The 288,358-nt window shown below is 49.9% G+C and overlaps 1 protein-coding gene and 1 non-coding gene across 3 annotated transcripts; one reads left to right on the top strand and one right to left on the bottom strand.

Annotated features, from left to right (window-relative positions):
• Positions 1–84,411: 84,411 nt before the first annotated feature.
• ESRRB (estrogen related receptor beta) lies at positions 84,412–261,033 on the bottom strand. 2 transcript variants are annotated; one of them, XM_070250225.1, is made up of 7 exons: positions 260,526–261,033; positions 146,503–146,912; positions 128,748–128,864; positions 102,979–103,089; positions 102,292–102,453; positions 94,068–94,337; positions 84,412–88,182 (listed from the first exon to the last, which is right to left on the bottom strand). In XM_070250225.1, coding segments are annotated over exons 1-7 (1,317 nt in total). In that variant the 5' UTR covers positions 260,528–261,033; the 3' UTR covers positions 84,412–87,937. The 2 variants fall into 2 exon arrangements, with proteins under 2 accessions (XP_070106326.1, XP_023483918.1); XM_023628150.2 differs by lacking the exon at positions 260,526–261,033 and adding an exon at positions 198,140–198,477.
• Positions 120,515–120,621, top strand: LOC111770489 (U6 spliceosomal RNA). Its single transcript, XR_002803765.1, has one exon. It is a non-coding gene; the product is annotated as a U6 spliceosomal RNA (small nuclear RNA).
• Positions 261,034–288,358: the final 27,325 nt, after the last annotated feature.

Here is a 288,358-nt window from a genome sequence, read left to right as displayed (position 1 = left end):
CTGTGGGAAGAGACCCTCCCAGGAACAGGCGCCGGGGACCCTACCTTCTTCCAGAACCTTCTGTGACTGCCTGCCTGGCTGAGCTCTCCTTCTTCCCAGGGTCCTCAGTGGAATTGCCAGTTGAAATACAGAACATCCAGTTATATTTGAATTTCACGTAAACAACGAATAGTTTTTTTCATATGAGTATATCCCAAATATCTTGTGGAACATACTTACACGATGTTTATCTGAAATTCAGATTTAACTGGTGTCCTGTATTTTCGTTTGCTAAGTTTGGCAACCCTCTCAGGGAGAGAATCCCCACCCAGTGGAGCTGTTACGATCCCAGATTCTGGCACAGCATCGCCTACATTCAGAATTGAATTGCCAGCTATTTTCCCTCTCTGACCTCAGTTTTTTCATCTATTAAATGGAGACGGCAACATCACCTATTTCTAAGAATATGATGTGGATTAAATTAAATTAAATGAAGTGCACCAAATGTTTAGAACAGGGGTTGGCAACTTTTTATGTGAAGGGCTGGATCGTAAATATTTTAGGCTTTGCAGCCCCAGCCATCTCTATTGTAGCTACTCAGCTCTGCCAGTGGAGTGGGAAAGCAGCCACAGACGATACGTCAACAAATGACAGTGGCAGTGTTCCAATAAAGCTGGAGTTACAAAAGGAGGCGGTGGGCCCCACTGGCCCAGGGGCTGAAGTTGGCTGAGGCATATAGGAAATGTCTTGGCATATAGGAAATGCTTCTGAAGTGCTAACCATTGTTATTATGCATAGTTCTGAGTTTCCTGGCCGGGGTTGCTAAGTAGCATGAAGCCAGTGTCCCCAAAAATCTCTCCTTGCCTCTTACTTGCCTGCTTACTGATGCCTGAAATTCCACAGTTAGAGATTCAGTTTTTCGGTCAAATAGCTCTGGAAGAAGTCACTCCTTAGGCCTCGCTCCTTAGTGTGAGGGCTCTTACCAGCACTGATCTGCGTTTAGAGAGCACTTAGACTCTGCCAGCCCTGGGCAAGCAGGTGACGTTCTGTGTCACTTATCCTCACACTCACTTACGGAGGAAAGCGCTGGTATTATCCACATCGTATACCTAGCGAGCGGAAAATTGAGAGTGTGAGCAATTTGTCCTGCGCCACACAGCCAGCCAGGGCCAAAGCGGGACTCTGGCTCCTGCCTACAGGTCCTGGGCTGCAGCACAGCATGTCAGAGCCCGGCAGGGCCGGAACTGCCTCAGTTTACCAATCTGGACACGAACACTCATCATTTCCCAGGTCTGGGCTGAGATGGCTCGAGGGGGACAAACCTGAGGTTGGCAGGAAGGGATGAGAAAGATGAGGCCGGAGGAAGAAAATGGGCCTACAAATGGGGATAGAAAAATTGGAGGAAAATATTCAGAGAAGTCAGTTTTGCCCAGAACTGTGCCACCTCCCAGCCTCTGTCCTTGAGGTGAACGGCACCCACAGCGATGCTCTCATCCCTTCCCTTCCAGCCTCTAGGCACTGTCTGGAGGGCCTGGGCCCAGCAGACGGGCCACTGCCAGGTGTTTCTCAAGTCTACACCACTGGACTGGAGCACACGTATCCAGGTGTTATGCTTTCTCCTGCTCAGCCCTCCCCAAAGCACACGTGTCTAAAATTAAATGCACATGTGAGACAGGGAAAATAAACTGATGGTGCAGGTGTGTAAAAGACAGCTACGAGCTGACCACTCCCCCAGCCCCGCCTCCCACGCCAGGTCTGACTCTGCCCAAGAAGAAGCCCTGGTGTCACGGAGGACGCGGGCTCCAAAGTCAGACCCGCTGCAGTGCCCAAATGGGCTCTCTCTGCCTCGGGTTCTTCCTTTGTAAACAGAGGTGCGAATAGATAATTCTGGAACTATCGGACGTTTTAGATGAGAGATGTGCAGCCCAACTCTACCGCGGAGCACAGAGCCGGGGCTTTGGGGCTGAATCCTTGCCCTTCCCTCTCTTGCTATAGATGCTGGCAGGGCAATGAGTTTGCACGAGGCATCTCCAAGCTTGCCTGCCAGATGCCCGAGTGCACCCCCACCCAGCAACCCAGTAGAACAGGGAAAGAGGAGTCGAAAATCTCCTGGGTGGTTCTCCCCTTTATGACTAACTGGCTGTGTGGGCATAAGCCAGTCACTGAGCTCGTGTCACAGCCTTTTCATCTATCAAATGGTTAACTGGAATATGTTCTCGTCTTACAAGGACCCTCTAGAGTGGTTATGGAGATTCCAACAAGAACAGAGCAGGGTGAGAGAGCAGGTTCTGGAGTCAGACCACGAGGTCACGGGCAGCTCCCCCGCCACCCACACTGTGTGCCTCAACAGCCTCCTCTGTGAAGTGTGAACTCTCAGACCGTGGTGAGGGTGATGCGTGCAAAGGGCTGAGCCCGGTGTCTAAGAGTAAACGCTCACTGTACGTTAGCCATCATCATCGTTCCACTCATTCAGTAACTGCGTGTTCAGCACTGACCACATGCCAGGCGTCGGGCTGTGTCTATGGTTGTGAACAAAGCCGAGTTTGTATCCTGGAGAGGTCCCCTGTGTGGTGGCTCTCAGCTCTGCCACCTTCTCTCCATCCCAGCCACACCAGCTGCCCCTGCCGGCCCTGGTTGCAGTTTCTGTGCCTCCATCCTTCCCTACTCAGCTCCACCCTGTATTCGATGGCAAGGATTACCTTCCTCAAGACCCAGCCCCCTCTCTCGATATACTGCTTAGCAGACCGGAACCCTTGGAATCAAACTCCTGCTCAGGAGTGAGGGGCCCTCAGTCAGGGAGGTTCCTATTTTCTGAACACGGCACCGCTCCCATGATGGCAAACCTTCTTCATACGCTAATGTCAACAAGGAGACCCACATCCTGCTTTTCCTACAGGCTGCCTGCGTCCGCGGCGCTTCACAGACCTCTCTTGATAACCATCCCTCCACGTCCCCTCAAACCCTGCCGCCTCCAACAGGCTCTTCTCTGCCCAGTTGCTGATGTCAAGGCCAGAGTTCTGGTTTTGGCCAACATCCATCTCAGATGAGAACAGATGGGGGCATGCTGACCTCTCCTTACATTTCTGTACATTCAAAGTCATGCAAACAGGCATGCAGTTAGGTTGAGAATCAAACTATCAGCCTAGGTGTAAACAAAGAATTTGCTAAATATGTGTGTGGAGCATTTAGCCCTAATATATGTAGGATCGAAAAGTCTAGAGCTACAAGGGACATTAAGGGTAGCCTTTGTCCATTCGGTTCACTTGACAAATGAGGGAATTGGGGCCCAGGGAAATAAGAATACTGTCTATAGTGCCCATAGTCATGAGCCCAGGACTTCTTCCAACTTCCCGACCTGCAGTCCCTGTACACAGCTCCACTCCCCGTCCCCACCCTACTCCTACATACAAGCAGAGCACAATATGTTTGTCACTCGTTGGTGTTTTGACTGGTCACTTGTCCTGCCTCGTCAGTAGATGGTAACATGAGCTGGAGCAGGGCTGGACTGTCCCCAGGCACCTGGCTCAGGGATTTCCAGAGGGCAGGTGGTTACTGGTCCTCTGACTGACGTATAGACGGGCTGGAGGGCCTGTAGGATGAGGGTCATTTCCAAACCCCAGAGCCCTGCCTCTCAGCTGGAAATGAACCACAGTGTCCACTCGGTGTTTGATGTGGGTCCATTAAACTATTTCAATAAGCTAAGGAAGGGTGGATGTTTCCTAGGAAAGCAAAATAGGTCAAACTGGGCCACTTTCTTCGACAAACTTTGGGATAAGGAATAACATTTATAATGCGAGCTTTTGTGTGTAATGTTCCCTTCGTTTTCATTAGAAATTTTTTTCTTATGAAATATTTCATACCTATAAAAGTGTTTGAAGAAGAATAAAATGAACACCTATGTACCCATCTTAGGAAACAGAATCACTGTTATCTTTGAAACTCCCACTGTGTGTGAAATTCCCCATGCCATCTGAGCCCCCACTCTTAGTCCGTTCAGGCTAAACAAAATACCATAGGCTGGGTGGCTTATAAGCAATAGAAATTTATTTCTCACAGTTCTGGAGGCTGGAAGTCCAAGATCAAGGTGTCGGCAGATTCCATGTCTGGCGACAGCCTGTTTCCTGGCTCTCTGTGTCCTCACATAGCGGAAGGGGTGAGGGGTCACTCTGGGGTCCCTTTTATAAGGACACTAATCCCATTCAGGAGAGCCCTGTCCTCGTGACCTAATCACCTCCCAAAGGCCTCACCTCCTAATACCGTCACCATGGGGGTTAGGATTTTCGGGGGATGCAGACATTCAGTCCACAGCACCCACCTTGTGGAAGCTTGTTAATCATTCTTTGCCTTTATTTTCAGTTTTACCCACATAAAATGGGTCTGCATCCCAGAGCAATTTATCATTTAGTTGTGCACGTTTTTGAACTTTATATAAATAGAATTATATTCAATGTATTCTTCCCCAATTTGCTGTTTTCGCTCGACATTAGGCTTTTGAGTTTTATCCATGTCAATGTGTGTGGCTACTGTTCACCCGGTTTTCCATTGTGTGATTATCCCAACAGTATTTATCCATGTTGCGATAGGTGGACATTTGCATTGTTTCCCATGTTTGCTGTTCTGGTCCATGTCGCCATGAAGGTTCTTATACCCGCATCTCTGGGCCCATGTGCAATTTTCTTTCCAGTGGTACCAAGAGCAGAATGCGGGGTGGCAGAGTGTGCGTGTGGTCAGCCTCGTAGTTATCTCTGAATGGCTTCTCCAGAGTGGTTGTACCAATCACACACCCACGAGCATCAGCGTCCTCAGAAGACTCGATGTTGTCAGACTTAAGTTTTTGCCAATTTAGTGAATGTGAAATAGTATCTCCTTATGGTTATAATTTGCATTTTGCTGATTACAAATGATTTAAGTTTTTTTTCTCTTATGCTTGGGGACTGTTGTTTCTTTCCTTTAGTGTGTGCCTGCGTTTTACATCCTTTGCCCAATTGTTTATTGGGTTGGTTGTCTTTGTTTTCTCCTGTCGATTCATATGGCTTCTTTATGTATTCTGGATATGAATTCTCTATTCGTTACTTGTGCCACAAGTATCTTCTAGTTTGTGGCTTATCTTTTCTTTCTCACTCTGGTATTTTTTTGCTGAACAAAAGACCTTGATTTTCATTGTAGGCAAATATAACCAACACTTCCTATATGGTTTTCTCTCCTGTGTCTTCAGAAATCATTCCCTACATTGGGGGCATGCAGATATTCTCTCACTTCCTCTACTTTCTTCACTCGGGATGCCATCTTCTTATAGAAAGACGAGGCCCCAACCAGTGGGTCCTCTCCCACCTCACGCTGACCGTACCTCCTCACAGCTCTTTCTGTCCTCCATCGTAGCCATTAGTTCCTTGCATTCACCCCACTGGGCCATAAGCTGGGACCTTCTGTCATGAGTTCCAACTTTGCAACTCTTGCAATGCCTGGCACACAGTAGTCTCTCTTCCCTGTGACTTCTTCATTTCTTTCCTTCTTACAACCTCTTTTTTTTTTTTTTTTTTTGACTCTGCAGCAATGGGTTCTCAGCCATACCTGCACACCTTGCCAGGCCCCTCCCCCAGGCTTTCTGAGTTAATCATTCTGGGAGGAGCCCTGGCAATAACGTGTTTTGAAAAGCTCTTCAGGAGATCTCGCGTGCTGTCAGGGCTGGGAACCACTGCTTCATAGTTTTGTGAAGAAGGCAGGCTCTAGGAGCATCTGCCCTCTGTGAAACAGACCCACTTCCCACTCTCATCTGGCCTCTTCCTCAGCCCCAGTTCCAAGCCAGGAATGAATGCTGGAACACTGAACCGCAGGCCTGAAAGTCCTAATAAGGTGGCCTGCCCAGAGCTCACCCAGTTGCCACCCATCAAGGCCGCCATATTGGTGGTATCAGTTGCCACTCATGGGAAATGGACGAATGGGAGGGTAGAAGGAGTCTTGGAAGGGGCGAGAGGATATACGCACCATCTGCGAGAAAGGCAGAGGAATAGACGGAGGAGAAAAGAAGCACATTTTGGAAAGCGCCGACGTTTTGACAGGAATCTGCCTCCTTCTGCCCTCCCTTTCCCATCTGTTTTGGAGAAATGTAAATGCGCCCGTGTTCCCAGGTGACTGGCCGGCGGGTAGCCTCTTTGGAATTCTGCGAACTGGCCATCTGTCGTCCTGTAATAAATGATAGCTATAAAAGAAAGTGATTATGGCGCCGATAGGGGGAGAGGCATTTGTTTATATTCTTATAATATGTATCAGATTGAATAGAAATTATCACTTAAAATTGACAAATGGAGAGCAGGGTTCCTTGAAGAGGGAGTCAGGGACACAGCAGCAGTGATGGGACCATAGGCAAACTTTATTTGGCCATGTGTCAGGGACCAGCTCAGCCCCAGGGGCTCCCCGAATTTACGAGGCCCCCCCCGAGGGTGGGGACCCAGCTTCCAACCTTGTCTGGAGGTCTTGGGTGTGCATTTGGTGAATGTGACTTGGCTGGCGCATAGGAGGGTCACTCGTCCCCTCCTGCTATGGAAGGAGCAGTGGTGTCTCTTTGAGATCAGCACAGAGCTAGGTCTGGCTCCTCTGTCCCTGTGGGGCTCCTTGACCTTGTGACTCCTATGTGTGCCTCCCAACAGATGACCACCTCCCTATTTGCTTTTTCCTCTTCCAGCCACGCTTTTCCAGCCTCTGGCGGGAAGCCTGCCAGCTGGGTCTCCAACTTTGCAACTTTGCCTTTCTCTTCTCGCCTCCTTGGCCCTCAGCTCGCCTTGTTTCCTTGGAGGTTCCTGGGGGCTCCCTTCCCTAACGTGTGACCTCACAATTCTGGGGCAGCTGGTTGTCTCCTGCTTCCCAGCCCAGCCTAAGGAGTGGCCAGAGAGAAGCAAAAGGCTTGCGTGGCTCGGCTGTGTCCCCATCTCCTCCCACTCACATACCCGGGCTAAAACTTCTAGTCTCTTCAGTTCTAAAATGGGGTATTTTTCCAGGTTCTGGAATAATACAATCTGATGCTTAAAGAGTGCCAACCACTTTTTCATACCCTATAGGATATAGTCAAGGAAGGTTTTATTCCGCCCATCTTCCCGCTGGGATAATCGAGCATCAGAGAGGAAGTTACATGGCCAAGGTCACATGTTACGTAGTTCAGAGGGACCCACTATTCATTCCTTGCAATAGCCTTTTGCTCCCGATTAATGCCTATAAGGCAATCGGAAAGCTTATTTTAGTTTTCAAATGCTCTTCACATTCTCCCCTCTTTTTTGATAATTTGACTGATTTGTACATATTTACATAAACATAAAAATATATTTATATATTAAGCATATGTTTATATATTAAATATATTTACATATATAATACTCATCTCCAGTCTTGGTTAATGTCACTCCAATCACTTTGGTCGTCTCAGTTCAGTTTTAGCAGAGTCAGTAGGAGGGGCTCATGGGGACAGTTTCTCTGCAGCCTTTATACCTGACCATCAGTTTGTACGGCAGTAACATCCTTCACTCACTTTTACTTTCCTGGAACAGCTTCAATTTGTTATCTATTTAAAAAAATTGAGGGGGCACAAAACATTGCTGTTGGAAAGTCTGATGACAGTTTGGTTTTCTTTCCCTTATAAGTGACTTGGCCTTTCGAGGGCATTGACGGCAACCCTTTGTCCTCACTCTGGTTTAAGGGAAATGTGTGTTCCTGGGCTGTTAGGAAGGGGGCACAGGCAGGTCAGCCTAGCTTTCTGCTCAAAACCTCGCTCGTTGTTTTGTTGAAGTGATCAAAAACAAGACCCCTTCTTTCTGAGACCTCTGCTTCCCTCCTCCGCGTTCACCTCCAGCGCAGTCCAACAGAACTCTCTACGAGGATGGAAATGGTCTGTCTGCACTGTCCAATACCGTAGCTGTACAATGGAAGCCACTAGCCACGTGTGGCTATAAGAATTTGGAATGTGACGAATGCAATGCAAGAATTAAATATTAAAATTTAATTTTAATTAGCTTAAATGTCAAAAGCCATATGTGGTAGTGGCCTCCACATTGGACAGTGCAGAATTGTCGATCTTCTCTCTCCTTTGCCCCTGCTGTCCCGGTCCTCCTCAGTTCGAAGTCCAACCAGTAGTCCTTCCCTTGAGGGGGCTTCTGTCCTCAAAGGGAGCCCTTGTTTGTTAGTTTCAACGGTGTCAGGTCTGGAGTGCTCCAGGTGCCCTCCCCTGGGAGTCGGGGCCAGCCGCCATCACTCCCAGCTTCATTGCCCTTTCCCCTTGGCCTGTCACGCCTTCCAGGCAGCACCTGCAGTGCTTTGGAAAGCCTCTAGTTCTCACGGCCATCAGAGAGGGTCGGCCTAGTCTCTGGCACAGTTGCTGAAACCACGCAGGCCTCATTGTTACTGGGGGGCTTGTCCCCCCCCATTCACATTTTGGGGCTCGTGGGATTTCTCCTAAGTGATTTGCTGTAGATGTTGCCTATGGATTTTTTGTTTTTCTATTTTGTTCCTCCATTATTTCCCTGGGAGGGTTCAGGGAGATTCCAACCCATGCTGACAGCAGTGCCATCATTCCGTTTTTATTTTGAAGACCTTGCCATGCGTGTATCTCAGAAGTACAGCCATTCTTGTGGATTTTCTGGTGCCTAAGTCCCAGCAAGAAAAGCTACATGCAGGGAAGTGCTTGGTACGTGGGAAGCAGTTAAAAAATACGTGCTTAAATGAACAAACGCTCTTAATAACATTGGGTCAACTTTAGACACTTGAGTAGATCCTAATAATATAGCACAAATTCTGGGACTCTGAGCAAAATCGGCAGAAATGGACCCTTTGTGCAGTGATAATTTAGTGGTCAGGACTGGGTGGCCTTGGTGACTTGGAAGCAAGGCAAGGGGGCTGACTCTGGCTAGCTCTGTGCTGCCCTTGGGCCTCCTGCTTGCAGGCCAACAAGCAGAAGAGCATTGATCCCCAGCAAGCTGAATAAGGGACCTGCAGCAATAGGAGAGAGGAGGGAATTTAGCATTGAGTACTGGAGGAAAGTGGAAGATATGATTTAGAGTGAATTATTCTGTGCATGACACAGCAAAGGTATTGTGGGCTGAATAAAGGAAGGACTAAATGAGTGAATGGAAGACTTGGGTAGCATCTCTTCGCAAGGAGGCCAACCTTGAATGTGCTGGACGTGGCTCTGGCCACCCGGGCTGCCTTTCTCAGGTTGCTCTCCTGTGTAGAAACGGCCTCACTCACGGGGCTCTTCTGGGTGTGGACATCCCCCCTCCTGCCCAATCCTATACATCTGAAGAAGTTTGGTCTACAGCTTCATCCTGAGCCTACTTGGGTTTGATCTCTCCTTGGCGCTCTCTGCAGAGATGATACCATCTTTGTTTTGCTTCCACCTGAGAAGCTCTTTATACCAAAGGCCCCAGGTTCCGTGAGGGTGGGGTTCCTCCTCTTCCCTTAGCTCCACCCAGCTCCTGAGTGAAGGTTCCCACTAGAGCATCAGATACTTGTTCTGCATTTGCAAACACCTCGACTCATTGTCCACTAAGAAATGCACTTACGAGGAAGTGTGCTCAAGTACCGCAGGTCCGCAGACCGCATGTGGGAGCGGGAGCCCCACAGTCTCCACGCACACTCACAGGAGCCCCGAACCTCCTGACCTGACCTCTGGAGGCCTTCCTGCTGCCCTCCACCTCCAGGATTGCCTCTCCTTGCCCCTCGGCCACAGGCCCCGGCTCGTCACTAGGAAACCTCGGTGCTCCGTTCTTTCTAGCCTGGTGTCCTTCAAACACGCCAACACATGCAGCTACTCCTCAGCACGCCCTTGCAGGAGTCTTAGCAGAGGAAACCCTCTTGGTGCCTCTCCTGGCCCCCTGCCTTTTCCTCTCCTCCATTTCCAAGAGCTGGGATTGGGGAAGCCGTGTGGGAAGCAGCCCACCTCTGTTCCCCTGAAAAGAAAATAGCCCTTCCTCATTTCCTGCAAGAGGGGCCACTATCCAACACAAGGACCAGAACAGGTGGAGCCAAGAGCGCTTGACCTCGCTCCGGGCTACGCTGGCAAGGCAGCACATATGGCATCGCGATTGTGAGATGTCCCAGACATGGAGCTCCTGCTGGGCATGGACTCAAAGGAGAACTGTAGAGATCTAGAGATGAGAGTCCTCCCAGGGCCCTCCTTCAGCCCCATTGCAACCCGACGGTGGCCATGTGAGGCTTCCTGAAGGGTTACTGTGTGGGCCAGGAACTCTTGTAATAACCTCAGGAGCAGGAATCGAGCCACGCAGATGGGTGACGTCAACATCTGCCCGTGTCACCTCATGCTGATAAACTGTCCTGTTTCTGGTGTCTTGTGGGGGCTTCCCTCCCTTCCTGACAACAGGGTTTTGATGTCCAGGAGCTTGCATCCTGCACTGGCTTCTAGAAGGCTTGGTTCTCATTGCTTTGTTGAGGACAACAATAAGACAACCAACCCCAACTTGGACTCACAGACAATGTAGTCCAGAGGACATGTTGGGGCACCTCTGAGGTTTCTTGGTGTCTCTCAAACATGCCCCCAATGCACCCCACCTTCCACGCGTCACCCATTTTGGATGTAGCACGTATAAATTTCTCTCATTCTGTGCCAGCTAGGATTAGTTTGGCAGCAATTAACAAAAAGTTGAAGCTACAGTAGTTTAAACAAGTTAAGGGTTCATTTTTCTCTGAGGTAAAGGGCTCACAGAGATAGGGGGTCCTGGGCTGGTTTGGCAGCCCCACGACGTGGTCAGTGTCCCTCATTCCTTTACCTTTCTGCTCCACCACCCTTACTGTGCGGCTGCCATCCTTAAGGGGACCTATGGGTGCAAAATGGCTGCTGCAGCTCAGGCCCTCATCCTCACCTTTCTGGCATGAAAAAGGGGAAAGAAGATGAGCTTGCCAGAAGAGAAAGTCCCTTTTAAAGAGATTTCCTGGAAGTCCCACACAATGACTTCCTCTGACTTCTCATGGGCTGCCTCAACTTCAAGGGAGGCTGGGAAATGCCGTGTTTCAGCTGGGCACCCTGCCATCCTCAACAATATAGGGGTTTTGTTAGTAAAGAGTTATCTAAGGACATCTCCCCCTTATTGAGCATGTATTTGATGCTGGTTCTAAGTGCTTTACATGCATGGCCTCATTGAACCCTCACAACAACTCCATAAGGTGGAAACTATCATTACCCTTATTTTCCACAAGAGGAAACTGAGGCATGAGGATTTAAGTAATTTTCTCAAATGGCAGAGCCAGGATTTGGGCCCAGGTAGTCTGGCTCTGGAGCCAGAGCCCTTAACCTCTAGGCAAGGCCCCACCTCAAGGAGGCAGGGGAGGCGGCCCCGTTCTGCAGGGACGGCTGTTGCCACCATAAGGTCAGAGAGAGCCCACTGCGGGTGTCTGATCATGGGGCATCCCCAGTGCTGCCAGCACCAACTTTGTCTAGACTCAGGCTGTTCCCCACTTGGGCCCCTCGGCCCCAGCCGGTCAGTCTGACCCTGCTTCATTGGAGGTGCCCAGGACCCCGCTCTCCGACCCCCATCTCCCCGGTCTCAATCTGCGAGTCACGGCCTGCGGCTGTGGCAGAAGAGCTTGGCCTTTGGGGTCAGAGGCCGAGTTCAGAGCTGACCTTTGAGACCCGGGCTAGTTGCCCCACCTCTCAGCCTCGCTGGCCTCCTTCTCCCGTGCCCAGTCTTGTTGATGATTCCTGCGGCCCTACCCTGTCCCCTCCTGTCCTTCCTGTCCGTCTTCCTATTGTTCTGTTTTCCCCCTTTTCCATTCTTCCTCTCTATTTTTCTCAAACAGCATCCCTTAATCCTTTCTTTAAAATCAAAGAAACACGACTTTTCAGCCAGGGCTGTTTTATACACTCTCACTGTCCTGTTCCTTCCTTCCCCACCTGTCTCCTCCCTCTCTCTGCCCCCATTACCCTCAGGGATGCTGCCTCCCGCCCCGCCTGGCACACAGCCACCCCCTGAGCTCACGGAGGCCAAGCCAGGACCATAGACATAATGGAGCTGGCACGGCCCCCTCCCCAGGGCTCACCTGCATGGCAGTCACTCACCCGGCAGCCACGCACTGTGGCTAACAGGCCGTGTCCCCGGCTCCCTTCACGGTGCTTGGGGGCACAGCCCAGAGAGAAGGGGGCTCTGGCTTTCCTTGGAGGGAGCTGTGCCTTCCACGCTCCCTCCGCAGCTCCTCCTGCCCGCTCCAGGCTCGCTGCAGCTTGAAAGAGTTTTGGACCCAAAAGGGTCTCTCTCCTTCACTCAGCAAACACTAGTTAATTAACAAGAATAATCAATAGTACCAAATAAAGAGCTCGCGAGGCTGGCTTGCGGGGTGGAGACGGCATTTGGGGAGTGGAGGGCTGCGCTTCTGTGATGGGGGTGCTGGAGGCCCCGTGCTGGGTCTGCTGTCCTCCCCCTGCACCTCCCCCGCCCCAGGCTGTGATTGCTGTGTAAATGTGAGTCGCTCTGCTACTAAACAAACTTACAGCGTTTATCTCATTCATCATCAGAGCAACCGCTTCGCTGATGAGGCAGGGTCCACAGCAGTGAGCCGCGCTCCCGCCACGAGGCTGCCCTGATTTGTGAAGATGATCTGATTGTCCCCGCAGGACCAGGGAAGAGAGAAGTGGCCGCCAGCCACGCGCAGGACGGTGCCCGGCTCCAGCTCTGCTATGTGAAGCTGTGTGCCCTTGTGTGGCGGACATTACAGCCTGGGTGCCCAAAGTCCCCTCTGTCTTGCCTGCCTCCCTCTACACAGGCTGGAAAGCCACCGACCCACTTTCCCAGTGTCTTTTGCAGCTAGAGATGGCCCTGTAACTCAGGTGCCACCAGTACATGCAGAGAGAAGTTTGTAGAAAGCTCCAAGGAAGGATTAAAAGGATTAAAGGGGAGAGTTTTTCTGCCTATCCTCTTACTTCCTGTTTGACGTGGTAGTATGAGGATATAATGTTGGGACCTGTGGCAGCCATCTTGTGAGCATGAGGTGGCAAGCTTAAGGACCAACACCAACATATCAGAGGACATCAGGAGTCTGAGTCATAGAGCTCTGCCCCCAACCCCAACTCCCACCTACAGACATCTTATTATGGGAGGAAAACAAACCTCTATTTGTTTAAGTTGTCATGAGCAGAATACTGCCTCCCCACCCCAAAGATGTTCATGTCTCATTCCCCAGAACCTGTGAATATGTTAGGTTATATGGCAATGGGGAATAAAGGTAGCAGATGCAATTAAGCTTGCTAATCAGCTGACTTTAAAAAAGGGAGATTATTGGGACTGGCCCCGTGGCATAGTGGTTAAGTTCGCATGCTCCACTTCGGCAGCCCAGGATTTGCAGGTCTGGATCCTGAGCACAGACCTAGCACTGCTCATAAAACCACACTGTGGCAGCATCCAACATAAAATGGAGGAAGATTGGCACAGATGTTAGCTCAGCAATAATCTTCCTCAAGAAAAAACAAGAAGATTGGCAACAGATATAGCTCATGGCCAATCTTCCTCACACGCACAAAAAGGAGGGAGATTATCTTGAATTATCTGGGTAGCCCCAATGTAATAGTATTAGTCAGGATTCCTCAGAGAATCAGAACCATATAGGATATTTATAAGGATGAATTGGCTTACAGGATTGTGGGGGCTGGCAAGTCTGAAATGTATAGAGTAGGCAAGCAGGCTGGAAATTCAGGGAAGAAGAGACGTTGCAGTCTGGACTCTGGAATCTGCAGGCTGGAAATTCAGGCAGGTCCCATGTCACAGTCTGGAGGCAGAACTGCTGCTTCTTTGGGAAATCCCACATCTTTGCTCTTAAGGCCTTCAACTGATTGGACGAGGCCCACCCACATTATGGAGGGTAATCTGCTTTACTCAAAGGCTACTGAGTCAAATGTTAATCACATCTAAAAAACACCTTCACAGCAACATTTAGACTGGTGTTTCACCAAAGAACTGGACGTATTCGCCTCGCCAAGCTGACGCGTAAAATGAACCATCACAGTAATCACGAGGTTCCTCAAACTGTGAAGAGGGAGGCAGAAGAAGGCATGACACAGTGACTCCGTGTGATAAAGCCTGGCCTGGCCATTGCTGGCTTTGAGGATGGAAGGGGCCACCAGCCTTCGTGAGGAACGTGCCAAGGACGTGGCAGCCTCTGGAAGCTGAAAAAGGCACGGAAATGGGTTTTCCTCTAGAGAGCAATGTGGCCTGGCTGACACCTTCATTTTAGCCTCCTAAGACCCACTTGGGGCCTCTGACCTCTGGCGCTGTAAGAGGATGCATATGTGCTGTTTCGAGCCACTAAGCTTTTGCTGGTTTGTCAAGCAGCAGTGGGCTGGTTCAGCCACTGGTGGGTCAGGTTCTTTGAGATACTTGCAGCCAAAGGCATATCTGACACTCACGTGGGAAGTCACTTCACCCGCTGGCCGTCCGGCTCACCTCGTGGTGGTGGGCAGGGAGGCCAGTGGCAGATGGCCGCACTGTGGGCGTGGTCCAGTCCTGCCCGTCTTGGGTTCTACCCCACTCCGGGGAGGGCTCTCACTCCATTGCCAAGTTCCTCCTCTGAGGCCCGTACAGCTGGCACTCCAGGACGCTGGCCCTCTCTGCTGGCTGCTGCCTTTGGGCCTCCCCAGCCACATGCTAAGCTCTTCAAGGAAAAGGGCCATGTCTTCCCTTTTCCTTGTATCTTCCCACAGCACCCACTCATGAATCAGCTTTTCCAGCCTTCTCCTAGTACCAGCTGCATGGCCTCGGACAAGTTACTTAACCTCTCTGAGCCTTGGGCTATTTGTCTATAAAAAGCAGATAATAAAAGTACCTACTTCATAGGCTTATTCCAAGGCACAAATGAGATAGTGAGCATCGAGTGTTTAGCACCGTATCCGACATACAGCACATGCCCAGTAAATGCCAGCTACTGTGGGTGGCGGTATTATTATTCACCACAGTAAACATATTGAATAGGTGTTACTCTCACCATTTTGCTGTTGAGAAAACAGATGCTCGAAGAGGTCAGTGAACTTGTCTGAGATTACGGAGCTTGGGGGGCATGGTTAGACTGGGAACCCAAATCTGTCTGGTTAAATCAAAGGAAATAACACACGTAAAGTGCCGAGAACAGTGCCTGGCACAGAACAGGCTCTCAGGAAATGGGAATTGTCATTGTTGTTATTTCTACTACACTGATGTGCGTCTGTTTATTCCATCGACATTTATTGAGTGCCAGCGCCATATGTGTCAGCTCCTGGACCAAGCAAGAAGCACACAGTTCATCTGTCGCCCTGTGCTCAAATCCCCCTCCAGCCACCTGATGCTCAATTAATTGCAACAGTGCAGCCTATCCACAGAGGTAGGAATGGGGTGCAGAGCGCAGGGCTTCCCGCTCTCTTCCTCCATTGTAACTTATCCGGGCCCCTTTTCATCCCTGGCAAGGGCCTTTCCGTTTCCCACCTCCCGGCCTTGCTCGCCACATCCCCACCCCCCTCGGCCCCCACTCCCACTTCTCCCTTCGGAGATCCCATCCACCCTTCAAAACCCAAGTCAGCTCCACCGCTGAGCACAAGGGCTTCCTGGACAGCCCTACTGATCTTCCCTTGACCAGCCCAGGCTGCCGGACCCGGGCTGATGAGCTACATATTTGACACCCAGCGTGCCATGGGCACTGGTGGGTCAGGAGGCACCCCAGGTATAAGCAACCATAAGGCTCCCAGGGGCTCCTGAAGAGCAACCCTTGGAGGCCACTCAAATGGCACTTGCGTTGGCTTGTTGTCCTTGCTGCCCTTTCTCTGAGACTAAATCGTGGGCTTGTTTGAATTTCTCACAGCACCTGGCCTAGTGCCTTTACCACGTGTATCTATTAGGAACACTTTTTGATGCAAATAACAAAAAAACAACTATCAGTGTTTTAGACAAATAGAGGATTCTTTTCCCCCAAAACAAGGAGTCTGGGAGTAGAGGACTCTAGGGGTGGTTTGGTGACTCAGCAGCATCAGGACCAGCATCTCTGCACATCTCTTGGCTTTTCCCTCATGTTCAAAAAACAGCTGCCACGGCTCCAGACAGAAGGAAAGGACGAGTGTTCCCGGCAGCACCTGTTCCTTCCATCTGGCTCGTTCCTTAAATCTTATTGGCCACCGTGGTGTCACATGACCATCCTTAGCTGCAGAATTGGTTAGGTATCTAAGCATTGCCTCTTTCAGCCTCTGAGGTGGAGGCAGGCTGGGCGTGGAGGGGTGGGGATGGGCATGGTATTAGATAGTCAGCCAGCAGCATCCGGTACACCATACCAGAGTGAACGAACCAATGAATGAATCCAAGAGAGGGCTCCCGCCTCCACGAGTCTGGGGTAGAAAGGAAGCCAGGCATCTGGTTTTCAGAGCCCTGTGTGGTCACGGTCCTTTCTGATGAGTTTGCTCCCACCCTTCCCTCGGGCCCTCTTCCCTCCTGCCTCCACCTGGGCCCCTTGCGGGCTCCCGTCGATTGTGGACCCCAGTACAGCTCTCCATGGCCGGAAGACACGGGCAGGGGGGTCTGTCCCTCCTGCCGGCCCCTGCCCCCATCCTGTCCATACAAGATTGATAATGAAACCAATACCTTTCACCAGCGTAATTTTCATATTTAATGAGCGTGACTCAAAAACTATTACATTAATTAGTCAAATCCCACAAACCGTTAATGGTGCACGCGGTAATTAATATCGTATTCAATTTAAAAATGACCTGTTTCGGGGGCCTCTCCCAGGTTAGGGGTGTGGGGGGCTGGGGGTGTTTGCAGACTTGCTGGCAGAAAGCCCTGTGGTCGCGGCTGCTCCTTCTTTTCCTTTTTCTTTTCCCAGCGCTTTGTGGAGGCTCAGGGAGGAGGTGCTGAGAACGCGGTGCTCCTCGGGGTCCTCCCCCGCGGCCGCCTGCCGGCTCCTTCCCCGGGCTTCGCTGCTCTCCCCGGCGGCCCCTCCGCCTCCGCCAAGCCGACAGCCTCCTTGCTATGATTTATGGGAGGGCCTGGCACAGGGCTCACAGACTGGAAAATTTCCAGTTTACACAAGAATTCCCTGAAAAATGAGCTTGGTTAATTTATTTCTTTCATTAACGAGTTCGAACTGTGAGATAATCTTTCTGAGCGTCCCCGTGCCCACCCTGCACCGTTCACCCCTCCTGACACGCAGCGCCCTCCCTCCGCTCCGGCCCACGCAGGGCCCCAGAAGGGCCGAGTGTCTGGGGGGGATCTTCGCCCATTGGCCCATCCTCTGGGACCCGGGACCTGTGGCCAATCAGGGCTCCCCTTGCCTCCCACCTTGTCCGTGACCAGGATTGATGCTGGGGCTGAATCAAGGCGTCCCCTTGGCTTCCTGCTGGCTCAATGGCCTACAGAGGGCACAGCGCCCGAGGCCCTAGGCGCCAGCGGCCAAGGGTTTAAGTCAAAGTTGTCCTGGACCAGGAATTTAAGAGCAAAGTGTGGGGAGAGGACCGGCGTGCAGGACACAACTGGAGGGTGAGGCCTAAGACCAGGCCCACCCTCACCTTGTGGGCTCCGACAAGAGGGTATGGGGGGCCCCCAACTATGGCTCTCCCACTTCTCTCCCCACTGGCACTCCAGCCGCCATCCCAAGCTTTGACCCCCTGTGCCACACAGCTGCCTCCTGACCATCCATCGGGCTTGGGTGAGCATGTTGGTGGTTCAAGCCCGCTCCCAAGGGTGGACCTGGCAGGAGGTCTGCATGGACCCCGGAAACCACTCCTGCCAAGTGGACGGGGAATTCAGAGGATGCAGAATATGGTCTACCAGGGGCACAGCCTTGGCTCCAGGACTCCTTGTCCCATGAGGAGGAGCACAGCTAGAGAAGAGTGACAGTGGGGAGGCAGAGACCCCGTCCCCTGGGTGTAAGAGCAGATCTCATGAGATTATGGGGGAAACATAATTTGAAATCAGAGGGACTGGGTGAAGCCGAGGAGGCAGCACAGTATGTGGGTAGAGTATCTGGGCTTTGAAGCAGGACCACCTGCTTGGAATCCCGACACTGCCACTTTCCGGCTGTGCAACTGTGGGCAAGTTACTAAACCTCTCTGGTCTCCATGTCTTGGTTTTAGGATGAGGATATATACCATTTCTTCATAGGACTGTTGAGAGTTAGATAACCCATGTAATGCACAGAGCCTGCTCTCTGACACCTACTAGGGATTCAGTGAGTAGAAGTGATTCTTATTGTATTAAAGGCAGCATTATCAGGAGACCTAGTGACAGTGCTTTGGGAACATCCAGCCTTGTGGTTGATATTGCAGACTCGGGAGGCACCTGCCTCTACCCCTTCCTTGCTGTGGGATTGCAGGCAAACCACCCACGCTTCCTGTGCCTTGGTTTCCTCATTTGCAAAATAGAGATGACAAGAAGCACCTCATAGGGCGTTAGGCAAATTGAGCAGAGTAATGCCTGTTGAGGGTTTAGCACACGGCGAGCACTCAGACAGAGTCAGTGATTATATCATCTGCGAGGCTTCTATTACCCATCTCAATAGTTGGGACTCATCGTTATCATCGTCCTCCTAACACCGCTCCCTATGGGGTGGGTGTGTCGTGTACACCAATCCCCAGGGATCTTTCTCAAGTGAGTTTCTGACTCAGCAGCTCTGAGGAGGGGTCTGAGCTTCTTCGTCTCCATCCAGCTCCCAGGGGATGCTGATGCTGCTGGGCCACGGACCACACTTTGAGTAGCAGGGCATCATTCGACCTACATAACTGATGTGGAAATGGAATTTCCCCGGCTGACTGAGACTAAATGACAGGATTAGGATTCGAACGAGGGCATGTTGGCTCCAGGGGACCCTGAGGAAACCTGTTATTATTTGTCAATAAATAAAAACTTGACGGCGCTCCAGGTCACTCCCGAGGGCCTAGCCGTGCTTGCCCTTGTTTCAGCTGTTGGTGACACAGTGGAGGCCCCAGGCCTCGGACAGAGCCCCAATCCAGCCCCGCGGATGCAGCTGAGTCCTGGGAACCGTGAGCTAACAGGCATTAGTGCTCCCCACTTTATGTGCATGATCTCATGGATCCTATTTGCCTCTTCTCTCTTTGCCTCGGTTGCCCCTCTGTAAAATGGGTATGATGACAGTGCTTCTGTCTTAGGATCGTGTGAGGATGAATTGAGCACTTTCAAGCAAAGCACTTAGAACAGGGCTCCCTGCGAGGGACAACGTGGCACAGAGATTGGGCACATGTCCTCTGGAACGAGAGGGCCTGGGTTCAAATGCCGGGTATGCCATTTATTCGCTGTGTGACCTCTGACAATTCAAGTTAGTTCCTGTGTGCCTCGGTCTCCCATCTGTAAAAAGGCAATGATAACAGTTGTGAGGATTAAATCTCGTAGAATAGATCTTATTCAAATGAAATGCTATTTAAGTCGTATAATTATCATTCACCTTCATAAGAAACCTCCGAAATAGTTACTGCTGTCTCACCTGAGTTAGTGAAGTAGAAACTGAGGCTCAGAAATTGAAGTTTCTCGAAAGCCCAGGGTCACGGCATGAATGCAGATCTGGGATGTGAAAGCAGGCCTTCTGACTTTAAGCCACTCCTGCCGGCAAAGCTGTTTTTACTCCGAAGCTCCTTGAGTATTTGGGAGCACAGCTTGCATATTTTGGGAGGAAAGGGTCCGAGAGGAATTCTTCCTTCTTCTCCGTGCAGCAGAGGTGGCTCCAGCACGCGGGTGTCCAGGGCAGACTGTGTCAGCAGTGCCCACAGCAGGAGGGGGCCTCTGGTGTAGGATGTGTTGGCAATAGCAGTGATGGAAGCTCCTGGGGCAGGAAGGGTGCGGGGTGCTCTGGGAGGCCTGAGTGGTGCCCGCACCCAAGCCAGCCTCTGTAAAGGTGGGATCTGGCAAAGGCAGAACGTTGGTGGCTGTCCCCATGTAGCATCCTCCCAGCAGCCACGGGGCAATGGTGCTAAGGGTGAGTGCTCCCAGAGGTACCTGGGCTGACCCCAGCCGAGGAGGCAGAAAGGGGTTGCCACCTGCTGGCTTCAGGGTTTGTTAATGGACCACAGGACACATGGGTTGGGAACTCCCAGAAACCACCAGGATGGACTTTGGCCAATAATTGGTGGAGAAGAGAGCCAGAGAAGGACTGTTCCTTGCTGTTTATGCTACTGTATTTTCATCTCCAGATCCTGGGGATGGGAGGGAGAGGGTCTCTGAACACCCCAGCTGGCTGTGACTTCCTGGAGGACAGGAGTCATGCTTAATCATTTCTGTGCTCCCCCCAGGAAGGACCACACTGTCTTACAGTTTATGTGGCTTCTCTTTTTGTTGAATAAATTAATCTAAACCAGTGTACGTAAGTGCTATGGACTGAATGTCTGTGTCCCCTCCAAATTTACAGTATTAGGAGGCGGGGCCTTTGGGAGGTAATTCGGTTTAGATGAGGTCATGAGCGTGGAGTCCCCGTGGCTGGATTACGACCCTTGTAAGAAGAGGAGGAGACCAGAGCTGTCTCTCTCTGCCGTGTGAGGATACAGCAAGAAGGCAGCTGTGTACAAGCCAGGAAGAGGGCCCTCATCAGAACCCAGACTAGCACTCTGACCTTGGACTTCCAGCCTCCAGAACCGTGAGAAATAAACATCTGACACTTAGGCTCCCAGTCTCTGGTATTTGTTCTCGCCGCCTGAGCAGACTAAGACAGAAAGGGAGAGGCAAAGGCTGAAATGCTCCTGTGCAAAGATGGCTAACGCCCAGGCAGGGACCTCAACAGGGCACCCAGCAGAGGAAGCGAGAGGACAGGGGTGGTTAGGGGGCTGTGGTTGGCATTAACCCTCTCAGTCCTGCAACCCCACGCCTCTCCTCTACCAAATATTTTCCTGCTTCCTTTACCACTCTAAAATGAAATCCACAAATCGTATAACCTACCCAAGTGCCTAATTTAAAAATAATAAGTTATTATAAGGAAGAAATCAAATAAAAGTAATTTCTTTAAAAAACAATGTGACTTTTGGACCGGCCTGGTGGTGCATCGGTTAAGTTCTCACATTCTGCTTCAGTCACCAGAGGTTCACCTGTTCAGATCCCAGGTGTGGACATGGCACCGCTCATCAAGCCCTGCTGTGGCAGGCGTCCCACATAGGAAGTAGAGGAAGATGGGCACAGATGTTGGCTCAGGGCCAGTCTTCCTCAGCAAAAAAAGAGGAGAATTGGCAGCAGATGTTAGCTCAGGGCTAATATTCCTCAAAAAAAAAAAAAAGCGACTTCAAGTGCAATACATACAAAAAGTAAAATACAAGTTATGTCTAACAAAACCATTTGTATTTAATCTATTAAGGTGCAACGACACCAGATGACGTAAAGGAAGAGAGAGTTGGTGAAATCGGAGTAAGGTCTGCAGTCTACGTAATTGTATTGTGCCCATTGATTTTCTGATTTTGATAATGAACCACAGTTAGGTAAGATGTCTGCAATGGGGGCAGCTGGGTGAGGGTGCATGGCACCTCTCTGTACCTTGTACCTCTGTGGCTTCTTGTGAGTCTGTAATTGTTTCAAAACAGGAGTTAAAAGTTTTAAAAGGGAGCTGGAAGCTTGCACCTATTTGTAGATTCACTGTGAATTCAACAGCTACAAACACAGACGGACACATGCCGCCAGATGAGCCAAAGACTATGTGGTGTCCCCGTTTAGAGATTCCATTTTCTGAGGCCGTGAACAATTCTTGGCAAGGTCCTGAACCTGAGACAGTCCAGTTTCGCCTTGATTTACGAGACTTGAATTGCTGGAAAATGTGGCGATATTAAAACTTTGCAGAAAGTTGCTTTGTGTCCATATGTAAAAAAGCGTTAGGTGCAGACTCAGATCACGCAAATCGGGTTTCGCACGGCCGTGAATGTCCAGTGGACTGTCCGAAATTCATGCGGGACAGGATACGATCTTTGTTGTGCAGGATTATCCTGTGTGCTTTTGGAAGCCTGTCTTCCCGACGTGCCCACTAACTGCCAAAGGGGAAACCCAGTCGTTGGTGTAGGCAGCCCCGCCCCCTCACACACTATGAGCCATTATCATGAGCTGGGCTCCTAACCCTGGGGGGAGGGGCGATTCATTTAATACTGATTGTCTTGAATTTGGACCTATAAGGCCAGGCTCCCCTTGTCCCTACCACTCCAGGAAATGGCTTGCATCCCCTCTCCCAGCATGTCCTTCCTCAGCTCTGTATTCCTTTAGCCTGGTCCATGTCAGCATCATCCTTGTGAACGAGCCTTCTGAAGCCAGAAGCCGGAGCTGAATTCCTGGATACAGCTGCACTCCTGAGGGAGGACCCATCCTCTTAGATGAGAGAGAGAGATGAGGCCTGTCCACAATCCCAAAGACCGTCCCCACCATGCAGCCTAGTCCCTGCCTGAGCCCAGGTCCTGCCCACATTGCTGCTCTCCAGTCAGCTCTCTGGAAGTTGGAACCTGGGTAGGCGCTCGTGCCATCCTACCCCTCACGTGCTAATACATCCTCAGAGAATGAACTGCCCACTCAGCCTTCACATTTTCTTGCCAATAACGGGAAAGCATGGAGCTGAGGAAGGAAGGAGACCTTTGGCAAAACTGGTCTCAAACAGAACCAAAAATGCTTATTAGCTGTGCAACTCTGAGCAAGTCACTTAACCTCTCTGAATCTTTATGTATTCAAATTATGTAAGGATCATACGAACGAGCTGTGTAAACTATAAAAAGTTATACTAATATGATAAATTGCTATCATGTTTATTGGTATTTGAGTCAGTCCCATGATCCACTTAAATATGCCAATGAATAAAAGAGCAGTGATGGGAGCACAGAACACACTCCTCGTCAAATCCATCATCTAGCCCAGGGGCTGACAAACTACGGGCTGTGGGAAAACCTGGCCCACAGCCTGCTCTTGTAAATAAAGTTTTATCGAAACAGCCACGCTTGTTCAGTGACACACCGTCTCGGGCTATTTTTGTGCTACAATGGTAGAGTTGAGCTGTTGGGACAGAGAGCGGATGGCCTGCAAAGCCCAAAATATTTTTTATCTGATCCTTTACAGAAAAAGCTTGCCAACCACTGGCCTATACAGTCAACAGAAAGATCTGTCTAAAGGGCACAACCATGTCCCTACCCACCCCTTCAATGGTTCCCGTTGGGGACAGAGTAAAATCTTTCACTTGGAAGGCAGGGCCCCTGCGGCCAGGCTTCGGCGCACCCAGCCGGCCCCACCCTTCTTCTCCAAACCTCACACGGTAGGAAACCAAGCTTCTCTCTTGCAGTTCCCTTGTTTAATGCTGTGTCTCACCCCACGTCCTTGGCAAGGACACGAGGCTGGCTTGGGATGGTTCTGGCACGTTGAGGCCCGAATGCTGTTCCCAGCTCACACTGGGATCTCTTAGTCCTATCTCTGGAGGCCTCAGCCCGTCTGTCCTTGACACAGGGATTTGGCACGCTCCCCTCTGCCTGGGAAGGCCCTGAAGGAGTGAGCATCACTCAGGAACCTGGCTCCGCCTGTCACCCAGGAAGTAGCAATGAGTAGCCACTATTATTATTTATCACCACCTGTGGGTCGTGCCAAGGCCCAGAACCTCTGACTTTCATGAGGCCCTGAGGGTTCAAGGGGAGGAGACTTCCCTCCCCCTCCCATCCACCGGCTGCTCCATCCTTCCTCTCCACTCTGGGAGATGGCAGGGATTTTCCAAGGCAGGTAACACTGTCATTTCAAGTGCTCTGGAATCACTTCTTAGGTACACAGACACTTAATAGAATTTTCTGAGAAAGAGGTTGAGTCCACAGTCACTCTACCTCCTGCTGGCTTGAGCGTAATTGCTGCTAATAGAGGTAATTACTGTGTGACCTGCGTTCTGGTTTCAGAGCAAACAGTCACACGTGCTGTGTGCTCTTGGGGGGATGTGAAGAGTGTCACTGTTGCGCCCAATTGTGCCCGCGTCTGCGCTGCTCGAGAAGACCTAACGAGCCAACCAACTGCAGGGCCACTGAATCTCTGACTGGGGAGGGACGTCGGGGTCCGTGGTAAGCAGACAACGGCCCCCAAAGATGTTCCTAATCTGCTGACCTGGGAGTATGTCACATTACACGGCAAAGGAATTAAAGTTGCAGGTGGAAATGCAAGTTGCTGATCAGCTGACCTTAATATAGGAAGATTCTCCTAGATTATCTGGATGGGCCCCATATAATCACAAGCGTCCTTAACGGTGGAAGAGGGTGGCAGATGAGGAGGTAGGACCGATGTGATGGGAGAAGGACTCAACCCACTAGTGCTGGCTTTGAAGACGGAGGAGGGAGACCACGTGCCAAGGAAAGGGGCGGCCTCTAGAAGCGGAAAAGGCAGAGGAACTGTTTCTTCCCTGAGCCTCCAGAAGGAACCCAGCCCTGCTGACACCTGGATTTTAGTCCAGTGAGATTCCTGTAGGATTTCTAACCTCCAGAACTGTCAAATCATGCATGTGTGTTGTTTTAAGCCACTAAATGTGTAGTAGTTTTTTTCAGCCGCCATAGAGAACGAATGCAGGTCCCTCATCTGTTCCAGCTTCTTATCTGCCACACAAGCCTATCTGCAGCGAACTTCATCTCCGGTCATCCAGCCTCTGCTCTAGAGTTTCTGGTCACCAGGAGCTCCCTCCCGAGGATGTAGCCTGTCAGATACTGGTCAGCTATCATCGTTGGAAAAGGTTTCCTCTGGGGGCTCAAAAATCTGTCTCCCATGACTCTCAGCTTCTCCTTGGGAAATACCCTCCCTAGCTCTCCAATCCTCTAGGCTGACAAAGCGTTCCATCCCTGTCCACACCTCTGGCCACAGCGATGGTTCAGGATGGCACATGACTCAAGCCAGGAAAACGGGAACCAATGAGACCCCATTCTTGGATTTTGGTGGTGGACGACCACTGAGAAGGAGGCACTCTTCTCATGGGAGACCCAGGAATCTGAATTTTGAACAAGTGCCCCAGCTTACTGCATTGCATGTGCCACTGGTCGCACTTCGAGAAACTCTGTGTGGGTGTTGTTTATCTGGAATCTCAATCCGAACCCCTAACGTGGACTCAAAACCAGTCCTGAAGGTGGCTTTTAAGTCAAGATCTTATGATTATTTGAAAAGATCTGAAGCTACCTCAGAATAAACAGTGGGTAGTTTTGTTAAATATAAAAATATATAGTTAAATTAAAAATAATATGGAGTCACCCCAAGTTTTTCCAGTTTATTCTCTCACTTGAGGTCTTGTCAACTTGCTAGTCAGGCTCTCTCTCTCCGTCTCTGTCTCTCTCCATACCTTTCTCTTCGCTTCTCATGCAGACACCCCAGTTACGGAGAACAAAGTGGGGCACAGTCCAAAGAGCCCTCTCTTGCTCCCCCCGGCCCCCAGCCTCAGAACTACTGACGGTCTCATTGTTCCCATGGATGATCAGGGCCAAGCTGCTCTTGGCAGCCCCTCCAGGGGACAGGCACCTTGTCGTCACTGGGAAGCAATTAGGCCTTTGGACGTTCCCCAGGGTTCCATGCCTTTTGAAGTGGGCCCTCTCTGCCCTTTGGATGGAGGCCCAGTCCAGGTGTCAGCCATTCTCTCTCCTGCTCTGAAGGGCAAATAGGAAGTTGCCGCCAGAGGCTCGAGCAGTGTCTGTGGTTTGGGGCCCCCCTGTGATCTCCTGGGACCCCTAGCTGGGAGTTAGCAGGCCTGCCCAGGGCCCACACAGTTGGTCCTCAGAAATAGTTGTTGAATAAATGAACGGACGAGAACACAGAGAGAGGGAGGAAAAGGAGAAGAGGAGATGGAAAAGGGGTAAAGATCGAGAGAGAGACAGGTCTCTTTCTCATCGTTTCCCTTCCTACCTTTGGGAGAGAGGGAGTAAGATTTGGGGAAGTCTTTTATTCCATGTAATTTATTCCACACAATAACCACTGTAAATGTCCACTTGGAATACAAGCACAGTAACCACAGTAACTGTCCTTTCAACTTCCACTTGGCTAGAATAAACAGCTACTTTAACAAACTTCCTATCAAAACTACATTGCACGCACAATAACTAAAAGGTAGAAACAACTCAAATGTCCATCAATGAATGATGGATAAACAAAACATGGTACATCCACACGATGGAATATTATTTAGCCCTAAAAAGGAGTGAAGTGCTGATATATGTTACAACGTGGATGAACCACAAAATACTAAGTGAAAGAAGCCAGACACAAAAGGTCACCTACTGTGTGAAACACCCAGAATAGGCAAATCCATAGAGACAGAAAGCAGATTAGTGGCAGGCAGGGGAGTGGGGGTGGGGAGCAATGACAAGTGACTTCTTAATGGTATGGGGTCTCCTTTGGGAGTGATGAATATATTTGGAACTAGATAGATGGGATGGCTGCACAACATTGTGAATGTACTAAATGCCACCGAATTGTATACTTTCAATAGTTTTATGTTATGTGAATTTCACCTGAATTTTGTAAAAAAATTACATTGCATGATACACTAATCTCATCACAGTGCCATTTGGCAGGCTCTCTGCACCCATCCTTCATCGGTGAGGACTTTTACAGTCTCGAGGGCTGGCTTTGCAATTTGGGGTTATCCCCATCCGCACCGCACTTGACTTGCCCTCTGCTTCTCACCTGGCCTTAAGGTATTGCTGGAATTCTGCTTCCTGGGTTTTCCCTCATTAGGGCTTTCTCCTCCAGGTTCTCTCTAGTTCCTTCAGCGGCCGTCTCCTTCTCCTTGAGCTGGTCCCCATCCAGCACAGTTGCATATGAAGCCAAGGGGTTCAGGGGTTAGTCACCAATTCTGCGCATCTGGGGTTTTGGTGACATCCGCAGCTAGGAATGGCTGGCATTGTATTTGTTCTTGATTTCCCTGTCTGGCTCTCTATCATCGAATTCTACTTCAAGTGTGGGCCGTGGACGCTGCATCACTGGGTTCTCGTACCGTGGCTCATTTCCCACTCTAAGTACTCGGAACTCTCCTAAAAGAGCCCACCGCCCTGCCTCCGCGGCTCCCAGCCCCGGGTCTCTCAGACACAGCCTCCGCCTTTGTCTCGACTCTGTGAACTCCTTTTCCTGCACTCCGGCCCCTCCTCCTGCCTTCCGACAGGGCAGATGTGTGCTGCGCAAGTGTGCCTAGATGGGCAGGCGGGTGGGGGCTCCTGAGCATGCGCACGAGCTCCTCTGCAAGCCTTCGCGCGCAGCTGTGTGGGAGGGTTTGGTGACCTTGCTGCCTGGGGCAGGAGAGTGTGGTGTGGTCTGGAGGACTCTCCTCTCCTGACTCCAGAGATGCGGCGTCTGTCCCTAGGGCTGATGTGAAATACAAGCTTGTCTGATTTCAAAACACATGCTTTTCCATCACTGTACCTCTCTGTGGTAAGTTGAATCGTGTCCCCTAAAAAGATACATTGAAGTCCTAACCCCTGAACCTGAAAATGTGACTTTTTTTTTTTTACAGAGGTAAACAAGTTAAGATGAGGTCATTAGGGTGGGACCTAAGTCCAATATGACTGATGTCCTTATAGAAGAGGGAAATGTGGACACAGACGCAGAGAGACGGCCATGAGAAGAGGGAGGCAGAGATTGGAGTTAGACCACGGCCAGCCAAGGACCGCCTGGGGCTCCTGGAAGCTGGGAGAGGCCGGAAGGACCCTCCCCCTGGGCCTCGGAAGCCCGGGGACGCTAATACCCTCCTCCACAATACACTTCCGCAAAGAGAGGTAATAGACATATTTTGAAACGGAAAAGCTCTCCACACACGTGAGAATGTGTTTTTAATTGCTTCACAGAGTTGTTGAGGATCAGGAAGTTTCCCTGTGAAAAAAAGTCGTTTGTTAAGTGTTAAGCACCCATCACATATATTATTATGAAACAATCATTCCAATTCTGATCACCTTGCCTCTCTTTTTCCTTGCACTCACATCTGATAATTTCTTAACTATTTACATTGCTCTTTCTGTCAGTTCCGGGCTCCTTTCTTCCCCTTTGTACCTCGCAAACACGCAGAAGCAGTGGTCCCTGACAGCCCAGTTAGGGACCCGGGATGGGTTAACCCACCTCCGAGGCGTGCCGCGCACAGTTAACTTTCCCGCGGGCGGCTGGGAACCCCTGTCTCCCCCCGGGGTGTGCGTGTGCACTCACGCGAGCCCCCGAAGCATAGGGAGAGAATCCAGTGATATTTCACACAAATGAGAAATGTTATTCTGCAGATTAAAGCCTCGCCGAGCCTGGTTTTGTCTTTATTTATGCTTTTCCATTTCCCTCCGCGCTGACATGGGTGCCCACGCCAGGGAGCACCGAAGGACGTAATTGGCGCAGTGAAGGATTGTTGAGCGGCCCGGACGCTCCCTCGCAGGGCTACCCCCGCCTCTCCCCCATCTGTCACCATCTAATGTGACAAAGTTTTTATCGGGCGTTGAGGCACAGGAGATTAAAAGTAAATACTGCAATCAGGAGGCAGCTGGGGAGAAAATGCAACGCATTTCACAGTAAGCTGCACAGCTCATCAGGGTAGCCTTGTGGCTCCATGAGGCCAGAGTGTGGGGGATGGAGAACTCCAGGTGGGGGTGGCGGGCGAGGCAAGCTGGGGGGAACCCAGGCCCAGGCAGCTGCACTTTCACACTTTGGTCAGTAATAATAAAATAATAGCAGCCGCCATATATCAAATGCCTACGATGTGCCAGGCATTTAGACCAGGTAGGTGGTTTGGTCCTTTTCCAACGTAATCCTCAGGATGATCATGTAACGTTGGAGTAAGTCCTCCCTGAAAAGAACCCGAAGGCCGGAGAGGTTAAGGAACATGCTCAAGGTCACGCTGCTGCTCCCATCCCTTCCTGCCCCCTTCTTCAGTGAGCAAGTATTGGAGTTGGGGTTTGCAAGATAAGGAGAAATTTGGTTTTGTTGCATCTTTGTTACGATGTTGCACTAAACCACAAGCTTCCACCCCTAATTAGTTAATTCAATCATATATTTTTTCGTTTAGAATGTAAAGCTCTATGTTCTGTTTTTTCCCATTCGGTATCTTACCATTTAGAACATTGTCTGGCACATAGTAGGTGCTCCGTAGATATTTGTGGAATAACAATGAATGAACTTTATCAGGTACTATAAATTTAAATATGTTTTTCTGACTTTACTATTTCCAAAATCAAAGTACAACTTACAATAGATAAATACATTTCATAGATTGCTTTATTAAAAAAAACTTTTATTGAATTGATGATGTGTGTTACAATTGATGGCATCTTAGAATTGAGGGAATATGGTATTAAGCCTCTAATAGAATGGGATACAGCACAGGTACATATTGATAAATGATAAGGAGCTTAGGAAATGTGGAAATGAGGATAAATTAATAATCACTGAATAGTCATAACTAATACTACTTATTGAGTGCTTATTTTACACCAGTTATACATTTTCTCTAATTCTCAAATAATCCCACAGGAAGATAATGGGACTTTTTAAGTCATTTTAAACATACATATATTATGATCTCCATCCTGTGGTCTTTATCTTTAGTAACAGTTTTATTGCCATATAATTCACATGCCATAAAATTCACCCTTTTAAAGAGTACAGTTCAGTAGATTTTAGTATATTCACAGAGTTGTGCCTATAATCTTTTTATCTGAATTTCTTAGGATCTGACCTTATTGTCTCTTATTTGTCCAGCTTTCGCTCATGGTGGATTATTTCCTCATGCATTTTGTAATTTTGGATTGTGAGCTCATCTTCAGTGAGGCTTTATGTGTGGAAATCCTGTATCAATTGGATGGAAGATGTGTCCTTCCAGAGGGGGATCTGACCCATGGGGTCCAGTGAGGGCATTGGTAGCCCCTCTGCCTGGGCCTCAGTGTCCTCCCCATGGAGTAGAGCAGCCTGCTATCTGGTTATTGAAGGTGTCCCAAAGACCATAAGGCCCTGTGCAGACGTACATATGTTTGCATTGTTGTTGGCAGGACCAACAGCACCCACACACTGGGGCACAAGCTCCCGGAGGGCGTGAGTTTATCCTCCTTTGCTCACTGCTGCTCCTCCTGATCCAGATCAGTGCCAGCCGTGGAGGGTGCTCAATGACTAGCTGTCCGAGGATTTCGGCATCTCCTGGGGATTAGGACATGAACGTCTTTGGAGTGCCATTATTCAGCCACAGGAGGGATCTTATAAATAATCTTTTCTAGATTTGTAAGATTATAGAAAAAGAAACAGAGGGCCAAAGAGGTCTCCTGCATACAGCCTCATGCCCTTTCTATCCTACTTACCACCCCCAATTGCTTAAGTGCTCAAGGTAGACTAGCAGATGAGTAACTGGAGTTCACCTGAGGCACCATCTTGAAAGAGGTGAGAGGTGTGTGGAGCCTGAAGGAGAGGGAGGGCAAGGCTTGGTGGGGGCGGAGCTCTAGCAAGAGGAGCAGTCGGCAGATGTCCATTCGCTCAGGAGTTCCTAATAGTCCTAGAGCCAGATACCTAAGCCAAGGATGGAAGCAGTGACAGTTCTCTTCAATTTGCAAGCATTTATTGAGTGCCTATGGTGTACCACGTGTTGTGCTGAGCTCAGCACCAAGAGGAGTAAGATTCACCACTCACCTAGAGGAGAGACTCACAGAAGGGGTATATTATACGATGGAAAAGAGGCACAAGCTTTGGCCTGAAGTTGAATCCAGTTCTTCTACTTACTAGCTATATGACTCTGGGAAAATGAATCTCTAGGACAATTTCTTCATTCATGAAATACTAATTGCCATTATTTCCCTACATTACATAATGAGCATCAAAAAATCTGCTTTAAATTTTCCCTACTCCTGGAACGAGCACCTAATTGTGTGACTTTGAAACGGACAGGCTTCCTGAATCTCAGTTGACTTACATTCGTAATGGGGGTAACAGTGCCCATTTGGGAGTCTAAAGGAATGCATGCTCGGTGCTTTTATGCTCAGCTCTGGACACTTTTGCAAGAGCCCAGGAGGAGACTGTAGGCCCCAGAGGCAAGTGGGCCCCGGGGCGCTCCCAGGCCCTGCCCGGCTGCCTCAAGGGTGAAGAGGAGCATCCATTGTGTGAACCCATTCGTGCCCCTGGCACCCGCGTTGGAGAGTTCTGCCTTGGAAGGTTGTCGGGAGGACTGAATGACATGATCTGGGCGGTGTTTCTCAACCGCCACACTGCTGACGTTTTAGGCTGGAGGATTCTTTCTTGTGTGTATTGTTCTGTCCTTTGTAGAATGTTAGCAGCCTCTCTGGCCTCTACCCACTAGAGACCAGTAGCAACTCCCACCTGTGACCACTAAAAATGTTTTTGGACATTGCCAAATGTCCTCTGGGGGACAAAGTCATCCCTGTGGTTATTGAAGGGGCTCCAAAGACCATAAGGCCCTGTGCAGACGTACATGCGTACGGGATAGCACATATGTACTTATGTACTGGGAAAGCACTCTGCAAGCCTAAATGTGTAAGATCCCATTCTTGTAGAGCATTATTATTATTATATCGCCAAATGCTGACAATACGCTACCTTTGAGGCAGTGTATGTCCGTTTTAACCAGAGCCCTGTGGAGACGATCTGAGATCCAGGTTAAAGGGGAATTTTGAGAAAGCCTAGCAAACGGGCGAGGAAGGGGCTTTGAACAGGAGGAAGGGGCTTTGAACAGCGGGGCGGCGCTTCGTACGCTGTCCGCACAGCCTGCCTCGCCTGCTCCTGAGTCTCACCCCTGCAGGCTGGGCTGGAAGAGGCAAGAGAGCCCGTTCCAGTCTCAGCTGCCTCTCCACCTGCTGGGTGACCCCAGGCAGGCCACTCTCCTCTCTGGACCTCTGTTTCCTCACTAGACGGAATCGGAGGTCCTTCAATATGTCCGTCAGCTCTGACCATCAAAATGGCCATGGGTGGGGGCGCGAGAGCCTCCAGCAGGGGCCGGGAAGATGGCCTACCTCTCTGGGGCAGCCACAACCAGGTGGGATTTTGAGCCAAGGCGGTGGGTCCACCTGGATAAAGAGTTACCAAATTAAAGGTCAATGGTGGCCCATACACCAGGGGCAGAAAACATGGCCTTTCCAGACTTGGTGATAAAAAATGGCTGCTTAAAACCAAAAGAGACCATGCCTACTTCTACTCCCTAAGGAGGAAATAATAATTCAAACCTTTCTTTCTCTAGCTAAGACCTGACAGAGAGGGAGAGAGAAAGACAGAGAGGTCCAAACACCTGCTGTGTTTTCTGTTGCTGAAGGACGAATCCTCTGGCGATGGTCTCTGCAGAGCGGGGCAGGGCGCTTTCGAGGGGCAGGGGAGCCCAGAGCAGAGGGCAATGCAGGGCCTGGATTGTTCTACACTATAAAGCGAGGAAGCAGAGTTTCTGGGAGAATGCAGAGGAAAGACAGACCGGAGAAGAAGGCTTCAGAGTGTCTCAAGGCTGCGAGTTGCTGCTGTGACCAATACAGTTCCTCCAAACTTTCAACAATGTTTGCTACACACACCAATGCCTGTGTCCCTGATGGTTGTTGGCTGTTTCGTGCCAGGGCGGATGGTAACCAGATGGAGTCATCTGGAACAAGGTCAGCCCGCATATCAGGTTCTTAGGGCTGCCGTAACAAAATGCCACAAGCTGGTGGCTTAAACCACAGAAATGTATTCTCTCACAGTTCTGGAGGCTGGAGGTCCAAGATCAAGGTGTCAGCGGGGCCATGCTCTTTCTGCAGGCTCCAGGGAAAAGCCTTTCCTTGCCTCTTCCCAGCTTCTGGTGACTGCCGGCAGCCCTTGGCTAGTAGATGCATCACTCCAGCCTCTGCTTCCGTTCTTGTAGGGCCCTCTTCCCTGTGTGTCTGTCTCTGTGTGTCCTCTCCTCTCCTTATGAGGACAACAGCGATATTGGATACCCCCTAATCCAGTATGACCTCGTCTTAACTAATTACATCCGGAAAGACCCTATTTCCAAATGAAGTCACATTCTGAGGTGCCAGGTGGACGTGCATTTTTGGGAGACACTATTTGATCCAGTACACCAAGTGAGAGGCACTAGGATCCATAAACAGAATCCTGGGGAGCGGAAGGACCCGGTGCTCTCCCTCCCCCAGCCCCCACCCCTACATCCCACACATGCAGGATGTGGCTTTGCATCTGTGCAGTGGGCGCTGGAGCAAGCGAGGCAGACCCAGCGCTCTGTTCAAATGGCTGCTGTAACTAAGTTCCATGGCCTTCCCTCCAAGGGTCCTGCTGGTCCCAGGCAAAGCATCTGCTTGTCCTGGGTGTGTATTAATAGTGGGGATTTGCTGTCTGTGGCCTCAGCCCTTGGCTTCCATTCCCCTTCTTTGAGTAAATGGCACTCAGGTTCCCTTTTGGGGACCCATCTCCCATACTCTTAGGCTATGTAGGGCCCCATCCAAGACTTCAGAGCCTGGTCAATCAGCATTCAATGTCCCTGGGTCCAAAAGGTTGGTTCAGAATGGCCATGTGTTCCAAATTAATGCAATCAGAGTGATTCACAGAAGTGGTAGAGGAAGGGAGAATTCTTTCTACTGGTTTTGAACCTGCAAAGCTATGGACTGGACCTCTGCCACCAATTCTGCCATTGTGAGGTCAGAACTTCTTCAAGAATGGAACTACTATAGAAAAAGTGGAATCAAGAGATGAACAGAGAGAAATTGGGTTCTGATGGTATCAATAGCTCCTAGATCAAACTGTGCCTGAAGCTCTACTACTGGCCTTTTTAGTTACCTGAGCCATTAAATCCACCACCACTCCTCCCCTTACTTTGCTTGAGCCAGTTTGAGTCGCATTTTCTATCACTAGTATGAAAAAGAAAAAGGATATTAATCACAATTCACTTAGAATGGATCCACCAGACTCATCATCTGGATCTTATAATTTATCTAGTAGGAATATGTTTCTTTCCATTTATCTTTGCTACAGTCCTGATTAAGAGGTGGATGGCATGCCCCTGGCAGCCCCACTGCAGCACCCCGGCAGAGTAGACAGTCCCACATGCCTTAGAAGTGCAGCCCAGCTGCATCCTGCCTTCGTCGGCAGGTGTCTGTTGAGTGCCTCTCCGGGTGCTTAGATTAGGGGGTGGCAGTGGAGGTAGAACAGACAGCAATGGGGGGTGAATATCTGGGAGATTCAAAAGCCAATGGAACTTGGTGTTGACTGGCCGTCAATGATGTGAGAAAGGAGATGTCAGGCCAAATCCTAGGCTTCGAGCTTGAGAAATGGAATGGCTGCCATGGCCCGGGAAGGGAAGCATTGAAGATGACCAGGTTTGTGGGGAGGAGGGGAGATGGTGAGTTTGGTTTTAACCGTGTGTAGAGTCTTGTGCCTTCACAATGTCCAAGTGGGCATTCCGGGTAGGGAGCTGGACCCACAACACTGGGGCTTTGCAGGAGAGGCTGGGCTAGAGTTATCTGAGTGGAGGCCACTTGCCTGCAGTGGCGGCTGAGGCTGTGGGTGCAGGCGAGTGGCTGAAGGAGATGGTACAGAGTGAGAAATAGAAGGCCCTGGATGGAGGCATGAGGAGCATCAGTGGTCTGGGAGCACAGCAGGAGGAGGAGCTCTCAGCAGAGCCGTCCCCTACCCTGCTCCACCGGATGCCAGAGCCTGGCCCTGAGCCACCGCTGCCCTGACTTGTGAACTTGGCTCTCTGGTCTTGTTCATCTGAAACAAGCTTCTTGCAGAAGGGGACTGGGTGTGTCTGTGCACCACTGAGGAAAAGGCTGCTGGTGCGGCACACTCCCTCTGTACTCACCTCCCCTCTGCACTCGCACGCTCTCTGCCCTCACTCCTCCCCTCTGCACCCCCTCCGCACTCACCCTGCAGGTCCCCACTGCAGCACCCGTGACTCTGAGGACTTGATGGTCTGGGGAAGCACGCTCGGCCTGCACAAGGATTAGGCCACAAGTACCAGGGAGCTCAGGCCCCTGCAAGCAGCCCTCAACCCTCACTGATGATCGCTGGGCGCTGAGGGTGAATACCCCGGCTCCTCTGCCTCCAGTCGGGGCAGGACAGCTCTGAGACCGGGTGTCCACACTCTCTCCGAGTCCCAGCATGACGGAGGCCTGGGCCCCTGTGGTGGTGACTTGCTCCTCGCCCTCCTGCATTGCCCACCTTCCCTTCCCAGCTTGACTCCAGCACTCTGCTGCTGGGGCTTCCTGGCCTCCTGCCCCTCCAAACCGCCTCACTCACATTCCATCTCAGGCTCTGCTTGTGGGGGCAGGGGGTGGGAGTCCAGCCTGAGGGCCCAGAATGGTGCCTGGCTCATAGCCAGATACGGACTGTTTGAAAGAGTTAGTGACTTCAGGCATCGGCGCTCTCTGCTCAAAGAGGCAGCCGGGTGGTGAACTTCGGTCGGAATGAGAACCCTTGATCCTGTCACTTATCCACCCAACCTGTGGACGCACACTCAGAGACTCTGCCGTGGTCACCACCCCGTCCCTCCCCTGGTCGAGGAAGTCAACTGAGGAATCCAGGTCCCCACAGCCCAGTGGAACGCCTGGGCACCAGGCAAGTAGCACGGGGTGGGGCCGGAGGAGCAGGGCTCTCGTGTTCTTGCCAGTGGCCTGCGGGCCCCTCCCCAGGGACCCACGTCCACAGGGGCCTCATCCTCTTCCAGGGCCTCCCAGGATCTGAGCAGCCCTGGCAGCATGATCTTCCAGTTGTTTCTGTGCTAACCAACCGGAGCTAATCAGCCGAGAGTGTGTGTGATTGTGCGCCTGAGGCTGGCGTGCAGGTGTGTGCGTGTTTAGATTCTGTGTGCGTGTGTGTGTGTATGTGTGTTCCTGTACTCACGCGTTTTTGCTTCTGTGTGTATTTGTGTGTGTGTGCTGGCTGCTGTCATTATGCAGCTAATGGAAATACTGCCACGGATCGCAACTCTCAATTAGCTCCCGGGGCGATCGCTGTGACAGCCAGTTACCGAATAGCGAGGCCTAAAGGAATGAATTAATTTGTAGTACACGGCAGTTAGAGTCACCGGGTTAGCAAGGGACTCGACAGCTGGAGGCCCTGATTAGAGGAGCTGGGACCATTGGGCACCAGCAGGGACCTGCCTCCCCTGTGGGCCTGACCTGGGAGGGGATCAGAGGAACATCGGGGACCTTCGCTAAGCTCAGGACGTGCAGCCCATCAACCACTCTCTAGGGCTGCACACCCGCCCCCGGGGAGGAGGGCCCTGGGGGGCACACAGCCAGACCGGAGGCCCAGGGTGCCAGGAGCTGGGGGAGGCTGCTGAGTCCTGGTTCTCTCTCCCTGCAAACAGGACCTCCTGTTGGCTCGTTTTAGCTCGAGTGGGTCCAGCTCTCTTCCACAGGTGGTCCTTCCCCGTCAGCTAGGTGAAGCCCTCCAGCACCAGGGAAGGACAGAGCCCCTAAACTCCCTACATGCGTTCGCTAAGATTCTTTCTCTATTTTTAATTGAGGTGAAATTCACATAACGTACAATTGACCATTTTAAGGTATACAATCTAGTGGCACTTAGTGCATTCGCGATGTTGTGCAACCCCCGTCTCTCTCCAGTTTCAAACCTTTTTCATCAGCCCAGAACACCTCGTACCCTTTAAGTAGTCTTTCCTCAGCCTCCCCTTCCTCCAGCCCCTGGCAACCGCTAATCTACTTTCCGATTCTATGGATTTGCCTCTTCTGGATATTTCATGTAAATGGAATCATACAATATGTGACCTTTGATGTCTGGCTTCTTTGCCTTAGCATAATGTTTTCAAGGCTTATCCAAGCAGTCTCACAGAGGGAGTGATCCAGAAACCAAGAGTACAAGAGACAAGATGAGAGTCCAGCAGACGCTACGCCCCCTCCAGTCCTCTGTGCCCTTTCCCTGTTCAACGCTGTCCCCTCGACTCTCCTTCTCCATTGTACTTCCCCAACCCTCTATCTTCCCAAACTTTCACCTCCCTCCCCCCAACTCCTTCCAACCCTCCACCATCCCTACTGTCCCCTACTTTTTGACCAAGGATGTTCACACCTCCAGAGCTAAAGAAAATCTGCAGAGGGCTGTGGGAAGTGCCACACACACACGACCCCCTGAGACACTTGTCTTTACTTGCGATGCACTCTGCCATTTTCCATTCTATTCCCTTTCATTAAAAAAGGTGTGGATCAACCACCCTCAATTGATTTCATGGTCCACATGGGGGTTGTGATCCACAGTTTGGAAAACACCGGTAATCCAAAGCAGAGCCCACCCTCAGAGACCCCAAGGGCTTGGCTCAGCAGAGCAGGACGTACGCCCTCTGCAAGGCCCTGATGGCCTCCAAGGCTTCTTTAATGCCGACTCACCATGCATTTGTCCATGAGCTAAGTTGTCTGTCCAGCCTGTCCGAGCGGCAGGTACCAAGTGCAGGATGACCCTCCCTGCTGTGTGCACAGGCTCCCGTGGCCGTGCAGTCGGAAGTAAATGACTTCAGGCTCCATGGGAAGCCCGGGGTTTGGTATTTGTGATGGGTTTTGATGTGTCAGCTTGGCCAGGCTGTAGTCCCCAGTTACTCAATCACACACTAACCTGGGTGTTTCTGTGAAGATATTCTGTAGGCGTGATTAAAGGCCATCAGTTGACTTTGAGGAAGATTAGCCTGAAGATCCAGGTGAGCCGATTCCATCAGTCAAAAGGTCGCAAAAGGAGAGCTGAGGGTCCTGTAAGGAGGAGGAAATTCTGCCTGCGGACGGGAGCTCTAGCCCACGCCCAGGAGTCCCCGCTGGCCCTTCCTGCTGGCCTCTCCCTGTGCCTCTTTCTCTCCCTCTCCCCTCCCCTCCTCTCTCTTTCTGCCTCTCTAGTTGAATGCTGGCTGATACAGCATCACAGCCAGAAGCCATGATCTATGACAAGGGAGACCTCTCCACGTCTGAGCTGGGAAATTAAAAGACCTGGGTGATGTTGGTAAAAGACTCTCAGAAATGTTGGGTTCAAGTATTCAAGTAGGGGCTGTGGTTGCTGGGGGCCCCAAGTCAGGGAGAGCTAGGAGAGAGGTTGGGTCCAGTCCTAGAACACCGTTCTGCGCTCTGACCACCCAGTGCACCCATCTCTGCAGCGGAGGCTTCATGGAAGGGCTGGGGACCAGGCTGGCCAGGCAGGAAAGAAAGATGCCGGGAGTTTCTGTTTCCTCTGTCTACACCTTCTGGCTTTGAAAGGAAGACAAAGTCCAGTGCCTTATATTCAAGAATCTTCCTTGAATCTTCCCCCCGCCCCCCCCCCCCCCACTATTGGGCCTTGGGAACAATTATAATCTCTCATTATGTAAAATAATTGCTAACAACCAAAAAACATTCGCAGTGGGCTGGGCACATCGCTAATATTTTTTTGGCACATTATCTCATCTTCAACAAGCCTGTAAAGTAGGTTCTGTTGTTATCATTCCCATTTCACAGATGGAGAAGCCGAGGCTTATAGACATTACGCATGCATGGAGCCCGCAGTCACATGACTAATAAGTAGGAAAACTTGAACCCAGGTTTGTGAGACTCCAGAACCTATGTTCTCCACCTCTACAGTGTGCTCCTTCGCACATTACAGAAGTCTTTTATGTCCACCTCGGTAGATCCAGGGACCTGCAGACAGAGCCAGGCTGGCCTTGTCGTATACTACCCAGGCACACAGCCCCGGCAAATATTTAGCTATCACTGTTATCGTTATTATCACAATTATGGAGTGAAATTTTTAAAGGAACATAGAATTCTAGACCAAGGAAAAGACATCCTTCACCAACAGAGTCCTGGGTGAGAAGATGGGAAAACTGAATTTGTTTCTTGTCACCACCTATGTATGATATGAGTTTGTCACTGTTTTTCTGCTTTCAGAGGACATGCCTGTGGCTTTCTTCTCTCATCTATGTCTTCGTGGAGAAGCATCATCTCTGTGCAGAATCCAGAGCTCTGGCAGTTTAAAGTGTCCCATATTGGTAACAAAATACAAGGAGGCATTGGCCATGCCATCAACACTGCTCCCTCATTCCCTCGGGAAGATGGAAACTGCTGTAGAGGCCAGACAGCAGGCTGGCTGTGCCGCCCAGGAGGCACCACTGACCCGGAGGAGGTATGGCTGTCCTCTGAGCATCTCGCAGAGCAGAAGGAAGGGGTCTGTTCCAGCCCCCAAAGAGAATGAAAACATCCCTCACCCCCATCGTCTTCAGGTTTTACTTTCTCCTCTCCCTCTTTCGTTACACCAGTTAACTTCTTTAAGGAGCAGGTTTCACCTGATACCTCCATTCCCTGCTTCTGGTCTGGCTTCCTCTCTCCTGCTCTGTTGAACCAGATTCTAAGGCATCAGAGAGAACACAGTCACCATATCCAAAAGCTGTACCCAGTTTCTCAGCAGCGCTCACGCCTGTTGGCCACCCCCTGCCCATTCTTTGCAACACTTGTCCCCGTAGGTCTCCACGACGTTGCCCCTCCTGGCTCGCCTCCTCCTTTCCTAATCACTCAGGTCTCCTCCCTGGGCTCCTCTCTCTCCTCCTGCCCCCTGGATGAACAGAGGCTGAGAACCCAGACCAATAAGAAGAGCTAATCAGGGGCCGCCCCATGGCCAAGTAGTTAAGTTCGCGCGCTCCGCTTCAGCAACCCAGGGTTTCTCCGGTTCGGATCCTGGGCACGGACATGGCACCGCTCATCAGGCCATGTTGAGGCGGTGTCCCACATGCCACAACTAGAAGGACCTACAACTAAAATATACAACTATGCGCTTGGGGGGTTTGGGGAGTAAAAGCGAAAAAAAAAAAAGAAAGAAACTCAGTGCCTATCAATTCTGGTTCCCACATGCAACTATCTGGAAAGGCCTTCCTTCTCACATGGGGGATAGCCTGTGAAGTCAACATGTAAAGCAAAAGTCACACACAGTCAGACTTACCCTGGAAAGTCTCTTGAAAGTTGCCGTGTTGGAGACTGATATGCAATTTCTCGCTAAGTCCAGCACAGCCAGTTTTACCAGCCTCTATAAATTCGTGCTGAGCATTTCGACAACGTATCCGTGCAAGGTGCACGCAGCTACTGTAGGCAGTACCAGCCCCGAGACCAGTAGGCTCAAATCAGCAGTGTAACCAACTCCAATTCTGAAACCAAATCACATATGGGCTGGCAGTGTTTACAGGGAATAAATGATTAAAAACCCTAGAATAGCATTCCCCAGAAGCTCTCTCATTTGGAAAATTGCAAAAGGAAATTGAAGAGAAGTGGGAAATATTTTGCCAACATGAAAGCTAGGAAAAAACCTCTTAAACATATGTTGAAAGAGATTTATGTTTTATTTCTATATCCTTGTAAATTATCTCAAATATTAGTGAGTGTAATAAACACCATCTAACTATGAGTGATTAAAATACCGATTTGAAGGACCGTTCCAAATATGTCTGAAATGCTATGCTGTGATTAACACAGCAATGCGACACTATTTCATACCCATTGGATTGCCAAAATATAAGTTGGATTACACCAAGCGATGACCAGGATATGGGGAGCTGAGGATGCGTAAATATTGCTGGTGGGAGTAAAGTTGATAAACCCACTTTGAAGAGCGATTTGGCAGTGACTAGCAAAGGGGAGATGTGCTCACTCAACCACACGGCAATGCTGCTTTTGCTTAGATACTGTAGAGCAGGGATTCTCAAAGTGGGATCCCAGACCCCTAGGGATTTTTGAGGCACTTCCAGGGGTCCTACAAGGTCAAAACTGTTTTCAGAATGATACTAAGATGTTATTTGCCTTTTCCACTATGTTGACATTTGCAGTGATGGTGTAAAAGCAATGGCGGATGGGACTGCTGGTACCTTGGCACAAATCAAGGTGGTGGCCCCAAATGGTACCAGTCGTCATTTTATTCTGCCCTGCCATGCACTTTGTAGGGAGAAAAACAGTTTTACTGAAGAATATTGTTGAGGGAGCAGTAAAATTTTTAATTTTTAAAAATCTTGACCCCCAGAGTCCCTGTCTTTTTACTGTTCTGTGTAACGAAATAGGAATTGCACATAAACTCATTCTGCTGAATACCCTGTGCAATTATCTCCAGAGAAAGCACATATGAGACTTACTTGAAAGATGAACCAGCCAGTTTTTTCATGAAACGTTGTTTTCCTTGAGAGAACAACAGGCAGACTATGGTTATTTGGGTTTGGATATTTGGCAGATATTTTCTCAAAAATGAAGTACGCCTGTCCCATCAAGGAAAAAAACTGATAATATTTGGTGCCAATGATAAAATCTGAACTTTCAAATTTTAGGAAACATATCTGCCTCCGTGAATGTGACAGCTTCCTAATACCTAAGGACTTTTCTGATAAAAATCAGAGGTGATATTAACGCATGCAAATTTTTGTTATTGTATCATGAAGTGTGCTAACATCTGGAAGATCTAAAGGAGTTAGTGAACCAGTATTTCCCAAGTGATCAATGTGTGATGTTACAAAAGTCCTGAGTAGAAGATCCCTTCAAAGTACAAGCTAGACCAATGCATTTTAATGTAAGAATACAAAATGTTCACTGATATGGTTTCAGATTTCATATTGCAACTGATCTTTGAGAAGCTACCACCTGTTGAGTTTTGATGTATTACCAAACAATATCCACAATTATCTGAAAATTATTCCCCCCTTTTCCAACTGTGTATCTCTTAAGGCCAAGTTTTCTTCATAGACTTCAACCAAAACAATATAGCATAAAAGACACTAAAGAAGTTTGTAAAACTGAAAAAGAAAGTTACTTGACTTACTATATTTATTTTGGAAAACAGTTCTTTTCCATAGAAATATGTTATTTGTAGTAACGTATGGATATGTTAGTTTTTAATTAATTAATAAATAATTGTTTAAAAAATTCTAGGTTTTGATTTCTAAACTCATAACTATGATACCCATTGATAGATACAACCCCATAAACAAAAGTCCTTTGGGGTCCTCATAATTATTAAGAATGCAAAGGAGTCCTGAGACCAAAAAGTTGGAGAAGTGCTGCCCTAGAAGGCAAACCCTCCCACAAATGCATAAGGAAATCTGTATAAGAAAGTTCGTGCAGTGTTGTTTGAAGTAGTGGAAAAATTGGAAAGAAGCCAACTATCTTTTAGTGGGAGAATGGATTAAAAAAACTGTAGTTCAGTGATATAATGTCATATTAATAGCAGTTGAAATGAGTGAATTAAATCCGTATATATAAACACGGACAAGTTAAAAAAAACCTCAAGGTTTGAGTCAGCCCTGATGTCTAGTTAAGTTTGGCGTGTTCTGCTGCAGTGGCTGGGGTTCGATTCCCAGGTGCGGAACCACACCACTCGTCTGTCAGTAGCCATGCCGTGGTGGCTGCTCACATAGAAGAACCAGAAGGACTTACACCCAGAATAAAGAACTATGTACTGGGGCTTTGGGGAGGAAAAAAGAGAGAGAGAGAGAGGAAGATTGACAATAGATGTTAGCTCAGGGCAAACCTTTCTGAGCAAAAAAAAAAAAAAAAAAAAATTCACAAGGTTTAAGAAGCAAGTTGCAAAACACTCTCTAGCAAAGCAATTTGATACTATTTACATAATTTTTAGTTACAAGGCAAAATTATTTAGGGAGACATATATGTAGTAAATGTATTAAAAACACGCATGGGGGGCCAGCTGTTGGTATAGTGGTGAAGTTTGTGCCACTTGGGCAGCCTGGGGTTTGCCAGTTCGGATCCTGGGCACAGACCTAGCTCTGCTTGCCAGGCCGTGCTGAGGCAGCGTCCCACTTATAAAGAAAAAGGTAGAGGAAGATATGCACGGATATTAGCTCAGGGCTAATCTTCCTCAAAAAGAAAAACATGCATGGGGATGGTTTACATTACCTTCAAGATAGAGACTTCTTTGAGTAAAAGTAAGAGAGAAAAAGAAAAAAGAGCAAGTCTTATTCTATATCTGTAACATTACAGCATTTCTTAAAAACCGAAAGTTCTAAAGTAAGTAAGTTAACATAAGGTATATAGGAATTTGTTTGTATTGTTTTCTATAATTTTCTTATGTTTCCAATATTTTGTAAGTGAAAACAAAAATTCTTTCTTCATTTCAAGAAATGATTTATTTTGAAATAGAGGCATATGGTTATTTTGTTCAATGAGGATCAGTTGTTCCCCTCTCCGACTAAATCAATGTTGAATGTGTACTGAAGAATATCACCGTAGCCTGTGTTAATTCTTACTCTGCCTGGGGAGCCTTTACGCCTTTGTCTAGCCTAGTGATTGGGAAGTAGAATGTCTAGGGAGAGATTTCACTTTCTCTGTATTGTTTTAATTTATTACGACAATAATGCTTTGTCAGGAAAAAAATTAAATACATTTCCATTGTGAAATAGCACAAAAAGTTATGTCCTTTTGTTTTCACTTTTCCTTTTTTGTGTGTGTGTGAGGAAGATTGGCCCTGAGCTAACATCTGTTGCCAATCTTCCTCTTTGTGCTTGAGGAAGATTGTCGCTGAGGTAACATCTGTACCAGTCTTCCTCTATTTTCTGTGGGATGCTGCCATAGCATGGCTTGATGAGCCGTGTGTATGTCTGCGCCTGGGATCGGAACCTGTGAACCCCAGGCTGTAGAAGTGGAGCACATGAACTTAACCACTGTGCCACTGGGCCAGCCCTGTTTTCACTTTTAAAAATAATGTTGAGACCGTGCTCTTTATCCCACTGTATAAACTCATTTTTCTCATTTAACCTTTAATCATTTTTCTATGTCATTAGTTAATCCACAATATTGCTGTTTTCATGGCTGCCTAATATTCCACCTTACAAAGTGCCATAAGTTTTGAAAAATCATTCTCATATTTTTAAACATGTTGGCTGCTTCCAGTTTTTTGCCATTGTAAACAATATTGTGATGAATCCCTTTGTATATAATCTTCATCTTGATTTTTGATTATGAAGCAGTTCAGAACATACCACTCCAAAATATGTCACTCTGACATATTGACTATTTTGAGTTAAAGACACTTGAAAAATAGCCAGTACAAGAAAAACACTCCGGGCTTCCTTCTTTTTCTTTAAAGCTGGAGATGAAATCCCCATGTGAAAGATGTCTTCCCTATGCCAAAAGGAAAGTGTCTTCTTATCAAGGACAAAAAGTTGAAACCAAGAGAATTCTATACACACAGACCTTGTTAAAATAATTCTCATCTTCCTTTAGCCTCCCCACACAGCTGAGTCACTTTTCCACAAACGCCTCTTTGTTCAAACTAATATAAAAGCAAGTAGGTTTTGCCATTTCTTTGGGTCCTCATTTCTTATGAAGTCTCCCATGTCACATAAAACATGTATTAAAAAAATGTGTATGCTTTTCTCCTGTTGAACTGTCTTATGTCAATTTAATTCTCAGGCCCAGCCAAAAGAACCCTAGAGGGTAGAGGCAAAGTTTGCCTCCCCTGCAATGATTTCCTGAAACCCTAGCTGTGCTGCTTCCCTTGGGCAAATTAGCCTTTCTGAGCCCCAGGCAGGATTGGAATGGTTCCTAAGCAAGGGTGTTTTTGTCCCCCTGTGGACATTTGGCAATGTCTGGAGACATTTCGAGTTGTCACAAGTGGAGGAGGCAGAGATTGCTGCAGGCATCTGGCGGGTAGAGACCAAGGATGCTGCTGAGCATCCTACATCCACAGGACAGCCCCACGACAGAGAAACCCTGGAACAGAATGATCGCTAATGTCCCTCCCCGTCCTAAAATTATTGGGGACTTCTGGACTCATTGTCTGGATAGGGCTGGAGGAGGGGTCCCCACCCCACACTGGGAGCCCTTGAGGAGGACAGCCAGAGCACAGGGGGTGTTTCCAAACTGCTCTGACGTCGCCAGTCACTGGGCGCTTGTTAAACCTCACTCTCCCTGGAGAGCCGGCTCTGTAGGTTCAGGGCGGGGCCCAGGAGTCTGCGCCTTTAACAAGTGCCCCAGGTGAGTCTAATGAAACCCGGCTTAGAGCAGCGCCTGCCCCCCCATGCCTGACCATCAGAATCCCCCGGGGGGCTTTCTAAGCAGGGTTTGGGGTGGGGTCCAGGAATCTGGGTGGTTTTGTTGTTTGTTTTAAGCTCCAAACGTGTTTCTGGTGAAACCAGCTTACAAGTTCACATAAGCTTTGGGGGATATCTGCGGGAGTTACCTGGGCACTCATTCATTCATTCCTTCATTCATTAGTATCCATGGTGCCAGAAGGAAAGAGATGCTCAGACACAGGGTCTGCCTTCAAGGACTTAAAATCTAATAAGGAAGCCAGATTCATTAGCAACTCAACAATTCAGCCGCCTGTGACAAAGGCAGGAACAAAATTCTTTGAGAGTACAGGGGAAGGAGGGACCTGCTGTGCCTGAGGGCTTCATGGAGGAGGCTGACTTTTGAAGTGGGTCTTAAAGGAGGAGAAGGGAACTGGAGGGAGGAAACCCTGCGTTCCTGACTGCAGAAAAGGTAGAAGGAGGTGCCTCGGCAGAGAGAAGAAGAGGAGGCAGGACCAAAAAGGAAGCGAGGGAACTTGACCCCTCTTGAGTCCGCGTTCGACGCAGCTGTGTTTTCAAGCAAATCTGAAACCGGGCAACACAAACGAGAAGAAGGAAGTCTCGCCTGTCCAAAATTTGAAATAATGCAGATCCTGCTTTACGTCTATTCCTGTGGGAAAACTAGTCTTGGATTTTGTTAGTCTCAAATTAGCAGAGGTTTTTGGGAATGCGTTCCTCACCTAAAAACTGGCCTGCCCGGAATTGAGCACCTGCTGCATGCACCTACCCGTGCCCTGGGTTCCAGAGACACAGAAGGCCCAGCCCCACCCTGGAGGAGCTCAGAGCCAGGTGCATCTCCCCTGTCCCCCTCCCCACTCTGTGCAACCTTTGATCTGAGTCCGGCCCCTGCAAGGGAAGCTGCGAGGAGACTAGAGACAGAGGCGGGCTGGGGCCAGGTGGGGAGAGCGGTGGATTGCCCAGGGAACTACATTGGCGTTTTTGAGAGGCCCCCAGGTCAGAGAACACACCGGGGCCAGGGATGGGAGTGGCCTGCCGCTGGAAACCACAGAGGTTCCTCCCCTCCCTACCCCTGTTCTTGTCCTTTGAGCACAACTCTTGGTTGCCTAACTCAGTCAATCAATATTTGTCGAGCATCTACTATGGGTTGAGCACTGTCCTATGCACAGGGCCATATCAGTAACAAAATAGACCAAGATTTTGCCCCGTGGAGCTCCCATTCTTGTAGGAGGAGACAGATCATAAGAAAAATCCACAGGCAATTTACACAAGGTAGCAGGAGGTGATTAGCACACTGGGGGACAATATAGCATAGAAGGAGACAGTGCAGGCCGGATAGGTGTGTGTATATCTGCCTGCTCAAGTGCAGAAATTTTAAAAGGTTGGCCTCACTGAGAATATGGCATTTGAGAGTGTCTTCGAAATCTCATGTAACTGTCTCAGGTCACGTTTACACGTGGGGGTTGGCATGAGTGAGGATTTTGCCAGCAAGATTATAAACTCCTCTAGGGGCTAAAACTATCTTGCTTGTCTCTAACATTGCCCCAGCACAGAGTCGGGCCCCTCATGGGTGTTCAAAACTACTTTCTGGATGAATGAATGAGAAAGAAATGAATAAATAAACAAAAGTGGAATGAATGAATGAAAAGGAAAGAGTCCTGCCATCCTGCAGTCTTGAGATCCGCCGTCTAGTCCAGATGTTGTAGAATCTTTGCTGCCCTGGCCGGCCAGCCAGAGACGCTCCCTCTTCTGGAGGGAAGAAAGGAAGGATGTGTTTTGGGAAGGGGAAAGCCCACGGCGGGTGGGGAAGGGTGGGGCTGGGCAGGGAGGGGGGCTCGGATGGGGTGGAGTGAGGTGGAGGGGGTTGGAGAGGAGACAGAAGAGCAAGAAGAACAGGAGGGGAGAAAACAAAAGATCAATAAGAACAGGGGGGAGGTGACAGCAGCCAGCCCGGGAGCGCTCCTCCCCTGATTAGAATTCATGAACTCCCCTCTTCCATTAAGTCTTTATATGACACCTGGCCTTTAATGCAAAGCTGGCTGCGAACATTAAAAATTAAAAGCTGAAGGTAGGCTGCATCCATCTCTGATCGCGCGGCTCCCCTCCTATCTGAGGTCTGCACAGAGCTATTACACATTGATAAATTATTTGGGGTAATAGCCGAGATATTACATTGTTTCTGAGTGAAGGTAAAATCTCTCCCTGACACGGGCATTTATCAGGAGTGCCTTTCATCCTATTTATTATGGCCAGGTGAGCACAGGGCTGTGCCCGGCCGGCCAGCTTGGGTCTTGGGCTCGGCTCCCGTCCCCTCCCCCACCTCCCCTCTCTCTCCTTCTGTCATTCCCTTTTGATGGGTTTGTGACAAGTTAATTATTAAATAAAGGTTGCAATTCACCTTAAAGAGGGCAGGGGATCCTGGGGAAGAGGGAAATTTGGTTATTGAACAATCACAGCCTGGGTTCCTGACCTCACCTTGGTCCCGCCTGGTAAACCTGAACTGACTCTGCCATCCCCATCCCCATCCTGCCCATGGTCACACGGGAGGAAATGCTATAGCTAGTGCCCCAGCTCCAACTTGCCACAGCCCCATGCCCTCGCCACCCATTCCGCAATCAGAGGTGCTGAATGTTTGTTCTGCAAAGGGACGGAGGGCTTGAGGTCTTTACCATGTAGCCCCCTCTCAACAACACACACTCGGGAGGTGCAACTTGAGTCTGCTCTGGAAGCCACTGTGTCCTGCTGCCGAGGTCCCAAACTGGTAATACTGTCTCCTCCTGCCCTTTCTTCTCCTTTTCCAGCCTCCACGCCCTCACCCCAAACTCCTTGATAGTGTCCTCTGTGCTGACAGTTCAGGGAAAAGACAGCCTGGAATTTGGACTTGATTGTAGGCAAGTCATTGAAACTTTCTGAGTCTCGATTTCCTCAACTGTAATAATAATAATGCCAACCTCTTGGGGTCGCTGTTATAAAGGGTCACATCGGGGCTGGCTGGGCATCAGTGCAGCGCCTCGTGGTGGCGTGTGTGAGGGTGTGGACTGACACGCGTGCATGGATGCGATGCCGTGGAGAATAACAGCCCAGTATCGGCTGTTTGGTTTGGGGTACTCCAGGGTCGTCTACCTACAACTCCTTTTGGAAGAAGCATTTCCTTCCAGAAATGTTCACCCAGTACCTTCTGTTTTCCAGGCTAAGTGCTGACTAGACGATAATGAACATAACAGCCCTGTTTCTGCTGTCCAGCTGCTCACATCTAGAGGAATTGGCTGCCTGTCCCCAGAGGGGAGAAGCAAGTGCTCTGGATGGTTTTTGTCCCCAAGGGTAGGTCAGCCCACTGGCCTTCCAGCCCTGGGCCTGAGTCAGCTCCAACTCCCATCAAGGGCTTGGCACATGATCAGTGCTCAATAACGATCTTTGTCATGAGCAAATGGATGACTGAAGTGGCGAACGTTGAGTTGCAGGTGGACAGGTGTAAGCTTGCTGAGTCCCACTGGGCTTTGCTTTCTAGGAAACAAAGGCTGCCAGCTCAGCCCCGGGGGACTGCTCATCTCCAAGCCCCAGGCGGGTAAGATGACCTCCAGCAAAAAGGAAATTGTCCATTGTCACTGGATGTAAGCTGGGCACTGAAGTCCCCACTATTGCGGACAGAGCCAGAGTGACCGTCCTTTTTCCGGAATTTCTGCCTAATGACCAGCCGTCCGTGGAACCCCACAACCAGCAGGAGGAGGAGGGGAGGGTCACCCCAGGGCAAACACTCCCTCTGGGCCCAGCTTCCCACTCAGCATGCAGGGCAGGTGGGTGCTGGTGGAGGCCCAGGTTGGGGTGTATGGCTGCCATCATGCTCCACAAGCCTGGCCACCACATCTCTAGTCTCCACCTCTCTAGCCAGCCCTCTTGAACTTTGGGGGGACCATCGGACTGCCCCTCAGTTTTGGCTTCAGCCCTGCGTGCTTCTTTCCAGTCTTCCGATTCCATTCTCTGCCAAACAGGACCAGCCCAACCCCGCCCTGCGCCCAACCGTGCTTCTCAGAGCCCAGGAAGGACACTGGGACCTTGACGATGGATGAACGTGGGCATCTCCCAGAGGGCTGCACCTGATTGGCTATGCTGATGATTCAGTTGTCGGGCTGAACCAGCGCCTTCTTGATGGGCGTTTTCCTATTAGGAGAAGCACGAATCTAAAATGGTGATTCTCAGCCACTGCTGTGCTGTTCTCTCTTCTTCCCTGTGCAATTCTGACCCGCCCTGCTGGCTGGACTGAGAGTCACCGCTGTTTACTGCTGGGAGGGGGTCTCATTCGACAAGTGTGATGAGGCAGAACAAAGGCTGAGATGCTGCTCCAAAAAGTTGACTGTGTAAGCCCAAATGAAAGGGAAAGCCTTCTGAGATTAGCTCAATGATGGAGTGACGATAAATAACAATAATAATAACGTTAATAGCTAGCATGGAGAATTCGCGCTGTGCCAGGCACTGTGATAAGCATTTAGTCTCCAGTCTCTGATTTCATCCTCATAAAAACCCAGGAAGTTGCTTTTCCAGAGGCTCAGAGAGGTCAGCAGTGAAGGGCGGAAATGGGATTTGACCCTGAGCCTGACTGGAGACGCGAGTTCTTCACCCTACACGGGGAAGGATCCTCATGACTAGCCACTCCGTCTCTGTTTCTACAAGAGGAAACTTTCTTTCTTTGTTCCCCAGGGAGGAAAACCCATTGCCTGGAATCAGTGGCAGAGCCGGGACTGGATTCTAAGTGTCCCGATTCTAAATCCAAAGCTTTTCCTTCCTGCACCACGCTGTTCCCTAGGAACACTCCTTCCTGCTCCGCGTGCCTCCAAGGCCGAGGAAGGCCACAAAGGCAGAGAGGGAACCCAGAGCCAGGAGAGCTGGGGTCTGGATTTGAAACAGAAGTGGGCAGAACCAGGGGTCTACTGAGGCAGGAAAGATCCCAAGAGGCCTGAGATGGAACCACCAAAGGAATACAAGAAAGGTGCCAGCAACAGCACAGGCAAAGATGCAAGGAGTGGCAAGGCCCAGGGGTGAGAAGGAGGTGAGTGACCTGATTACTAACAGGAGGAAAAATAGAACCAGCAAATTGGAGGGATGGGTGGCAATGACAAGAAGTGAGGAGCTGGGGCCTCTGCGTTGCGCGACCTGCTTGGGCGTACGCGGCACTGACCGAGAGTCACCGGGGTACGCTTGGCTGGCTTCTTGGTTTGGAGTTTATAGTCGGGGAAAAAAAAAGATGCCAAGAGCATCTTAGAAGTTTTTTTGGAGCATGAGGTAAATATTTTCCCTTTGTTATTTTCACAAGTAGCTATTATAAATATTTAAAATATTTAACTTGTTTTAATCACGTTTCTTGTCAGAGTTGTTTTTTTTAATGGAAATTTGTGTTGAGACTGGAGCACCCGGGAGCTTGAACTTTGGAGGGTTGTATTTTTAATCAAGAAAAAGAAAAATTAAATAATAAAAGAACACGATATGGATGCACCTACGTTTGTGCCTAGAACTGCTCCCTTTCTATACAAGATCAATTTAAAGCTGATATTTCAAAATGTTGGTAAGGAGGGGTGCACGGGATAGAACTTGGTTTATCTTGAATTTACCTCTCATTAGGGCTTGCCAGCATCCTCGGAGCTTTTCCATCTCCATGAGGGTGCTACACCCGCATAGGGAAGTGAATTCTCTACTTCACACCTTTAGGGATGGGTAGACAGGCCTGGAGAGTGACTTCCCACCTCAGCTCAGCAAAGGCATTGCAATCATTCAGGATGCACCAGCAGGCCAGTCTTGCCGCTAAAGTCTTGGCTGATCTTTGCCATATTTCAAGCGGCTGCCTTTGAGACTTGGCTATTTAATGTTGCTGTGAGGGTTGGGGTGGGGGGCGGTGAGGAGGAGGGGTGACGAGTTTCTACAAACCCAGTGCCTCTGCACCCAGAACCTGGTAAGGGGGCAGTGGTCAGAAGGAAACAGAGGGAGAGAAAGATATCAAGTGTAGTAATCAGAATGAAAAATGGAGCCGCGGTTACTTTAAACAAGAGCTAATTCATCACCAGAGCGAGTGGATAAGTAGCTGAGTTTCAGGCGTTCAGTAAGTTCCCCGTTCTGCTCCAAAAATTATTCCACCCCTGTCTGCATGCTCCCATAAATCATCCCTTCTTCACATCAGCTCCGATTACCAATTACTCCTGCCTGGAGCATGCTTTCCCTGCCCAACACCAGCTGATGGGGCCTTGCCTTTTAATTTTACAAACGCCTCTTTTCCCACTTTTCTTTCTTCCCTATCCTCCAGTCTCTAGCCTCCCCCAGCCTTCCAGTTGCTGGCACTGTCCTGTCTCTCTCCATGTCATCTCTTACTTGCACAAAACCCCTCCCCCTCCCCAGGCCCGGGCCAGCCTGGCCATCTGCAGGGGTCCCTCGGGAAGCAGAAGGAAAAGCCGCCTTCAGCGGTAGTGGCCCCAGAAGGCCTGGGGAAGGTGTGAGAAGGTGTATGTCTGATCCCTGAGGAACCTGTCCCCACAGGCCTCCAGCCCAGCTGCTTCGTGGTCTGCAGACCTGGGTGGTGTTTGGGTCGAGGGTTCTGACAATCTGTTGGAAAGGGCTATGGATTGTCCCTAAGAGGAGAGCTTCACATCCCCCTGGCACCTGGCTGGATGACAATGGTCACTGTCAATATTTACCACGATATTTATTGGCTGCTGGCAGCATTTGATGCACGGAGGGAGGGAGTCTCTACCAGGCTCGAAGAAGCCCTGCCTGCCGGGCCAGCTTCTGCTCCTGACACGGAATCGTCAAAGCTGTGCGTCCCGAACGTTTAGTTAGACTCTGCCACTTTCACCATTTTAGCCACATTTCACTACCACAGGTCCCATATTTTCTTTAAGTCAACTTTAAATTCGTTTACCTTTCGAAACTTAACTTTGTCCTAAGCAAAAATTCATCAACTCACATCTTTGAAGTGATGGTTATATTTTTGCCAATACCTAGAAAAGTAAATGCTTAGCTCCTACACCAGTGAACTCAGCTTTATGCCAGGCAGGACCGGTCGTGTGCGTTCCACACTTCGGTTAAAGCGTCTCCCTCTCCTGGAGGCTCAGAGACGTGATGCGACCGCTGACCTGGGACCAAGACACGGAAGTCAGAGAAGTCTGGACCTCCGTGAACTTCGCTGCCCGTTCCAGCCCTGTCTCTGGAGACTGGATCAGGAGGTGTGGAGTACAGCCCAGGCCCAGAAGTCTGGAGCTAGACAAGTACCCCTTGGGGTCTCTGACCCTACAATAGAAATGCTGGTCTAGGCTGTACGTCAAACCTCATTTGCTTTGTGCCCTTGGGAAAATCGCTTATGTCTCCATCTCCTACTGGCTTAAACTGGGACAACGCTAGCTGCCCTTCTCACCTCATGGAGGTCAGAGAAGGTGCAATTTTGACAAGCTAAGTACAGAGATGCATTTTGAAAGGTGCTCCGCTCTGTCCAGGTGGGACAAGGAGGCGTGGTTTGCCTCCTTCAGCAACTGCACGGGGACAAGGATCTAGTCCCGCCCGCTCGTGGGCTTTTGCATGCTGGCCTTGCATCACCACTGGTCATCTGTTTTGACTCGATTTGAAAACTACAGATTGCTGTAGGTTTGAGAACCCCAGAAGTGGATTCCAAGCCAGTTTCATGATGGTCATTTAAATACAATTGTGCGTGGGGTCTGGAGATATAAAAAGTCACCCAGAAGCCCAGGCTGGGGATTAGGGTGCTGCAAGCAAAGTATGGAGGGAGCAACATTTAAGGAAGCACTTACTCTCAGGGGCAGACCCTGCTCTTGCATAATCCTGCGGATGAGGGCCTCCTTAAATGCTGGCCCTGGCTGGCCTGCATGCCTCCCCAGGCCTGACTCTGCAGAAGCCTCAGCGTGGCTGGATCTAAATGCTTGTGAGGCAGGTGAAGTCGAGAGAAAGAACCAAGAGTTAGCTGCACACCCAAAGGGAAGGGCACTATGCCAGGAGTATCCACATGTCACTTCCTCTAGTCTCACAGGACCGCAGTGGAGCCACCGTTAATGTCATTTTACACCTGAGGACGTCAAGGCTTAGCGAGTTAAGGAAACTGCCCATAAGAGGAAAGAAAGCAAGGGCCAGCTCTGGTGCCCTAGTGGTTAAGTTTGGCACGCTCTGCTTCAGCAGCCCGGGTTCAGTTCTTGGGTGCAGACCTACACAGCTTTGTTAGCAGCCATGCTGTGTGGCAGCCCACATAGTAAAAAATAGAGGAAGATTGGCACAGATGTTAGCTCAGGGCAAATCTTCTTCAGGGGAAAAAAAAAGAAACAAAGGAACTGGTAGATCTGGAATTTGAACTCAGGACTACCAATGTTCTTTTGGCTTCAATATTGACTTTTCTTTTTCTTGCTGAGTTTAGTTAAAATAGAATTGATTCCACCTCACCAATGAAGCCAATGAGACCCAGAGTTGTCATGTTTTCTTTTTTTTTTTTTTCCTGAGGAAGACTGGCCCTGAGCTAACATCTGTGCCAATCTTCCTCCACTTTATATGTGGGTCACTGCCACAGTGTGGCTGACGAGTGGTGTGGGTCCACGCCCGAGATCTGAATCTACACATCTGGGCTGCCGAAGCAGAGCATGCCGATCTAAACCACTACATCATGTTTTCTATGCATCTAATAATTTATCCTTTGAAAATCACTCATGGCCAAAAAGGATCTTAGATGACTCACGTTCATTTAGAGCTCTCACCCACACATCAAACATGACGGAGTAGGTATAGAGTCAGACGCAGCAGAGAATCGCAAAGCTTGTTTTTGGGGATCTTAGAAACCAGTGGAGAGACAAAATTAGCTAGTGGTAAGAAATGAGAGTGAGGTAAGTAAAGAAAGGAGTGTCTCATATATAATCAAGGGGAGAGAGACTTATACCAGGAAACTTAAGCAAAAGATGGTTGTCAAAACCTCACAGAATTTAGCCCTGAGCTTCCCTGGTAGATATATTAGCTGCTATTAACCAATAAAAAGCAGCCCTGCTAATCAGATGAGAGAAGCTTTCTCTACACTAAACTGTAAGTATAATTCACTGCTGAGCATCTTTACACAGGGGCACTGACAGCAGCAGAGCCAAGAATAATAATATAGAAGTAATAATAACAATAATGGCTACCATTTATTGAGCAGGCACTTTCAAACGTTACTTGATCTAATCCTTACAGCTCTTCCACGATGCAAGGATTATTATGACCCTCCCTTTTCAGAGTGAGAAACTGAGACATCAAGTAACGTGACCACCATCCTACAGTCAGAAGTGGCAGATCTGGGGCCAGCCCAGTGGCGCAGCGGTTAAGTGCACACGTTCCGCTTCGGCGGCCCGGGGTTCGCCAGTTCGGATCCTGGGTGTGGACATGGCACTGCTTGGTGCGCCATGCTGTGGTAGGCGTCCCACGTATAAAGTAGAGGAAGATGGGCACGGATGTTAGCTCAGGGCCAGTCTTCCTCAGCAAAAAGAGGAGGATTGGCAGCAGATGTTAGCTCAAGGCTAATCTTCCTCAAGAAAAAAAAAAAGGAAGAAGTGGCAGATCTGATTGAGAGCAGGTTTTTCCAAAGTAGCCTGTATCCCTCGGTGGCTCCATCTTTAAGACCAAAGCTGCCGGCCACAGGATGACAATCACCTCTTACTGCTGAAGGGATATTTTAAATAAGTGACACAGACATTCAGGTTAATTGACTATTTTGCCCCCTGCCCTTTCACTCCATCATCAACCTGGTTGATCCCAGGCTGAATTTCCTAATGCCTCCTCTTTGATTAAAGTCCTCTCTTGCCACATGTATGGGATCTGTACAGAGCTCCAGCAAGGGAGGAGGGACTCAGCAGGCAGAGACACCGAGTCTGCGGGTGCCAAGGAGCGTCGGCATGGCTGGGTGAGACTTGAGTGAGGCTGTCTTGAGTGGCGGTTCTCAAAGTGTGGTCCAGCAGCCACACCTGGAAACTTATTATCTACTAAGTAATGATCTAATAATTACCAAATAAGGTAATTCTCCATCTCAGACCTACTGAATTAGAAACCCAAAATGAGCCCAGCAATTTGAGGTTTAACCAACCCCGCAGGTGATTCTCATGTAGGCCGAAGCTGGAGAACGACTGGTTTAAGTCTGTAGCTCTCATCTGTGGCCGCACACTGACATCACCTGGGAAGCTTCGCGACCCTCCCTCTGCGCCGTCCCCCATGCCTGGGTCTCCCGCAGAGATTCTGCGTGAATGGCCCTGGGACATGGCCTTGGCATCACGATTTTGTTCAGGTCCCCAGAAGATTCCAGAGTGCGGCCAAGGTTGAGAAGCCCTGGCTTAGAGTGAGAGGACTCTAGACTTCACTCTGGCTCGGTGCCCCTGAATGACGGGGTGTGTGGGCTCCCATGGGCTCGAGAGCTCAAAATTGTCACTTTGCCCTGGAATTCTTCTCAGTTTGAAGTCTGAGAATTAAGGCACCGGGAGCTGGAGATAGTGTGCTATCAGGAAAAGAAACCGGACTTGGAAAGTCATGGAGCCTCATTCAAACCCTACATCCGCCGCTGATGAGCTGTGCAGCCTCTCCCAGCCTCAGTTTCTGACCTGTAAAATGGGACTGAACACCCGCTTCTACTGCTGCTGCTGAAGCACCAAGGACAGTGACTGGTGGTGGGCAATAACTTAGACTGAAGACATAGTTTTTAAAAAATGGAAAATGGGGGCCAGCCTGGTGGCACAGCAGTTAAGTTTACATGTTCTGCTTCCACAGCCCGGGGTTCTCTGGTTCGGATCCTGGATGTGCACCTACGTACCACTTGTCAAGCCATGCTGTGTTAGGCGTCCTGCATATAAAGTAGAGGAAGATGGGCATGGATGTTAGCTCAGGGCCAGTCTTCCTCAGCAAAAAAAAAAAAAAAAAAGGAAGCTGGGCAGCAGATTTTAGCTCAGAGCTAATACTCCTTAGAAAAAAAGAAAACTTGCCAAAGGGAATCATGAATTTAGGGGGTTCCACTCTGACCCACAAAGTCAGGGAAATGGAGAAAACTAATCGAATGGTAATGAAGGCAGCCTTGCTCCTGTCCTGTGGTGGTAGAAGAGTTTAGATGAGAAGGGGTCCCCTGGAAGCTAAACTCACTCACTGGTGTGGTCCGGGATTAGGACAAAGCCAAGAAACAAGCAGTGTATAAAAGTGTACGCCTCGCAGAAAGAGGAGGATCCAGCAAAGAGGGACCACTGGGATGTCCCCGCTGGGGACGGGGATCCCAGGGGAAGGGAGCCCGGGTCTGTCTGCATCCTGAGACTCAGGAAGAGGGTGGTCAGCACCAGGAAGACATGATGACCGGGAAGGGGACCCCATAACTACCAAACTAGGGTTCTCCACCAGGCTACAGCCTGGCGGTGGGGATGAGACAAGACCTTAGTCCAGTGGAGTGGGGAGGCGGGCCGAGGCCCTGTGCCCTTGTGAGCACTCACAGTACAGGAATGCAATGTGTAAGCTCCGTTCAGTTTGCCGACCACTCTCATTAGGTTAGTTCTGGGTGAAGAGACACTTTCTTCACAGGCTGACCTTGAGCCTGGCTCAGCCCTGCTCTTACCTGCCCCCTCTCTCCTTTCCCTGGGAGTCCGGGGCTTCACCTCCCAGCTGGTGTTAGACTGAGGATCCAACTTTTCCCTCTTCTCTTTTTTTTTCTTTGAGGAAGATTAGTCCTGAGCTAACTGCTGCCAATCCTCCCCCTTTTTTTTTGCTGAGGAAGACTGGCCCTGAGCTAACATCCATGCCCATCTTTCTCTACTTTATACGTGGGACGCCTGCCACAGCATGGCTTGCCAAGCAGTGCCATGTCCGCACCCGGGATCCAAACCAGCGAACTCCGGGCTGCCAAAGCAGAACGTGAGCACTTAACCGCTGTGCCACAGGGCCGGCCCTCTTTTCCTCTTCTTTAACACAACTGCTGCCTCTGTGAAGGGGTTCAGCCTCTCACGCCATGTGTTCCATATCCAACAGCATCCTCAGCTTCCCCATCAGGGCTGGGGCCACTTAGCTGTGCCTTGGGCTCTGGGACCAAGATTGTCCTTGGGCAGGGCCAAGGTCAGGAGCCCACAGCTCAGATGGTGGGCTGCCACACAACAGACCATCCTGCTGCCCGCTGGCCCTCACCTGGGCTTCTGGCTCCGGGCGCCCCCTCCCCTCATCAGCCTTGGAAGTCACGCTCCAGCCCCCAAACTTCTCAGCCCCCGCCATGCTCTTTCCTGTCTATGGCTTTGTTCAGAGGTCACACCCAGATGCCACGCCTCCCCTCCTTGTTCGCTACTTCCTTCCCCTTCTTCCAGTCTATTCCCGCCCATTTTAAAGAGTCTGCTCAAACTTCACCTCCACCAGGAAGTTTTCCTGACTCCTCCACATTGGGCTAGGTCCTTGGTGTTTCCCAAAATTCCTTGCAAAACTTATCATAGTGTGTGGATCCTAATTGCCAAGTGAGTCATTACGCTTCATCGGAGTTGGTGAAAATTATTCCGAAACTGGCAGGTGTCAGCGCTGGCTGGGCAAGGAGGGAGGTGCCGGGTCTTGGGTGATCTGGGGGAGAGTTGTTCTCCCTCAGAGATGGGAGACCAAACAAAAACGGGGCAGGAAAGCCACAGAGGTCCCGTTGGCTCAGGGCGTGCCACAGCCACGGGGATTCAGGAGGCTGAGCCCTTCACACGGTGCCGCTCACACTCAGGGCAGTGGGACCTGGGGGCAGAAACAGGCCACTGACGGTTTCCAAGGGCTTGGAAGTGGGAGGGAACTATTCAGTGACCCTTGCTCACACACCCTCTTGCCCTCTTCCTTCCATTCCCATTTCCGACATCCAAATCCAGGCTCTCAGGTTTTCTTGAATGGTTTGTTCGATAGCTTCCACGAGTTCACTCCCTGTTAGATCTTTATGAGTTCACCACAGCCTGGTTCTGTTTTATTAGCTTTACACATACTGACTCACTTAATCCTTAGAAAACCCTTATGAGGGAGGTACTGTTGTTGCGTCCATTTCATAAATGAGGAAACTGAGGCAAAGAGAGATGGCGTGACCTCCCCAGGATTTCAAAGCTGGGTATAGCAGAGATTCAAGTTCAGACTGTCTGGCTTTGGAGCTTAATTTTTACCCACTCTACTAAAACTCCTTCGACCAGCCTTTCATTTCACCCAGAGGCGCCTCCCGCAGCGTGCTTGGAATAGGGTGTGGTGGACACTAACCATTGTCCACCTGGTATCTAGTCTCCATTTCTTCCCGCCTAATAGAACCCTGATTTCATTTAGGACTGCGACTTGTCTCATTAAAATACTCATTTCCCCAGACTCCTTTGCAGCTACAGTGGTCATGTGACCTGGTTCTGAGAAATAAACTACAGGATAGGGCTTCCAGGGAGACTATGTCTACCCAGGAAGATGTCCAGCAAAACTAAAGGGCAGGAGTCACCTGCCACAAGCCTTTCTCCCTTGCTCTTCCTTCATTCTTTCTGCCTGAACCATGGTAGAGACATCTGGAGGCACAGCAGCCATCTTGTAACCATGAGGACGAAAGTCACATGCTCAGGGAGTGAGAAAGAGCCTGGGTTTATGACTTCCTTGAGTTGCTGCAGTAGCTCTGGACTACCCACCTCTGGATCTCTTGTTCCAAGAGGAAAATAAGCCCTAATTGGTTAAGCAACTGCATTTGGGCCTCTGTTACATGTAGCCAAATGTCATACCTAATAAAAAAAAGGGGATCCTGCATCCTTAAAGGCTTGCCTTTAGGTCAGTCCTAATGGTTCACCATCACTACCAGCAGTGTCCTCAAACTTGAGCGTGCATCAGAATCACCTGGAGGGCTTATAAAAACACGATTTCTGGATCCACCCCCAGAGCTTCCGACTCAGTAAGACTGGCGTGGGGCCTGAGAAACTGCATTTACAGTCTAACAAGCTCCTAGGCGATGCTGATGCTGCTTGTGCAGGGACCACACTTTGAGAAACACTGCCCAGAGCGTGCGGCGCAAACTACCACTTCAGGGCCAGTGGCACGGCGACCCCAATAGCTGTTCCAGCCCTGCCCCTGACTCCCCACCTCCCTGTCCCCCAGCACCCTATTCTCCAGCCACGCCAGGCTGGAGAATTCCCCGGATACTACACACACGCGCCCGCCTCTGAGCCTTTGCCCAGGCCGGTCCCGCCTCTCGCACTGCCCTTTCTTCCAGTTCTCCTGCAACCCAAACCCCACGTGCCCTTTACAGCTCAGCCATCTTCTCCACAACACGTTCTCCAACTCATCCCAAGAATGGAATGTTCTTTCCACTGAGTCCCGCAGCTCTCTGCTTCCATCTGTTCTAGCATTTCCTTCATCCTGCCTGGAATTATAGGCGGTTGTTGGCTTGGCTGTCCCCTACCAGGGCAAGAGTTCCATGGCGGTGGGTGGGAGAGACCAAGCAATAGTGTTCAACACTGTAACCATCCCCTCTTCAACCTGCTCAATGCTGCAAACATTGAAGCTGCTCAGAAAATGATGACTCATCTGAGAACATTTAGATGGAAAAAAAAGTCTCTCTCAAAAAGCATAGTTAGTGTTTACTAGGCATAGTTAATGTTTTCTAAGTGCTTGCTATGCGCCAGGACCTGGTCTGTTTACCGGGTCTCACTGAGCCCCACCATGAGGTTCCACTGTCCTCCTTCTGCAGACGAGGAAACTACGACACAGGGCGTTGCAGTAGCATCGTGCAACTAAGAAGTGGCAGAGGCAGGATTTGAACCTGAGCCCGTGCATTCACCCAGGCATTTACCTGCCTCTCCAGGGCAGACTCCAGGCCTGTCAGGGCAGGGACAAAGAAATATGAGCGAGAAAGGCGATCCATTCCCAAATGACTAGGAGGTGAGGGAAATTAATCAGGGTCCCTAAGTGGCCGAGAAATGAACAACCTATTAAAACCTGTCTTTAATAAGAAAAATAAAGTTAGGAAATGGGTGCAATTAGTAAGTCATAATAAAGAACAGGTAAAGGGTCACTTAGAAAAATTAAACGCAGGGGAGCTTCATAAATCAGGGGGTCCTGTGGCACGCAAACGGAAAGGTCTGGCCAGAATTAGCTAATGAACTTAAGGAAGTCTTGACATCTACTTTCAAAAAGTGAGGGTGAACCACAGGAGACGGCGGAGAGAGGAAAACGTGCGCCCGGACTTGAAAAACAGGAAGAAAACCGATTCCAGCAATTTCCCCCCAGGGAAGCCATAAGTTCCGTTTGTAGGCAAGCCATAGAACAAATTTTATGATTAAAAATTTACGATAAATTTTATGGGTAGAAAATCCAGTAAGCAGCTGGAGGGCAACAGAGGCCTGAGCCATAAACTGAGCTGGCAGGTTTACTCAGAAGTCATGCCGGGAAACCATAACGCTTTTTAATTCTAACTAATTTGTGATATTAGTGGGAAGAGGGTCCCCTGAAGATTTAGGGCTTTTTGATTCTTAGAAAAAGCCTTGGACTCAGTGTCTCATGAAATCTGACTGGAGAATTAATTTAAATTGGCAAGGACAGGGACTGTCTCAGGGAAGGGGCTTGGCTGAGAGGCCATAAACAAAGGTGTGATGGATGGGAGTCACAAACTGGAGGGGCGACGGGGCGGCCCCGGCCACGGCAGGCAGAGGTGACTCGAGCAGGAGCCGGTGCCCGATCACGCTGACAGCGTCTGTGAAGGTGAGGTTAATGGCTGATCAATTAAATCTGCGTGTACCATTTAGCCAGGGTGATATAAACAGGGGAGGGTAGGAAACCCGAGAGACGTAAAAAGGACAGAATTCTCTCCAGGAAACTGTGTGTGCTGTGCAGCAGACGCTGAGACCTGAAGAATCAAGGTCCACCTGGTGGGAGAAACCTGAGTCCAGGTGAGTGTCTAGCAAGATATCCAAGGGATGGGGACACACACACAGGTGGTCAAAGCTGGAAAAGGGCGCAAGTAACCAAAAACTGGCCTTGAACAACAAAGAAACTTATCTTACGTGTAGGCATTACAGAAGTAGGGTTAGCTTCAGGCTCAGATTGATCAGGGCTCTGGCTTAGTTTCTTTGGCACTTGTTGGCTCTGCCCTCTCCCACATGTTACTGTTGGCCTCGGGCTGGCTTTCCTCAACATTGCAAATGGTTCTAGTCGGGTGAAGGATGGCTCCCAAAAAGATATGTCCATGCTCCGGAAACTGTGAATATGACTTTATTTGGAAAAAGGGTCTTTTCAGACGTAATCAAGTTAAGGGTCTCAAGATGAGATCCTCCTGGGTTGGCCGAGTGGGCCCTAAATCCAATGACGTGTCCTTAGACAGAAGCAGAGGAGACGCGGGCGCAGAGAAGAAGGCCCTGTGAGGGCAGAGACTGGAGTGACACGGTGCAAACCGAGGAATGCCTGGAGCCGCCGGGAGCCGGGAGAGGCAGGAAAGATTCTCGCCACAAACCTTTGGAGGGAGCACAACCCTGCCAACGCCTGGATTTTGGACTTCTGGCCTCCGAACTGTCAGAGAACAAGTTTCTGTTCCTTGAAGGCAGCGAGTTTGTGGTATTTGTTCCAGAAGTCTCAGGAAATGCAGACGATGCTGGGGAGCCGTGTGCCTCCTTGCTCCTGGCAGACTGGCTCTGTGTCGCTCTTGCTGAGGGGGAAGGAGTGACGTTCCCATAAGCCCCTCACGAGCCCCTCTCCCCACCACACCGGCTGACGTCAGCCCACCCTCCTGTCCCCAAGCCTGCCAGGGGCAAGGGGGCTGAAAGCGTCTCCATGCCTCCACTTGTCACCTGGTGGCACCCGCAGACCACCCCTGCCGCCCCTCTAGACGGCGGAGCCTCACGACCTGTGTCCCCTGAGGGGCAGGGGCAGAGACCCCCAGCCTCCCTGATGAGGCCGCAGGGTGAGGGAGAGAGAGCCGTCTCCTGAGTGCCACTGAGAGCTGCGGGCTGCTGATCATGGACCTGCCTGCCTGAGACGGAGCGGAAGGTCCCCGGAGTCACCGGGAAGGATGGGCGGAACTTTGACAGGACGACACGCGAGAGAGTCCCGGCGGGCAGGGCTGCAGAGCGGGGGACACGGGGGCTGCGAACGAGGACACGAGTGCCAGGAAGGAAGGAGAGAGGGCCTGGCTGGGGAGGGGCAGCGGCTCCCCAGGACGGACTTCGGATGTGGGGAAGGGAATGCCGGTGACAAGGAAAGTTTAGGAAGCTGTCGCCAAAATCCAAGTCAGAGTGACGAGGACCTGACCCAAAGAGGGGCAGCGAAAAGAAGGGTGGTCGTAGCAGGAGCAGCAGTGATAATAGTAATAGTAATGGCAGTAGCAGTAGTAATAGTAATAGCTGTGGCAGTCGCAATACAATAGTAGTAGTAGTAGTAATAATGGTAGTAGTAGTAATAGCAATACTGATAGTAGCAGTAATAGTAGTACTAGCAATAGCAGTAATAGCAGTACCAGCAGCAATAGGAATAGTAGTAATAGCAATGGTAGTAGCAGTAGCAGTAATAGTAGTAAGAGCAGCAGCAGCAGTAGTAATAATGGTAGTAGTAGCAGTGGTAGTAACAGTAGTAATAACAGCAATGATAGTAGTAATAGCTACCATTTATTGCAGCCTCGTCCTGGGCTGGGGACTGTGCGGGGTGCCCTAGCTTCATATCCTAGAGGAGCGGAGGGTAGGGCTAAGGTGGAGGCGGCCAATGCGGTCACATGGCTGAGCACCGAACAAGGCAGGCCCGGGGCCCTGGTCCAGAGTGCCTCCACGTCACCTCACTGCCTCAGAGGAGAGGTGCCCTGAGTGCTGGTGAGCATGTTCCCCAGGCTGGTGACCCACAGGGAGGAGGCGCGCCTGCGGAGGCAGCCAGCCCGGGGCCGCAGGCTCACAGCGCAGGCAGGTCCGCCTTCCTTAGTTCTGCTTGGAGATGGTCCGCCCAGAAGTGACGAGGAAGAGTGGGCTGCTCCCTCAGGGGCCTGGTGGGCCCATCACAGATTTTGTGCACTGGGCCTCCTTGGAAGAAGGAAACCTGGGGAGACGGCACAAAAACCTCTTGGGCATCCTTCAAAGAGCGTCGCTTCCCCGGGTGGGAACGTAGCTCCAGTGAGGCACGAAGTCGTAAGCAACCAGGGGCTTTACTGGCTCCCGTCCTTGAAAGGCCCATGAGTAAGCGTGGCTGCAGGCTGGCCCGGGACCTGGATGCTTTCGGGATGTCAGCATCCCTTCCTCCCACCCTCTCTCAGCCTTCCTGGCTTAGGCTTTCTCCACGTGGTGGCGAGGCTGACCCAGTAGCTCCAGGCCTTTATGGTCTTGGCAGCCCAGTGGTTTCGGCCAAAGTCCCCGGGATGAGCCTCATGGGCACAGCTTGGGTCAGGCGCCCACCTCAGGGCCTGGGGGTGGGGTCAGCTCCACCTAAGGTGCACTAACTAAGAGTGGCGCCGAGGTGGTCTCTCGGTGGGGTTCCCCTAAAGACAGACCCTGAGACAAGCGTTTGAGTGAAGGAATTTATTTGGTCCCAGAAAGCATCATGGGGGACATGGGGAAGTGAGACAGGGAAGGGAAGAATAGAGGGCGCATTAACGAGCAGGTTACATTGTGAGCAACCGAGGCTCCAGTCCACCGGGACTGAACAGAGATTGCAGAGAAGAGAGACTGGGAGACCGTGCAGGAGCAGCCTTGCACTGGTTCCACCCGAGGCTGCGGAACTGGGGCCTTTATGCACCAATGCACAGCTTATCTCTGGCTGAGGACTGCTCCTGGGGACATGAACTCCCCGGCATGTCTCACGTCCTCCGTGCGCGTGGGCTGAGCATGCTGCTGTGTCCAGAGAGAGCCCTCCGGCAGGGCTCACAGTCAGACGTCACCAGTGCGACTGCGAGTGCTGAGGGGCGGTGGGCAGGCCACTGACACCCTCTGCTGTAGATGGTCCCCAAGGCAAAATAAGAGGCTATTACCAAAAGCAGGGGACAGGAACGCAGGGCTGGCTTAGAGTCCTGCTGTGCCGTGAGTCCTGTCCCCAGCTCAGGGCAGCTTCCTCTCAACAGGCTCTTGGAGGTGGGGGAGCAGCCGGCCGTCGTCTTCTGTCTGATGACCTCCGCCGAACTAAAGGGGTCTCACGACTCAGGTCAGCTATTGGGTCAGGCGTGTTTTGAGGTCTCCTCCCCTGAGAAGGGGAGCACGGAGGCAGCCTGTTTGCACTGGGGACTGCCAGTTTTATTGCTGGGATCACCCTGCCTAACTCTACTCACCCTCCTGAATCTTGCTTGGCCAATTTTCTTTCAGGGCAGAAGAATCTCACTATTTTATTGGATCGTCACAATAACCTGCATGAGGTAGGTACTATTTTATCTCTGTCCTAGAGTTAAAGATATAGAAGCACAGAGAGGTTAATTAACTTCCCCAAGGTCACACAGCTATTAAATAGAAAAGTCAGGTTTCAAACCCACATCTGTGAATCTGATTCCAGAAGCCATGCTCCGAACTACTGCTAACCAGTAGTAGCAAAGAGAAGAGTGTCTGTAATTCCCTTGGTGGCCTTCAGTGATCTGCTGATGAGCAATCAGGACATGAGCTGCCTCACTTAGACCCCTAACTATTGGCTGCTCTGATCCTGCCCTTCTGCGGATTGCTACAAGGCCCCCAGGAGAGTAGGAGCTCCAAGGTTCCTGAGTTTTGTTAGTGGGAGAAGAGATGGAAGAGTTTCCCAAAACGCTCCAAGTTGGATGACCCAGAGATAGTGGTGATGCCATGTGGGGAGAGGCAAATGCAGAAAGGGGAAGCCAGTGGCGAGGAAAGCAAATTTCCCTCAAATTCTCAGTTTGCCCGAGGCTGGCTGTGCCTGGCACCTCCCTTCCTGGGCACCCTCCCCAGCCCCCCAGCCCCCCATCAGGATGCAGCATCACGATGGGCTGTTTTTAATCCTTGCGAGATCTCTTTTATTTTTTTCCCCCTTTGCTGGGCTTCCTGGGCTGTAATTTTTCCCTCTGTGTCATCCATCACAGACACAACGTCGCTTGTGCAAATTAAAATGCACCTCAGAATAATAAAAAAGGGGCCTTCTTTCCCCCCCCCTCCTTTTCCTTCCCAGCAGCAACTCCTCAGCACAAAACATTTGTCTCTGGGCAAGAGCAGGAGCATTAACCGTGTGTGTGCCATCGCCAGGCCCAGACAGTCCCTGCAGCCACGTGCAGCCAGTGATCGGGACCAGGGGCAGCTGGAGAAGGGCAGAGAAATGAGCCCGGTTCCCTCAGCTTCACTGTGCGCCCATCATGTGCCAGGTGCTGTTCATACATTGCCTCTTTAGTCCTCACTATAACCCAATAGGGTGAGAACTATTAGTGTCTTCATTTTACAAATGCAGAAACCAAGGAAGGTGAAGTGACTTGCCCACTTAGTTGGTGCCAGAGCGGGTATTTGAACATTGTCTGACTCCAAAGTCCGTACTCTATTCTTGCTACTCAAAGTATGGTCCACGGACTAGTAGCATCATGGGTATCACTTGGGAGCTTGTTAGAAACACAGAATCTAAGGTCCTATCCCAAACCTACCAAGTCAGCATCTTCATTTCAACAAGACACCAGGTGATTGACATGCATAGTCCCACAACTCTGATGTCCCTGCCCTGACCTGCCGAGAAAGAGCTCTTTCTGGGATGGCTCAGGAGCTCCAGTGGACTCAGCTCAAGCCTCTCCTCGTCCATGAAGCTGCCGCAGATGGATCTGACCAGATCTCTGTGCCTGGGCCTGTTTCCATCCCAGCAAGGGTAACAGGTACTGCGCTTATTTACCACGTGCCTGCTCCACCTCTCAGGGTTGGCTCCTTGAGACTGGACTTGTGCCTTGTTTTGTTTTGTTTTGTCCCTATGGTGCCAGTTCATATCCGGCACCTAACCAGAAGGCTAACAGTGAGCCTTGCTGGGCCTGTATGTTAGTGCTCCCAAAAACACACACACAACCACACTCAATTTTTACCAATTATAAAAGTTATACAGTAAGACTTCTGCTTCTGGGAAGATGGAATAAACATACTTTCCCCTATTACTTCTACTAACTGTAACTAGAAACCCAGGCTATTACATACAAAACAATCATAAAAAGACTCTGAAAGGTGGAGAGAAGAAAGGAAGACCAGTTAGGGATGTTGAGACCCAAATGATGACATGGTGGTGAGTTCTCCGTGTTTTCTTTTTGCCTCGTATACCCCAGACTTGAAGCTGAAGAAGCTGACAACCTGGAAACATCAATAGGCAGAGGTTTTTAAAAGCCTAAATAAAGCCTACTCTCTCCAGCCAAAGGATCAGGAAAGGCAAGCCTAGCAGAGCAGAGAGCTTTTATGTTATCACTGCTCAACTCCTGCCGAATGCCATAGAAAACACTGAGGCCACACCCCCTCCCCCAGCAGCAAAGACCAAGGTGGGGGTGGGGGGGGGCCTCGACTTCCACCCTTGCCAGGTTGTATGAGGCCCCTTAACTCCTCCACCACTCTGTGGTGTCAGTGGAGGCCACACAAAGAGCAGAAATGAGGCCCTTCCACCCCTCCCAGCAAGGGAGGTGTCTGTGGACACCTAATGGGGAGTCAGGGCTCCTACTCCCACCCCAGAGTGACAAGAAGCACTGTCTTCTATGTCCTCTGGCAGCGCAAGGCTGCACCCCCTCACCACCACCAGAGTAGTGTCAGAAAAAAGTAGCTAAAAGAGGAGGCTTGAATAAGATCCAGAGTTTCATAATATAACATCCACAATGTCCAGATTTCAATAACAAGTTATCAGACCAAGATCCAGGAAGATCTCAAACTAAATAGAAAAAAACAGCCAATAGATGCCAACACCAAGATGAGAGAAATGTGAGAATTAGCTGACAAAGATTTTAAGGCAGCTATCGTAAAAATGCTGCAACAAGCGACAAGCATGCTTGGAACAAATGAAAAAAAGAAAGTCTCAGAAAAGTAATAGAAGACATAAAGAAAAACAAAATGGAATTTTTAGAAATGAAAAGACAATAACTGAAATTTTTTTAAAAATTCAACAGATGAGCTCAGTAGCTGAATGGAGAGGACAGAAGAATCAGTAAACTTGAAAATGGAACAACGATAGACTTTAGAAAAGAACAGAGTCTCAAGGATCTTTGAACTATAACAAAAGAGCTAACCTTTGATTGATCAGAGTTCTAGAAGGAGAGAAGAAGGAGGGTGGGGCTGAGAAAGTACACAAAGAAATAATGCCAAAAACTCCACAAATTTGGCTAAAGACAAAAACTTGCGGATTCAAAAGTTGAGTAAGCCACACATGCGATAAATCTAAAGAAATTCGCTTCAGCACACAACATAGTCAAACTTTAGAAAACTAAAGACAAAGAAAAAACCTTGAAAGAAACAATAGAGAAATGACACCTTACTTGTAGGAGAAAAACTATTTAAATGACAGCAATTTTCTAATCAGAAACCGTGGGGCCGAAAGGAGCTGTCACAACAGTTTTCAAGTGCTCAAAGAAAAGAGCCATCAACCAAGAATCCTATATCCAGCAAAAAATATCCTTCAGGAATAAAGGGGGAAATCAAGACATTCTAAGATGAATGAAAATTGAGATAACTTGTTGCCATTAAACCTAAACTAAGGGAAGTTGTCTAAACAGAAAGAATAAAAGAAGGAACTTTGAGCACTAGGAAGAAAGAAGGAATACAGTAAGCAAAAATTTTGGAAAATACAATAGACTTTCCTTTTCCTCTTGGGTTTTCTAAATTATGTTTGATAGTTAATTATAACACTATCTGATGTGGCTCTAAATGTGTGTGGAAGAAATACTTAGGACAATTATATAACAAACAGAGGAGGGTAAAGGAATATAAAGGCAGGTGAAGTTTCTGTGCTTCACTTGAACTGATAAAGTGATGACACCTGCAGACTGTAATAAGTTGTGTACATGTAACATAATACCGAGGGCAACCACTAGCAAAGCTATACAGAGAAATGCACTCAAAAAAACCATCGACGAATAAAAAGGAAATTCTAAAAAATGTTCAAGTAACCCAGAGGGAGTTGGGAAAGAGAAAATAGATCACACAGAAAACAAAGCCATAATATATCAATACGAACATTAAATGCAAATGGCCTAAAGACACTACGTGAAAGAGAGTGGATGAAAGAACACGACCCGACTGTCTTAGTCAGCTCAGGCTCCTACAACAAAACACTGTAAATTGAGTGGCTTGAGTAAGCGAAGTTTATTTCTCACAGTCCTAGAAGCTGGAAGGCTGAGATCAGGGTGCCAGCATGGTTGAATTTTAATGGAAACCCTCTTCTGGGTTGCAGACATTATCCTCTCATAGTGGAAAGAGAACTAGCCAGCTCTCTGGCTGCTTCTTATAAGGGCCCTAATCCCATTCATAAGGGCTCCATCCTCTGACCTAATTACCGCCCACATGCCCCCCCTCCAAATACCCTCACACTGAGGTTAGCGTTTTGGCATATGAATTTGGTGGCAGAGATACAAACATTAAGTCCCCGACACGAGCTATATGCTATCTACAAGACATTCAGTTTATATATAACAATATAGGTAATTTGAAAATAAAAGGATGGAAAAGACGTGCCTTGCAAATACTAATTTGGAGAAAAAAGAAGTGTCTATATTGATATCAGAGAAAGTAAATTTCAGAGCAAATAAAATTACCTGAGACAAAGAGATGCATTACATAACGATAAAAGGGTCACTCGACCAAGAAGACATAGCAATCCTAAATATGTATGCAACAAACAACAGAGCAGGAAAATATATAAAGCAAAAGCTGATAAAACTGAAAGGAGTAATAGGGAAATCCATAATTATGGTTAGAGACTTTAATACCCTTCCCTTAACAATTGATAGAACTAAACAGAAAACCAGTGAGGGTACAAAAGAATTCAACAACACCATAAACCAAACAAATCTAATCAAAATTTATAGAATATTCCACTCCAGAAAGCAGAATACACATTCTTTTCAAGGGCACGTGGAATATATACAAGACAGATTATGTCCTGAGCCATAAAAAAATCTCAACAAATTGAAAAGAGTTGGAATCATTCAGAGTATGTAATCTGACCAAAATGGAATCAAACTAGAAATCAATAACAGAAATATAACAGGAAAATCTCCAACTATTTGGAAACTAAACAATACATTTCTACATAATCCATAGGTCAAAGAGGAAAGTCTCAAGGGAAATAAAATAAATCAAGCTGAATGAAAATGAAAGTACAGCATACTAAAATTCGTGGTTTTGTAGCTAAAGCCATCCTAAGAGAGACATTTACAGCATTAATTTTTATATCAGCAAAGAGGGAAAGTCCTAAATCAATAATCTAAGCTCCCACCTCAAGATCTTAGAAAACTAAGATAAAAATAAATGCAAAGCAAGCAGAAGGAAGGAAATAAGAAAGATAAGAACAGAAATCAGTGAAATTAGAAACAGAAAAAAAATTAAATGGGAAAAAAGCTAGTTCTTTGAAAATATTGATAAAATTGACAAACCTCTAGCAGGACTGACAAAGAAAAAAGAGAAAATGTGAATTATCAATATCAGAAATGAAACAAGATGAAATGAATGCAGTCTTCAAAAAACACCAACTACTAAAACTCCCCCAATATTAAATAGGTAATTTGAATAGTCCTACCACTTTTGAGGAAATTCCATTTGTAATTTAAAACTTTGAAAATAGAACTCTCCTGGCCCAGGTAATTTCACTGGAGAATTCTACCAAATGTCTAGAAAAGAATTAGCACCAATTCTACAGTAATCAAAACTGTGTGGAACTGGCAGACAGATAGACACATAGATCAATAGAACAGAATTTTAAAAACCCAGAAATAGAGCTCCCACAAACAAGTCCAACCTTAATTCCCCTTTCTTATGTAACCTAATATGTTCCAGGCTCCAGGAGTTAGGACCTGGACATCTTTGGGAGGCCGTTATTCTGTCTACCACAAATACATCTAAAGAAAAAAAGTTTAAAAATAAGAACAAAGAATGTAAGAGTGTAGAGAACAACTTAAGTAGATGGAAATAAAACAAATGGAACTTGTGGAAATGGGAAACATGATAATTAAACTTAAAGTCTCAGTGGAAGGATTAAACAGAAGATTAGACACAACTAAAGAGAAAAATACCAATAATGTGAAAGAAAGATTCAAACATTTTCCAGAGTTTTAGTTCAAAGAGATAAAGACATGGAAAATATGAAAGCCATGTTAAAGAGGCTTTCATAAAGGGTAGGTTAGAGTAAGAAGGTCAAAGATAGGCCTTACTGCCAATAAATACATGAAAACATGTTCAACATCACTAGTCATGAGGGAAATGCAAATCAAAACCACACTAAGATACCACCTTATGCCTGTTAAAATGGCTATAATCACTAAGTCTAAAAATAACAAATGTTGGAGAGGTTGTGGAGAAAAAGGAACCCTCATACACTGCTGGTGGGAATGCACACTGGTGCAGCCACTGTGGAAAACAGTATGGAGATTCCTCAAAAAGCTAAAAATAGAAATACCATACGACCCAGCTATCCCACTACTGGGTATCTACCCAAAAAACTTGAAATCAACAATCCAAAGTAACATTGCACCCCTATGTTCACTGAAGCACTATTCACAATAGTCAAGACATGGAAGCAACCCAAGTGCCCATCGACTGATGACTGGGTGAAGAAGATGTGGTATATATATATACAATGGAATACTACTCTGCCATAAAAAAGACAAATTCATCCCATTTGCAACAACATGGATGGACCTAGAGGGAATTATTCTAAGTGAAATAAGCCAGACTGAGAAAGAAAAACACCTGTGATTTCACTCATATGTGGAATATGAACAAACACATGGACACAGAAAACAACTCAGTGGTTACCAGGGGAAGCGGGGTCAGGGGGTGGGCACAGGGGTGAAGGGGAGCACTTATGTGGTGACAGACAAGAAATAACGTACAACTGAAATTTCACAATGATGCAAACTATTATGAACTCAAATTGAAAAAAAAAAGATAGGCCTAACTGGAGTCCCAAAAGAAGAGAAGGAGAATGGAGGAGAGCCAACGTTTGAAGAGATAGTGCCTGAGGGTTTCCCAGAGTTGTTGAAAGACATCCGGGACGTCTGACAAACTCTAAGCATGAAAAATTAAAAGAAATTCATTCCAAATACTTCACAGTAAAATTGCAAAACATCAAAGAAAAAGAGATTTTTTTTAAACAGCCAGAGAGAAAAGACGGATCACTTACAAAAGAACGGCAATTGGATAATGGCTCATTATCAGCAGCAGTGACGGGAACTGGAAGCTAGTCATGATGTTACCTTCGACGTGCAAGCTAAAATCTATGCTCAGTGAAACTGTTCTTTAATATCTAAAGTTAAGTTCTACATTTTCACATGAATAAAGACTGAGTTTACCTCTAATTAATATTTTATGAAGCGCCTACTGTGTGCTAGGCATTCTATAGGAACTGTCAGTCTGGTGAGGTAAGCATGATTCTCATTTTGTATATGGGAAAACTCAGGCTCAACAAGGCTAAGAGACTTGCCCAGATCCTTCTGATTCAACGAGACGCATCTTTGGTTGACAGTGGCTCTTCCAGAATCCTTCTAATTCAGGGCTGGATTCAGGATGGGCATTTTGAAGACAGGAAGCTACTGTTTGGGGACAGAGAGCTTCAACCCCCCAGATCTCAAGAGTTTACCACTTACGCCCAGCAAATCTGGGCGAGTCTGTATACACAAGTGGTCAGGGCTTGGGAGGAAGAGCTTTCTACGCCTGGTGATGTCCTGTGTGATGCCGTAAAGGAAGGGTTCTGGGAAAAGCAGTCCAGTTCCATCCTCCTTCTCTCTTTTCTCTCCTCTGCTTTGCCCTCTCATACCCACCTTGCAGATCCAATGTTCTCCAGCTTGGACGGTCCTTCCATGACAGTCATAATATCGTTTACCCTGTACAGTTGCCATGAAAACTAAGTGAGCGAATGTCCAGGAGAGCACAGCCAGTGTGTACACCCCGTCAGGGTCCCTCTCCTCCTCTCTGTCCCGCCCCATTTCCATCAGCAACATCTGATGCCATGCTCTGGAACTGGCACTGAGAACTCAGCGACAAAATTGCCAGAACGGGATGACCATCATGGTCATTACCCAGCCAACATCCTTGATCCCCAGTGGAAGGAATGAAGTCAAGCAAAAGATCACAAGAAGCTTTTCTTCAGGAGAAGCCGAAAAAGGAGGTGGGAGGGCGGAGGGGAAGAGAAGTGGAAATCACCATTATTCTTAATCATTACATGGCGTATTAGAATAATATGATTATTCAGTGGTATTCTAATTAGGCTTAATGAAGAGTAATGGGTGTGAGAGAAGGCCTGGGACGTATACAGCTTTATGTGGTGTATGTACCCCCAGGCAGGGAAGCACCAGGACCCCACATCAGGACCCCAGGGCTCAGAGGCTAGAACGAGATGTTACCTGGGCCAGCTGTTGTCCACCCGTAACTCCTGACCCATGTGGCTGGTAGGACTGGTATCTGGGAACCATGTTTACTCAGGGTGAAGAACAGTCTTTAGCAGGGAACGGGTGGGGACTGGCAGAGGGACATTCTGTAAGCTGTGGGTGGTATGGACTCTCACTGTGGAAGGCAAGCTGGTAGGTGGCACAGATGTGATACTGTGTGAGGTGTGACCCCCCCCTCCCCCTGTGGGGTGTGTATTCCTACTCATATAGGATGTCAACTCACAGGATGAAGTCAACAGTCTACACAGTGGCAGACAAGGCCTTTTATGACCTGGCCTCTGCCTACCTCACCACCATCATCTTTTACCAGTTGCACTCCATACTCTACATGCCAGCCATATTTTATTCTTCCCTGAAAGCATCTTGGCTCTGGGCCTTTGCACATACCATTCCCTCTGCTTGAAATGCCCTTCCCTTTCTTCTTCTGTCTCACTCCTCAGTCCTCAGAATCCACTCAAGCCATCATCAGCTTAAGAAGCCAGCCCAGGCTTCTCCGTCTGGGTCTTACATTCCCATAGTGCCTGCAATGATTTATCACAGCACTTACAATGATGGGTCCCCATTGTTTGCTTATTTGTCCACCTGCCACATAAGTCCTTAAGGTCTTTGAAGGCAGGGGCCTCTTCCTAAGCAAAATATCTGTAGATCATATAATTGGATATGTTAGTGATATTTTCTCGACCACACATCAAAATAAAACAAAACAAAATTTAAAAAATGTTCAAGTGCCACCAGAAAAAATCTTTACAACTTCACCTTGAGAAACACTGTCCTATAAAGAGGAGACTAGACAAGCCCAAAATTGTGTGCTTTTCAGGTCTGCTCCCTAGATGGCCAGATGGTCTCCTTCACCATTTTTATACTCAAACCCTTTTAGCAAAGATGAAGCCCCTGACCTCAGGTCTTGCTCAAGTTCTTTTCTTTCCAGCTCCCCAAAGTTGCAGACACCCAACAGTACACTTGTTCAGGGCTTCTTGTGGGCAAGGCCCCCTCTATAAGGCCATGGAGGGCACCAGGGGTCTGCTTCCTTGCTGACCTGTTAATGCCATGGGACAGTGTTGTGTCAAGGGCAGTTGCTAAGGTTGTGTGAAAGGCTGACTTACCTGGCCCTGCCTGCTGGGTTGGGGGGGCATCCTTCAGCTCACAGGTGTACCCGTGTCTGGGCACGGGCATGGAGGAATTCACTTGGTGTGAAATGCTAAGAATCATTGACATATATGCCATGCTTTCAGGGGGCCTCGGAGTTTTCTCGAAATTCTCCAAGGGATCCCTGACTGCTGGACACATGCCTTTTTCTCTCAGGAAGCAGGCAGCAAAGCTCAGCAAGGCCACCCCCTGTTTCTCTATTCAAAGTCTCCCCAGCAGGGAGGCAGCTGCATTGACAAGCCGACCCTTGTCATCTACACTCGCTTTCTTATACTGGATCCAGGATTCTAACAAAATATCATCAGTCATTGATTGCAAGCATCAGACATTGACCCTGGAGAAAACAGGAATCTATGAGAGCAACCCTGGAGAGTTTGCAGAACTAAGAAGGAGATGAACAATCTGAACTCAGGAAGGACAGGAAGCCAGCAGCTGGGTAGCTGGAGCCACAGCAGGTCCCTCAGGGGGCTGCCATCCTGTGGCCCCGTCCCAGAGTCTGATTGGCCAAGCTCAGCTCCTGGCCCTTGTTGGGGAGGCAGTATGATTGACGGCCCCACCAGGACCATGTGGAAAGGGAGCGGAGAAGTGGGTGCTATTGTCATAAAGACAGAAAAGGGATGCTGCGCTTGAGAGAAACCACAGATGTCCACTGCTGAGTGGCACAACGAATAGCAGAATGAGAAAATCGGAAGGCAACTTAGAGTTCATCTACTCAACCCAGCAAGTTAGGGATTAGGAAATCAAGACCCAGAGAGGTTAAGTAATTTGTTTAGGGTCCCTGGCTCTTCTTGGCAAAACTGAGCCCCAACTCCAGGCCAGTTCCCAGACTCTCAGGGCAGGGCTTCCTCCAGTTCACATTCCATCTGTGGACAAAGGGAAAAATCCGCTACAGCTAAGTCTCTGGGATCTTCTCACCCCTCCCAGCTGCACTTCAGTTTGCCTGTTCTTAGAGCATCTTTACTTTGGTATTTCAGGGCTCCGCGAAAGAGTCTGGGACAAAAACTCTGCCACGTAAATGGAAGCCAACACCATCTGGTTGACCCCAGGCATGGAAGGGACCAGTAGGGTCCCATGAGACCACGACTGCCCCAGGAAGGGGACAACGAGGAGGACAGCTGGCTCGGTTGACCTCCCTCCCTCTCCCCAACCCCAGGATACCCATCTCCCCCCGGTTTCAGAAGACGTCACCCCAAGGAAGATGAATTGGGCTGTTGATTCCGAGCAGAAGGGGACTGAGAGTCGATGCCTCTTCTGAAAGCAAGGCACTGCCTGGTGCCCACGTCTTGGAACGTGCTGGCTTCATCGCTCTGACAGCATGAAAGATGTTTGGTTTTGTTCCCAGCGCTGTTATCATTTATCATCCTCTTGTAAAAGCTGGCACCCTCCGCCTGTTCCCCCTTCCTTCTCGCCCTCTCCCACCCCCACCTCCAGTCCCACCACCCCATTCCACTGCTCCTCCTGCCACTGAGGGCAGTCCTCTCGTACTTACCCTGGAGGAAACTTTCCAGCATTGGTCCTCAGAAGCTCGAGAGATACCCCAACTGGATTCAACTCCTAAACATTTGCTGAGCAATTCCTCTGGGGGAAGCAATGTGCTTGGGGCTCTGGCTGGTTAAATGTAAGTAAGACAAGTCCCTGACTTCAAACACCTTGTGTTCCAGCAAGAAAATAACTGTGAAGTCCCGGGTAGCAAAACACACGCATGTGCAGAGTGAGCGAGAAGAAGCACACGTTTAGAAAGTCTGGGAAAGGCAACACTGACGGCCTTTCAAAGAGCAGAGGCAGCTGGATGGAGAACGGTGGAGGACAGCAGGCATGGATAAAGAGTGTGGGGAAGGAGACAGGAGAACGCCAAATATCTTCAGAAAAAAAGTGGCTGAGAACGCAAAGAAAGAAGTGAAGTGATAGCTGGAAGAGGAGTGATCGTATCGGAGCTGGTTTGAAGATGGAGGAGGAGGAGCCAGTGGAATGGGCAAGGTTGAAGGTACAAGGGAGAGGAAACAATTGATGTAGCAAAGGCCCAAAAGGGGCTGTTGAGGCAAGGTAAGACAGGGGGAAGGACCGGCTGTGGAGGGAAGTCAGGACACATCCTGTTTCAAGAACAAAGAACAGGAAGAAATTGGTGTGTGACCATGGGGAAACTTGGTGATACAAGGAAGCTGTGTTCACTCCATCTTCTTAGTGTATCAAGAGATGAGATCAGCTGCTAAAGGATGGGATTAGTATGAGACCTTACGAATACTGGAAGTTGGAATCTCCACTGAGGATAAAATAAAAATGTAAATTAAAATATAAAATAAAAATTCCGAGAAATAAAAGAGCTGTCTAACATTAAGACCCTGCTGAGATTCAATCTCACCCCAGGGCCTTTGCATATACTGTTTCTTCTTTTTAGAACATACTGCCACCCACTCTTTGCATAATTAGCATTTTCTCATCTCTCAGATCTTGGCTTAAATGTCATCTCTTCAAGAGTGGCCCTCACCAGTACTCCCATCTAAAGGAGGTTCCCTTCCCATGCCATGCTTCTCCATCTCAGCTCCTTGCTTCCTTTCTAGCACTCACACTTGTAATGACTTTATTAGAAGCTACTGCTGCTTTTTTAAAAAATCTGCCTAACTCAACTAGAGGGTAAGCCTCAGGGGAGCAGAGACAATACCCATCTTGCTTTCTACTGTATCCTCAGTGTCTAACCATGTGTCAGACACATAGCAGGAGCTCAAGAAATACTTGATGAGTACAGGTATGAACACTGAAGAACGTGTGTTTGCAGTGGAGCTAAGAGCCAGGCTGAGCAGTTTTCCCCTGGGTCGAGGACTGCAGACAGAGGCTAAGATGCACTTGGGTGTGCAAGAAGTTTATTGGCGGTGGGCGGTAGGAGGTAACCTGTGAAACATAAAGTGGAGGAAGCAAAATTGTTGCATGTGGTCCAGAAGGGAGGAGCAGGATGGGGGCAGAAATGAAAGGAAGGCAGAGGTGGGCCCAATGTATGACCTCGTGTGCAAAGAGTGGGATGGATTGTCCAGGGTGTACGGTTGCCAGATTTAGCAAATAAAAATACAGCACACCAGTTAAATTTGAATTTCAGATAAACGACAAATACTCCCATGCAATATCTGGGACATGCTTATACTAAAAAATTATCCCTTGTTTATCTGAGATTCAAATTTAACTGGGCATCTTGGATTTTATCTGGAAATCCTACCGGGATGATCCATTTTTGTCCCTGAAGGTGTACCACACCAGGCAGAAGGCTAAGGTAGGTGACTGAGTGAGATGTCACACGGCAGGCTTGGCTTTAAGAGCCCCACCCACCCCCAACCAGGCATTCCATTTCCCCAGTTTCTCCGGGGCAGAGGGTTAGGCAAAGGCATCCTCCCCGCTTCCCTGAAAGGGTCTAATTCACTGTCCCTGAGCCAGGCAGCTCCTGTTTAGAGCTCCCTCCTTCCATCAGCTGAAGCAGCATCCTGCATCCCACATCCCGCATCCCACAGCAGCCACCCTGGGGCTGGGGTGCAGGTGGCCGAGCTCGCCCCTACCGCTGGGCTCAGATGTGGACCCACCGACCTAGCCCCTGCTCCGGGCTGAGCTCCCTCCCCTACAGCCCTGTGCAAGCCCCTCTCCCGGGTGGCGAGTGTCACCTGCCCCTGCGCTGCTCCCTTGGCCTGCCATCGCCACACGCCCTCGGCTAGGGGATCTGAGTGACTTACAGGGGCTCCTCATCCCCAGGGTCGGCATTTGCATAGGGTGATGGATGCTGGGATGTCATCTAAACACATCTGCACTTTGCATTTTAAACAAAGCAATTTCCAGAAGAAGCTGGGGAAGCTTTGTCTCCTTCCAGGAACATTTCCTCGGAGTCAAATTCTCTTTCCTTTTGGCCAGCACTTTCCATGTCTGTCCCAAAACCCTCTCCTCTACAGGCCTCTTGCTAACCCCACCCCCATGGTACTGACCCCAGTGTGGAACAGGGGGTTGCACGCACCATAAGATGAAGAAGATGTGGGTCCCTGCCCAGGACCAGGCAGGGATCACCCAGCCCCCTCCTCTGCGCCTGACACTGGTCCCTCCTCCCCATGCCCACCCGCAGGACCTGTGACTTGGAGAGTGGCCTTAGCCAGAGCCAGCCACCTGTGAGACATGGTTTGAGGGACACGCATACCTACCCAGACTCCCTGTCCACCTCCATCTCCCACAGTGCAGGCCAAGGGCTGTCCCCTAAGGTCCCCCGTGTTTTGTCTGGGGACATAGGATTCCTTCTGTCTAAGCTCTGACCTCTGATGGCATACAGCCGAGAGTCTTTCGCTTAATCAGTCTAAGCATCTTCCCCCAGGGACCTTCAGGATGATGACAGAAATGTCACCATATTACTGGCACATAAGGTTAGGCTGAATTTCTTTTTCTCCAAAGACAAGCCGGAACGAATAAGGTATGAAGTCCCTGGAATTCTCCCCCCAGTAATGTGGTCTGAAGGCCAGCAGCTTGGTCACCCCAGCTCAGTTGCTTATAAGGAACATGACTTTGGGTAAAGCCACTTAACCCCCAACCTGGCAGAGCACCCCCCTCCAGAGGCCCCATCGCCACAGCGGACATCAGTGGCACGGCACGTAGGAAGGCTCCGACAACGCTTGTCGTGTCCCCTCCCTCCCTTCCTTCCTGTCCAGCTGGAAATAAGAGTGAGCTGACCTGGATGGGCTGCAAGCCGTCCCTGGCAGGGGACATTTGCAGCTCAGGGTGGCTCCTGTGAGACCACGTGGTTCCTTGTGGTGGGAGGAGGTGGGGAGGGGAGGGGACACTTGAGTGACTACGATGCACCCGGCCCTTAAGTGACTCGTCTGAAATACAGCAAGGCGGTTACGAGAAGAGACTGTAATTGAACTCGTACAGATCTGGATTCAGATCTGGGCTCTGTGAACTTAAGTAAGTTGGTTAACCTTTCTGAGCTTTAGTCTCCCCTAGAATGAAGGCAGCAGCATTTACGTCAAACACTCATTGTGGAGAATGAATGGGATAATATGTGTAAAGTGTCTGGGATACCGTAGTCCCCCCTTATCTGTGGTTTCACTGTCTGCGATTTCAGTTACCTGGGGTCAGCTGTGGTCTGAAAATATTAAACGGAAAATTCCAGAAATAAACAGTTCATAAGTTTTAAATTTTGTGCCGTTCTGAGTAGCGTGATGAAATCTTGCACCGTCCTGCTCCATCCCGCCCAGGACGCGAGTCATCCCTTTGTCCAGCTCCAGGCTGGACACACTACCTGCCCATCAGTCACTTAGTAGCCGGTTATCAGATCGGCTGTTGTGGTATCACAGTGCTTGTGTCCAAGTCACCCTTATTTTACTCAATAATGACCCCAAAGCACCAGAGTGGTGATGCTGGCCATTTGCATATGCCCAAGAGAAGCCATAAAGTGCTTCTTTTAAGTGCAAAGGTGAAAGTTCTCGACTGAATAAGAAAAGAAATCATATGCTGAGGTTGTCAAGATCTATGGTAACTTTTAGTACAGTGTACAATTGTTCTATTTTATTAGTAGTTATTGTTTTAGTCTCTTACTGTGCCTAATTCACAAATTAAACTTTATCATAGGTGTGTAGATATAGGAAAAAACACAGTACATATAGGGTTGGTATTATCCATGGCCTCAGGCATCCACTGGGGGTCTTGGAACATATCCTCCGCGGATATGGGGGGACTCCTGTAGAGCTGGCATCCCACTAATGTAACCTGATAGCATCACAGCATTCATAGCCTCATTCATAGCATCCTTACAGGGTGGATCAGCTCCATTGTGCAGATGGAAAGGGAGGGGCCTGGCTGTGGCCACACTGCCAGTAATGGCAGAGCAGGGACTTTGGAGCCTAGGTCATTCTGAATCCAAAGCTCGTGCTTCACCCCAGGAGCCAGTCCATGGAAGGCAGAAAGCTTGACCCACTGTCTCCAGGCGGGAGAGAGAGAGCTGACCATGTCCCTCCCCTGCTTAAAATCCCACCAGGGTTTCCTCTCTGTCCTGGGATAGAGAGCAATGTCCTCAACATGGCTGACCAAGCCCTGTGCCATCTGCCCCTGGTTTCCAGCCCCCTCTTCTCTTCCTTCCCTCTGCCACCAACCAGCCCATCAGATGGTCTTCTTCTAGTTTCTTGCAAAGCCTGGAGCACATCAGCCTCTCTCTCTCTCTGTCTCTCCTCTCTCTCCTTCAACAGCTCTCTCTCCTCCCGAAACGCTCTCCCCCAGCCTCACCTGGTGACCTCCACCCCTCCAGGTCTCAGCCTCCCCTTGCTCCCCAACGATGGTTTCCTCGGACAACCCTGCCCCGTCTAAAGGCCAGGTTCGTGTCCCTATGACACAGGTTGCTAAAGTCTCCCGTATAAGATGCCCTCATAAGCTGCTAGCTCCAGGTCTCTCTCCTCTGCTGATTCAGGAGCCCCCACCGCATCCCCAAATCTAGCCCCGGGCCAGGCGATGAATGAATGAGTCCAAAGCTGGGCAAAGTGACACAGTCAGTCAGGAAAAAGAAGGGCTAACTGAGGAAAAGGGAGCACACCCTGGATCAGAAAAGACCTGCCTTTCGGGGTGTTTGCTGAAATAAGACTGAAAATGACTGCCCGCCTTTGAGCCTGAAGCTGGGTCCCCAGAAGGGCACGTCCTGGTCCTGGGGCGCTAGAGCGCATGCGTCAAAGCCTCGGAGCAGGTAAGGGTGGCGTTCTGGGGTTCCAGGGGGTGTCTGTTCTCTGGGGGCGAAGGGAATTTGCAAGGGAGGAAAATGAACTGTGTGAGGTGGTGAGGTTTCCAGCCTTCTGCCTCTGCCTCCACCCCTCGTAAGAAGAGATGTCACCTACTGAATCAGCTTCTAGCTCTTTTTAGCTTGTGCAGAAAAGTGGTGAGAAGCTCGAGGCTGAGCTGCTCTGGATGGCAGAGAGCTGGCATCTAGTGGGTGGCAGAGGAGGGAATGTTACTGGACTGTTGTTTGGAAGTGACTGGCTGGCCATTGAACATGGCACTGAGGTTTTATTTGGGACACGTATTTAATGAGGGGCCTTGAAAACGGGCCCAGGGTGGAAGTGCGGTCCCTGTGGCTGGTGGGTCATTCTCGAGTCCTCCTGGGCCAGCTGAGGAGTCTGGCTGGCACCCCTCATTCATGGCAGCCCTGTCTTAGCCTTGCTCCTAGCTTGATCGTGGGGCCTTGTCATGTCAGTCTGGGGGGAGGAGGCTCTGCCTGTCCGTATTCTCCCCTGGGGTGGTGGCGAGAGACTCCAGTACACAGGCGAGGGCCCCAGAGCCTTGGCTTCGCCTTGTAACAGCTATGATCCAGAGGGATCTTCGCACAGATGGGCTGGGCTTTTCAGCTGACAGTGGAGGGATGTCTGCAGAAGTGAGACCAATTTCCCGGAAAAAAAAAAAAAGTAGTAAAAAGAGTCTCTAAAGACTCCTGTGCAGGAGAAGGCTGGCTTCTGACCATCAGCCACTGGAGTTTGAAGGGCTAAGCCGTCCCAGGCTAGGGAAGGAAGGAATAAGAGGAAACCCCCAGATGGAGCAGAAAGGTGGGGACAATCATGGGCGAGGGCCACTTGGGGCAAGGGAGGAGGAGGAGGAGTCACCTTCGTTCTCAGCACCCTTACACGGGGAGCCCAGAGGGGTCCCCACTTCCTGCAGACATGAAGCCACAGGAGCTGCCTTGCTTCCCCAAACCGAAAGTTTACATATGAAAGGAAACTGGGTCCTGCCCTGATGGCCCCATGGCAGGGAGGCTGGGGGCGGAGCACTCTCCCCTGGCTAGGGGGTCTGCACAGGAACTGTTCATGGAGAGCATGGAATGCTGGCCCCAGACAGATGGGTCGGGGACAGAGCGAGACCAGGCAAGGCGGGGGTGGCATCAAGGAGTGGGAAGAGCTTGGTAATATGAGTTGACACCCCCGAATTCTGTTCCCTGGAATCCTGGGTGTTTTTTCCTTGATAATGCCCGGAACATGTGTAAATCAGGATTTCTCAGCCTCAGGACTGCTGACATTTTGGGTCAAATAGTCGCTTGTTGTGCGGACTGTCCTGTGCACTGCTGGACGTTTAGCAGCCTCCCTGGCCTCCACCCACTAGATGCCAGTAGCATCCCCCAGTGTGACAACAAAAGATGTCTCCAGACATGGCCAGGTGTACCCTTGGGGGCAAAGTCACCCCCCTGAGAGAACTGTTAGTCCAAATCAAGTCAAGAAGTTGTGCACATCCCGGCCCAGCACACGCTCCAGCACCCCACGTTTTTCGAGAGTCAAGGGTGAGGTTATAGTTTACGCTCATTTCTCTCAGCTGTCCACTAATGATATCAAAGGTGATCTCTAAGCCCTTTCTGCTCCCCAAATCTGTGTTTCTAAGATGAATTTTACTTTACTGCCTTTGAGGCTAGGGAGAGGGCACTGGAGGGGGGTGGCTGGGTGGGAGGAGGAATTCGCAGCTGGTAAAGATGGTCAGTGCTGACACCTGTTGTGGAGGGTCGCTCATTCCGTTCCCCAGCCAGCTGACCCTGTGGCCTGCTGTCTTCTCGGCGGCTCCCCCTGGACGTTCAACGGCATCTCGAACTTGCCGTGGGTGGTTCTCCCACCTGGCCCCCAGACTTGCCTTCTCTGAGTCTTTCCACTTCAGTGATGACAGCTCTGCTCTTCTTTTGCTGGGGCCAAAATCTTCGAAATCATGCGTCTCCTCTCTTTCTCTCACATTCCACATCAGCAAACCCTGGCGGCTCGAAACTAGACCCAGGACCCAAGTGCTCCTTAACACCTGCTCTCCTTCGACTCTGGTCCAAGCCACGATCACCTCACCTGCGGTCTCCTAGCTGGTCTTCCTGCTTCCACCCTCGACCTCCTACAGCCTGTTATCAACACAGCAGCCAAAGGCTCCTGTTGAAACATATGATCATGTCACTCCTTTACTCAAAATCTCCCACTTAGAGTGAAAGTCATACTTAGTATGGCCACGTGTCCCCTACATGATGTGCCCCACTCCCCCTTGTCTCACCCATTCCACTTCAGCCACACTTGCCTGCTTAATGTTCTCTGAACATACTAGCCGTTCTCCTACCTCAGGGCCTTTGCATAGGTTGGTCCCTCTGGAGAGCTTTTCCACCAGACGCCCCACGTGACCTTCACTTTCTTTGGCTTACTGTTCAATGTAACATTCCCATTGAAGCTGCTCTGATGGCTCCTTTTAAGATTATATCCCACCCCACATTTCTGATCCCCCATACCTTGCTTTTCTTCCCCTCACAGAATTTATCATATTCTAACAAACTATATAACTTGGTTTTGATTGTGCTTATTGTCTCTCTTCCTCCCACCAGACTGTGTGCTCCACAGAGATGGAGACTGTGCTAGTTCTGTTTGCTGATCTAGTCGCCGTGCCCAAAGCAGTGCTGGCACAGGGCAGACCCTCAATAAATATTTGTTGAATGAATGAATGACCCTTAGTTGTATTTTCCCCTTTCTTTGCAGCTTCAGTTCTCTTGCTAACACAAAGGGGAGAATATTTAGAGAACAATTAAAGTGAGACGGACATATAGATGAAGGTTAAGCCTCTGAATAAATGAGCTATTAGCTTGTCTGATCATAATTATCTATACCAAAGGAAGAAGTATTACAAAAAATCCTAAAATACAGATAGTCCAATAAATATTTCTATTTTGATTGTGTCCTATCATGTTATGGTGGACTCTTTCCTAATTTTTTTCTTAAGGTAGCAGCATGAATACCAGCTGTGTGTGGGTGTGGGCGTGAGTGCGTGGGTGTGAGTGTGTGGGTGTGTCAGTGTGAGTGTGTGGGTGTGTCAGTGTGAGTGTGTGGGTGTGTGTGTGGGTACACACAGGAACACACGAACCAGATGCAGTGAAGGGAACTGGAAAATTACCTAAAAATAATCCACAAACAGTACTTTCACTCCCTCAAATACTTAATACATTCCACGCAGGAGACTTGCTAGGTACTGAGTTCAAAACTGCCATGCAGATCCTATCATCCAAGAGTCCAGGAAACTTACAAACAGCTCACTGAAAGTTGACCAGACCCTGAGCTGTCCCAACATGTGGGTCCCATGGGCATCGTGGTTGGCTGGTTGTCGCCTAGACTTCCAACTCCACCTTTCTTGTGTAGCAACCAGGCTGTTGAGTGAGACTGGTCCCACCCCAAGCTGGTCAGTGTTTCACTTAGAAAAGCCACTGGGGTTCAGAATGAAGCTCAGACATTTTCCGTGGTTGTAGGAAGAGATTTTCTCTCCCCCCTCATGATGTGAAATAAAAAAGTAGCAGTCTTCTTGCTACCAAGAAAGAGGCTGGTTCGAGGACAAAGCAAACAGACAGAAGAGAGCACAACTGAGAGAATCAGAGAAGCAGAGCCATAGCCTTACTGACTTTGTGAACCTCTGGATCAGACCCCACCTGATGCCTGCCCCGCCTCTGGACTTCACATATATCCAAGGCAATAAATCCAGCAAGTCAATATAAGCTGGGATTCTTTTACTTGCAACAAAAGGCATCCTGATACAGTGCCCTTTGATTTCTTTCCGGGCCTCCCCTCTGCTTCTCACTGTTCCTGAGTGTGTCCTGGTACATGTGAGGTCTCTCTGCTGTCAGTGTTGCATGCACGCGTACACAGATACATTTCAAAATCCTAAGGCAACGAATTGGTTTTGGTTCACATACATCTGATGTTCCATTTCTCTGACATTAGAGTACCTCGCCCTTAATTTTAAAAGTATAAAAAGCAGTAGAGGGGCTTCTCGGACCTGTACCCTACTGCTCAAGGTTTATTCCTGAGTTCTGCTACTGAACCCACTTTTTAATGCCCACTTGAATCCCCTGAGAGCTCTGAGGCTGAGCCAGGTCTCCCGACGGCCTCTCCTAGCATCAGCCTGAGACCGGAGGGCAGGGCCGTCCAGGGGCCAGCCAGCCGGAAAGATAACGTGTGAAGAGACTCTCCAGGACGCTGTTCCTTATTTATTAGATTCCAGATTCACGGGACCAGGACGGAAGAATCCTAGGGTGATTTACACCGAGGTATTTGGGGGAACACATACAGAGGCAGAAATACGTACAGGTGGATGAGGCAATGAGGGCCTGCCGCTTTAAAAAATATATACATCTTAAGAAGCCATTCCAGCCATATTATCATTATTAGAAAATAAAACAATCTTTCCACACAGTGCTTTTCTTTGGTGCTGTTCCGTGGGCATGGGCCCGTCTTCCTGTCACAAGTTTGTCACCTCTTCCCCATCACCTCCCCGCCATCTTCTCCATCTGCTCAGGGGGAGGGGAGAGTCTGGAGGAAGGGACCCAGGCCAGGCTGCGGATTCTGCCTCCTCTAAGGCCCTGCCATGGCCTCCCAGCCAACACCCTGATCTGCTCTTGGGAGCTTCCTGCTTGGTTCTTAAATTTGTGACCTCAGAAACGAAGTCTCCTGTGTGCAAAGACTAGGAGCCACTGTTCAGGTTCACGTGCGACAGAACCACTCCATAAGCTTTGGAAAGAGTGGGGACACAGGGACCAGACAAAACCCAGCCAATACCACCTTCTCCGTGGTTGGATTTGTACATTTTATTTCTTGGTTCATTTCAATGACCTGTATCATGAGAGTACAAGCAAGAAGGGCTATTTCCTCTTTACAGATTTTCCGGGAACAGCAGACTTGGGGTAAACGTGAGTTCCGCTCTGTTGGGGGGCAGGGTGCCCTAAACTCTCCTCACTCCACCAGCCCACCTAAGTCAGGGCCGTCCTCTTCCCAGGGAGTCCTGAGCTGGCTAGGCCCCCAACTAAGAAGCAGGAACTGAGAAGGTCAACTCTTTCTCTGAACGTTGACGGACCCATCAAGTACAAACCGGGGCCTGGCCTTTCCATCGCACGGACCTCCCCTTGTCCCTGGGACATTTCCTGGTGCCACTGGAACTGTTTAAGCATAAAAGCAGCCCCAGCGTCCACCTCACTGGCACCCAGCCATCACGACCACCGCCCCTTCTCCTGCTCGAAACAGGCTCTGACGCCAGGACGGCAGCAGAAGCCCTGGATCCGGCGAGGGAAAGCTACCCTGTGTGCAGAACAACACCCGCCCAACCTAGGCGCACAGCTGGCCGGAGATGCTCCTCCCAGAGAAGACGGACTGCACATGCAGGTGCACACAGGCCCTGCCCTGGCTGGCGGCTCGGGCCCTCCTGCCTGAGCAGGAAGTGACGCTGCAGAGAATGGGGTGCGGGGGCGATGCGATGCCGCCCTCTGCCCCACCCCCTCAAGCACAGGGCACAGCGAGACTCTTGGGGACGTTCGCAGCGCAGACCCCACGTTCTCTCCCAGGGAAGTCTCTCCAACTCAGACCTTGGGGCACAGGCCCTAATGTTAGGTTAGGTTAGACTTGGGTTTTGGCCTCAGTGCCTGATGCTGAGGAGGTGCTTGTGCCTGCGCCCAGATCCTGCAAGGGGAGCTGGGGAGGAAGCATCCCGGATAAGGTCGTAATTCCAATGCTGACATCAAGCGTCAAGTGACTGTGGCCTCCGATCTCCCACAGGCAAAAGGGAGGGGAGAGGAGCACCCCCCCACTCGTCTTGAGGGCCCTGGGAACCCTGGACATCTTCTGTGTGAGGACATCGGAAAACCCCTACAGAGCTGCTGGGTTGTGGCCAACCCTCCTGCCTGGGGGACCTCGCCTGTCCTGGAAGGGAAGTTCAGGAGGAGTGGTGGGGGGAGGGGGGGAGGCGGAGAGGCAGCGAGGCAGCACCAGCAGCAACTGCTTCCCTCGGAAAAGCCTCGAGCCTGTGGAACAGGGCACCCGGCCTCCTGGTGCGCTGGTCCAGGCCACGGGAGGCTGGGTTAGAATGGGTGTGGATTCCCCAGAAAAGTGTCCCAGGTGGGGTTGCCCTGATCCCTGCTTTAGAAGGTAGCTGCTGGGGGGGGGGGGGGCACTTTCCATCACATTTGATGCCCCTTCACTCTCGAGATCCCTAAGCAGCCCTCAGCCAACCTGTGTGCACCATTGGGGGTATTGAGGGCTGCCCGCCGAGTGGGTTATCATGGACTTCGTGGCCACTCACACAAGTCAGGTGGCCAACTGTCCCTATTTGCCTGGGACAGAGGGGTTTTCTGGGACACGGGACTTTCAGCACTAAAACCAGGAAAGTCCTGGGCAAACCAGGGTGGTTGGTCATCCTACAGAGCAGCCAGGAGGCCTGAGGGGGTCCAGTCAGAGCTGGGCGCTCGCAGTGTGCCTCCACACTCCTTAGTCCAAGGGTGGCGGGAACAACCCCTCCTGTGGCCCCCATTCGCCCAGCCCTTGGGAAGGCAGGGGCGAGGCTGTCTTGCTGTCCACTGCGCCTGGAGGCCACCCAGGATCAGGCAGGCTGGCGACCTCCACTGAGCTCCCTATCCTCAGGGTACCCCTGCCTGCTGACCTCTGCTTCTGGGTCTTTCTCTGCTCAGCAAAGGTTGGTGTGGGCCTCTCCCCATCCTGCCCCGACCCCCCGGGGGACTGTCAGTGGAGAATCAGAGCGCCCAGGGGCCCTCGGATGGGGCCGGCCCCCCCCCCCCACCTCCCGCACATCCACCACTTCCCACAGGCCCATGAGCTCTGGACTTGCCCTGAAGGGTGACGGGGAGGGAGACGCGAGCAGAAGGAGGAGCTCCGGGGAGTGTTGTCAGGACCCTGCTCTTCTCCGAGCCAGCCCTGAAGTCATCTTGGCTGGCTGAACCCACTGTCTGAGTGAGCTCTGAGGTAGGGGCAGGAAGTAGCACAGGGGACTCCTGGGGGACTCGGCAGGCACTGTGCAGTGGTGATGAACAGGTGGAGGTGCGCTGAGGGGTGGGGCGCCCAGGAAAACGTGTGAGTGCTGGCGGCTACTCTTCTGATGGTGAGTCCTGGCTGGGAGCTGAGTGTGTGCAGAGCTGAGCGGAAAGATGGAGGAAGGGAGCCCGTCTGGACTGTGGAACATGTAGGGCCTCTTGAGGGGCCCCAAAGAACCTCAGAGGAGGTAGGGAAGAAAGCGCCTGCCCCCTGGGACAGGAAAACCTCCAGGTGGCACCCAACGTGAGTGTGCCAGAATCCTGGGCACTGAGCACTGCCCACCCAGGCCCTCGGTGGGGGAGGGCAGGGTGGGGTGGGGTCAGGAAACGGACACGCTGCCTGTTGGTGGTTTGGTGGGAAAGGGGCACTTCCTCAGTGGTCTCCCGTCTCGGGGAGTCAGCCCTAGCCGGGCTTCCGCACTGCCCATGAGAAGGAAAAACATACCAAAGAAAAAGCCAGTTACAGGTGAGCCCACGCCCTGCCCTCCCCTCCCGGTACCCGCCCCATGGCACCCAGGACTCCGCACACAGCTGGGGGGCGAGAAACCCCTTCCTCTGGGACCGCTCGTGGCCATGATACAGGGCTTGAAGGTCGAGGCTGGTGGCTGTGGAGGTCTCTGCGTCAGTCCGTCCGTTTGTGTGTCCGTCCGCGGGCAGGAGCCGGTACGCGTGCCGGGCCATCAGACCTTGGCCTCCAGCATCTCCAGGAAGAGTTTGTGCATGGGCACCTTGCCCTGCAGTTTGACGCTGTAGAAGTGCTGCACGGCCTTGGCGGCCGTCTGCCGCAGCAGGGGCAGCGTCAGCAGCAGCTTGCCCGTCCTCCGCGGCTCCTCGTGGCGCTGGCTCAGCTCGTAGTCCTGCAGCGCCTCGTGCAGCAGGTCCTGCAGCTTCTGGACTGCCTCCAGATCCTCGATGTACATGGAATCTGTGGGCACAGGGTGAGCATCAGCGCACGTGGCTGGAGAGCGCTGCCCTGGGGCGTGGGGGCCACCCCTGGCCCTTGGGTCTCTGCTTTGGAGCCTTGCAAATCTTTACTTTACAAAAAGGGAAACCGAGGCTCAGAGAGGTTAAGCTGCCAGTCTGAGGTCACAGAGGCCAATGACAGAGCTGGGGCTCTGACCCAGGGAGAAAGCTGTATCTCTGGAGGACACTTTTGAGAAACCCCAAGAGGTGGCAGCGGAGACCTGAAGGGCTTGAACATGAGCAGACCTGTCATTGTCCTGAAGGTGCCCGGTGGACTCGAGCCAGACAGGTGGAGTTGGAATCCTGCATCCCTCACTTGCTAGCTGTGTGACTTTAGGCAAGTTATCTAACTTCTCTGTGCTTCATTTTCCTCACTTGTGAAATGAGATAATAGCCATACTTTACCTCTGCACATCCCCTGCTTCCTACAGGCCCACAAGCTCTGGACCTGCCCTGAAGGGTGTGAAGGGGAGGGAGAAGCAAGCAGAAGGAGGGGATCTGGGGAGTGTTGTCCGGTAAAGGGCTTAATACAAGTAAAGGGCTTAAAACCGTCCTTGTCTCAAAGTGCCCAGCTAGTGGTATCATCACCACCACCACCATCATCATCACCATCATCATCACCCCCACCACCACCATCATCACAATCATCACCACCTTCATCACCATCATCTTCACCATCATCATCACCATCATCACCATCACCATCAACATCATCATGATCATCATCACCGTCGTCATCACCATCATAATCATCATCAGCACCATCACCACTACTACCATTGCTGCTGCTACTGCCAGGCACCAGCTCAAGTCTTCAGCACCATCTCTAACCTTACAAAGTGCTGGTTCCAGAACAGAGACACAGGCAAAGGGGCTGAGCTCTGTGTCTGGGTGCCCTGTGGTGGAAGGCGTAGGAGGGACTGAAAGCACGTGGCTGGAGGCATGGGGTACAGGGATGGAAGATGCCGTTGGGAGTTCTCTAACATCCTGGGGAGGGCTTTGGACTCGGGCCCGGAATGGGGGATTCAAACAAAATTTATCTAAGTCCCAGCAGGGCAGGGAGGCACCCGCCGACAGCTGGGTGATAGTTGAGTCTGAGCCTAAGCAAAGGGAATCTTCTGAAACCTACTTCCTGGCTTCGGGGTAAATAACCAGGCTTCTTCCGATGATCCTCAAAGACCCTTGCCACCGTCCTGAAGTGCGGCGCCCCATGCCCGCGAACACGGGTGGGTAAGGGTGTGTGTGAGCAAGTGCGCCGATGCTCTGGGTGGGTTGCCAAGGAAGGCTGGGCGGGCTTCCTGAATTCCTCCAATGAGCAGGGCAGTTCCTTAGCATGCTGGGCTGGTTTAGATGCCGGACTGCAAGGGTAGCTGCACCCGCTGGCTGACCCCAGTGCCTCCCTCGGACCCCCTGGACCCACACTCAGCCCATGCCTCCACGGGTCCTGCCTCTTTCTCACGGGAGGACAGCAGTAGAATGAGGTAGATAAGCGTCTGGAGACTTAAATGCTATGTGACTTTGGCCAAGTGACTTAGGTTCTCTGAGATTTCCTCGTCAGTAAAATGGAGCAAATAAGAGCGCATACCTCCCAGAGGGGTGGTGGGAGTTAAATGAAATAGCACATTACCAGGCACTTTGTAAGCATCTAATAAATGTTCCTATTATCATTATTGTGAGGACTCAGACTGCGGGCAAGCGTCCTTGCAGGGCTGGGCTGTTACTGGCCCCATACTCAAGACCCTTCCACATTTTTCTCTTCCTCGTTTCCAAGGCAGTGAGGACTCCCTCTTTGCCAGTTAGAGAGGAAGGATGGCTCCTTTCCTAGCCCCTCTGCTGTTTACAGAGTATGCACCCAAGATGCACTGGTGCCTGTAAGGCTGGGACCCGGCCATCCGGACTCCCTGCCTCCTGCCGGCTTCCTCTCCCCATCCCCCCACCCTCCCCAAGGAGGCCAAAATTGGCAGCTGCCTTCGACCAAAAATGAAATAAAATAACATTGCAAGATTAATTTCTTTGCAATCCATCAGTGAGTCTGTATCGATGGCATTGATAAACTGTTAATTACAAAATCAATGGCTATAAATTTTCTCTGCTGTCAGCGAGCCCTGGAGATGGCGGGACTCAGGGTGAAAGGCAGCCCGCAGGCTCCCGCGGGGCCGTGGTCTGGGGCCACAGCCTGTCCCTGATGGACTTCACTCTTCTGCCCAAAGTCAGTCCCCTGAGCCATGGCTGACGGGTCTTGTCTTGTGCACTCAACCTCAGCAGGAGCACCCACAGTGGAACCTTGGGGCTGCCACCAGGACCGCTCCATGATCTCCTGGCCCCTGTCTCCTCCAGCCAACTGTCTGTCTGGGTGACTTTCCCACCTTGCTGTGAGGGACAAGTCACTCTCTTACAACCTTCATGGTTCCCTACACTGACCTTATTACAACCCAATCTCTTCATAGCCCTGGAACCTCTGGTCTGACCCTAACCTGCTTTTCTACCCTAATCCCTGAACAGCCCTGTTCTTTCCCCACGTCCTGCCTGAAGCTACTTGTCCACTATGCAGCCAGGACCTTGAGCGTCACACATTCATCCTTCTCCACCTCAAGCTTCCTGTGCCTGCACATAAGCTGCAGGATGGCCTGGTAGATGCCACCCGAGCAAAAAGTCTGGGTTCCTAAAACTTCATCTCACATGACAAAGTGTCTCCTCAGGCAAAGCTTGATGCCAGCTGCGGCTCCCGAGGGGCTCATGTTATGATATGTCGATCCTCAGGTGGTGCGTGTGTGCGTGCATATGTGTGTGAGCATGCATTTGTGTACGTGTCTGTATGTATGCATGCGCCTGTGTACACGTGTCTGTGCATGCACGTGTCTGTGCATGTCTGTGTGCAGGTCTGTATGTGTTGAGAGCAAGGTGTGAGATGCCAGCCGAGCTAAACAGCCATCTGAAAGCCCTTGCAGCTTGGTGTGGAGGGGTGGGGTGGAGGCGACAGTTGAGTGGCCTCCCCTCTCTTCACTCTCCTCCCCAGCATGGGCCAGCTTGATCTCTAGGTTTGGTCTGAAGTGGTCGAGAGAGTCCACAATGGAGGACATGCCCTCCACCACCTTGCTGGGTCTCGCTGTGCTCACCTGTCTGCTGTCCCCATGTTCCCCCTCCTCGTCTGCCCACCCAAGCTCCCAGCCCCTCTGCAGTGGCTGGCAAAGATGCTGCCCTCTGAACAGGTGGGCACAGGGGACTCTCAGGGTGGGGAAAGCAGTCTGCGTGACATGCAATGATGGAGACCTGTCATTACGCATTTGTCAAAACCTATAGAACCGTACAACACACAGAGTAAACCCTGATGGAAACTATGGACTTTTGTTAATAATAATGTATCAATATTGGCTCATTCGCTGTAACAAATTACCACACTAATGCAAGATGTTAATAACAGGGAAAACTGTATGCGGGGGTGGGGGCGGGGGTGGGACAGTATATGGAACTTGGACTATCTGCTCAATTATTCTGTCAATCTAAATTGTGCTTTTAAAAAGCCAACAGCGCCAGCATTCTCCAACAAAGAATACATTACACTTTTGGAATCTTCAGCTGTAAATGGTCTCTATAGAAGCACGTAAAATTTTAATTATTGTTTTGCATCAGTTTATTAATAAAAAGGATCTGAACTAAAAAAAAGTGCTTCTTTCTCTGTACAGATCTTCCTCGACTTATGATGGGGTTGTGTCCCTTAAACCCATTGTCAGTTGAAAATATTGTAAGTCGAAAATGCATTTAATACACCTAACCTACCGAACATCAACTTAGCCGAGCCTACCTTAAATGTGCTCAGGACACCTACGTTAGCCGAAATTGGGCAAAATTATCTAACACAGAGCCTATCGGTTGTTCACCCTTGTGATCACGTGGCTGATGGGGAGCTGCGGCTCGCCGCCACTGCCCAGCATCATCAGAGAGTATCGTACAGCCTATCGCTAGCCCAGGAAAAGACCAGAATTCAAAGGATGGTTTCTACTGAATGCATATCACTTTCACACCATTGTAAAGCCAAAAAACCGTAAGTTGAACCATGGTAAGTCGGGGACTGCCTGTATTACGTTAGGTTCCCCAGGAGCAGAGCCTGAGGCAAGGGTTTGGGTGGATTTATAGAGGGTGTGCTTTCAGGAGAAAGGGAGAGAGACGCAGGATAGAGCGACGGTGGGAACAAGCAAGGCAAGGATGCAGCCTTGGCGCAGAGCTCTGATCCCACCTTGCCAGGAGTCCAGCCTTGTGTTCCTCTGTGTGGATCCACCACTGGCTGAAGGTGCCAAGGTACATACCCCTCTGGGCAAGGCAGGTGAGGGTAGGTCTCTGGTGGAGAGGGCAGCTGTGAGCTGTTAGCTGCAAAGCTCAGCAGCTGGAGTATGGGTGCACTAACCCAGTAAAGGGGGTCTGAGTGGGGCATGAACAGCATCCCTTGCATTCTCTGTGAAGCCATTTGTTAGGGGGACCTACTGTCCTGGTTTGCCAGGGACTGAGGTTTCCAGGGACACAGGACTTTCAGTCAAAGCGTGACAGTATCAAGCAAACTGGCTGGTTACCCTGTTTGTGCCGTCTCCATCCGGTAACCAGCTCTTCCCTTCCATTTGCTGATAACACTTTGTTTCCTCTAATAATAATGCTAATAGTTGATATTTATGGAACATTTCCTCTAGGCCAGGCACTGGGCTAAGTCCTTTATCTTCATTCAATCATTTAATACAAAAGCATCTGGAGGAGGTACTCAGATATCCCCACTTTACGCACAAAGACAGAGCGAAGGAAGGTGGCCAACCTGCCCAGGGTCAGAGCTGAAATTTGCACGTGGGTCCATCTGACCCAGACTTGCGCAGTGAGCCCTACCACAGGCCGTCCCATGGCAGAATTATGTGTGTGTGTGCTGACACTCTCTTTAGGACAGGGATCCTGCCCCTCTCCTTCTGCGTTCCCACCCCTCACCCCGGCACCCAGCACGGCACCCTGCACAGGGTGGACGCCCTCTAAGCGTGGACACAGTTTACATTCAAGCTCCCTCATTCGTATCACCAGGGCCAGCCCCTCTCCCCAGACAATCCGGCCAGAAGTTGGTGGGACTAAAGAAATGGAGCGAGGCCTCCTTTTCAATGTCAGACTCAGCCACTCAGTTGGGAAGGTTTTCTCTCTTGTGCCTGAGCAATTTGATTGAGAGATTCAAGGAGTGGGCATAAGCTTGGGTCAATTCTGGAATCAGAGGATGTTGGTTTGAGTCCTAGTCTGTGTGACCCTGAGCAATTTGCTTCACCTTTCCAAGCCTCAGTTTCCACATCTGTAAAATGGGGTTAAAATAATAAGAACTTTGCTCGTAGGGTTGTTTGTAAGGATTCCATAAGTTCATAGCTAATTTATTTAACAAGATGAGCAATTAATATGTGCCACGCATGTTGTAAGCATAAGATAATTAGATATAAACACATCCCTTCCATAGTCTTGTGGGGTAGAGACTGTGCATTGTTCCCATTTTGCTGACGGAGAACTGAGGCCCAGATGAAGCAATTCACCCAAGTGGCAGAAGCAGGATTTGACTCAGCCCCTGGCTCTAGAATCTGTGTCCTTAGCCAGTGTGCTGGTCTAGATATCGGGGCTCAGCACAGCCCCCTACAAATCAAGGGTTAGGGAATACTTGACCACTGCTGGCCAACACCACCATCTTTTTAACTCCAGGCCGCTCCTTATACAACCTTGGTGACAACAAGCTCCATCACGTTCATACCATCCCTGCCCCTTGCAGTGGCCCCGCTCTCAGGCCCCAGAGCTGTGCCCCCCGACCTGCCAAGAGCTCTCGAAGCTCCGCACACCTGCCCTCACCTGAGTTGGCCAGGGCCAGTGCCTTGAGCGTCACAAACTCCTCCTTCTCCACCTTGAGCTTCTTGTACCTGCGTACCAGCTGCAGGATGGCCCGGTAGAGCTCCAGCAGGCCGGCCAGGCGGGAGTGCTCCTCGTCCATGATGTAGTCCTCAGCATACACCAGCTTGTCGTCATAGGGCAGCGAACGGTACACGATGCCCAGGATGAGGATCTCCATCCAGGCACTCTGCAGCAGGCTCATCTGGTCCCCCAGGGAGAGGTTCGAGAAGCCTGCGGGCAAGAGGGGGCAGGAGGGCAGCGAGGGTCAGGGGGCTAGGCCAGGAGCCTCCCTGGGTCTGGCTGGAGGGCGGTGGGGGGGTTCCCAGGCATCTCCAGATCCTGCCCCTCCCTCCGTACCCGCCGGACTCATTGTCCCTCCGTTGGTGGAAGAGGCAGACATGGAATTCACAAGAGCTCAGTCAGTGTTGACAGCCGTTGTTGTTATTGTTGTTAGTTCTACAGTATTTTTCAAATGTCTGGAGAGGCTTTTTGATTAATTAAATGCATTTGTAATTCAAGGAGTTATTGAGCTCCTCGTAGAATCAGGAGGTGGCGGTACAGGGTCCCCTCCAACCTGGGTCCCCTGCATCCAGGCACCCCTCCTCTGCTCAAAGCAGGGGAGGTTTCGTGGTTTTAAAGTGACTCCTGAACCAGAGTCTCAGCTGCAGCCCAGAGACCCAGGGGCCCGACCAGGAACAAGGACTCAGCTGTTCCCGGCCTCAGAAGGCCCCAGTGAGTGCAGCCTGGGGCTGCTGAGAGCTCAAGAGCCCCCCAGGTCAGGGGAGCAGCCTGTCCTCCCAGGGGTCAGACCCCTGCTTCTGGCCTCCACTCTACCTAACGATGACCCAGCTGTCCTATATCCTGTGAGCTTGGAATCATGGGAGTCTCCCCTCCCTGCTAGCAAGGAAGCTGACTCCAGAGTGGAAGACGGCTGGGGGTGGGGACAGCTCCAGAACTGTGACACTGTCATGTCCAGTGTGCTCTGGAGATTGCCTGCTCTTGAATCCTGACTCCCACTTACTAGCCGTAGGCTGACCTTGTGAAAACTGTGCAGCTTCACCAAACCTCAGCTTCCTCATCTATGAAATGGGTACATTAGTCATGCCTGCCTCAGAGAGTCGCCCTGAGGTCTAAACGAGACAATGATTATACAACATACAACGCATCTGTGGAGCTCTTACCATTATTATTAACAATGAGATGAAAGTCTTCGTCTGCAAAATGAGAATAATATACTGGAATTGCATTATATATGCACTTAATTTAGGCAAAGTCAATTACTATCTTGATTTGAGAAAGAAGGAAAAAAAGAAGGAATGAAGGTAAAAAGAAAGGGAGGGAGGAAGACAGCTGATTTTCAAATGTCTTGGTCACTAAACACAAGGCGGTAACTTCAAGGAGAAACTCAGTGATGGGTTCCAACACTGACCGCACCAGATTTACTAAAGGGAGGAAAAGTACCCACAAAGCGATTTGCACCACATGTCATGGGCAACTGAAATTAAGGGGTCTCCGGAGGTAATTTTGCTTATGTGGGACCCTTTACTTCATTAGCTGACCTAGAACCTAATCGTGCGGGATGCAGCAACCTGATGTGGGTGCTGGGAAGGTGAAGAGATGCGCGTGCAAAGTACTTAGGACTACTCCTCAAACACAGTCGGTGCTCAGCAAACCTGAGCTGGGGGTGGTGACAGTTGTAGCTGCTGTTACTATTATGGTTGTTGTTAGTGGCACGTTACTGGCATGATTCTTCCTATGCTACTGGGCTGGAAGCCTGGGGTGGGCCCGAGCTTCTGGACTGGCCCATCGCTCCATATTTCCATAGAGTCTATCTCACCCTCATTCGCTGTCCTGTCTCTAAAGTCCCCTGTCCCTCACTGTTTTCCAACCAGAGCATGAATGTTCAACATAGGGGGCACTGCTGGGACTGAAGCCCCCTTCACTCGGCAGGCCACGCTTTCCCCGTGAGTACCCACTCAGCCTGATCATCATGGTTCCCAGGCCCCATCTGTACAACCCAGACCTTGGACCACCACCTGGCTGCTGGCCTCCATGGGTGACTGACAGAAGAGCTGGAGTGATTACACCGACTGACCCGGGGCAAGCCCGGATGGACATGCCTTCTCAGGGGAGAGGCTGTGGCACAGAGGGGTCAGGTGCACGTGGGTTGTTACCCGGACCCAGTGTGGGAGAGGGTGTGTGGCTGCCTGTGGTGGCGAGGAGAGCCAGGAGGTAATAAAAGATAGATAGAAATGGACATCCAATTTCCCTTATCGGGCCTCTGAGCAGGAGAGGCCTTGGGCGACATTAATTAACAGATACCAATCAGCCAGCACATGAGGGTGTGTATGTCGGAAGGTGGGGGACTGCATGGGGGCGTCTGAAAGCAGACAGACTGGTAGGGAAGATGCAGGAGGTGGATGGGGCAAAATTAATAGACAATGGAATTTGAAGGTGGCAGAGAGGGCAAGGTAAGAGCTAGGCTTCGGGGAATGAAGGAGAGAAGACCTGTGTGAGGCTAATCATGCAGGGATGGCCACTAGAAGGAGAGAAGCTGCTTCTGCCCCTTCATTCATTCCACAGATATTTACTGAGCACCAATAAGTGCCAGGCCCTGTGCTAGGCACTGGGGACAGAATGGCGAGCTCAAATCAGAACTGGTTCCTGCCTTCAGGAGCTCACGGTCAAGAGGGAAAGATGCACCCCAAGTACCACTTGTCACCATGACATCACGGCAGGAGACAAGGATACAGTGACTTAAAGAGAGCTTTGTGCCACCATCAGAGGATGCACCTGTGAGGCCTGTGTCCACACCTCTCTGCCAGGCTGATCTGAGTAGTGGACTCAGCCTGACTAATCTCTTCCTCTTCGAGCATCTTCAAAAGGAGGTGGAAAGAGCTTTGAAAACCCAGACGTACACCCAGAGCGCTGGATGGCGTATGTAGGCGGCTTCGTTTTGCACAAGGAAGGGGGGAAATATTTGATATTTTCTAATACTTGAAAAAAGTGCAACTATTTTCTAATATTTGAAAATAGAAACCCTAGAAGGAAAAATGAGAAATAAAAACTGCTACCTCTAGGAGGACGGTGTGGGGAGGGGATAAGGAGGTGAGATATCTGTGTAAGCATTTGTGTCTCGTTTTGGCTTTTGAATCTGTCCATGTGTAAGGTGTCCAAAAATAAAGTCAAATCAAGCACAAAACAAAAGGCATGCTCCCTTCAACCTAGCGATGCCACCACCAGGAATTTCTCCTAGAAAGAAAAGTATGCATAAATACACAAAGATAAATGTGAAAAGAGCGTTTGTTAGATCTGTTTGTAATGACCCAAAGCAGGAAACAGCCTAAATGTAACTAATCTAGTACACGTCCTTATTATATAAATGTAATAAATGTAATTATTGGTTAAATGAATGGCACATTAGAAGCCAAAGAAAGAAAGAGGTAGAATTGTTTGTGTGGATGTAGAAAGACACCAAGAGCGTAAGCAGGGAAGGAACCATTAAGAACACAGACACCAGAGCCAGACTGTTGGAATCCTAGCTCTACTGACCACTGGCTGTGTGTGACCCCGGGCAAGTCCAGTCTCTGTGCCTCAGCTTCCTCATCTGTGAAATGGGAATAATAATATTACATCCCTCTTGGAGTTTGTTTGGATTAAATGAGGTAAGGTGTGGAGCACCCAGAACACTGCTGAGCACATGGTAAGTGCCACTATTTTATACAATCAAATGAAATAAGCAGAGCATCCAGCAGGGTTGCAGTATGATCCCACGGCAGGAGGGGAGAAGCATGCGCACACGCACACACGCAGGCGCAGTGGCTGTAAAAGCACAGGAAATTCCCAGAAGGGTGCGTAAGAAAGGGATTTGGAACTCATCATTTCCATGCCTCTGTTACATCAATGCCTTTACCAGAAGCACACATTTGCTTTTATTTCAACCCAAACGGGCTGAAGTACTCTTCCCCGCCCTGCAGCTCGGTCTCCCTCATGAGGTAATCGGTGATTCTGCGACAGAGGGGGCTGCGGGGAGAGGCTGGGGGTGGCCCGTGCCCCTGGAGTTCGGCCCCTCTCTCCCCAGGTCTCCCACCTCGACCTCCGCTGCCCTGGAAAGTTGCTTTATCTGCACTGAGTGATCTAATAACACTCAGGCTCTTCCCAAGCCCCCATCCCCCAGTGATTTGACAGCACAAGCTCCTGGAATTTAAAAAAAAAAAAAAAAAAAAAGTGCACATAATTTGTGGCAAGTGGAGTTCATAATCTGTTAATTTATTATCGTTTCTGTCGACCTGGAGGGCCATTAGCAGAGGTAATAAAGGGAGATGTAATTATAGGATCTGAGGCCACTCCAGACACAGCTGCTGTCACTCGGCAGCCCATATTTCATCGGCCGCTGGCGTTCTTCTCTCCCCAGCGTGAGGCAGACGGTGGCTACCTGGGAGCAGGGCTGCTGAGGGACCGTGCGTGAAGAGGCCTCTGAGGGGGGCCCCTGCAGAAGCCAAGCACATGTCAGCCTGGGCTGGGCAGGGCCAGCAGTGACTCACATGGGGTGGCCGGAGAAGGCTCTCTTGGCCAGGGCAGCCTGGAGTGGAAGGACAACGGGCTAATAACACCTGGAGGCTGCAGCTCGTCAAGTGGTACCCACTGCCTGGGAAAGCCTGCTGCCTCTTGTTCTAGTCTCTCGCTCATGGGAAACAAGAGGTGGCCACTCCAAAGACGTGGGCTTGTCCTGTGGGCCGCCCAATCCTTGGAAAATCAGCTCAAGGTAAAAACCTGCATTTGGGGAAGGGCAACTTCAGATGACTCAAACCAAAGAGTGGCTGCTATTCTGAGCAAACCACAGTCAGCCCCAAGGTCCCCATGGAACTCACCCTGTGAAAGCGTGTGTTCAAAAATGCAAGCAAAAGGGAGGCGGGTGCTGGGAATGACTTTGTGCTCAAATGACCCTTCCTTCTGGCTAAGCTGGTCGCTCACTGCCCACAGGAATGCGTCAGGTTCTGTGTGACAGCATGCGACTTGTGTTCACAGCATCTCACGCCCTTCTGGACTCTTCCTCCATGGCCACTGCTCATCAATCCTGAAGGCCTAACTCAGGTTCTGCTCTCTCCCCTGGCAGCCGTGGCATCCTTCCTGCTTCTGAACTCCGTCCTGTGGTTCTTCTCACTGCATTCTAAGTATGCGCCTCATCGCATATGAAAAACAGGAGGTGGGAAATGGGTGGGCAGAGATGAAACAAGACTGGCCGTGGGTGTAGCTGTTGAAGCAGGGTAATGGCTACATAGGGGTTCAAGATACTATTTGGTCTACCTTTGTTTGAAAAATTCTATGATGGGGCCGGCCCCGTGGCCAAGTGGGTTAAGTTCGCGTGCTCCACTTCGGCAGCCCAGGGTTTCGCCGGTTCGGATCCTGGGCGTGGACATCCCACATGCCACAACTAGAAGGACCCACAACTAAAATATACACAACTATGTACCGGGGGCGCTTTGGGAAGAAAAAGGAAAAATTAAATCTTTAAAAAAATTCCAAGAAAAAGTTTTGTTTTTTTAATCATCCACCTTATTCCCAACAGGGATCCTTGGGGCAGAAATTAATCTAATTCTTTCTATCATCCACAACTCATAGGAAGACAGCTTACACACAATGAATGCTCAATAAATGCACGCAAAGGCAAGTATGAAGTGCTGTCTGTGTGCCAGGCTCTGGATCAGAGGCTAGAGGATGCTAAGGCATGCGGTGTGGTTTCCTATGGTTAAGGGCAGCAGCTCGGGCTCCTCCTCAGAGCTCTAACTTGAGCTGTGTTGAGGAGTCAGTCCTTCTGCCTGTCCAGGAACCAGGGTGGACAGGAGCTGACACAAGTCCCAGGGTCGGGCCCTGGCTGGCATCCCTCTACTCAACCTGCTCTCTCCCGAAGGGCTGGTGAGCAGGTCTTCAGACGAGTTTTCCATCTAATCTGAGATGGGATTGACTTGATTAGTTTAAATATATCAGACACTTGATGTGTCATCGCCCTTAACATGCAGTGGCAGGAGACTTTATTAATTAATTTTACCTTAAACACTAGAAGGTCAGGCCCAAATAATTCAGCATGCAGATTTATGCAAAATAGGCAAATTAGCATTTGAGACAGACAAATGAGCCCCTATGTTTATTTTATTTTTTAATCAAAAAGAATTCAGCTTTGGACAAGGAAAAATGATGATGTGAAAGGAGGTTTTTACTACTATTAGCAACAATGACAACCATGGTCACAGCCATCCACCATTTATCAAATACCTACTTTGTGTCACGGCTAGGTTAAGTGTGTTGTACCTCCTAGCATCGCAGTGAGGGGGGGGTCTATTATGATTCCCATTTCACAGGCGAGGACACTGAAGCTCAGAAAAATGAAATGTCTTGAACAAGGCCAGTAAGGACAGAGCCGGGACCAGAGCGCAGGTGTGCCTGAACCCAAATGTGCCCTTAACAGCCATCCACTCTTCCCACTGCCCTTTTGGTTGGGCACAGATGAGAGAGGGAGCGGGGAGGTGGGAACACATGGAGAAAAATGGGTGCAGGGGAGACAGTGCCCCCTGGTTCTACACCCGCTCAAAGGTATCAAGGGGATGGGGTGGTAGGAGAAGGAAGCAGTGACCCAGGGGACCGCCAGGAGCCACTCCTGAGCCACTGCGGGGATGCAGTCGATCCTCCGGGATGAGGAGCGTGTGATGGGAGTGGGGGCAGAGTGTGAGGGGCAGGACGAGCTGTACCCGATTTGGCCCTGGGTTACTGGAGCAATCCAGGCTGAGGTGTCTTAAGCAGTGGCCTGACCCCACATCTGTGCTGAACCAGCACCGGGCAGATTCAAAAACTACTGAGTGTGTAATCCTGAGAGGCTGAGCTCCTTAGGAAGGGCGCTCTGCCAGATCCCCAGGGAGCCCATCCCTGAGCAAAATGCCGGGGCCACCGGAGTCCCGGCAGAAGGCATTCCAGGCTTCCTGCCAGCTGAGTGACACCAGCACCACCTCCAAGCCCTTGTCCTGGGAAGGTTCCTTCTGCAGTTGTGCACACAATGTCTTATATAAGCACTTTCTGACTCATCCCAATCAACTGGGGGCCTCGGCATCTAAAGTCCAGGACATCTTTTGCCATACAACCACGCATGCTGTATTTATCTCTCAGAGCTGGTGAGAAACACAAAAGGATCTGCAGACGGGAAGATAAACTGCCCCAGGTCACGGAGCCAGTAAGAATCTGAGTCCATGGCGGATCACTGGCAGAGGAGAGCAGGATGTCTCTACCACACTATGAGCCAAGCTGTCAGCCTGGAAGGAATAAACTGCACAGGCTTTAGAAAGCTCCCAACATGTGTGTAATGCAGAACATGTGGGTATCGGTGTCTACAAAAATAAAACTAAAAATCAGCTCCCACCGTTTATCCAGAACAAGAGAAGCTGAAAGAGGGGCTGGGGGCCCCATGCAAGGAAGAGAAGTCCATATGGCCAGCAACCCGTTGATTACACATACTCTCCACGCTGGAAATGATCTTCAAGTCACACGATGCAGATGAAGAGCCAGGCCTGCCTTAAGATCAGGCAAGTGGCAACAGTGAGCACGCAACTGATGGTAGCACATGCCAAAAGCTGCACACGCATGCTCACATTTCATCCTCACGTCAAAGCCCACGAAGGAGTCACTGCTGTGACTCCCTGTTTGCAGAGAGGCCAGGTGACCTGCCCAGGGTTACACAGCTAGTAAACTGCAGACCCAGAGCTTGAATCCCAACCTGCTTCCGAGCCCATGCTCTTAACCGCTCCACTCCCCCTGCCTCTAATAGGAAGCAAGAGAGCCTGTCCCTCTTCTGCATCATTTCCCAGCATATTTCCAATAAGGTCTACAAGAAAACCCTACTCTTTGGCCTTTAAGAGTTCAAAGAACTTGCTCTTGGAATACGACCTGTTGTAGATGCAATCACAGCCCTGCAGAATGAGAACCGGTTCTGAAGAGCCCCCAGCAGTTCAGGAACATTACAGGACCTTCCAAACACCTGCTCTCCTCCAATCCCACAAGGAGAGAAAAGGAGCCCAGAGAAAAACAGGCTTGCCAAGATTCCACAGGGTTCCTGGGTCCCACAGCATCGGAAGCCGGCCGCGGGAAGAGTGGCTGAGAGGCCCTGGCTGCACCCTCCCCCTAGTCCCACGTGACTCACCTGGGATGTGCTTGGCCCAGCCAATGATGACCACGAGCTCCCTGTCTGCCAGGTCACACAGAGTGGTCAGGGCCTTGATGTCCCCCTCGGGCATGCCAGGGGGAGGCATAGCGTAGAGCTTGTCTGGCTCAGCCACCAGCAGGTACGACACGATCTTGGTCACTGCAAAGACCAAAGGGGGAATGTAAATGCCTGGGAACAGAGGAAAGGGGCCAGGATGGAGCCTGGGAGGGCTCAGGATGAAAAGTCAGGTTCTGAGGAGCCCCAGGAAGGTCAAACATGGCTGTCATCATCTCCCCACCCTTTCTGACTCCACAAAGTTGCTGGCCGTAGTGATTTGGGCTGTTGAGAAACATCCCTCTAAGGGAAGTTGCCTGGTGAATTCTCCCCAGAGGAACCTGCTTCGGGTGGGAGGTGAGGGGGGGGTGTGTTCTGGATGCTGGAGCCCATGCCTTCCTAGGCCCATGCTTCATTTGATCCACATTCTGCGACATCTCATACAGAAAGGCCTTCTGAATGAAGTATCATTCTGCAGTATCTGACACCAATGCCAGGCACTGAAGTCACCTCCCCAAATCCACACTGTCCCCATAACCCAGTGGTGGGAAGATGGCATTTCCCCCAAAGGACGCCAGATGTCCTGGGTACAAATGCTGGCAAAAGGGCACAGACCGCCCTGGCACTCACATGGCTTTTTAGCAGGTGGGGAAATCTGCAAGCTCAGGTAGGGGCTGCTCTCCGAGTCCAGCCGTCGCTTGTATTTCTGGCGGCCTCCACGCACTCTGTCGAGACGCACTCCTGTTGGAGGGGAAAGAGAGACATCACCAGGGTGGCAGCACTGACTTTGGAATTTAAACACTGGCTAAGACCTTCAGGGCCACGCCCAGGTGGCCTTTGACAGCTGCCTCATTACCAGCCTCAGGCCAAGTGGTTGGACAATCCTAAAACGATTGTCTAACAGCAATGGCCTATCCCAGCTGCCCCAGGCCTGGTCTGGCCTCTAATGATTCAGCATCCTCCTGATTCAGCCTCCTCCTGAAATCCATCCCAAGCAACCTTTAGCCTCTAAGTCTTTCTGTCTCCAAAAAGGAAAGCACAACCAAAGTACTCCAAGTGTTTGGGAAAGAAGACCCATTATTTTAGATCTGCTATGAAACCAGCGAGGTGAGTTAGTTCACCCAAGAGAAGACAGGAATCTGCCATTAGCAGGCACCAAAGAAGAGCTAAAACAAGGATTTTTAGGCTTTTCACATAAGCGTGGCGGATGGTGCTTGTTACAAATGTCAATTTCTGGATCCCGCCTTCAGAGATTCCAGGATGGAATTCTGGAGTACATCTTCCACACAAAGTCCCCGAGGGATGGGGATGCAGGTGGTCGAGCCACACCTACATCAATGCCTAGAAGTATTTTTTTTTTTTTGAGGAAGATTAGCCCTGAGCTAACTGCCGCGAATCCTCCTCTTTTTACTGAGTAAGACTGGCCCTGAGCTAACATCCATGCCCATCTTCCTCTACTTTATATGTGGGACGCCTGCCACAGCATGGCTTTTGCCAAGTGGTGCCATGTCTGCGCCCGGGATCTGAACCAGCGAATCCTGGGCCACCGAAGCAGAACGTGTGAATTTAACCGCTGCACCACCAGGCCAGCCCCTAGAAGTATCTTGATAGCAGGTGCAAAAGCAGTGGTGGCCACTCCACACTGACATCCATTTCCAGGAGTGAGACCCTATCCTGGAGAGATCCATTATTGTCTCTGGGTCCATACTGCCTTTAAGAAACGGCCCCCCTACACCCTGTTCCTGCTGTCTAGACAGACACGTGGATACCATTTGACACCCCCACCAGCTGGCAGGGTGGGCAGGACCTCAAACAGGCTCTCATCCAAAGGCATGCAAGCTCAGACAGACCACCGACATGTACAGTCTGAGCTGAAGAGATGGAGGGGACCCATCCAGTGAGCTCCAAAGTATGAACTGCACAGAGAGCAGAGCGGCTCTCCTTTCCTTACCATGAAATGGGCCTCGACTAAAACAGTGAAAAAGTCAGAGACAGAGCCAGTCCTGAGAGGAGGAAAGCTCACGGTGACAGCCTCCGCCTCTGAGGCGATGGGCCATGCTCAGCTTCCTGTTCCTCTCCCCAAAGGTCCACAGTGTCACCCTCACCCACAGCCCCAGTCAGCGATCTTCAGGGCCCTGCGGGGCACTTTTCCTCTGGCTCTTCTTCCTGCCCATCCTGTGCTTCTTCCATCCTCCCAGGAGGAGATGGTGACAAGCCAGTCCTATCAGTCCAGCCCTTTCTTGGAGAGAGGCAAGAGGAACACAGGAATACAGTCCTGCATCGCTTAACGATGGGGCAACGTTCTGAGAAATGCGATTTCGCCCTTGTGCGAACACTGTAGAGTGTACTTACACAAACCTAGATGGTAAAGCCTACTACACGCCTAGGCTGTATGGTACTAATCTTATAGGACCACGATCGTCTATGTGGTCCTTGTCTATGAAGGTCTTTGTTGACCAAAAGGTTGAAAAGTCCAGTCATCAGGGGAGTGGCTATAATTGTAACTTACAGGAAAGAGGATGGATTTAGACTCCATTCATGCAGGTGATTTTCTGGCTGTTTCTTAGTTAGGATGTACAGCTACTAACTTTAAGTCTGGGACAAGAAAGGAAGTTTCCTAAGGCAATGAGAGTAATTGAAAGTAAAATGACTTTGTTTACTGAATGGGCAAGGAACGTCCCTTTAAATGCTAATTGCCCTCGGGACTGAGGAATCTGGGATGACGCCATCCCCACGTGCTTCCAGTTAAGGGCTCAAACCACATCCTCCTCCCGGAGGGCAAGGAGGATGCTGTGAGCATACCAAACACAGCAGACTGCCCGGGGGGGACTGTCTCTTTGGGGCCAGTCATGGCTCAGCACTTTCATCAGCAGTGTCCTTTTTACCCACAACTTGGCGCTTTTGTACTTGACACTGAACATGGCTGTAATGGACTTTTTTTTCAAGGAGCGGGTCCACCCAGCATCCTACCCCTGCTTCCTATCTAAAGGCAATTCTCCTATTGTGGGTCATCTTGTTGGGGGCCTGTGTCCACCCCCTACTATGGATATCCAAGTGGTCCAGTTCCTCCTCCTCTCCAGCCTTTGGAGGTCAAAGTATGGACTGGTGACACAGGCACAGCCAATTGGAGGCTGTGATCAAATGGCACAAAGACAGAGAGAGGGTGAGGACTGGTCAGGGCAGCAGCAATGCCCTGAGCAGCACGGGCGTGGGCAGCCCTGGGCCAGACTCTCCTGGTTACTGCATCTCCTGTGCCCGGGCTCTCAGCACTTCCCCTCGTCCTTGTCTGGCTTCTAAGTGTGGTCCTTGAGCCTCCTGATAGGCTTGTAATAAACTCCCCTTCTGCCTCGAGGGTTGGGATGGCTTGCAGCTGGCCACATCTGTAGTTGGGTTCTCCGAGAGCAGACCCGAGACAAGCACGTGTGTGCAGGCAGTTTATTGGGGAGGTGATCTCAGGAAGAAAGCCAACAACGAGTGTATTCCTGAGTGGGTTACTCCTGTGGGCAACCGAGCTCCAACATCACTGAGGACCCTGGGGCACAGTGCAGAACACAGCTCAGCTCCCCCTGCTGTGGAAGAGGGCCTTGGGGCATTGACCACCTCTCCTAGCAGTCACTGGCATCTCAGAGGTCCGGGCTGAGCAGACTCTGGTGGCCAGAGAAAGCCCTGGGCAGGGTTGCAGTCACAAGATGGCAGGTCAGCACCCACGTGATAGAGTGCTGAGTAAACATAGGTGGGGCACCAACAGCTGCCTTCCTTCTCAAGGGGTGGTCCACGGGCAGCAGCATCAGCATCATCTGGGAGCTTGTTAAGCATGCAAGAATCCCAGGTCTGCTCCCCCCGACTCCCTTCTCTCCTCCATCAGAGTCAGCATTTTAACAAGGCGATTGATGTGCACAGGAGTTTGAGAAGAGCTGCACTACAGCATCGCAGCAGAAGGAGCTGTCCAGTCGCCTTCCACCAGAACCCTGGACCTTGAAGGGGACAGCCGAATCCCGTCCAACACAAGACCTACATGTGCTGGTAGGACTTCAGCTCACATTTACCCCCTCACTCCTCCCACCCCTCATGCTTCCTCCCCTGAAGGTTTTTGGGAAAAGCTCCCTGTTTAGAAGAGTTTTGCTGACCCCATCCAGTGACACAGCCACAAAGCAGCTCACCCCTGCCTACTGCACCCGGGCTCAGCCAAGCTCCTCCAAGCTCTGCCTCCCCTTGGAAAGCTGGCAAGACCATGAGTGAAAACACCAAGCTTCATTCCTCAAGGACGGGAGGGCCCCCCATTTCCTGAACACCTACTATGTGCCAGGGTCTGACGTGGAGTCCGGGATCAGCCCATTCCCCACTCCATTGACTTTCTCTCCTCTAGTCTCATGAGCTCTCCCCTCCCACCCAGCCTGCCTGACCCCAGACAGCAGTCAACAGTGGTGGGAACTATTCCACCAAAAGTTTAAAAAGGCGCCCATCCCTTAGCAAGGTAAGGAAGCAGGCAGTTGTCACCTCTGTTGCTGCCTCCATATGGAATGTTCTCAGTCCTAATACAGGGCCTGGCCCTTAGTGGGTGTTCAAGAAAGTCTTGACGCGTACCGGAAGGGATGTGCCTCCTCCCGCCTCCCATCCAGGCCGGGGGGCTTCTTCCAGGGCTCCAGCACACGGGGCTTCCCCTACCGACCCGGCGCCCCTCCGGCCAGGGGCTGCTCACGGTCGTCCTCCAGGGTCTGTCATGGCACCCAAGGCACAGTGGGTGCTTAGAAAATGGGAGCCATCACTGTCTGCATCATCAACATCATCTTTCTCACGCTTCCCCAGCTCTGTGCACAACTCTCTGGTAAATCACGCTAATAATGATAATGACAGCCTCCTTTATGGGGGACTTCCTGCACATGTTGTTCCGCTTAATCCACAGCATATAAGGCAAGTGCTCTTATCCCCATTTTACAAACAAGAAAATCTGAGACTTGGAGGTTTGGTAATTTGTCCAGTAAAAGAGCCAGTATCCGAGCTCTTTGCCATTTCAGAGTATGGCCTCCAAGACACAGCAGGACACATTCTCCTCTAAATTTTCTCCTCCAGATCCTTACAGCAGAATGGTCAATGGCACCAATCAATAAGTGTGTCAATTATCAGGTTGTAAAAAAAAAAAAACTAGCCTGTTGGGTTTGATTATGCACAAATGGACACCTGGTGTGAGGTGTGTCTGCTCTCCTTGCTTCGCGTCTGTTTTTCCAAGTCCCACGCCAGGCACTGGCTCAAACCACTCCAGCCCAGAGACCCGGTGAGCAAGGTCCCAGGCCTGTCTGCCCCTCGTGGGCCATGCAGTCTTGGCCAAGTTGGCTCTCATGGCCTTGGTTTCATCTTCAGATACAGGGAAGGAGGCAATGGGGACACCAACTCTGCTCACCACATATGGCTTTTGTGACAAGCAAATGACATAACAGTGAGAAAATGCTCGGTAAGTTGGAAAGTGGTTCCAGCTGGCCGGGCGAGGCTGTCACTCCGGCCGCTCCGTGGCTGGTCCAAGCCTGCTCCATGCGTCAGCATTCCCCCAGCACCTCACACACCACCTCATCTTGACTGCCTTTCTTCCCATAAGTTCATCAGCTCAGTGGGCCCAAGTCGGCTCCATTTCCTGAGCTCTCCTTCCCCCAACAATGTCCCACGGTCTGGCTTCGCTAATGAGCATTTAGGGTAGAGGGGGCCTGTGGCACAGACCTGTGCTTCCCAACCCAGGGACCCCCTTCTCCTCGGCTGGGGTTGTGGCAGATGGGCCATCACCTAAGCGAACTGACCTTATCCCTCATGCTCACACTATCCCCAGAGGCACTTCACGTCCTGGATGCTCCCTTGAAGGCCCAGCTCAGTATTACCTCTGCAGAGAAGTCCTTCCAGACTCCCCCTGGCCATGCCTTCCTGGGCTTCCTTTGCTCATCTCTATTACAGCAACCACGGTCCAAACAACTCCTCACAAGACATCGCACGCCCATCTCCCTGGGGGACTAGGGGCACCTCCCAGGCAAGGGCTTTCATTCATCTTTGCAGCCCCTGCCCAGCACCCTGCCCATGGTAGGCAGACAAGTTTTTGAGTAAAATGATGTGCCCAGTTCAAATGAAGCAGGAAACGAAAGAATCTCAGGGTCTGGTTCCCAGCTTCCATTTGTCCCTCCAGCCTCTAGAAATTCACCCCCTCTAAGCCATCCATTCCTCATGAAAGTTTCCCCTTGTATTGAGCTAAATTCTGTCTCCTACCCTCCTACCCTAGGATCACTTCCTACCCTCCAGCCCATCCAGCAAGACTACCCCCACCCCTCCCACCGCAAGACAGCACTTCATGAACTTGAACATCCTTGGGCACCTTCCTTCCATGGCCAGGCACCCGTTATTTTCTATATTTATACAGTGTTTCCAAGCCAGTCACCTCCCTGCCTTCTAGGCATTTGTCTTTATTAATGTGATCTACTCTGAACTGGGAAGGGCCAGCTCCTCAAGGGCAGAGACAGTGGACAGAGTTCTAAATTCCTCTGCACTCTTCCTAAACAGATTTTGGTTAAATATGTTTATACTTATTATCTGCCAATGTGTTTTTATATTTTCTTGAGTACACTGCTCACAATTTTAGTCAACAAGAAGAAGCCCCTCCCCAAGAGATAAGGGTATGCACTGGCTTCTCTCCTCAGCCTTCTGGCAAGATGCTGTATCAGGAACCCTTTAGAAGTGGATCACCCAGTTCTACGGGTTGGGTCTGGCAGACATTATTGGTGGTCTACCCAATCTTCATTCCATTCTTTCTCTTCTATGCTAAGAGAACCCAGATTTTGTTCATGGAGACAATGTGCCCTAGCCAGCCCCAGAGATCCTGTCCCCACTGTCACCGTTCCCCTGGTAGTTAGGGCTGGTCATGTGACCTGATTCTGGCCAGTGGGATGTAAGGGGAAGTCCAGGGTGGGGGCTTCTGGGAATGGTTTTGCTTTTTTGATAAAAGGGACAGATATTTTTGGTGCAGCTCTTTTTGTCTTTCTCCTGCCCTGACCTGGAAGGTGAAGCCTGGAGCTGTGGCAACCACCTTGCAAACATGAGGCAGCCATGTGAGGACACCAAAGAACGTGAGGGAAGGAAGACAGAAAGCGCCTGAGCCCTGGACGCCGCGGCTAAGAAGCCCAGCAACGGCCCATCTCCAGCCTTCTCGGGAGGCGGCAATCAAGCTCCTTGATCCATGCCGAAGCCACTAGCAGGGAAGTGCTCTGTCACTTGCCACAGAAAGCCATTTTCACTGATACAATGGGCAATGGTTTTTTAAATTAGGATGCTTAAGTCTTACAAACACCAAATGGGAAAAAAAAAAGGAGACGAAGTGGAAATGAGAGTTGCATTATGATGTTCTCATACTAACAGAATATTTAAAAAGCAGACTCAGGAAGCACATTAAAATACTAATCAATTTACAATTACTATCTGGGATTATTAGATTTTATCACCTTATTGATACTTTCTGAATTTAAAAAAGCATTAATAATTCTCGTTTGTAAAATGTTTTGTTGTTAGTGCCGTCAAGTTGATCCCGTGTACAGCAGAGTGGAACCCTGCCCAGGCTTTTTGCACCATCCTCTCACTTTCCAGGCACTGTACAGACAGTGTTCTGCTGCTATTCATAGGGTTTTCAGGGCCGAGTTTTCGGGAAGTGGGCAGCCAAGTTCTTCTTCCCAGTCTGTCCTAGTCTGGAAGCTCCGCCGAGACCTGTCCCCCATGGGTGACCCTGCTGGTATTTGAAATATTGGTGGCATAGCTTTCAGCATCACAGCAACATGCAGCCACCACAGTATGACAACCGACACACAGGGGTGTGGTTCCCTGATGGGGAAACGAACCCAGGCCGTGGCAGTGAGAGCAACGAATCTTAACCATTAGACCACAAATGTAAATGGTATCAGATCTTCAAACACTGTAATAAATACATATCCTTTTTTTTTGGTCATTCTTTTATTTTTAAAATTGTTTTTAAAGTCTTTATTTATTTTCCTTTTTTATTTTTTTTTTGAGGAAGATTAGCCCTAAGCTAACATCTGCTGCCAATCCTCCTCTTTTTGCTGAGGAAGCCTGGCCCTGAGCTAACATCCGTGCCCATCTTCCTCTACTTTATATGTGGGACACCTACCACAGCAAGGCTTGACAAGCGGTGCCATGTCTGCACCCAGGATCCGAACCAGCAAACCCCGGGCCACCGAATCGGGACGTGTGAACTTAACTGCTGCACCACTGGGATGGCCCCCTACATCCTTTGTTTTAACCACTGTTTAATCCCTTAACATGTGCGGGCCAAAGTGCAGGTATTCATAAGAGTGCCATGAACACAAAAAGATTGATAATCACTGGAATCCATGTACCTATGCAGACTGAGCCCTTTCGTTGAGCCCAGAGCCAGATAAGGAGCTGTCCCTGTTCTTGGCCAACATGATAATCCCCCTAAACCTTGTAGACACAAGTATAAGCAGAAGTGCATGTCTCCTGACCAGCAGCGGTGGTGGGCTGAGCCCTGCTCTAAGCATTGTATGGGTATTATTTCACCTTATAGGATTCCAACAACCCTACAAGGGAGCTTGTGTTGTTCCCCCATCTGACAGATGGGGAGAGTGAGGCTGGGAGAAGTTAAGTCACTCGCCAAGGCCACACAGGGAGGAGTGCGCTCTGACTCCAGAGCCCAGCTCCCCACCATTGTGGATCCTGTATCTCTCAAAGGGCCAAGAGTCTGCCTGGTAGAAAGAAAGCAGAGATAAGGGCCAGGGCCATGCCGCACACTTCTGGGTGCACCACTCACTAGAATTCCGTCTGAATGGTGCCCCAGGAGTTGTGCCTCACAGCGCATCCTGTGTGGCCTTAGCTGAGAAAAGCCTCTCTCACCACTGGTGGGAGCACCTGCCCAGGTGCCGGTTGAGAACCACACGTGTGTGACCTGCCGAAGGCCTCTGTGTTGTCAGAGCCAGCTACACCTCCATGTAAGCAGCTTCTGTGCTGGTGGGTGGGCTGGCTGGCCCTAGCTGGCTCCTCCAGTTCCATACTCTACTCTGTTATTTTTTTTTAATTGAGGTCATATTGGCTTATAACACTGTGTAAATTTCAGATGCACATTATTATATTTCAGCTTCTGTATAGGCTGCATCATGCTCACCACCAATAGTGTAGTTTTGCCCCATCCCATACATACGTGCCCCTTTATCCCTTTTGCCCTCTCCCTCTCTCTTCCCCTCCAGTAACCACCAATCTGTTCTCCTTATCTACGTGCGTGTTTATCTTCCACATATGAGTGAATTCATATGGTATTTGTCTTTCTCTGACTTATTCCGCTTAGCATAATACCCTCGAGGTCCATTCATGTTGTCACAAATGGCACCATTTCGTCTTTTTTATGGCTGAGTAGTATTCCATTGTATGTATATATACCACATCTTCTTTATCCATTCATCCACTGAGGAGCACTTGGGTTGCTTACACCACTGTGAGAAAATCTTTGCAAAACATACATCTGAGAAGAGGTTAATTTACAAAATATATAAATAATTCATACAACTCAACAACAAAAAAGTGAACAACCCGATCAAAAAATGGGCAGAGGATATGAACAGACATTTTTCCAAAGAAGATATACAGATGGCCAACAGGCACATGAGAACATGTTCAACCTCACTAATTATTAGGGAAATGCAAATCCAAACCACAATGAGATATCACCTCACACCTGTCAGAATGGCTATAATTAACAAGACAAGAAAGGACAAGTGTTGGAGAGGATGTGGGCAAAAGGGAACCCTCATACACTGCTGGCGGGAATGCAAACTGGTGCAGCCACTATAGAAAAGAGTATGGAGATGTCTCAAAAAATTAAAAATAGGAATACCATATGATCTAGCTATTCCACTGCTGTGTATTTATCCAAAGAACTTGAAATCAACAATTCAAAGAGACCCATGCACCCCTATGTTCATTGTAGCATTATTTACAATAGCCAAGATGTGGAAGAAACCCACACTCTACTCTATTTTTTTTTTTTTGAGGAAGATTAGCCCTGAGCTAACTACTGCCAATCCTCCTCTTTTTGCTGAGGAAGACTGGCCCTGAGCTAACATCCGTGCCCATCTTCCTCTCCTTTATACGTGGGACGCCTACCACAGCACGGCTTTTGCCAAGTGGTGCCAGGTCCACACCCAGGATCTGAACCGGCAAACCCCAGGCTGCCGAGAACCCACACTCTACTCTTACCTGCCCTGCTGCAGCACCCGGAATCTCTTGTCTTCCGGCTTCCAGCTAGGTCTGCTGCCCGGAGGCACTGCAGAAGTCCAGAGAGCAGGGCAGCTGGGATATATATTCCTGAGTCACTTCCCTCCCTTCCTGCTGGGCCACAGTGTGGCTGAGACTTTGACCTCTGAGTACAGCCACGGTTCTCATTGGCTTCCTGGAGCAATTCACACCGGTGTCTTCAGGTTGGGGTTGTTAAAGGTTCCCCACTGTTGCTAGTCCCAGGGCTGCGTCACCACCTCTGGCGGGTTCGCTGGACCCCACCCACCCCTCTGTAAATATACTTCCTTCATGAAATCCTCTTTGGTGACCCTGTGAGGGGACATTTGTTTTGCCCAGCCCTGACCAAGAAGGCAGGAGGATGAGAACCCTCGAAAGGAACAGGGGGAGAGGCAATGTGAACAGAGGGAGGGACCGGGTCTCTGCTGAGATGCTCCCTCACAATGTCGGGATGCGAACGCCCGGGGGCCTCCCTGGCTGTGCCTTGCTACCTCGCCTGGAGACTATGTGAGTTCTGAGGGGCAGCAGCGCCAGGCCCATAGAGGTCTGTGCCTCTAAAGCAGAAGAAAGAAGCATTAGCCTCAGGGTCAGACCCGACTCTACCCCTGACTACCTTGACCTTGACCTCTGTGTGCCTCTGTAAAATGGGGACAATAATAGTGGGGACCTCAGAGGACTGTGGTGAGGGTTAGACAAGTTAATGCATGCAAACCACGTCAAATGCCGTGGACGGTACACAGTAAGCGCTCAGTAAACGTTAGCTAATATTACTGTTACTAAAGATACTTCGCCCTTGAAACTCTTCTGTGTCTTGACTGCATCACAGTAAATATGCCGGCTGTGATACTGTACGGTAGTTTCACAGGATGTTACCATTGGGAGAAACTGGGTAAAGGGCCCATGGCATCACTGTGTATTATTTCTTACAACTACATGTGAATCTACAATTATCTCAAAATAAAAACGATAATTTTAAACAAATTTGAACTACTTGTGGGAATGTAAAATGGTGCAGCCATTGTGGGAAAACGGCTTGGTGGTTCCTCAAAAAGCGAAACAGAATTATCATGAGAGCCAGCAATTCCACTCCTAGGTATCACTCAAAACAACGGAAATCAGGAACCCAAACAGATCCTTGTTCACCAATGTTCACGGCAGCACTATTCACAACAGCCAGCAGGTGGAAGGAACCCAAGTGCCCATCGACAGATGAATGGATAAACAAAACGCAGTCTTACACATACAATGGAATACTATTCAGTCATAAAAAAACTGAATGAAGTTCTGATGCTATGACATCAGAAAACTTTATGCTAAGCAAAATAAGCCTGACACAAAAGGAGAGATGTTGTATGATTTCACTTAGAAGAGATATCTATAACAGAGAGAAAGCAGAGTGGAAGTTACCAGAGGCTGGCGGGAGGGAGAATGGGGGTTATTGTTTAGTGAGTACAGGCTTCTATTTGGGATGATAAAAAGTTTTGGAAATAGATAGTAGTGATAATTGCAAAACATTGTGACTGTGCTTAATGCTACTAAATTGGACACTTAAAAATGGTTTTAAAATGGCAAATTGTGTTATATATATTTTGCCACAAATAAAAAAAATTAATAAGGTAATATGCCTAAAACCATTGAATTGTATATTTTAAATGGGTGAATTTTCTCTCAATAAAGCTGTTAAAGATTTTTTTAAAATACTTCACCTTTTTCAGGTTAGTGGAATTAAATAATATAAAATGTGTGAAACATAGCCAAGTGCTTAGTCCACAGCAGGCACTCAACAGTAATTGCTTTCCTTTTTTCTGCCTACTGATGGTAGCAGGGTCTGCCCTGAACTGCCAGTTTTCTCCATGGGAAGAAAGAAAAACACATCATTTTACTTATAACTAACATGGCTCAAATGCATTAAACAAGAACTCTCAAGAAACTATGGTTCAGAGAGGCTAAATATGCGCCTGGGGCCACACAGCTCCAACACAGGCACTCTCTTGAATATGCCCACAGGGTGGAGCGGCTGCCTCAGTCTAACCCAGGGACACAGGTGCTGCCCTCGGCTGCAGCTGTACCGCCCCCAACCCCCGCCACACTCATCACTGGGCAGCTGTTCCTGTATCTGTGTGTCTAACCCCATTTCCCAGCTCAGGGCACAGGAAATAGCAAAGAAACTGCAGATGCCACTCGGGCAGAAACTCCTTGGGAGGAGGGGAGCGGGGCTCCCCAGACCTCTGGAGCCCATGCCCCATCCGCTGACCTCTCCAACCCACTGCAGGCACGGCCGAGCATCCAGAGCCGGCGGCTGCCACCGCCTGGATCAGATGTCCGCTTGCTGACTTGATAAGATCAGGCTTCTGACTTTTTTCTTAATGGAAGGAAAGTAATTCGTGCTTCCCTCCACCTCCCTCCTTTCTTCTCGTTTTCCCTCCCTCAGCTGGACGAGATCCCAGGCTTTCAGAAGTAAAAATAACCGGGTGAGCCGGGGCGGCAGTGGCAGGGGGCAGCTTAAATTTCTTTCTTTTATACCCAGGCTCTAAAAATAACGGGGTGAAGCTCCGAGAAGCGTGGCCCTGCACCTGGCCCGGAGCCTGTCCCAGGCACTACCCCGTCACGTTTCTCTGCCCAGAGGAGAGGCTCTGACGAGGCCCCTGAGCTGGCGTCCTTCTCCCGCCTCCCCTGCAGAGCAGGTGTCCCCGGCTAAGGGTAGACTCTCTCCGGACACTGCCAAGTTTTCATAGTCAAGACCCTTCTCTTCCTCTTACCCAGAAATCCCACTCGCCTCCCCGCAATTCAACGTCCTTGGTTTATTAATGATGTAAACAGCTTCACGGGCACAATGCTTCCCAGTTTACAAAGCTATTTCTGTATCTCATTTGATCTTCAGAACAATGTTGAGGGAGGGAGAATACAGGATTATTATTTTCCCATGTGAACAGTGAGGCTCAGAAAGGTCAGTTGACTTACTCAGGGTCACACAGCCAGGACATGTCAAAGGGCAGATGTGAACGTTCATCTCCAAGTCCTGTCTCCTTTGCCCTGAACTTGAGAGCCCCGGTCCTGTACGATCAGCAGAACTCCCTGGAAAGCCCTTGAGCTACACAGACCTTGAGGACTTACCCCTAGAGGTTCTGAGTCAGTAGGTCTGGGGTGATGTCTAGGAATGGATGATTTTTCAAAGCTCCTCCAATGACTGATTACCGGGCAGGTGTGGGAGGCACGGCACTAAACCCATTGTATTCACTACTTTGATCTGACCAGCGTTTTTCCTGGGGCCTTGGGGGTTGATCCTCCGCCTTTAAGTTCCTAAACTATAGCTGACTCACCTCCAGAAAGGGGAGAAAACCACCCAAAAGGTAATGTGGGCACCCTGAGCTCCGGAGGGCCCAGAGGCTGTGTGTTGTGGGGCATACCCATGGGTGCCCAGCCCAGCAGAATGCCCTAAGCACTCGTCCACGTCCCCTGCACATGCAGGGTTTCCTTCAGCCACCTGTCCTTGCAGGGGTTTCCAGGTGACAGGTGAGCTCACCTTGCTGCCTCGGCCAGGATGGCCATTAAGGCTGCGTCTGACGCTGGTGCCATATCTTAATGGTGAAGCGGGCCTCACGCCTGACTCACCAAAAGCCGAGAGAGCTGTGTGCTGGATGACCACACCTGCCACCTAATGTTTCTGGGTTTGCGCCCTCTGCTCCAGGGTGGCAAAGTAGCATGGAGGGCCGAGCTCCTGGCCTCTGTCTATTAAAGACGTGTCCAACTCGCGCTGCTCTCTCCTCTCGACCTTCTCACCAGGGCACCACGTCCCAAGGACACTTCCGCAAGCCGGAACCATCCGTGCATTCCCAGCTGCCAAGAAGTCTCTCAAATGGAACACCGACAGGGAAAAGCTACTGTAGCCTGCCCTCCCCTTCCATCCCCTTCCTCTTTTTTCCCCTTTGAGGAAGGACTAAGGCTTTGCTACTAGCCAAGCCATCTCCACTGAGTTGGAATGGGCTTCTGAGAAGGAATTCTTGTACAACCAAGGAGACTAGATTCCACCCAGCTCTATTAGTTACTAGCTGTGTGGCCCTTGGGCAAATCACTTAAAACTCAGTTGCACCAGATCGGGCATGGCAAACAGCTGTCAGCTGTGCCCATGCCTTCCATTTCCTAGTCTGTGGCAGACACTGCTAATCAATCACATCACGCTGCCTACTGATCCCAGGCACTGCATAAGAAGCCCCTCAATCATCCACTCTGGCAGCCACTCGTCACCCTAGAGCTGACAGTCCACCTAAAAGCAATTTGCCTTCCTGGAGCCTGGATGGTTCCTAAGGTCCTTTCTAGCTCTAAAAGAGCGATTCTGCAACGACAGGTCGTAATCTGGCTTCAGGAACCTCTTAAGTGGGCTTCAGGGGTTCTGTGAAGCTCCTAAAACTGTCTGCCAAATTGTATGTGTAGGCACTTATGTATGTTTCATGATGGAGTTTCACTGGATTTCCAAAAGAATTTGTCAGTCCCTAAATCAAGAGCAGCTGTGTTAGAGGCTGTCGGCGTGAACAAGTACACATACAAACAAATGAATATATAAGATCATTTCAGACGGGGAGAAGTTCAAAGAGGAAGTCAACAAGCGGATACGATAGAAAGTAACGAAGTGGGAAGAGACGCCTTTCTGAGATGACATTTAAGTTGAGGCCGGAAGGACGAGGAGCCAGCCAGGGGGAGAGCATTCTAGGAAGAAGGAGCAGCCTGCGGATCCTAAGGTGGGAAGGAGTCTGTCATGCTTGAGGATCAAAAGAAAGCCCGGTGAGGCTGGAGCAGAGTGAGTAGGAGCGAGGGGGCAGGAGAGAAACGAGACGGTCCTGAAGAGGTAGGGCGGGGCTAGATCACGCAGGGTTCTGAAGACCAGAGATAGTGTTTAGATTTTGTTCTAAGTGCAATGGAAAGCCACTAAACAATGTGACACAAAGCCATAGAATCATATTAGTGTTTTTAAAAAATCATTCTGGCTACTATGGGAATTGGATTAAATAGGACCAAGAGTGGAATCACAAGTCCAGTTGGGAAATCGTTGTGATGGTCCAGGAAAAAGTGGGTGCCTCCCTGGACCAAGGTCATGGCCACGGAGATGAAGACAAGTAGGAGGATCTGAAATCCACTTTGCACACGGACTCAGGAAGAGTCCAGGATGACTTCTAGGTTTTGCTTGGGCACCGGGTAAAGAGGGGTGCCATTCCTGAGGGGGGAAAGACTGGGAGTGGTGGAGAGAAGGATGGGACAAACCTAGAGTTCCTTTCTAAACGTGTTGAATCTGTGATGCCTCATAAAGGACCCAAGCGGAGATGCCAGTAGGGCAGCCAGATGTTGGTGTCTAGAATGCAGGGAAGGAGCTGGAAGTGGAAGTCTAAGATTGAGAGTCATCTGGAACTAGGCTGGGATCCAGTGAGATCACCTCCAGGGTGTAGGTGAAGAAGAGGGCCCAGTTCCAAGTCCCAAATGACGCCAAAATGTAAAGACCAGGAAGGGGCGGGGTTTGCAAACTCCGTACTTTCCGTACTAAGTTAGTACTTGCCATACTAAGAGGCACAGTAAGAGAGAGAAGGAGAAAACTAGGCAGACAGGGTGTCAGAGAAGGCGAGAGAAAGGGTTGTACAAGGAGGGTTGGCCAACTGGTCGGAATACTGGAGAAGGACTGAGAAAGCAAAGAGAAAAGTACCATGTTTGGAAACTCAGGGGCTGTGGAAGGCAGGTTCAGGGGTGCGGTCAGGAGAGGGTGGGGTCGGGAGAGGGTGTGGCTGGGAGCGGGTGTGGTCTGGAGGGGGTGTGGTTGGGAATAAGTGTGGTTGGGAATGGGTGTAGTCGGGAGAGGGGGTGGCCGGAGTGGGTGTAGTCAGAAGTCCAGGGAGAGTGGAGCAGACTGAAGGTGATGAGCTCATCATACTCAAAAATCACCTCCAGCGGGATCAAAGAAAGACCTAATGGGTTAGGCAGATCAGGAAAACATCTTTACAAGAGTAGGTTAAGGAAAGATTTTTTTTCTTAATGATATAAAAGTGCAAACCATAAAGGAAAAGATTGCCAAATTCAATTTATTAAAATTACTAATTTCTGATCATCGAAGGACTCCATAAAGAGAAGAAAGTCACAAATGGGGAGATTTTTACAACACCAACAACTGAAAAGTGACAAAATGACCAGAATATATAAAGATTTCAACAACCAATGATAAAAAAATGAAGTAGAAAAACAGGGAAAAGGCTTGGATAAGTGCCTCACAGAAAAGGAATCCCAAGAGGCTAATAAACATATAAGCATGCTTATCTCGTGGAGAACATACATATTAAGCAATAATAAGACACCATTTTACACACACTAGCAAAAGTTTAAAAGTGTTGGTGAGGCTATGGAGCAACCAGAACATCTGAAGGCAAGTGATAAGCCAGTACATCCAAATCAAAAACAGTTTCATATCATCTTATAAAGCTGACGATGCACATACCTGGCACTTCCACTCCCAGGCCTGTAAGTCCTTACACAGGTGCACCAGGAATCTTGTGCACAGCACTATTTTGTAACAGCAAAAACCCAGGAGCCCAAATGTTCATCGGCAGTAGAAAGGATAAATAAACTCTACTAAACTCATGCAATGATACTATACAGCAAGAGTTTGCAATCTCAGGTCTGTGGGCCAAACCCAGCCCTCTGCCTGTTTTATCAGAACACAGCCCTGTACATTCACTCCCATATTGTCTCTAGCATGGCAGAGGGAAGTAGCTGCAACAGAGACCTGATGGCTTGCAAAGCCTAAAATATTTACTATCTGGCTTTCTCCTGCTATAGAGAAATAAAAATTAATGAATTACAGCACCATGCAACAAGTATTCATCTTAGAAATACTGACTAGAATAATCAAGATGCAGAAGAATACGTATGGTACAATCTCATTTAAAACTAAACAATCATCCTATCATTAGAGATACAAACGTGATAAAACTATAAAGAAAGGCAAAGGAAAAATAATGCAAAAGCAGGAAAATGGTTACCTCTGAGGGTAATGAAAATGGAAACCTCAAAAAAAAAAACCAGAGGGAACCTCAAAAGTAAGGATAATCTTCTTTTTCTTACATTGGATGGGAGGTAGCAGTATTCTTCATACTTTCCATACATTTTTCGCAAATAAGAATGCTTGTCCTCTAAAATACATCATTCTGTTCTTACATACCAACAGAGTTTTAGCTGGACACATGGCATCCCAGCTAAAGACTACAGTTTCCAGGGGCTGGCCCCGTGGCCGAGTGGTTAAGTTCGCGCGCTCCGCTGCAGGCGGCCCAGTGTTTCGTTGGTTCGAATCCTGGGTGCGGACATGGCACTGCTCATCAAACCACGCTAAGGCAGCGTCCCATATGCCACAACTAGAAGGACCCACAACGAAGAATATACAACTATGTACTGGGGGGCTTTGGGGAGAAAAAGGAAAAAATAAAATCTTTAAAAAAAAAAAGACTACAGTTTCCAGACTTCCTTGCAGAGAGGTGTGGCCATGTGACTAGGTTCCACCAATGGGCTGTAAGTGGAAGGAACATGTGCCACTTCTGGGTCCTGCCCTTCAAGTGATCTTCTTTCTGGATGTCTTGGAGATGGAGAGGACTGGGTCCACAAATGGAAGCCACTTGCTAGGGATGGCAAAGCTGCCAACCAGTCTTGGATCACCTTTGACCTTTGGACTGTTACATGAGAGACGAGAGAGACAACTAAACTTCTATCTAAGCTTCTGTTTTTTTGTTTTAAGAGGGGAGAAGGGAGTCTTTTTTATAGAAGCTTAGCTTTAGCCTAACTAATATACTGTAAATATTTTTCTGGATCTACTTAATGTTTACTTTTTAAGGAAGTTTTTTTAAAAAGTGGAGGTGGAGTGCTCGCTTCGGCAGCACATATACTAGAATTGGAACGATACAGAGAAGATTAGCATGGCCCCTGCGCAAGGATGCCACGCAAGTTCGTGAAGCGTTCCATATTTCTGCAGTTCACCTAAAGGATCATACATGATGATCAAGCGGGATTCATACCAGGGACACAGGGATGGTGCAACACCCGCAAATCAGTCAACATGATACACCGCATCAACAAACTGAGGAATGCAAACCACATGATCATCTCAATAGATGCAGAGAAAGCATTTGACAAGATCCAACAGCCATTTATGATAAAAACTCTGAACAAAATGGGGATAGAAGGGAACTACCTCAACATAATAAAGGCCATATATGACAAACCCACAGCCAACATCATACTCAATGGGCAAAAACTGAGCACCATCCCCCTGAGAACAGGAACAAGACAAGGATGCCCTCTAGCACCACTCTTATTTAACATAGTACTGGAGGTCCTGGCCAGAGCAACGGGGCAAGAAGAAGGAATAAAAGGAATCCAAATAGGGAGGGAAGAAGTGAAACTCTCACTGTTTGTAGACGACATGATCTTACATATAGAAAACCCCAAAGGATCCATTGGAAAACTTTTAGAAGTAATCAACAACTACAGCAAAGTTGCAGGGTACAAAATCAATTTACATAAATCAGTAGCATTTCTATAATAACGAACTAACAGAAAAAGAACTCAAGAACACAATACCATTCACAATCACAACAAAAAGAATAAAATACCTCGGGGTGAATTTAACTAAGGAAGTGAAAGACCTATACAATGAAAGCTACAAGGCTTTTCTGAAAGAAATGGGTGACGACATAAAGAGATAGAAAGACATTCCATGCACATGGATTGGAAGAATAAACATAGTTAAAATGTCCGTTCTACCTAAAGATCTACAGATTCAATGCCATCCCAATCAGAATCCCAATGACATTCTTTACAGAAATAGAACAAAGAATCCTAAAATTCATATGGGGCAACAAAAGACCCCGAATTGCTAAAGCAATCCTGAGAAAAAAGAACAAAGCTGGAGGCATCACAATCCCTGACTTCAAAACATACTACAAAGCTACAGTAATCAAAACAGCATGGTACTGGTACAAAAACAGGTGCACAGATCAATGGAACAGAATTGAAAGCCCAGAAGTAAAACCACACATCTACGGACAGCTAATCTTCGACAAAGGAGCTGAGGGCATACAATGGAGAAAAGAAAGTCTTTTCAACAAATGGTGCTGGGAAAACTGGACAGCCACGTGCAAAAGATTGAAAATTGACCGTTCTTTTTCACCATTCACCAAAATCAACTCAAAATGGATCAAAGACCTAAAGGTGAGACCTGAAACCATAAGGCTTCTAGAAGAAAAGGTAGGCAGTACACTCTTTGACATCAGTATTAAAAGGATCTTTTCGCACACCATGTCTTCTCAGACAAGGGAAACAATAGAAAGAATAAACAAATGGGACTTCATCAGACTAAAGAGCTTCTTCAAGGCAAAGGAAAACAGGATTGAAACAAAAAGACAACCCACTAACTGGGAAAAAATATTTGTAAGTCATACATCTGACAAAGGCTTAATATCCATAATATATAAAGAACTCAAACAACTCAACAATAAAAAATCAAACAACCTGATCGAAAAATGGGCAGGAGACATGAACAGACATTTCTCCAAAGAAGATATACGGATGGCCAATAGGCACATGAAAACATGTTCATCATCGCTGATCATCAGGGAAATGCAAATCAAAACTACACTAAGATGTCACCTTACACCTGTTAGAATGGCAAAAATAACCAAAACAAATAGTAACAAATGTTGGAGAGGTTGTGGAGAAAAAGGAACCCTCATACACTGCTGGTGGGAATGCAAATTGATGCAGCCACTATGGAAAACAGTATGGAGATTCCTCAAAAAATTAAAAATAGAATTACCATACGATCCAGCTATCCCACTACTGGGTATCTATCCAAAGAACTTGAAGTCAGCAATTCTAAAAGTCCCATGCACCCCAATGTTCATTGTGCATTATTTACAATAGCCAAGATGCGGAAGCAACTTAAGTGCCCATCAACAGATGAATGGATAAAGAAGATGTGGTATATATATACAATGGAATACTACTCACCCATAAAAAAGGACAAAATCATCCCATTTGCAACAACATGGATGGACCTTGGGGGAATTATGTTAAGTGAAATAAGCCAGATAGAGAAGGATAATCTGTGTATGACTCCACTCATATGAGGAATTTAAACATGTGGACAAAGAGAACAGATTAGTGGCTACCAGGAGGAAGCGGGGGGTGGGGGGTGGGCAGAAAGGGTGAAGGGGTGCACCTTCAACACGACTGACAGACAATAATGTACAACTGAAATTTCACAAGATTGTAACCTATCAACGCAATAAAAATTAAATTAAAAAAAAAGTGGAGGTGGATATAGCACGAGGTGTCAACTCTGGGGAGGTTTTGTGAGAAAGGGAGCAGGGTAAGGGAGCAGTGGCTGGATGGAGGTGAAGGATCAAAATACAGCTGTGGCTTTTTCTAACTTAATTTCGTTTTTATAATGGGAGAACAAAAGTATCTGCGCTGATGAAAATGATCCAGCAGTGAGGAGGAGTTTGATGATGCTGGAAGCGGAGAGGATACTACGGGAGTGAAGTCCTGATAAAGAATCGGACAGAGGTTCAGAGCACAAGTGGGCAGACTGGCTCTGGATAGAAGCAGAAATATCTCTAACAGGAGTGAAGGCAGAAAGCAAGCAAAATAGGTTTGTGGATTCAATAGCAGGTGGTAAGAAATTCCTCACTGTTTCTATTTTCTCAAGAAAATGTGAAGCAAGGTCATCAGCCAAGGAGTGGGGAGAGAGGCTATGGGAGGTTCAAAACTGCCTTCTGGACCACAGAAGAAAACCAATTTTATAACACGATGAGTCTATCTCAAATCAATGACCAACGTCCTACTCTGTGGTGCAACCCTAGGGGCTTTTCCTGAAGAGTCGAGAACAAGATGAAAATGGCCACGATTGTTACTTCCATTTTACAGAGGAGGAAAGGGAGGTTTAAAGAGGTTTAATAAATTGCCCAAGGAGCTGATAAATGGGGACACGGGGTCTGTATGACCACTGAACCCGTCATCCAGCGTCTGACACATCAAAAGCCCCGTATGAACAGTAATAAGGACTCAGCACAGACAAGAGCATCTCCTATGACTTCATTCAATCGACACTTCCCCAACCAGAGGTCATCAGGTCATCGTCCCTGAGTGGCCCAGACGCTTCAGACCACATGGGAAGATCTTGTGAGCCATCAGACATGTGTGCATGCGTGCATATAGAATGGAAAGTGCTTCGGGGGGGATACAAACATACATCAGCGCTCTCGGGCTCTAGTTCAAAACTATTCTCTGAAGTGCTGGAGAGTTGGTTAATTTCAGAACACTAATGTATTTTGGAAGAGAAAGAGAATTTTTCAAGGCAAGTCATCTCTCATCCTCTTTTTTTCATTCACAGGGCCAGAAAACTGGTATTTCTGGCATGGGCTATACAGCAGAATACTCTATAAATACAAAGCCATTAAATTCCAGGCAGTGGGAACCTGATCGGGGCCTCCTTTTAATTTCCTGACATGAGCTGGCCACTAACCCAATTACCCAGAATCCCCGGAGGAGCCCTCCGCCTCCCCAACAAGCACAAAGAGAGGGAGAGCATATTGCACGGACGTCAGGCCCGGCTTTCACTGAAATCAAATATCTTTTAGAAAACACTTGGGGAAGACAGGCAGGCAAAGGGCTGAGGGGAGAAGGAAATGGAGTGGGACAGGAGGCTGGTGGCTCGAGGGAGGGGAAGTAAGGTGAGGAGAAGGTGAAGTTTGCAGGGACAAGCTGTCTAAGGAGTTGCTGCAACCCCAGAGCTGTACTAAAGACTTGGGGGGCCCCCGTGAAATGCAGCAAGTGGTTTTCCAGGCTCTGCTGGCTTACAGGCTGTCAAGCCAACCCTAGCCAGGCTGTGAAGCCCGCCTGTGAGGGCAGAGCTTCCCCACTGTCCTCTCATCCTGACTTTAGACCCCAGGCAGGGGCCAGCCCAAGACAGACACCACCTCTAAGATTCCCACCAGCAAGTCCAGGAGGAAAATCAGGGCAGCCGGACACCAGTCTGTCTCCCCTAACACAATGGGCGGGCGGGCTGCTGAAAGTTGAATCCTATAGTATTTTAAGCACACCCAGAAAGCTGACATCTTAAAGCAACCTCACAGTGGATTTCACCAAAGAGCTGTCCCGTCTGGTCCCCAGCTTGACCTGCTGCTGGAGGGCAGGTTTCCAGACCCCTGCTCTACAGATAGAGATGTGGGGACCCAGGAGCGGAAGTGAGAAATGATACACACAGCACTAACACCTCAGAGCCAGGAGGAGGACGCAGGCACCAACTCCTAGCCCAGTGCAGATTTGGTATTCAATTTTTTATAAAGAGAATAATCACTTTTCTCCCCTGAAAATGCAGATTTTCATACACTGGATTTGCTTGAAGTGACACAGACCCTTGGACATCACCCACATTCCACAGTTGATGATTCCAGAGTCAACAGCAGCCTCAAGGCAGGAGCTGAGCCGAAGGACCACACATCTGGCCTTTTCCCCAGCAGCTGCTGGGACCCCCAAATGATGTGGCGGTCTCTCAGGTTATTTTACTTAAGAAAAGAGAAACTGTAAGGGCGTCCAGAGCTGCTGGAGAGAGGAGGGGAAACAGCGTTCAGATGTGTGGGTGAGATGGGAGGAAGGGGGAGCCAGCATGCACATTCTCCTCTGCCCAGCCCCCTGCCCCCTGTAAGACCCAGGACCCAGCCCCTCACTCCCCCAGGCCTGAGGCCCACCCACCGTGGAACCTTAAAGATGGGTTCTTTAAAGATAAGCCCCCAGGAAGGCTGGAGTTTGCCTTTGAGAATTAGAGGTAAGACAAAGGGAGCATGCGCTGGTCCAGGGGGGCCCGGGCTTCTGCATATGTGGGGGAGGACCCCAAACAGCAGGAGTCAGGGGCAGTTGCCAAGAGCCCTGCCTGGCAGGGACCCACACTCCTCCTCAGGGGGCCGCTCCCCGTGGAGCTCAGATCCTAGGATCTTGCCAAGGCTCTGTACTGCGGGGACAGAAATGAAATGGAGGCGCTTGGCTTTGTCCACACTCAGGAGCCTTTGTGTCATCTTTTCCCCTTTGGATTTAGAACTGCCAGCACTGGGGGTGGGGGTGGGGGAGAGTGTTCTGGTGACAGCCCCTTCCTCCTCCAGGCTGGGCCCAGGAAGTTTACACCTCAGCACATCTGCCTGGCTCCTGTGAACAGCCTTGGACACCCCAGCTGCCACCCTAGTTAGGCTACACAGAGGACATCCTGTAGCCTATGTCCCATCCTGCGTCCTGAGCCAACCACAGAGCTATTCACAGCAGGGAGTGGTCAAGGTTGGGGCTCACCCTGCACATCCTCCCCACCTGAGGCAGCGTTTCTCTCAGGCCCGCATCCCCCAGCATCCCCCACCATCATCCTGGGATACAGCATCCATTTCACTTCTCTTAAACGGTTGACTGGGTACCTGAGCTGCTGCTGCCAATTGTGCAATTGGCCACCCACTTCCTTGCCATCAGTGTATCCCCTTCATCATTCCCCCTTTCTGGGGGGCCACTAGGAAGTACCCCCACTCTCTTCCCAACAGTGGGTAGTCCCTAAGGAGACTGTTCAGTGTTGCAAGATAGTCCGGGGTTTCGAGTGGCGGTCCCCACGTTTTCCCCATCTCTCTCTCTCTCTTCCCTGCTCTCTAGCTCACAGTCCTGGGGGGCAGGGGGACAGCCTGGGGTTGGAAGCCTCCCCCATCCCTGACCTATGCCATGGGGGGCAGACACAGCGTGGAGCACAGGGAAGCTCCAGGCTCTGGGCCCAGCTCCCCTCAAACCAGCGTGTGACTGAGGGTGGACAGCCATCTTGCCTAACCCCCGCAGGACTCAATTTTGTCATCCCCAAAATTCAGGAGAATATTGATAACAATCAGCTTCCTTCTGCTCTAAGTTCCTCAGATGCTGTAAAGTAAGAAAAGAGGCCACACGCTCCAACCAGGAAAGCCCGTTGGACAGCTGGCCCCTAGTGTGATGGGGGTCTCCCATCCAGCTTCCCAGAACAACGTGGCAGCCCCCGCCCTCACAGACCAAGAGCAAGGAGTCTCTCCAAGGCTTACACTCCCTCAGGATGGTTCCGCCACGGAGGGGCAGTCAAGAGGCCAGCGCTGAACATGCTTCTGAGGGCCTTCGTTCCTCAGCTTCCTCGCTGGGAACCCCAGGACGCTCGGAAGGAGTGGAAAGAGCCCGGTGTGGGAGTCAGGGGACCCGGTTCAGTTTGGGTCACACCCTACAGAGGTGTAGACCAAAACTGTGAAGACTCAAAAAGACCAACACAGTCTTTCAGCAGGTCCAAGTACAGCCCATTTTTAATCTAGAAAGAGGGCTTTTCTCCTGTTGATCCCCCAGAGAAGCAGCTGGCGTGTGTTTAAGAGCTGAGTGGCCGGGGCTGGCCCCATGGCGGAGTGGTTAAGTTCGTGCGCTCCGCTGCAGCGGCCCAGGGTTTCGCCGGTTCGGATCCTGGGCGCGGACGTGGCACCGCTTGTCAGGCCATGCTGAGGGGGCATCTCACATGCCACAACTGGAGATACCCACAGCTAAAAATATACAACTATGTACCGGGGGGCTTTGGGGAGAAAAAGGAAAAATAAAATCTTTGGAAAAAAAAAAAAAAGAGCTGAGTGGCCTTCTCCATCTCAAAGGGGTGAAATGAAGCAACTAAGGAGAAATGCAGTTTAGAGGCCAACGTGCTGTGTGGACACAGGGGTAGTTGAGGAACCATTTCAACAGCTTCTGTTTCAGAGGAGCAGGCGCCTGGCTGAGGGGAGGTGAAGACGGGGAACCTGGGAGGGACAACGGAGGGAGGGGAGCCACAAAACGCCAACGTCCAAGTCCCAAGTCATCCTACTGACAGAGCATCTTAAATTTGGGCCCCCTTCCCCAGTGTGCGCACAGAGAGGGGGAGGGGCGGAGGGCCTGGGGCTCCTAAAGGCTGGGCTGGGCTTCCAGAAACCCCCTCCCAGCGAGGGACTGCATTCCAGTCCTGCCCCTTCCTGTTCTCTCCCGGGCCCCTCCCCATCATCAGGTGATCCCATCATCAGCACACACCTCTCTTCCTGCCTCCTCCCACTTCTGGAAGGATCCCAGGGCCCAGAATCATAAAAGCTGATCTGTAAGAATTTCCACTGGCTCCCCTTGAAAGCTGGAGAAACACACACACAGACATACACACACACTACCCACATCCCCCAAAATGGTACCCAACGAGGGTCATCAACCTGAGCAGATCAACAGGAAAGGTGACGAAGAGGACATGGAGAGCAGGGCTGCCCTAATGATGAGAACCACATGTCACTTTAAATTTTTTGTAGCCACACCAAAGAAGGTAAAGAGAAGCATATGATATTAATGTCATAGTATGTTTTGTTTAACCCAATGTATCCAGAATATTACCATCTCAACATGCAATCGTTTTTTAAAAATTATTACTACCCTATTTTACACTCCTTTTTATCATCCTAGTAAAGTCTTCAACATCCAGCGTATATTTTACACTCAGAATGCATGGCTTGTGCTGCCGTGTGGGACGGCACAGCTCTGGAGGAGAAAGAGAGACCAAGGCAGAGAAAGGAAAGGGAAGGGAGAGGGCAGGGGGCCGGGGACAGGGGAGGGGAGACATCTGCCAGGTGACAGCCACGTCCTGTCCACCTGCGGAAAGCAGAGGCTGTCCTTCGCAGGTGAGGGGTACATTCCGTGTCTCCCTGGGCCTTGGCGTCTCCGCTCCTTGCACCCCACGCTCCATGGGGCGCTCCATGGGAGGTAATACAGCATGGCACACCGACCCTCCCAGGGTGGAGCAGGAGCTAGGCCCAAAGGAGGACCTTCTCCAGAGTGCCAAGCCAGCTTTCTAGGGCCCAAGCAGACCAGGGTCTTAACCTGGGATGCACGGAGGGACTTACAGGTCTGCGGGCCCTGAGGAACCCTGTGCACGTGCGCCGCCCCAAGGAGAAGGCCCACAGCTGGCAGGTGTTCTCCCAAGGGTCTGACACTCGCAAAGAGAAGAGTCTCACCAGGACCCGGGCCTTGGCTGAGCCTGGGCGCGGGCGTGCGGGACCTCTTACCTTCCTTCAGCATCCCCACTTTGAGGCATTTCATGAAGCGGCAGGCCTGGCAGGACTTGCGCCTCCGTTTCGTGATCTCACACTCGTTGGTGGCCGGGCAGCTGTACTCGATGTTCCCTGTAACCAGACACAGACAGGGTTGCCAGGTGCCATCCAGGGGCCCCCACCCACCGGCCAAAGGCTGGATGGGGATTAACCGGGTAGAGCTACTATTCCCCCCACCCCGAGGCTCCCATCGGCAGTGGGTCTCAAAGGAGGTGTTCCAGGTACTTGTCAAAATGTTCCCAGCTCTCTTAAAAACAGAGATCGCAGTTCCAGAGGTCTGGGTGGGCTAGGCAGCCATGGCTTTGAAACCACCACTGCGCTGGGACATCGGAACTCACTGAGCTGGCATTTTATCCCAGGGGAGAACAGGACCTGTGCTGACCGGAACATCAGGGCAGACCATTGGCCCCTCTGCCCTCCAGCCCGGGGCCCCCAGCTTGATGGAAAACCCTGTTGGAAGCTCTGAGCCCACAAAGACCACAAGACCACAAGGGCCTGGATTCCACATCCCGCTGCAGAGGCCCAGGCCACCCAGCTCGGCTGACTGAGGAAATCCCTTTCCTCTCACTGAGTCTGTTTCCTCATCTGCAAACCAGTGTGATATCTACTAGGTGAGTGAAGGATTAAGCAAAATCGTGTATGTAAAATTGCTTTAAAAACTGTAGAGGGGCTGGCCCCATGGCCAAGTGGTTAAGTTCACGCGCTCCGCTGCAGGGGGCCCAGTGTTTCATTGGTTCGAATCCTGGGCGTAGACATGGCACTGCTCGTCAAACCACGCTGAAGCAGCATCCCTCATGCCACAACTAGAAGGACACACAATGAAGAATATACAACTATGTACCAGGGGGCTTTGGGGAGAAAAAGGAAAAATAAAATACAGGGCTGGCCCCGTGGCCGAGTGGTTAAGTTCGCACGCTCCGCTGCAGGCGGCCCAGTGTTTCGTTGGTTCGAATCCTGGGCGCGGACATGGCACTGCTCATCAAACCATGCTGAGGCGGCGTCCCACATGCCACAACTAGAAGGACCCACAACGAAGAATATACAACTATGTACTGGGGGGCTTTGGGGAGAAAAAGGAAAAAAAAAACAAAACTGTAAAGCGTTGTTCAAACTGAGTGGGTGGTTTTACAGCACAGTTCATTACTGCAGAGGGAACTTGTGATTAATTTTCCATGTCACCCCTTAAATGGGTTGTCATAAGGGCTACTGTGAACCTGACCCCATGCTCCCAGTAGGCTGTGGACCCCATGAAGTCAAGAACATGCGCTGTTCACCACTCCATGAAAGAAACTTGTTGAAAGAACAGTCTGCTGAATCCTCATAGCAACCCCGTGAAGTAGGTGCTGATTCTATCCCCATTTTACAGATGAGAAACCTGAGGTTTACAGAGTGGTTCTGTGCAACGTAACGATATGGGTCTTACTTAGGTAGAACCAACCTTCAAATGCTCTGGGGAGGCCACTCTCCCTTGTAAGTGCCTCCTCCTGGAGGGCTGACAGTGTGGTCAGGAGAGGCTGTGGCTGCCTTCCTAACAGAGGGACATTGCACCTGTCCTGCATGCTCTTACCTGTCTGCACTCATTTCACACAGATGCGCTGTGCACCTGTCACATGAGAAAGAAAAGGCAATCGGAAGGTACAAATGCAAGCCAGCGGACCCCGGTGCTGTCTTGTTATATTGTGTCTCCTGGTCCCCATTCCAAGGTCTGCCCAAGCCTGTGGTTTTCAGAGAACAGACTCTCAGAACTAGTGCAAACCTTGCATCCCCACCCCCAGCCAGACACACCCTTCCTGAGGGAGCAGAGAAGTCATGCTGAGAATGCTGCCTGCCGGGGAACCTGAGGCAGGCGTGCTGTTGGGCCACCTCACCGAGCAAGGATGCTGCCTGGCACAGAGCAGACTCTGAAAAGCTGTCCTCAGCCTGGTACGTCCTCAGCCCGGGGTTTGAAAGGACTGTTCCAGGCCTGCCTGTCTGAACCCTCCACACGTCACTGCATCCACTTCAGCAGCAATAACAGCCACCTTTACTGTGTATCTACCACGTGCACCACCTGCATCAGCTCCCTCGGTCCTCATGACGACCCTCTGAGGAAGGCCCACCAGTGCCCATCGCACAGACCAAGACACTGACACTCGGGAGCCAAAGCGAGCTACCCGGGGCCACCCAGAGCCCTGCACCACCCCTGCCCCCACAAGAAGCCTGGGGAAATCAGACAGGCCCCTGTCGCTGACCCAACAGCTGAGGTGGTCTGGGGGAAGGCGGGGGTGGGGGTGGTGGGGGGGGCTGTCCTCCGGTGTCCTTGTGCCTCAGCCTCCCCAGGTGGCCTATGGAAGCCATTCACTAGAGGATTTTCTGAAGCGTAAACCACATTCCAGCACTGACAAAGTGCTTCGAAGTGACAGAATTATTGAACCCTAATTCCGAGGTGCCTAAGTGTCGTGAACACTCACAGAGCACTCACAAGAGCTCACTGAGTATCCCTCTCCCCATTCTGTACCAGTGAGGAAACTGAGGCTCACAGAAGCCGACTTCCCTGGGGCACTTTAGAGATCTCTCTCTCAAGTCCAGCAGTCCCATTTCCTGCAGGGAGGGGGCTGGAGGTCATCCTCTGTGCCGGAGGATGGGAGAGGACAGGAAGGGAAGGCGTCAAGACTCTCTGTGCCTCCGCCCCTTATCCAACCCTAACCATTTCTCAGGTCACTCTGGCTGCTGTGGCTTCTTGGGAACAATTTCAGTATTCACACAAGCATGGCAAAATTAAAAAGACAGAAAGGAGGAAAACACATACCTAAACGAATTCATACGAGTTTGTCCTGCCTTAGAAGGCTCTGAAGAATCTGGGTCCTGCCCCCACCCCACCCTACCCTTCTCTCTCTAGCCTCAACATCCCCCTGGCTCTCCATAATTATCAGTTCCTGGAACGCCACATCTCCTTGGCTTCTGGGCCTTGGAACAAGCCCACTCGGCTCCCTCCGCCTCCTCGCCTGGCCGTCCTCCACCTCCAGGTCCCACTCAGGCAGGTGCTCCTTCTCCTCCCATGGCCTGTGCTGTGACTGTCTGTCGCCTCCCCCTAGACTGGCTCCGCTCTGCGGTCCCAGTTCCTGGCACAGGAGGTGCTCAGCACACACCAAGAGCTAACACCGAGGAGTGCTTATTAGGAAGCAGCTAGAGTTCTGCTTTTCATATAGTGAACCTTTCATTTTCCCAACAACCCTGGAGGTAAACATCTTTCTCTCCATCTTAGAGATGAGAAAGGTGAGCAGAGTCCAGGATGAGGCAGAGCAAGGACTTGAAATCAGGCGGTCTGGCTGGAGTCTCCGCTCTGACCCACCGTGCCCACTGCAGGCCTGCGTTCACCCGGCATGGTAGCTGGCGCCAGGTGAGTTACCACCACTTGCACGCTGCTAATTCTCCCCGTTCACCGGTGTCAGCTGCACGGCCAGCCTGTCATCCCTTGAAGAAGGATGATCCCAGGCTTTTGCAGGGTTGTTGCTCCAGCAGAAGGGTCAAGACGTGTCTGTTGATTTGGCACTGGTGCTCTCCCAGGACAAGAGGACTGAGCGTTAACAACAAGAACTCAAGCGATGTTCTTGACCTTTGTGTGTGTGTGTGTGTGTGTGTGAGAGAGAGAGAGAGAGATGGAGCAAGAGTTCTAATTTTATTTATTTATTTTTGTTCCTTTCAATTTGTTTTATGGCCCCAGCGGCTAGCTGCCAGCAAAGCCAGGCTGGTGGCCTTGTAATTTCTGTAAGTGCCTCCTCGATAAAGTGATGAGATTAATTCATCAGAATTCCTGTGGTCTCTTGAGGGCAGTCTAGGGGCGCTCAGGAGTAGGGAGGGGCATCTGCAGTATGCACGTACACAGACATACACACACACGCACACACTGCCAGCTGAAGTGTGGCAGGTTCGAGGGGAGCTCTTATAGGACGGGGACATGGCCAACAGCTAGCATAAACTCAGGGTTCTAAGCTGGGAGTGTTCTAACCCGCTCAGTATAGACATATGCAGACTCTACTCAGGCAAGCCACCTATCCCCTCTGGGCTCCAGTTTCCTCATCTGCAAAATGGGCACAGTACGCTCTCATCTCATAAAGTGCAGCTTCCAGGACACAAAGCTCATAAAGGGCTTGGTGAAGTGCATGCACGGGAGAGCAATGGGCAAGGCTGCTATGCTCACCCTTACATCCAGAGAGGGCTGCCAGGGTGATACAGCCAGAGACTCCGAGAGAAGTCTCTTCTAGGTGTCAGACCTGAGGCTAGCCACCCAATCTGACATTTAAGCACATTAACGTCAGCCTCCCCAAGACAGACCTCAGAGCTCACGCTGCATGTGCCTGTGGGAGGAAGGCAAGAATCCCTGAACCTGACCTGGATTCTGTGTGGCCTCCAGATGGAGAGGAAATCCCCACCATCAACTCTCTTTGATCCTGTGCCCCAGGAAAAGGGAACCCCAGGGGCGTCCCCATCAGCTGTCCTTGAGCAGCTGCAGGGAGCGGCAGTCCCCTCTCGGGGCTCAGGGAGGTGCAGAGCTTAGATAAATGGCTCCCGGGAATGCACGGGCGCAGAGGCCGCTGGCTAACATCAGAGCCTGAATGGCCATTTTAAGCCGCTGGTGTGAAAAGGCTAGGCTGGAAGTCACTTGGTTCCACACCCTTATTTCTCCCTCTCCTGGAGGACAGAGCCTACCCCTTTCATCTCTGCGTGGTCCACTGTCCTCAGCCTTCCGCCCGTCCCGCCTCCTTCACCCACTCGCTGGATGATTTCATTCCTGCCACTGGCTTCAGCTAAGGTGTCACTGGCAAGGATGGGCAGCAAGATGCATGGCTTGTGCCTAACACCCTGAGATCCGTCTGCCTGCTGCCTAGTTCCACCTGGCAGTCCCGTGGGTTCCTCACACTGAAGCCATCCCCAGGCAGCCTGCTCCTCGCACTGTGTCCTTGTCTCAGTGAAGGGGCCACTCGCCACCCCGGCGCTGAGGTCAGAAACTGCGGTGGCATCCGGGATTCTTGCCTCTCCTTTACTTTGCAGGTCCTTTCCGTCCTGCAGCCCTGACACGTCCTTGCTCCTTCCCCTCTGCCACAGTGAGTTCCCACACTCACCAGCTCTCGCCTCCCCTCTAATGCGCTCGCCTCTCTCGTCTCCATTTCCCTTTCCGATCAATCGATCCCCCACCGCCCGTGGAAGGACGTTTCCTGTGCAAAATCCCTTGATGGACAGAAGAAGGGAGAAAGTAGAAACCAAAGTAGCCAGAGAGGGGGCTCCGGACGAGAAATAAGCCATTTGTACTGCAGAACCTCAGACAGCCTCAGGCAATGATGACTTGAGATACCACAGAGGATGGAGTGGGGTATGGGCTGCACATGGGGGAATTTGCTGAAAGTCTGCATTTAAGGGGAACTTAGCTGCTGTTCCACCCAACCTGGGCGGCCACCCAGGATCTCCCCACAACCTGCACAAGAGAAGCCATCTTAATCTCTGGAGAATATACTCAAGTGAAGCTCTGGGCTCAGGGACCCCGGCTCAGCTGAGGGCAGACGGGAAGCTGGGGCTGAAAAGCTGACTGAATATTGCATACTGAACAGTGAGACCACCCAGCCCAGCCCCAAGCCCACTCCTAGAATTCCGGCAGCCAGATGCTCACTCCACCCATCTACACCCCCTCAACCTTCACCCCTGGTACCTGAAGATAAGAATTCATAGGATTCCTCTCTGGAAGAACGAACGGCATCAGAGAAAAGACCACAGATAAAGATAAGCCAAGGGAACGCTCCTTTTATGCTTTTTATCCCTGTTTGCACTTAGCACAGCTAAAGATTACCAAGACGTTTATGAAAAGCCTTCAAAATGAAAGTCCAAAATAAATGGGGAAAAAGCGTGTGGGAGGAGACCAGGACAGGGCAGGAAGCAGAAATAAGCCTCCTAGAGCAATAATCTGTGTGCCGTTAAGAAGAAAAAAATACTGCAGTCACGAAACAAGAACAGCATGCAATAAAAAGAACACATAAAATGGAGCACATAGAAGTTACAAATACGAAAGCCACAAAAAAATTCGAAAGAGTCACCTAAGGAGCTACTCTAGAATAGAACAAAAATCAAAGATATGGACAATGGGCTAGAAAAGATGTAAGAATTAGAGGCCTGATCCTGGAATCTCAATATCCAACCAGGAGGAGTTTTCGAAAGAGAATACAATCACTGGAGAGGAAGCTACCACGAAGGGAGGGAGGAGACAAGGGACGAAAATTTCTAAGACCCGAAGCATGTGAGTTTCCAGACCAGAAAGGCCTGCGGAGAGCCCAGAAGAAAGAATGAAGACCTGGACAAGACTACAGAAATGGAGACGAATGAGTGGCGGCCAGGGGTCGGGGAGCGGGGAGAGAGGGAGGCAACGTGGCTACAGAAGGGCCAGGAATCCACGTCACGGGACTGTTGTGTGTCTTGACTGTGGCGGGGTCACAGGACTCTACAGAGGGACAAAACTGCATAGAACTGAACACACACACCACACACAGTGAGCGTGTACAACTGGTGAAATCCAAACAGGGTGGCTGGATCGTATCTACGCCGTTTTCCGGGTGTGATACTGTGCTAAGGTTATACGGGACGTTACCATCGGGGGTAACGGGGTGAAAGGTATATGGGATCTCTCTGCATTATTTCTTACAGCTGCATGGGAATCTACAAGATCTCAAAAATATAAAAATAATAATAAAAGACCTACAACACACAACCAATGTTTATCATAAAATCTCAATCACGGAGGACAAGGAAAAGATCCCAAAAACTTTCACGGAGAGTAAAAAAGTCAAATACAAAGGATCAAGAATAAGTGTGGCCACCACATCTCTAACTACAAGGGAAAAAAAACTCTTAGGTGCGCCCATGTGCGCACACACACACAACTGGGGCACATACTCTCTGCTTTTCTTCTACTTTGCACCCATCATCCGACTTCATTCATTTCTCTTGTCTATCGTCTGCTCTGTCCACTGCTGTTTCCTCAGCACCTAGGACTGTATCTGGAAAAGAGTGAGGCCTCAATACATGTTTTCCAAATAAATCAATAAAACTTGACGGCAGCACTAGAAGCTGGAAGACAAAAGGAGCAATGGGGCCCCAACTTCCAGAGGAGATCGTTTTCAGACAGAATTTTACACCAAGTCAAGGTATGGATCTTAAGTGTGGGCTGAAGGATTGGTAAAGGCATTTCCACACATCCAAGGCATCGACATTTTCCCTCTCCTGTGCTTTCCAGCATGTGCTTCCTCCAAAAAGGGAGGGACCAAAAAGAGGAAGAGGTAGGATGCAGAGAACAGGGGTTCCAGCCCAGAAGAAAAGTCAAGGACACGTCAAGGAGGAACTGGCAGTAAGCAAGTAGATTTAACCAAAAATTGTGATCTAACCATATTTGGACAACGGGAAGACGGGAAATGTATGCGTGTGTGTTGAGATGGGGTGGGCAATTGGAACTAACTCATCTTTCATAACAGGAAGTCCAGAAGTAATGTCAATATTGCTCAGTCAGTAAATATGGCTGTAAAAACCATATTAGTAACTAAGAAGATAAATGCTAGAACAAAGATTTCCTTAAATGGTTAACTCTGGATCACGGAGAGAGGGGAGAGAGTGGGTGGGGCCAGGGATGCTATTTTTCCCTGTAAGATTTACACTTCTACTTTTTAAACTATGTGCACACATTACTTTGATAAAAGTTAAAAATTAACTTAAAATTTAAATTTAAGAAATCACCCAACTGCGCCTGTGAAAAGAATGAAATCTAACCTCCAGAGCAAAGCCTACCAGGCCCTTTATGATCTGGCCACCTCTGACCAGTCCACCCTAATCTCCCCCCACCTTGGCCCCCAGTTTGTAGGCTCCAAGAAACTACATGGTGCCTCCCAGCCCTCTCATACCTTTCTCTGCCTGGAACTCCTCCTGGAAAACTCTCCCACAACCTTGGAGCCTCAGCTCTCAGATGACCTTCTCCGTGACACCCTCTTCCCTTCTGTCCCAAGCAGGCTTACATGCTGCTTTCTGTTTGCCCCCACCACCCATCTCCTGACACTTAACTAGTTTAGCGTTTCATAATCGGGATTTTGCACAGCATCCTCCCTTCTGCACTGTGTGCTTATTGGGAAGAGAGGTTATTAGGTCTTTCGTTTTTGCATCTCAAGTATAGTGCCTGGCCCCTGGAAATATCTGTAATCAAAGCAATGAATCAGAAACAAGAATCCCCACCTAGAGAATCTAGAATTCAACAGTGACCTCGGGTAGTCAAATGCACTGCCTCCAGTGGCTCCTCCCAATCCTGGTCCTTCCTGAAGCAGCAGGCACTGAGCACCACCTCTTGAAACCCACTCCTCTGTTCGATTTCATCTCATCTTCCTTCTCTTTGCAAGAATTCTTCCAATGCCTCTGACCACTTCTGTATTTACTACATTGAATCGAGATTTTCCACAGAATCGTCCCCTCTGCTAACGAGGGAGCTGATGATGCTATGTTTCTTACGAGCATCCACGGTTGTCTCAGGGGGTTCCTTCCAGGCCATTGGCCCCTTTCTGCAAGTTTTAATGTGCACATCAGGGCAGTGACAACCACATACAGCCGTCACCTAGTGGACAGTAACTGCACACAGCCAAATTCAGAGATGTCACACGGGGAAAACGACCAAATCCAGTACTTCTCAGTCTCCTTTCAAGGCTCTTACTTCTCTTCCTTTCACCAAGGTCCCTCCTCCTGACCCCAGCCCTTTCCCCTCGCCTTCTGAACAGCTGTCCAGGAACAAGCTCGCCTGGAGAGCAGGGTAAATCAGACCGCTGGGCCTGGGCCCCCAGAACCTCTTATTCAGCAGGTCTGGGCCAGGGCGGAAACGTGCATTTGTAACAAGCTCCCAGGCGAAGCCTGTTCTGTCTTGTCCGGGGACCACACTTTGAGAACCACGGTCCTAGAAGACCTCCTTAGACCCAAAACCCCACCCAGATTCCACTCTTGGGCTCTAGGCCCCGATTTCCAACTCTCCAGGGTAAATCCTGTGAACTGATGGAACTCAACATGTCCCAAACTTTATCCACTATCCCAACCCATACCTCCCCCAACCCCTTCACACCAGAAAACTCTTCTTTCCAGGTTTCTTTCCCCCAGTGGCCCCATCACCTCCCTAGTAGCCTAAATTAGAAATCTAAGAGTCAAGCTCATAATCCAGTCACTATTCTTTTCATACTGAATCCACTTTCAAGTTTCTCAAGCCAAACCACTCCTTTTAACCCTCTGCCCCGTCCTGCTTTCGACGCCTCTAAATGGACCATTAACTAGATCTCCTACGTGGACCTCCCGCCCCCATCTTCCTTCTCACTGCCAGAATTATCTTGCTAAAAGGAGATCTGATTAATGCCCTACTCAAAAACCTTCAATGGGGGGCTGGCCCCGTGGCCGAGTGGTTAAGTTCGCGTGCTCCGCTGCAGGCGGCCCAGTGTTTCATTGGTTCGAATCCTGGGCGCGGACATGGCGCTGCTCATCAGACCACGCTGAGGCAGCGTCCCACATGCCACAACTAGAAGGACCCACAACGAAGAATACACAACTATGTACCGGGGGGCTTTGGGGAGAAAAAGGAAAAAATAAAATCTTTAAAACAAACAAACAAACAAACAAAAACCTTCAATGGCTTCCTGTTGCCAAGCATAAATAACCAAAACAATGACTATTTCTCTAATGGCTATCCTATGCCAGGCGCCAACGTAAAGACTTCACGTGCATGTGGCATTTAACTTCTGCACTAACATTCTAGGAGCAGGAACTCTTTACTAGTCTCCTTAATCCCATTTTATTGACAAGCCCAGAGAAACTAAGTAACTTGCCCAAGTTGACACAACTAAGAAATTGTAAGGTGGGGATTCTAAGCCCAGTGAAACAGCCCTCAAATCTTAAAATATGACTCTATTTTACTCTCCCTCACACAGCCTAGGAAGCCCTGATGTCCAGCCCCGCTCTGCTTGTCCAGCCCCTCCCCCCTCTGAGCCCCTGCTTCCCTCGGCAGAGCAGTCAGCCCCTCTGGGCCCGCTCCTGCCATTCTTTCTGCCAGCACAGTCACTTGCACCGCTGCTTAAGGCCCCTCTCTGGGAAGTCAGCCCGCCCTGGCTGGGCTCTCAGACTTGCATGTTGGCTGTCTCTCTGAAACGAGGAATTGTGACTTGTGCTTCCTCTCATTCCCAGTTTGAGGGTTTAACTGACTCTTTTTATACAGATGAGGAAACTGAGGCCAGAGGACCAAAGTGCCCCCCCAAGGGCAACTGGCTGGTGAGTGGCAAGGCTGGGTTAGCACCGGGCTCCGATGCCCACTCACTCCTGGCTTTGTCTCTGCACCCTCTTCGTCTTGTGTATCCTGGGATCCCGGGCCTCATTCTCCAGGACAAAAGGCCTGGAGGTGGCCCAAGGCAGGATAACCCATCAAGCATCGCCCTGCCCCTCTCATTGGGGAGCTTCCTTCCAAGCCGGCATCTGGGCCCCAGGTGAACAGAGGAAGCCCTGTGCCAGGGCCTCTTTCTCGTTTCCTCCTCCTCATCTTAAGTCACATACCCAGGAGCTGTCGAGGGGCCTCCCAGGACCTGCCAAGTTGGCCACGTGCCCTGGGAAGGTAGAGAGGGGTCCAGGTAACTTTACCCTGCACACAGCCCCTGATGGCCATGCATCTTGTGTTCGTGTGCTGTCAATGGTTAAGTGTGGCACTCACCACAGCCTTGAACTTCATGAATCTCTCCAGCCCTCACTCACACCAGCCACACTGGCCCTCCCCCTGGTCCTGAAGTACATCTGCTGTTTCCTGGAATACTGGCCCCAGGACCCTTTCACGTGCTTCACCTCACTTCAAAAGTCCTCTTCCTAGCACGGCCATCCCTAATGCTCTGTGTAAATCAGACTCTTCTCTCGATCACCTTGGGTCTCGTCATTGGTTTCTCTCTTTCACAGCACTTGTCTCAGTCTGTCATTATGAGTCCTTATTTGTTACCATATTTACTCTCTGCTTCCCCTCTAGAAGACAGGCCCACCACGGTAGAGGCCATTGCTCCATCCTCAGTTCCCAGCACAAGGGTTGGGACTCAGTAAACATTCACCAAAGAAGTGAACAACTGCTTCCCAAGGTCCAGTGTGAGGCAAGAGTTTTCCCCAAACACTGTCCTTTAGAAAAGAGGGAGTGGCTTAATATCTGAGTGTTTGTGGGGTCTCATATTAGGAGTACTGTGTCAATCACTTTATACTGAACAACTACTACTGGGAAGACCCACTGCTCTGAGAAGACCTCAATCCATGCTAGTCGCCTGACCGAACCGCTAACAAAGAGGGTAAAGAAATTTAACACAAATTTCCTTATTCCTGGGAATGTGACCTCAGCATTACAAATGTTGAGTATCAAAAGGCGTATAGTACCTGCTCCGTTGTGGAAATCATGATTGTAAATGGACTCAAATAAAAAAGAACTGTCCTAATGGTCTAAGAACCATACTTTTGGCTCAAAATAAAAGTTTTAGGGTGAGCTGCACATACATACTCATAAAATCTCAAGGAACTGAGACAGAAGGGAAGACAGTGTGCTCTAAAACACTGTTAAATGACTCATGGGGCCAGCCCGGTGGCACAGCAGTTAAGTTCGCACACTCCACTTCGGCAGCCCCGGGTTCGCCGGTTCAGATCCCGGGTGTGGACATGGCACCGCTTGGCAAAAGCCATGCTGTGGCAGGCGTCCCACATATAAAGTAAAGGAAGATGGGCACGGATGTTAGCTCAGGGCCAGTCTTCCTCAGCAAAAAGAGGAGGATTGGCAGCAGATGTTAGCTCCGGGCTAATCTTCCTCAAAAAAAAAAAAAAGACTCAGAAGGTGGCCTGAGAGCAGGCTGAGACACTTTTATCAAAGATTCAAGTGAAAAATTAGATAAACCTTGCTTCACAAAATGTGACTACAAAAAGTTTTTTTTAAAAAAATACATTGTTTTACACAATGTGACTTAAAATATGCAAGTATAACTAAAATTCACTTCTTGTTATAAGTAGACATTTGACTGTTTTATCTAGATCCCTAAAAGTTTACATATGCAAACTGGCCAAACTTCCTTGGTTTGTCCTCATTAGGAAAATGGGGGACCCCTTTGGGGATCGCCTGCTATTCAGACACATTGAGAACCTCCTACGTGCCGGGTGCTGTGGGAGGATGTGGCATTTGGCAAAAATCAAGATAAATGTGACACTGTTCCTTAGGAGCTTAAAATCATCTCGGGGAACCAGACAAGTAACAGCAAGAACCATACAGTGTGGTAACTGTTGTTGTTGTGCTGGGAGGAGATTCACACGAGCATCCAGGAGGGGCGCTATCTATGTCATGAGAAGAGTAAGTCGGAGAAGGCTTCCTGGAGGAAATGGCAGCTAACTTGAGACCTAATAGATAAAAATAGGGACTGGAGGTTGGGAGGGAGAGCAAAGAGAAGACTAGGTGCAAAGTCTAGATATTGAAAGCAAGCGACAGGGCCTGGGGAGTGGAAAACAGAGCAGTCAGGCTGCCCTGCAGCCTGCAAGGGAGAGTAGCACGAGATGAGGCTGCAAGGTCAAGGTGGGGCCATCCCAGAGGACAGCCTCAGCCACACTCTGGAGCTTTGATTTTACCGACAAGCAAGATAGAAGAGTGACATGTTCTGATGTGTGTTCAGGAAGGTCTCTCTGGCAGCTCTGAAGAAAACAGACTGGGAAGAGGTGAGCCAGCAGCCAAGAGACCAGAGTAAAAGTGACTGTCGTCAGTGGTCAGCAGTGGCCTGGACTTAAGAAGGGGGAATGGAGAAGCCGTTGGGTCAAGAGATATGAATGGGGGAGACGAAGAGGATGTGGCTGCTGGGATGCTGGTTTGGGATGGGGGGCAGGAAGCAGAGCTAAGGATAAGACCCATTTCTGGCTTGAGCACTGGAGGAGTGACGCAGGCACTGACTTGGGAATACAAGGAGAAACATTTGATGGCAGGGACACAGCTCCTGGTTAGGACTTGTTGCATTTGGGGTGCTTCTGGGACATCCAAGTGTAAATATCCATTAGGTGTTACAGGCACTGGAGAGCTCACGGGAGAGGCTGAGGACAAGAGCTATGGAATTGGCTGAATCATCCTGGCTCTGGAGGCAACTGAGCCAAGGGCAGGAGAAGATACTGGGCACATAAGGTGGGTCAAGAACTGAGAAGAGGAAGAGAAAGGGGGACCTGGAAGCTGAAGGTTGAAAGGATATGGGTGGTTTTTTAAAGATTGGAGATACTGCAAGTATTTAAATGCTGATAGAAGGAAGCCAACTGTGGAAAGTGAGGAGATAAAAGAGAGGAGATAACGGGTAGGAGGGTCTTTGGGAGGTGGGGAAGAGATGGAGCCAATGCCTGAGCAGAGCTGAGCCTGGGTAGGGGACATCTCTTCCGGCAGGAGTGGGAAGCAATGAATAACTGCACAGGCCACGAACGAAAAAGACTGCAGACTTGGGGGAGAGTGGGTAGGACTGGCGGCAACAAGTGAGGGAGTTCCCCTCTGACGCTTCTCCATCCTCAATGGAACAGGAGGCGGGGTCACTGCTGAGAATGAAACATGGTCACAGGGTCAAGGTTTAGGGGTACAACTTGGAAAAGTCCCCCAGGTGGCTCCCCCAAAGGCCACCTCTTTCCTGGTACTCATTACAAAGGTTTTCATTACTGTGGGGTCAGTATCACAGTCCACAATCCGGCCCTCAGCCCTACCATCCAGAAGCCTGACTCTGCCAGCCACAGAAAAGGGGTCCATCTCTCAGAGGCAGACTCACATTGCCCAAACTCAGGAACCTGATGTATAAGCCCAAGGATGCCAGCACACTCAAGTACAAGGAGAAACTGATCTGCCTGACCAGTAAGTTCACTCCAAGCAGAAAACCTACAGGGGAACCAGACCAAAAGCAGAAAGACGTTAATCGGATCAATTGAATGTTTCGTCACGTCAGGCTGTGCCCAGGCTGACTCTCCTTTCTTAGGAGTGGTGCCTTTGTGAAGACTGCCTTCTTTTCCTAGGCCTCCAGGGCTGGCCAATCCTCTTCCACGGGCACCTTTTTTCCTTCAGATCTGCCAGTAAATTCAATCAGGGTGGGGGTTATCTCCTTTACCATGGAGCCACTCTGTCCCTTCTGGAAGACGCCTTTTTGTCCATCTCTGAGCCCATCTATTCTGGGTGAGTGTCATAATCCCCAGCTCCAACAACACACTTGCTTTCTTAACATAGACTCGGGCAGGCAAAGTCGTAATAAACACACATGCACTACTGAGGGTTGACTTTAAGCCCGATGAGGGCAGGGGGGTTGCATCTGCCTTGTGCAATACTATCGTGCAGGGAAGTGCCAATTTTTTCTGCAAAGGGCCAGAAAAATGTCAATGTCTTAGGTTTTGTGGCCAGAAGGTCTCTGTCACAACTACTCAACCAAGGCACCAAAGGAGACACAAACAAGAGTAAAGGAACGGGTGGGGCTGAGCTCCAGCACAACCTGATTTACAAAAGCAAGAGGCCGGCCTGCAGGATGTACTTTGCCCGCATCTCCCAGCTCTTCCCTCGTGGCCCTGGCCGTCCTGCAGTGCTAGCCCCAGCACAGCCAAGCACTCAGGGAGCACTCAGGAAGTATCTGTAGAGAAGGGCTGGCCGTCTGAGGGCTTTCTCCCTACGTCAGTCATGACATCTCTGTTTCTGCAAGATGTCTTCCCACATTGGCGGAACCACTGACTTGAGGAGACTGAAGTGACAGGAGGAGGGAGGCGGGTGTGAGCTACAGGATTTTCAGAGCTTTCCAAGCATTTCCGTGGATTTGTGAAGGGAGCCTTCTATGACGAAAGGCTCCCAGTCCAAGTTACTGGACTTTTCAAAAACGGCCTGAATATCCTCATTACTTGGGTGGGTGCTGAGGACACTGTGCCCTGATGGGGAGCCTGGGGCTGCGCCGGCAGACTGTGCTCGAAGCTTCTTGAGGGCGGTTACCGGTCTCCTCTCCTACGTCCCCTGCAATTCCTTCCTCGGAGTGGGGGCTCAGTAAACGCTCACTCACTTCTCAGCCAATCTCTGTGGTTGTCCAGTCATCGTTCGTTCTTTTCCTCTTTATACCTTTCCTATGTTTTCCAAATTTTCTACAACTATTATGTTCAGAAGCAACAAAATCAAAATCTTCGTTAGAACAAAGCCAAAGACTTAATAAAATAACCAAAGCAACCCAATCAGGTTTAGAGTGTACTTTTCCCTCTTCTAGATAGAAACCTCTGATTATAAATGTGAAACACCTCTTGTGAGAAAGAGACCAGAGCAGGTCAGCTCTCATTGCTCTAAGTGCTGCTGTTTTCCTTCGACTTCTAGGGAGAGATCATTATCCCGTCTGTGGGAGCAAATAATAAGACTATTTACAAATCCTTTCAGTGGACCTGATTGCCCAGGCCATTCTCGGCACCCCGGCCTCAGCTGAGGGTGCAGTGGGGTTTCTGAGTCTCTGCTTTCTCAGCCTCTGCTTTCAGAAAATGGGACCCAGAACTCTCCAGCTCACTTAAGAACAATATGGAGAGAAGAAAATGTCATTGTCTCCTAAAAAGCAATTTTTCAAAAACTCATCTCGAAGAGTCTCCAAGAATGGCAACCTCACCAAGACCACTTCCCAATTTGGGAAGAAAAACGCTGCTGTTTCAGTAACTTAAATTGGTTTGAGTATCTCTTGTGTATTTGTCAAATATCCCGTGGTATTGGTTGGATAGAAAACTGGAGTTTTGCAACCCTGGCTGAGTCAGGAGACTCAGAGTCACTAAGCAGTGTTTTTCAAACCGATTCCAGGCCCCAGACTTGGGGGCGTGAAGCCGGCAGGGCCCCGGGTGCATCCATTCCCTGGGCTGGAGGGCAGCACAGCACCTGACGCAAAGGGACTCAATGAACAGTTGCTGAAAGAAGCTGGTATCACGGCCCCTTTGGGGGAAGATACAGGGAACTGGGGTCTGGAGTTTTAGGAAAACTTACTTTTTCCTGTTTTCCTCTTTGCGCTATTTGAGTTTTTACCTTTTTATTTTAAAGGGTTCATTTAGAAAACAAATATTAGTTATAACTAAAATAGCTTAAAATGATTTAAATCCTGTTAAGTCAAAATAATAATTACTCTGTTTTATTCAAGTATAGTTACAAAAGCTTGCTCTGTAAGATAAAGCAAAATGTGTGTCTGCTGTCTCAGTAATACGTCTTAAGTGATACTGCAAAAGTGAAAGGAATAATTGCAAACATTAGTTAGCACTGACTAAGTGCCAGGCAACATGCTAAGTGCTTCATATATGTTAACTCACTTAATCCTCTTTTCACAGCTCTGTGTGCCGTAGGAATGACGTCATCTCACTTTACTGATGAGGAAACCAAAGCACGGAGAGAAACTGAGGCAGTGCGCCCAAGGGCATGCTGCTGTAAGGTTGTGTGTGGAGCCACCTGACCCAGGAGCCGGGTGGTTAGTCTCAACTAACAGACAGAATTGGAAACACAGCCAATCCTAATGCCCTCGATTGGTTTAATAAATAAATTGTCACAAGAAATTTAAACCAATATTTGAATAATATTTGAATGGTTATTCAGTTTTTCAGTTGAATGAATAAACTGAAAATCATCCTAGGGAAGCTCAGCCTGACTCCTCCTAAAAGGAAACGGGGGGCAGGAAGGGAGGACACCCTCGGGACAGCGGGGCAGGGTCCTGGACGAGGGACCCAGGCCAGGGACAGGACAGGGCTCTGGTTTTCTGAATCTGGTTTGCAGTTTCTGTCCCAGTGGGATAGCATCAGCTCATCTCAGTTACCTGCATGAGCAGCGATTTGTGTCTATCTTAGCACCACCACCTGGAACAACGGCTGGTGCTTAGTAGGTACTCAACAGATACCTGGCTCAATGAACGAAGCGAGTGCTCTACCCCCGTCTGTTGTTCTGTGTGCAGAGCCGTTCCTCCTGTGCCATGAACTTGACAACAAGCCTTTGAGGGTGGACCCATCCTGATCCCCATTTTCCCTGGAGTGACTTTACAGAGGGCACCCCTCAGGGCTCTTGAGCACCTTCGTCAGAATCATTCACTCCAGCACCCATTGAAAGAAACAGCCACCCCCATGGCCAGGGGGACATGACTCAGCTGATATGCAGATGCACTGAAAAAGCCCCAGAAGACAGGCCACAGAGGGATCAGACAGGGTGGGTGGTCAGGGGGATCTTTCCCTTGCTCTGTCTGCCGACTCTTGCAATGAAGAAAAGATGCATGTTTCACTCGTGCAATTAAAAAAGATCAAAACCAAGTGAGGGACCCTTTATATTGCAAGAGGTCTGGAATTGCAAGGCAAACTAATGCTATTTTTTTTCCCCCAAAAGATCAGCTTTTTAGGGCCACACAATTGAGACTGTTCCCCAGACCAGTGAGAGGCACGGTGTGGTGAGGTATTGCTGTGAGTTTCCCGGGGCCCCGTAGAGGAGCGCATGCCACCCCAACAACAGTGCTGGACGAAATCCTTATTCAGAATCCCAGAAAGAGAAACCCTGAGAGACAGAAAAGGGAGCCGATGGAACCTCTGCTCAGCGGCGCCCAGACCCGGCCTAGTAGCTGGCAGGAATCACCCAGTTCCTGCTGGACCCGCGGGCCAGGCGCCCCCCACCCACACCCCAGCCTGGCCCGGCCTTGTGGCCACGCACCTTGGATGGTCCTCTTAAAGAAGGCCTTGCAGGCCTCGCAGGAGGCCACACCGTAGTGGTAGCCAGAGGCAATGTCCCCACACACGAGGCACAGGCGCTTGGGGATGGCGTTAAGCATGTACTCGCACTTGATGGCCGAGTCCTCCATGATGCCGCTGGCACAGTCCTCGTAGCTCTTGCGGCACGGGGTGCCTCCCAGCCCAGCGCCTGCAAACATGGGCGGCGAGTCCAGACCGTTGGCGTGGGCACCCAGGGCCAGGCCGAAGCCACCGCTGGCGTCGGATGAGCCACTGGGGCTGTGGTGGCTGAGGGCGTCGATGCCCGAGGACGGGCTGGACGGCTCCGTCTTGATGAAGGACCCGCAGCTGGAGCTCAGGTGCCGGTCGTCTGCAGACATTCTGTTCAGCAGCCTGTGGACACAGAGCGCGGGAAGTCAGCTCCGAGGAGGGCGCGGTGGGTGTGACACTGTCCCAGGAATTAGCTTTGGGCTCCAGGGCACCCAATGGGTGGGGCAGCTGGGGAGGGGTTTAGCTCAGGCTAAGGCGTTGATGAGATAAAATGCTGGCTGAGAATGTCAATTGGTCAAGAACCGGCTCAGCCCAGAGCAAATTTCTGGCATCACCCCCCAGAACTTTCTGAGTTCTCAAAGAAGGAGCTATGTGTGCTCAATAAACTTCAGATTAGGCTCCCCAGCGCTCTGCAAATTGCTGGCTTGAGGGTGACAAAAAGTGCTAACAAATCAGCCAAAATATTGGGCCAATCTTCCCGCACAACAGTGAGACATGCTGCCTAAAAGTGAAAGTCCGGGTATGTCAGACCCTGGACCAGACACCCTCAGTACAATGACCTGATAACCCACTTCACCTGGCCTGACTGGGCCATCAGGTAAGTCCAAGCTTGACATTTCCCCTGAGCACCGTCATCATTGAGATTGAGAACAGAGATGCCAAGGCAACCAGTCAGGGCAAGAGGCAGGGCTTGTGGCAAAGGCCCCAGCCAAACTGGCTGCCCTCTGGGTTTTGCCTCTGGCCCAGCGCACGTGTAGCGGGTGGCTCCAGGCCCCCTCTCTCATTTCCCTTCCTAGCCCCTGAGCAGGTGGCTTGTGCCCAGCCCTTCCCCTTTAAGAGGCTGTGCCTCCATCAGGCAGCATGGGGGAGCTCTCCAACCCCGACTCTGTGCATCTTCCAGCTGCTTCTTGACCTTAAGTTTCAACCTTTAAGTCTCCCTGCCTCACCCCCAAGTCGAGGGAGCATTACCGACATGGCAGGATCACTACGAAAAGTCACAAAATGTTTCCCGGAATGAAAGCCCCTCCTCCCAGAAGCATGCTGGGTGGGTGAGAAGACAGGCAAGATGTGAGCCTCTCACAGCCCAGCCCCCAGGATGGAGGGGCCGCTCTCCGCATGGGCAAGAGCTCACATGAGACAAAAGTGTGGTTCTGTGAAGCCCAGCTGCAGCCCACACTCAAGACCTCTGGAGCCAGCCAGGACCTGAGCCACGAGGGTGGGTCGGGGTCCTTCTGTTCCTGGCCTGGCCTGGCCATGTGGAGGTAAAGAGGAGGCCAAGGCTTCTGCAGGAGGAGCAGGGGAAAGGAAAGGGAAAGGTCCTGGAGAATGCAAAGAGCTGGAGAGGCTGGCAGCACAGCCCCATTGGTGGAAAGATGGCTCCGCCCTGGGAGGGAGGGCCTCAGTGCTGGAGGGCCCATGGGGGGCAGGGGGGGAGCGGCCACAGTCCCACCTCCAACGACCCCCAGAGGTAGCTCCTGTTTTGTGAGCAGCCCACTGAGGAAAGGACTGGTCACCACCTGGGGAAAGGACCACCTTATCACACCCACAAAGCCCACCCTGACGCTACCACCTTGGCACCACCAGCACCCCGGAATACTGAATGCAATCGTATGACGGGGAGGGGCGTCCACGGCCCCTGGCCCCAGTAATGATCTTCTAGTTAGTACACCTCCCAAGGGGCTGGCCCATCCATCTACATGAACGCGACCAGACACAGGGAAATCATCGCCCCACAGACAGGTCTAATCAGAAGCTGAGAGCTGCTTCCGATAAAAAGATAAAAGATACATACAAGGCTCCTACTCTCAAGAAGTTTATCATCCACTGGAATGGAGCATTTGAAGATAGAGGCTCCTGGTCTCCGGTTCCAATCTGAATGTTCCCGAGTCCTCTGAGACGCATCTCCTACGTGCCCCAAGTTTCCCTTATGTCGGCAGAGGGCACTCCAGTTGAGGGGCTCTTCTGGGCCCGTTTATATCTCTGGCAGGTGCCCCATCAGCTCCCTGGGCTCTGCATGGCCACCTGCCTCCCTCCATCCACCAGCGGGTCCCTGGTGTGTCCTCAGGAAATGACATCAGCCTAGCAGGTCATATTCCAGACGGAGAATCTGCCTGAGCAGGCACAACGGGCCTTTGGGTTACCTCCCAGGACGCCCTGCACAGCAGGCGGGAGCTGCCCAGGTGCTCTTTCAGTTGTCAGCCTCTCCTGCTCACTGCTCAGGCTCTGCAGTTCACAGGGACATCCCCAGGCCCCCTGTGACAAACCCTGCTGGGACAGACAGCCCCCAGACCTCAGTCCTCCAACTCCACCCCTCCCCCAAGCTCATGAGAGCTGGAGATTTCAAGAGATACGCTTGATGTAAACAGCAATTATAGCAACTCCCATTTCGTGAGTATGTCTTATACGCCACCCGCTTCAGATTGGTCCCTTGGACGGACAAGAACCACGTGCCCCGAGGGAAGGAGACAGGGAGCCCGCAGCCCCTCCCGGGGGGCAGTAGGCCACAATTTTCCCTCGGCCTCATGGCTCAGCCAACCCTGAAGGACAGCCAGGGCGGGCCACGGTTTCGTCCCCTAAGCTGTGGTTTCCCCTCCTGCCCTCCCCTCCATTCAGAAGAGCACAAAGTATCCTACCATGGGCTCTGCAGCCCACACGCACCCTGTCCAGATCCCGCCTCCAGGCCCCGGTGGGTCCGAGACTCCAGGGCTGAGAAGGAAGAAAACCGGATGCTGACCCCAGTCAGAATGTGCACACACAGCCGGCCACTCGTTCAGTGCCTGAGGCCCACTGGGGAAGTCCAGCGACTTCATTCCAGCAGCCTTCTCCTATCTGTGACCATTATTTTGACCCCACTAGAATGTCTTTTCCAGGGAGAGCCAACATGTATTTCAGGCACCTACTATGTGTCAAGTGCTGGCCAGATAACGGGACGTGACCAGCACAGCCCCGGATCTCAGGAAGCTCAGCCTCTCACGGAAAGGACAGACACTTAACAAACACAGGTGTGCAGAGCACCAGAAAAGCCAGGGGGCCCGTGAGCTGAGGGGGGCTCCCTGCCGAGCCTGCTGGTCTTGCCTCATTCGTCCATCACTCGCTCATCCATATTTACAGACTGAGTGAAGAACCCCGGGGCCCAGCTTCTTTTCTGTGTTCAAAATCCCTTCCAGACTCTTCTGCCTGGTTTTTCCGCTCTCCAGGGCTGCCTGGCTGCCCCTCTGCTTCAGAGGCTGAACCAGACTAGTGGTCATTCACCAGCCCAGCACGTCGGACACTTTCTTTTGTACCATCATATTTAACCCTCACAACCTGTCTGCCAGACACTGCTATACCCACTTTCCAGAAGAGAGGAGCCAGAGCTCAGAGCTTCTCCCAGGTCACCTGAGTGCCAGGAGAAGCTGGGGTCCTGACCCGTACTGTCTGGCTGCCCAGGGCCAAGTCCTGTGCTCCAGAGGACTCTGCCTCCCCGATACCAGGCCTCAAAAAGAGCTGCCCCGGGCAGGGGCCCCAGGTTCACAGCCCTTAAAAAACGCAGAGCAGAGCTCCTAAGCCCTGGACCCTCCTGGCTGTCATATCTTGACCTGTAGTGTGAGAGTCGAGAACTCTCTGGGGGCACAGAACAGGGCAGGGGAAAGAAAGTTGCTAGAGAGACAGGACCCTCCAAGAAAGCTGCCTCCCCTCTGTCCGTCTGTCCTTGACCTCCAGCTCATTCTTCATTCATCCAAAAGCAAAATTTATAGGAAAGACAGATGGACAGAAGTCCAGGAAGAGGACAGAGAAGAATTGGCCAGAAGAGTTGGAAGAGAATAAAAAGAGAGCCTGTTGTGGAAATGCAATGAGGAGGTGGTGGGAGCAGGTCACACACGCCTACAAGGTCCGAGGAAGTCCGAAGGGCCACTGACCACTGCAGAGAGCGGTCAGGAGGGGGCTGGGGACTTCAAGGCATGGTGGGGACGGAAGCCACGCTGTGATGGCTGGAGGAAGTAGCAAACGCAGATAATTCTTTCAAGAAGTTTGGCTGCAAAGGGCAGAGGAAGGGGTGAGGGTGGGGGCCTCCTGAACACCTTCAGGCAGCGCCATCCACTTGAACTTGGGGGGGCTGGGGGTGGAGAAGGAACATTTTGTTGTTATTGTCAGTGATTCTCGGTTTCTTTGATGAGGAGGCAGGGTGTGAAGAATGGAAGGAATTTAAGGTATTTAAAAATTATGGAATCCATACCATTTCCAGTTTGCCCTGGGCAAACCTGATCCCATCTACTGACCCAGGACAATTACTCATCCCCGTCTCTCCCCGAGTAGACAGTGAATGAAACGCTCATGGTGAAGGGTAAGTCCAGACAGAGTGAATGAAGATACAGAAGGGAAATGTCAGCTTTTCTCGAATTCCAGGTCGGCCTCATCAGTCAGCTGAGGTGCTTATTGAACAGCTAACCAACCTCCTGGACCTGACCCCACCCCAGTCCTAATCTGACCACGCACCTCTGCATGTGGGGCCAAGAAATCTGCATTTTTGGTCTGCCTGGCTTGTTTTTGGCACCCCAGTTGTGATTCCTAGGGGCACCACGTTGGAGTCCCACTGGAATAACTGCTGCCTCAGGGGACCTGGGAGGCGTGTGACAGGAATCTGGAATGTGGGAAGAGACATTAGCTGAAGCAGCCAGCAGGAGGCAGAGAGAAGGCTGCCGTGGAGAGGGGAAGTTGGAGGTGGCAGAGCGGGGAGTTGAGAGGTCTCCCACCCCCTCACCCCCATCCAGCCTCTACTCACTCCATGAGGTGGGAGGCGCAGGGGTGAAGGCTGACGGTGGGAGGTCTAGGAAAAGGAAGAAAGTTTGCAATGGCAACTGCAGAGGAGGAAAGAGAAATCAGGGGCCAAAGGTTGACCAGGCCCCTTAACTCAGTCTGCAGGAGCACCAAGGCAGGGGGAGCCCAGCCCCCTGAAGCAGCCCCCTTACATCTGGGTGTCCCAAGCTGGTCACTACTGCTATTTGGGGCAGGTAACTCTTCATTGTGGGGCTGTGCTGTGCATTGCAGGATGTTCTGGAGCATCCCTGGCCTCTACCCACTAGATACCAACAGCATCCTTCCTCCAAGACAAAAACCTTCTCCAGACATTGCCAAATGTTCTCCAGGGGGGCAAAATCGCCCCCCATTGAGAACCAGACTTAGATGTACAAGGGAAGAGGGTGGGCCAGGGGCACAGAAGCTGAGGGTTGGACAAAGGAAAAGTGTAGTTTTGGGATAGAGGGGAGTGATGTCAGAAAGGGCGGAACTGGGAGAAAAGGGCGTGTCCAAGAGTGTGGTAGTTTCCAGGGAGTGGAGGCTGCAGGACAGGAGATTGGTCAGGGAAGATTTCAGAGGTGGAGCCAAGGCCCAGGAGGATGCGGCCACGGGATGGGTGGCCAAGACCATGTGCAGGAGGAGCGCAGCCTCGGGAGGAAGGGAGAGGTGGCTGACACTTGTGCTCTGGGGAGGAGGGAGTCCTGTCGAGTCCATCATCTGTGGTTGGCTGGGACTCAGTTCCCAAGTGGGTCGATGACTATTGACTTTATGGGGAGGGGACAGATGCCCCATCTAAGCAGCCTTTGAAAGAGCAGTAGTCAGTGGTCGAAGCCCCTTGAGGCATCATTTTCCCTTTGATCCATCTCACAACAGGAACACAGCCAGAGCTGCCCTGGCCTCAATTTCACCGCCATCTGATTAGACAGGGCCTTCCTCCCGCCCCCACCCGGCCCTGGCCCTGGCTCTTGTAGCATCCAGTGGGGGGCCCTGTACCCCAGAGTGGCCTGACCTCCAGGGATGCCTGAGCTTACTGGGGGGGCGGTCTCTGCCTCTGCTGGACATCGCCCTGCTGGACAACGAAGTGGGTTGAAGATATTCCTAATTCAGAGACCAACAGAATCTTGGAAGTTCTGAATGAAACCCAAACTATTGAGCGATTTTGCCCCAAAACCCAAAAGAAATTCCAGGATATCAGCAAGAGCCATCATAAATTTTTAAGCTAGGGCTCCACGAATCTGTCCCCCTCAAGGTGGCCCGCTGGCGGGCAGGCAGCAGGGGAGAAGCTTCTGGAGAAACAGAAGCTCCTGGAGAAACAGAAGCTCCTGGAGGGAAGCGGGTGGACTGGCCTGATTAGCCCAGGGTCCGGCTTGCTTTCTTCTACTGGGTAGAGTCCACCCCACCACACCAAGAACCTGGGTCACATGCCGGGGCCACCCCTGGAAGAGCAGAAACAAGCAGCTGAGTCACTTGACCTTATGAGCCTGACTCTGGTGTCACACAAGTCAGTTCTACCACACCCGTAGCTGTTGACTCTGAGTAAACAGGTCACCCTCTTTGGGCCTCAGGGTCCTCATCTGTACAATGGGCGCAATCACCACACCTCTCTCATAGGGCTGTTCTGGCGAGCATGAGCCGGCGCAGGCAAAACCTTCAGAACGTGCCAGCGCCCAGCACACACTCGTCGGACACTGGCTGCTGTTGCAATTCTCCAGGAAACCCTTCCAGAAAATTCAGCAGCTGGCAGCCTGTGGTTAAACCCAGCTAAGCTCCTCCCTCAACCAAGTCCCCAGATCTAGAATTGAGGATAATTCCACAAGAAACTTGGCATTACCAGGAGGGAGAGTGGTTGGTTAGGCAAATTAAGAGGATAAATAAGGCTGAGACGAGAATCCACTCTACAGAAGAAAAATGGTTTCTGAACACCTGAGAGATTGTCACGTACATTTCTGTAATTAATCTGCTAACCAGGCGCCAGCGGAGCTGTTCATTAGAGCAGACCCACAGACCCGCCAGCAAGGCTTTATTTGTTACTACAGCCCCTCAGGTACCTGAAAGAAACACAGCTAAAGTCCCTTTAAAAATACTGTTAAAGGATGCAGAAGGAGCCTTTAATAGGGAGGCAGGATGAGGAAGACCAGGCAACTGGATGTGAATGACTGTCAAGGTCTCAGTGATCCTGCTGTGACATGGAGTCATGGGCACTTATCACATGGGAGGGAGGGAGAAAGGAAGAAAAGAAGGGAGGGAGGGAGGAAAAAAAGGTAGAGAGGGAGGGAGGGAAGACCAGTGATGAGAAGTGTTATGAACCAAAGATGATGATTAATCCAATTCTGTGCATCTCAGTTCCATTAATTATATTTTTTTCCTTAAACTCAGATATTTCATTAATTCAGATTGACCTTCCCCCTGAGTAGTCTGAATCGTCTATTTTAATAAATGGTGTTTTACTATTCCTGTGTGATTGAAATCTTGCATATGTGCATTTTCCAACAGTAGATCCACTTCTCTGGACAGACACCCCAGCACAGCTGGAGCCAGTGCATCATAAGTCCCCAGAGATCTCCTGCCTCCCCTGTGACTTTCAGAGGAGAAGTGAAGCCCCGAGGAGCTGCGACTCGCTCACAGTTACCAACGAGAGAGCCTGGCTGACTGGGGGTTTAGAGACACAGAGAGCTGGTGACCTGCCCAAGAGAGTGAGCTGACTCGGGCAGCAGCCCACCCACCACCCTCCATGGCCACGTTGTTACCCCAGCTCCATTCTTGTGGTGGGTCAATTTTATCTGGTCTGTTCGGAACATTTTCCTAACATTCTCTCTCTTCCTCCCCTTGGAGGCCCCTCTGGGACCCAGGACTTCCAAATGACCAGGTAGCAAACCGGCTTCAGAGAGCGCCTGCCTTCCCCTGTGCGCGGAAGCTCAGGTAAAAATCTGTAATTAAGCATCTTGTCCTTCAAAAGATTAGTCAAAACCAGGCTGATCCCGGACAACTGATCGAAATCTCGTTCCACACAAATTACGGCATGGAAAATAATGATGAGTAATTAGTGCCTTTCAATCGGGGCTTTTTATCCATGATTTTCCAGGCTGCATCCATCATAATGAGAAGAGAGAGGCTCTGTCAAAGCAGGAGGAGACAACTGGATGTGGCGTGGCTGCCCTGGGACAGTTGGGAGGGGCCGGTCCAGGGGCAAAGCCTGGGGACCCGGCCCACAGGGGACGGCCGCTGCTGGCTCACACTGTGGCTTTGTGCAAATTAGAAAAAGGGGCCCCTCTGGGGAGACCAATTTGAAACTTCAGCCCTCAGCTCCGTCCTCAGTCCAGTGCCCTCATGTAGGACCCAAAGGTACCCAGCAGCTCTGACATTAGCCCTGGGCTCTGACCACTCCAAAGGGGTGTGTTGGGAGGAAGGACAGCATCACAAATTCAGAATATGCCCCAAATACACCTCTAGCGTTCTTTCTTTCAACAGCTATTGGAGATCTGACATCTGTGAATTTATCTTAACTCTTCTTGAATCTGTTATTTTCACCCTGTATGAAGCATGATCCGGCACAAACATCCCACCAACTGTCACTGAACAGATTCAGCAGTTTCTAGACGGCATTCAATCCCCACAGTGGCCGTGGGGCTGGGCCACAGAACTTAGTGGCTGGAGCTGGACTGCCTGAGTTTGAATCCCAGTTCTGTCCTTTACAGGGTAATTAACCTTTCTGTGCCTCAGTTTCCTCATCTGTAAAGTGAGGATGACAATCATAGTATTTGTCTCATAGGGCGGTCTTGAGGATTAGCGAGTTAATACAGAAAAGAGCTTAGAACAGTGCCTGGCCTACACTAAGTCCCCGATAAATAAATCTTAGCACTTGCTACTAGCACCACTTCTTGGTAATAAGGAGAGGGCTTCATTTACAGTCTCTAAAAAGTTAAATCTCACAGCAAGTGAGATGCCTTACTCCCTCTCTCCTCCCATCATTCACCCATCCACGCATCTGCCGGTCCACACATTATGATCATCATGCATTTGCGTGCCCGCGCTGTGTGCTGGAACTTGCACCGAGAAAGTCCCTTTTCAGGCAAAGGGCCTCCTTATTCAGGCATGACTAGAACCAACCATTAGAACTACCGAGGCTCTCTCCTGGGAGCTGACACCGACTCCAGCATTCTCTCTCTCTTACTCGTGTGCACACATGGAGCTCCCACAGGAACTGCCACGTTCTTACAGACCTCCCACCCCCTGGCCCAGCGGACCGAGCCAGGGGTGTGCACCTGACCCGGGCTGGGCCAATGAGTCTCTCCCGTGAGATCTGTGGCGTCAGGGCTGCCTCTCCAGGGACAGAAGCAGGAAGATGGACAGCTCAGGCATGAGCAAGGTCATACTTGGCACCAACGTGCAGCGAGGGAGAAGAATATCGAAGCTGGCAGCAGAGAAGGGTGCCGGCCAGGGGCAGAGTCCTGGGAGCCTGAGTCGCTGTCAGCAGCTGCTTGTGAGCCGGGTAGCACCTCTGCTCAAGCAGACGAGCAGGGCCTGATTCCCTGACACCATAGCTCACACAAGGTGGGGGGTGTCTGACGTTTAACCAAAAGAGCAATTCACACGCCATCTCATTCCTTTATCCACCCCTCATTCATCCCATTACTATTCCTTGAATATTTACTGTGTGCCAGACACTATTCTAGCACTGGGAGGGACTGGGGCACAAGGTGGACAGGTTCCTGCCCTCAAGGAGGGAAAATACCATATTTCATCGACTCTAAGTTACACCATTTTTTCACATTTCATCATCTCGGCAATCAGAATGCATCTCGAATTCATAGCATGTCATAGTTTAATTTAATTAGCGGTTCTAAAAATAATGGTGTCTTTAACAACAGATGATGTCATAGGTGCAATGCAATCTGATAAATAAGTATAGCTGAGACAGCTATGAGTTCACCAAAAGCAATTTCATTTTATTCCTAGACACGAGGAAAATGACATTTCCCAGTCTCCCTTGTGGTTAGCGGTGACCATGGGATGGGGTCCTGGCCAATGGAACTTGGGCAAAGGGATATAAGCCACTCCCCTATCTGGCTCATAAAAATCTCCCACGGCGCTCCCCCCCGCCCCCCGTCCCACCCTCTCTCTGTCTTCCCCCAACTGCAGGCTGCATGGATCCAGGCGGAGGCTCCAGAGGACCCAGGAAGGGGCCCCAGGGAGGAACCACAAATTAGAAGGAGCTGGGACCCTGAATACCCTCATGAAAGGCTGCCTGCCGAACACGCCAGCAAGATGTCCTGTGGGCGAGATATAAACCTGCGTTGTGTTAAGCCGCTGAAGCCCTGGGGTTGTATGTCACAACAGCTAGCGTTACCCACCCTCACTAATGCAATCAGTAAACAACCAAATAGTATAAATGCAGTGAGTGAGGAGTGCTGCGAAGAAAGAGCAGGGGAAAGGGACAGACGGCAGGCTGGGGCCGGGCTGCAGAGGGTGGCCAGAGGAGCCTTCTCTAGGAGCTGGTATTTCCGCAGAGGCCTGAAGAAAGAGAGGGAGGCTGGCACGCAGGGGAAGCGCCGTGCTTGAGGAAGAGCAGGGAACCCCCTCCCAGCCTGGGGTGCTCAGGCCAGGGCAGGACCTGGAAGGCCTCTGGTCCGTCCCTGGCTGCCTGCAGGGACCCCAGTGACAGCACATCACCAGTACAGGAGCGGGGTGCTTCCATCTCTAGACCACTCAGCTTGTTTAAAAATAAAGTTCTTTGTCAAGAGCCAAAATATTTCTTCTCTCTGGAGTTCCCAGTTATGGTTACACAGCTCTGTCCCTCAGGAGCTGCAGAACAAGTCTACCCGCCTCCATAGGCCAGCCATCGAGATCGCTGAAGGCAGCTTCCTGCTCCCTGCTGAGCCCTCCCCTGGCCAGGAGCAGCATCCTCTGGACCTAGAGTGGCTCCTCCTCACACTCTGCCCTCCTCCAAAAATAATCTATGTGCTCTGTCTGCTCCTTGTAAAGGGGAGCATCCGAACTGAGCACAGCCCTCCAGGCTGAGTTCTCACTAGAGCAGAGCAGAGCAGTACTGACACCTCCATCATCCTACACACTATACTTCTCTTGATGCAACCCAAAGTGGAATCAGTGTTTAAGGCGCTTGGCTCACACTGCTGCCTTCCACTCTGCTCCTCTGTGGTCACACATCCGAGTCTCTTTTGCGTGTGCTGTGCTGGGCCTCACTGCCACTTCGCCGAGTGTGTTCGTGCAGGACAGTGTGCAGACCCAGTGAGGGGGATGCTTCCTTCCACTGCCTGGTCATGGCACTGGCCCTTTCTATGTGGCCTTATGCACGGCAGGGATGACACAGGAAGCTTGAGGCTCCCAGCATCCATTTCTCTTCTTGACTCAATTTTTCAGTCTTTGTGCTAAGGGGCAGCCTGGGCAGATGACAAAGAGACATCTTAACTCAGGTGGACAGATGGGGACCTGGTACCGCAACTAACTGAGGACGCGCTTCTGACGTCTGTAATGATGATGACAGTGCTCACGTACCAAGGGCTTGCTCTATGCTGGGCACGAGACTATACGCATTACATCATTGATTCCTTGCAACAACCCTTTAAATGTAGGTGCGATCATGTTCCCCATTTTGCAGATAAGGAAGGTGAGGCCCAGAGGGGTTAAGTATCTTGGCAGGAGTCACACAGCCAGAAAGTGCTGGAATGAGTTATAAAGCAAAGGAACTTAAGTCGCAGCACCACTCTGCTCAGAGCAGCCAGGGGCTTCGGCAGCACTCCCAGTAAAGCAGGACTCCTTACTGCAGCTCAGACGGCCCCTGGGACCTGGCCCTGCCACCTCTGTCGTGCTGTCCCCTGCCCACTCTCCCCGGGGTCACTCCGTGCCAGCCACACTGGTCTCCTGACTGTTTCTGAGTGACACCATCGTGCTCCCACCCCGGGGCCTCTGTAGGTGAGGGCGGGGCCGTGCCTGCTTTCTTTCCTGCTGTTCTGCAGTGCAGAGGACACTTCCAGGACACAGCAAGTGCTCAGGAAATACCGGCTGAGGGAACAAACAAAGGGGGGAGGTCTGAGAGTTGGGTGGGATGTGAGTCCCCAAGGCCTGCGCCCTCTTAGGATGTGACAGTCGCAGGCCTGAGCCACAGGACAGGACCAGAGTCAGAGCAGGGGACCCAGCCAGCGCCGTGGGAGCAGAGCCCAGAGACCCGAGTCCCACAGGCCCCACTGTAGGGACCCGAGGACCCTCGCCACCAGTTTCCATCGAATTCTGCTAATCCTGGTCTAAAGACTTTACGAAAGATGTATGGATTTTTCTCACTTTCCGTGTTGTTTGGTTTTTTTTAAAGCACCCAAAACCACAAAATGTGTTTGGAAGCAACTGAGAGAGGCTAGAATCTGAGACCACTTTTTAGGAAATCTGGTTTCGAAATGTTAAGAAAGATAGTTTAACACAAAAATCAATGTACTTGCTGAAAACCTGTGGGAAGCGAGTTTGGAAAAAGCTTGCCTTGATTTCAGAGCCAGAACCCTGACGCTGCAGCTGTGTCAGTGCACACGGTCCACCGCTACTCCCGCCCTCGAGGGAGGGAACAGAACAGAGCCCAGATCGCCTGGTGTGAATCCTGGCTTTGTCACCTCCTCTGAAAAGCCCATGCCATAGTATTGGCTTCTAGGTGTACTGGGTAGCAGGCCCTGGCTCAGTAACACTCTCCACGACTCGGTTTCCTCATCTGTGAAATGGGTAATATAAAGACAACAAACCATATAGGATTTTTCTGAAGAGTTAATGACACAACAAATGTGAAGCATGTTCCTCAGCGCCTGCACATGGTAAGTGCTCAATAAATGGGAGCTGTTACTATGATTCCTCAGCCGTCCTGGGTGCAGGTCATTCCAGCCACAGCAAGGAGGGTCTGACAGTTTGGGTCTCAATTGTCTCCTCTATAAACTGGATATGGAAGAAAATGAGGAAAGGAGTGTACACTTTGGAAAGAGGAATCATAGGTGGGGGCTTGCTCCCAGGCCCCTGGGCCCTCCCCTAACCTGGGCTGCGGGACGGGGGGCGGCGAGGCTGGACTGGCCAGGCCTGCCCTTGGAAATGCTGTCATTCTCAGGCTGACTTCTCCAGATGGGGCATTTTGACTATTGATCTGATAAATAAACAGCCTGCTGGCTCGATCAAAATGTTATTTTGCATTTCAATTACTGCTCACTAAGGCAACCTTCATCCCGCCAAGATGCTGCTGGCAATGACAGCAGCCCTGCCACCGGCTCCCAAGGTGGAGCCACCCTCTGCCAGCACCAAACAGGATCACTGCCTCCCTCCTTGGGAAGTCAGAGCAGGGCTAGGGAAGACAGCTGCTCCTGTGGAGGGGCCGGAGGAGGACAAGGAGAGGAAACATCCTTCCTGGTGGAGAAGCAACTGCCGTCAGGTTGCAGTCGTGCCAGGTGGCTGCAGGTGTGCCAGACTGGGGCACACCCAACCTAGCCAGTGGCCCCCTGGGATGTCAGGGTCAGCCCTCAGCATCCCGGCGGCTTTGTTGGGTGGCCTCGGGCACATGGCTATACTTCCCTGCATCTCAGCTGCTGCATCGGTAAACTGCATCCAAGAAAAACTACCCTACTTGGCTGGGTTGTTGTAAGGACACTAAGAGAAAACAGATGCAGAAGCCCCTTGGAGCAAACAAAGACATTAATGCTGCTGGATTATTTAATGGCATAATAACAACAAATTTCCTTCCTTGTTAAGCACTTACCATGTGCAAAGTGCTTGACGCATATAAGTGGGCTTATATAAACTCTGGGGTTTTAGTCCCGTTTTACAGATGGGAAACCCATCAAGGTGCACAGAGGAGCCGCAGGGGCCACACAGCTTCCATGGTGTGTTGAAGGATAAAGTCTTGAACTCTAACCCATCCCGACACCCACGTCTGGGGATTCAGCCACTCTGGGGTTCCTCCCCACGAAGATCAAGGACTGTCTCTGGAAAAGTGTAGTGGCTCCAAATGGTTACTTCTGCCCCCTCCTGGCCAGACTGGCCTTTAAAGGCGGCAGAACAGAACCGGCCTCTGTCCTCCTCGTGGTGGCTCCAGACTGGGAGGAGGGGCAGAGGTCGCTGACAGTCAGAGGAGGATGGCAGGTACCAAAGACCAAATGCGTCTGCCTCCCCACAATTCCTGTGTTGAAACCCAACCCTGAATGTGGTGGTATTAGGAGGTGGGGCCTTTCCGAGGCGACGAGGCCATGAGGGTAGGGCCCTCAGGACTGGGATTAGTGTCCTTATAAAATAGATCCAGAGTTCCCTCGCCCCTTCTGCCCCGTGAGGACACAGTGAGAAGATGCCATCTATGAGCGAGGAAATGGGCCCTCACCGGACACCACATCTGCCAGCACCTTGATCTTAGACTTCCAGCCTTCAGCACCGGGAGAAACAAATTTCTGTTGTTATGATTTCCCAGTCTACGGTTTTTGTTATGGCAGCCCGAATGGACTAAAGACAGTGGGCCTGAAGAAACTCTTCTCTGGATCACCCAAGTACGGGGACCCGTGTCCCAAGGCCAGTCACCAGGACCAAAGGACGAGGGGCTGGTGACTACTGAGCTGCTCAGTGAGACACCAGGCTGTTCAGAGACCTGACAACCTGGGCATGCCTCGGTGACGGGGACATGCAGAAGACATGTCACTTAGATTCCGAAGAACTGCCAGGGCCACATCGTCCATGTGCAGAGCAATGCAGAGGCGGGGGAGGCTTGACTGTAAGAGTTCAAAGTGGATGGAAAGGGAACCCCCAACGTCAAGGGAACAGCAGCCACAGGCCCCAGGGGCCTCTTCTTAGAAAGGGATGTCCCCTCCTCCAGCCTCTGTGCGCCTAAATTCTGGCCTTTTGGCCTAAGTGCCAAAATTGCTTTGTCCTTTGTCCTCAAAGTGCATGCACACACACACACACACACACACACACACCCTCCCAGCTCCCCTGTCGAGGATGGAACTGCAATTCTGTAGTTTACATTTCAGGTTTTTAAAAAGAGAAGAAACAGTACAACTATTTCTGAGTTCTTAAGCCTGGTAGAAAGAGCCCAGTGACTAACTGATTTGGCTTCTGACCCAGCCCCCAGGCTGTGTGCCCTTGAGACAGTCACTTGCCCTGTCTGGTCTCAGTCATTCTACTTCCCTCTCTAGAAAATGGAGACAGCCCTCAACCGCTGGAGAGGCCTGCAGACCCATGAAACAGGAGGTGACACCGGGGGGCCCTCTGGAAGGAAGCTGGATCACTGGCCCTGAGACTCACCTGGGAAGCCGGATGCCAGTCACGAGCTTTTTGCTCATGCTAGTTTCACAGGTAACTCAAGGGTTAAAAATGAAATCATCTACAGAGGGTAAAATCCACATTACAAAATGAAACGCTCCCTGTAACACAATGGCCCGAGATCAATATGACGTGTAAAGACGGGATCCATAACTCTCCAGGCTCCCGCCCTGACGTGCTGGCCTAGCTAAGCACCAGTCCTCCTGTCCCACACGATAGACCCTCTCCAGCCCAGGATCGGGGGGGCAGGGCTGCTCCCATCCACCCCAGAGCTGCCTGCCCCCTCCACCGGCCGGCTCAGGCCAGGCCCACTGGGTGGAGCACCAAACCCAGGCTCTGCCAGTCCAGGTTCAAGTGTCGGCTCCACGCCTCCCCTCCTCCAGGACCTTGAGCAGGTTCCCGACCTTCTCTGAGCTGTCTCTGCATCGATAAACCAGGGATAACCCATCTTACCCCCTCAAAGAGCCACCATGAGGATCAAATTAGGATACTATTTTAAAAGCTTTGCAAAGTGTCACCTTCATGCAACGCTGTCACACCCTCCCCAGCATCCTCACCGGCTTTTCACAATCCTGGCTCCAGGAGAAGAAGCGAACGAGGTCTTCGGGTGGTCAGTCCCACCAGGCGCCCACCCACAAACGAAGCCTGAATTGACGGGCACTGACACGTCCATCCCAGTCAACCCTCACCAGGCCCCCGGCAGACGTGGTCTCCTCCACTGCAACGGTGGAGAACCTAAGGATGGAAGGTTTCCCTGTTCAACGTCACTTCGTGGGCCGGAGGCAGAGCCAGGATTGGAACCCAGGCCCCTCGGACTCCTGAGTTCCAAGCTTGACCTGAACATTTCACAGCCTCTCAATATCTCGATTCCAAACAGAAATAGGAAGTTTAAAAATGCAAAAGCAAAATACCTGGCTGGCATGCCTCAAAACTGTCAGGGTCACAAAAACTCAAGGAAGCCTGAGGAACTGTCACAGGCCCGAGGAGAGCGAGGGGAGAGGACAACTAAATGCAGCGTGGGAGTGTGGACCAGATCCTGGGAGACAGAAAGGACGTCAGGGGAAAACGGACGAGACCTGAATGCAGCCCGGGTTCACTAACAGTAAAGGACCCACGTCGGCTTCTTCACTGTGACACACGCACCGCGGTCGTGGAAGAAGTGAGCCAGAGGGAGAACCGGACAGGCGCACTCTGCACTGCTCTGCAATTCTTCCGGAAAGGCAAAACTACGCTACTAAAAATCTTTTTACAAACTGGAAAAAAACACACAAGCTCCAACTTTGCCTCTCGAGGAGCAAGCGAGGAGCCACACGTCCTTAGGAGGCGTCTCCATCCCACCACCGGCATCTCCTCCATCACAGCCAGAGGCCTCCCGACGAGCCTGGCCCTTGGTCAGGTCCGCTGCTTTGCACACACAGGTCCGCTCCTGGAGTGCCTTCTCCCCTCCCCACCAGAAATCACATCGCGGCCTCACTGGTCCAGAGCCACCCAGAGGATCCAACACTCCTGTCGACTGAGCCTGAGACCATTCATCAGGAGCAAAAAGCCCCACGCTTGAAATGTGACCTGTAGCATTCACTTCAAACACACACATGTGCATACACACGCAAACACCGCTGAAACAACCTCCATGTTGGTAAGTGATGCCACATCCACTGGGTTGAACTGTGGACTTTTGAAACAATGAGACTTGGAAGACAACGGAGAAATGTTTTGGAAATAAAATCCAGTACCTACCATGGTCTGAAAACCCTCCGTGGCCAGCCCTGACTACCTTTCCAACTTCACTTCCACCCCTCTCCCCATGTTCCAGCTACTGCCGGCCTCCCTGCTTTTCCTCAAATATGCCAAGGACGTTACCGCCTCAGGGCCTTTGCACTGGCTACAAAGATACACAATAAAAAAAGGGTATGTATGAGAAATAATGTGCAAAAATAAAAAGAGAAGTGATATCTGGGGAAATTAGCTGAACTTTCTTTTTTACCTTTTTCATATTATTTAATACTGTAACACGGTCTGAAACTGTATAAAGAGGACACACTTTGATATTGTTCGGACCTCATTTCAACATCTACCTCTCTTCCTCACTTGCTGTATGACTTTAGGCAAGCCACTTAGCCTCTCTGAGCTTCAGGTATTCCATTTGTAAAACTGCTATCGCATTTCCTTATTCAGAGGATTGCCATGAGGATTCAAGAGAAAGCGCTTAGTACAGGGCTTGGCACGTGGGGGGCCTCCATCAAGGTCACCCCTCTCCCTCACAGTCTATGGTTTTGTTTTTTGTTGTTTGTTTTCGTTCTGGACTGAACCAAAACGTCACCTCCCCACAACTTTCCAGAGTTAGGGACTCCCTCTGAAACCCTGCTCAACTTAGAACACACATAAGTCAGAGATGCTGGGCTTGCTGCCTGTCAGCCCCCTGCCCCCGCCACTACTCCCACAAGGCAGGGTGCTTGCCCTGCTCACATCTGGACCCCACCACACCCAGCTGAGTGCTGGGCACAGAGCAGGCTCTCGGGGCTGCTGAAGGAATGAACGGTTCGCAGGCCAAGGCTGGGGGTGGGGGCGCTGGGACGCAGAGTTTTAGGGTGAAAAGAGATCAAAAGGTCCACCTGAGTTCCACCTCCTTTTTCCAGAGGAAGAACCTCAGGTTCAGAGAGGGTAAGGAACTCACGCCAGGTCACTCAGCCAGTCCAGGCCAGGTGCCTGGCTCCCAGCCCATCAGGCCAGCCACTGCACCTCTGGGGCCGGAGCCCAGGGGAGGGCTGAGCCCTGGAGCCCGGCAGTCAGCCCCGGGCCTCACTGGGGGAAGGCACGGTGTGGGGGAGGAGAGGGTTACAGAGTACCTCCTTCCAACCGGTGATTGTGCTAATCAATCAACTCAATTAAATCCAGAATGCTTAAAAGAAGGAATAAACAAAAACAGCAGCAGAAAGTAATGACTAATAATCAAGCAAAATTGGATTATTTCTGTGCTGACTGGTTGGGGCGTGTGGGAAGTGGGAAAGTTCACTCGAGTGAGGGCAGAGAGAGAAACAGCAAGCTCAGCGACCTGGGGACGCTGGGGGCCGGGGGACGACCCACAGGGGCAGAACCCCAGGGCCCCTGGTCATAAAATCCCCCAGCAAGCGCAGAACGATGTCCAGGCAGCGTTTTAAGCACGGCACACGCATTAACTCACTTCGTCCTCACAGCAACCCTGAGAGGTCAGAATTGTTACGATCCCATTTCACAGATGGGGAAACTGAGGGGCAGAATAATTTGGGCAACCGCCAAGGTAAATCCAAGATTTATTCGGACTCCTGTGGTCTAACACCAGAGTTTTGCCTTTAAGGATGTGCTTCCTGGGGGCTGAGGGGCTCTAGGAGATAAAGCACATTTACCTCCTACAAAAGGCAGTTACTACTCGTTTATTGATTCAATTTCATTTACCACACATTTACTGAGTCAAACGTCACAGGGACCTTGCTCTAAGCTCAGCAGCTCATGGCAGATACAGGCAAGTGAGCAATGACGTTAAGTGTCCAAACGTGTTATGATGGACTCATACCAGCATGTTCACGGGACCCCTGAAGCAGAGAGAAGGGGTGTTTAACCCTACTTAGGGCAAAGAGGTCAGGGAAGGCTTCCTGGAGGAGTCGCCGTCTTAGGTTCTCTTAAAGGACAAGTAAGGTGTCAGCCAGGCCAATAAGGGGAGCGGGTGCGGAATGGCCTTCTAGGCAGCAGGACCAGCAGAGGTGGGAGGCACACTACACATCTGGGGAAGTGGAGGTACCTTGGGATGTCGGGGACAGGGGTGTGTGGCAGGGGGCGGGCCCAGGAAGATGGCAGGTGAGGGCACAGCAGGAGATCCGGATGGAGAGGTTGGGAGAGGTGGGCAGCAGCCAGTCCCGGAAAATCCCTGGGTGCTAAATTAAGGGGTTTGGACACTGGAACCTCTGCCGGGCTGGCTGCGTCGCACCCCACCCCATGCAGTGCGCGTCTGCCCACGGCCGCTCGAAGGCCCTGCGGTCGAGCTGCGCCTTAGATCTGCAGGGCAGCGGTCACACACCGCGGGGGTTGGGGTCGCCCCCCCCACCCCCCGCCCCGGACCTATAACGTCGCGGCTGGGCAGCGCCCAGCTTCTCACTCTCATCGACAAGGAAACTGAGGCTCCGAGAGGTAAAATGACACTTAGAACTCGGGCCTTCTGCTTCACGCCCTGTCCCCTTTTTTCTCCCATCACCCTTTCTCTGCAGTACAAATGCCTTAGCAAAGCCAGCTATTTAAAGGAACCCCGCAGCTAATCCTTGTATAAACGGAAAATCTTTAAGCAAAGCTAATAATCGCCTTGTAATCTAGCAGTTACATAATTCTGGATTTTACAGTACAGCATCGCTCAAGGCTGAGGGATTCTGGTCCCTACAAAACCTCCCTAGTGGGGAGAGGATGGGGTGGATAGAGAGCCGGTGACAAGGTGGAGCATGTAGGGGAAGGGGTGGGCAGTGGCCAGGAGCACGTGGAAGTCATGGGTAGGAGGCAAACGGGGGAAGGAGGTTTGGGGTCCGCAGCCCATGGGTTCCTGCAGCCCCGCGCAGGAGCCAGAGCCTGGGGGCTTCCAGCAGAGGTCGCGGGTGGGGGTGGGGTACTTGGGGATGGGGAGAGGCAGTGGGAAAAAGAAAAAGGCTGGGCCTTCTGGCCTCCACAAGACTGCAGCCACATCAGCCAGGTTGTTCCACGTCTTCCAAATGCCAAGGGACAAGAGAGGGAGGGAGCTCCAGTCCTCAGATGGGAAGCTGAGGTCCTGGAGAGCATGACGTCAGGAAGTCCATCCCTCACCCACTGGCACCCCCCAGTCCCTGCAAACAGCCCGGACTGCAATTGGTTCCCCTGTTCTCCCCTATGTGACTATTACCCTTTGAGGCCTGGGTCCATGGCCTGTATTATTTTGTGCCCCTAGCACACAGCAGAGTGCCAAGTAAACAGCAGGTGCTGAATAAATGTGTTGAGTGGGAATTAAAATCGGTTCGCTTTACAGAAATTAAATTCAGAACGCAGATAAAAAAGAACAAGACCTTGATTGAAAACTGGTAAAGGGAAGGGAACAAAAACGGGAAATCACATTTATTGGGCGTCTCGTATGCCTGGCATCACACCATTTCTAGCTAAAACAATTTTATTATGTAAATAGAATTCTTTTAAATAATATTAGATATTAAATAATAGTATGATAATATAAGAACAATACTATTCTTAGATTCTGGTTGATATTAACTAGCAGCGTGGATGAGTAATGTATTAAAGTTTATGTAGCTACTAATTCTAATAATTGCTAATATTTACAGAGCTTGCCATGTGCCAGGTGCCATGCCATCATATCATTCAGACCCCCCGAGAACTTTATGAGGTCGGTACTGTTATTATCTGTGATGGAGCTGGGCACCGACCCTAGGTTCTGACACCACACTTACTTCGCAGCATGTACCGCCACTCGCTCCCCCCCACTCCCCCCAGCCCCCGTCCCCTGCACACAAGTGCCCGATATAGAATTGGGCAGAACGAGGCCGCCCACAAGATCCCAATAACGCAGACAAGGGCTGAGTCAACCCACTCCCATGAAGAGCTGTTGAACTGAAGGAGGCTCTCACAAAGATGCACTTGGAAGTTTCCAGCCCGTTTGGAGGATGCTTGGGTATAAGTGGACAAAATGATGGCACAGGAGGGGACCCAAGAAAAAAAGAGTAGGAGAAGTAAAAGTCCAAGGGCCTCGCATTTAGCTTTGAGCCACCCCTTCTCTTTTCAGGAAGAGCACATGATTCCATGGAAAGACCCCAGGATTTAAAGGCAGACCCTTGACAGTTTCAATCTGGCCCTGCCACCCGCCAACTGGCACTTCACCCAGCTCAGCATCAATTTCTCCATCTGGAAAATGGGACACCCAGGCTTCCCTTGCAGGTTTCTTGGCGGGATTAAGAAAGCTGTGCAGGTGCATTGAAAATTGATGAAAAGATACGAGATTCACAGAAAACTTGGTACAGGGGTTACTTTGGGGAGGCTGTCCAGGGGACCACGGATCAGAGGAGAAAGAATAACATACCAGTCATTGCCTCTACTCTCGTACTGGTTTGACTTTTTTACTATACATGTGAATATTATTTTTTAAAAGACAAAAATGAAAAAAGTACACAGAGAGGGCTGGTTTGCTTCCTTCTCCTGGACTGGGTAAAACCATCCAAAATGCACATCCTTGGAAACCTCTGGTACAGCCGACACCCAGGACCTGCGCAGAAGCATCTCCTCCTTCCTTTCCTCAGCCTTCCCACGGGCTCCCTGACCCATCCCCCCAAAACCTTCTCCCCAAAGGAGCCCCCTCAGCTTGTTTGGCTAATGTATTCGCAAACCAAATTAGGGGCCCTGGCTCCCAGGGAGGTCCCCAAGCCACTTGCTGGATGCAGGGAATTAGATATCATCTAATGCTCAAATCCGATTAGGTCCCACCCCCACCCACCACCCCCATGCAAAAGCCCACTTTCTAATCAGTTTTACAGAGGGCCCTCCGCAGATCTACACTAATGGTATTGAGCTGAGATCTTTAGAGCAAGTCTGCAGAGATAAAATGTACATACTGTACGAAGGAGGAAGGCTGTCGCCAGGGTGTCCTTCCCGTCACAGAGAGAGGACTAGGGGCTCAGGGGGGTGTCCACTGCAGACAGATGCCAGCCCTACTCCAGGAACACCAGCCTCACCTTCTCCTCCTTCCAAACTAAACCGCATCCCAACTCCTTCCTCTTAAGCTTCCTTGTCCTTTAACCTTTCCCCACTAGAGGCCCAGTAAGTGATCCAGTGCCTGGTCCCTGATCCCTTCTCCCCTAATTCTTGGTCCCCTTGACAGCCTCCCCAGAGTAGCCACTATTGCCAAGTTTTCTGTGAATCCTGTCATCTTTTCACAGGTTTCCCAAGTGCATTCATGCACAGCTTTCTGAATCCCTCCAAGAAACCTGCATGGGAAGCCTGGGTGTCCCATTTTCCAGATGGAGCAATTGAGGCCGAGATGGGTGAAGTGCCACTCGGTGAGTGGTTTAACACCTGGCTCTGCCACTTCCTGCCTGCACGGCCTGGAGCCCTGAGTTGGCGTCCCTGGGCCTCAGGCTATGCAACTGTAAAATGGGAGTGATAGCAATAGGAGCCCTCTCAAAGGGTTGAAGAGATGATGTCTGGAGCAGGCTTAGAACTTAGCCTGATTAGAGCTGGGTGCTCCATAAAACTTAGTTCTTCCTTCTCTTCTCTGCACTGCCACTCACACCAAATTTCTCGTCACTCCCAAATATTTTCTGACTTTCACATCGTTTACTCGGAAGGCCATTCGATCTTCCTTCATGAAGAAGCCTTCCCTGGGGAGTTTCTCCCTTTCCTCCTTGCTCCCCGCACCTGCTCATTGCACAGAGATGTACTGAGTGCACACTATGGGCCAGCACTGTGCATCCAGGGGGGCTCGTTGCACTCTAAAGTCCCTGTGCTTTGGAGCATCATTTATCAGTTAAGTTCCTTGAGGACCGGGGCCGTCTTATTCATCTTTGTGTCCTCACAGAAGGTGCCTAATAAATGCTGGTGGAATGAACAAAAGAACGAATCAGTGAATAGGGCCAGATGACCCGAGGCAACTGTGAGCCTGGTTTTTTGCATTCTTTTTAGGCCAAGTCCTAATGGCCCCTCAAACCTGCCTCGTGACTCAGGGGTCCCGAGTCTGCTCTGCAGATGTGAGTGAGTGCAGCCTGAGCCCGTCTCACAGATTGCTGGTGCATATGTGACCGGCATGCCGTGTGCTGCTTGGTGTCTGTCAGAGGGCTGGGCAGCCAGGACCTGCAGTCCAGGGTCAACAGTCACCCACCCAGGGGCTGCAATAAGGAATGCACAGGCCACCCGGCATGAGCAGATGAGGCTGGGAGGATCCGTCCTGCTGTGGGGAAGCAGCGAACAGGCCGCCTCCATCCATACTGGGCTCGCTGGCTTCTGGCTGCTCAGCCTCCAGTGCCAGCACCTCTGTGCCCCGTTCCAAGGTCAGCAGGCAGTCATGTGGTGGCCCTGCTCTCCTGGAAGCACCCAGACCCACTCCTGCAAGATGGCACAGCCCGTATCAATGCTCAGCCACAAAGGCTGCAGGCTGAGTGTGAACCGGGCCGTGTAGCCGGCTGGCCCTGCAGGATGGACGTGTGCACTGAGCAGCCTGTGTGACCGGCAGCTCCCAAATCCTCTGATGTAAAAAAAAGAAATAGGAACACTAGACTCCAGTGCCAAAGGCTGCCCAAACCAGAGTCAAGGTGGCAGCTCTGCCCGATGCAGTCTCTTGGGCCCTCAAGCACAGACAAGGCAGCCCCTGATCCCCATCCCTCCACCAGCTTCGGAACCATGGGCTCCAGGGTCACACCGCATTCCAGCCTGAGACAGCCCACAGGCTCTAGGTTCCCATCTTGATCTGCAAAATGGAGCGAAAGTTACAACTGGTTCTCCATGAGGGCTTCTCCCAGGGTGTGTGGTACCAGCAGCATCAGTATCACCCACAGGGTTTGTTAAACTCAGATGCCTAGGTTCTGCCCCAGACCCAGAATCTCTGCCCCAGAATCAGAATCTCTGGCTTCAACCTGCACTTTAACATGCTCTCCAGGTGACTCTCGCCAAGACAGGAGTTTGAGCACTGCTGTTCTGTGAGCCACGTAGTGAACACCTGAGACCCTGTTGCAAACAGAAAATGTCTTCTGAGCCCTGTGGCCACGGGCACATGAGTTTATAATTTGAAGAGTGCATCCCTTCTCACCTGATTCTTCCAACAGCCACTGGAGGCAGGCAGGGCAAAGATTCATTCATTTGCTTATTGATGGAGCCAACAGTTATTTACTGTGTGTCGTCACTAGATGCCAGACACTGTTCCAGGTGCTGGAGACGCTGCCGGGGACAGAACACAATCCTGCCCTCAGCAAAAGCATCCAGACAGACCACATGCAAGTAAGCAAACTATGACCTGCCCGAGGACACTCCCTACTCCCTTGTCATCTTTTATTGTCTTCATAGCATCAGTGGCTTCTTAACACCATGTCATATGTTAGAGAGGGATGTGGCGCCATTTTCACTAAGATGACATTTGAGTAGATTGACAGGGAGGAAGCTAACCTGGTATACGGAGAGATAGAGGAGAGGCAGCCAGGCAACAGGAACAAGGTTCAAAAGCCCTTTTACAGATTAAGTTAACTAAACTTCAGAGAAGAATCCAGAAGCCAGCCCCGACTCCCAGCCCCAGCCCTGCCCCCCGACATCAGAGACTGCTGCTTCTCCACCCTGTAACTCCCCAGGGCTGGAACTGGGTTGTTTTGTCCACTCCGCTCTATATACACAGAGCCTCTCGCCTGTGAATTTTTCAAAGACCTTTACATGTTTGAAATATGAAAAAATTATTAATCCCCAAATATGAAAAGGAAGAAATGCAAAATCAAAAAAAAAGTAATGCTTCATTAAATGTCCACAAAGCATAACATGTCAACTTGCTTTGTTAACAGTGTATTCATAACATTTCATCACATCTGAAAGTAACTGGTGGTTAGATTTTCTTAGGAAGAATTTCTGAGTTGGAATGATGATTTCCAAGAAATCAGAGCCTATTTTAAATTCAATGAGTTATTTGCATCCAAAAATTTCCACATAATTTTTAATCCTTCCAAATAATTTTTACAATAAAAATTATATTAGTGAGGCATTTAATATGTATGCCATGATATGGATTTGTGAAGATCTTAACATGGCCTTGGCTGGGAGAGTGCATGGCTCTGTGCTAAGACATGACAGCAGCACCACGGGCAACGGCTCCACACCAGGCGTAGCGCCCAGTGCCCCAGGACCAGGGCTCCTGCAGCTTGGGCACAGCCACTGCTGTGGACAGAGTGAGGGGCTGCTGAGCAAGGGGTCGTCTGTAAGGCAGGGCACAGTCATTCTGTCCCACGCCACCTGCACGCCCAGAAGGGAGGGCCAGCCCCTGCAGAGGCCAATCTGTCCATCACAGGGGAAGGGCCATGCCTCCTGGGTCACTGCTCTCCTAGGCAGGTGATAAGCACAGGGTGGAATACGATGCCCACCAAAGGGCGTGGCTGCGCTTGAGCACAGGAGAGAGGAAATCAGCGAGGGGTCCCTGCCGACTGAGGGAGGCTGGGACAGGTAACTGCAGCTTCATGAGGGGCTCTACTGAAGGGGTGCAGTTCATATGAAGGGATAAATTTCAGGGCGTTTACTCAAAGATCATACCAGTAGTCAGTCCATTCATTCATTTATTCATTCACAATATTTACTGGGTCCTTCAATGTTCTGGACACTTCTGGCAGTGAAAATAAGGTCCTTGATCTCAGGCAGCTTTTATTGCAGTGGGAGAGACGGATGATTAACAAGGACATAATATAATGTAACGTCACACAACATAACAATATGTAAGTATAATGTAACGTAGGTAGTTTATAAGCACTGTGCGGGGCAGGAATACATTTACATGTGGTATGCATGGACACACACATGCAGACACAACGCTCGCAGGCACCTCTGTGGCACAGTTAAGGCCCAAGGGGAGCACTGGCTGAAGACACACAGTCGCACGCATGTGCACACACACACTACTCTTCCTGTATGGAACACCCTCATGCGAAATAGGCTGCAGCAACCTTGCTCACTTAGCAGACAGGAAAACAGCACGCCAGATATTTGAGAGCACGCAGACTTGTCCAAATCACGGCAATTAGTGGACCAGAAGTCCTGCTCTCGACTGGCAGGGTCTTGCTGCCTGTTACCCCCTCCGCCCGGCTGGCGCTCTCAGGGATCACCTCCGGGGACAGCGGGCCGTTCGTGCACCAATGAAACATGCCTGAGTAGAGTCTGTCTGTCACCAGCGAGGGGGACGATGGCCCAGGACTTTCAGAGCTGATGTTCTGCCTTCCCCTCTGGAACGTGAGCACATTTTATAAACACACAGTCTCTTCCCAGCTGGCATTATGCTTCCTCCCATTCCCTCATCTCTCTGATTTTCCCTTCTGCCATCCAAAGGCATCTTGTCAGCTAAGGGCTTTCAGAGAAACTGTTTTATTTTAAACTGCATGCCTGGTGAGGCCTCTGCTTCCTTTGCTCCTAAAGGTTTCCCAGTCACACAGCGGGAATCCGGTGGTTTCGTGGTCAAGGGCATGGTTCTGGAGCACACAGGCCTGGGTTCAAATCCTGCTTCCCACTTGCTAGAAAGTCACGGAAACTCTGTGCCTATATCTTTACCTGTCAACTGAGATACCAGCCAGCCCTGGTGGTCTAGTGGTTAAGATCTGGTTCTCTCACCACCACGGCTCGTGTTTGTTTCCTGATTGGGGAACCACACCGCCTGTCTGTCTGCTGTCACACTGTGGTGGCTGCGAGTCGCTGTGATGCTGAAAGCTCTGCCACCGGTATTTTGAATATCAGCAGGGCCACCCATGGTGGACAGTTTTCAGCGGAGCTTCCAGACTAAGATAGGCTAGGAAGAAGGACCTGGCCACCCACTTCCGAAAAAATTGGCCCTGAAAACCCTATGAACAGCAGCGGAGCGTTGTCTGATAGAGTGTCAGAAGGTGAGAGGATGGTGCAAAAAGACCAGACAGGGTTCTGCTCTGCTGTCCACAGGGTCACTAGGAGTCAGAATCCACTCGACACCACTAACAAAACAACAAAAAATGAGACACCAGTCCCTAACTCCAAGGGTGATTGGAAAGATCACATGCGATCATGCATATAAAGCCCTTAGCACTGAGCAAGCACCCAGTAAATGCCCCTAATTAAGAACTTTCAGAGTTCTCTCGCGCGTGCCTCTACTTTTGGGTGCAGTCTGAGCAGGACAGTGTGTGGAAGCTTCAACACGCCCAACAGCCCCGGCCACGGACAGGCCACCTTCTCGTAGCCGACGTGGCCCAGCAGAGAGCAGGGAGGAGATGCCCAAGAAGCCAAAATCAAGTCTCTGCCAGGATGCAGCTTATGGCAGAGGCTTTTCTGAGGACCAGTCGTGTCTAATGTGATGTCTCCAGGGCAGTGTTTCCCAACGTATGGGCCACAGAATCCAGTTCCACGGGATTTTAACAGACATCTTGCCCCTTCCCCACATCCCCCCCGTACTCACAAAAAAGTACCACTGTCAAATAAGTAAGGAACAAGTCAAATAGGTTTCTTTACTGCAGAACTTCTCAGAACTTTTAATAACTAACATGCACTGGAAGGTCCAAGACAGGGTTACAGTATACTGTCTCCCGAAGTCATCGTAATGGTTAATTTTACATATCAACTTGACTGGGCCACGATGTGTCCAGACCTTTGGCCAAACATTGTTCTGGCTGTTCCTGTGAGGGTGTTTCCGGATGAGATTAACATTTAAATTGGTAGACTGAACAAAGCAGATTGCTCTCCCTAATGTGGGTGGGCCTCATCCAATCAGTTGAGGGCCTGAATAAAACAAAAAGGGCAACCCTTTCTCAAGTAAGACAGAATTCCTCCTGCCTGAGTGCCTTCAAACTGGGACGTCAGCTTGTTCCTGCTTTCGGACTCAAACTGAAACATCAGCTCTTCCCGGGTCTCAAGCCTGCCGGCCTTTGGACTGGAACTGCACCATCGGCTCTCCTGGGTCTCAGGCCTTTGGACCTGCTGACTCACCCTGCAGGTCATGAGACTTGTTAGCATCGGTAATTGCATGAGCCAAGTCCTTAAAATCTCTTTCTATGTGTGTGTGTGTATCCTATTTGTTCTGTTTCTCTGGAGAACCCTGCCTAATACAATCACAGAAACCTTTCTCCCCTGGAGAGCATCATGAGGTCCTTAAAGTCCACGAATGCTTCAGGGATGCTGCCACTGAGGGTGAGAAGCTAAGAGGGCTGTAGGCCTCTGCTCCCACCAACTGCCCAGGAAATGGAGACCCCCCCCCCCAGCCTAAACCCCAGGTGCTCTCTCAAGTAACGTATCCTGTGGTCCCCACCGACCAGGGTCTCTTTAACCTGAAGTCTTCCAAATGGAAAAGACTGGAATGAGGATTCAGAAGGCCTACTCTTTCACGAATGGCAATTCCTTGTCTGTTTCCAATTTGACTTTTTGGTTCCCTTCTCCGTTGCCACAAGGAGCTTAGGACTTTTCTTGGCTCTCTCCTCCTCTGTGAGTCTCTGGGGCTGTGCCGGCCTCAGCAATGGCCAGGCCCTGAACTGCAGTCACCACAAAGGGTAACCGGAGCCTTGCGCCGTCCTTCTCAGACATCACCCGGCTGGCGACTCCCTGTGGGAGGCCAGAGCTCAGGGCGGAATCCAGGGAGGGTGAGACCGTGCTCTCTGAGGTGCTCTGCAAAAGCAGACAATTCTCTCTCTGAAACATCAACTCAGCTGCCCTCTGAACAGCACAGAGAGCAGAACTCCATGGAGGAAGAGAACCCTGGGTGGACGGAGCCCCTCCTTGAAGGACAGCAGGTGGGGACACTTGTTTCCCGTGCCTGCACTTCCTGTCCTCAGGCTCCCTACAGAGCCTGTGGCCCAGCTTGAGGACACCTGGGTTCTGGGTTCTAGACCAAATGGTTCTCCATCTTTCAATTGCAGAGGATAAACCCCACTCTACCCCACCACCACTAAACTTGGGAACGAATACAAGGTTGACTATTTTGTCAAGTACGAACATTAAAGACAAAAGAAGCACCTAGTATAACCATCATTTCATAAAAGAAAAGCTACGTTAACACCCGAAATGAGGAAGGCTGTAATCTCAGAACAGGGGACCATCTTCCACCAGAAGAGAGCACTTCTGGAAGGCTCCCCGTGAGCTCTACTCTCCTCACTTTGTTCTAATCTCTAACAGTCTTCAGACCAGCATCTGAGGCCCACCTGCCGCTATTCAGAGTTTTCCGGCCCCCTGCTTCACCTCTCTCTCCAGATTATTCTCTTGGCTTGCTCTTTTCTTACTCAAAACTTCTAAAGCCAGCCCTGACGGCCTAGTGGTTAAGGTTCGGTACCCTCACCCCTTTGGCAGCCCAGGTTCGGTTCCGGGTCATGGAACCACACTGCCCGTCTGTCAGTAGCCATGCTGTGGTGGCGGCTCATATAGAAGAACTAGAAGGACTTACAACTAGGATATACAACTTTGAACTGGGGCTTTGGGGAGAAGAAAAAAAAAAAGGAAGATTGGCAACAGATGTTAGCTCAGAGCGAATCCTTCCCTGCAAATTAAAAAAACGAAAAACCAAACTTCTAATCTCCACCTTTCCCAGGATGGTTTCTCCAGAAGTTTTCCAAGAAGCAAAGTGCCAGGGCATGGCCCTACAAGAAAAGGGGAATTAAGTGCCCACTTCCAGGGCTCCCACTGCCAGGCTAATTCTCAAAAGCAAATGATGTACCCGGGGTTGGGAGGGGGGTGTGGGTCCTCCTTCCCTTTTGCCTCCAGCTACACTCCAGCTCATCTGGCCCTCATGGCCAAAGCAGCGTGGGCTCTGCTGGGTAATTTGCAGGTTTGGCTGGTAACATGAGACAGTTATAGGCACCTTGCTGGGCCGTTACTAATTCTGCACGGAACAGAGACCAAGCCTGACCCGTGGCTGCCATAGTTACCCAAGTTCCCTGGATACCTACAGGAGCTCCCACCAAGCTTGCTGCATGAAGCAGCGGCAGCCGGTCAGGAGCAGCGGGGTGTGACTGTGAAGTCAGGAGCCCAATTGTGACTGGCCAATATTTAGATACCCTGGTGAGTGCTGTCCCCTTCGACGTGGTCACCTTGGGCATCTCTTCCCAGTGATGCTGTGTCTGGTCAAAGCATTGTGGAACTCCTCTTGGGAACTAACGTTTGAGCCAGATTATCTGAGAAATAGAGTCACATCCTCGTTTTTCTTTGTAATCAAAAATCGCTTTGCTCAGCATTGTCACCCAGCTAATTCCCTCCGCTTACCTCCAAACGACCTTGGCTGCATTAAAAATTAAACCCATCCCCAGAGGAGGAAGATTCGCCCCCAGCGAGCACATTCAGAGACGATGATGGAGCGGACGGAGGCCCTGCTGAAACACGCCTCCCAGGGAGGCAGATCTCACTGCTGTTGGGGACTGACTTCGCCTGAGCCTCACAGGTCCCCAGTGAGCTGCGCTGCTTTATCCCCATTACGCAGGTGAGAAAACGGAGGCTCGAAGGCTCAATGACTTGTCTAAGATCACAGATCCACCAACGGGTTACACTAGGACCTCAGACTCCACCACAGGGAGCTTCCTGTTGGATCAGTCCAAAGCACTCCATCTGTTTAAGTAAAGATGTGTGCACCGATTTAAAAAAATCCACCAGCCAGCCAACAAATCACCCAGCCTCCTCCCCTTGCACACAGCCGCGTGGCCATGTCCTCCCAGATGATCAGCATCTCCTGTTTGGACTCATTTGCAAAGAAGGCAGACTGGAGCCAGGAGACACAGAGGGGCCTGGTGGGTAACTTCGGTCCCCAGCTTACTGACTCCAACATGGCACTCTGTGGCCTGAGGGTCTCCATACGGAAAAGGAGATTAGAATAATCCCTAACCCACCCATGCAAGTGCATCCTTTCTGTTCCCCCTCCAGCCCCTCAACAAAACAGCAGAGGCTGAACTGGATATGATGGTGGTGGCAAGATGGAGATGGGGAGTCAGGCTGGCCGCGAGGAGAGACCGACTGCACTGTGACCAGCTGGACCACCTTGGGTAGCTGGCGCCTGGAAAGGCTGACCCTGAATGAGAGGCCCGACAGCGACCAATCCCCCAGCCCGATGGAAGCTCCTCGCTGCCTAGGGTAGCGCCTCTGAGAGCCCTCTGCGCAGATCCCTCCCCTGCGGCCCCAGCCTCCTCCACCCACTGCACCTGCCAAGATGGGAAGCAGCAGAACAGAGGCCACCCAGTTTCTTGACTGCCTCTGAATGATGGAGTAAACAATGACAAAAGGAGAACCGAACAGTTTCTAACAAATAGATGGAAAGATACAGGGGAACTATTTTCCAGGAGTGTCCAGCAGAGACACACCACAAAGACACACCGCCTCTAGGCAGATCAGGGTTCAAATCTGAGCTTTGCCTTTTATTAGCTCTGTGACTCTGGGGATGTTACTCAACCTCTCTGAGCCCCCACCTTCTCATCCATAAAATGAGGGAACTATATGTGCCTACTTTGCAGTACAGTTGAGATTCAAAGACAAAAAAAAAAATAGGTAACAGCATGCAGTGCTGTGCCTGGCAGAGAGTAAACACGTGGACATGTGTCAGCTCTTAGGGTTATTGAACCAATTTTCCAACAAGTGCAAGCTGGCTCTGGAGGCACTGCCCCACATTGGAAAGGTCAGAAGTACAAACATGAGATGATGTTCAATGCAGGCTCGCCCAGGCCCCCCATCTGCTCCCCAGTGAAATGAGATGCAGGGTTTATTCCAAAGGGGCAGTGTGCACAACAGAGAGCTCTACCCACCCCCCCCCCCGATGTTGTATGCTCTGTAACATTCCAAACAAGTCCTCTTCCTACTTACATATGTCTAGCGATGGAGGACTCACTGCTCAGAAAGTAGCCCACATCTGAGAACTAAACATCTACGCTAATCAAAGACCCTCTTCACTGCGCAAAACTCCTTTACCGCAAATAAATTCTCTTTCGGAGTTACTCTGAAGTCAGCGACCTCCACCTTCTAAAGGAAAACGTGGATCTGAGACTAAAACTGAGATTCCTAGGGCCAAGGTCAAACTCTACACATTTGCTGACACCCGGATGGCGTACCTGGCACTCTGGCTATTTCGTGTGGGAAGAGTCAGACTGCGGGGAAGGAAATGCAGAGCTGGCAGCACCAGGCGGTTCTGCGGCCCGGCCCGGCCCAGTAGGACTGGCCAGCCGGTGCAGTGACCAGGGCCTCGCTCTTCCGGCCGTCCCGTGGCACCCTCTGCAAGCCCCTCCTGAGGCATCCCCAGGATAGGGAGGCCCCAGGCCCCACAGGCAGCCTCTGGAGGCGTGTGTCTACCTGTGACCTTGAATCCGAAGGCCCTGCCAAAGGAATAACAATGAGAAATGTCACCAGACACAGCTCTCTTTGATGTGTCCCGACCCGGGGAGTTGGTGTCAGAAGACACACAGAAAAGCCAGATGGTATTTTCCAGGGTCATGGTTCACCATGGAGAGAAGCCCAGGGCCCCTTTCATGTCCTTTCCCGCATCAGTCTGTGCCAGGGCGGCTGGGGTGGGGGGACGAGATGCCGCTGAGCCACAAGATTAATGGTCTCCTAGGCAGGGGGCAGCCGCCCACTCATCTAGTCACGATCCTCGAGCGACTCCCTCAGCGTGGCTCTGTGAGGCATGAAGTATAGAAAGGATCTGGTGGAGGGGCCAGCCCTTGCCAACCCAGCTAGGGCCCAGCTGCCTGGTCCACCATCAGCGACACCACTGGGAGCCCAGCCTGAGAGCTAACCCCCAACCCGGGTTTGCCTTTGTGGCTGCTGCTGGTAGCGGTACCACTGGGCTTGCTGAGGATGCAGGGTACAAGGGGGAGCAGGCGGTGGGGAGCCGGGGCAAGGACAGAACCCCGTTTCTGGAAGTCCATCCGTCCAGAGCACTGGCTTCCAAGTTTGAAGAAGGGCTCTCTTATTTTGATGTCTTTCTTAAGAGAGTTTGTTCGCTCGCATGCTCTGACTTCCTTAGCTTTTCAATTCAAATTGTTTTCCTTACAGAATACATACAGACAACCAAAAGGGTGAAGTCAAAAGGAAAAATTGCTCCCAGTTCCAGGATTCCCGAGCAGATTCCCCAGAGGTAACTCAAAGGACAGCTTTTTGTGTCTCCTTCCAGAAGTTTCCAAAGCACATGCCCCACATTTGGAACTTTAAAAACCATAAATGTGACTTTACTATATATTCTGTTCAGTCACCTGCTTTTTTCCACTTAACTCCATGTGTATTTGGTGTCAGTCCATAGGGACCTATGTGGCCTCTTTTTGTACCAAAACATTTCTTGATCCTCCTATCATAATCTTGGTACGTTTATTCTTCTTTATCTGGAAAAATGCATAATAAACTCAGTAATACTTTAAATTCAGTAATACTTTAAAATGAGCTTGCACTTTTCCTTTTAATGACCACAGCAATGTTTACAGAGAATGCTTGGGGCACAGCTAACTCTGTGGATCCTGACAATGCCCCTGTGCGAGCATTTTACAAGCATTATTGTATTAAATCTTCCCACAACCCCTAAGGGAAAGATTATTATTCTCACTTTTCAGATGAGGCCAGTGTGGCACAGGGAGGTTACGTGACTCTCCCAAGGCTACACAGCAAGGGAGGGCCCGAGTTGCCTGGTGAATTCAGACCTGTCTGACGCCTGAGCTCCCACCCTCTCCATCACACCACCCAGGAGGTGTTTATTCCCACCTGTCCATCTAGTGTGAGTCACGAGTCAGGAAAAGGCTCTCTCTCCTTCCTCCACAGAGCCCTTCTCTAGCCTCGTCCGCTCAGCCAGCCATGTTTATATAGACGGCAATATTGCCAGAACCTGACAGTGACCTCAGATCAGGGATGACCTGTGAGGCGCCCACCTTGGACATGGGCTGCAGGAGCCAGGAGGCTGCCTGGAAGTACCCATAGGCTTGGCAGCAAGGCAATGCATTCTTATTTTCCTGCTAGCCATGGGGCAAGGCACCAGGAAGGGCAATGTGAGCCAGACAGAGGACATGGTCCCTACTGTCACGTAGCGAGTATCTCCCATCTTCTCCTCCACAGGCCCACTGCGGGAGGAGCTCCTGACTGTGTCTCCACTTTGGTCACCAAGATCAGAGAACAGCCTAAAGAGATGGCCCAGAGAGAGAAGCGTGGAGGGGGCCACAGGCCTGCATCAGGGGACGGCTGGCCAAGGAACCGTAGGAAGATGAGGCCACCTTGCCCGGGACGATCAGCTCATCTTTCATCCTACCAGTCTCCAGCTACGGAAGCCCTCTTAATTCTTTGATTTTTAAAAATCAGAATTGTCCATGTCAGTCTGTCCAGCCCTCCTCGGTTCTCTGCCTGGCCTGGGGCGGGCGCACAGTGTGACAGTGGGCCGGAGTTGGTGGTCTGCATTACTCAGCCCCGAGGCTCACAGTTCAAGTGCTCATGACCAGGAGGCCACGGAGGCCCTTACTGGCGCTGAGGGCAGAGAGAATTTACATCCAGAAGGACAGGCAGTGCATCACAAAGTGCTGGGGGCCATCAAGAGGCTGTGCGTGGGCTTTGTGCTGCACATGAGCTGCAGGACGGTAGACCAGGTCCTCATCCTCTCAGGGCCTCAGTTTCCCCATCTGTAAAATGAGGGCTTAGGCGCCAATGAGTCTCTTGGGTCTTCCCCCAACCGCACATTCTGCCTTCTCCCTCTGGGAAGCAGGAAGTCCCACATTGCAGCCATGCAGGGCGCTCAGGGGTTCCCAGGGGTGAGCCTTTAGAACAGAAGGTACAAGAAGAGGGAGGCAAGAGGTGTGCGTGGCCACAGGTAGCACTGTGCACAGCACCTGGCTCATAGTAGGCATGCAGCAGATGTTAGCAATTCTTACTGTCATGAGCAGCAGGAAGAGAAAAGCACAGTCAAACAGCCCAACATGACAGAGGCAGAAATGCAGGGCTAGGAAGAAAGCATGACAGAGTAACAGAACAGAGCTGCAGAATGGGAGAGAAACGGTGTCAGCCCAGAGTGGCCAAGTCTGCCTGTCATGGGCACAACCTCCGGCTTCACGGGAATGGCCAGGAGCTGAAATTACTGCATAGACCAGAATCCAAAGCGCTCTCTGTGGGAAGACTGCTGCTATGGAGCCCCCTTGCCTGAGCCCACCTGTCCCCCCGGAGAGGCCTCGGATTCCGATTGTGCAGGCACCTGCTGCCGGCCCAGGCCCTGCTGGGAAACACTGCACACTCACCACAAGCAGCTGCCCACAGCTGCTACGCCCTCGACATGGGCACTGCCCAGGGGACCCACCTCCCGGCCTGACCACTGCTCCCCTACAGACATGGCTTGGCTGCCACGGATCCCTAATTTCTGGGAATGCTCTGATGCTAGGTAACGTTTTTCTTTGCGATACAGATCTCTCATGCAACATCTAGATGTCGTAAAATGTAAAACTTTTTAGGTAAATACATTTACAGACCCAAAAAAATGATCCACTGCCAGACCACCTGAAACTATGTTTATTACTCTTACCACTGGAAGGTACCTGGCCGGGTAAAGACTTAGGGGATTGTGAGAGGTGGAGGAGGGGCGAGCGAGACTGATGGCCACAACCACAGTTGGGGCCGCTAATGGAGCCAAGTTGGGGGCACTTCCCAGGGCGAGGAGAGCCTTTCTGCTGAGGGTGTCTGTCCCTGGGGAGGGCAGGGCAGGTCCCCTACTGTTGCCGCAAGTCAAGAGTACAGGGTCTCCTCCTGGGGCTGCTCTGCTGGTCAGGTATAGTCAGGCAGGCTCGGGATAGAGAGGGAGATAAACTCCACACCCAGGCCTGGTAGATCCTGGCCCCCGCACACACAGATCGAAGCAGGCCTCCCTCTCTGCGGGGCTGGACGGCCACACGCAGGGAACCGGCCTCCGGCACATCCCTGCCCCACAGACCTGCCCGGAGACGCTCCAAGGTGCCGACCACAGGCCTCAAGTTCGGCTGAAACACGCTGACCCCTCTCAAGCCACTGTTCTCCACCAAGGCCAATGCCGTCCAGGGCAGCCGAGCCAGGGAGCCCCGAGGGACGGCCTGTCCTTCACCGTCCTCTTTCCCTCTCGGCAACGGAGGCGCCTCCCTCAGCCGCGCACAGACAGTCATCGTCATCCACACTTCCCGACGCGCTGACCTCTGCACAGCTGTCCCGGGACGAGGACCTGACGGCAGCCTCGTGCGCCACATGCGCTTCCCAGGTGCTGTGCGCGCCCTCCCTGAGCCCAGGGGCAGCTCAGAGGTCCAGCTAGAGACCACGTTAACGTGCAGGGAAAAACGTTGGGAGGGTCGGTCTGAATCCTCGGGGATCCGTGAGAGGAGCGGGGTTCTTGAGGCCCCCGGCATTCTGAGCTATTTCACGCAGACTTGGGTTTGCATCCTGGCTCTTGGGCAAGTCCCTCAACCCCTCTGGACCTCAGGTTCCTCCGCTGTAAAACGGGGACAGGACCCCGACTCAGGCGTTACTGTAAAGATGGAGAGACCAGCCTGCAAGCATCCAGTCAAGCGCTATCTCAGCAGTTCCCTCCCTTCCAGCAGGGCCCCTCCAAGTTGCTGAGGCCCTAAGAGCCCAGGGACCATGTGACTCCCTCCCTCCAGCGTGCCCCTGCCGGCCAGGGCCCCGGCTTACCCACCCCCGCACACCCCCTGGCCCCTAGAGTCTGGGAACACAGGGCCCCAGCATGTGTCCGCTCCCTGGGCATCCTGAATTATCTGCAGCAGCAAGAGCAGGGCCTGGCTGCCTCTCCGGCTCCGTGCCTGCTGGGAGCTGTGGGGACCTACTCAGAACTGCAGCTGAGCAGAACAGAAAGCCTTCCGAAGAGCTGTCAAGCTCTAAATTCAGGCTGCAGGCACAGTGCTGGGCAGACAGAAACACAGTGGCCTTTAGAGAACCAGGGCACATGTTAGTCAGGGGGCCTGCTCCCAGTGCAGGAGTCGGGGCCTGGGACTCCCCAGCCCCCTCTAGACCCTGAACCCCTTGGATACACAGCCCTTCTCCTCCCTGCCAAGTATGCCTTGGTGTGAATTAGAAAAACTAGGCTCAGATCTCACCTACCCACTCTACTAGGCACTCTTGGTCAGTGAACAACGTGTACAACTGTATAAGTAGCTTACCAGCACTTCAGCCCAATGCCCAAATTTTCTCAAAATATATCCAAGCTTTCACTTCATATGTACTGAAGGCTCCTCCATGCCTGGCCGTGTGCTGCAGATTCACAAATGAATCAGACCCACGCCCTTGAGGGGCTCAGGATGGAGAGACAACTCTCATATAGAGGTGGGAAGGAGGGTTTAATTCTCAAGGCTGCCGTCTCCTTGGCAAGGGCATTTCTCTACAGACCAGGGATTCAAAGAATGAAATGAGACCCCAGCGATGAGATGCACCTTCAGGCCTGGGAAGCTGTGCAGACCTAGCCATTCCCTGGTGGCTGGAGGCTTGCTGTTCACTTATCACTGCAAGTGGGCTGCACTGGCCTAGGAGTTACGTAACTGAGTCCCTGTGCCGCGCGGGGCTTCCTGAGCCAAAGGTCTGAACCTGAAGCAACTCCCAGGTGACCACAGGTGCACAGGCCTCCTTGGGGAGCCAGTTGGCCGGGGCCTGGGGAACTGCCACAGAGGCAGCTAGCAGAGCCCGAGCCACTCTGGCCTCTCCTGGGCTCTGCAGACCAGATCCCCTCAACGTCCCACTTTCCTGCGGCATCGCGAGCAACTGCAGCACAGCCAGTGCAGCCCCAGCTCCAGCTGTTCACAGCATGTGCGCTGACTCCGAACAGTCCAGAACATTCCCCCAACTCCCACAGCCAGAGGGCCTGCTTTCACGGGCATGGCTGCACTCCCCAGCACTCCCCGGGAGAGGAGCTGCCCCCTCGCGTGGTCTTGGGGACCCGGCGCAGCCACCCACAGAGCCCCCTTGACCCTGAAGCTTGGCTGCTTTCAGCATCGGCTCCGTTTCTCTCCTGACCTCACAGGCGCCTGCCTCGCCTGGTCAGCCATGTTGGCCGCTGCCGTGGTCCCAGTTCCTCCCAGGCCTGGGGCACAGTCCTCTCCACCAGGGCCCTTCCCCTTGGAAAACGAGTGCTCTCTGTTTCCTGCTTTTAGCTACTCCAGTTAAAGCCCAGGGGCCAGGGGCCAGCAGGGAAAAGCAACAACCTGACACTCCAGGCGTAAAACTCACATGCCCCTACCTGGGGAGGTCATCTGAAAGGATGGAATTCGGACAGGGATGCGCCTGCGCGCATGGAGCAGTGAGGAAGAAATACTAAAAAGAGCCAATATTTACTGAGCACTTACTGTCTACCAGTCTCTGTTTTAAGTACTTCATGTTTATCAGTTTTTAATCTTTACAGCAATGCAATGAGGGGCGTCACTGCAGATAAGAAATCTGAGGCACAGAGACAGTAAGTCACTTATCCGGGGTCACACAGTGGGGACAGGAAGTAGCCAGGCAGTGGTGTGGTGGTAACTGTTCAACAACTGGCTGGGGGCGGGTCCTGATCTGCAGCATTCGCCGATTCCCATGATGTAAATACTCCAACCGTCACCAGTTTCAAGCTACGAACGAGACATCACTGAGCACAGAGCTGGGAAAAGATGGACAGTCACAAACTGTCACACAGAATTTCAACCGTACGGACACATTAGAGGGAAATTTACTTCAGGAACATAAAGGTAATAAGATCTTAGGAAGTGATGAGTTTTGAGGACTTAATACCTTTGTTTTTAATACAATGTATTTAATTGTAAGTTTAGAGAATTTCATTTTTCATAATGGTGGTGTTTAACAATCAGCTCACAAAATTCCTGAAAATTTATCGATCGGCTCTCCCAAGCCAGTTTGAGCTGGTTCCAGCACACCACTGGGGCCAGGATTTAGACTCAGTCTGGAGCCAGCGAGTTTCCTCCAACACTACACATACTGCCCCGAGAAGGGCACGGGTGCCCGGGTAGCCGGCCATCTCTGCCCCCACTGATGAGTGACGCAACAAACCAGCCCCTTCCATGGCTCCCCTCTCCCTCTTATGGCCCCTGGAGTCCCCTTCGCCCACTTCCAATCTCCCTAAGTTAGCTCCACCAGCATTTATTAAACATCTACTCCGTACCAGGCACTGTCTTAGGCACTGAGGACACAGACATGAGCTTACACTGTAGGGGCTCAGGAGCTAGTGGGAGAAGATAAGCATATATTCAAATCCAACAGATTACAACCAGTCAGGGGTCCGGGACTGCAGCTGCGAGAGAGAGAGAGATTAATTCCCCCCGGGGAGGGGTCACGGATGGCTTTACCCACAGTGGGAAACATGAGTGGGGTTTTAAAGGATAAATAGAAGTTCGCCAGGCAGACTAGGGGTTGCAGGGTAAGCAACAGCAGGAACAGGAAAGACTAGATCTGAGATGTATATTTAGGTCAAAGTTGTGCAGACCAAGGAGGGGACTGGACAATGAAGAGAAAAGGAAGGAGGGAAGACACGCTCCATATCTTGGCTGGGGGCCCTGTGTCAAGGGAGGGGGAGGCACGGGAGACATGGGAGAAGCGGGTTTGGAGGGCGAGGCTGCGGCCCTGTTTTGCATGTGCTGGCGTGAGGTAGCCCTGGGAATCCAAGTGGACCCTGAGATTCTGACTAGACGTCCTTGGAGAGCAGCGATGAGAGCACAGGGGCAGGGCATGCGAGGGGCGACAATGCAGGCTGCGAAGAGAGGCATTTAGCCTCAAAGTGCGTCTAGGACAGATTCCCAGGGAGGAAGGACAGGGGTCAGACCCTCGGGGGCCCCTGGAGGTTGGCCGTGGCCTTGGAGGATAAGGTTAGAGCCACCACAAGTTCATTTCTCCAGTGTCCCCTGTGCCAGTGACCCAGGCGGAGGGGGAGAGAGGCCCAACTCAGTGTGCCACCTCTCCCATCCGCCTTTTCAGGAACAAGACAGGGGGCCCAACTTCCCCTTCCACCTCCGCCCCAAACTTGACCTGTGTGTCTGACCCATGCAGCTAAGAAGGGGTGTTCTGAAAGCTGGGATTAGAAAGCTGAAATTCTAGACGCAGGAGTGACAGACAACATGGAAGTGAGCGGTGCAGGCACGCAGCCAGACAGCCCCTGAGCAGATCCCGGCTTGTGCCAGCTGTGTGACCTCGGGCAAGTGACCTAACATCCCTGTACCTCGGTTTCTTTACCTGTGACACGGGGAGGATAATAGAACCTACTTCCCAGGGTGGTTGTGAGGAAGCAATGAATTAACACCTGAAATGTTCTCAGGGCAAAGCCCGGCATACAGTAAATGCTCAATAAATGTCAATGACTGCTATTATTGCTATTATTACAGTTGCCCACCTCTGACCCTATGGTTTATTTTTAGCTCTCTCATCTCCCCCAAAACTTTTCCTCCAGCAAACCCTAAAGTGATCCCCGGGGAGTTAGGTGTCTTGGGGAAGAGAATCTGAACACAGGTATGGGGCTCTGAAAACGGTGCTGGCTGCGTTGCTCCTGCATTCCCAGCAGCTGGGCGGCTTTTCTCAGACTGAATGAGGCCTGAGCACCTTCCGGCCTCTCTGCAGGTCAGGCAAGCCACTGCGGCACTGAGCACGGTGTGTGTGCATGTGTGTGTGCACGTGTATGTATGTGTGTGTTGGGAGGAGGCTGGCACACCACACTAGGAGGCAGCTGCAGTGCTAAAGAGCATGGAGCACGAAAGGCAGTTCCAAAACCAGAGCTGCTTGCTGAAGTCGAACGGGAGTGCTCCCCACTCCAGGACCCCGAGTTTCCGAAGGCTTGCCAAACACTGGGATCCTCACCCTCCTTCCCACCTTCTGAAGGCTCCGTGGTGGGACCGGCACCCGAGAGGTGCAGTGCCATCGAGGGCCTGTAGGGGGCTCTAGAGCTCTTCCATTTCCCACACTCTGGGCTGTGAGGGGACCTCGCTTAAAACAATGGTTGTGTTTACCCGGGCTGGGAGACTATGCTGCTCTGAGAGGTGAGCGAAGAAAAGCTGGGGTTCGCTGGTCCCCCGCTGGTGAGCCCCAGTTCTTCCATGCTCCTAACTGGCTGTTTCAGGTTCAGCCCCGTGTCCTCCCTACTCCACCACTGAACATGATTTGGGCGGTTTCCCCCACAGCCTCCTAGGGGACGCCTCCAAGGAGTCAGCCTCCTGCCCTTGTGTGGGAAGGCAGGGAGAGGCGCTGTTTTGGCTTCCAAGGTGCAGCACGGGTAGCTTCCGGTTACTGGGGTCTCAGGTTCCAGCAGTCCAGCCCCTCAACCTGCTTGTCAGGGAAACATCATGCAGAGACAGGTACCGGAAGAGACTCCGCTTACCCTGTTCTCCCTAAGGCAAAACTCAGTGCTCTGGGTGCTATGTTACGAGACCTCATTCAGCAGGTTTATTTACCTAATTGCAACTCCATCAATCTATCTGGATCACGGAAATCACTTGTACCCAACTTTCAAGGACATCGCCAACCTAACGGGTTAATAGGGGCAAAAAGTTAAAGACAGTCATTTAAAAAACAACTTGAAAAAACTAAACACATCGTCACTCTCTTGGGCTTCATCAAAAGCAGAAAAAATAAAGGAAATGTGTGTTTCTTAATCAGACCAGTTTAAGAAAAACACCAACAGATAGAGTGGCCAGATTTAGCAATTACTGCATGGGACATACTTATACTAAAAAAATTATTTGTTGTTTATCTAAAATTCAAATAATGCGGTGTCCTCTATTTTATTGAGCAACTCTACCCACGGTCGGAGGATCTAGGGATCCATTCAAAGGAACTTTCCTATTCTAATTCCTTCTCTGATCCCCTTGTGTTACATATGGAAACCCAAGCCACGTTGATCACAGTAAATGAAGTAATCAGTTCAAGCACCCCAATCTCACTGCTGAGGATTCTCATTGTGAGGCTGTCAAAGGAAGGAAAACTAACTTCCAACAGATAACATCAAAGAATGACTAAGAACACAGAACATTCAGTGTACACCCACTCTGTGCCTGGCACTTGTGAATTACTTCCGTTGAATCTTCACAACAACCCTGGGAGGTAGGTACTATTAGTAGAAACCAAAAAATGTATCTGTAAGTCTCATTTCTGTGGTTCTTGCAAAGGCATGTAAATTTCTGGTCAATTACTTCCCGGAGGCAGAAAGGGGAGGAAACCCAAGGACTCTATCCCATCCACAAACCAGCTTATTCATAATGCAATGCCAGGTCTGTTGCTATTTGGTTATGTGCCACTTACACGGGAAACTGTCTTAATTTCAGTGAATTATCACTGGCCTGGGGTGTGGGATTGTGGGAGAGAAGTGGGTGGGACACCCACAACAGTCTTCAGTAAATTGGCCTTACAACTGAGGAAGATGCGTTACACCTCAGGATAATAAACAGCTCATTTGCTGTGAATAAAGGCACGGCTCAAGCCACCTGGAATACTCGGTGACAATGACACGCAGATTCCAAATGTTCTCTGTAAGAAAAAACACCCTTTCTCCTAATCCTTCTTAAACTCAACAAGACTGATTGGTTTTTATTATTCATGAATTAATTTTTTACTCCGGGTCCAACAAGGGAATTGAAGCTATAATGTTTCTCACCGATTGAGGGGGAAAAAGCTGATCTCGACCCGAGCGGCACAGCCAGACTCTTGCTGGGGTTCCCCGGGGGTTGGATGTTTTGTTGTTAAATCAGTTAATAATCAATTATCCAAAGGTTTGGGGTTTTTTTTTTTTCTTTTTGGAGGAAGAAAAATTGAGTAAGAACACAAGTAAGAATATTAACATAGAAAAAAATGCAGCCAGCCACGGGACCCCGGTATATGAGGTGCCTCCTATTATATTAGGCTGGGGTATTAGGCTGCCTCCTTTTTCCAAGGCACATGTACAGAAAAAAAGGAATGAGAGAGAAAATAACAAAGGCAGAGCCGATTTCAAAAGTAATGCACAGATGAGCAGAGTCTGCAGATGAGCAGGTCCAGGTCTGGGAGTCGGCATGAAGAGTCAGAAGAGGGGTCACAGGATGCAGAGGGGTCAGCTCCCTGTGCCCTCCCTCTAATCTCTGCCCCCAGAGGGCAGGCTGAAGTACCCAGGAGCAGCGGACACCAGCCTCGGGGAAGCTGAACAGCCGAGAAGGCAGCCAGGGGTGGCCAGGTGACTTTGCTTCTGTCTTCACACAGCTCTTTTCCCAGCTATTCACACGCGCCAAGTCCTAACCGCTCTTGTCCTCTGTCTGCCTTTGGTCTGCAAACCTCTCCTGAGATCGCGGCCAGAGAAACCAAGGAACAAGAGGGGCCCAAGAGGCTGATGGGCATGAGCCTCAGAAGCTGGTGGCACTGGGGTCAGACCTGACACAGCATCCTTTACAAGAAACATTTCTCCCCTCCGAGTTCACAGGCAACACACCCAGCATTTCTCAGGGGGTCCATGTGGCTGACACCATATTCTCCTCTACCCGTCTGTTCGTATTTCAGAAACAGGCAGTTTTAGCTCCTGGATGAATTCGGACATGCAGACCTGAAGCCTTTGCACATTTACGTTTGCAGGAAAACCTGTTCAGTGGCAAGACACAGCAACCCTCATCCAGTTACCATGAGAAAACTGGTTATGAGAATTGCTTTGCGCTTTTAGGAAAGAAAAAGCTGCAAGCTGTTATGACCGCTATAATTATTACAACATCGCGTGATTGCTATTATATCTGTAAAAGCGGTGTACTTTCTGCCAAAGCTTGTTAGCTTGACTGCTTAGGTAGACAATGTCAACACACCCAAGAGACACATGACAAAGACGGAGACTAAGAGGAAAAGGATAAATACTGCGCTCTGCATGCCTGCTGAAGGCATGTTTTACCATCAAAAGGGAATGTTTTCTCCTGATCGATCAGGAAGGCCAAAACAAAAGCACAGACCAGCTCATTTCCTCTGCCTCACCAAGATCCCAAACTAGAGCTTACAGCGCTCGCAAGTGAGATGAGAAGAGAGAGAGAGAAATTGGTTTTGAATAAAGTTTAGTGCTTCCTGATGCCCTCACCCACACCTCCAGTCCCTATCACCTTGTTCCTCGGGGAATAGGCACAACCAACCTGGAATGTGCCTACAAACAGGAGGTCTGTCTCTTCCTTGTCATCTCCACCGAAACATGTGAACAGGCCATTGAAGTGGATCAAAGTATTGATGGCTGGAGCAGAACAGCGTGGCCAGTAACAGGCACTCTACTTTGGGACTTCATCCAACTAATCGTGCTCATCCCCTAGAAACAGCTCGAACACACCCACACACTCACACACATGCATATACACATGTACGCACGCTCAGGTAGACACACACAGACCCACATACCCTACACTCTTTCCTCCAAAACATATAAAATCAGAGAGAGAGAGAGAAAAGGACAAGGTCAAACTAGGGCATGCTGGAATGAAAATAGAGAAAAAAAATAAGTGAAGACAAAGGAAAATGTTAAATTGTAAGACAGAGAAATCTCAACTAAAACATCACCCTTTATACCCCCCTATGCTCCCCCTACAGCATTCCCTCACCACTGTATTTCCTTGTCCTTTGCCCTTCGGAAACCAAGAACATGAAAAGGCCGGTGATGCTCAAAAACCTTTTTCCGTGTATCTTTTTAAAAAATATAAACCAGGTAAAAATACCAAAAACATAAATCTTTGTAAAAATAATTTTAAAAATTAATAAGAAAACAACAAAAAAAATAATTGATAAATTCAAGTTAATTCAAGCAATTAAAAAAAAAAGAGCCAAGTTAAAATAACAGTATTCCCAGTTTTGAAAGTCAGAGTCTCCTGGATAGAAAGCTTGACGCTAATGGGGCCCTTCACATTCATGCAATTTTAAACGCAGCGTCTCAGTAAACACCGACGGTCAGGCGTGGGGCTGACAGCGGCTGTAATTGGCAGGAGAGGACCCTGATATAGTTTTAAATGAAAATTGATCACATTTGAAACCAGAAGATAAAAACAAAAGCTTGTCGGACTTTGTTTAACTGCCTTTTGACCTCTGGATGAAATGACATTGAGAAATAAAATAACATTATCCAGAAAACCATTCCCAGAAAAGGTTCAATGCCGAGGATGCTGGATGACACTACTGGATAGAATATTTTCAAGTCCTAAGGAACAGAGGAGAGAAATTTAAAAAGAGAGAGAGAAGAAGAAGAAGAAGAAGAAAAACTTCTTTGGGACTCCATGCATAGGTTGAGCAGAGCAAAATGAAGATTGTGTTTCTAACCTCCAGGACAACTTCTGTTTTGGGTTTATTTTAAATCAAGCTCATCCACCTCTGAATTAAAGACCTTTAGCCAATAGATTCTTTTTACACCTTGTCCGATTCCATGCTGAAAGTCCCATGGGCAGATTAACGAGTATGATTTTCCCTGACTTAAGAAAACATTTGACCCTTTAAGCTATAGACTGTCAATGGCTGTATCCAGGGAGAGAAGAAGTCGGGAACCCGCGACAGAATTGCCCAAAGGCTCCTTTTGAGAGGGGCCATCTGTTACCCCAGAGAAGGGCAGGACTGCCTTCTCACCCTTTCTGGGGTCTGCCTAACCCTGCCCAGGCCAGAAAACTGAAGAGAGGCTCTTAAGAAAGACTGAACTCCTCCAGCTAGCTGCAGGGACAGCCAGCGCTCGGGTCCCTCTGTGTTCCCTTTCGCACCATGGAAAAACCCCAAGGTTTGGCAGCCCCCACTGGAATGTGGCCACGGCCTGACCTCAGCCCAGGCAAGGGGTAAGCAGGCAGCAGGGGCTGTGTTTAAATAGCAGAGCCCATTGCCCCCTGTTACTCCCGTCTTAAAGGGGAACGCCACAGTAACACACTCTCAAACGTGTGCACACAGCCCCTCCACGGTGGAACCTCTCCGAGGAACGGATGCGGCGTCTCATGTTTCGGGATTCAGAGATATCCCCTACCACAGAGGCATTAACAGCAACAGGAAAGGGCTTGCCGCTCCGTTAAGCCATTGCTTATAAATAAAGGTGCTGTTAAGATCCTTTCTATTCTAGTCCTGATCAGTACAGAAAGGTGCTCTAGACAGGGAGACAAGTACACTCACGGGGGGGAAAAAAAGACCCTGCAGCTCCATGTTTCCCCAATTGTGTGGTTTCTCGGTGTCTTTTGTTGGGTGGTTTGTTGGGGGTCTCTGCTCCCAGAGACAAATCAAGCCCGTGCTCTCCTATGGCCGACCTCTCCACACGTCCAGAGTGGGACCGCCCACAGCTGCCCAGCTCTGTGGAACACTCCCGCAGAAGCCAGGAGCCAGCAAGCACTCATTTCCCCTGCCCACTGAGCCCCAGGAGCACTCACAGGAAGTCATGATGGGTCCCCTTTAGAGCCCTGCTTTCTCCAACAAGGCCCCGGGAGCCACAGATCAGCATGCACCTAAGGTCTTCCCATCAAGTCCTTCCAGAGTGGCCAGGAAAGTGAGGGAGGAAATGCCCCAGAGCAGCCTTCCCCACGGGGTCACACTGTGACAAGAGGCAAGGGTCACTTGTCCGGTGGCCTAGGGAAGAAATCCCCCAACTCCTGACCTCTCCCAGTCATTGCCCTGACATCCCCTAGGAGGAAGGAGTCTGGCTCTGCCACCCGTTATGCATGACAGCCCTGCCCTTATCAGTGGAAGGTCAGCAGCCTCAGCAGAGGCAGAGGGCAGGCTGGCCCAGTGAGGGTTAATCTGGCCGGCCAGCCATCACAGGGGTCACAGTGATGTACAGAGAAGTTGAGCATCGCAGTCCCCCAGAGCTGGTCTGCTAATTACATTTGCAATTATAAACACCGCAACCTCCCTCCACAGGGACCAGGCCATACCAGCTGATGGGGCAACCAGCATGTAATCCCACCCCAGGCCACCCCAGCCAAACCAGGGGACACTGGAGCCAGCGGAAGCATATGGGTCCCTCCTCCAAGGAATGCCCACGCCTAGGGTGGTTCCCCGGAGGTCTGCAGGCAGTGGGAGTGAGAAAGGGGAACCTTATCAGAGACGTAGCGCAGTGGGGGGTCACCAGTACTTACAGTGTCAAAAAGATCTTTGATTTATCCCTAGAAATCAGCGAATGGCCTCAAGGGCAAACAGGTAGGATGTGGGCTCAGATTTGTCTGGTTCCAGTCCAGACTTGAGCTGTGCCCTTCGCTGCTTCCTGGCATGGTCTGTGGACCCTCCATTCGAAGCCCCCTTCCGGGCCCATGCACCCTCTAGGAACTCCAGGAGCTGCGAAGGACATCAGACGTTGAGAACTCAAGCCCTGCTGCAGTCTCCCACGGGAACAGTCAGTCAAGAGCCACCAGACTCTAAGACAGAAGCTCCCAGCGGAGCTGTGAGGAGTTCTGGCTAATTCTGGGCAGAACTCTTGGTCCAGCTGGAAGAGCATCTGGAGGGCCTCTGTCTCAGGGAGGGAGGGACAGGGCCGATGACGGCGGCAGGGTGGGAAGGCAGTGGCAGGGGTTCTTCAGGGTGTGGGCTGGGCCTTACTTTGAAGGAGTGGATTATGGTCTAAATATCTGCTCTTCCTTTCCCTTAAATGAGAACCACAAATAATTTTAAGCACCTGGGAAGACAAGTTGTAGAGAAGGGCACTGCAGAACCACGTCAAGAGCATCCTGTCTCTCATCTGTCTTCTGAATTCTCGCTCCTTTGGAATCCTGCTCCTTCACACAGTCGACTCAGTTGCCCGCCTGCAATGCACACGCCTTCTGGATGGCTCTCTCTCTCCCACGCACACCCTTCCTTTGGCCTGCTAGACTCGTCTAGATCTTCCCACTTCCAAGCGCTCAAAGGAAACAAGGCATTTTGCAGTGGATGGAAAAAGGAGACAAACTTTCCCAATGACTTTAGATTAGCTTTAAAAACCATTTGGCAAAATACCCAATTATCAGGAACACGAATCAAGCACACAGGACAAAGTTACAAGGGTCCCTGCGCTGGGGCCAGAGCACTCTGAGAAGGCAGGGTTGTGACATGAAATGCCTGTCACTGCCACTTCCCTCGCAGCACTTTCCCCGAAAGTCCCCTCTGTCCCTAGTCTCTCGGACTAAATGGAATATTTATTGATCACTCCAAATCAATAGAAGGAAAAGGTTTCTGTTTGGTGGGCCTGGTTGTTTCTTCATATGTTTTTTTAGGAAACATCTTTTCCTATGTCCTACTTATTGGTAAAATAGAGGATTGTTTATAAAATGAAGGGAGTTGGGGAAATAATAAGCTCCAAGAGGAAATTTCCAGTTGATGTCAGGATCTCACTGAGCCGGAAAGGGCCTTGGCCAGGACCAGGGCTCTCCACATTGACCCACTGTTTCCTCCTAGCTCATCGCTCTCGGGCCTGAACAAGTCCACCCTCCTATCGCTCCAGCCTCTTCCACGCGGCCCACACCTCCAGAAGAGTGGCAGGCACATAAAGCTTTATTTCCTAGAGCCCCTCCCTTGGAAAACCAAGACTAATGTCCTCGCTCTGATTTATTTTTAAATGTACCATTAAAAATTAATTTCCCCCTTTGTTTTCTCTGGGTCACCGATTCTGAATTACCATGTGGCATTTTTTCCTACGTGTCAACCCACATTTTACCTTCAGGACAGTTTGTTCTTTGTTTCTTTAACAACAGCGAAGTGGTCATCAGACAAGCCCCCCCAGCTCCCCAGGTTTTGTACTGAGGGTCTCCAGACGGTTCTGGGTACGGACACATTTGTACACAGGCACACGCAGGCCAGCACTCTCCCTCCCACTCTGGCTGATTATATATGTACATAAAATATTGATTAGAGATGGTAATGGAGTCACCTACAGAATTGGCTACGGGAAAATGAAAATGAAGGAGAGAAAGGTAGGAAGGTAGGAGTGTGTGTGTGTGTGTTAATTTCTCACCTGGGAAAGTGAGAATAACACGAGAGGCTTAGAACATGCTCTCTGTATGTTGGCAGGTGAGAAGTCAGGCTGGAAAGTGCTTTCTCGCTGAACTATGGGCCCTGTGCCCTCGGGTTTTCTCCAGTCCAGGAATGTCGACTAAGCCACATGGGTAGAAACTGTGCACACTAAACCACTCGTGTGTTATGTTCCACAAGAAACATCAGCACTGTAATGAACAGATTCATCCTCCTATCCTTCCAACAAACCAAAGAATTCAGTCCTGCTTGTTACTTTGCCACCAATGGCTCTAAAGCTACTTGTCATGAAGCCCCAGGGCTGAGGTCAGAAAGATGCCTCCCCCAAGACACCAGCCTCTGACCTCCACAAGCTCGTCTTTGGAAATTCTGTGCACCTGGACCACAGCAGATGCAAACTCTCACCGGGAAGCACACATCTGTATACGAGGCCAGCTCACCCAGGCTCGGGGCTGCTGCCCAGCAGGTCCTTGGATTTGAGAAATAGCATCTCACCGGGATCGTTAGCTCCCCAGTGCAGTTAGCGGGTATATTTCTGGCTTCTCCTGTGCCCCATGGACGGAGAAGCTAATTCTTTACAAAGAAACCAGGAAGAGGAAGGAATCCAAACTACTGTCAGGCTTATATTACATAGTAAATGATTCCCCCTTCAAACAGTCCCCACCCCCCGGGCCTGGGCTCCCTCATTCCCCTCTACTGCTTCCCTAACATCCTCTCTTTGCCCATATTTCTCCTCAAACTCAAGCCAGGGTTGCCGTCAACTGGATGAATTACCCAGCTGCTAAATCCTCCATCTCTCCTTGCTTTCCTGGTCAACATAATCAAAGGATGTACTTCCCCTCACGAATTTTCATATTTATTGACTATGATTTGAGCCAGGGACAAATACATAGATATTTCGAGCTCAACTAAAGAAGTCACCTCTGAAGAGAGAGAGCCTAAATAATTTAAATATCCAATATTTGTCATACTTGGTAATTTTATGTGAGGAAATGCCCCACAAGCATCAAACATTGTTCACAGCCTCACTTACCCAGCCCGGAGGTTTCTCTGGCGGCTCCCACTCCCGCTTTAGGAGGGAGCACCGTATGGCACGGCCCCACCCCCACCCCCACCAGCCATACAAGCGGGGATCAGTGTAACCTTTAAAGAGAATGAGAAGCCACTTTTAGAGTTGATGGAAATCTGAATCCATTATAATTAAGGATTCCCCTCATCTCCCAACCCAATCGCTTTCTTTCGACACTCCTGGCTAAATTCTGGTGACACTTAAAGGACCCTGTGCCCAGGGAAATCCTAAAACTAGAACCAAAAAGGTCAGCGTGGAGGCTGGGACAGTCCGGTCATCGACAGGAAACGCTGCTGTGAAGTTGTCTCCTCTCTCTGCGCGTGGTCTCCCCAGGATGGAGGTAGTCTGCGCAGCGAGGGGGGCGGTGAGGCACACTTCCTGGAACCCCACATTATCCCGAGCATCTATTTTAGAGATGTCGTGGTTCTTGGGAGGGGGTTACAAAAATGAAAGGATGGTGGAGCGAGCACTGACTTTGGTAGTTTAGTTTGCTTCAGAAGAAAAGAGAAGGAAGAAGAGGACTAAGTTAAGCAGGTCCGCGAGAACCTAGAGTTCTCATTTTATTATTATTTTAAGCTTTCCAAGGGGCCACTGCGCGCGCCCACACCCCGACGCCAGGATGCCAGCCCGGAGCGCGGCAGGACACGGAGCGCCCAAGGGGAGACCCGGGCAGGTACCCGGGCAGGTGGGGCGACGACCGCGGAGAGCCCTGGGAGGGAAACCCCGGGTGGCCAGAGCAGGACCCAGGAGAGCCCGGGCTGGACGCGCGGGGCAGCCGCTCGCCGTTCGGGGGATCAGTGCTCACTTTCCCACTCTGCGCGCTCGGCGCGCTGGCCAAGCCCGGGACCCCCGGGTTCCCGGGAATCCGGTCGCGCAGCCCGGCCCACCGCCCAGGCCCACGCCCCTCAGACAACCCCAGGTTCCCGGGAGGCGAGCGCAAAGACGCCCCGGGGCACGAAAATTGCGTCCGTCTGTTCCGCCGGACGCAGCGTCCCTCAAACCGGCGAACCAACTTTGCCTGCGCCGCAACGCCCGGCCGGCTGTCCCTACTCCTGGCGGGATGCGGGCTCCCCTCGCAGGGCATGCGGGGCGCAGTGCGTCCCGGGCCGCGCCGCTCGCACCCCTGGGCGCCTCGGGTCCACTACGCCGCGTGCGCGCCCTCGGGGCGCCCCACTGGGACCGCGGGGCAGGCAGCGCTGGCCGCCTGCAGTTTCCGAACCCGCGCCGCCCGTCCGATTTCGCTGCCTTGCCAACATCATATTTGGTCCCCAGTATGGAAGTTAAAATATTAAAGTCCAAGGGCCCGCGCGGAGGCTTTCTCGGACGGGACAGGGCATCTTTGCGATGTTCCCGCACCTGTTCTGGGCTGGCTCCTCCCCATTCCACAGAAACTCAAATATTTTCTCGCCACCGGGGAGATCATAAAGGAAGAGTGAATGAGACAGTGCTGCTCTTACCTAAAAGTAAGGGTTTGTAAAAGGGGTGCGGGAAAAGTTAGAGCGGGTTTACCCCCGAGAAGGAGACCCAGGAAGTGTGCGACTTCCCCCCTCCGACGTCCCCCAAGTGCCCCCGGCGTCCCTGCCACTTCAAGAATGCCTAGAAGAATAACTGCGACACCCAGGACACAGACAGCCGGACAGGCAGAAGGACAGACCGACCGACCGAGAGCCAGAGCACCTACTGGTTGTGGTAGCCGAGGGGGTCCGGGATGCAGAGTTCTGACACGTCCATCAGTCCCGTTTTAGCATTCCCAGTTGGTGGAGAAAGGCGGCGGGGAAATCACGCGGAAGAGCGAGTGAAGGGCACAGGCGAGGTGCGAGTCCGGGCAGGGGCACAGTGAGCGGGAGCGGGCAGAGTGGGAGGACGCGCCGTGGCGGGGCGAGAGGGAGGCAGAGAGCCGCGCGCGCACAGCCCGGCGCTCCCACTCGGGCACACACTCCGAGCGGCAGAGGGGATGGGAAGCCGTGGAGGAGGCTCCGGCACCAGAGACTTGGAGCCCACTAACCCTACTGTAGCTTTAAGGCTGGGAGACTGATGTATGGTTTGGCTCCTATTGGCTATCTCTCAGGGGCTGGACTTAAAGTGACAGAATCGAGCTGGGGTGGGGGGAGGGGGGTAAGCCAGAGAGACTTCAATGGAAGCAGACGCTCAGGCGAGGTCCCCACCTCCTGAGGAGTAGGAGGACTGGGGTGTAAAGCCTCAAGCCTGCTTTCTCGCCATTAAAGAAAAAAAATGTGTCCACCTGGCTGGTGGGACTCGGGGGTTGAAAGATGTGCCGCTTACATACCCCCCCCCCCCCCCCCCCCCCCCCCCCGCCCCTACCTCCCATCCCATCTTTTAACAGCAGGCCTAGCAAACTCACCTTTCAGCCTTTTGGGAGGATCTGTTTTACAAATTAAAAATGAGTCACATTTCTCCACTCTCACACCAGGGAGAAGAGCCCAGCTCCTTAGAAATTCAGAGCCTCAAATGCTGTTTGGTGCTCAAAAGTGCAAAGGATCAGGTCGGTAGGTGAGGCACAGTCAGAGAGCAGGAGAGGAACAGATTCCCCTCCCAGCTCTCATCACCTGGGCCAGCCTGTTCTAAATCTCGTATGGCCAGACGCAGGGCATGTGTCTATAAAATGCTCTCTAGATGCCTAAAATGATGCTCTCTTCATTGGCAACTCTCAGAAATGTACCCAGGACACAGACACAAGCCAATAAATTCCTGTCTGCTTAGGAAAATACAATCGTGGTTAAAACAACCAACTTACCTGCCACATCCACTTTGAGGCCCACAAGTAGACACTTCAAAATACACACCTGAATCCCCAGCTACGAACACACCTGCATCCCTGTGTGCTGCTCCCTCCATGAACCCAAATATTGCGAGCTGCCGATGGACCAAAATAAGCTATAAGTCAAGCCCCAATCCTTCTTCTGGGACTTGTCAGCTTTTGAGATGTGCCAGCCACGGGGATAATAATCAATTTGATGATTCCAATGAGTGTGGGGAGGGGATAGGTATAGAATTATTTAAAGGGGGAAAGCGCTCAGGAGACACCAGCACCTTATTCTCCTATATTCAACAGAAGACAATGAGCAGGAGGCGGAAGACATAATTTTATCATGCTGGCAGTGTTCAGGCACTTCAGAAATAAAGGCAGGGAGGGGTGTGAGAACCCCCAGGAGGGGCCAGTGGCTCAGGAGGGGCTGGCGAGTGGGCAGCAGGACCACAGACGACACTTGACTTGGATAAATGTAAGCGCGTGCAGGCTGGGAACCAGAGCTGAGATTTTTCATACGTGCTGAAGTGGAGGAACGCGTGAATTCTCCGGGCGCGGGGCTCAGGCAGGCATCTCACAGGGAGATGGATGAAGACGTCCGCTCTGTCAGCAGAACCCCCAGCAGCCCCGGATTTTGTTTTTAATCACAGAGGTACTTGGTTGCGTTAGAGATGGAAAGAGGGGTACAGAAAGACTTTGCTTAACCATGACCTCTACGCGACCACCATCTCGCCAAGACCTCAGTGACCGGTTTCTCTGCGTCCCTTCTGGCCCCCTGAAATGCCTTCTCCAAGCACGTAGCTACCCGGGCGCACTTGGTAAAATGCACATCCAGTGTCCTCTTGTCACAACTAGGAAAGAAGCCCCAGTCCTTCCCATGGCCCACAAGGAAGGCCCCACACGACAGCCTCCTGTGCGGCCTTCTGTACCCCTCCTCAGATCATGCCATGCTTCCCTCAGCGCTTACACCTGCTACCTAGAACACCCCACCTTCTGGACCGCACCAGAACCTTCTGCTATGCACTTTTTTTCAAGTAATGTAATAATTTGCAATGATATACATAGTGGTATGAGGACTAGCCACCCCCCAGATTGTAAGCTCTAAGAGGGTAGAGGTGCGTTTGGTTTTTTTCGTCGGAGAATCCCCATTGCTTAACAGTGCCTGACACATAGCAGTTGCTTGATGAAGATTTTGTTGAAGGAATTGTTAAAGCGGAGCCGTTTGGGGCAGAGTGCCAGAGCTTGTTGAGACACAGGATGGCTACCCGGGAAGGGGGTCGGGTCCTGACAGGTTGTATGGCATCAGCTGGCTCCATGCTCTGTGTGGGTGACCATTTTTAAGTGGAGACAGAGCACACTTGGTGGAGCATGAAAAGAAAGACAACTTCACAGCCCAGCAGTGGATGCAAAGCCACTGGGGGCAAGTGAGGGGAAACAGGGGGTCCGTGTGGGTTAAAAAGCTAGGCTAGTGCCCGCACACAATCACTGTCTGCCTCCAAGGCTCAGGGAGAAAGGTCACTGAGGGCCTCGCCTCTGGGCACTAGCTGATTGTCCTCCAGGGCAGGAATGAGGTCCTTGAGACCCCGTCCTCCTTAGACTGGCCTCCGTCACCATCCTGTCCAGCCTCCTCTCACACAGCCCTGGGCCAGAGCTCTCCTCTCCTCTCCCTCCCTGGCACGCAGGAGCCTGCAGACTCTGCTGGAGGGGAGATGAAGGCCCACCAGCCAGGACACCCTGGGGACCTGATCCAGCCCGGTGGGCCCAGGCTTTTCCTGTGCTTCTCCAGACAGACGTGGCCAGTCACACGCTATTCATGGGACCAGCCTTTCTCTGTCCTCAGCCAGCTCCTTCCCAAAGCCGAGTTCAGGTTCCACACCTCTGGCTGGAGAGGCGTCATTGTAGGAGCGTGCAGGGGACTCTGGGATCTGGTCCTGACTACTCCATGTGACCTTGCCAAAGTCATCTCTTCTCCAGAAAACAAAGATGGTGCAGGCTTAGAGAGGGTAGGCGGGGCCCTTGGGTTCCTTCAAGCTTGAAATTCACTCACTCAATCATTATTTCATGCTTCCGCCGCTCTCCTAGAGCAGGTGCTAGTTGCAATCCACCCCTAGCAAAAAGCTCTAAGCCACCCCTTCACTATCCTGTGTCCCAATACTGGCGCCCCCAGATGGGCAAGCCAGCCCAAAGGACGTGGGACAAAAGGAATTAGACACAGTAATTGTGGAGGGTGTAAGGGGACAGCAGTTCACATTGTTCTGGTGACAAACTTCTTTAAATAAATATTTATTAAATTCACAGAAACTTACAGCCAGGAAGGGCTCAGGAAATCATTTAGAACTAGCATCAGATTTTACAAATATGGAAATTTGTACATTTCTCTGTGTGTTGAAGTGACCTACCCAAGGTCACACAGCAAATAACTGGCAAAGCGTGCCATCTGTGGTCTCTGGATTTCTACTCATCCAGCTGCTAAATCTTTGTACACAAGTCTCTCCACTTTCCCTCCACCCTCCTCCCCCGAGTTCAAGCTCTTTGCTGAGGAATGTGAAGCCAAACAAGAGGAGTGCCATTGGCAACACACTTCGCCTGGTGGATGATGGGGACCCAGGCTTCTGTGTCTCACATGGTTTCCTGGGAGAAAAAAGAAGCACTGATGGGTGGACACCAATTTCATGACCTGTCGTCCTGCCATGAAGAATGCTCCAGGTGGCAGGTAAGTAGGAAAACATACCCAGACACAGCCTGGCTCACTCTCTTCCCCAAACCTGTGTTTCCCTAGGTACAAAAAGTACCAAGTGTGTGGTGGATAGCTGAACACAGGTCCACACTGACCACCCCTCTTTCCCATCTCAGTCTGTCTAAGTCCTTAGTGTGGGCTGTCCCAATGCCAGCACCTGGATCTCGAAGGGCACCCGAGTGTCCTTGCCATGGTCTATGCAGCTGACCCCCAGCCCAGCAGCCCTTGCCGCAGGTCTGGTGAAAATCTCTGCCCTTAACAGAGCCTGGTCTTGGTGTGCATCTTCCCTCTCTTGAGGCAGCCTCCCCTGACACCAGTCATTTCTGCACACGTAAGGCGGCAGCAAGCAGTGTCTCTTGGTTCTTGAGTCCCCTCCCTGTGGCACACTGCTCTTGGCCCAACAATAAGAGAAGGCTTTCAAGCCAAGCAACTCAGCAGGAGGTGGTGGACTCAGCGTGGACCCAGGAGAACAGAGGACTTGATGGCTTCATCACTAAAAGATAAGACCCAACGGGAATTTTTGGAGAGTCTGCCCCATGCTCCCTAAGTCCGCTGAATGTGGGACATAAATTGTTTGGTTATGCCATCCCGGTCCCTCACCCTTACCACCTTCCCTGAACCCAAGTTTCCAGGTGAAAATGATGCCTTGGGAAACACACAAGGTGTGCAGCCACTTCTTACCACCAGCCCAAGAAGGAGAAGACGCCTCCGTGGACCTGTCGGAGTCACAGTCCAAGCTCGTTTCTGTTCCACCCCAGAGCGAGGGCCGGGGGAGGCAAGTCCAGGAAGTGCCTGCATTGACCATCCATGGTGACTAAGGTGGGCCTGGCCTAGACAGCGAGCCTAACCTGCGCATCTCTGGGGACAGTGCTGATCAGGCCAGGGCTCCTTGGACTCCTGACCAGGGAAAATGTCCCTGTCCACACACCCCTGTGGGCCCACTCTCTTCTCACATGCTTGAATTCGGGGTGTGGAGTTATATCCCTGAGTGGTGGTCAGCAGGCTGTCAGCCCATTGGCTGGCACATGTCCCAAGGATCATAATTAACTGATAACGCTAATACAATGTGAGTTTGTGCTCCCATAATAGTCTCCTGCTGACAGATAAATGCTGCGGAAACATGATGGCTTTTCCTGAAGCTGTAATGGCCCATTATTGGGGCAAGAAGGCCCACGTACTGTTAGCACCGCCTCCATGACACCAAAGATAAAATATGAAGGGGACATCTTGTGTGGATAAATGCTCGGGTTCCCTCCCACCACCACCATCCATTGCATTATCAGAAATTCCTACCAGGGGTCTTGGAATAACTTCCAGATATTTCAAAGCTCCAGTTTTTGTTTTTGAGCCTCAAGATCCCATTCTCACCAACACAGCTGAATAGTATATTAAAGTTCTCTGTTTACCAAAAGGATTCCTTCTTCCTGCAGGCCCCAGGCAACATGGCGACCGTGTGAGCAGCTTGGGGGATCAGCAGGAAGGTGAGCTATGTCTCTCCATGGAAACAAAGATCTTTTTTCCCTCCTAATCACCAGGAGACCAGGAACACATCAGAACTATAATAGCTTTGTCCCCTGCCAAATTTCTGGGGGAAAAGAAAGGAGGAGGAAGAGTACAAAGAGAAGAGGTGGGAGGAGGAGAGAGAGGAAGAGAAAAGAATATGACTTGCTGGTACCTGGTACCTAAGAGGCTCGGAACAACTAGCTCTTGACTGAAGGAATGCTCTGTCTTATTAAATATTTTCCATTCCAGTGGATTGTGGGGTTTTTCCCCTCATGACAAAGAAATTTGACCTTATTTTCATCTGTGTCACATATTAATTTATCATCCAATTTCTTGTGACTTTATATCAATTTAAGCCTAAAACACAGTTGGTTTCAAATAGTAGTGCAAACATTTGATTCTAGGGTCTCATCGTTGGTAAAAGGAAAACTTCTCTTTGGTTGATGATGGTTTTAGCTGCAAAATTCTTATGGTCAGCACTAGCTACAAAAAGAATTAACAATTTTCTCTGCAAGCTCACCATTATGTTGCCATGCACATTTTTATTCTCAAGGATAATTATTTTAGAAATTTTATAGATAATTATTTTAGAAAAACCATAAAAATACCGGAAACTTTTGGAAAATCAATTCTAAAGTACAACACACATGTAAACTGTTGTTATTGAGAACAAAGAAAGATGTTGGCCGAGCCTGTCTCCCTAGCATTAATGACGTAAAATTCAAAACTGGAAACTTTCAAACATGTTTTCATTTCCTAATGGCTCAATGAAGGTCGAACTTCTTATTTCATTATTTTTCAGAATAAAACGTGTTTTATTTTTGTTCTAATAAAATGTTATATGGAAAGGGAAAAACAGCAAATGCTTTTCGGCTTTAGGGAAAATCCAATGTAAGTTTTGTAAAGTGCTACAGCTATATAAAACATGATTAAGATGATGGCTTTGGACTGTGTTCTCACACGAGAAAAGCTCTGGCCAACTGCTACCTTCGCAAATGTATATTGTAATGAACCAGTCCCATTGGTGAACCCCGCACTGCTCTGAACTATGTCACTATGAATGGGTCAGTGCCAATGCCAGATGAAGGCTCGAGCTTTGTAGCAGGGCCATCTCTAACATCTTTTTTCTCCACAAACAATTGAAAACATGAAGCTTCAGTAGAATTCCTGACTTAGAAGGGTTTGCCTTTCCTAGAAGGACAAGACAAGGCAGGAAGTGCAACTGCAGAAGAACCAAAGAGTTTAGAGAAATGAGTAAAGAGCAGTCAACGATACAAGATTTAATATGGATAAACACTGGTAATACACTTGTCAGCAATGACCCTAGAATGAGCCGGACCGTAGGAGAGCTGGTGGGAGAGCAGCGATGCAGAGAGACATCTGGGGTCAGAACAGATAGCACATTAAGCATGAGCCTCCAGCTCAATGGCATGATAAACACTGCTTTGGGGTAATTCTACAAAACCCAGCCGAGCAAGGAGCAGCAATAATTCCTCTTTACTCTCCTTTACTAAAGGCACAGATGGAATTTTATGCTCAGCCCTGAGGGACTTGCTTCGAAAGCAAACTGGAAGGGTAATGTGGAAACGACTTGAAGAGAGGTGGAGAAGGTGTCGAAGGCCTCCTGAAGGGTGTCTGAGCCCCACAAGGAGAAGGAAATGTGGGACAAAGTGGGATGGGAAGTCCCTATGCAGAGAAGGACAAATACCTGGGTCCGGTCACCACGTCACACACACACTGTCGATGATGTCTCAGGTCCCTTTGACTGCCTCCTTTTTTCCCTCTCTTGGTCAGCTCCCTGCTCAGACCTTCATTTTCAGTGCATGAGATCTGGCTTACTGAGAGGCCCAGATGAGGCACCCCAGAAGTTCACGTGGGTAGCTCCCCAAATTCCTCCTTTTTTCTGCCCTCTATGCATTTTTTTCCTGGTGTGATTTCTTGTTCTAAGCCTTCCAGAAAAGACATGCATGCCAAGCAACCTGCTAGGTCTCACTGAGGCTGGATGGGAAGTGGTGGCCAGCACAGCAGCACATCATGTCACATTGCTTGGCATCTGTCCTCACATCAATTCCCTGTTTTTATCACCCTCAATTCCCTGGTCTTACACCTCGCACATGAAGTGTCAGCATTTTAATGTTTGCCTCAGGCTCTGTTTTCTGGGGGGACCAGGGCTAGGATAAAGACTGAATCAGCAAGTGGCTCACAGCCACGGACTTTCTCTCGATTTAAACAATTTTATTATTTACTACCCCCTTTCTTCGTTAGCGACAGGGAGCATAGAGTACAATGACTAATGGGTTACTATGGGCAGTCACTGCCCAAGTTATAGACTCAGTGTTTTACAAAGGCCCACAGGGACCCTGCCCTACCCATCCACTCACCCAGACACTCTGGTTCTGGTTCAGCTGCCAAGATGTTCAGGTCAATGGTGTCATCTGAAGCCAACCAACAGGACCATCTAGCCCAATATCCCTTCTCCACTCTCCTTTCTGCCTTCTCCCTCCACACTCAGAAGGCAAAGTATATACTGTGTTCTCACTTTTCCCTGGTCTTCTCCATACTGAGCTAAGCTACTTCCTTGTGACCATCTTTTCCCTGCAAACACACCGAGCCAACAATAACTCTAAGTTGCTTTCGGCTTCAAGTGCCAGGAGAGTCCAGTGGCTTCAGGAGGAGCAGTCTCTGATCTCACACGGCAGACAATCCAGGGGAGGGAGTTTCATCTTTTTTGGTCTGTCATGCTTAGCATACTGGCTGTCACCTTCAGCTTGTCCCCCCAGGGTTGAAGGATGGTCCTTGTGACCTAGGCATCACTTCCTCACCCAGTGTGTCAAATTCGGGAAGGGTCTGTACGTATATGTGTGTTCATGTTGGGGGACATATCACTCCTTATGTCTCTAGTTTATCTTTCATTTGTTTGCTTTGATTTGATTTTAGTCCAGAGGAAAATCCTTCCTGGGAGTTCCCCCTCCCCACTCCAGAAGACTTATCCTCATATCTTATTGGCCAGAATCCAGTCACATGCTCACCCCAAACCAGTCTCTGTCAAAGGAGAAGTGGATCGCCATGATTGTTTTAAAAGAGGTTTACTCCCTGAAGCTGGGGGAGAGGCTCACTTTTCCTGACTACATTAATGTTCAGTGACAAACCCACTTCTGTTAGAGGAGGAAGTGAGAATGGCTGTTGGGTTAGCGGTCAACAGTGTCTGCCACACCTGGTGGTGTACCATTGGCGTGGCGGTAGCGACAGCCCATCATGAATGCAAGCAATAAGAGGGTCATCGTCTGTACAGACATAGAAACAATAATAAAACTAAAAGTTGGACTTTTTGTTATCATCTTGCTCCAGCAAGTCAAAATAATGTCAGTGATAAAATATCCTCCTCAAGAAAATCTCTTGTCAGTCTAAGTTCTAAACAATTATTGCAACTGCTGTTGAGTTTTAATAATATAAGCTTCAACTCAGCATGTTCTTGTTACCTGTTCTTTAAAACAAATTACATTCCACGTGGAAGTTATAGCATCAGTGACACACATACAAACTTAGCTACATTTAGCTGCACGGGTGTTTCAAGAATAAATTCATAATGGTGCAGAATCGTTCAAACTTGCTCACGGCACAGTTTGTGTTCTTGGCCCCTGGTCCTGTATATCGTCATGTTCAAATGGTAGATTCAAAATAAACAATGATGGCACAGTGATTCTAGAGACAGAGAAAGAACTTGAGGTACTTCCACCTTGTTATTCTATGTGACCACTTTGAGTCTTTATTTGCATTTAAAATTTTTAAAACAGTGAAATAGAGCAGAACTGTGAGCTGTGAAACTTGGAAGTTCAAATATTAGTTCCTACATGATAAATTTTACTGAATTTGAATAATATCTTTAACATAGAAATTTATTCTTTGTTTTGAAGTGTTTATGGTTTGTTTTTACATTAATCAACACTCAGGAAAATAATGATTATTATTAATTGTCATGATTATTATTAGGTATAATTTTGTCATGCAGAGGAGGGCAGATCCAGGTGTCAAATATTCGAGGTCTACTCACCATCCCTTTTACTCAGTTATTCTTTGTCTCATCCTCCCCCCCCCCCCCAACAAGCTGGGCTAGTGGTCCTGAGAAACAGAAAAAGGCAAATGTCCACATCTCCTTAGGATATTTTTAAGGGAATTCATCTCGAACCGATCAGTAGTAACCATCCCTGAGCCCTAAAATTGTCCAGAAATCCCCTCCGCATCTTCATCATCTCTCCGTCTACTCCATCTTCCTCTAATTGATTATTCCCACCTTCTATCAAATACCAGCAATATGGACAGAAACTCTATTCCTTATTCATTATTTGGTTGATTCTCTGTTTTGGTCCATCATTCATATTGCAGCATTTCATTTTATCCCCTTTTTTCTTTGTTCATTGAAGAACGCCAATTCTAGTATGACCCCAGACTCAGTGACTGGGAGGTGGAGAGGGCTGGTGGGGGAGTGCTATTTACTGAGCACCTACTCTGCGCTGGGTGCTTGGCATTGTTCTACCTGTTAGCCCTAACACAGGGTAATCAAGCCCCCTTGCCATCTGAGGTGGGTATCATCACTCTTATTTCATCTATTGAGGAGAAAATTAAAGCTCTGAGACTAAGTGGCTCAAGACCAGAAGACAATGAGATTTTAACCCAATTCTAGCTCGCTCCAAAACCTGTGCTCTCTGTCCATTCCACCATGTCACTTTAATGGAGTCCACATCAACGCAGCATCCTGTGACTAAGAAGAGGCTTTTGTGGGCTAGCCTGGGAACTAAGCATAATAGATAACTGGGAAAACATGTGCTTAATCCAATTAACTGATTTATAAGAGGACTTTAGGAATATACCTTCTGGGAAGTCAGTATGGGCCAGACCTATCACCACCGTCCACGTAGTCAAGAAGACATGTTCATTCCTAACAGAGAAGTTCTTTCAAATCAGAACAAGGTATGCTCTCAGCAGGGAAGGGAGAAAATGAGAGAAGGAGTGAAACATTGGAGAAGAAACCAAGTGATTTTATGGAATGACGCCAAAGGGTAAATTTTAACTTTCTCTGACTTGGAGACGGTGACGGGCAGCCGGGAGGAGGAGGAGGAGGTGAAAAGGAAGACAATCTGCTGCCGAGCAAGCTTCCCCATTAGGGCCAATTTGCTTGGTTGGAGCAAGTTCAAATGGACGGCAATTCTGAAACCAGCTGGATGTGCTTGAATGGTTTCTGCAAACACACCCAAGAAATTAGGAGGTCCCCTCTGGAGGGAGAATAAATTCCCTAATATAACAAGGAAGGCTCGTTTCCTCAAATTCCTTCCTCTTCCAGTTTGAAAGGCCTCCACGAGGTGGTTTATTTCCCTGTTTCTTCCAACATCAACCAACGCACACTTCCTTTACTTCCTTGGATCCTAGCTGACCTGGCCATTCCATCAAGGAGTCTCAGTGCTTGCCCCAGTATCAAAGGATGGGCCAAGGCTGGGTCTTCACCGAGACTCAACTGCTTAACAACTCTTCAATTACAGCCAATCGGCTGGTCCAAAGGAGACAGGCTTTCCCAAAGGAGGAATGATTTTTGCCTATGAGATCGCAAAAGCATCATTTTAAAGCAATGGTTTTCAGACTTAAAAAAGAGCCTCAAAGAGTCTTTTTTCAGATGGAACTGTACATAGAACTCTGTCATATAAAACAGCAAAAAAGTAATTTCCATTTTAGGCAAGTGGGTCCCACTCTCGGTCCTTCACTCTCACCCCCAGGAAGTCCAGGAACCACCTCTACAGAGCCCCTAGCCCCCTGGACCATGCTCTGAAAATCAAAATGGTATCTCTAAAGTCAGTGTTCTTCTTTTTTTTTTTTTTTTTTTTTTTAGGAAGATTAGCCCTGAGCTAACATCTGCTGCCAATCCTCCTCTTTTTACTGAGGAAGACTGGCCCTGAGCTCACATCTGTGCCTATCTTCCTCTACTTTATATCTGGGGCGCCTACCACACCATGGCTTGCCAAGCGGTGCCATGTCTGCACCCGGGATCCAAACCAGCGACCCAGGGCCACCCAAGTGGAACTGCACCACCAGGCAGGCCCTAAAGTCAGTGATCTTTAAATAGCATCGAATCAACCAACCAACCAACCAATGAATAAATAGACTAAGAAGCATTGCTACTACGAATCAGACCCACACCTAGAACGACATCCCCTTTGGAGGTCCTGGGGCCATGTTAGAGGTGGCCACAGCTAAAAGGTAGCAACCTGCCCAAACATCCTTGCTTTTCATATCAGTGTCCTTGGCCATTCAGGATGAGGCCAACCCCATTTCAGTGGCTGGCCTCGCAGCACACTTGTGAGCGAGGACCAAACTCGTCACCATTAGTGTGGTTTAGTGGTTCTCAACCAGCATCATGATGGACAAATGGATTTCTATCAGGTACGAAGTCAGTTACTAGGAACGTTAATATTGGTAAAGTACCAAAATTTGCAAGCACAATACTCTTTCTTATTTAGTACTTAATACCATCAAATAGTACTTAATGTCACTTTCATTCACTTGAATGGGATGTGTTTTTTGAGTGGGAGCAAGGGGGTAAATCGAGATATAGCTACTCCTTTGTGAATAACAAGGAACACTCCATGTCCTAGTGGGAGAGCATCTCCAGGTAAATGTCTCCTGTCATATGTGTCTGGGGGAAGCAGTTGAAAAGCACTAAGAGAGTAAAGAAGAGCACTGCCTTTGGAGTCTGGCAGACCTGAGCTCAAATCCTCCCTCTGCCCTTCATAGCTCTGTGATCCTGGGACAACACGTAACCGCCCCGCCTCCCACAGCTCACGTCCATGTTTCTTTCCTTAGTCTTTAAAATGGTTTGTTGTATGGTAGTGTGTATAAAGCTCTTTTCACAGTACCTGGCACATAGTAGGTGGTCAACAGACACTGGTTCCACCCTGTCCTTTCCTGAATGGAGGTCTTTACCTCAACTCTGGGGAGGGGAAGGCTGCCTTTCACAATGATCTTCTCCCCTGTAACATATCTTTTGTTCACATTAAATTCGGCCCTTCGGAGTAGAGTCATCAGCCAGTGGCTAACCTTATTCACTGTGACAGCCCATGAGTCCTATTCACAGTCTTTCTTCTCCACCGCATTGCTGCTCCAGATCCTCCAGGGTCTGGAGATGGGAGGATCTGGATAAGCATCTTCCCAGCTGTGATTAGAGCACAGCTCTCAGCACCTCGCCACCCTCTGCCCACCTGGCCAGGAGCTCTCCAACCACATAACCCGAGTGTTGAATGCCTGGCCCATCCTGGTGAGCCGTAGACTCTCGTGCAACATCAGGGTCAAGGCCACACAGTCACCACCTCCCATCAGAGATGCCCTTGGGTCTGCATTGAGTCTTCTTTGTGATTCAAACATGGAATCTCATGCCAACCTAACACCCACTGGGATCTGAGTCTTTCAACAGGGGTAAAAAGAACCACCATTCCTGTAGCCTCTGAGGCTTACTCCATCCTTGGAATCCTCCTTTCTCCTACATATCTGTTAATAACACCAGATGTTTCCCAGGCAACCTTCAGAAGTGTGCATATTACCCCATCTCTTATTCTTGGAGGAAGAGTTATCAATATGGAAAAATCCAAACACTGGCCAGTTCTTCTCCAAAGGACCTTTTGAGGTAATGGAGAGACCAGGGTTATTTAATCTTACACAGCTGAACTCAGCTCACCTCAGTGCTGTGGCAGAGAGAGAGCCATCTACCTTGAGGGCCCCCTCCCATCTCACCCTCCCATCTCAAGGGACATCGCAATGCAGCCACCTTGAATGGCATCAGACAACAGCCCAGGCAGAGAGGCGTGTGAGCCCCTGACCCCACCTGTCTGGTTACTGGGCAGCCAAGTCATCTGGGATGTGCTGGGACGGTCTCCAATATAGAATGGTCTCAATGTAATGAAACACAGGGATGGCTTCTCAAATGTGTTCTTTCACGATTCCGTGACCAGGAATGTGAGAGAGCCCCTTGTCCAACGTCTGCAGGAGGAAGCAGGTGGCAGCACCTCGAGCAGGGCGGAGGCCCTGTGTGTATAAGATGCCTTGCCCTTTCAAGGCCCTTCCTGGATATTGTCTCAAGGCTTTTGTTAGGTCATAATCAGAGGCAGAACAGTTCCTCCCATCTGGCAAGGGGGAAATAAACAAAGTCAATCCACCCTCTATGTGACACTCCTGGGTCCCTTTTTGGTGAGGGGGAGGGTTGCAAAATGAAAAGATATTGAAGATTAATAGCATGTCCTTGGAGTTCAGGATGGAACAACCCAGAAATGTAGGCAGATGCTTACAGATGTGAGGCCAGGGGGACAGAACAATAGTGCATCCCTCTTATCTGTTAGGTTTGTTATACTCCATGCCAGCGACTGCAGTGAGCCCCATGATACAGCGGTCTGCGAGGCAGCAGACCTGGTGAGGTGCCCCAGCTAATGTAAAAATGGATGCTAAAGAGAAGGGGAGGCTTTCACGTCCCCTCCCCACATTGCCACCTCTGCCCACCTGAAATGAAGGAAGAGTTGCTAATCTGATTGATCAGTGCCAGGACATTCTCTGGGCCACGCTCTACTAGTGGCAGGACCACTCCATGTTAAAGGTTTGCACATCTATCCAAGGCTCTCTTTTGCCCACTTGATCTTCAGGGCTTCCAGCCTCCTCCACGCAAAGCTGGCTTGTTCCTGCTCTCCCCCTCTCTTTTTCCAGTTCCTCTGTCTGCAGATGAGCAGGCCAGGGTCTGCTCCAGAGACCCATGTGTCTTAGAGTCCGTGGGGAGGGAGGAGGGAGCAGGAGTGAAAGCAAGCATCTACAGGAGAAAATCCGATGGTACCAATAGGAGGTACGTGACAATCAAGATGTGCTGCAAGTGACAGGATGGCCACCCTTACACACCAGCTGGACAGAGAGCAGAGCAACATGACAGTGCAACAGGGATGCAGGCTGCCAGCAATGCACTCCCAACCTGCCATTCTCGCCCAGAGAAAGGAGGCAGAGCAGCCATTCCTGCCCAGAGGTGGAATGGAGCTGAGTCCTAACACTCAGAGCATTTCAGCAGCATTCTCAGGAGACTACAAACTTGACCCTGGCCACCTGAATTTAACCACTTTTTTTGGTCTTTTTTTATTATGTCCCTTGTAGAAAAGTCTAAGGAGAGGTGATGTCCTGATGGCCCTGGGTCCAGCCGCACCGGAGGACAGGATCTGCAGGTGAGTGAGCCCTTGGGGCTTCTGCTTCTTTTTTTTTTTTTTAAAGATTTTTTATTTTTCCTTTTTCTCCCCAAAGCCCCCCGGTACATAGTTGTATATTCTTCGTTGTGGGTCCTTCTAGTTGTGGCATGTGGGACGCTGCCTCAGCGTGGTTTGATGAGCAGTGCCATGTCCGCGCCCAGGATTCAAACCAACGAAACACTGGGCCGCCTGCAGCGGAGTGCACGAACTTAACCACTTGGCCACGGGGCCAGCCCTGGGCTTCTGCTTCTGTGAGTTGCATTCTTTCACTCCTGAGTCCCGGCAAATACAGCCCATGTTACCTTGCTTCCCGGTTCCCCCCACGTTGTTTCCTCCTCCCCCCTCTCATGCTTACTTTCCCCAAAGCCTACCTCCTCTACATGCCTTCCCACAGAAACCCAGCCTCTCCCTGGTCTGCCCGTGCACACAGCCCTGGCATCCCTCCTTCCCTGGCCACTTCTGCAGGTGGTTCCAAGAGGGCGTGACTGTGGGCCCCAGGGCCACAGGCTCCACCTGGGCTCCCACCCTGACTCCTCCATGTATAAGCTCTGGGGCTCTGGGGGGCTACTCAACACTCTGGGCCACGGGGATCATGACGGTCCTGACTTCAGAGGGTGGTTCTGAGGACGCACTGAGACAGGGTGGATAAAGCTCTTGGCACAGTGCCTGACCTGGAGTAACTGCTCAATACCTGTTCATTGTTTTCTCACCCCTAAAAAGGCACTCACTTGTGTTCAAAGATACAACACCAAGAGTTTTCATTCGTACGTTCCCCAGGCTTGAATGATTTTCCCTCTGTGTCCCTTTCACACCTGGCAACACCAATACCAGCTTCGGCTGGAGATTCTGGAAGGCATCAATGGAGCCAGTCAAAATCAATTCATTCTGTGCAGAGCAGAGGGCCAGAGGGCTGGATGCACTTACCCTTGGATGATGGAACTGTTACCGTCAACACCAGCTTTGGTTTCTCAGAAGGAAGAATATGCTTTGAGATTCATCAGCAGTGGCCCTCCCCCCGCCACTCCCCCCCACCCCCCACACTTGGGATTCCAGAGGGCTCTTTTAGGGCAGTGATTCTCAAAGTGGGTTCCACAGACTGGCAGCATGGGCATCACCTGGGAACTTGGTAGAAATGCAAATTCTCAGGCCCACCCCGGACCTGGGTGGGGCCCAGCCATCTGTACTTGAACAAGGAGTCAAGTCGTCCAGAAGATCCGGATGCATGCTCAGGTTTGGAAACCGCTAATGTGAGGTTTCACAAATATTAAGTATTATAAGACCTTAAGTCTATCTTCTTGCAGCCCACGTCTTCAGCTGGAAATAATTCCAGAGAAAAGGACTTTTAAAAACAGTCATTACTAATTGTTAATAAGAGGACATTTTAGGGGGGAAACCCCCTTATTGACTGGGCAGACTTCAGTTCACAGTGTGTCCTATTGAGCACAAGGTGTTACTCTTTCTGTTTCTAAAATCACTTTTTCTTCTTTTTCAGCTTTTCATTGAAGTAACATACATAGAGAAAAGTTCACATATCTAAGTGGACATTTCACCGAATTTTCATAAAATGCACATATCTATGGACCCTGCACCTGGATCAAGACACTGAATGCTGCCAGCACCCCAGATGTCCCCGTTCCAGTCGTTATCCCTGCCCCCATTCATTTCTTTTTTTTTAACTGTAGGAGTATTTCAAACAAGGAAAATTATTTGAAAGAAAGAAAGTTACCACCCTAATCCTCTCACTTACACTGAAATTATTCCAGTTTCGCTCACCCGCTTCTGCACATATATTTGATGTAGTTTTGTCCTTTCTGGATACAACGTACTTATGTTCCCTGTTGCTACAGACTCTTCATAAGCACCATTTAAAATGAGCTCCCTTATCCCATCACGTGCAAGTGCTCATTTATTTCACCCTGCCCCCACAGTCAGGCTCTTTCTGACTTTTCACTTCTGCCATGAACCTCACGCTGCCGCCTTCTTCTCTGGAATGATTTCCTTAGAATCAGCTCTCAGAGGTGAAACGACGGAGTCAAAGGTCCTGAACGTTTTATTAGGGCTCTTTATTATTTGCATTGTGTTTTAAAATGCAATCCCACCACATTTTGTTAATACTTTGTGCATTTCTGAGCTCCTCCCACCATCTTCGAATTCTGCATATAGACTCTTCTCTCCCATCCTCCTGCAAACTCAGAAATACACTTGGTAACATTGGGTAGGAGCGGAGAGTGCTAGGCAATTACCCCCCATGAGATGGGCTGCAGCCTGGCAGGGACAGCAGACAGGAGCCCAACTCTCCCCCGGTGGGGGGCGGGGGGTGCTGGGCGGTTCAAGGAGAACGTAAACCTCCCCTGGGGACCCCCATAGGAAGCTCTCAGTGGCCATCAGAAGTTCAACAAAGCCCCTTTCTCTCCTCAGGAGAGACGGAAATCAGGGCGGAGAGGTAGCAGTGAGGGAGCATAAAGTTGGACAAGAGACAGATTGAGTTAAAACCCACGGAAAGAGTCCAGCGCCCAGAGCAATCACAGGCCGTGCACCGACGGGGCTGGACGCTGTGGTTACTTATGCATGTGCTGCTTGTTCTCCAGTCCCAGGGGACTTTCCTCCTCCCCTTGAATGTTGGGCGGCACCAAGAGGGTAGAAGGAGCCGAGTGAGCTCCCAGCTAGGAGGTCTGAGGAGCGAGCCCTCACATGGGGCCATGCAAGATGGGCAGGAAGGCAGAAATCAGGCTGTGGGGTTTAAATTAAAGGTTTGTTCTGTCACCCTGGAGACAGTGTAACAGTGCACAGAGCACAGGTGCCACAGCTGGATGCTCTCAGTTCCCTTATCTGTGAAATGTGGGAAATACAGTACCTAGCTTATACGGTTATTGTGGGGGTTAAATGAGTTAACACGAGAAAACACTCAGACACACACATTCAATAAATCTACCCCTGCACACACAGTGGGAGCAATGCCTTGCCCAGGCGGAGAAAGGGTAAGAGGCATCTGCTCATGCCCTTCACACCATCACGCATGAACACAGCAAGTGCCCAGTGAGAAATCGCGCCCCGCCCCAGCTCCTCCACCCATTCATTCATAGACCCACTTACAGTGAAGGTGGGGAGGGGCTCTGGGGCAGGGCAAGTCAATGACAGCCACGCCTGCAACCCCCACCGCTAGCTCCTCAGGGCTCCAGCTGGACAATGGGGGGATAACCAAGACCCAACCTCCCCTTTGCTGGAGCCCTGAGTCCCCTTGGGTCCCCCAAGGTGGGGTAGGGGTAGCCTGCAGAGGAGAGGGCATCTAAGCCTCTGAACCCCAGTCCCCTGGGCCAAGGGTGGAGGGAAAGAGAACACATGCTCCTGACCATGAGTCATTCTTTTTTTTTTTTTAAAGGGTTTACTTTTACATTTATTTACTTTTCTTTTTTTTTTTTCTGCTTTATCTCCCCAAAACTCCCCTGTACACAGATGTATATCTTAGTTGCACGTCCTTCTAGTTGTGGGATGTGGGACGCTGCCTCACCGTGGCCTGACGAGCGGTGCCATGTCCACGCCAGGGATCCGAACCCTGGGCCGCCGCAACAGAGCGTGCAAACTTAACCACTCGGCCACGGAGCCGGCCCCATGAGTCATTCTTGATCAGAGCGGGAAGTTGGGGGCTGAGCTGGCCTGTGTTGACAGGGAAGATAGGGAACTAAAATCCACTGATTGCCTCCTGGGTGCTGAGCCCTGTGCTAGGTACTCTGATGTACGTAGTCTCATACATGTGGATATATTATCCCCATTTCACAGAGGAGGAAACTGAGGCTCAGATAAGTTAAGCAACTTGCCTCTGCTTGAGCATCTAGTAGTGCCCAGCATTGTGCTGGCCACTGAGAGGGAGGCAGACAGGACCCTTCTCTTCTCCTTAAGAAGCATCCACTATTTCGAGAGAAACAGGATTGGTCCGGGAAATGCCTGCAAGGATCCACGCTGGGCTTGGCTTTACAGGTTGGGAACAACATGGTAGGCAGCAGGGAGTGAGGCAAGGGCTTGGTCACAATGGAGAAGGGGTAGTGAGAACACAGCTGGGCCCTTCACACGTGCACACACAGCACCCGGCCCCCAGCTGCCCTGGAGAGCATCACCCGGCCCCCGTAGCTGTTTCCAAATCCTCCAATCCCCACTTGGGGCTCCATGGCCTCTGGCCCCATGGCCTCTGCTTCAGACAGCAAAGAAGGCTGCCTGGAAAGAAGACACACTAGGGAGGAAGACGTACTCAAGGATGGAGAAGAAAACAAAACGTGATTTCAAATTCTCTCTCCCTGGCCTCTGCAGATAAAGCCCAGGACCTCCCCACACACATCCCTCCCTCCCATCCCGGTGACCTGCACTATGGGTTCTTGCAGGTCAGGCCCTCACCTCACCTTTGTCCCTCACAAGGCTCTGGCTTGTGGAGCTGAGCTCTGAGCCAGGGACTGTGGTAAGAACATCTCCTGTTTGGTTCACTCTGTGGAGTTGGCTGAATCCCTTACCCCAGTGACCTTGGCATTTCCATCTCTGAAACGGGACTAATGTCCTTTTCCTCGCCACTTCAGGGGGCAGAGGTGAGATACGTCCCTGGGAACAGGCTGCTGCTACCTGAGCCTGGCTGCATCCAGTGAGCACCTGCTGTGTGTCTGGAGCGGTGCTGGGGCGGGAGAGCAAAGGCAGATACCACACAGTCCCAGCTGTCAGTGACCCGCAGCCTAGGAGCAGAGGCAAACAACACAGGGGACAGACAGGCACACGGAGAGATGGGGGGTGCAGGTCCTGGGGGCCACAGAAAGGCAGGCAAGAACTCACAGGAGAGTTTGCCAAGTGGATGTCCTGGGGGTGAGGAAGAGCATTCTAGACGGAGAAGTCACGGGGCAGGACCAGCTACACAGAATTCAGTAGGGGGGCTGTAAGATAGTGGTAGTGACGTCAGCTTGGAGCCACAGTGCCAGGATCCAAATCCCCCTCTCTGTGCGATCTTCCACAAGTCCTTAACCTCTCTCAGCCTGTTTCCTCATAGGTTCTACTGTACCTCTAGGTCCTACTGTTGTCAGGACAAAGTGGGTTACACACATAAAGCACTTAGAACAGCGAGGGCACGGGCTGAGCGATAAATAAACATTAGAGACGAAGACGCTGAAATCATGAGGCTGGAATGCCAAAATGGGTCCACACAGCAGCAGACAGGGCGGACCCCTAATCCTCTCGTCTCAGGGGTTAGAAATGGCTGGTGAGTCCAAGGTATATGGAGAGAACCTTAAAACAGGCAAATAGGCAGATATTAGGCCCTTTTAGCTACCCAGTCGGTTTCAACCTCAAACTAAGGGAAAAAGTAGTGGAGTGGGGGAGAGAGAAGAGCCGCTCCTCAGCTCTTCGCCCTCCTTTCGGCCGGAAGCGGCGGGCAGCCCCCGACACCGCCGCGATGCGAGGGTGCGCTCTGCGCTCGCTCTCCCCGCTCCAGGCCGGGTGGGCTCCGGGGCTCTCGGGACGCGGCAGGCGCGCGAGGGAGGCCGCAGAGAGACACAGCTCTTCCTACGGACCCCACGCGGGGAGGAGAGCCAAGGTCAAGGGCGCCTGGGAACGGGAAGCGTCACCGATCCGCGGGACGTGCCCATGGGGTGACCCCGCGCGCGGCGGGAGCGCGGCCGGGCCTCGGCGCCGTCTGTTCCCGGCCGAGCACCAGCAGAGGGCGCGCGGGCTCTCAGAGAGCGGCAGCCGGCGGCGCGGGGCGCGGGGCGCGCGCGCGGGGGCCGGAGCACGGCTGGGGCGCTGGGGACCAGGGAGAGGAGAGAGCCTGCGCTCCCACAAGTCAGCCCAGAACTGGAGGATTCGTTTTCCCGATGATCCAGCTCCGAGCAGTCAGGACAGAGGACTTAGAAAAGTGATACTAACCTAACGAAGCTTACATTATTTCTCACTATGCGCCAGACCCGGTAATGCAGTCCTCACTGCAGCCCCGCGAGATAGATGCTCTTATTGCCCCACTTTACAGTTGGGGAAACTGAGCCTTCAGGCAAGGGCCAAGCTGCGATCTGAACCTTCAGGGACTGGCGCCAGAGCCTGTGCCCTTGGGCGCTCCATGACAGTCTCTCCCTGGTAATCCATTCTCCTTCTGCCCCCTGAGGGTTAATCACATTCTTACTAGCAGATCACCGGTTAAGGCAGCTCACCCTTGCCTGCAGAAAAGCGGGTGCGTAGCTACATTGCTACCCAGCAGGTTGGCATCGTTCCAGCTGTCAAACTCAAAGACCATACCATGGCCTCCAACCCACTGGGATTAAATTAACGTTCATTAAACACTTACTATGTGCCAGCAACTGAGTTAAACGCATTTATGCAGGTTCTCATGCAATCTCTCAATATCGTGTGGATGATGTGTGCTCATTCCTATTTCCATTGTACATTTGGCGAAACAAAGTCGTGGGGGTGGGGGCAGTAATTTTCCTTGGGTCTCACAGTTAAACCCTGACAGCCTCTGGAGCTCCCACCACCATATCCATTCATCCACTCATCCATTCATTCGTTCAGCACCTTTACTGAGCTTTACTGAGCACTTTTTAGGTGCTGGGGACTCAACAATCAACAGGACAGACAAAAACCCTTGCTTTCTTGGAGCTCACATTCCTCGTCAGCTATAGGGAGTCCCCCAGGGACATTAACCCAGTTCTTGTTTCTAGATGGCTTATGAGAAGAGGCCGTGTGTCCCGAACAGAAAGGAACACAAGCTGTTTGCACATGGTGCCATATATGAGATGATATTCCTGACCTTCACCTGGAAAGTAGGGTATGATGGTTATTACGGGTAGAATTGTGTCCCCCCAAATGATATGTGAAATCGTAACCCCCAGGACCTGTGAATGTGACCTCGTTTGGAAATATGGTCTTTGCAGATGGAATCAAGTGAAGAAGAGGTCACACTGGAATAGGGTAGGCTCTATTCCGATATGACTAGAGTTCTTATAAGAACAGAAGGGACAAACACACACTCACGCACAAGGGGAAATGCCGTGCAACAATGGAGGCAGAGATGGAGATGCTGCAGCTGGAAGCCAAGGAGATCCGGGCACTGCCGGCCAGCACCAGAAGCTAAGCAGGAAGGATTCTCCCTGACAGGCGTCAGAGAGAGCATGGTCCTGCCGACGCCTTGATTTCAGATGTCTGGGCTCCAGGACTGTGAGACAAGACATTTCTGTTGTTTTCAGCCACCCAGTATGCGCTAGTTTGTTATGGGTGCCCTAGGAAACTACTGTAATGGTGTTAACTTTAATTTTTTCCCCAAAAATGGGGATGAACGTGGCTTATCCACCCACTGTTTATCTCACCCCATCCCCACAATGGCCCTGCACTGGTACAAAGCTCCCAGGCTGCAGTGGCATGGATCCCGAGCCCGTGGTGACAGCATCGCCGTCCTCTACCTGTCTGAACTAGCCCCCTGGTTCCCAGTCAGGATGACAAAGGTGGATCCAGTTGGCAGAGGCAGGGCAGACAGCAGGCAGGTGCGCCCGGGCCCCCGCACCTCACCTGCCAGCCCCAGCTCTGCCAGCCTCACTCAGCTTTGCCAAAGCCCCATGTCGCCAATGTTTTTCTCGTTGATTCCTGGAGGGGGGAGGGGTGAAGGGAGAGGCAGCATCATGCTAGTCCATCCAGCTGTGTCCAGGTGGCCCACGACGGTGGCAGACAGAGGGCATGAGCCCCATGGGGAGTCACGTATGGCCCAGTCCGTCTCGCTCAACAGTCGCCCCACAAAGTGGCTTGATACAGCTGTCATCGTGTCTGGTTCATCTGAGGGCTCCGGGTTCAGGGAGGCAGAATATCGATTCACTTGGCTTAGGATACTGTGGTTTGGAAATGCACAAAATGCCAAATGTGACAACCGTGGAGTGACCTAGTCCCTCACTGTGAAGCTGCTGATGCACATGGACCGAGTGGCTTCCACTCTCCCTGGAGGGTGGGGCCTCTGCGTGCTCACTTTCACTCTCCTGGGCAGCCTTACAAACCTCTCTGTTCCCCTCCAGCTCACCAAAACTCTTCTGGGCAGACAGGCTTTCACATGCAGATGCCCCGTCTCTCTAGGAAGACAGCAGACTTTGTGAGGGCAGCAGCTGTTCGGAATCGTCCCGTGTCCAGCACAGCGCCTTCCACCATCAAAGGAAGCTGGCACATGGCCCACCGACCCACAGCCCCCACTGGCTTGAGGGAGGACATGCATTAGGGAGAAGGAGAGGTTCCTTCTGGATTGTCCGGCCCAGCTGATGAGGGAGGGAAAGGAACAGAGGCTGCATTTAGACGTCCCATCTGGGACCAGAGACAGCTCTTGGGTGGAACCTCCCCTCAGGGGGAGAAACTCGGAGCAGGTTGGTGGGTGGTAGTAAAGGAGTGGAAGAAGAAAAGAAACATGCAACCTCGTTCACTAAGAGAACGTTGGTCTTCCCCATGAACAGGTGCCGAGAAGTGGGGCGAGAAGGGAAGGGTGGTGTAGAGAACAGCACTGCTCTCGCCGAGTCCGTCTGGTTTGCATTAGACCCACTCCAGTTGCATGGATCCCGCCTTCTCCCCTCCCTCCCTTCCTTCCTTCATTCTCTTTTCACTAATCATTTAACAAACCTTGAAGAAGCACTCTAAGTCAGATATTGTTCCAAGTCTTAGAGATGAAACAGTGAGAAAACAGACAAAAAGTCCAGCTTTTACATAATTTACATTCTGTGAACACATCTTCCCTTTGAACAACTCATTTCTTTCCATTCTTCTTTTACCACCCACTCACCTACTGGCACCTAAGATAAACCCCAAGTGAAGAGACTAAACCTCATTCATTCATCCAATTAAGTGCCTACGATGTGCCAGGCACCATTCTAGGCTTTGGCCATCTTGGGTATCTATCATGAGGTCACCCTACCTGGGTGAATAGCAATCTAAGAGAATGACCCTTCCCCACCAGACCAGTCCATCTCGCTGGGCACAGAGAAGTCACAGGAAACTCTTGATTATTTGTGAGTATTGTCAATTTCCAAAGGAAAGTGGAAACAGCCAATATTAAGCCAAAGGGTTGAGCTAGTTCGGAAGGCCACTGAGGCCTCCATCTCCCTCCTCGTTTCCACCTCCCCCCCAGACCCAGACCACCCCTTTCGTGACCATAGCCCCCTCTGCCCTGCTGGGAGCCCCGCAGACGACAGCCGGAAGCCCTGCCCGCACCGGGCCCCTGTCCTGATAGGAGTCATCTCCTGCTGCAGCAACCCGGTGCTCCGGCCTCCGACTGCCCCCGCCAGCCCTCCTGCCTTAATTAACTCAGCCGGATGCGCTGACTCACTCGTGGGCTCCGTGACCAGCCTGGTCGCAGAGGACACCTCCTCAGACACAATTACATTTGAGGATGAAGCATTTCCTCTGGGCAGAGCACAAGCCGGTGAAAGCTTTTCTGGGGGGAGGGGGGCAGGAAGGGGCCCTGTTTGGAGATGACTCACAGAACAGGTTCGTGGATCCCCAGAGGGCGGGTGCCTCTCACTCAGATGGTCTATGCCCAGTGGGCCTTATTACTCTGGAAGTTTCTCTTCGTGGAGGAAGGAAGAAAACATGTCTACCTTCCCTGACAAAAGAAGCTAATATATGCATCAACCCGGGGCATCGCAGGCCCTGGAAAGGCACCTGTGCTGAGAACTCCTGAAGCTCCAGGTGGCAACCAAAAGCTCCTCCATCCATCACCCGTATTTATTTAACACACTCTATGCACCTGTCAAGACACAGAAGACAGGCGACATGATCCTCCATCCTGGACTTGGGAGAATCAAAGCCACCCAGCTCTGTGACATCTGCATGATACAGGTATCCTCAGTCCCATTTTATGGGTCAGGAAATGGAGGTTCGGAGAAACCAAGCCACCTGCTTTCCCAGGAAGCACACTGCCTTTAAGAATGAAAGCTAGTCAGAAATGATTCTGAGGTCTAGCACAGGTGACTGGCGAACAGCCCAGAAAAAAACGGAAGCCCCAGGCCCCTTTCCCGACTGGCATTTTCAAGACGCACAGAGAGAAAAGTCAGAAATCAGCCTGTTCTGGCTGTGATGAAATCGCATTCTGGTGGGAGAAGTCCTGCTGTCTTTCAGTCCAGCCCCTGGCAAGCCTCGCGGGGCCAGCGGCGGCCAGCCCCAGATACCCACCCCGGGGCTGGGTCCGGCCCTGATCCCCAGGGGAGAAGGTCATCAGTGTTTCCTTTGCTGGGAGCCAGCATCTCTGTTTAAACTGACGCAGAGGAACTTACTTTTTAAGGATGATTTTCCCAGGTCTGTGGCACCTTGAAGTGGCTGTTATTAAGGATACTGGACGAGAGAGATTCACCGGGAAATTCGGCACGTATTCAGTTTAAAACGCACTCCGACACTCTTCTTATGAAGCTGGTCGGGACATACCCATCCACCCATCCAGAGACTTCCTGTCCACTTGCCAGGTGTAGGGGGACCCGTGAACCAGACACACGTGGTGCACACTCTCAGAAGCTCACAGTCCGATGTGCACGCCACAAGTGATAAAGAGACTCTACACACAAAGGCGAAACTCGAATGAGCTCCACCCCTGACCCCCCACCAGCCCTGAGCAACTAGATTAGGGTTTAAGCTCCACCAGGATGACAAATGTCCATCTGAGCGGCCCCTGCATGGGCAAGAGAAAGGCAGGAAGGGGCTGCTGCCTTGGCAGTTGGACTGGTTGGTGGCTCAGTGAGGTGAAGAGCCTCTTTCTGAACTGTTTGCTTGGAGTCCTTGACCAAAGAGTGGGCCTATCAGAGATACCCTGGACCTTAGAGCCAGACAGAACTGGATCTGAGTCCTGGCTCCATTACTTAATAGCTGTGCAATGTGGACAAATTACTCAACCCCTCTGAGCCTTGGGTTCTTTCTGTGTAAAATGGAGCCATACCCAGCTGGAAGAGTTGCTGGGCAGATTAGTAAGCAGCTCAAGACCTATGATACGCCCTCTGTGCCCCTGCAGTAGCATTTAGCATCCACAATAATATCCAATAGTATCTAGCCTTCCATGCTAAGTGCTTCACATGAAGCTCATTTAATTCTCTCTCTCCCTCACCCCAACCCCCCGCACTCTCGCTGTCTCTCTCTCTCACACACATACACACGCACAAACTCATGAATGAACGCTGCTATTACTTCATTTTACAGATGAGGAAACTAAGACTCAGGGAGCACGTAACCAGCCCGGGGTGCATAGGTAGTAAGGGATCTCGCTGGCATTTGAGCCACGTCGCTCTGGCCCCAGAGCCTGTGCACAGTACTAATCTTCCTCGCTGCCCACGTGCATGGGCATAGACTGACGGCAGGCTAGTCTGGGGTCTGGGTTCCTTCTTAAGCCCACAGAGAGTAGCCCCAAGTAGGATGAGGCAAAATAAAGTCTGAATGAACCGATCTCCCTCTAGAGCGAGGCTGCTGCCCAGGCGACCCGACTTCTCGCTTGTTCCAAGGAGACCAGGCCAGGGAGGAAGCGGGGGAGCTGCACATCCTGCTACGTCCCTAGCCCAGTGGTGTCTGGAGAGCCAGCCCAGGCCCGGCTCTGCAGGCAGTGTTTGCACAAGCACGTGCCTGTGCGTGTGTGTTGGGGGTGATGTTATTCACAGCCGCTGGCCAACAGTAAATAAGACAGTGGGGCTTGATTCATGAGGTCTGACAGGAAATCTATAGCATGTGGTGTCTATAATCCGCACGCTACGACGTGGCAAAATGAAAGAACAGCAGTCCAATTATGGAATCCTGGTTGATCCTGGGCACCCTCCTCAGACTCTGCGGGGCCCTGGCTCGGCCTGGCTGGGGACAGCCTGTTGGGAGCAGCCGGGGCACATGCCCCCAGGGCCCGGCCATGTGACTAGAGGCCCCAGGGGCAGCAGCCCCGTGGAGGAGTGTGGGTAGAGCCAGGCTGCCTGGGAAATGGGAGGGCGTGGTGTGGTGGCTGGCATTCCCAGCCAGCTGCCTCAGCCCCCAGCCCCACGGGCATCTGGAAGCCTAGCCTCAGAGGAGTCCCTCCGGTACTCTCCCATCCTCTCTGCCTCTTGGTTTAGAACTCAGGCCCTGGCTGGGAGAGGTCATCCAGGGTCCGGCCGATGAGGTATGTAGAGAAGGCAGGTTCTAGGCAGCTCTCCGGGTTGGGGGTGGTAACCTTCCGGTGAGGGCACATAGCAGTTCCCTATTGGGTACTACGGTGATCAGTGAAGCAGTTTTCCTTCACCTTAAGGGCAGGATGTGCAACTCCTCCATCCTTTAGCCCCGCTAACAGCCCTGACAGTGTACTGGATCCATAGCTGTACCAGCAAAATTCATTTGCACCCGTGAGCGTGACCTTATTTAGAAATACCGTCTTTGCAGAGGTAATCGAGTTCAGATGAGGTCACACTGGATTAGGGTGGGCCCTGAAGTCCTTATCAACAGAGGGGAATTTGGACACAGCACACACCCACAGAGAAGAAGGCCAGTGAAGACAGAGGCAGAGACGGGGAGCGATGCCGCTGTAAGTCCAGGAATGCCAAGGGCTTCCAGCAACCCCCAAGCCAGGTGAGAGGCCGGGACAGACCACTCCCTAGAGCCTTGGAGGGAGCATGGCCCCGCCAGACATCTTGATCGTGGACGTCTAGCCTCCAGAATTATGAAAGAATAAATTTCTGTGGTTTCAACCACCCAGTTTGCGGTAATTTGTTTCAGCTGCCCTAGGAACTAACGCAGACAGTGTCTTGCACACAGTAAATACCTAATCAAACGATGTGTGCAGAGCACCGGAAAGGTCTGAATTCCAGTCGTGGCTCTACCCAGTAGCTGGAGCTCCCTGATTCGGCTCACATCGCCCTACAGCGCCTTCTCTATACGGCAGCCAGAGCAGTGTTTAAAGGCACAAATGTAATAGCAATAGCGAACATTTTGAGCTCATACTATGTGCCAAGCGCTGATCCAGTCCTTTACAAGAATTAAACGGATTTCATCCTCACAACAGCCCTCTGAAGTAGGTTCTGCTACTAATCCCATTTTACAGATGAGGAAACTGAGCCCAGAGAAGTTAGGAAACACACCCAAAGTCACACAGCTAATAAGTAGTACAGGCATTGAAATCCAGGCAGCCTAATTCCAGAATCCATGCTATCACTACTACATTTGCCATCCCCCCCCCCCCCATTTAGAATTACCTGATGATTCCACATTGCACTTAGAATAAAACAAAAGCTCCGTACTCTGACTGACAGGTTTTGTCTGCCCTGCCTCTGACCTCACTTGTCTCTCCAGACTCCTTGGTACACGGCTGCAAATTTTATTCCTCCTCCTGTTACAAAACGGAGTCCAATTCGTGTCCCCTTGAATTTGGGCTGGCCCTAGAGACCAGTTTAATCCACAGAATGAGGCAGAAGTGACGATGTGTGATTTCCAAGGCTAGATCAGAGGAAGCCACCCATCGGGGAACATTCGCTCTTGGAACTCAGCCACCATGCTGCGAGGAAGCCCCAGCAGCCCGTGGAGGGGCCCACGTGGAGGGGAACTGAGGCCCCTGGCAGACAGTCCCTGGACTGAGCTCCCAGGCAACAGCTAGCACCACTCGCCAGATATGTGAGTGAGCCATCAACTCCAGCTCCATCCCAGCTTGATGTTCCTGGAGAGGTGACAAACCATCCTCCCCCAGCCCTGCCCTCATTTCAGCTTTGTGAGCATAATTAATGACTTCCGTTGTTTTCAGACACTAAGTTTTGGGAGGGGCTGGTCACACAGGACTCAAATGCAGACTGCCAGGCTTCAGAGGCCCTGCCCTCGAGCACTGTCCCGTGTCATCACTCGCCTACTCAACACCACTCCAGGACTTCACACTGTGCTTGGAATAAACCACCCGCTCCCCACTGTGACTTACACGGTGCTGCCTGGTCTGTCTGTCCAGGTTCTCCTTGGACCGCCCACCCCCTCCCTGGGCTCCACTCCTTTCTGTTCCTCTAACAGGCCTTGACAGTTGCTCCTCCATCTCCCTGGGCTGCTCCTGGCATGACGAGCCATCCTCCCGCCAGGCCTGAGGTCAAGCACTTCTGAGAGTCCTCCCCTGAACCCCGCGTCTAGCAGACCCCTCCGTCTCCCCGGCTGCCTCCTGCCACCACCCGTTTATTTCCCTCATCATCGCTTACTCCACTTTGAAACGATCTCACTCTGTTTACTCGGTCCCTGCCGTCTCCCCACCAGAAGAGAAGCTTCTCGAGAGGAGGACCGTGGCTGTCAAGCTCACGGCTGCAATCCCAGGCCCGGCACTGTGCTCAGCACCGAGCAGGCGTTCAACGAGTATTTTCTCCGTGAATGAATGAATGAGTGAGTGAATGAAGAAACCAGGCAGTTTCTGTTTATCGAGTTCTTACCGTGCCAGGAAACATGCTAAGTGATGACAATCCAACAACGCTGTGCTGTGAACGTGACTATTCCCATTTTACAGATGACAAAATCGAAGCCCCAGTGGACCGAATTCAAACCAGAACTCTTTGGCACCATAGTCCTTGTTCTTAACCTCCCGTGTCCCCTGCACAAGGCTCTTCACTTGCCTCAGTTTCCTCCTCTGGATTAATGGGGTGATCTTATCACCTACCTCTCAGGGTGGTGGGTGACCGGGGAAGAATGCAGGTGGAAGTACTCATAATGTGTGACGTGTCAGGTGAAGGGACTCCTTTCCTGTGACCAGCAGCGTTTCCCTGCCCTTAGAGAGGGCCTGGAGCTCGCAGCCTCGCCCGCAGGCTGGCCTAGGGCTCTCACCAATTTCCCAGCTGACCCCTGCCTTTGTTCCTGCTGTTCCCTCCTCCCTGCTGGAATGCCACCTCTTCTGAAAGGTGTGTGGTCCAGAGAGGCGGGGCAGAAGGGAGCTCACACCTGGGAGGGCTCCCCCGCAGTCTGTCCTGGTGCCCTTCTGGGAACTCACTATGCCACCCAGTGAGCCCTTTCCCGTTCCCTCGCGGGGTCTTGAGTATTCGCTCTCCACTGTGGACATCCTGACGTCTCTAGGGTGAGACTGAGCCTCATCCTTCTGGACACACCCATCACCACCTCCACCACCTGTCTTCCCGTGTCCCAACCAGCCCCGTGTTCTGAACCTCCACCCTGGGGTCCCCAGAAGCCCCAGTCCAGGTCTTCCAGGCAGGAGGCCTCGTGGGGCCTCTCAGGGACACGGTAACTCCTGTCTCCCGGAGCACTGCCCTCCCACACCATTCTCCAGCAGAGTTTTTGCTGTCAGTTTGGAGAAAGGTGAGTCCGGGTTGTCAAAGCGTCTTACGAGGATTCTCATCCAGGGATGTTCTCAGACACCCCCAAGCCTGTGGTGCCCCGTCTCCTTCAGTTTTCAACATTCTCACTTCCCTGAGTGGTTTAAAGAAAACCAAAGGGACCCCCAGAGCTACGTTCAAATTCTGGCTCCAAGACAGTGGGTGAGTGCATTTCCCTCTCTGAGCAAGGATTACGATCGCTGTCCAGCAAGGCTGTTCTGATAACTTTATGATTCACAGAGGACCAGAGCTCAGCCTTTTCTTCTCCACTCTCCCTCAGGAGCCCCAGGATCCACTCCTTCCTGAGACCCTGCAGGCCAGAAGCACTGAAAGCTTTCAAGCCAAGTCTTTCTCTCGAGAAATGCTGGCCCCTTGGGGGACCAGGGAGGGGTCACAGGAACTGGTCACTGGAGGCCGGGTCAAAGGGACGTGAATTTGGAGGTGTCTCTGAAGGAGGTGAGAATGTGGTGATGGGAAGGGGACAGCAGGACAAGGCCCCCAGCCTGAGAGCTGGTGAATGCAAGGCGGAGGGTGTCTAGACAGGGGAGCATCCTGCAGGCTGCTCTTCTCAGAAGCACCAGGGCTCAGGACCCGCGAGGTGGAGCCCAAGCCTGCATGGAGAGAGGAGAAGGGAAAAATCACATGCACAGGAGGGGGCAGCCCGTGGATTGGGGGGCGGTCCGGGGCCACCTGTCTTGATTAACCACTGAGCCGCTTGCTGGGTGCAGGGCTGGGCCGAGTCTGGGTACTTCCCGTGCCCTCTCGCCAGCCCTGGGAAGGAGGGCTGATGGCCCCCATTCTGCTCATGAGGAGACTGAGGCTCAGAGAGAAGAAATTATTACACTCAGTTCCTAACAAGGTGCACACGTTCCAACCTGGGCCCCGTCCCTGAGTGCGTGTCACTTCCATCACCTGCAAGCCAGCGGACCTTGCCCCAAACAGTTTGCCACCCTGCTGCTCTGTGCTGGTTTCCCGCCCCAGACTCTGCCCAGATGAGCTGTCAACCCTGCTGAGCATGAAACTCACCCAGAAAGACAGGAACCTCTGTCTTTAGGTTTTGATCATTGAAACTGTCCCCACTCCCTAAATAAAGTTGTTCACCTGCTGGTCAGGAAGGAGGGAAGGGCAGCAGTGGAAGAGAATGTACACACCTGCACACACCTCCCGTCAATTCACAGCGGCAGCCTCCCACCAGTAGGTATGACCACCCCATGTTAGCAGTGAAGGCAGCTGAGCCCAGAGAGGTTAAGCCACTTGACCAAAGTCACGTAAACTGGTTGACATGGAGCCAAGAAGCCAAGCTATAGGAATCAACTTCCTGGCCCTTTCTACTAGGTCATTAAAAACACTGAGCAAAGAGGAAATTCAGAGCTAAAGAAAAGAAAGAAGTATATGTCAGGAGCCTGGGCCAGGGGGTTGGGGGGCGGATGGGGGATCCTTGCATCTGTCCATCTACTGACCCAGCCACTCTCCATGCCTCACCCCTGCCATCCCTCTGAGGGCTGTTACCTGAGACCACGTCTGCTGCCCCTGGGTGTCAGAGCCAGGGCCATTCCTTCCAGGTTGTCTAGGAAGGATGCTCTCCTTGGGTGACTGGCCAGTCTCCGGGCCCTGCTGTCCTTTCCCTGCCTCCTGGGCGCCCCGCTCTGCCCCGAATTGTTATCTGTCAGTACACAGTAATTAGAGATGTGGCATGCTTGATAAAGATTGCCGCTTGCCCAGGATGGAACTGCCCTCTCGGACGTGTCTAATTAAAGTCCTGATTGATAAGATGCGAAATCCCACCCGGATGGATGTGTGCTGGCCTCTCCCCTCCTCCACGCCCTCCGCCTCTTCATTACGGTGGCGAGGCAGAGAGATATAGAGGACCCCAGGAAATGCTCCTACAAACCAATCAATATGTCCTTTTGTGCTACGTGACGAGGCACGAGGCACAGCCTTTTGAACCTTCCCGGGGCCATGGAGGCGGCCGTGCAGCTGGAGAAGCCCCTTGCCTCGGGCTGGCCAGGCTGGGGGCTGCCGCTCTGCTCCAGCCTAGGTCTGCTCAGGGGAGGTGGGCCAAGCAGCCAGACAGGCCAGATTCTCTCACCCAGCCCCGTTTCTCCATCCAGGGACTTGCAGAATTCCAGAGCTCCTTGCAGAGCACACACATCTCCCCACAGCTGGGCCTGTCTGGACACTGTGTACACCACACATCCTCACGCAGCCTAAAGCTGGGTCGGCACAAATACATACACTTGAGGTGGAGCCCGGGAGCCACATGGAGCTCCCACAAGGTGCAGGTGGAAGGGGGAGAGAGGATGGGACTGACGATGCCCAGCATCTGTGAGCGCTTACCACATGCCAAGGACTTTGCTAAGTGCTCTGGTTATCTCATTTCACCCTCACAACAAATCCTATAGAGTAGGTGCTGTTATCATCCCCACTTTAGAGGAGGGGAAACTGAGGCATAGAGGAGTCAGGTTGCTTGCCCAAGGTCACAGAGCTGCAAGCAGCGTTCGACGCCAGAGTCCATGCCGATACCCAGGATGCTGCAGAGTGGAGGCGAGCAACTGTACCCAATAAACTGGACCATCCCAGAATGCACAGATGTCATTTAAAAGAATTTTTAAGCCCTAGAAAGATACATAATAAATTCATGGTACTTGTCACTGGGGAGGAGAGAGGAATAATGCAACTGGGGGATGGGCACAAAAGAGTCTCTAACTTATCTGAAATGTTCACTCTGTTATTAAAACATGAAACATATATAGCAACATATTCTCAACTGTCAATTTGGGGTGGTAGATACATACTATTTTCTTTAAAAAATATATATTCCTCAAAGGAAAACAAAAATAGTCTATACTCTTCTCTCCCAAAGCAGAGGAGAATGTGTGTTCTTGTAAATACATTGCGATTTCCTTCCCAGCTCTGCCAAGGACAGGCAGCCTGGGGCTGAGATGCGCCCTCTGGCTATGAGAACACGCAGGTACCTGTAAGGAGCCATCACTGACGAGGACAGATGGCTAGGGTTTGGGGTACCCATAGCTCAGCCCAGCCCTCCTGGCAGGCAGAGCTGGTGCAGAGGGCCCCACTGGGGGGAGGCTGGGCAGCAGCCGGCCAGCACTGCCCCCGCCAGCAGCCAGGGCGCCCGGGTGCTCGGTGCGTGCCCAGCCCGGCAGGGGCCAGGACCAGGGCTTGACGGAATGACCCGCTGCTGGACCAGCTAATAAATAGAAGTAATTTGATTAGCTTTCTCGAACTGATGATAAGATCCTGACAAACCCCTTTTAATGCGTTTCTGGAGCAGGATGAAATTGTTTCATTCGGAGAGTAGGGCCCCCCGGGAGGCGCCTTGAAGCTCCTTTAGCGAGAGGTAAAAATATGCCAATCATTAATGAGGGGAGAATTACGAGACTTTAACACAATCAGAAAGAGGAGCCTGAGGCAGCTCGGGAAGAAAACCTGCCCTTAAACCTGAGAGAGAGAGGCGGCTGGAGGCAGGAAGGACGGACAACAGAGGCACAGAAAGCAGCTGCCCTGGGCTCCGCCCAGCAGAACAGTCTTAACCCTGTGGCTTGTGTCCCCATGAAACGCTAGGTCACCCTAGGGACTCCACGCAGGGCGGCCAGCAGGCGATGCGGGGATGGGGTCAGAACGAGGCTGCGTGCATCGAGAGCGTCGCTCCCTCTGAGCGGAAGGCCCCTCAGAGCAACCACCAGCATCGGAAAGTTCCTAGAAAAGTCGGTGACTGACGGAGGCCTCCTTCCTGGGGCAGCTGTGGGAACAAGAGCTGTGGAAAGTCCTTTTCTGGAGCAAAGAGAAAGATCGTTTCCATCGTAAGGAATTCCACATGATGGAGCATCAGCAGATGAAAAATCAGGTCCCCACCCCCACCCCCCACCCCCCCATCACCGTTCCCAAGAAAGTTCTCTGGATTCCGCCCACAGTACCATGGAAGGGGAGAGGAGGATGGGGGTTAAGTGGACCAGTCTTCTTCTAGAACTGTCTTGGCCAACAGGCCCGGGTTGGAAAGAACAAAAACATCGTTCACTGCATGCTCTCTCTACCTGCCAGTGGTTTCCACGAACCCTCTCGCATATCCCGAGCCAACCAGGGCAGCTCAGGGAGACTGCCTCAGTGGGGAAAGTCCTCTGCCTCCACCCGGTTAGAGGCTAACTCTGCCCTCCTCTCTCCCTGGGCAGGAAGCCTCAGCCCCAGCAGAGTCTGGGCCACTGCAAGTGACTTCTGCCTCTCCCTGACACTTGGGTCAGCAGCATCAGAGAGCGTCCATACTTAGAAGTTCACTCTCTCACCGCATCTCCTTCTACATGTCTCCTCATTTGCCCCACCCCAGCTACTGGCCTCCTTGCTGTGCCTTGAATGCACTGGACCTGTTGCTACCTCAGGACCTTTGCACTTGCTGTGTGTTCCCTATGCCTGAAATGCTCTTCTCTGGACTTCTGCAGCCTCTCTCCCTCACCTCCTTCAGGTCTCTGCTCAACTGTAGTGAGGGCTCCCTGGCTCCCTTGCTTTCCTATTTCTCCACAGAACTTACCTATTTAATGTACTAAATGCACTTATTATCTTAGGTTTTGTTTTGTTTTGTTTTGATCTGCCCTCCACCCCTAACACATGAATGTAAGATGCATGAGGGTAGGGACTCTTGCCTGTCTTGTTCACTATTATGTCCCCCACACCCAGAACATGCTAGCATTTATGTTGGATGACTGAAGAGGAATCTTCGTGGCAGACGCCCCTTGTGGACGAGCTGAGTGGGCAGCTCTCCTGCTCCCACTGCTGCCCTGGGCCACCTGGGGAGGAGCACAGGCTGCTGCTGTCGGGCACCTCAGGGGGAAGACCATGGAAAGGAGGGGGCAGGCCCCGGGTAGGAAGTGGGTGGCACAAGGCAAGGAGGGGGAGGAGCAGGGGGCCCAGAGCCCGGGGATGAGGGGCTGAGGAGTTTCGAGGACTCTGAGAGGCAGTCGCAGACTCAAGGGGCCAGGCTGCTCACAGCGCTTTCTGACCGCATCCATCCGAGACCAGACATCTGCCGCCCAGTCTCTACTCACCCAGTAAAGCAACGCTCGGGGAGGCAGCCCGGGGCTGGGGACGGCCGGGGCCAGGGGAGCCCTTGGTCAGGACCTGGTCTTGAGCCCCTGGACCAGCCCCTTCCCATTGCTGGGCCTTGGTTCCCTGGTGGAAACATGAGAGGGGGGCAGAAGACCTCCCAGGGCCCCCCAGCACCGCCATTCCATGATTCCTGGTGGGTGTGGTGCACAGCTTCGCTGCACCCAGCAGTACCTCTCTGTCAACTAAAAGGCAGCAAATTTCTGCAAATGGGGTGAAAATAGGCTTTTCTGACCCATTTTTCACATGATAAGAGGCAGCTGCAGGATGACAGTGTGGTTTAGAACAGAGACACTGGGGCCAGACGGCCTGGACTTATATCCCAGCTCTACCCATTACTTGCTGTGCAACCTCAGACAAGTGACTTAACCTCAGACAAGTGCCTGATTTTCCTCTGATAAAATGGATTGAATAATAGTACCTATTCCATGGGGTTCTCGTGAAGATTAAATAAGATCGTATTACCGGTATGAGCAAAGTGTTTAGCACCTAACACACAACAAGCACCCAATAAATGTTGGCGGTTTCTATTACTAATTTATTACACCTGAGATCAGAGCCAGCAGAATCAGAAAGGGGGCTTCTTGGCAGGAAGTAGGTAAAGGCCCAACCTAGGAACCAGCCTCACAAACATAAAACAAGGGGGAAGAAATCGGCACAGTCAGAGAATTAGCCAACTTAGAACCAACCAGCCAGCAAGCATTTATTGAGCACCTGCTGTGTACAAGACCCAAAGGAGGATATAAAAAGAAGCATGGGGCGCCTAATGGTTTGTTTAATCTTCTCCCCCAACTGTAAACTCTGTGAAGGCGAAGACTGTGTCCATCTTCTTCACCACTGAGCTACAGCGTCCGGCACATAGTAGGTCCTTCATAAATGTTGGAATAAATAGCGTGCACACATTAAAGTGTACTGGCCCCTGTGCCCTACAGCTTCTTTTACACCCCCAACTGCAGGACTTCCTGTGTCGTGAAAAGGTTTATGGGCTGGTTCTTTGCCTTGCCCCCTAGATTGAGCGAGCAGGACAGTGCCTGGCACACACTGGGTGCTCAGAGACTGGGAGGCTGGACGGAGGGACAGTCAGAGGGAGCCGAAGTGCCAAGGGAGGGTGCAGACATGGGTAACGCGGTTTGAAAGGAGACGGGGAGATGGGAGCCGGAGAGGCTCGCTGTGGCTGGGGAGTCAGGGAAGGCTCGCGAGGAGAGGGGATTCAAGCTGGCCCTCAGGGTGTCAGCAAGAGCGAAGGAGAGCATTCCAGGTTGACTCAGTGAAAAGCTGGTCGCCACACAGGATGGGCCAGGACTCAGGAGCCGGCAGAAGGTGATCCCATAGGGAACTAAGGTGCCGCCTCCATCAGAGAGGGGACAGCCAGTGACCAGGTGCCACCAAGGTGAGGTCAGCCCAGGAGGCACCTGGCCAGCTCTGGTGTACCCAACCCCAAGCCTGGCTGGGGCTCAGAGAAAGGACCCCAGGCCTTGGGGGATGGGCAGGTAGAATCCTCCATACCCACAAGGCCCCTCCTCCCCCCCACGGCTCCTTGTCCCCACCATGGATCAGCCGCAGCCCTTGGGGAGATGGCCAAGCCTCTGCTACCCCGGCTTCTACCAGCCCCAGCCGAGGGGCACCCGAGGGTTCCCGTTTCCCCCTATCCCCAGTGCCTCTGGGAGAGTCACAGCCCAGGGATCTCGACTCGCAGGGCACGGGCCACAGACAGACCTTCCCTCCTCGGGGGCGCAGTCTCGGCACCACAACAGAGACTGGCTTACGGGCTGGGAAGCCAGCTCGCCCTCCCCAAAGCAGACCCTTGGGCGGGGGCCAGCCAGCAGGGGCTGCCTTGCCGCAAATGACTCCCTTTGTCATTCTGTTTTGTTATGATTAAAAATGCATGTCGCAGGCGAGGCCCTGGAGTGGAACCCGGTTGAAAATTGAATCATTAATATTCCCCCTCCAGCTGAGGCCGAGCTTCCCAGACGGCGGGCGGCAGGCAGGCAGGCAGGCAACAGTTCTGGAGGCAGAGCAAGATGTGCAGGACTGAGGGGGACCCCAGGTGCCCCCCCCCCCCGCCCGGGGCTCGCACCCCATCCCTCCAGATGGGAACTGGTGGCAGGCAAAGTCACAGCCGCTACAATCTTCTCTCTGGTTTCTCAGGCTCTCTTCACGGAGCTGAGTGGGAAACCAAGCTCCTCTGGACTGGACCTGACGTCGCCACCCTGCTGGCCTCCTCTGCCCCCCCCCCCCCCCCCCCCCCCCGCCACCACACCCGGCCCCGCCCCGCCTCCCGGCTCTGCCTTCTGCTCTCTGTTTCCTGCCTGGACTGCTCTGCCTTGGGAGATTTATGATTCTCACTTTTCTAATTCTTCTTATTAATAGCGAACATTTAGATAGCACTGTGCACCTGCCAGGCACTATTTTAGCTCTTTATGTTTATGAGCTTATTTAATTCTCGTAACAGCTCCAAAGGGTTGGTTCTCTTGCTACCCCATTTTACAGATACAGAAACTGAGGCACAGAGTGGTTCAGCAGCTTGCCCAAGGTCACACAGCTAGTTAGCGGCTCCAGAGTTTGTGCTTTCACTCTCTGGACTTGTGCTGTCAAACACAGTAGCCACTAGTCACATGTGCAGCTAGTCTGAATTAAAAAGTGCTGTGAGTGTAAAATAGATACCAGAGTACAAAGATTTAGTACAAGAAAAAGAATGTAAATTATCTCAGGAATAATTTTTTATATTGAGTACATGTTGAAATAACATTTTGACATGTTGGGTTAAATAAAATATATTCTTAAAATTAATTTTACCCATTTCTTTTCTTTCTTTCTTTTTTGGTGAGGAAGATTGGCCCTGAGCTAACATCTGTGCCAATCTTCCTCTATTTTGTATATGGGTTGCTGCCACAGCATGGCTTGATGAGTGGTGTAGGTCTGCACCTGGGATCCCAACCCACAAACCCCAGGCCACTGAAGCAGGGCACAGGACTTAACCACTATGCCATGGGGCTGGTCCCTTACCTGTTTCTTTTGACTTTTTAAAAATGTGCCTACCAGAAAACTTAAAATTACCCTAGTCGCTCCCATTGTGGCTTGCATTATATCTCCACTTGACAGCACTACCCCAGCCGATACAGGTCCTAAAGTAGCTGTCTCCCCATCACTCAGGCTGAAGCTTAAATGTCACCTCCTCAGAGTGGCCTTCTCCGTCCTCAGAGAGAGGCCGCCCCAACCATCCTCGCATTTACTCGTGTAGCATCGGATTCTCCCACTAGGCACATAATAGATGCTTCCTAAACATTTGTTGAAAAGTGGTTGTAGAACAGTCTGTAAATCGGGGTGGGCGGGGGAAGGCTGGCTTTCTGGGTTTCCTGACTCTTTTTTTTATTTTTTGAGGACGATTAGCCCTGAGCTAACTGCTGCCAATCCTCCTCTTTTTGCTGAGGAAGACTGGCCCTGAGCTAACATCCATGCCCATCTTCCTCTAGTTTATACGTGGGATGCCTTCCACAGCATGGCCTGCCAAGCGGTGCTATGTCTGCACCTGGGATCCGAACCAGCAAACCCTGGGCCACCGAAGCGGAACATGTGCACTTAACCGCTGCACAACCGGGCTGGCCCCTTTCCTGACTCTTAAGTGAGCGTGAGAGGCAGGGAGGAGGCCACAACTCCCGAGGAAATGACCACTGAGGGGGCTGGGAGGTGGGCACCCGGCCTCCCCACCTCCGTTCTATGGCCAGTCAGCAGAGCCGGGGATGCACCCCCGCGCCCCTACAGGTGCAGGTCCAGGAACCAGCCGCAGGGCCTCCCCACCCCAACCCACAGACAGGGGCACGGCCTCGGCCTCCAGGTCATTGCAGGGAGCTTCAAGGTAGCCCCTGGACTAGAGGACAGGCTGCTGCATATCCCGCCCCCCGACCCAGCATCCTTCAACCAGAGAACCCTAGAGGGTCAGGTTCAGCCTCCCCCATCCCACTTCACAGATGAGGAGAAAACGAGCGAAAGAAGCAGCAGTGAAGCTCTGCTACCCCCTCCCAGGCCCCCTCGCATCCCCCTCCAGATTCCCGCCCCTTTAGGAGCAGGAACTAGCCAGGAGCCCTCGCTACCCCCTCCCAGGCCCCCTCGCATCCCCCTCCGGATTCCCGCCCCTTTAGGAGCAGGAACTAGCCCAGGAGCCCTCGCTACCAGCCAGCGCTGTGCTCTGCCCCTCACACGTATGCCCTACTGTGAGGAGGGACCCGCTCACCCCCATCTACAGACGAGGACTCCGAGGCACCGAGAGGTGAGTCGGCTGATGGGGCCGGGTCTGATCACAGGTCTTCTGGTTCTGGAGCCCACAGTCCTAACACTGGGGGTTCAGCACTGTGCACTAAGGCTGGGGGAGTGTTCAGAGCTCAGAGACAGGCTGGGAGGAGTCAGGCGAGGGCTGGTCAGTCACCACTCCTCCTGACCTGGGGCAAGTACCACACAGGGTGTGTGTGGGGGGGGACTGGGGGGGTTGAGGTTGCACCTGCCAGGAGGGGGAGGAGTCTGGGAGCCGATCCCTTTCCCTTTGCCTCCTGGAAAGTCCCTGTTCGGGTCCAGGCCATTTCCCTCAAGTCTCAATGGGGCAAGGACTGCTGACCCCGGAAGCCAGGGTTCACCCTAACGCCTGCCCTCCAGGGCCTCAGAGGCCTCTGTGGCAGGGGCTGCTGTTGCTGTTGATTTGGGGCACAGGAGATGAAGACCAAGCCCTCAGCCCGCCAGTCAGGCCCTCCACGGGCCACCTCGCCCTCCGTTCCCAGAATCTCCCATGAGTCCTGGGCACACCCCCACCCATCCCCATCCCACGAGGCCTGCGTCCTTGCACCCCATCCCAGGATTCACCCTGTGTCTTTGCCCACCTCCCTTCCTTCCTCTACCCCTGTATTTCATTTTGGATGGAGGCTCAGCTAGAATTCTGAACCCCACAAAGCCACCTGATGACCCAGCCCACAGCTGCCAGGTAGGGGTTCTCAACCTTCTACTTACGAGGCCCTGCTCACTGGGGGAGAAACGGTTCAGGGCAAGTGCACCGGGACAGAGCAAGGGGGCTACCGGGGCCAGCGGCCACCTCAGCTCCATTTTAGGGGTGCAGGCAGCCTCCTCTGAAATCCCCGCAGACCTGGAGGGCTCTTCGAGTTGTCACCCATATCGTTCTGCCAATAAAAGTTCTTCTGGGCATTCTAACTGCGGACCTCTGCTACTGTGCCCGGGCAGGATGACAGTCAAGGTTCAGGGGTGCATGGGACTCAAGCCCTTGGGAAGAGAGAGGCCTGGCTCCGGGGACCCCACCACACAGCCCGACCCTAAGAATTCTGGGCCTCAGCCCCTCAGGCCCCAGAGGGCAGCTTAGCAAATGCTTCCCAGAGCCCAGAGCCGCCTTCAGAACCCAGGGCTCCTCCTTGCACCGTGGAAAGTCCGGACTCCTTGCCACTCGGGTGGCTGGTGCAGAGGGCCGGCCAGCCGTGTCACTCACCGGAGGAGAAGTGGGTGCAGAGCCAGTCGGCGAGAAGGGGAGCAAGCACGTGCATTGCTCATTCGCTCTTCTGCTTCCCACCCCTTTGCCCCAGACTCTCACCCCGCCCCACCCTCAGCCACACTCGGTGCCTCCCCCCCTCCCCCACCCCACCTCCCCAAGGACAAGCAAAGTTATTACAATAATGAATTAGCCAGCCCGCTTACTGCCGCCACTGGCGAAGACAATTATCCCGCGCACATCCCCAGCCGCTGCTGGCTCCCTCATAAAGGCAGGCTTTTGGGGCCGCTTTGTGCTTTGATTGGAAATGAAGAGATTGCTAATTAGGGAACACCTGCTGGGACCCGGGCTGGCAGGAACAACGGCAGGACGGACTGAGCGGCCATTTAGGTGGGGCCATGTGTGCGTGAGAGTGTGCCCGGTCTGTGTGTCCATGAGGATGGGGGGCAGGCAAGAGGAAGGAAAGAGAGCCAGCGCCGCATGGGCACCCCAGTGATTTAATCCAACTGGCTGTCACCCCCACCTCGCAGTCGTAAACAAAACCCAGACACTTTATGGAGCTTTTCACCTTTTAAAGGATGCTCATATGTTTATGGGTGTCTATAATTCTGCTTGTGTTTGCGTAGGTCAGTGCCTGGCGTGTGATGGGCAGGGTTTGGGCTGCGCACAGCTGTTTCCAGCTGGGCCAGCCTGTGTTGGGGCGCACAGACCTCCGGCTTCCTGCAGAGGGACAGGGATGGGGAACTGGCACACAGAGGTGACCTGCTGGCACTGGGACTGCCTGGTGGCAGTGACAGTCAGGGACATGAGGTCAAAGTGGAATAAAACCTGAGATTGACTAGATTATTTATTCTTGGGCCAGGAACCACTTGCTTCTCCTCCTTCCTTCCTGGGCCCTGGGAAAACAAGTTCACTGGTGGCCCCTTTCCCAGAATGAAAATCCAGTTTTACACTGGAGTTAGTGGGGCATGGTGGCCAACCAGATACCCAATTACTTTTTCCCAAATACCCTAAAATACTGGCTGGGGAGCCCCCTACCTCATTCTCCCACCTCTGGTCCATGCTGAGCACACAGCTCCCGTCACAGCCTGACTTTTTAGTCATTGCTCCCTCTCTGAACTGGATTCACAAAGGCGTACTGAGCAACTATTGTGTGCACTGAGGGTCACACGCACACACACATACACACACACACAGCTCTTTAGGGCATTTCTTTGAATATTTGCAACACCCTTCCTGGCTCAAGAGATCTCAGTCCTGATGGGAAGACAGACACATAACTGTATCTCCAGGTGAGTGGGGCCGGCGCACGGCGTACAGGAGCGGGCCAGGCTGGAGAGATGACTTCTACAAGAGCCATAGGAGGACAGGCTGCTCTGAGAGCGGATAATTCCGCAGAGTCATAAAGGCATCTGTGTGAGCGGGACACAGGAATGCGACCCGTCTGGCCCTTGTTCAGGAAAATAGAGTGTTTCAGCATAGCTGGCACATAGGACTCAAGGGCAGTGAAGGGCAGGAGGGAGGGGAGGGTGGCTGTGGAACATAGGAGATGTGCTGGGGGCTACGCGGGGCCCTGGCATGGAGGAACGGTAGCATTTGCACACATGCACCCTTTTTAAGGCTGCCTGCTGCGCTTGTGCATGGATTGGGGGCTGTCACCCAGAGTCACCCAGAAGATGGTGCTCCTGGATCCTGATTCAGGGGGTTTAAGTGGCCTCTCATCCAGCACACCTCACTCCTGGGCCAACTCGAGATGCTTCCTCTCCCTCCTCCATCTTCTACATTATAAGTGTCTAAAACACAGGAGTGCATTTGCCCATAGAATGGAGCATTAGCTAAAATGCATGAGAAGTATCCCAGCAACCCCTCCATGCACTCCAGGAGGTGAGGCCCCTCCCAGAGTCCTACAGAGCTGGGGAAGGAATATAATGAAAGAACCATATGCTTATTATGGCATGAGCATGGGCTGAGGGTGCTCTGGCCACTGGCCTCAGTGTTTCCACCTACAGAATGCGGAAGAGGCCCTAACTCATTGGGGGTCTCCTGCAGCTTTGATATTCCATAATCCACGAGGCATTGCACAGTGCTGAGATGAAGCGCAAGAAAGTGGTTAAAAGCATAGGTGTTACCAGAAATAAATCCTCGCTTATACGGTCAAATGGTTGTTGACAAGGATGTCAAGACTGTTCAAAAGGGAGAGAACAGTCTTTTCAACAAGCGGTAATGGAAAAACAATATCCATAGGCAAAAGAATGAAGATGGACCCTCACCTAATACCATATACAAAAATTAACTCAAAATGGATCAAAGACCTAATTGTAAGACCTAAAAATACAAAATTTTTAGAAGATAACATAGGGCAGAGATTCATGACACTGGATTTGTCAATGATTTCTTGACTATGACACCAATGGCACAGACAACAAGAAGAAAAAAGAAACAAATTGGACTTTATCAAGATTAAAAACTTCTGTGCATCAAAGGACACCATCAACAGAGTGAAAAGGCAACTATAGAATGAGAGAAACTATTGGAAAATCATACGTCTGATAAAGGATTACTATCCAGAATGTATAGAGAATTCCTACAGCTCAACAACAACAAAACCAAACAACCCAATTTAAAAATGGGCAAAGGACTCGAATAGATATTTCTCCAAAGAAGATATATGAATGGCCAATAAACACATGAAAAGATGTTCAACATCACTGATCATTAGGGAAATGCAAATCAAAACCACAATGAGATACCACCTCACACCCATTAGAAGGCCTACTACCAAAAACCCAGAAAATAACAAGTAGACAGGGATGTGCAGAAATTGGAACCTTTGTGCACTGTTGGTGGAAATGTCATATGGCACAGCCATTTTGGAAAATAGTATGGCGGTTCCTCAAAAGTTTAATAATAGATTAGAAATAATCAACAACTACAGCAAAGTTGCAGGGTACAAAATCAACCTATGAAAATCAGTTGCATTTCTATATACTACTAATGAGCTAGCAGAAAGAGAAGCCAAGAATACAATCCCATTTACAATCTCAACAAAAAGAATAAAATACCTAGGAATAAATTCAACTAAGGAGGTAAAAGACTTATACACTGAAAACTATAAGACATTATTGACAGAAATCTGAGAAGACATAAATAAATGGAAAGATATTCCATGCTCATGGATTGGAAGAATAAACATAGTTAAAATGTCCATACTACCTAAAGCAATGTACAGATTCAGTGCAATCCCAATCAGAATCTGAATGACATTCTTCACAGAAATAGAACAGAGAATCCTAAAATTATATGGAACAAGAAAAGACCCCAAATGCGCCAAAGCAAGACTGAAAAAGAACAAAGCTGGAGGCATCACAATTCCTGACTTCTAAATATCCTACAAAGCTATGGTAACCAAAACAGCATGGTACTGGCACAAAAACAGACATAGAGATCAATGAAACAGAATTAAAAGCCCAGAAATAAAACCACGCATCTATGGACGGTTAATCTTCGACAAAGGAGCCAAGAACATACAATGGAGAAAGGAAACTATCTTCAATATATGGTGTTGGGAAAACTGAACAGCCACATAAAGTAGACCATTCTCTTACGTCATACACAAAAATTAACTCAAAATGGATTAAAGATTTGAATGCAAGACCTGAAACCATAAAACTCCTAGAAGAAAATATAGGCAGTATGCTCTTTGACATTGATCTTAGCAGCATCTTTTTGAATACCATGTCTACTCAGGCAGGGAAACAAGAGAAAAAGTTAACAAATGGGACTACATGAGACTAAAAAGCTTCTGCAAAGCAAAGGGAACCATGAACAAAACAAAACAACAACCCACCAATTGGGAGAAAATATTTGTAAATGATATGTCCAACAAGGGGTTAATTTCCAAAATATGTAAAGAACTCATACAATTCAACAACAAAAAAACCCGATCGAAAAATGGGCAGAGGATGTGAACAGATATTTTTCCAAAGAAGATATACAGAGGGCCAACAGGCAGAGGAAAAGATGTTCAACCTCACTAATTATTAGGGAAATGCAAATCAAAACTACAATGAGATATCACCTTACACCTGTCAGAACGGCTATAATTAGCAAGACAAAAAATAACAAATGTTTCAGAGGATGTGGAGAAAAAGGAACCCTCATGTACTGCTGGTGGGAAGGCAAACTGGTGCAGCCACTATGGAAAACAGTACGGAGATGTCTCAAAAAATTAAAAATAGAACTACCATACGACCCAGCTACCCACTACTGGGTATTTATCCAAAGAACATGAAATCAACAATACAAAGAGATGCATGCACCCCTGTGTTCATTGCAGCATTATTCACAGTAGCCAAGATGTGGAAGCAACCCAAGTGCCCATCGACTGATGACTGGGTAAAGAAGATGTGGTATATATATACAAAGGAATACTACTCAGCCATAGAAAAAGACAAAATTGTCCCATTTGCAACAACATGAATGGACCTTGAAGGTATTATGTTAAGCGAAATAAGCCAGAGAGAGAAAGACAAACGCCATATGATTTCACTCATATGTGGAAGATAAACAAACACATGGATATGGAAAACAGATTAATGGTTACCAGAGGGGAAGGGAGTGGGGAGGTAGGTGAAAGGGGTAAAGAAAGGGGCACATATGTACGGTGACGGATGAAAACTAGACGATGGGTGGTGAGCACAATGTAGTCTACACAGAAACTGATACGTAATAACGTACACCTGAAATTACACAATGTTATAAAGCAAAAAAATTTAAAAATTAAAAAATAAAACAAAATTAATACTAGAACTACCATGTGATCCAGCAATTCCACTTCTGGGTACGTATCCAAAAGAATTAAAAGTGGAGTCTTGAAGAGCTATTTGTATGCCCATGTTCACAGCAGCATTATTCACGATACCTAAAATGTAGAGACAACCCAAGCGTCCATCGGCAGATGAATAGCTAAGCAAGACGTGGTCTACACATACAATGGAAGATTACACAGCCTTACAAAGAAGGAAATCCTGACATACGCTACAGCATGGATAAACCTCGAGGACACTGTGTTAAGTGAAATAAGCCAGCCATAAAAAGACAAACACTGTATGATTCCACTTATATGAGGTACTTAGAGCAGTCAAATTCACAGAAACAGAAAGCAGAATTGCGATTGCCAGGGGCTGGGGGAGGGGGGAGAACGAAGATTTACTGTTTAATGCCCACAGAGTTTCAGGTTTACAAGATGAGAGGAGTTCTGGAGCTGGATGGTGGCGATGACGGCACAACAGTGTGAATGAACTTAATATGGCCGAACTGAACACTTAAAATTGGTTAAGATGATAAATTCTATGTTACGTGTATTTTACCACACACAAAAATGGCAAGCAAAATAAAACAAAAAAACTACAACGTAAGTTGTCAACCGGTTAATTTTAAAAATTCTTTAAGTTTTTGAATATATAAAATATACTTGTTCAAATATGAAAATGTATATAAAACTATATCTAGGGGGCTGGCCCGGTGGTGTAGTGGTTAAGTTTCCATGATCTGCTTCGGCAGCCCGGGATCTGCCCATTCGGATCCTGGGAACAGACCTACACACCGCTTGTCAAGCCATGCTGTGGCGGTGTCCCACAGAGGAGAACTGGAATGACTTACAGCTAGGGTATACAACTATGTACTGGAGCTTTGGGGAGAAAAAAGAAGTATATCTATTAAAAAAAACAAAGCGCATGTGTTAGAGAGAGACCCAGTTCAAATCTCACTGCTGCCCCTCAGCAGCTGTGTGGCCTTGGGGAAATCATTTAACTCCTCTGAGCCTCATCTTTCTCATCTGTGAAATGGGGGAAATTACAGCACCTACTTCCTGGGGTTGCTGAGCAGGAGAAGGAATGACAGGAGGAGAGCACCAAGCATGGCACCTGCCTCATAGTGTGTGCTCAGTAATGGGACTGCCTCCTCCCTCCCTCCTCCTCCTCCCACCCTTCCCCTCCTCCTTCCCCTCCCACCCTCCTCTTCCTCCCCTTCCCCTCCTCCTCCCCATCCCCCTCCTCCTCCTCCTCATCACCACAAGCTGTGTACTTTTCCATGGAGTCAGGTCAGAAAACCCACACCTCGCTTAGTGTCAGTATCCTTTTCACCACAATTTAACAACGTCTCTGTTTTCAGAGCCACCTGTAGGACTTTCCCCTTTGACTCATGTGAGAATAGATATCTTTCAAGGAGTTTTCAGAGCTGCCAGAGAGAAATGGAAAAGCTAGCCAAGCCCCATCCCTACTTGGGGTCCATGGCCCTGGTGGGACAAGCTGGCAGCCACAGATGCCAGAGACACAGGGCCCCTTGGCTGAGAATCCTATGCCAACTGCTGGCACAGGCCAGGCCGAGTGAGCCTCTGGTACTGAAGGACAGTGGGCTCCCTGCCCGGCAGCCGGGATGGGCCCCTGAGAGAGACAGAAACACAAGCCCCCAAGGGGCTGAAGACACAGCTGCGAGGTCATCTAGGCTAGGCCTTGGCTCCCCAAGCCCAGGCCGCTGCCAAAAGCTGGGGATGGGGTCCTGGGGGCTGGGATGCTGCTGGGCCCTGGCGTGGCAGCTCCAGCAGATGGTGGCCTGTGCCCCCTGAGCTCTCCCTACACCCAGGCAGGCACACATGCCTGGCACTGGACACAGCTGCCGGCAGGAAGGTTCCTTCCTCCGCGCTCTATGCACGGCACAGCCAGAGAAGAAGGCGATGTGACCTCTTAAAAGTGGCATGGGTCCTGAAGGTAGAGGAGGAGTGGGGAATCATGCGGCACCAGACACCTCACAAACAAACCTCATTCCTACCCTCTTCCCATGTCCATAACCAAGTTCTGGAGTCAGCGAAGTTTTAGATTAGAGTAATACTGTTACCGTCAGAACGCCCCCTTCCCGGAGGGTTTGTGTCCACGAAAACCCCATGGCACTCACTGTCCAAGAGCTTCCGCACCCAGCCACGAAGAGAGCAGGGCTCCTGGGCCAGCCCCCAGCTCGTGCTTCCTCCTGCCTTGTCTCACTTAATCCTCACAACCACCCCACGGGACTGGATTTCATCATCCTCTTTGCACATTTGAGAAAGCTGAGCATAAAGAGGCAGATGAACCATAAAGCAGATAAGCAGAGGAGCCAGAATTTGAACTCAGATTGCCCTAGTCCAAAGTCAGGACTGTTGCCAACCCGTAGGTTTGGCACTGGGCCACCGGAGTCCTGTATGCTTGTGTAGGTTCCCTCAGCAGAGGGACATTATTGTGCCCTGAAGTTCCTTTTTGGTTTTGACAGAGCACAGAGCGGGTGCTGAGGACAGACTTGTGGGTGGCATTCTGAGAGGGCAGATAAGGAAGTCCTGAGCAGCTGGTACCCAGAGAGTGAACGCATGAATCCATGAGCACAGATGTGAACAGTCGTGTGCTCTGGGTGCACAGACACCTTGTGGGAATCAGCCATGGATGCTGGACATGCACAATGGGGTCCCTTCCTCTTGGGCTTTAGATCCCTAGGGCAGCTTCAGGGAGGAGGTCTCTTAAAATACCATAGAGAAGACGTGGTTTGCAGAGGGCGGGAGGAGCGAGCACAATGGATGTGCATCACGGGTGGATGGAGGAAAGGAGGAGACGAGCAGGACGGAGGAGGTCATGCAGGGAGAAGCAGCAAGCCCTTGGGGACTCAGATGAGGTGGGCAACCTGGACTCATGGGGCCAGCACACCTTCAGGAACCCGACCCCAGTGTTCCCACAATTGGGTACCCGAGCCCTACTGGTTTAGTAAGGAGATAACATGGACTATCGAGGCAACCAGACTTGAGTTCGAAACTCATCTTTACTGTTCTGTAGGTCTGCAGTGCCTGCAGGTAGGCTGATGTGGGAGCCTCTGCTCCTTTAGCTGTAAATTGGAGATACCAAGTCCTTCAGGGTTTGCGGTGGTTATCAATCGTGTGCAGCAACACACAAAGAGCCCGGCCCCGCCCTCTAAGCCTGGTCCTTCACATCCACGTTTCCCTCCTGCACATACTTGCCTTCCTTGCACGCATCCCCAATCCTTTCCCTAGAGGCAGCCAGACAGGCTACAATCAAGTACAAGCATGCAAGTGACCCCTCCCTCCTTGCCCCCTCCCAACTAATTCCAAACTTGAAAAAAAAAAGAACTGATGTTCCTGTATTTTCTCCACGCAGAGCCCAGCACAGGGCCATTTACAATAAATGCTGCTTGGTAACAGGGAATGCCGACAGACCCTTCCCTGGCCTTTGGCTGAAGGCAAATCAAAGGCCAAAAGTCTCTCCCATAGGGAGGCTCTCAGTGCCATCAAAGGGACTGCGAGGGAGGCCACCCTCTGGAGAAGAGGAGGAGGCTATTTCTTCCTCTGCTTCCAACCCCCAGCTGGTGAGAGCATGAAGAGGTGAGTGATGCTCTCTCTGGCTGCCTTTGGTGACCTGAACCAGAGGACAGAGAGGTGTAACGCAGGCTCTGCGCATCGGCATCTTCAGAGCCCCTGACTTCGTAACCTGCCATCTTCAACACGCCGGGTCCCGGTGCTTTATAATGGCTCTTCCCTGGGCTCAGCCTGGAGAGTGAGGGAAGCTCATCATCCAATTCCAGAGTGAGCCACAAGGAGACAGAGAGCCAGAGGCCCACACCAGGACCCTGCCTCATACAGCCCCGCTGCAGTATTCCCTGCTGGGGCCCTGCTCAGATCCCTTTGCCCACCAGTGCCCCCATCCCCAGCTGCTAGGGGCTGCAGCCTTCTCCTGAGAAGTGCCCTTGACCAGTGGAAGCCCCTTTGGTCCAGAAGGGCATGGGAGGTTACTCTCTCACCTTGGGGCAGTTGTCAGCCAATGACTGATTGATATGGGGGTACAACTGGCCACTATCCTTGCCTTGAGGTGGGAAAACTCTGTGGCATCATTTATGCTCCCGAGCTCCCTGTGGGATGGGCTGAAGCTAGACCTCAGCTGAATCCACTTCCCGACTTAGCTCCCACCCCCACCCTCTCTCTCTTCACTCCCCTACAGGTTTCTCCAGACAGCACGCCCTCAATACATGTCCTGCCCAGAATCCCCGTCTTAGGCTCGGCTTCTAGAGACACTGACGGAAGACAGTCTCCTCCCCCACCTCTCAGGAGGCTTCCCCAAACAGCCAGGGTGACAGTGGAACACACAAACTGGGAAAACGCCAAAACCCACCTAGCAGAGACACTTGCATGCCCGTCAGATGAAGAGGCGACGATTAAGCAACAGCCTCACCCAATCTGGGAGAAACACCAGTTCCTGAATCTGCAAAGGCTGCAGGAAGAGGAGAGAACAGGATTGGTCTCTCCCGGTCACTCCAATGTGGAGAATCAGAGCCTGGGTGAAGGCCACGACTCAGAAAGCCAACAGACCGAATACCCCTTCCTATGCAGCCGGGGACCCAGGGGCCCCACCCAGAGCCACCATAGTCACGTCAAACAGGCTCCTGTCCCCCCACAGGAGAACTTTCATAGTCTCCCTACAGAGAGAGAGACGGAGGACTGGAGACGTCAAGAACCTCAGACAAGAGAGCACACAAAGCCCCCGAGCAAAGTCAGTACTTCAGAGACTGAAAAGTTCCCCGCTGCATTGTCCAAGTCACTTCAGTGATCTAACAGGGTTTCAGGGTGACGCTGTGGCTCAGGGAAGAGGGGTGAGGCGTGAAACGTCGGGAGGCACATCAGTGACTATCAAACGTCCACTAGCATTTCATTCAAAGGCCAGGCGAGTGACCCCAGCTGCCCCCCACCCACCGTATTCAGGAGGCAGATTGCAGCTGTGAGGGCCCCTTGAAGGCAAGGAAGCCAGACGCAAGGCAGAAACCCGAGGAACCACGGAAGGTCATGGACAGGGAGATGACAAACGCTTTGTCCCAAACAGTGAGCGCATGCTGGACTCCATCCAAGGTGGGGAGATATCATAACTCTCCTCGGGAATGTGATTAGCATCCCAAGAGCCAAGGTGGGTGGATCAGGAGGAGGCAGTGTCACAGGAGATTGGGCAAGAAGTCTAGCCACCCAAGGCTGCGGCACTGGCGAGAGACCCCTGCTCCCTCACCGCGCTCCCTCAATCAGAAAACCATGCGGTGGATTGTGGATGGCGCAGCCCAACACAGGAGGGAAGGACACACCATACCCCGCAAGAAGTTAGGAGATGCTGGTGGCGGGAGAGGTGATGGAGCAGCAGTGTCGAGTTTATAAAGCAGACGAAGCTCTCAGAAGACAAAGTCGAGAAAGATGACATGTGGGAAGAGCATGGTGGGGGAAAAGACAAAATGGGAAAGCCACCAGGAATGAAAACACTGTCTGCGGGCTGACCGAAGGACGATGTAAAGTCAGAAGTGGGAAAGGCGATGGAGGCACAGGGAAGATGCAGCCACAACACAGCAGGAGGAAACAGGGGGCTGCTTTCTGAAAGAAAGCCCGCACCCCGGTGCTCCCAGAGTCTACCGACTTCAGCCACAGATTAGGTCTACATTTTACCAGCAGGGTTACCAGCTCCTCTGGAGAGGTTTTTAAAACTTGCTTTAGGGGAAGCACAACTGTTAGCATTCGCAAAGGAGAACTCAGCGTGACTCTAAGGGCTCACGTGACGGAAGCATCTGTGTCGTAATATTTACAAGGAGGGACTTGAGGAATAAAAACTAGGGTTGTAGGTTCTCTCATATGGGTCTGTTAAGGGAGATGCCCGACACTTTTCAAAGAAAATAAATAAAACTTTATTTAGTGATAAAAATCACTAAAACTTTGAAAGAGTTGTACCAAGATCAATGTTTATATAAACCATAGCAATGGGTGTTGGTGTGGTTTTTTCTCGGTTGCCTGCTTGCACTCGGCCCCGTCGGATGTTGTGGAAGGTGATGTCAGACCATGCTACTTACTACCGGGGCGACCTTAAGCAAGATCCTTAACCTCAGTGCGTCTGCTCCCTCTTCTGTAAAATGGGAAGAATCATAATACTTGCAGCTTTCAGTCCTTACAAGGATCAATGAAGATAAACTATGTGGAGCTCCCAGCACATAGCAGGCCCTCCACATACATCTCTCTCCTTCTCCACACTCAGAAGAGCGGTTGCAGAGAGGGGACACATCACCAAGTCAACCAGCCAAGCGCTCAACCGCAATGTAAGAAACAGTAAAGAACCATCTCGAGGACAAGTCCTGACTAGGCTCCAGGTGATGGTACAGTGGACATGTGGCGAGATGATTGTCGGGGGGGGCGGGGGGAAGTGGAATCCTTCACACTATGGCGCAAAAGAGAGACACTGAAGAATTTTTACGGCTTTCACTTCGTAATGTGGTTCATCTGCAATGGGGAAACTGCTGGTTAAAGAAAATAGGAAGTTTTAGGGGATGGAGAACAAAGCATGTCCTCAGGCTCAGTATGGAAACGACAGGGACCCAAGACCACCTGCACTGTGAAAGTCCAACTGTAAGAGCCATTCTTCTGGGAGATTTTGGTGGAGGACGAGGAAAGGCCCGAGATCAAGGGTCCAGCGTACAAAGGGACCACTTTATAAGATTCATAAAACGGCAAAGACAGAAGTGGGAAGGGGCACAAGGGATCAATAGGAGTAGAGTTAAGGGCTTATGGGAGGATATTTTAGAAATAAGTTAAGACACAGTAAAAAGAATTGTCACACAGCTATTAATGATCAAATCAAGGCCATTTAGTAAAAAATAAGAAAAAATCTTGACAAGGAAGCACAGAGGGACCCAGAAAATGGATAAGGGATACTTTGTGCTCTGAGGTCTCTTTATTTAGCAAGTCTTCAGATGTAATATTTTTAAATTAATAGAGTATGATGGAGAGAGGGGAAAAAAGAACAGAAACAGATGGTAGAATGGTCATGTAGAGAAGTAGGCAGTTGGTAAATAACATCATTCCGAAAAGTTGTTTTCAGAGGGTTGGTTTTAGGCAGCTCAATCTACATCTTATTGGTAAAAAATTTTTCCAGTTCACACGATGAAGGCACAAATGACCACCCCGACCAGCGAGGGAGGACACAGAGGGTGGAAACTCAAGCCATTAACAAAGCAGCCAGGCCTGCAGTGTTTCTGGAAACAGCCAAGCTGGTACCGAGTTGGAGGGGTTGGCATTCATTTATGCCATTTCTTTTGTTAGTACATCCCCAGGCATGTTGAGTGTCTGTCTTGTCCAGTGACTCTGCTGGGTAATGGGGCCACCAGTCCCTGCCCACAGAGCCTTAATTCTGGAGAGGGAGCCACTACGCAAACAATTGTGATACAAGGTGATCACTGCCTGGCGGGGCAAAGGGGAAATTCAGGGCTGGACCCAGAGAGCACCGGGAGGTCATCTAGTCCATCAAATCCTTTTACAGGTAAAGAAACAGAGGCAGAGAGAAATGAAGTGGCTCTGACAAAGTCCTCAGGCAGTGGCAGAGCTAGGACTAGAATTGGGGGCTTCAGGAATCCAACCGAAACAGTTGCTCAATATACTGCTATAAAAATCGGTTTTATTTCCGTAAGCAGTTTGCTAGTCTCCACAATAGTGTCCCACTACATCAGCAGAGTGTCATATTCCAAGATAGCATTTCTGATATTTTTAGCAAATTGATTCCACAGGTTTCATTATAATGCATTCACTTGTCTCCCCTCTGCCCCCATTCCCCACCTTCAATGATTGGGCAAATTCATCCCCAAAGATAAATGGGGAAAGAAAGCAAGGGAGGAGCCTGAGGAAGCCAAAGCAAACATGTGCACTTGGCAGATGGGTACAGAGCACACTCGAATAAGCACGCACCCCTCCTCTCCTAGAGCTGGTGTTTCTCATTCCCATGCATGTCTATGTCTGATCCCTAGGCGATATATGGCAACTTCTGCATGTCTTAGATCCTCTCTCTAGAATTTTCCTGAGCACCTTCCCTTATCAATGTTGCTGTCTGTCCAGATCCACCAAGACTGCTCAATAGATTGAGTTGGCTCTGCTTAGAAGCTCCTGTCACTAAGGGCAGAGATCTGGGTGAAGCCCAAGACATGCCACCTCCATATTCCTGTTGCCCAACAGTAAAGCCTGCACTGCAGGGACTGACTTCCATCTCATGATCTTGCCCCTGCGCTAACAGCAGTGCTTGGTTCCCACTGGTTTCCAAAGAAGCAACAGCAGATGGGCATCTGAAGGCAGGATTAACTCAAGAGTCATTACACGAGCGTGTTCTCGATTGAGTGCCCCAGAGTAAATAGTAATTACATGTTCCTTCAAAATTACTCTCAGCTCGAGACGGGGAAAGAAGAGAGTCATGGATGGCTGACCACAATACCCTTAATGTGCACACGTGCACACAAATACACAGGCCGGTCACAAGTCTGGATTTGGAATTTTCCCCTAAGAGTGTGATGTCGGGTCTGTAAGTCACTCGAAATATACAGATTGGGCCCCCTTGGAGGCATCAAAAATTGCTCTTACCTAGTCCCATTCTTCTTTCCTTGCTAAGTACTCCCTAAAGATGTGCCATCAAATATGTGGAAAACAAGCAATCCTCTCACTTAGTGACGCTGTACAAGGAGGAGGAATCGACCCTATGCAGAAAACACATTCCAGTGACTCCACGACACTGATGGAACCCGAGACAACCCACTGAAACCATGTGGAACCTTCACGTGGACTTCTGGACTTCAGCAGCCATCTATGCCAGGCTATGGAGAGCAGATTTATGAGAGGTGAAAGCTTGGCCAGATCACCCCAAACTCCAGACAGGCCCTGGGAGGATGCTCCCTTGTCATGGGACATGGAAAGGCAGGGAATCGTGGAGGACCAGGGCATGTCTGTAAACCACCTCTGGAGTAGCACCTCATGCTATATTGTAAGCTGTCCAGGGGGACTTTGGAAAGAACGTAGGGACTTTGAAGCTTTCCTCCCTCTTGGCCTTTTTGGCACAGGGCCCTAGAAAATGATTGCAGCAGCCAAAATGACATCGTCATCATCAACAGCAATGGCTTTGAGAGTTTATTATCTAGCAGGCAGTGCTCAAGGGCCTGTGAGTTGATATCCTTCAATTTTCACAACTCTGCGAGGGAGGTGCTCTCATCATGCCCATTATACAGATGAGGAAACCAAGTGTGGAGTGGAGAGGCTGGGGAACTCGCACAAGGTCACAGCAAGTACAAGGCGGACATGGGTCCAGTATGGTGGCTCTAAAGCCTGCTTAGTCACCACCCAAGCTGCTTCATGGAGATCAGCATGCAGGTGAATAAGCCAGTCTAAAACTGTTGCGATTTCCGTCTTTAAAGGAATGTTTATCCAGTGGTTCCTATTTTAGCTTCATGCCAATCTTGCAAGATGGTGAGAGCACGTTTCAGCCCCCTTTGCTGGGCGAAAACACGATAGTACAGAGAGGTTAAGGACTGGCTGAGGTCGCCCTATTTGGCAACTCTCATCCCAAATCTCAACTATGCGCCTCTCTTCAGAGGCTGCCGAAGGGCCTTGAGCAAACCCTGAGGAGCAGGCGCCCGGGTGCGGGGCTTCGCAGATGTGTAGAGGCCTCGATGCAACTTCGGGGCAGAGCATTGTGAGGCGTAGAGTGTTAGGACCACAGAGGTATGGAACAACGGTCTCAAAAATTAAAAGCAAAACTTAAAATGCAGAGCTTACAGATTTGTTTTTGAACAGTAGGTCTGACCAGTTTTCCACTCACCGCCCAGATGTGCTTATAGACAGGGGAGGCGAGAACAAACGGAGGGCAATGATAGATGATAGGACTATGGAGGATGGCAAAGGCGTGAAGCCGGGGCCCAAGGCCTTGGAGTAACGGGACACAGGCTGGCTGACCCGTGGCGATTGGGCATGTTCGGAGCACAGTGTATCAGGTCCATCATGAACAGTAGTTCTAAAACGTCAGCTTCTGGAGCTGGAGAGCTTAAGAGACCTTGGCCTATCCCTCATTTTACGATCAGGAAACTAAGGCCTTGCGAGTGTGAGCACCTTAATTAGCACTGATTGGGGGGTGGACCCACCTGGCCCCTGCCTCCTCCCATGACACCGGCTGCCCCTCTGTCCACCAGAGCAGCCCAGGGAAGCAGCCCTCAACATCTGGCCTCCCTCTAGTTGACTTTGTTTTTTAACTTTTTACTTTGAAATAATTCTAGATTCTCAAGGAGCTGCAAAGAAAATGTTCAGGGAGGCCCTGTGCACCCCTCGGCCTGCCCCTCCCCAGCGGACTTGTACACACACGAAGTTCCGATACAACCATAGAGAGTGACAGGGCTCTTCCTGAGACTTAGGAGCTAACAACCCATGACATTTCTTTCTCAGATCTTATCCTACCCTCCTCACTGCATGAACCCTAAGACACACACTCACACACACACACACACTCACACACACACACACACAGCCTAATCAGCAATAATTTCACTCCTGAATATTGCTGGAAAGATCACTAAGCCAAGTTAATCAATTGTCTTAGCCAGCCAACAGTCCCCAAGAGATGCCTCGACTTTTCACTGCTACCATTTAACCCTCAGCAGCCTGAGTTTTTATCCCGTCTCCCAAAAGAGAGCAGAAATACTGTTCTGGAAAGAAGCCAGTACCTAAGACGATGTTCCAACCTTGCACCTTTCAAAAGCCTTGTCTGTGCTAATGGAAGCAGACACTCTGGAACACTTCAGAAGGAAGGTCTCCCTCTTATGAGCATCCCCCGGGACCCACATGGTTAAGGCAGGAGGAGAACGAGGGTCCTGCAGAGTGTGAAGCAAGCCAGATTCAGCCCAGAAAGGGGAGAGGCAAGGGCGTGACAAATGAGGGGGAGTGACGGCAGAGACGCCAGTTTAGGAATTAAACTTGACATCAACTTAGACAAAGCTTCTTTACTGAGCAGAATAAAATTCCTGTGAAAGTTTGTGCACATCTAAATAAAAGACACACTTTTGTTTTTTCCTGGACAGAAGAATGTGAAAGCAGGAAGGACAGAGAGGGGAGAAAGGCCACGGCGAGGACCATGAGCTGATGTAGTTAAGGCCGCTGGACATTCACAATTTCAAATCACTCCCCGCTGTGATTAAGGGATTGGAGGTGCCCTCTTGAGAGAGGAGAGTCCGTGCAGCTCACTTTGAGTGCATTTATTGAACACATTTTATGTGCCAGGGCTGGCACTAGGCACTGAGAAGTTCAAAGATGAATAAGAAGGAGGCAAAAAGGGAGGCAGTGACAATTCAAGTGTTTGGTAGGGGCACCTCCAACTCTAGGAGGGGAGCAGAGAGGAGGGAGTGAGCCAAACATGGGGCACTGTGGGAGTGTGGGGGGCACTGTGAGTCACGTTCCCATCCCCTGCTTCAATCAGGACGTGAGTGGCTGATGAGTGGGGAAAGCAAAGAAGGAGGGCTCACTGCCTTGCAGCATAGAGACCCTACACAGACACACGTAAGGGGTGTCAAGGACACCGGGACTGGGGGCATCCACGAGAGGACACCTCCTCAGGAACGCTCGGCTCTTGGATTCACTTGTCAAGTAACATGTTGAGAGAGAGGACAGAGCGGGCACCTGCTGCCCTGAAAACACAACCTGGTTGGCTTCACAGCTGGGACTGGCCTGGCAGCTCTGTGGGTAGAGCCCAAAGCGCTCTCTGAGAGTGTAGGGTGGAGAGGGGTGCAGGGGTGACCCAGAGACCCTAAGAACAAAACTGCTCATGGAACTGTGAGCCAGGGCCAAGAGAGCTGACAAAACTCTGTTTCTAGAGAGCAGAAAGTGCAGCCCTCTTCCCCTGACTTAGGGACGCTGTCCAAAGTCTGGCTCGCATCCTCCGCTTCCTCACAGTGGTTTAAAAGCCCCTAGTTCTCTGGTGGAGGGGTTTCTCAATCTCGATCTCTGATTTCCAAATGGAAGAGCCCATTGGAGGATGAAGCTGGAAGTTTGGCTGATGCAGGACTCTGCTGCCAACATTCAGGACACTGTTGGTGCCTAATCTCCAATGCGATGGTATTAGGAGGTGGGGCTTTGGGAGATGACTAGGGTTAGATGAGCTCTCCAGGGTGGAGCTCCCATGATGGGATTAGCATCCTTATAAGAGGAGGCTAGAACAGAGCTCTTGCTCTCTCCTTCATGTTAAAACACAACGGGAAGGCGACCTTCTGCACACCAAGAAGAGAGTCCTCACTGGAACCTGACCACGGACTTCCAGCCTCCAGATCTGTGAGAAAATAAATTTCTGTTTAAGCTGCGCTGTCTTAACAGCCTGAGCTGACTGAGACATAGCTCCTCAGTGGGAGGCGTAGGAGCCTGTCTTTAGTGGTGCAACATGATGTGTGCAGAAGTCACTGCTCCACACCGAGTAAATAAAAGTGCTAACACCCTGGGCAAAGGGCTAATACTAACATGCATTTCCTCTTCCCAAAAACCCTCTGAGGTAGGTTCTATAATTATCCCTGGTTAGCAGATGGGAAAATTGAGACCTTAAGGAGTTAAGTCGCTCAAATGTCACAGCTGAGGAAAGTTGGTGCCAGGAGAGTTCGAACCCTGGCTGTCTGACTCACAGGACATGCTCTTAACCACAGCTCTGAGCCGTCCACACGACGCACTTGTTACAGCAAGAGGGCAGGAATGATCGACGACGAGCTGGGCTTACGGAGGGGAATGAAAGGTAGTCCCTGCTCTCATGGAGTTCCTGGTCCAGTGCGGGAAACCCATAGAAACAATTACACCACAGAGGATGAATGCAGTTAATGGAAGGAGATGCCAACCCTGAAAGGAAGGCTTCACAGAAAAGCTGATGCAGACGTGTTATAAATGCCACCTCGACACGGGAAGGGCAACTGCAAGAGGACTCATGGGCCACCGAGCAAGAAGTACTAAGAGAAAGAACAGTGCCCAGGTAGGGGGCAAACAGAGAGCCAGAGGTCCCCAGAGACAGAAAGTCGGCTGTCTGGAGCCTTTGCTGACCTCACGCAGCAGGGGAAAGGCCCATGTGAAGGGACTAGAAACTGCTCACTTGGTTGGTGGCAAAGAAAAGGAGAAGTGTCCACAGAGCATTCCGAATCCTCCTGTATCAGGGCTTCCTTCTTTTCCAACCTGGAGAAGGAAACCGCACTCCGGGAGAGCTGGGGCACGTTTTGGCACCCATATGGCTCCGACTTTCCCCTCTCCTCTACTGCACCCCAGAGAATGAGGGGAGAGCGCGGCCAGAACGCCTGTGGAGGACTTAGACTCCTGACCTCAGCTTTGCCTTGACCTTGCCTGACCTTGGCCAAGTTCCTCCTCCCTTTCTCTGGCTGGAGAGCAGGGACTTCTGGACTTGCTTTCTCCTGGGCACAATGAACCAGCTGGGCTTTGAGGTCCTCACAAGCAGAGTGTGGCAGGGGACCCGACAGAGCAAAGGGGGAGAAAGGGACTTGTGAGCCGTGACAGTGCTCTAGCAGGGGAAGCCGGCCCCCAGTACTTCAGAGGCAGGACCGAAGAGGGGGGAGTCCTCTCCTCTAGCTCCACCAGGCAGCAGGGGGAACTCTCCAGCCGCCAGTAAATTGAGCCATACTCCTGTCTCCACGTCCTCACCTCTGGCCTGGAGGAGGAGAATTGATCCGGGGAGTTGAACGCACGTAGCCCCTCCAGGCCCTTGGTGAACAGAGGAGCCCTGTCTGCTCCCGGGGACTTTTTTGCAAACACATCAGCTGACTCTGGCTTCAGAGCTTCTGCCACAGTTTCCATTTTCGCTTTGTGAAATGATTCCCCTCTCTCTCCCCACCTTCCACTTTGCTGAAGTTGTACAGCAGCCAGAAAATGCTGATGGCTTAACTGGTTTAATTTTTTTCCCCAGCAGCCCTGAGGGGTTTTAACTCTTTCCTCCTGCAGAAACCCTACTTTTGGAGTTGAATGTTTAAACTCTCACTGGGAGACTCATAAATATTCGGAGTCACTCTCTCCCTCTCTGTTTGATTAGGAAATGAGCCTTTAACTCAATGTAATCCCCAAGCCATTAACAAAAAAGCCCTCAACAGCTCCACTATTAGAATTCCACTCTTAACCCGCTGAGGATTGAATTAGATTAACATAACTACCCACAATCTGAGTTTATTTTCTGTGCCAGATAGAAATGTGTTTTTCAGGGAAGGCGAGAAGGGGGAGGGAAGGGAGGAGGGAGAGAGCGCGCGGGAGGATAATGAAATGTAAAAATAGAGATAAGAAAAAGATGGACAGATACACTGTAGAATGAAGTGATGGGGAGGAAGAGCTGAGCGTGGTCCTTGGTTTAAAAATCCTGCCAGCTGCCATTTTTTATTTACGGGGTATCTGGAGAGACCTCGGCTATGTAAAACTGTTTGAATGAGGGGGCTGCTTTCCAGGTATTTGCGATTCCTTCTTCCTCAAGATTGATGGTCCTGCACCTGAGGCTGCCGGATTCCAAAGCACCTGCTCATTGGCCCCACTGTCCCCAGTTTGGGAGGAGGCCTGGGCTGGGCTTCCACGTGCTCCAGGGAGGGGGGGCACATAAAACAACTGCGCGTGCACGCAGCAGAGTGCGCATTTACATTCAGAGAAATAAAACCACGACAAGGATGGAATGGGTTAGGTTTTGCAGACGTGAAGTCACAGACAGTCCCGTGACCAATTGCATGTAAGAAATCAGTTTGGAAAAAAAATGAGTTTGATGTTAGCTCAGTCCACATAAAATTAATCGTTACTGAAGCAGAAACTAAGTAATCAGAGGCTGCCTTATGCAAATGCATTGAAGTTTTCCCCAAGTGCATCTCTATAAGCCCAAAGGGGAAAAACCACAACCTGAACTTGAGGGTGAAAGCCAGGCCCTCCATCATTGCCCTGCCAAACGAGCCCCCATCCCACCCAGAGGCATCCACAGGTAGCCAAGGAAAGGAACAGTTCCTGCCTAAATGTTCTAACAAATATTCTTCTCTCTCAACCGTTGCCGCTAATGAGAACACAGGACCAGCTCAGAAATGTGGGGCTGTCTCCCACCGCACTCAATCGTGGGCCAGCAGGCTCCAGCATGCATGCTGAGGAGTGGAGGGAATGCTTTGGTCTTGGATTAAAGGGTTAAAGACAGTCACGCTTTCTCTAAAAAGCAGTTGAAATCTGAAAGTCTTGGGCAAGAAGTTCAGTTTTGCACACAGCTGACGGCTGTGATTTCTGAATGCAATGTCTCAATCACTGGGTTTGCCCAAGCTTTAATTAACAATAACCCACGGCATCTCACTTCAGCATTATTGTGGAAAACCGTAGCAGGATATGTTTATCCAAATAGAGTCCTTAGAATAGAAAAAATGATAATGCTGCATACTTAACATGTACAACTTCTATTTAATTTTTTTCTTGGTTTCTTGGGCTTTATTTTCCATATTAGGTTTTAAATAGTGACATTTCCCCCCATTTTACACCAAACTCCTTAGTCTGAATTTTTCCACCAATGAATGTGGTCTTACTACGTGAATTTGTGAAGTTTGCCTTCTAATTTCTTATTCCTTCCTGATCTCCATGCTCCCCTCCAAGATAATAAATGAGTGGATTAAAGATATAAATAACCTTAAATAAATTACAGTTGAAAATAAAGAATCAGGAGAAGCAATGTTAGAGGCTCATAAAGGTCAAAATAAAAATGAGATCAAATTCCCTCTCTCTATGTGTGTGTGTCCATATTATTTAACTTTCACCAAGTTAGATGTGTTGTTAAAGCTACTTTGTTTTTAATCAAAAATAATCCAGATTCACCTGTTTTGTTTAATGCTTTTAAACTGTTGGAGAGATGATTTCTTTGTTAGGATATTGATTTTCCAAACAAAACAAGAAGTAGTCCCTGGCAATACAGCATATGGCAACCACTGTCTTAGTAAATAGAAACCCAAGTGTTATCAGACTCGTAGAAAGAATGAGATACATTTTAAACGTTGTATATAATATACATTAAGGCTCATTACATTTTTCCCAAAACTTAGGGTTCCTATTCCTTTGTAAATAATGTATAGCACATCTCCCCATGTGAAGGATTTTTAGTTAATACTACACATTATCCAGAAACTAGAGTCCCAAATCTGCCACAGGAAGCCTGGGGGGTGTTGGCCGTGTGGACCACGGGACAAGGTCTGGGGACTGCCATCTCTGGGAGCCACCAATGTGCCCGCGAGCTTGCCCCCTGACTGTCTGGAACAAGCATAGTTTTGACGAGAACAGTGATACTAAGTGTCTTCCTCGGGGGAGGATGCAGAGCAGGCACAGACAGCCTCCACACCTGGCTCGTCCCTTCAGAGACTCTCCGTCCCCAGCCCCCCACCCAAGTTCCCCTTTCAGGATGAAGAAAATACACCACAGGAGCGAGCCAACAGAAGCCTGTAAGGCAAGACAAATCATCACTCTCCTCTGGATTCCTCAAAGCAAACTCGCTCCGTGGAGGGAAAAAGTCATTTTCCTTTGCAGCGCTATAGAAAAGCTGGTTGTTGGGACTGTCATGACTCCCCCGGAACCTGGAAGCTCCCAGGTTGAACCCAAATCCGCCGGGGGCCCTCCATCATCGCCTGTCCTGGGCGAGCTGGGTCTTCCCTCTGTAACCTTCCCGGCTCACCCAATACTGGAGCTGCCAGCAAATGAAAGTTTTCACGCTGGGAGCCATAACCACCCCGCTGAGCCGCGTGTAAACTTTCCCTTGCCCTTTTGATTTACTCACTTTTTCGCAGGGAAAACAAATAAAAATCAAAGGGAACCTACGGATTCCAAATGAGTTTGTGTAACCGTCCCACCCAGCCATCCCGGTGCCTCTGACCTTCCCATGACAGTCTGCGGAAGGCAACATTTTCCTCTCGGTCACACAGGGATGCTTTACTGTTCCGAAAACCAAGATGAAAGAGCAGGCACGAGGAGATATTTTTATCCATTAAAAAAGAGAGAGAGGGAAAGAGAGAAGGGGGGTGTGTAGGAAAAGGACAGGAAGGAACCGGGTAGAGTCTGGGGCGGAGGGAAGGGCGAAGTTGCGTTACTCACATGCTCAGGGCCGGGGAGAGGACGGGGCTGGCGTGGGATGGTCTACCCCTCAGGTGTTTCCAGTGCTGATGACTCGTGGCTCAGCTCCTCCGGCCCCAGCTGACAGTCCCCTGTCTGTGTCTCTTTGTGACTAAGGACACAGTACTCCCAACCTATAAATAGATCCCGACTCCGTGATTGATATAACAGGCAGCTGACAAAAAAAAAAAAAAAAAAAAAAAAAAATCCCACAACCATAACCAGGTCTTAAACAAAACGGCAAAAAGCTCTAGACTTTCGACTCCACAGGGCCGCATGCAGACTACGCAGCCACCGATGTGCTGTGGAAGGGGGCAAAGAAAAACATACAATAAAAAGGAGGAGGAAGTCGGGGGGAGACCAAAAAAAGGGGGGAAAGCGTGAAAGATAGTTACTTCTCTCGTGGTGGAGCAGTCACTTGGGGTCACGGGAGAGCCGACGAATGATGGTCGCAGAGAGAGCGAGGGGCGGAGCTGGGGCAGGAGGTCCTGACCCGGGGAAGCAGAGGCCCCGGATCCTGAGCCTGTGGCCCTGTCAGGGCCCAAGTCGAAGTCCTGACTTGGGAGCTTTCGTCAGTGCAAGTGCTTTCCACGAAAGTTTCCATTCCTCCTGCCAGGTCAGGGGGAAGGGAGGGAGCAGACAGAGCTTTCCTAGCTCAGGGAACAGGCAGGCTTCTGGGGGGACACGCAGAAGCTCCTGGGGGTGAAGGAGGATGTGCAGGTGAGGGGTAGGACAGAGTCAGGAGACCCCCGTGCCTGGTGAGGCAGGGCCCAGTGGGCCCAGTCCCAACATGTGACAGGCTTTTAAAGGCCAGGGGATAACGGCCCTGACAGAAGAAGTGCCCAAGGTCAAAAGGCCTTGGGGGTGTTGGTGTCTCTGCTTTTTCCAGAAAGATTTCCTCAGAGACCAAATTGTCTGAAAAAGTTTCTGCCTGGGGAAATGAGCCCCATTCTTTGGGATCCTGAAGGGTCTCTAAGGAAAAAAATTTCTGCAAAGTTGGGGCAGCCTCTCTGAGGCAGGCCAGCCCACCTCCGACAGCTGGGGCAAAGTTTCCAGAAGATGGGAGCCTCAGGGAGAAACGACAGCAGTATGGGCTGCCTAACAATGAACCAGGTGAGCTCCTGATCGCCCCGGGGACTCCCATGCCGCCGTGTGGAGACCCACTGGCTTAGATCACACAAGGGTCATCTGCCTTCATGACCTGGTTACTTTGCACGCTGATTTAGGCAAATTTCAGGTGAGGTTCCCCCTCTGGAGGGGTCATGGGACCAGCCCTTTGCTGGTGTGGTAAGGCATAGGTACTTTATAATCCTTGAAACTTCCTGAGCCCCAATTTTTTAAAATGAAGTTGAATTTCCTCTTCGCGTTAGATCTAATCCTTTACTCTTCAGGTTAACATAAACTATGAGGATGGGGCGGGACCCAGCCTGTTGAGGTCAAAGCCTATTTAATATGCAGGACCTCAAACGTTTCCACGAGTAGCCTGCCCTTGGTATACGAGCTCCAAGTGGGGAAAGACCATGTGTTTGTCTTATTCACCATGGCGTCCCCACATGCTGCCATGATGCCTGACACTCAGGAAGACTTTCCTGAACGTATGGATCGAGTGACTGACTGACTGAATGAATGAATGAGTGATTCCTAAGATACCTACCAGTGGAGTCACCCCTCTGGACTAAAACACTCTCTCCAGAAATGTCTGTCTTATGAGAGGGCCCTAGGGAGGCAGAGAAGTGGGAGTGGGACTTTAGGCAGATACAGTCTGACTGACCCATCATTTACCCAGAATTTCCTCTGAGAGCAGATGTGCTCTGGGTCCCAGGCCAGTGTGGCAACCCAGCACTTCCCCTTAATCAGGCCTGGCCATACAGGGAGTTCTTGGTAAGTCTGGTTGCTCAAAAGGCAGATAACCCTGCCGAGAGGCAGGCCTCTCAAGAGATTTCCGTACTGATGACTGGGTATAGCACACATTCACCTCCAGACTCCTTTTTAGGGGAAAACCTTTCTCTTCCGATGCAAACCATGGACTTCCCTTCATTATTTGCATTCTCCTCAAATACTCCAGCTGTGCACATCGGGATTCTTGCGGACCCCTCCCGGATTTCCGGCAGAAACCATGCAGGAGCCTTTATCTCCGTGGTGTGGCCGCAGCCTCTCCTAGAGCATCCCCAGGTCACTAGCACAGGTCTTGTCTGTCCTAAGTGCTCAGTGCATGGGTTGAAACAACCCACTCTTCCCAGAGAGCATCCTCCGTAGAAAGCCTAGTGGGACCTTGGTTTGGGCTTTTTACCTTCAGGCCGGTCTCTGGATCGGTCCACAGTCTCAGTCTCAACTCTCCCAACTGAATTAAGCCTTGGTGTCTGCTCCCTGTAAGTGGCCTTAGGGGAATGTAGGGGTCAGCTGACAACCAGCGGGTACCCATCTGATCCTCCAGGGCTCCCTTGAAAGACTGGTCATCATCATGGGAGACCAGAGGCCTTTGCTTTCAGGAGCTTCCAGGGCCAGGCCCCCTGGGCCTCATGGAGCAGAGGCACACACAGACACACACCCCCAGCAGTTAAAGCACAGACTCTGGACCGAGACTCCCTGGGTTGGAATCTAGCATCTTCCACTTACTATTGGGAAACTAGTGAAATCCCTTAACTTCTCAGTGCTTCAGCTCCCCACCTACAATGTGGAAATTCTAAGGGTCTACCTCCTAAGATTGTCAGGAGGACAAAGTGACTCAAGGCAAAGGGATGCTTAGAACAGAGCCCAGCACATGGAGAGTCCTTAATCAATGCCCCACGTAGCATCACCAGCCTCCTTGTTACATCCTCACTGCAAGCCCATGGGGAGGACTAGATTCCCCTGGATTAGTCCGTTAGGGCCGCCATAGCAGAGAACCAAACACTGGGGGCTTAAAACAACAGAAATTCACCGCCTCACAGTTCTGGAAGCTGGACGTCCAAGATCAGGATGTTGGCAGGGCTGCTTCTGTCTGAGGGAATGAGGGAGAATCTGTTCCAGGGCCCTCTCCCAGCTTTGAGTGGTTTGCTAGGAAACTTTGGCATTCCTTGGCTTGTAGAAGCATCACCCCCTCTCTGCCTTCGTCTTCACATGGCGTTCTCCCTGTGAGTGTGTCTTTGTGTGCAAACTTCCTCTTTTTATAAGGACACAGCTTATTGGATTAGGGCCCACCCTAATGACCTCTTCTTAAGGTGATCATCTACAAAGACCCCATTTCCAAATAAGGTCATATTCACAGGTACTGGGGGTGAGGACTTCAACATCATTTGGGGCAGGGAACACAATTCAACCCGTAACATCTCCTTTTACAGAGGAGGCACCTGCAAGTTCAGGAGGTCTTGCACTCAGCATGAGATGAGCTGAGTGAGAGTCACCAGGGAAAAGACCCGGGCAGAAGGACGGGAGGCCTTGACAGCCCTGCTCTGGGCCTTTGGGGCGCTGGCTCCTGCTCCGCCTCAGTGCCACCAGGCTCCATTTGGCTTGCTCCAGCGTCATTAGTCCTGGCACATCAAGGTGACTTTATACTGTTGACAAGGGCCCCTGAAGGTACAGTCATCCCCACCCCCACCAGCTTATCATCGCATTTACCTTTCGGCATTCCCTAACAGACCGCGACCGGGAGGAGTGGACAGGGACTGGCAGCCCAGGAAGGGCCTGCATTCGTTTTATCTGGAAAGAAAAATCTATCTGCTTGGGAACAGACCAAAATACAACACATCGGTGCAGCTAAGCCATTAATCATCTCCTGCCGGGACACAGGAGACCAGGGGGCGGCCATCATGGGCACCGGCTTTACACACAAGGGCAGGTGGAGCCTGGTTTGCCAGGGAACTGCCAGGCCAGAAGTTTGACACATGCCTGCAACCCCCTCAGGGGATCCTATACCTTCTGAGAGGAGAGGAGGTGCCAGATCAGGGGAATAATGAGACCTGGGGGGGGCCAAGTCAACAAATCGAAGGCCCCCATGACACCTGGCCCATGTTCTCCCATTCCTTTACCCCAAAAGACCCCACCCTGCTGCCCAACCAGCCCGCGTAGCATCCCATAAACACGCTGTCCCTGCTGGGTGCATTCCTAGCTCTCCTGCCTTCCCTCTCTCTCTTACCTAATTTCTATTCATTCTTCACAGTCCAGCTCAAGTATGACGTACCACCTGTCCACTCCCTACCCACAGGGGTCCTGATGGCCGATCTCCCCCACTGCCAACAATACATCTCATCCGGGCCACCTAGCACATCCTATTTTGGTTGAGTTTTGTGCTGTCCTCTCATGTGTATTTGCCTCATGCTACAACAAAACAGTAATAATGGAAACAAGTCACCATGTACTGAGCACCTCCTGTGTGCCGGGGTCTGTGTAAAGCACCTGATCTACACTGCCTTATTGAATCCTTACAACTACCCTAACAGGCACAGATTATTTCTCTCCATTCGGCATCCAGGAAACTGGCACTCAGAGAGGTGAAGTGACTTGCCCAAGGTCGCACAGTGGGTAAGTGGTAGAGTTGGGATCAGGACCCATGTCTGCCTGACTTGAAAGCCTCTGCTCCTAGACATTGCTATGCACACCCCCGACCCCACTATGGCTCTCTGTTCCATGGGATAAACTCCAAGTCCTTCACCTGGCTCCATCCTACACTGTATTTGATAATTCCACTCTGGCCTATATTCCTGGTCACATCTCTCACCATGCCCTGCCACATAGAGCTTTTCCTCTACAACATGGTGTTCTCTTTCATACCTCTTCCTGGAACACACCGTTTGGCCTTCAAAACCCAGCTCCAAGGTCACCTCCTCTGGAAGCCTTTCCCTACTTCAGCCACTCCTTCCTCTGTACACTTACGGGACTGTGTGACACACTCTGCTACAGCACTTATCACAGTATTACAAATATTTGATCATATATGGGTCTCCATCCCTGGGATGTAGTTCCTAGGGGATGAGGACCTGCTTTTTTCATGTTTATATCACCCTCCATCCACGACCAACCAATGCCTATCCCACATCCTGGCATTCATTAGGTGACCAATAAATGTTTATTGAATGAATGAATGAAAGCTAAGAAGTTAGGAAATGTAAAGTAAGAGGGTGAAGAGTGAGGTAAGAGATCAATACAGGATGAGTCAGAAATGGTCCACAAGGCTGCTGGTTGAGAAGGTTGTGCACCACACAACTTCAGGAGGCACCGTTCACGTGGCAGTCCACAAGGATGTCCTAGAACCACACAGCTCTCAACCTGTGCAGGTGTGCGCAGTAGCCCCATAAAAAGAAGAGACTTAGGAAGGCACAGACCCTCTTCTAGCCACTTAATATGAGTTGGAAGGGACCTTGGGAAAAGGGGACATAGATGAGAATTCTAGACGAGGAGCTTGAGCAAGTTTGGCAGACGTTATCGGGTGTCTGCACTACAGTCTTCTCCCACTGCGCTTCCTGGCTGGGTGGGCCCGTCACGTGCTGTAGAGGCTGAAAATGCCACTTGTTTTCCCAGCCTCCCCTACAGTTAGAGAGGTTGCCATGTGTCCCAGTCAGACAACGAGATAATGCAGGAGTCTGTCGGGGAACAAGGGGCAACTGGGCATTATTCTCCTCCATGATAAATAGAGAAAGAGATGGGAAAAGAGCCGCAGAAACCACCTTGCAACTGTAAAGAAAGAAGCTTGGAGGGCCAGCCCGGTGGCATAGTGGTTGAGTTCATGCGCTCTGCTTTGGTGGCCTAGTGTTCACGGGTTCTGATCCCTGGTGTGAACTTAGCACCGTTCATCAAGCCATGCTGAGGTGGCTCCCACATGAAACAGAGGAATATTGGCACAGATGTTAGCCCAGTGACAATCCTCCCCTCCCCCTACCAAAAAAAGAAAAAAGAAAGAAGCTTGGAGAAGAATAGCCAGTATGCAGAGTATGGCAGAGCAGGAGAAGGGAAAGGCATGGGTCCTTGATGGCACCAGTGACCCGCCGAACCAGAACGAACCCACGTCTTGTTTTAGGAGATGATGAGTGTTTTTATTGCTTAAATCACTACCCGTTATTTTTCTGTTACTTACATCCCAAAGCATTCTAACCAATGTATTAGGGGGTGGGGGTCGTGCTAAATATGGCAATGCAAGCTGGGAGCCAGCCCATTGATCTAAACTGGATGTAAATTAGTGGCAAAGCCCTGAGACCTCACAGGTTAGTAGTCTCCAAATGCAAACATTGGTAGAATAATGTCAATGACGTAAATTCAATTTCATATTTTTGGTTATTCCATTTCCCTCTGACTTAAACATGCCAAGTCGGCACTGTCTCCCCTTCGCTGTAATCCAAGCCCCACCCCCCCCCCCCCACCAAAATATTGGTTAGTCTTGGGACTAGAAGAAAGCTCTGCATATTTTTGTAGCACTTTACTAAAGGATTTTCCACTAGTGAAGGAAATCACGGGACAGGGGTGAGGAAACAGCCAGGGGACACATGGCAGCCGCAATGATCACCCTCTTTCTCTGCATGAGTTGGGCTGCGTGAGTGAGTTTCTTGGAGAGCTCCTTCTGCTCCTGAGCACTTACTCTGTGCCCTGTTCTAAGCACTTCGCTTGTGTTAACTCATCCGATCCTCGCAGTAACCCTGTGACGTGGAGAGGCCACTCTCATCCCCATTTTACAGATGAGGAAACCGAGGCAGAGGGAGGTCCTCCAATATTCCCACCTCAAAAGAGGCAGCACTGAGATATGAACCAAGTCAGTCCTGCTCCAGACCTACACTTCCCCACACAACCTGCTCAACCCTGGTGTCAACTCCATCCTGGAAGGAAAAGAAAGGGGCTTTATGTTTATTAACTGTGTCCCTCCAGGAAAACCCTATAACTCTGGGAGGAGCTAGCAGCCCTCCGTCTTGGCTGGACCTCCTACAAGGGTTCTGCCGTCCTTCTGCTGGCGAACTCCAAGATCTGAACTTATCTCGCTGAGCTCCCCTCCCAACACTGACACCCACAGGGTGGCAGTGCGCCGTGGAGTCACCATCGCAGCCATAAGGACTACGTGAGGTTCACTTAATAAATAACCGGGAACTCCATAATCTTCCCCATAGATTGCTTGGTATTTGCCTTCAGTAGATTCAGAAGTAATTAAATCACCATGTGAGCAGCTGGCAGGTTTCAGGAAAAGACTTGAACTAAAGTAAAGTAAAGCCTTACTAATTCAGGCAAAAGCCGGGGGGAGGGGAATGGGGGAAAACCAGGAGGAACTGTGGCTTTCCTTTCAAAAGAAACACATTTTTTACATTTCTAGTACTTACAGTAAATCACACTAAACATTAATAGCAGCCAAATGGAGTTCTTGCTGAGTTTGTGTGAATGAATAAATAAAACTAATTTTAATTAGCATATTCCTTGTATACAAATATCTTCTATTAATACTCTTTTGAGAGCTTGTTGTTTGAAGGTTAAACATTCATTCATTCATCCAAGAAGCATCATGGAAATCATTATCGAGAATGCAGAACGTGCTACTATGTGCTCTGTGCTAGAAGCTGAGGATAAAGAGATGAACAAGATTCAAAGGCGCTTTGGAAGAATCTATATATGCACACAAATAAACTCTGATACAATATGCTAAGACTTATTAGAAACATATAAGAGGGGCCGGCCCGGTGGCGCAGCAGTTAAGCACGCATGTTCTGCTTCGGCGGCCCGGGGTTCACGGGTTCGGATCCTGGGTGCGGACATGGCACCACTTGGCAAGTCATACTGTGGTAGGGGTCCCATATATAAAAAAGTAGAGGAAGATGGGCACGGATGTTAGCTCAGGGCCAGTCCTCCTTGGCAAAAAGAGGAGGATTGGCAGCCATTAGATCAGGGCTAATCTTCCTCAAAAAAAAAAAAAAAGAGAAACATATAAGCAATGTACTGAGTGACTGCAGTCCATGGAACGACTGACTCTTCCTAAGTGGAGGTAAAGGAAGGCTTCACTGGGAAGGTGATATTTGAGCTGGGTTTTGAAGGATGAATAAGAGTCATTCAGGGGCCCAGCGATGACGCTCCAAGGTGGCTATTCATCATTCATATGAGCTGCAGGTCATGTGTCACATTAGAGTAGAAGTTTTCAATTAGATGACTTAATGCAAAAAACAATTTAAATACAGAAACACTTTTAATACAGAAATGTGCAAAAGGTAATAAATACCCACGTACTGGCTACCAAAATGAACTTTACGTCCTTAGCTACAGGTTGTTTTTTTTTAAGAAACAAGATTTTACATCATTAAGACACTGACGCTGCGCATCAGGTGTTCTGTCACCTCCTCCGATGGCCCCTTCTCTCACCACCCTCTCCAGAGCAGACGCTCTTCTCTCCTCTCTCTTGGGGCCTCTGCTGATTTCCCTTAGAGCATCTCCCACTGCTTGAGGTCACTTTGTTGATTCGCCCCCCACTGTAAGGTCATCTCCACAAAAGAGATGCCTGGAATGTCTTATTTACCATGGGCTCCTCTGTGCCTGAAGTATCCTAGGTGCTCAATAAATGTTTGTAGAAGGAAGGAATAAGGGAAGGCGGGGGGCGGGGAGGGTGAGCTTACAGGTGGGTGTGAACTCTTCTGGGAAACAGAAACAGTCTTCAGATGAAGGGAGCTTAGCAGAAGAAGGGACGGCAGTTCGGTTCAGTTCCACAAATACTCTCTGAGCATCTCCAAAGTACAAGGCGCTGTGCGAGGCACAAGACAGGCCCTGCCCCCAAGGATCTTACCCTCAAGGAGTGCCAGATGCTCCTAGGAGCTGCCCCAGGTGGGGTGGTTTGGGGAGTGTCTGGGGATTCAGGAAGTCTAGCCCAGGTCAGGCCCCAAGGCTGGAGACAGGGTGTCAAAGCGTTTGTCAGTCAGCGTGGAGCAGAGGTGGCGAGGCTTGAGACGGGTCTGCAGAGGGACTGCACGTCGTAACCGAGGCGACCCAGCAAGGCGAAAGGGTTACAGGCAAATAAAAGAGGCTGACATTCAGGAAAGGTGAGCAGTTACACATTAAACCACGGAACGGGAGAGGGCCAAGCCTCCCCCGTGGCAGATCCCCAAAGACCTGCCTTTGTGCTCAGCGCAGAAGAAAGCCTCTCCCTTGCCGACATTGTGAACACTCCCCTTCCTGGGACCTCTGGGGGTGAAGCTTTGGTCTGGGGGTGTGAGGGCTGGGTAGCAAGTGACTTAGGAAGAGGAGTCAACCCTGGCCCTTATCCTGACTAACTGCCCTTCCCTGCCCAGCCCACCGACACCATTCGTTGGGCAAATGTTTATTGAACCCTTACTATGAGCCAGTCATTGGGCTAAGGACCAGGGATGCAGAGATGAACAAGCCTTCTTAGGAAGGCAAACATAAAAGGACAAAATATAACACAACCTAATAAATACTAAGGCAGAGGTAGGGCCAAGTGCCTTGGATGCTCAAAGGGCTCAAGTGAAGTTGTCCAAAGAGTTTATAAGCAGGTGGGATATTTGAGCTGGGCTTTGATGCCTGAAGAGGAGTTTGCCAGGCATAGAGGCCACCAAGAGTCATTTTCCAAGTAGACAAACAAAAAGCATAAAAGGTCCCGGCCTGCCAGAGAAGAAGGAGGGGGAAGGGCAAGAATGGCAGGAGCTGGTCCTTGTGCCTAAAGTGCTCAACCTTGCCTAGCAAGCTCCTTACTGTCACTCAGACCTCAGCTTCATGGTCACCTCCTCAGAGAGGACTTCCTTGGCAACCCACCTGTTAGAGTGTAATTTACCTGAAAAAATCCCAGCATGGAAGTGTGATGCTATGCATGTGTGACTTAGGTTTAGCTATAACCCAAGGCTGCTGGCATTGCAATCCAGAATGCCCAGTGCAGACTGAAGGTTGGTAATTAGCAGGAGGCCCATGGTATCTGTGTCTAGATCAATGAGCAACACTTCCCTAAGCAGCACAGTGAATGCCAGAAATGGATTTTTATTGGTAGATAAGAAATGAGTTCTTCTGTGAAATTTTCAGGATCTGTGTGAGAGGGCGCCGTGGGTGCTCCAGCCCCAACCCCTCTGCCCATCTGGGTTCACCTGCTCTGAGGTGGTCAGTGTCCAACAGCTTGGCCACCTCCCACCTCACGCACCTGTGTCTTTTCTCTCTTCTCCCTGACTGTTTTCTCCACCACCACTGGAACTTGCTCTGCTAAAAGCAGGTCCAATCAGGAGAGTTAATGCCCCCAGGGGCAATCTTCAACCGATAGAAGATGGGAGTCATTGGATAAATACCCCAGGCCCCAAGTCCTTTGGTGGAAAGATTGTGAAGTTTGCTCTACCTGGTGTCTCAGAGGGTCACCAGATGGGTTAATGTCCAACTGCTCCTTAGCAAACCCTTTGCTCTCTTTTCTCTCTTCCCTGTTTCATTTTCCCTATTTCTTCACTTATGCTTCCTGAAATCATCTCCCAAATAAAATAGCTGTACACAATGTCTTGTCTTAAGGTCTGCTTATGGGAGAAGCCAAATTAAGACAATAGCTGGGCTAGCTAAAATGTTTTGGAAACATTCTTCCTCCCTTGTACACACAGAGTGTAATAATCCAGTGGGGTCTACAGGCTTTACCCACTGGGAAGACGCTTTAAGCCAAATCGCAAGTGGTCCTATCATCAATCAGCTGTGAATTCTGGAAGATTCTGGTTGCTGGTGGGTTATCAAGGTAGTAAAAATCCTGCTTCTGGAATCTTGGTGTTTGTTGGGGCACTTAAAAGGACAGAGAGCTGGGGCTTCCTCAAGCCTATGGAATAGGTGTATGAAATGTTTTTGTACTTGCCTCCTGGTAGAAGTTAGCTCTTGAATGCCTCTATGAGGGTGTAATTTGATCTGCAGCTGCTTCTAACATGGTTGTGAAATTGTGGCTGGGTAGCTATTACTCATCCTCTTCAAATTTCTTTAGCCACTCCCATTATCAACCAAAAAGAAACTAAAAGTTGCCATTGACCAAATTGGCTGTTTGGTTTACAACATCACCTAAAGTAACCCCCAATTAGCGTTCATGTAATCTTACTTTAATTTCCCAAATGGCACTTACTGGTTTTAAAAAATATTATTCTTTTTATTTATCTGTCCGTTTTCTGTCTCCGTATCCTCTCCAAGCCCCGCTCTTGATGAAAGGTAAGCTCCATGTCTTGTTTATCTCTGTCTCCCCCACCACACACAATAAAGCCTGCTCTCTTTAGTGCTCAGCAAATGCTCTGTTGAAGAGTGATGGCAGGTACAACGGAGGCCAAATAATGGGGGACCTTGTATTCTAAAGAAGGGAGTTTGCACATCACCCTTCAAGCCTGTGATTCTTAGGCTGTGGTGGTCATGGACATCTCTGAGAATCTCAAAAAAGCTCTGAGCCACTGTCTTCCCCAGAAAAAATGCACACCTAATGGTACACGTAATATTTACCTATGATTTCAGGGAATGTATAGACCCCAGGTTCAAAATTCCTGCTTCTAGTCACGTGCAAGCCAGAAAAGGCTTTTAAACAGAAACATGAAAAATCCAGCTTTGTTTTTTAAGATAATTCTAGTGGTCCGATAATGATGGAGGAGAAAAGAGTAGGAGGCAGGGAGACCAGTGGAAAGCCTTGAGATAGGCCAAGAGAAAGAGGGTGGAGATTTTGCAGTGCTAAGGGAAAGGAGAAAATAGAGACCTGGCAGAAACATTTCTGCAATAGAATTTATAAGATTTGATCATTGACTAGTTGGTGGAGGTGAGAGAAGGGGAAGAGGCAAGGTGGCTACAAGAGTTCTGGCCTGAGACCTTGGTGGATGATGACAACCTGAACAAGGCAGAGATGGGTGTGTCCCTCCCTGTAATGAGGGGCAGTTATGGCCTGACATTCAGGGCTGAGTCATAAAGGCAGGCTCTGGTCTCCCCTCAGGCTACCCTGCAGTTCCTGGCAAAAGCCTGAACCAAAGGGCAGGGGTGGGGAGAAGGAACCTGTGTCTTCTCTTTCTGAAGGAGCCGCATTCCCTTGTACTACTTTTCCCTCCCTTTGCCAGATCTTTGTTGGAGGAGCCAAGTCTTTAGTACTGAAAGGTAAGTCAAATATAGAAGTCACAGGATGGAACAGGTGAGAAATCTTAGCCTCTTCTTGGACATCTGTGGCCGACAGCAGTCTGTGGCTCACACCAGGCAGCTCCTGTTGAACTGTCTGTGCTCCTAGCTGAGGCAGCCCCAAGGTGTGCACTGGATCCCAGTCCCTCTCACCCACTCAAGGCCATGGCTTCTGTATTCTCCACTCTTTCTCTTGCAACGTCACTATTCCCCCTCTACTAGACCACTCCAACCAACATAACAGACATGCTATCATTTCTCCAATTTGAAAAAACTCTTTCCAACCTTTCTTCCCAATGCAGCTTCTGCCCCTCTTCTTTGTCCTGCTTATTGAAAATTTCCTTGAAAAAGTTGCCCATCCTTACTGTCCATAATTTCTCTTCTGCTGATCTCTCTTGAATCTATACATAAAAGGCTTTCTTTTCTCCCATGACACCAGAAGGCCCTTATCAGAATCACTGATGGCCTCCACATTCCTAAACCCAGTGGTCAGTTGCCCATCATTATCTAACTGGGCCTCTCTGGGAGACACTTGATACAGCTGGCCACTCCCTCCTGGACATCACATTCTTCTCATTTTCCTGCTACATCTCTGGATGTTCCTTCCTAGTCTCCTTTGCTGTCTTTTCCTCATCTTCTGGATCTCTAAATGTTGGAGGAACCTGGCGATTAGTCCTGGTCTTTACCTCTTTTCTACCTACATCTCTCTTGGAGATAACTTCAGGTCAACTAGAATATACAACTACGTAGGGGGGCCTACGGGGAGAAGAAGAAGAAAAAAAAGATTGCCAACAGATGTTAGCTGAGGTGCCAATCTTAAAAAAAAAAAAAAACCAAAGAGAAAATCTTAAAACCAACCATAGGAATAAGACACATTACACTCAAAGGAGCGACAATACGTCTGACAGCTGACTTCTTAACATAAATGGTGGAAGCCAGAAGACAAGGAATGACAACTTCAATGTGCTTAAAGAATATAACAGCCAACCTAGGGTACGCAGTGAAAATAAGCTTCAAAACTAAGGCAGAATAAAGACATTTTCAGGCAAACAAAAATAAGTATTTCATTGCAATCAGACCCACAGTAAAATACTAGAGGCAGCTCTTCTCAGGAAGGAGGAAAATAATCCCATATGTAAACATGGAAACGAAAGAAAGAAATTATGAAAAGTGGAGAGGGTATATATGTGGGAAATCTAAAGAGAATGTTGAATATTAAAAAACAACAGAACTACACTAAGATATCATCTTACACCCATTAGAATGGCAAAAATAACCAAAACAAAAAGTAACAAATGTTGGAAAGGTTGTGGAGAAAAAAGAACCCTCATACACTGCTGGTGCGAAGGCAAACTGGTGCAGCCACTATGGAAAACAGTATGGAGATTTCTCAAAAAATTAAAAGTAGAACTACCATATGACCCAGCTATCCCACTACTGGGTATCTACCCAAAGAACTTGAAGTCAGCAATTCCAAAAGTCCCACGCGCGCCTATGTTATTGAAGCATTATTTACAATAGCCAAGATATGGAAGCAACCTACGTGCCCATCAACTGATGATTGGATAAAGAAGATATGGTATATATATGTATATATACACACAATGGACTACTACTCAGCCATAAAAAAGGATAAAATCATCCCAATCACAACAACTTGGATGGACCTTGAGGGAATTATGTTAAGTGAAATCAGCCGGATAGAGAAAGACAATCTCTGTATGACTCCTCTCATACGTGGAAATTAAACATGTAGACAAAGAGAACAGATTAGTGGCTACCAGGGGAAAGGCGGGGTGGCGGGTGCACACAAAGGGTGAAGTGGTGCACCTACAACACGACTGACAAACAATAATGTACAACTGAAATTTCACAAGGTTGTAAACTATCATAATCTCAATAAAAAGTTAAAAAAAAACAACAGATATAACAACAAGCAGACAAAAAAATAAGAAATAGAATACAGAATAAGAATACAGAGGCTCTGCCAACATGATTAAGAAACTTGAACTAATTGACATACTGAACACTTCATCCAACAACTTCAGAATACACATTTTTTAGAAGTGCACATAGAACGTCTCCCAAAATTGACCTTCTGCTAAGCTATAAAAGCAACTCTCAGTAAATTCTAAAAGACTAAAATAAATCAAAGTTTTTCTCTGATCACAGTATAGTTAAGCCAGAAATCAATAACACAAGGATAACTAGATAATCCCCACATATTTAGAAATTAAGTAAAACACTACTAAACAACCAATAAGTAAAAGAAGAAATTGCAATGGAACTTAGAAAGTATTGCTAATTGAGTTAGTATTAAAATGTGGTATATCAAAAGTTATGAGGTGAATTTAAAACCGTGTTTAGAAGAAAACTTATATCCCTAATTGTATAAATTATAAAAGAAGAAAGGCTGAAAGCAAATGACCTAAGCATTCATCTTAGGGTTTTAAAAATAGACAGTGAATTAAGACCTAAGAAAGTAGAAGGAAGAGAATAATAGGGATTACAGTAGAAATTACTTACATAGAAAATAAATATATATAAGAGAAAATCAACAAAGCCAAAAATTGATCCTTGGAAAAGACTAATAGACTGATAAATCCTTAGCAAGATTCACCACCAAAACAAGAGAATGGTACAACAACTTTGTGCTGATATTGTTGAGAATTTAAATTAAATGGACAAATTCCTTAAAAAATAGAAAAAATAGAAAATCTGAATAGTTCTCTTTACAATTACAGAATTTAAATCTATAATTTTCAGGCCCAGATGGCTTCATTGGTAAATGCTTTCAAAGATTTAAGGAAGAAATAAAACACCAATCTTACCCAAACTCTTCCAGAGAATAGAAAGAGAAGGAACACTTGACAACTTGTTATCTGTGGGGAGCAGAATCTGGCCAGCATAATCAAATACAAAATATAATAAGGAAATTACAAAAGAGAAAAGTACAGGCCAGTATCCTTCACAAATGTTATGCAAGAAATCTTAAATGAAATACTAGCCAATCAAACTCAGAATTATATAAAAAGGAAAACACAACACAACTAGGGTTTAGGGTTGTTACAGGAAAGCAAGGTTATTTCAACATCCAAAAATCAATGTAATTCACTATACTTGTGGAATAAAAAAGAGAAAACATATGGTTATTTTAACAGATGCCCCAAAAAACTCACTTGATAAAATTATCTTGTGATATTAAAAAACAAAACCTCTTAGCAAACTAAGAATAAATGAGAACTTCCTTACTTTAAAAAATGAGTATCTATAAAAAGTCTACAAAAAACTTTACACTTAATCATAAATTACTGAAAGCGTTCCTTTCTCTATGAAATTGGAAATGAGACAAACATGACCACTAAAATTACTTCTTTTGAATGTTGTATTGGGGTACTAGTCAGAGTAGTAAGGAAAGAAAAAGAAATATAAGGTGCAAGAATTAGAAATGAGGAAATAAAATTGTCACTATTTGCAGGCAACACGATTGTCTATGTAGAAAATACAAAAAAAAGTACAGATAAACTATTAGAATACGTGAATTTAGCAAAGTCTATTGATACAAGGTCAATACACAAAAACCAATTGGACTTCTACATACTAGAACCAAACATTTAGAAAATATACTTTAAAAAAAGTTATCATTCATAATAGTATTAAAAATCACACAACTAGAAGGATCTGCAACTAAGATATACAACTATGTACAGGGGGTTTGGGAAGATAAAGTAGAAAAAAAAATCATATGCCAAGTGATGTCAGCATCATGGCAGAGTGAGTTGTTCCCTTTGTCTCTCCTCTCTAAGTTACAACTTAAACAGACATTCATTAACCAAAAGAGGATTCCCTACATAACACAACAGGATGCCTGAGAGATCCACATAGCTATACATCTGAAGGTGGGTGGACTGGATCCCTGGAAAACAGTGGAACTAGGTGAGTGGACTCCTTGTGCACCCGGTGGCAGCTATCCAGGACAGGGACCCTCACACAGTGGCAGTGTGACTGTGAGTGGAAGTGAGGGCAGCCTAGCCCACACATGAACACTTTTGGAGTGTTAGCCCAGCCCATGGAAGTACACACCTACTGAGGTGGTCTTGCCTGCAATGAACACTTCCCACTGAGTGGCAGTGGCTCAGCCCACACAAACGTGCTCCACCCACCAAGCACAGCAGCTCAGCCAGACCCACCCATGAACACAGCAGCCCCAGCCCATGTGAAAGGCCCCTCTCGCATAGCACAGCAGCTTAGCTGGACCTGCCTGACAACTGCAGAGGTCCCACCCACGTAAGCACAACTTTCTGGGTGGCTGCGGTCAGCCTGTGTGAATGCACAACAGCCCAAATGGCACAACTACCAGCAGATGGGCAGGGATAAGAAAACAGCTTCTGTGCCCCCAGCAGTGGTGGGTGGAATTGGTGACCTAATACTACCACAAATGCACCAGCAGAGGATCAGTTCATCAAACACCATGAAGAACTACAGGAATACTGCAACAGAAGGAAAATGACAAGTCTCCAGAAACCAATCCTGAAGCCACACAAGATTACAGTCTAAATGACAGAGAATTCAAATAGTTGTTATGAAGAAACTCAAGGAATTACAAAACAACACAGAAAAATAGTTCAATGAGCTCAGGAATAAAATTAATGAATAGAGGGCCAGTCCCCATGGCCTGGTGGCTAAGTTCACACACTCTGCTTCGGGGCCCAGGTTTGGATCCTGGGCGTGGACATGGTACCACTCATCAGGCCATGCTGAGGTGGTGTCCCACATAGCACAACCAGAGGCACTCACAACTAGAATGTACAACAATGTACTGGGGGGCTTTGGGGAGAAGAAGAAGGAAAAAAAAAGAAGATTGGAAACAGATGTTAGCTCAGGTGCCAATCTTAAAAAAAAAAATTATCGAACAGAAGGAATACTTCATCAAAAGACTGAGGCCCTTAAAAAAGCTATACAGAAATTCTGGATATGAAAAACATAATTAATGAGATAAAAGATAATGTAGAAACTATAAAAAATAGAGCAGACCTTATGGAGGACAGAATTAATGAAGTAGAAGATAGAAATATAGAAATTCTTCAGGTGGAGGAGGAGAAAGAACCATGATTTTTTTTAAATTAAGAAATTCTTTGAGAAATATCTGACTCAATTAGGAAAAGTAACATAAGGATTATAGGTATTCCAGGGGGATAAAAAAACAGAGAGCTTGTTCTAAGAAATAATAGCTGAGAACTTCCCAAACCTGGGTGAAGAACTGGACTTACAAGCACATGAAGCCAATAGAACTCCTAATTATGTCAAGGCAAAAAGACCTTCTCCAAGGCATACAATAGTAAAACTGCTGAAGGCTGATGACAAAGAAAAAATATTAAGGACAGCAAGGCAGAAGAAAATAACCTAAAAAGGAACCTCTATTAGGCTATCAACAGATTTCTCAGCAGAAAACTTACAGGCTAGGAAAGAATAGAATGAGGTATTCAAAATACTGAAAGACAAAAACTTTCAGTCAAGAATACTCTATCCACTGAAAGTATCCTTCAGATATGATGGAGAAACAAAAGCTTTCCCGGATAAACAAAAGCTGAGGAGGTTCATTGCCAGTAGACATGCTTTATAAGAAATGATGAAGGGAGCCCTCCTACCTGAAACAAAAAGGCAAAAGTTTACAAAGCTTTGAGCAAGGAGATAAATAGACAGATAAAATCAGAAAATTGTAGCTCTATATCAGAATAGGTTAGCAAAGAATTATAACAAAAAAGATAAAGGGAAGGAAAGCATCAAAAAACTATAAACACTTCAATTTAGTCACACTCAAAACACAAAAAAGGACAATTTGTGACAACCATAAGTTAGAAGGCGAAGAGGAAAGGGATGGAACCTACTTAGGCTAATGGAGATAAGAGGCTATCAGAAAGTGGACTATCTTGGGGGCTAGACTGGTGGTCAAGTGGTTAAGTTCGCACATTCTGCTTTGGCAGCCAGGGGTTCACCAGTTTGGATCCCAGCTGCAGACCTATGCACCACTTGTCAAGCCATGCTGTGGCAGGCATCCCACAGATAAAGTAGATGAAGATGGGCATGGATGTTAGCTCAGGACCAGTCTTCCTCAGCAAAAAGAGGAGGATTGGTGGCAGATGTTAGCTCAGGGCTAATCTTCCTCCAAAAGAAAAAAGAAAAAAAGAAAAGACAATGGACTATCTCATCTATGAGATCTTTTATACAAACCTCATGGTAACAACTAAACAAAAAATCAGAACAGAGCCATTAATTATAAATAAAGAGAAAACCACCAAAGAAAACCACCAAACTGAAGTGGCAGTCAGAAATACAAGGGAAAAGAAACAATGGAAATATAGAACAATTGGAAAACAAGAGATAAAATGTCAGTATCAAGACTTCATATATCAATAATCACTCTAAATGTAAATGGATTGAATTCTCCAATCAAAAGACACAGAGTGGCTGGATGGATTAAAAAACAAGACCCAATAATATGCCACCTCCAGGAAACACATGTCAGCTCTAAAGACAAACATAGGCTTAGAGTGATGAGGGGGAAGACGATACTCCAAACAAATGGCAAGCAAAAGAAAGCAGGTGATGCCATAGTTATATCAGACACAGCAGACTTCAAGATAAAAGAGACAGTGAGAGACAAAGAGGGGCAGTATATAAAGATGAAACGGACATTCCACCAGAGGATATAACACTTATGAATGTATATGCACATAACACAGGAGCACCAAAGCATATAAAGCAACTATTAACAGATCTAAAGGGAGAAATTGACAGCAACACAATAATCGTAGGGGACCTCAACACTCCACTTACCTCAATGGATAGGTTACCCAGACAGACAGTCAACAAGGAAACAGTGGCCTTAAATGCAAGACTAGACCAGATGGACTTAATAGATACATATATAGAACATTCCATCCAAAAACAGCAGAATACACATTCTTCTCAAGTCCACATGGAACATTATCAAAGATAGACCATATTTTGGGAAACAAGGCAAGCCTCAATAAATTTAAGAAGACTTAAATCATGTCAAGCATCCTTTCTGACCACAGTACTATGAAACTAGAAATTAACTACAAGAAAAAAGCTGGGAAAGTCACAAATATGTGGAGACTAAACAACATGCTGCTGAATAACTATGGATCATTGAAGAAATAAAAAAATACTTGGGACAAATGAAAATGAAAATCCAACATACCAACTCTTATGGGATGCAGCAAAAGGAGTACTAAGAGGGAAATTTATAGAAATACAGGCCTACCTAACAAATAAGAAAAATCTATAATAAGTAATCTTAAACTGCACCTAACAGAACTAGAAAAAGAACAAAGTGCAAAGTCAGCAGAAAGAGGGAAATAATAAAAATTAGGGCAGAAATAAATGAAATAGAAACTAAAAAAACAATAGAAAGGATCAATGAAACTAACAGCTGGTTCTTTGAGAAGATAAACAAAATTGACAACCCCTTAGCAAGACTCACTAAGAAAAAGAGAGAGAAGACTCAAATAAATAAAATTAGAAATGAAAGAGGAGAAATTACAATGGATACCACAGAAATAGAAAGGATTACAAGAGAATACTATGAAAAATTATATGTCAATAAATTGGATAACCTAGAAGAAATGGATAAATTCTTAGACTCATACAACCTCCCAAAACTGAATCAAGAAGAAACAGAGAGGGGCTGGCCCTGCGGCCGAGTGGTTAAGTTCGCGTGCTCTGCTGCAGGAGGCCCAGTGTTTCGTTGGTTCGAATCCTGGGCGTGGACATGGCACTGCTCATCAAACCACGCTGAGGCAGCGTCCCACATACCACAACTGGAGGGACCCACAATGAAGAATATACAACTATGTACTGGGGGGTTTTGAGGAGAAAAAGGAAAAAATAAAATCTTTTTTGAAAAAAAAAAAGAAGAAGAAATAGAGAATCTGAGTACACCAATCACAAGTAAAGAGATTGAAACAGTAATCGAAAACACCCAAAAAACAAAAGTCCAGGACCATGTGGCTTCTCCTGAGAATTCTACTAAACATTCAAAGAAGATTTAATACCTATCCTTCTCAAACTATTCCAAAAAACCAAAGAAGACAGGATGCTTCCTAACTCATTCTATGAGGCCAACATTACCCTGATATCAAAACCAGACAAGGACAACACAAAAATGAAAATTACAGGCCAATATTGCTGATGAACATAAATGCAAAAATCCTCAAAAAAAATTAGCAAATTGAATACAGCAATATATTAAAGGATCATACACCATGATCGAGTGGGATTTATAGGGATGCAGGGATAGTTCAACATCCACAAATCAATCAATGTGATACACCATATTAACAAAATGAGGAATAAAAATCACATGATCATCTCAATAGATAGAGAGAAAGCATCTGACAAGATCCAACATCTGTTTACGATAGAAACTCTCAATAAAATGGGTATAGAAGGAAAGTACCTCAAAATAATAAAGGCCATATATGACAAACCCAAAGCCAACACCATACTTAATGGTGAAGAACTGAAAGCCATCCCTCTGAGAACAGGAATAAGACAAGTGTGTCCACTCTCACTACTCCTGTTCAACATAGTACTGGAGGCTTTGGCCAGAGCAATTAGAGAAGAAAAAGAAATGTAAGGTATCAAAATTGAAAAGGAAGATGTAAAACTCTCACGGTTTGTGGATGACATGATTCTATATATAGAAAACCCTAAAGAATCCACCAGAAAACTATTAGAAATAATCAACAACTATAGCACAGTTGCAGGGTACAAAATCAACTTACAAAGATCAGTTGCATTTCTGTACACTAATGATGAACTAGCAGAAAGAGAAGCCAAGAATACAATCTCATTTACAATAGCAACAAAAAGAATAAAATATCTAGGAATAAATTCAACCAAGGAGGTGAAAGACCTGTACACTGAAAACTATAAGACATTATTGAAAGAAATCCAAGAAGACATAAAGAAATGGAAAGATATTCTGTGCTCATGGATTGGAAGAATAAACATAGTTAAAATGTCCATGTCCATACTACCTAAAGCAGTGCACAGATTCAGTGCGATCCCAGTCAGAACCCCAATGACATTCTGCACAGAAATCAATCAAAGAATCCTAAAATTCATATGGAACAACAAAAGACTCCGAATAGCCAAAGGAATCTTGAGAAGAAAGAACAAAGCTGGAGGCATCACAATCTCTGACTTCAAAATATACTACAAAGCTATGGTAATCAAAACAGCATGGTACTGGCACAAAAACAGACACACACAGATCAAGAGAACAGAACTGAAAGTGTAGAAATAAAACCACACATCTATGGACAGCTAATCTTTGACAAAGGAGCCAAGAACATACAGTGGAGAAAGGAAAGTCTTCAATAAATGGTGTTGGGAAAACTGGACAGCCAATGCAAAAGAATGAAAGTAGACCATTACCTTATACCATGCACAAAAATTAACTCAAAATGGATTAAAAACTTGAATGTAAGACCTGAAACCATAAAATTCCTAGAAGAAAATTTAGGCAGTACACTCTTTGACATCAGTCTTAGCAGCATCTTTTCGAATATCATATCTACTCAGGCAAGGGAAACAAAAGAAAAAATAAACAAATGGGGCTACATCAGACTAAAAAGCTTCAGCAAGGCAAAGGAAACCATGAACAAAATGAAAAGACAAACACCAACTGGGAGAAAATGTTTGCAAATCATATATCCAACAAAGGATTAACTTCCAAAATATATAAAGAACTCGCACAACTCAACAACATAAAAACAAACACCCCAATCAAAAAATGGGCAGAGGATATGAACAGACATTTTTTCCAAAGAAGATAAACAAATAGCCAACAGACACAGGAAAAGATGTTCAACATCACTAATTTAGGGAAATGCAAATCAAAACTACAATGAGATATCACCTTATACCTGTCAGAATGGCTATAATTAACAAGACAAAAAATAACAAATGTTGGAGAGGATGTGGAGAAAAAGGAAGTCTCTTACACTGCTGGTGGGAATGCAAACTGGTGTAGCCACTATGGAAAACAGTATGGAGATTTCTCAAAAAATTAAAAATAGAAATACCATATCATCCAGCTATCCCAGTACTGGGTATTTATCCAGAGAACATGACAGCATCAATACAAAGAGATTTATGCACTCCTATGTTCTTTGCAGCATTATTCACAATAGCCAAGATGTGGAAGCAACCCAAGTGCCCATCAATGGATGAATGGATAAAGAAGATGTGAAGTGTAATTATATACATACAATGGAATACTACTCAGCAATAGAAAAAGACAAAATCGTCCCATTTGCAACATCATGGATGGACCTTGAGGATATTATGTTAAGCAAAATATGCTAGACAGAGAAAGACGAACACCATACGATTTCACTCGTATGTGAAAGACAAACAAACACACGGATGAGGAGAACAGATTAATGGTTACCAGAGGGGAAGAGGGCAGGAGTGAGGGCACAAGGGGTAAAGGGGCACATATGGATGGTGATGGATAAAATCCAGACTATTGATGGTAAGCAAGATGCAGTCTATACTGAAACTGATATATAACAATGTACACCTGAAATCACACAATGTTATAAACCAATATGACCTCGACAAAATTATTTTCAAAAATCACATGCCTAAAAATAAATATAACAAAAGCACAAAAATTTTTACATAGAAAGTTACGAAAAGTTATTGAGAGAAAATAATATCAAAATAAATGGAGGGATATACAATGTGCATGAATTGTAAGCCTCAATATTGTAAAGAGGCCAACTGTTCATGAACCCATCAATGTAGTCAGTGTAATCCCAATCAGACCCCCACAGTTTTTTAAGAAATTGACAAGTTGATTCTAAAATGTATATGGAAATGCAAAGGCTAAATAAAAGCCAAAAAATGTTGAAGTAGACAAATAAAAGTTAAGAACTTAGAAGCAGATGTCAGGAACTTTTATAAAGTTCTAGTAATTAAGACAGTATGCACACCTCTAAATAATACATGGGTCAAAGAAGAGATCTCAAGAGAAATTTAAAAATATTTTGAACTAAACAAATGAGAACACAGCTCATCAAAACTTGTGGGATGCATCCACATAGAAGAACTAGAATGACCTGCAACTAGGATATACAACTACGTACTGGGGCTTTGGGGATAAAAAAGAAAAAAAAAATGAAGATTGGCAACATATGTTAGCTCAGGGCCAATCTTCCTCACCAAAAAAAAAAAAAAAAAAACAGTTTTCTAAAAGACTGAATAAGAAACAAAGAAAATAATATCTCTAACAAATGTTATAATTAATATTGTTATATTGTTAATCCACACGTTGAAATAATATTTGAAAACATTGGGTTAAAAATATATTACAAAATTTAAAAAAAACTTGCGGAATGCAGTGAAAGCAGAGCTTAGAGGGAAATTTAGAGCATTGAATGCGTAGATTAGAAAAGAAGAAAGATCTAAAATCAATCATAAAAGCTTTCTAGGAAACTAGAAAAAGAAGAGCAAACTAATGCAAAGTAAGCAGAAGAAAAGAAATTATAAAAATTCGAGCATAAATCAATGAAATTGAAAACAGGAAATCAATTTATGACAATGATGTTCTGCAATGAAGTAGGAAACAGTGGCCTTTTCAATACATGGGACTGGATCAACTGGATATCCATTTACAGAAGCCATTTCCACAGTGAATAACTAAATGTGAAAGGTAAATTAATAAAGCTCTTTCAAGAAAACAGGGAATATATTTATAACCTTGGAGTAGGCAAAGATTTCTTAAACAGGTCATAGAAAGCACTATTCAAAAAGGAAAATATTGACAAGTTCAACTGCATTAAAATTAAGACCTTCTGTTCATCAAGACACCATTAAGAGAGCACAAAGTCAACTACAGATTAGAGGAATCTATTCTCAATACCCATATCTGACAAAGACACCCATGTCCAGAATATATAAAGAACCCATACAATCAGTCAGAAAAAAGGTAGACAACTTAATTTAAGAATGGGCAAAAAACTTAAACAGGCACTTCACACTCAAAAAATCCAAATGGCCAATACACGTTTACAAAGGTTCTCAGTACTAGTTTTCATCAGCAAATACAAATCAATCACAATAAGATACAACTCCACACCTACCAGAATGGCTTAAATTAAAATTCATCAAGCTATATACATATGAACTGTACATTTTCTGTATGTAGCTTTCAAAAAACAACTTCAAAAATAGCTACATATTATTTTAGATTTGTGGTATTTTTATCAACATTATTGAGGTGAAATTTACATATAATAATGTGCACCCATTTTAAGAGTATAGTTTGATGAGTCTAGACCAGGCGTCAGCAAACTATGGCTCTTGAGCTAAATCGAGCACATCTATTTGTTTACATATTATTTATGTCCACTTTCATGATACAGTGATGAAATTGAGTAGCTTTAGCAGAGACCATATGGTCCTCAAAGCTTAAAATATTTATTTGGCCCCTGATAGAAAAAGTTTGCTGACCTCTAACCACCATCACAATCAAGACGTGGAATCATTTCTGTCATCCTCACATGCCTCCCTCCCGCCTCTTTGCACACCCCACCACTGGTCCAGACAGCTACCGATCTGCTTTCTGATGCTCTAGATTCATTTTGCCTTTCTTAGAATTTCATACAAACGAAATCACAGAGTACATCTGACTTAATTTATTTATCATAGTGTTTTTAAGATTCACCCACGTCGTCGTATGTATCTGTAGCTCAGTCCTGTGCAACACAAAGTATATTCCACTATGTTGTTATACCATAATTTATCCATTCACTGGGTTGTTTCTAGTTTTCAGCTATTACAAATAAAGCCGCTGTGAATATTTACATCCAAGTCTTTACATGGACATATATTTTCATTTGTCTTGGGTAAATAAAAGTTGAATCCTGGGTCGTACAGTAAATGTATGTTTAAGTTTATAAGAAACTAGCCAACAATTTTCCAAAGTGGTTGACCATTTTGCATTCCCACCAGCAATGTATGAAAGTGACAACTGGTCCACATCCTCATCAACACTTGGTATTGTCAATCTTTTCAATTTTAGCCATTCTAATGTGAATGAGATAATATCTTACTGTGATTGTAATTTGCATTTTCCTGATAATTAATGATACTATGTATCTTTTTGTGTGCTTATTGGCCATTTGTATATCTTCTTTTACCTGTTCAAATCTTTTGCCAATTTTTATTTCCTTTTATTTTGGTGAGAAAGACTCACCCTTAGCTAACATCTGTTGCCACTTCCTCTTTTTTTCACTTGAGGAAGATTAGCCCCAAGCTAACATTAGTGCCAGTCTTCCTCTACTTTGTATATGAGATGTCTCCACAGCATGGACAACAAGTGGAGTAGGTCTGTGCCCGGGATCTGAACCCACAAACCCAGGCCACCAAAGCAGAGCACGTGAACTTAACCACTCTGCCACTGGACCAGCCCCTATCACAGTGTCTTTTAACAAACAAAATTTTTCATCTGTATTAGCCAAGGTTCTCCAGAGCAACAGAACCAATAGGAGATATATCTCTATCTACACGGAAAGAGATTTATTATAAGGAATTGGCTCACGTGACTATGGAAGCTGACAAGTCCCAGGATCTGCAGGGTGACTTGGCCAGCTGGCAATCCAGCAGAGCCAATAGTGTAGTTCCAGTCTGAAAGCTGGCAGGCTCGAGATCCAGGAAGAGCTGATGTTTCAGTGTGAGTCTGAAGGCAAGAAAAAGCCAACGACCCAGCTCAAAGGCAGTCAAGCAGGAGGGATCTTTTCCTATTCAAGGGAGGGTCAGCATCTTTTGTTCTATTCAGGCCTTCAACTGCTTGGATGAGGCCCACCACATTAGAGAGAGCAATCTGCTTTACTCAGTCCACTGATTTAAATGTTAATTCATCCAAAAACATCCTCACAGAAACATGGAGAATAATGTCTGATCAAATACCTGAGTACCCCATGGCCCAGTCAGGTTGACATGTAAAATTAACCATCACAGTTCTCTAGTTCATTTTGAGTTAATTTCTGTATATGGTGTGAGGTAAGAAGAATTGAAGGTTCTGTTTTGATTTTTTCCAAATGGATATCCAGCCATTCCAGCACCATTTGTTGAAAACACTATCCTTTCTCCACTGAAAACCTTGGCACCTTTGTAGAAAATCCACTGACCATATATGTCTATGGGTCTAGATTTGAACTCTCCACTCTATTCCATTCATTAATACACCTATGCTTATATCCACACTTGATTGCTGTAGCTTTCAAGTCTTGAAATCTGGTAGTACAACTCTTCCAACTTTGCTCTTTTTCAAAATTGTTTTGGTTTACCATGAGGCCTTTGCATTTCCATATGAGTTTTAGAACATGATTGTCAATTTCTATTTTAAAAAAGTTTACTAGTATTTTGATTGGAATTTCATTAAATCTACAGATCAATTTGGGGAAAATTGGCATCTTTAATTTGAGTTTTTTAAAGACATATTCTAACTGTGAATAATCTGAAGATCCTCATTATTGATGACATTCATAACAAATGATAAAAAGAAAAACAGCTACAACTTATTGATTGTACAGCCTTGCACAGGCACTCTCTCTATCTATAATTTCACTTAATCCCGGCAATCCTATGAGATAGGTATAATTGTCCCCATTTTTTAAATTTATAGCTGAGGAGTGAGATTCTGAGAGTGGAAGAAACTTGCCTGAGGTGACAATGTTAGCAAGAGACACAGTTAGGATTTGAACCCACGGCTTCCTGACTCCAAAATCCATCCCTTTTCTTCAAAGACACTGCGACGGTTTCACATGCTATATTCCTCTCTCCTGCCTCCTCCTGCCCTGACTTCAACTCCCACCTCATCGACTCCCTAATTAACATCTATTAAGCACCTACTCTGTGCGCCTGCGCTGGGCTGGGTGGCTCCTGCACAGGGTCTCATCTGCTCCCTCAGAGAGATGCACATTTGTGCGTATCTCCGGGCGCTCGTATACATGTGTGTGCCTTGTCCACAGAAGTCCCCCGTGGCTGTGCCTTGAAGGCAGGTCCCGGCTGACGGGGACCCCCCTGGCATGCCCTCCTCCCAGCTCACAGGTAGCCCAAGGCCTCTGGGGTTTCAGGGGCATCTTACTCAGCTCACCTGTCTGGTTGCTCATTTCCACCTTTGGGTGAAGGATTTGATCCTGCTCTCTGACTCTCAATAAATAAGCAAACTTGCACAAACCAGCCCCGAGGAATCGCTGAGGACGCATCTCTGAACGTGGGAAACCAGTCAGGCTATTTTTAGGTAACCCACTTGCTCTGCTGTCTCCCCTCTGTGGATAGACTCCTTGTGCTCACACAGGACTCGCTCCGAGGAACCAGGTTTTCCCGACACTCTTTCATTCCCAGCCACTCCTGTGTCTCTCCCCGTCCCATCCCCTGGCATCCCCATGCCCAGGTCCCCAGGCCTGGATGGGGCTGTCAAAGGCCTGAGACCCACAGCAGCAGTACCGTCTGTATCAGCAGCAACACCTCTTTCCAAAGTCCCCACTCGTTTAACGTTACGAGGGAGCTTGGACACACGCAGGGTGAATGGGGTCTTGGACACTGTCATCTTCCTGCCAAGCTTAGCAGGGCATACTGAGCCGCCCCAGTGCAGCAGTGGGGTGTCCGGTGCGGTATTAAAAACGAGGGAAACATTCAGAGGCAGGCTGGATGCGAGCCAAACAGTCATTCAGGCA

This window comes from Equus caballus, chromosome 24 (genome assembly GCF_041296265.1).
Source record: "Equus caballus isolate H_3958 breed thoroughbred chromosome 24, TB-T2T, whole genome shotgun sequence".
NCBI lineage: Eukaryota > Metazoa > Chordata > Mammalia > Perissodactyla > Equidae > Equus > Equus caballus.
This window is presented reverse-complemented; position numbering and strand designations above follow the sequence as displayed.

What these genes read in the sequence shown, in the direction of transcription:
- ESRRB (XM_023628150.2), bottom strand. Translation starts at nt 198,189, where the DNA reads ATGGACGTGTCAGAACTCTGCATCCCGGACCCCCTCGGCTACCACAAC. An exon ending in AGTGGGGATGCTGAAGGAAG is followed by an intron (nt 103,090 to 128,747) that starts GTAAGAGGTCCC and finishes CCCCTCCAACAG; the next exon opens with GAGTGCGTCTCGACAGAGTG. An exon ending in CCCACCTGCTAAAAAGCCAT is followed by an intron (nt 102,454 to 102,978) that starts GTGAGTGCCAGG and finishes TGGTCTTTGCAG; the next exon opens with TGACCAAGATCGTGTCGTAC.